The 248,018-nt window shown below is 34.2% G+C and overlaps 2 protein-coding genes across 11 annotated transcripts; one reads left to right on the top strand and one right to left on the bottom strand.

Moving 5' to 3' along the window:
- Positions 1 to 5,032: 5,032 nt before the first annotated feature.
- On the bottom strand, positions 5,033 to 69,472 carry Rab6 (RAS oncogene family member Rab6). 2 transcript variants are annotated; one of them, XM_035357198.2, is made up of 8 exons: positions 69,288 to 69,472; positions 56,164 to 56,222; positions 52,045 to 52,098; positions 47,344 to 47,449; positions 43,455 to 43,566; positions 41,676 to 41,769; positions 33,296 to 33,359; positions 5,033 to 8,703 (listed from the first exon to the last, which is right to left on the bottom strand). In XM_035357198.2, the coding sequence occupies exons 1-8, from the start codon at positions 69,355 to 69,357 to the stop codon at positions 8,636 to 8,638; spliced, it is 627 nt and encodes a 208-aa protein (XP_035213089.1). In that variant the 5' UTR covers positions 69,358 to 69,472; the 3' UTR covers positions 5,033 to 8,635. The 2 variants fall into 2 exon arrangements, with proteins under 2 accessions (XP_035213089.1, XP_035213085.1); XM_035357194.2 differs by lacking the exon at positions 5,033 to 8,703 and adding an exon at positions 30,003 to 33,040 and having other exon boundaries at positions 69,288 to 69,471.
- Positions 69,473 to 103,167: 33,695 nt separating this feature from the next.
- On the top strand, positions 103,168 to 240,741 carry LOC118203029 (uncharacterized). 9 transcript variants are annotated; one of them, XM_085808982.1, is made up of 7 exons: positions 103,168 to 103,392; positions 183,988 to 184,108; positions 216,657 to 216,746; positions 220,410 to 220,566; positions 223,982 to 224,057; positions 228,942 to 229,107; positions 240,336 to 240,741. In XM_085808982.1, the coding sequence occupies exons 3-7, from the start codon at positions 216,666 to 216,668 to the stop codon at positions 240,642 to 240,644; spliced, it is 789 nt and encodes a 262-aa protein (XP_085665108.1). In that variant the 5' UTR covers positions 103,168 to 103,392; positions 183,988 to 184,108; positions 216,657 to 216,665; the 3' UTR covers positions 240,645 to 240,741. The 9 variants fall into 9 exon arrangements, with proteins under 9 accessions (XP_085665108.1, XP_085665105.1, XP_085665104.1 ...); XM_085808979.1 differs by having other exon boundaries at positions 103,170 to 103,392; positions 183,988 to 184,115; XM_085808978.1 differs by lacking the exon at positions 103,168 to 103,392 and adding an exon at positions 127,015 to 127,170 and having other exon boundaries at positions 183,988 to 184,115.
- The last annotated feature ends 7,277 nt before the right edge of the window (positions 240,742 to 248,018 follow it).

Raw genomic sequence — 248,018 nt, forward strand, 5'->3', positions numbered from 1 at the left:
GAAGATTAAGAGCAGGTAATTAAGTTTACCAAGCAGAATTAGTTGCACTGAGGAAAGCAACAAGACTAACCGCAGCCTTATATACCAATAAACATTCAGTCTCAATCTTTTCAGATTCTGCCTTTGGCCTAACGGCGCTCTGTATCTTCAAGACCTAAAACAGTTTGGTTCGGGAGGTTACAGCAACAGTTATTAAATTTCCATTTCTCAGATCGTCCTCAACTTTTCTGGGTTCCCGCAGACGTGGGAATTCAGGGAAATGATATTGCTGACCATTTGGCGGAAGAAGCAGCTATGACCACATTTTGCACAAGAGACGTACCTAAGTCCCACTAGCGATATCGCACCTCAAAGCCTCTACATGGCAATCTTTGATGCAGCAATGGCAAATGAGATGGTAAAAAGCTTTAACTAGAAGAACCACCTTCAAAATGGTTCCAAACGTATCGACGAATTTGCTGAGCAAAATACGTGGTTCCTCGTAACATGGTCTTTTTCTAACCTATCTTCATACTTTTCAAACTAGTAAAATAGATCTATGTGACTGCGGCAAGTTGGGAGATCAAGAACATTACACCTTTGAATGTCCGGAAACTAAAGAATTCCACCTCAATAAGCCAGCTGATGCAAATTGGTCAGCGTGGCTCAGTGCCACTCTAAAAAACAGAATTATACTAGCAAAGTTGGCAAATAAATACAAGAATCTGTAAATTATACAGTAATTGCGATAAACCTCAGTGATGCAACAATCGTAGACACACGACTTGGCTCATTATAGATACTACTAGTTGACTACTAAACTGCAGCGAATTTATTTCAGGACTTACCTCTCAAAGTCTTATATATATATATATATATATATGTTTTCTCGCTATTCTTATTGTTATTTACTTTTAATATATTATTTAAACAAGCTCTTTCCCTTCCTCTTTCATAATTTTTCTTCTTCTTCCCCCTTTTTTGTTTGTTTTAATATAAATACATATATATGTCTATTCCCTTCAAACATTAAATGTTGTAATATGATAAATTCACAGAGTAGCATAAAAATGGTTTCCAATGGCCATGACTGAAACTACTGCACCAATCATATGGTATTTGCCAATCCTAAAACACAGCAAAACCTTCGTAGCAAATCGTTATAAATGATGCAATACCTGTGCAACTGTATTTGGATATTTTTGGACCTGTGCAGCAAATTTTTCATGCAAAATATATTATATCGTTAGTCATATGGATTTTCGGAGTAGAATGACATTTATTAAATTATAGAAAAGTTCATCTGTATAAGGGGTTGGATATTTTCGTAGAGCTAAAGTTCTCTGCAGAGGCCTTGAAAAATGGAAACTCGCATATTTCACGTTACGACAGGGGCATGGCTCGTATTTACGTCTGAATACAATGTTACATAACCTAGTTACATGTAAGGCAGCAAACCCGTTGTTTAGAATTTGAACCAAAGTCTAAAAACTACCTCTATTCAGACTGGTCGCTGGTGAAGGTCAAGAATCGAGAGATGGCGAATCGTGATACATAACTTAATTGAGTAGAGAGCTGTTTTTTACACTGGGCAAAGTGTTCAAAGAGATTTCAAAAGCGTCACATGCTTGCTAAGCCTGCTTTACTCCATCAAAACCTTTGAATGGAAAACTCGAATAACAATTAAATTATGAATTCAATGACATAAATAAGGAAGAATTCCTCACTGAAAGAAAAATACTTCAGAGTTTTGTTTCTGTTACCGCTTTGGAAGACGAAGCCGAGAGGTCGAAGGGCAGTCGATTTGAAATTCTACAATTTATTCTAAAGTACCATCTACAAAATAAAATTTCAAATATCGTAACTCTGCTTCGAATTTCCCTCGCACTTGCTATAAGTATCACTTTTTGGGAAAGAAGTTTTTCAAAATATAGATCGATTAACAATCACCTAAGGCCTAAAAATGAGTGTTCTGTTTTTAATAATACTGTACTGTTTAGGCAAGAGCAACTAGAAAAAAAGCAAGCGTCTAGAATGTCATCGGTGATTTTGCTAATGGAAAAACAAGCAAAATACACTTAAAATGTTGGAATTCAAGTTTTATTAAAAGAATTAGCACACAGCTTTTATTCATTTCTCATTACGTCGTTTTAATATTTTATAGATTTGATTTTTTCGTCTGCATTGAGAGAAACTGCAAAAAATTTAGCTACGCCACTGCTAATAACGTTATTTAGTAATTTCCCGTTTACGCACGAAATTGATCATAACTGACTTGAAAATAACACTACTGCGATTTATTCTTTTAAAAAAAATGAAACATTTTATTACCGTTTCCACGCTTGTGGAAATGAAATACAGACATACACTGGTGTGCAAAAATTAAAGACGAAGTCGAAAAATTAGCATATCAGCTGAACGAAGAGGCAAAGCGGACAGAAAGACCAATCAGGAGATTAAGTAAGGTGATGTACGGTAGCACATGCGCAGATATGCAGGTAGACATAATGGGGGAGTGTCTGAGTAGTATAAAGCATGTTGTCGGTGTAAGATCAGTATTTCTGGCAAAGAGATTGCACACCGTATAGCAGTTAAAATCACACCGAGTTGCTGCCTCAGCGAGAAATGGCGAATAATCAATCTGTTACACGACATCTGGATGCTTTTACCCGAGGTCGAATCATTGGGAAGTTGGAGGAACGCCGCACTGTGACAAGTGTGGCTGCAGAGTTCGGAATTGCTCACAGCATCGTTTCACGACTTTGGAGACAATTTCAAACTACAGGAACAGCTATCCGGGGGTTTAGTAGTGGTCGTCCACGAGGAACCACACCCGCAGATGACCGGTATATTGCCTTACAGGCCAGAAGAAACAGGCGGCAGACAGCGGGAGAAATCGCTAGACACACGACACAGGCGACTGGACGACCGATATCGCGTTTTACCGTGGCCAGAAGATTGCACGGTGGTGGTCTGTTTGCATGACGCCCTGTACGGTGTGTACCTCTAACGCCTGCCCATCGGAGAAGGCGTTCTCTGTGGTGCAGGGAACACCGGAATTGGAGAGACAATGAATGGGGACGAGTACTCTTTACAGATGAGAGCAGATTCAGTCTGAGTAGCGATTCTCATCGTATACTCATCTGGAGAGAGCGGGGAAGCCGCAATCATCCCTCGAACATCATTGAAAGGGACAGGTATGGAGGTGGCGGTGTTCTCGTTTGGGGAGGCATCATGCTTGGTAGTCGTACAGATCTTCACATCTTCGACGCAGGTTCAGTCAACGGGACCCGTTATTGTAACGAGATTCTTCTTCCATATGTGCGTCTTTTTAGAGGCGCTATGGGTCCGCAGTTCCTTTTCATGGACGACAATGCACCATGTCATCGCACAGTAGCTGCCGAACAGCTCTTAGAGAGTGAGGATATTGAACGTATGGATTGGCCGGCACGATCTCCGGATGTCAATCCCATCGAGCATGTATGGGATTTTCTAGGCAGACGCTTGGCAGCTCGTACCTTACCACCAGTAACGATTACGGAGCTTCGATTGGCGCTGCAAGACGAATGGGCAGCAATGCCTCAACAACTCATTGACACCCTCATTCTCAGCATGGGCAGACGCTGTGAAACCTGCCTAGCAGTCAGGGGTGATCATATCCCCTATTAAAGACCGGATGTTTCTTGCTGGACACCCATCACAGGGATGTTTCGGCCTTCAGTCGCATTGCGCTCCATGCTACGTTTTCAATAAAGCTTATTTTTATCCCTCTAATTTCTCTTTTAGTAAGTGTTGCTTACATTACTCATGCCCTTACGTATTGGAGATCTTACGGTATTAAATGTGTTGATTTGGAAAGCTTTTGTACAAAGTTATATTGAAAAAACCGTCTCGTCTTTAATTTTTGCACACCAGTGTAATTTTGAAGTTTCAAGTGATAACATATTTATAATGTCTTGGAAAGTAAAAATATTTGAAAGGAGGTTTGACTCACTAACATTAATGGCTCAGTAAATTTGGAATTATGAGGACAGGAAGTTGCATATGCATGGTATCAATTATGTATCACTTCCGCTCTGCAGGCATAATTGCATGCTTCAGATACTACAAGATCAACGTCCATTTGTTCTATTGCAGTCATTCTACAGAATGACAGTTCTAGTGTTAAAATTTAATAATGAACAAAAAAAATCTTAAATTTGTTCATGCTGAGATTTTGTAGGAAAAATCTCCCATTTCTTGCTTGTAATAATCAAAGACAAAGTTTAAATTTACAGCTAGCTTAATTTTCAACTACAGAACAATACTTTAGCTGCTTCGAAAATTCATTATGGTTCAAATGCATGCGACCAGTGCTCCCACAGAAAGAGTAGTAAAATTAAATATTAACAGAATGAAGCATCAGCAAAACTGCTAAAACCTGGTGCTGAAAAAAGAAAATTCAAAATTAAAGCAAAGGAAAAGAAGTCATTTTTTAGCTTCTAATATGAGCGTTTTGAAATCCAAGAAAATTGTAAAAACTTCACTAAAAAATTGCTTTTTCTTAAGTATATTCAATTACTATAACAACTGGTTGCTATTAGTATTAACTAATAATGAAGCTTAATGCACTAGCATCATTATGAATCGCAAATAAAATTTTATGCGTCACGTTTTTTGTAATAAAATTTAAATGAATGAAAAGGAGTGCCTCAGCGCAGGTTACTTCGGAAATAACCATTTCGAATTTTATGTGTAATTAAAGTACTAAAAGTCAATAAGTAACTTCAAACGGCGCTATTTATAACGCAAATTACTGAGTTAATCCACCTTCACATAGCCTTACATTTAGAATACGGTCCAGATTTGAATATCAGATATTAGAACAACTTTCACACTCATTTTCTTAAAAAGTGGGGGCGGGGGGTGAATTCTGTCAGCAGTTGTTGCAGGAAATTATTAGCTACATTTTTTAACTTGTACCTAGAATCTAATGAAATAACTTTTGAATAGGTTTTCCTTTATAATTTTGCTTTGGAAATAAAATAGGGGGGTCATTAGGTTGTTTTCAAAAGCCAGTTTACAAATATAATTTATTACAATACACAACTTCTTATGACAAATACTAAATATAATATAATCCTTATACTGAAGGTCTTGAAGTAATTTCTAACAATAAATATTCAGTTAAAGAAAACATGACTTTTCTCCCTAATACCTGTTGGAGGTTAATCGAGTAATTTAAGATTTTATTCCACAAATACACATTTACTAAATTTACAAATCCTTCATCTGAAGTCAGCAAGTGTACTATCTGCACGTATATATCACTGGTAAACGATTTCAGAAAAGTGAGACAGTCAAGTATTTTCTAATTATTAATATTTGTTTATTACTACAAACTTTGATTTGAAAAAATTACTCCGCTTAATCTTAACACGATATAGGGAAACAGACTGACAAAGACGAGATCAAAAGTGACCAAAGAACATCTTATCAGTAAATATATGTAAGCATCATGATTTTACATGTATGAAAATCTTCCTATACAAAGGAAAATACATCATAAATATCATAATTTTATGTCTTTTATACTCATATTCCAATTAAAATGAGCTCATTAATGACTGATCAAATTACAATCCAGGCTAAAAATTCAAATACAAGTATGATTTGTTGACCCTGCTTCAATTTACATCTGGTTCACTTTGTGCCTATATCTTATGATATAATTACTGATAGGGTTACCTCACTTTTTCGACGCACAGGACACTTGTATTGCAAACTTCAAGTGCCCTAAGTGAGACAGAAAGTTTATAGAAATCTGAGAGATGTAGCAAAGGAAATGTAAGCTGATTATATAGAAGCTGATAATTAGACTATCTCTCTTGAATATCACGGATCTTAACAAAAGATTTGGCATAGCTAGTGAAGCTGATTCAACAGTGCCAAATAAGGCACTAATACCAGAAAAATCAATAAAAGAGAGTATTCTAATACGAAGAAAACAATTTAAGCATCAATATTCTCAACTAAAAGAGAAGCTCACATGTTTATATAGGAGCAGAAACAATTTTAAAGCCGTAGTGCATTTATTATCAGTAAAGAATGAATGGATACTTATTCTACTGTTTTCGAAGCTATATTTTTTTAAGCATTATCGTACTAAATAAGTTTTAGTACCTAGCACTCATTATACAGGGTGTAATAACAAAAGCACCGGATTTAATATGACCTAAAACATACTTTATTTTCAGAAAATGGAACATACTTTTATGTACTTAATCCAAGCAAATATTCTGACTTAAAAATGCCGAGTTTGATTTGACCTGGCAACACTAGTATTTTATCACTGTCAGTTAATTTCGCAGCTCCGCAGCAGCTTAAAACACCTGACACATTATGCAAGGGGGCAGCAAGTTTTGATTGTGAAAACTCGTTACAAGAATAGAAAGTGTTATGCACAGACTGTTAGGAAGTTTCGTGCAATCTTTGGACGTGGAAGTGCACGCAATGAAACAACAGTTCGCAGACTGATAAAGAAATTTGAGGACCCAGATTCAACACCAGACATTACAAAACCACGTCCTCGAGCCAGCTGGTCTGTGGAAAACATCGGTATTATGCATGAAAGTGTTACTAAAAGTCCAGCAAAATCAGAGCTTATAATTCTAGAACGAAAATAACTTAAAAAGGAAATTCAGTGCGTCAGTAACCATCCCCAATAGGCAGATTTGGAAAAAAGCGATTACGAATTTCATCAAAAGGGAACATTATTTTTCATATTAAGTGTTTGCTATTGCAGCTTAAGCAGGGAAAATGAATTTCACATTTCCTCCCACCACATTTTTTGCTTCAATTTAGGCTGGGAAAATCAGCATAAACAAACATGTATATAAAAGTGGAAACTTTTTTTAAAAAATCTTCAGATGATAATAAATTTCCCAGCAAAACAGTTTATTCCATTTTTCTTATCAAGAACGAACAGTCAAAACGCTTTTAGTATAAACGAAATTAAATTGATCTTCAGATTTAAATGACTACACTAAAAAATGCCAAGTACCTTCAAATTTCACTTAAACCTATAAACACTTAGACAATCTGGGATTAAAATTTCCTTCTGAAAATTCAGACCATGAAAGATTTTGCATACTGGATTGGAGCAACTGACAAATAACAAATGTTGCCTGACTTCCGCATGACATGAATCGCCTACTAAATGAAAATTAGGCTTCCATAAAACTAATGCCAGACTGAAAATATCTCCCAACTTAAATAAATATCACAAACAGAGAAATAAGAAATTTACAATGAGCAAAAATTTTATATCCAAGCACGACGAAATAATTAATACTCCGTAAAGCTCTAATAAAATATATAAACAGTGTTTTTTATATGTACTCACTTTTTATAAATCAAATGAATATGTTAGAATTGATAAGATATCATTAACAATACACATAGAACAGCCAGCTGTAACTGATAATTATAATAATAGCACCATTCTTGTTATGAATCTTAAGTGGTGTCGTGATTTTTATAAATGTTTAAATGGATTATCCAACATGACAAATTTATCATACAACTACCTCATATTTTAAGAAGCAATAAAGTTATAGTACACATCCCATCAGTAATTCACATCAGATTTGGTTTTACATTTAACCACAGCATTGATAAGAATTACAATGAGAAAAAAAAAAAAAAAAAAAAAAAAAAAAAAGATGCCATATAGATTCTAAAATAGAACATGTCCATTCAAACTAAATGTGAACAAAATAGGAGTTTAAAAATCCTTAAAAATCCTCAGAATCAAAACATTTGCATAAAAGACTTACATCAAAAATTAAATATCCATCTAAACACTAATACACACTTACGCAGGCTATTTTACATAGAATTATTAAACCATTATAATTTATCAAAATGGTAGGAAAATTATACAAAATTTCTGATAGTATCAATACGAGCATTAATGTTTTTAAGGCAAGTGGCTTCATATTTATATTTACTTCCATAATGTTTACAAAAAAATTTAGCATATACCTAACAGCATGCAGATACATAGTTCTCATTTAATACAATAAATTTCACAATGTATATCACATTTCAGTGAAAACTAGGGTAATTCACCAAAGCATATTCACATGTGCAAGAAAAATTAAATTTCATCACAATACAAAACATGAAAATTGTGCTTGATCTATATTTTCTTTATACATAAATGTTTTATAAGCACTTTGTGTTAGAGTTTGTTACCACAGATCTAAACCAAGGGATTAGCTTGTCAGTGCACTGAAGGCAAGTAAATAGTCAGCTTTGGAATTTCCCAACATTCTGGTTGATCATGTGTGAGATGAAAGCACAAAGAAATTGAAGAGTTAATCCCTATTGCAAATAAGAGTACGCTAAAGAAACTATTTTGTTTCTATATGTTCAATTCTTCCATTACTGCAGAATGAAAAATGGCTAAGATTCACTGCATGACAACATACTGAAGATGAAAACTGTAAATAAGTTATATCGCTGAAACAGAAAAAAGGTCTCAGCTAATTCAGAGAGCATAGGTACTGATGCTGTTATACAAGCGACATACTGCCAGCAGATTTGCCGCAAGCTTCAAATGCAGAAGAGACCTCAGTGTCCGGAATGTTACAGCTCGGACAGTGCAGACTGCTTAGCAAATGCAACCACCTTCTTCATCCTTGGGCTCCTTTGGTGGTTCCTGAGGCTTCAGAGGAACAGCTGATCACAGTTAAGGTAATTTCAAAATTCAAAAATGCATTTAATACAAGTTTCTGAAAAACCATAATTAATGTTATTAATAAGCAATTAAAATTACAGTGCTATAGAAATCTAAGTCGTACTAAATTTAACATAATGCTCAAAGAATTGTTAATTTTTATGAAGCTGTTTATGCAATTTTACTTCCAATTTAAATAATTACACTTTTACGAACTCAACATATGGTTAACAATTATAACTTCACCACAATTATGAGATGTTAATTGACATTAACATTCGTATTAGACAAGTGCTGATTTAGAACTGCCGAAACAAGTAGATTAGCTGTATAATGTATCTTAAAATGATTGCGCCATTTTGTCACTCACAAAATGCAGTGTATATAGCAGATAATCAAAATATATTGCATGGAAAAATACTTATAAAATAAAATATGGAAAACTTTGTTACAATAAGTACATACACAATGCTTCTTTTAAAAAGAATACCAAGGCTTAATACCTTTTGAATGGTTCATTGTAGATCATGGTACCAGTTTAAGAAAGGAATCAGATATATAAACTATAATAGTTTTGGTAATGTGGCATCTTTTAGTAAAAATATGTAAAATTTAAAAATTTTAATTAGGCTCTCCATAAAGATCCTGTTAGTAACTTGTTCTTTTTGGAAAATATAACTAAATGATTTCTACCAAAATCATTTACATGTCATGCGGCAAGAAACTAAAAACTCCCGCAGAATGTAACTTATTTACAAGACTGCACATTCTTATTTACATACCATTACCTCAATGATGAACAAACATTGCTGCTAATATGCTGTTACTAAATATAAGCATGAAAGGAGGTATGGCTTATCAACAGCCAAGAGATCCTTATCCTATTAATTTTTTTTTTTTTTTTTTTTTTTTTTTTTTTTCTGTGGGGGATTCAGTATACAAAAGTGGTCATTAAAAATGTTTGAAATTATTTTACTTACAGTACTTTATCCCAGTGACACAAAATGTTGAATTATATTTATGAGAACTTAAAACCCATAGTTCTATGAATGTTCTACACATAGGTTTTTGATAAAAAAAAAAGTGGATGAATATTGCTTACTAATAACCGCATTCAGAGAGACGTCAATAAAGATTATACACCCCCAATGACAATGCAGCTATAAAGTCATGATATACTTTAAAAAACTATTCAGATGCTTTAGAGGAAAATTGACCTTACCTGCACAGCATAACTGAGATTCCACTGGTTTTCAGTACAGTAGTTTTTAGAACTCACGTTATTGCTGTGAAGTCTGTCCATTAAACATTTCCCTTGCTTATTTTTTACCTTTGGAAGCCTGTTATATAGCCAATGTTTCTTCATGTATTTATACTACTCATATATGATGAAGTGTTATATTATCAGCAAGGAGAAATTCTTAGCCTAAAACAGTGGTGCCCAACCTTTGGCCTCTCGCGTGCACATTTCCAAAACATCAACATTTTTGTTAAACATATTTCTAATCTTACGTGATACATCTGAAATATTAATTTCGGCAAATGGGTTTGAGATGAATAATAATATTGTTTGAACTTTAAGGAAATCAGAGAAGCGGAGTTCAAAATTATGTTTCAGTGCATTTAGGTTTTCTGAGTCTGTTTCAATTGTCTTGTGGTTATTAATATGGCTTGATAAATTCTGAAAATGGGTGAAATTTTTTTCTTTCATCTGATTTATCCACAAATTTTACTTTATCTGAAAAGTAGTTACAGTCCCAGTCAATTGAAAAAGTTTTTTTTTTTTTTTTTTTTTTTTTTTTTTTTTTTTTTTTTCCCTGGAGATCTTTGTTTAGTTTAGCTGTTATATCCGTGAGAAAATACAAATCGGATAACCAATTATTATTTTCCAGTTCTTTATAACTTTCGTTTCCGGATTCCAAACACTCCTTTATTGGCAAAAGAAGTTCCACAAATCGTTAAGTACTTTTCCCCAGCTGAGTTATCTAACATCGGAATGAAGCAATAAGATTCCATCTTCGCTATCATGTTCATCAGTCAGCAATCAATTAATTTATAACGTATTGCAAGATATTTCTTATGACTATAAATGCTTACCATATTTTAAGAATTAATAAATATAAATGAATGGTTATTTTAGAATATTTTTTGTTCATAGTACCTAATCGAGCTGGCGAGCACATACGAAACGATCGGCGAGCACATACAAAACGATCGGCGAGCACAAGGTTGGGCACCACTGGCCTAAAACACTGAAATTTTGATATGATTCAGATTATTACAGCAATTTCATTCAATAATCATTCGATTTTCCAGTATTTGTAGCTCAACATGTCCACTTACTACACTTGTATGTCTCCCTATACTAGAAGCCTGGCATCACTCTATCTTTTGCACTCAAAATGATACAGAATACCAGTACTAGTTTCACCGTTTAATCTGCATCTAGAAGTCTGATTCTCATCTGTGATGAATCGCGGGCCTATTGTTAATTTGTCTAATTTCCGAGAATATAACATCAATGAAAATAGAAAATTACTCCCTATATTGAACTCTGGATAAAGAAATGCAGATTGTAGGTCTTTAAGCATGCAGCCCACATGTTACAAATGCCTTCAAATTAAGTTGTGAGAGATTCTCATTCTTGTAATGGAATGAAGTTCACTTGCAAACTCACAACACACGGCCGATTAATTATCTTTTGTTGTATAACTAAAAATCTATTACAACAGTTTAGTAGAATAAGAGTGTCTTCCTGACCTGCAGATGGAACACATTCCACTGGCCAATCCATATTCCAGTTTTCAAATGTCACTTTGAATCTGGACACCATACAATGTATTCTTTCACACAACTTGACAACATGAATTAATCTGTGCTTGCACAAAGGCGTAACCACAGAATAATTCCATGTTCAGTAATTCTCTGATTCATTAAATGAGGTAAATAATGTTTTGAGACGTGATAAAGATCTGACATTCATAAATTGCAAAGATTGCCTTAAAGCCTCTTATCTAGAATCCAGAGTAGTTCCTCTTATCTAGAATCCAGAATCCGATTCCAAATTCACCGAATTTTAAATACTCATTACAAAGGAACGTATTACTGGACAAGAAGAAATTTACATGTGCACCAGCTTTCTAAACGTTCATAGCTATACAAACTACCAAAAGCTATTTCATCTAATTTTATGGTTTTAATCCTTAATTTTTAAGTCATCTTTAGGCTCTGCACATCGGTGCACTACAATACAAAAATTTTAAATAATGCTAATGGCTACTATTAATCAGAAATCCTGATCTGCTGTTCAGTAACATATAGGGTGATTATAATTGAAGTCCCACTTTCAAAAAGCTGTAAAAAAAGAACACTGACCAGAATGACCTAAAGTTTTACCCGAATATACGTGACGTGATAGGAATTTGCCTGGCGAAAGGAAAAAATAGTTCAAAATTTTAATAAACAGGTGGCGCCATACTCGTCAAAATATGCAAAAAGACGCAACATACCCAGTATACATTAGAATTATAATAAAAATATGAGGTACATGCAGTTTCCGTTACTGTGTCAGCTGCCCTGAAAAAGTTCTAGACACTTTAATGGGCATAAGGAACAAGGCTTTGGTATGGTATGTGACAAGGGTCTGGGGAAGATGATTCGTAAATTCGAATAGACCGAATCATTTGATGCGAGATCTAGCAGAGTGAGGAAAGCAATTGCTTCAACGTCAATAGAAGGTATGGCTATATCGCTGCAAGATGAGATGAGAAGTAGTGTGAAAATGTGCAGTGCAAGGGAACTTGCTCTATCTTTAAACATGCCTATCAGCACGCTTCGTAAACTTTTACGAAACATCCCGCAATCCATTCAAAATTAAGCGAATTGCTTTCTGTTAATCTGGAAACATGGCAAACGTTCGCTCTACAATTTATTGCTCGAAGTGGACAATGCATGGCCATAAAACATCTTGTGGTCAGAAGAAGCCCATTTTTATCTGCAAAGTTCTGCCAAAGTTCAAATTGCAGAATGTGGGCAATGGATAATCCTTCCACATTGTACCAATTGCCTCTTCATTCTGAAGAAATGCATGGTGAAGAATACATGGTGCAGATTTACCGACAGCGTTTATTCATCGGCTCATTCTTTTTCGAGGAGATAAGTCCTGAGGGCAATGTTACCTATACTGTCAACAGCAAATGGCGTGAATCTCGTTTCCACAACTGGATCATTCCAGCACTTCGACAGCATGCATGAGTAGGTAACACAATTTTTAAACAAGAATGATGCTCCTCCGCACATTACAAGAGTGAAGTAGTTGCTGAATATTCATTTTGGAAATGACAGAATTATCAGCTATAATTTTCCAACGGCCACCACGATCACCTGGCCTAATCCTTCTGACTGCTGGCTTTGAGGTAACCTGGAAAATGTTAGTTACAATGGTGCGGCTACAACTTAGCTGAAATGAAGAGGCGCATTACATACCATACTCATGACACCAGCACGGATATACTCCAATCTGTCATGGAATATGCTGCTCTACGATTTCAACTCGTAGCTGAAAATGTTAGACAGCATATTTATTGAACATTTCTTAAACAAGTCTAGGAACAATTGAACCAAATCGCTTATTTCTTTTTATACCGTTTTTAGACTAGAAACAATTAAAATCCAATTCTCTTTTCTTTTTTTTTTTTAAATAAAATATCGACCCAATTTTTTAAAATTTTTCCAGACAAATACCCACTGCTTCATGAATATTCAGGTCACACTGAAAAACATTTGAAGAAATGATCCTCCAGACCTTTAGTTACGTAAGTACCAATCTTGTAAACATAATAAAAATAACACTGTTAGAAAGGAAATTGACTGTACAGTAAAATACATCCAATATACAAAATCTAACATATATTACAAATCAGAAAGAGTGTCATTTTTATGATAACCCTATAATTAAAGCTATAGAAATTTAAAACTTACTTTCAAAATTTCAAATAAGCACTTTCTATATTGCCCAACAGAATATTTCAGTTAATAGCGTTCAGTCATTGTCATCATGCAACTTCATATCCCAGTATCGAACTCAGTGAAAGAAGTCAAATTACTGGACTTGTTAAAAATAAAACTGCTCTTTATCAGTTGATGAAGATCATGTTCTAGCATTAACAGCTAGGAGAACTTCATACTTACAATGGAGACAGCTATTTACAGTCCAAGTCCACACTCACTAAAGAAGCTTAAAGTAACTCACTCGGATTGCACTCTCAAAGATGCTGCTCATCCCAGCATGTCACACCCTTATGTACCCATTAAACTACTCTGCCCATACTAAATGTTCTTTACCATGGAGCAATTCTCTATCCTGTCCGTTTATATGCTATACAATCAACATCTTTTTCTACAAGTCTCTGATATAGGGAGTGCTAGGATTATTCTGACATCAGTATAAATTCATAAGTTGCCTTTTAGTACTCTGTGCCAATTAAGAAAACAAATTTTCCCTTTATTAATGTTTAACTTTCAAGTATCCCCTACGGTATTATAATAAAGTCTACTATAGGAAGATAATAACATAAGCAAATGCTAAACTAAAAAATATTATATTAATATATTTCTTTTAATGAGTACATTAAGTTATACAACATTTTTACATGTGCATCAAAAAATGCTTCAGGATGCATATTCGCAACTGACATATTATAGTAAGCCAAGCAATAACTTCACACAGGTAACAGAATTAATACCCATGCACACAACAGAAAGCTAATTGATTACTGCATATGCTAGTAAGCCAAATAAGATGACAAATCAAACTTTCGATGTTTTAAAAAAAGCTGAACTAATCTACTGAACTTATCATTATGTGCAATATCAAATAACATTACGTGATATTATATCTTGTCAACAAACCTTACTTTAAATGTAGATGGACATGTAGTTTAAGCTGCAATTTATATACACCTCAGTGCAAGATACTGAGAACTTAAAATATCAAAAGAAAAAAGTTACATTGATTTCTCGCTGTTTAATTACTTTATGTACAAGGTACAGCATTAAGACTGCATAAACTTTAATAAAAACTTCCTCAATCAGACATCTTAGTAGTACACTCAAAATGGTTCAAAAACCATACTTTTGCAGCCATAGTTTTTTTTTTTTTTTTTTTTTTTTTTAAGGCTTTAGATCTATTATATGGGAAATAAGCTTAACTGGAAACGCAAAAGTGCACAATAGATCAAGAATTCAAGAAATGTTAATTTAATCCATTATTATAGTTGCAAATAAGCAACTGACAACAGGTGCATATTTATTAATGCAAATGAACAGGTAGTGTTTAGTTTGCATAAATAAGTAGTTAGCTACTGGCTTAGAGCATAGTAATTACGTAAAAATAGTTGCTGGATAACAGCAATCCTTCACGTAGAAATACCATACTTTTGTGAATATTGTGACATGTACTTTATCTTTGGTAATGCTTCATGAACTAGAAAGGAGTATGCCAGTCACCATTCATGGTGCCATTGTTATTCACTGACAAAGATATAGCTAGGGGAGAGCAAAGGGAAACATCAGTCTACGGGTACAGCATTCAGTAGGGCGCTAAATTGATTTTAAGAAATTTTGGAATGAAATATTTTCCATTCTTGGCAAACAGGAGCAGCGTGAGCAAAACCTTCAATTGTCCCCGAGCGCTTAAAACCCTAGCTATGGCACTGTTCACTGATAGTGTAAGAAATACTGGAAATGTTTTCCAACAGAAATTCTTCATAGCACCTGTCACAGACCTCATAATGAGCTTACTTTATCATTAGAAGTTACAATACTGTGACAGTTTGAAGCAGATTCAGAGTTGAGCACACGTACGCTAGGCAAGTATTTTATATGAGTAAATATTATGTGCAAGATATTGGCAGCAATGAAGCTACATTCATTTCACTGTACGATGTGTAAGGTCAGGATAAAAATGATCCCATTGATTTTCGTGAATGGCTATAACAATAACATGAATCAAAAATATTTTCATTGCACATCTTGTGGGTGGATGAAGCATGTTTCACATGCAACAGGATCTTCAGTCATGCTACATTAACAAAGCTATGTGTGTTTACAGTGTAATCCTAATGCAATCCATATTCAGAGATAACTGGTCAGGTGGATTGTAAGTGTTAGACAACATTTACCGCCTCAACAACTCATTTTAACTCAACATTAACACCTGTATTTCTCCTTGATACACTAAATGATTTCCTCAGTTGCATACCGTTACTGATATTGTGTTGTCTTAAGGTTCTAGAATGACGACTCAATACATTTCAATTTTCCAGTATCTGCTTTGTTGGGTATGGAATAAATATACAGGTCGTTGAATTGGACATCTGATTATCTGGCCATTCAATAAACAAAACTGACACATTTAAGAAATGGTACATGAAACAGAAAGAAAATTAGTTGCTCATCTTCCTGCTGCATTCACTTTAATAACCACCACAGCGCTGAAGCCATTCCATGGCACGTACAATCATGTCTTGATATGCACAGTGGCAAATTTTGAACATCTTTTGATAAAACATGAAATCATGTGAATATACCAATGCTTGTTTCCATTAAAGCTTATTTCTGTATGTATACTCCCACCTTTTTTTTATTTCTCTCAGAAATTAGTCATAGAGATATTCTACGGTCACATTTTATGCAATCTTAGCCTCTATAGTTCATGTGGTCCTTACAAGTTCCTCATCATATTAAAATATAACACTAGAAACACAAAAGAGCTTCAAGGCATCTAAACTTTAAATTTTCAAGAAAATTATAATCTTTCCATAATCATGGGATAGACGCTTTTTCTTCATAAAGAATCTGGTCACATCGCAGTATCATCATATGCATGTGCGCACACAAACACATACCGGAAAAAAAGTGAATTTTAACCCTATTTACGTCAAACAGGAAATCTTCATTATGTTAAACACTCGTATGAAAGATTTTTCCAAAATTCTAGTTTCAACAATACAACATAGAATATCTGCAAAATGGTAAAAGGCATGAAAAAATAACATCTTATATGCAATACAAATGAATTTTTAAAAAGTTCGTTGCAACTTGATACATTTAATCCTATCAATAGATCAAAATGAGATAAGTTTCAGCAAAAATCATCCATACACAATTCACATTATTTAATAATTATTTAATAAATCAACAGTACTAAGTTATTTTACAAAAATTCTGAAAGAGAGTACGAAACATTCTATTAAAAACCTCTTCTTATATTTACTCAACCGTAATATATCCCTGCACAGTACACACAGTATACTAGAAAAATACGCAATATACTACAGAAAATAAATAACACAGTTTGGCATATGATAATTTAGAAAAAATTAAACTAATATATTTCTTTAAATACATAAATTTATAAAACTTTTTTATATGGAATCCAATTTAAAAAAATCTGCCTTTTAATAACTTCTCCCTCTTTTGCAAACTTTTGACATAATAAGACAAAAAAAAAAAAAAAAAAAAAAAAAAAAATCATGTTACATTGTTAAAACTAAATTTCTTAGCACAAATCATTTTAAGTCAGACAACTTGGTTGCAAAATGCCTTTATATGAAAATAATTAAATATATATTAGCAAAATAATATTTTCTTAAGTAGCTTTCTAAAGCTTCCCAAAGAAAAAATATATTACTTATAAAATAGAGGCACAAATAATTTATGTATATTTGGAACCAATAAAAAGTTTATTTATTTTCAATTAACATAGTACAAAAATCTAGCATTAAGTGAAACCAGAACAACAAAATGCACAAAACTCAGAAAAAGTTGTTAACATGAAATCCAAAGATTTAGGAAGCATATAAACAAAGCTTGCAGATGTAATTCAAATACTTCTCTGAATTCTACATTAACAAAAATATTTACAATTGCTTAAAATGCTCTTTCAAAAATTACACAACCTGGCAACAAAATATTTCTGAATTATATAAGCTTTAAATTACTACACAATGAAGTACAGTGAAACCTCATTAGTCAACCCATCATATGATAAGCGATTTTCGTCGAGTACTTATGTGTTGGGTTAACACAGCAGAGCAAAATTCAAACTTCTAGAAATTTAAATTTCAGTAAAATAAAATATTTTTTCCAAACTTTAACAAAAACATTTTATAGCTTTTTTCTTCTCTTGTTAAAGACATACAGAATGAGCACTTTTACTAAACATAAATACACTTGTTTTTGCTTTCAATGAAAACAAACTATTTGCTGTAACATAACGAATTCAGAGAAATCATAAATTGTATCTATCATTAATGCTTCTCAGTGAGTCAGGATGTTCATTTCGTCTGAGCTTTAATCATCACTGCAAATATCTCTCCATTTAACCCTTTCTGGCACGCTACCTTTTAAAGTCGGTGTTTTGATTAAAAAAAAAAAAAAAAAAAAAGGTAGGCAGTCTAATTAGGCCTAGAGGAGTACACAAGTAAAATTTTGTGAAGATAGCACTTATCGTTTTAATTCTATGGGTGTGCCCAAGGTGGCACACTGATTGAATAGAGCTTCGAAAAAGAGTGCGGAAACGAGCATTGTTGTTAAAAAACTGACCAATGAGATGCGGAGAAACAAAGAATACAGACTCTCAGTTGTCCTAGATTATCGGTGAGCCCGATAATCTAGGACAACTCAGCCGGTCTGGGCACACCAAGGATTCGCCGTTTGATTTTAAGCAAGATATCAAGGTAAAAATTTAAAAGTAATATAGAATAAGGCGATTATCATACAGGGGAAAAAAATAGAAACTTCTTTTTAAACAATTCATTTTATACCCTAAAAAAATCTGGAAGATTTCTTTAAAAAAATGAAAGTCTTAAAAAACTAAACATGGCTAAAATATATGGACTGGTTTGTGTTCAGCTGCCATCTACTATAAAAGAAGAAGGTTCAGAGTGAACTATAATTCCCTTTTCATTCAATTTTTCTGTGCGTACAGAAGGAAATTTTTAGGTGTGTCCAGACCGGACACACTGTGTCACAAAGGCTGCACTACTCTTAAAATTTCCTCCCTTATTATGCCTATCTTAAGAATACCCATCTTAGCTGTCATAGATAGTACAAATTCTGAATCTTTTTCTCAATTAATGTCAGTTGTTTCCCATTTGTAAAAAGTCCAAAATCAAGGAGATTTTAAAAGGGAGATGATTTTTTTTCTTTTCTTTTACTTAAGTGCATATCAATTGTTTGATACCAAGTTAAAAGTTTTTTTTTTTTTTTTTTTTTTTTTTTTTTTTTTTCCCCGTGGCAAAATACAGTAAGGCAATGAAAAATGTAGCTAGCCAGAAAAACTGATTAACCCAAGAATTCAGATAGCAATATTTCACTATACTCAACAACAGCAAAACAAAAATAATAATGAAAAGTTTATTTTAATAATTTTAAGATACAAAAATGTTCAGAATAGATAAAGTTATAATAAGCTTTAAAAATGAAACAAAAAGGCAAGAAATATAGATAATTACTTAGTAACAAGCTTCACCCAGTATTCACAAAGTGAGTACTTATATACTCTCGCCAACAAAACAAAAAAAACAAAAAAAAAAAAAAAAAAAGCTGAGTATTTTAAAATTTTGCTTTAAAAAAAACTGAAACTGAACAAGATGTAAAAGAGGAAACTATCATTAATTTTTTTAGTAAAAATATTAAAAAAAGACACTAAAATGTAGAAGACACAAATATTTTGCTTCTTGTCTTAAACAAAAATATTACCTGTTGTCAAATCAAAAGACTAAATCTTTAACTAATGAAATAACATTAAAATTCTTCAAGAGAAAAAGGTTCACCATTTCTTGTTTGAATGTAAAATGATATAAAAAAAATTTTAATATGAAAAAAAGCAAATTACTGCTGCAATGGAAAAAAATATGTAAATAACCAAGCGATTGAATTCTTATTACAAAATTTCATTGTAACCATTAAATTTTATTTTAATGAAGATAATATTGTACAAAAGAAGTAAAGTAACTATTCTATAACTGACTCACTATTAGTCACTAGAAACCTATTTTATTTGTGATACTCAGAGTACAAAGCATTGGTTGTTGCAATATTCTTAAAATAAAGACAAAATGATTTTTTAAATGATTAACTTAACAACAAGAATATGAGCAAGTCCTCTTTAGAAAGTTCTCCATAAAGACCATCCTCTGTCTATGCAAGCAGCCCTTAGTTCTTTGCTGTAACCCAGTTATAGAGATAAATAATTCCTCATTTACAGGTTACATCAAATTTATACCTGAACTCCCAGTTTTCCCATTACCATATTTTGTGTTGTTATTGATCTCTATATTTTTATGAAACATGTTTATTTAGAAACTCTTAGTTTTTCACATTTCATCTCTTAATACTAGAAGGATTCAATTAGATTAATTTAATAAATTGTTCATCACAATTCAGAAATTATTACAAATTTCATATACAGATAATAATAATGATTATTAACCTTTAACTGCTGTGACAATTTTTTCGGCGTAATTACTGTGAGCGGTCTCACAGACCGCTTTAAAGAAACGCGTAAAAATATATACTTTTATGCCATTTTAAGGAGTGTTATAGATATTTTATGCATATTTACAGAATTCTAATTCATTTAAATCAATACATATTAAAACATAAATCATGTGATTTTACGCAGTTAAATTCATATAAAAATATGACTATTTTCTTCGTTTTAAGGAACAATGTTCTTAAAGAACAAAGATTTTATTAAACATGCATGAAAATATGTGACTTTATAAAGTATTACTGTCAATTAAACCATAATTCTTCAACAGTTTGAATTTAATTATTAATAAATAATAGATTAGTGTGTCTTTGTTTACAAGGATGAATCATAAGATGATATACAGTCAAAACACATTTTTTTAGATCATGGACGACACACTGGTTCCTTGCATTCCAAGCATTTGTGCCCTCCCTGTTTTTCTCTCCTTAGAACATGGGCACAGACTACATGTTTTTCTTTCTTCTAATTTTTCTTCTTGATTTGATAAATCCATTCTCTTAATTTCCTTCAGTCCAAGGATTCTTTTAATTGTTATCTTCAGTTCCCTTGGCAAAAAAAGCGGAAGTTATCCCAACTTTCAGATGGGGTTTAATAAATTGATTAGCTAGTAAAAGGATAAAAATTCTTTCTTTTCAGTTTTGTAGCATCAGGATATGACTGGAACAACATGTATGAACATAAATTCCAAGTATCTTCGGGCTCTGGTCTAGAGCCTATTTTTGCAGGATGTTTCAGACCAAGGAGCTGAACTATTATTTCATGTTTTAGTGTTTGTATTACCCTATTTGGTTCTTTTTTGCTTCAGTTAAAGTGCTTTTTCCCCATAAAAATTATTTTGTTCACAGTCATTAAAAAAATATTATAATAAATTAAAAAATTAGGATATGATACAGGATGTTTTCTTGTAAAATTTGAAGCCATATTTATCACTTTTACGAAAAAAAAGCATCCGATAAATAACATCTACCGTCACTAAAACTGGTATGCATCTGCTGTGAGCAGTCTCCCAGACACCTTAAAAAGTAAAAAAACATAACTGAAACCATAATAAAGCTAGAAGTGTAAAACTGGATATGTGACCTTGTGGGACGGATTTGGGAAGGTAAAAGAAAGGACAGGGACTATTCTCCATTTTTAGGGGTGGAAACGATGGTTAGAAAATCCTCAGCGGTTTCTCAGACCGCTCACAGCAGTTAAAGGTTAATGCAGTCAAAAGTCGTTAATCCGGACTCGTCGGGACTTCGGCGATTCCGGATTATCGATCATCAGTTTAAATCTGGTAAGATGCCATGCAGAAATTATAAAATTAAAAATATGAAACCGTAATTTATGAAATAAAGAATAATTATGATCTAAAGGGTATCAAAATTTACAAAAAGAAAAAGCTAAATATTTAATTGTTTACTTTATTAAACTTTTCTTTCAATGTAAGTTGTTTAAGTTGCTTCGTTTTTTATGTGATAATACATTCTCTTAAATTCTTTAAACAGACATAATTTCCTGTTCAGTTACAAAGTTCCGCTGTTCAAGTCCTATAATTGCTGTGTCGAGAATACCGACTTATTTGACAATTGAAATTTTTCCGTTTTCAATAACCTCTGTTACTTTCTTCGCTATCGGAAGCGAATTATAATGACGAGGAATTTGATTTAAATCATATCAAAGATGGAGTACATCAAGATGAAATACTACATTTAATAAGGAATTATAAGCCAAATAAAATAAAAACATCTGCTCTGAAGATAAGGATAGTGCTGACAGATCAACTTCCAATTCATTGCGCGGCGCCGCGGCGTTAAAGATAAACAAAGTTTAGATAAACAAACGTTAAAGTTTAGATAAACAAAGGATATGCCTTTATCCATTTTTTGTAGCAATTCCACTTTTTGTTTAATGAACTTCAAAACATACTTTCGCTTTGTAGATCATGTACATATTAATCAATATATATCAGAAATTCTATTTGACATAATCGAAAGTTCAAGCTTACTTTTATAAAATTGCTCTAACAGTCTGCAAAAAAAAAATAATAAGCCGGATCCAATTCGAAGATTAAGGAACAACACAATCTGCAACATTAACTGAAATAGATAATTAAATAATTTTAGCTTAGCTTATACCGTTCGTTATACATTAAACGCGCACTTGTATACGTATTTTGCGCATGCGCACAAGCATATCTCAGCCGTAAAGGCCTTACGTCAACGCGACGCATGCGCAGTAAGTTTGAAGCTTTGAGGTCCGGATTATAGATCATTTCGAATTATGGGTGTCCGAATTAACGACTTTTGACTGTATATGTTTCTTGAGATATTATCACTTTTATTTTTTCAACCAGAATTATTTAACTAACCCTCTGAATGGAACTTTTTTTAATCTTCTGATAAAGACTTGTGAAATTTGTATAATTATTTATTTTAGTTTTTTTCCATAAACTTACATTCATTAAGATGAGATTTACTTTATTAAAGAAGTAAGAAAAACAAAATATCTTAAATTATCAGCTAATATGTACCAAGTGACAAAAAATATTAAGCTGGCCATGCCAGTCAGGGGGTTAAGGCAAAGCACATAAAGGCTTAATTACTTAAGGCAAAAGTCAAGTTTGTGCAATAATTTCTAGTGGAAACAAACTCCTGTATTTATGTTACATGTGGGAAAAACCATAAGAATCGCATGCAGTAAACATAATCCCATGCAGTCAGCTTTTTCAACTGCTGAAAACAGAATCCCATGCAGTCTTTTTTTCAACTGCTGAGAACAAGATCCAGGTTACACTATCACTGTTTTACAGTTTCCAAAATGATCAATTTTCAGAATATAAATGTTAACAAAAGAATCAAAGAATCTTCATTTGCGTGAAACTAATTATTGCTTATGTCATACTGATATGAGATTAATAAAAACCTGTTATATTATATTACTAAGCATTTGTAATAATTTAACATGTGTTCAGTAGAAATGTTAGCCATTTGATTAAAATGATTCATTAGAAAAATTGGCATTGTTTCAGAAAAAATTTATTATTATCAAGAATTAGCATTATCTTGTACATAACAGCGCAATACATGAGTATATATATATATATATATATATATATACACTATGTCTACTCTCATATTATTGTCTTCTCACATAATTTTTACCCTAGCTTTTACAGCATATGATTTAAAAACTTCTGATTTACGTTAACAATGTAAAATGTGTGCACAAACAGAAAAGCATTTTGTGTAAGTAAAAAGAATATTATTGATATTGGTAATTCCTTTGAAATACATCACATAATAATATTGGTATGTTTTTTAATGTGTTATACTTATGATTTAAGCCATCGTTTCAGAAATACATACAACACAGTTTTTCTCTCCTAATTTTCAAGCAATAAAACTGGTAGTATAAGGAAGAAATGCAAGTAAATATGGTGATCTTCTGTTTATGTAGAATTAACTTTAATTTAAGTGACACAAAAAATAATTATACCATGAGCTGAGGAAAGTAGCTAAAATAGACTTATTTATGCAACTATTCAAATTAAGAAAATATGCACATGTAAACAAACAAAAAAATTCTTTAACATACCATGTCTTTTTTTACATATGTATTCTTGATATTATCCTTGAAGTTACCAGTGACACACAATAATGATTCTTTTCTTTAATGATCTACATTATCTCAATTGAACAAGAAATATAGTAGAACTAACAAAAATTAAATATACTTTTATATAATTTCCCAGCATACACCACATTTAAAAGTTTCCTCCTTTCCCTCCCCCTCAAAAAAAAAAAAAAAAAAAAAAGACATACAAAAATAAATATACGCTTTTAACTTATGCCATACTTTTAGCAAATTATCACTTCCTTTCAGTAATTTCATCCTATTTTCAGCTGATTCAGAATCTTTTCATTATCAGAAATCAACTACGCTAAAACATATTTGTTACATATGCTAAGCATATAACACCAAAATTTATTTAATAAATATTAATTATTACCTTGGCACTACATTACAGACCCATAAATTTGACAGAACAAACATGAAACATTGCAATAAAGAATGAAAGTTCTTACATGACTGACTAAGAAAGACTTCATGCTTCTGGAAACAGATACCACTTCCTTCTCAAACAATCCCATATTAATGGGAAACTGAACAATCTCAGATGAAACGTAGAAATGTTCAACTTCGCAGGTGCATGCAAAAATTCCCTAAACAGGTTAAGAATTTCGGTTTCACTGTATATACCATCTCATATTCAAAAATGGTATTTAAAAGAAATCACAGTAAAGGATGGATGGTTGGTGAAATCTTTTGCTCATAACCTGAAGAGGCCAAAACTGCACCAAACATTTGTTCATTGTGTTCAAACTTGTCTAAAATATGATAGAAATATAAGAATCACTAGGAAACAAATACATGAGCAACTACTAGGAGTTAGAAGCAAAAGACACAAAGTGAAATCAAATATAAAACCATCCAGAAACACAATATTTATTAAAATATTTACTATTAAAATAAACTACTGAAATAAACCAAATGACATTAAATAACACTCTGAAAAGTGGCTATTTGAGAAATCATTTCAGAGACACACACACAAAAAAAAAAAAAAAAAAAAACTGAAAGGTTTGAGATTTTAAATTACATCCAAAGAGGCTCTTTATAGCGTTTTGTATGCTACCTTTATTTATTAAACATCATGTTCTTTGCACTTAAACCATAAAATTCAGTTCAACAGTAATGTCACAAAATAATTTTAAAATAAGCATATCTTTAGAATTTTCGATACACAGTTCCGCACACTGGACATAAAAAAGGTTTCCCCCCCCCGTAGAGTGTTGCCATTGCTTGCTTTTAAATAGTTGAGTTTGTTAATCAAATTTGGGCTTTCAGATGTCCATATTCGCAGTACGATTACATCATTCAAAATTGGATGGCTCTAGGTACCGTTGTTTTATCACAATGCAAGAAACATACATACATTTATGCATATTCTTTATTATTTAATTTCTTCAACTACAATACAGGGCGATAGCATTTGGTGGCAACGATTTGAAAAGTCATATAGCCTTTTAAAGTTTTCAATGCAAAATTCAAAACAAAAACAATAGTCCTTCAGGGACAAAGCCACTTTGGACTAATAATACATTCCATAACAAAAAAAAGTGATGCACCAAGTAGTTATCCAGAAAGCATGAAACTGCTTATGTCCATAACTTACCATATAATATGCAAAAATTATTAATTCCTGGCAGCCAGTGACTGACTAGTTGAAGTTCCAGCACACTTCAACAAAGCATCTGGATGGTGCATAAAAGAGAGGACATTCTAATGCTAAGGTCTAACTTCCATGTGAATATGATCCTGTCAATGTACCTGGATTGTATCAATGCCTCGCAGATGAGTTGGCATAGAGTACAAACAGACATCACCATTTGAGAAAGAGTGATGCTACCATCTGATGATGTTGGCAAGAATGGGTGAACTGGCTGTACAAAACATCAAGAAAGGCTGCCTCTCACTGCTTCACATCACCGGGCACATTCAACCAAGGATCTCAGGAACTCAACAGAATTGTTTTCAGCGATGAGTCCTTCTTTGAATTGAGCTGTTATGACAAGTGAAGACATGGCTGATGATGTCTAGGACAGTGGTGAGATACTCACCTGACTAACATCTGCAACACAGCCAAGCAAGGTATTATTGCATGAGGTGCCATTTCATCTGATAGCAGAATCCCTTTGGTTGTGATCCACAACATCTTTACAGTAAGGCAGTATGGCAATGAGACTCTATGCCTCATAGTGTTGTCCTTCCTTTCATGGACCTCTACGCTCACATTTCAATAGGATAATACTCTTACAGAAAAGTGGTACATAGACAGGGTTCTACATCCCAATGCGTTGCCCTTCCTTTCAAAGACCCTGGGCATACATTTCAAAAGAATAATGCTTGGCCATACATGGCACACCTTTCTACTGCTTACCCTTGTGCTTCTCCAACACTTCTTTAGCAGCAGAAATACAGATCTCTTCCCAACAGAGCAAGTCTGGGCTCTGATGAGGAGGCTCCTCCCACCAGCCCTGGATCATTCTAATCTAACTCACTATTTGGAACGTGTACAGCAAGTAATCTCAGGGGACAACTGCCAAGTTTTCAAGTCAATGAACAGCCAGATAACAGCTTGCATCAGGGCCAGAAGTGGGGCAATACATTATTGATTTTTTCCCCTGCACCTGTAGCTGTATTTCCTCAGCAAACATTTATTTCCTATGACATTGCGTTTCATTTTCAATACGCACATATCACATCTATTCATTTCATGCCATTCAAATTCTTCTTGGAAAGTCATTTTTTTATTTTAACAGTTATTACACTCTATTACCAGTCTTAGGAACTGAAATACATTAAAACTGACTTTTTCCCCCATTAAATGGTTTGGCTTGGTTTATGTAATTATGGCAAAGCCTCGAGGACTATCTGCCGAAAGGGAAAGATGCCTTCGTGAAGGACTTTCTAAGGGAAACTGGCTCATATAAATATTACACATGAGAAAACCACAAAAACACCCATGCAGCCAGCCCATTCGCAGGATTTGAACCTGACCGAACAGTGTTCAGCAACTTTACTACTTGGCCACTGGTGGGCTCCCTGTTAAATGGTCAAGAGGCACTAAAATACTGCTAAGTTTATTAAAATATGAGCTTTCTGTTATAATGTGACATACAAAATCACAATAAAAAGGTAATAATAAAAGTATACAAAAAGAATTCTGACACTGTACTAGGAAAAAGGGACACCCAGACCTGGCTTGCTCAAATGGCTGCCTTACACAGTTAAATGCCCCTACCCCTAAAGGCGATCCAAGGAAGTATAACCCCCAATCAACCCAGAGGGGACAATTCTGCTTCACAAAGTCTGAGTAATTGCTGAAAGTCAGTGGTGGAAGGCTACACATCCACCTCAAAATAAAAGAATGCTTGTTTGACATCGACCGTCCCCCATGTTGACAAAGGGCAGCAAAACCCCCAAAAACACCTCACCACAACCTACGGGCAGACAAGACAATACCATATGGTTCCTGCCAAGCCAGAACCTAACACCAAATAAACGATAGTTCTAGTCACTGTGAAGACTGTTAAAGGCACTGACAGCAGAACTTTGCAAAAATGTTAAATTTATAAATACATTAATTTGTACTATAAATGCAAGTTTTACATCTAACGTTTCATCAACTGTAATGCATCATCTTTGAATTTGGAAAAGAGAAAAAAATGAAAATAACAACAAAGTCATATGAAAATCAAGACGCAAAGCCATATGAATCATGACTTTATCGCATGAATTTTTAACTGTTCAAAATAATTTAACTAACATAGTATGTAATACCAATTTATACAATATTAACCCCTTCGCGCCGACTGTCACGTATACGTGCCAGCAACGAACGCACTTACCTACCGGCCGACACGCAGGCGTGCCAGAGGATTGTTCCATTCTCTACCGACTGTCACGTATTTGTGCCAGTACTTTGGAACATTTTTCAAACTATAATTTCTGCCACAAGATGGCACTGTATGTCCATATGGTTTCAGATACATGTAAATTAGACCTTCTACTCGAAATGAGAGAAGCATGACTCACATACACGTGTTTTTGATTATATAAACAAACGGGGAAATAAATGTTTCCGAATGGCGTGATTTATGACGTCTCTTTAAATCGCACTTTATTCGCACGTGGTAGTTGTTTACTGTACATAGAGAAGTTTTATTTGCTCTAAAGCGTTGGGTATTTCGGTTTGCAGTTCAGTTTTTAGAAAATAATTAGATCTTGTTAGACGTGAATTCTTTGTTTTTACAGTTGCAATGTCGAAGCGTCGAAAATGTTTAACAGAGCATGAAATAGCAGAAATGATGCAAAATATTTCAGATATTGATTCTGAAAGATTAACTGAAAGACATTTTCCAAAACTTTGTTCAGAAGAGACTGATAAGAAAATGAGACGACGATGCTTCGTTTGTTCACATTCCCGGAAAAATCCTCCAAAACGGCAAATGAGTTATTACGAGTGCAAGGAATGTAACTGTAGGACTGTGTGTAGATCCCTGTTTTCAAATTTTTCATATGAAAAGAGAATTTTAAGTAATATATTTAGTTTTCAGATGTATAATGTTAAAATTCATAAAATGGTGAGTAATTAAAATAAAATGTGTAAAATATGCATTTAAACAAGAAATAAGGTAATTAAAATATATATAAAAATATTTATAAAGCATAAGCCGTTTAAATACTCTATAGAGCATTATTAAACAATGCGTTGATACTTCGGAAATTTCATGGATTTAGGCTTAGTAGCAAACAAGCCCCCGGCCCTGGAGAGACACTCGCGTAAGACACTGTCGGCCTCAGCAATAAGTGGTACCTAAAGCACATAAAACACTAGTGATTTCATTCAGGATTTGACACCAAAAACAACCTTCAGGCAGATAGCCTCGTAAGCTTTGCCATATCCAAATAAGCTAAACTACTGGAAATCTGATCATTTCAAAGCAATCAGAATATATTCGAATAGATTTTTCACCAAATAATAAAACATAAATATGATATCATTTTCCCTTCCAAAGTCCTCTATAAAGGTATTCATCCATTTAGGCACATAGCTCTAGTGCTAATCCTAAGCATTAAGGTTTAAAATTGCACCAAATATGTACAAATTCTTCCTATAATCGCTGTAATGAACTGCCGAATTTACTGTTACGTGGGATAAGAAAGAAATAAGGTCACTGACTATTCTAACATAAAAATAGCAATTAAGAAAGAAACTATAAAACTGACTGAATTTAATGACCAATTTACAGACTGTTTTCACCTACTAATATCTTTTAAAAATTGTATAAATCTGTGGAACATTTTCCCTTATCTGTCAAACTGTAGAATTTATAAATTATTCCTTATGGGTCAATAATTTTTCAAATTATTTTCAGCAATTGAAACATAACTGGAGATTCAAACTAGAACATTCAAAATCAAGTGTTAAATTACACTTATGGAACATACCAATTTTTAAAATATGCTCCTTCAGTTGCTCCACATTTTAAACAGAAATATTTAATTACATACATTATATTACATAGTACAGTTACACAGTAAACATGCATTACACAAGACATCACACCACATTCTAAAACCCATGTAACTCTGGCTCAAACCAAAACTTTTTTTTCACACAGCTGAGAAGTGCTACAATGGCCTTTATGGGAGATCTCAAAACATTTGAAAGCACATTTCTTACAATCATTCTAGAGCTACGTTTAGTTTTGTTAGATTATGAAAAAATTTTTAACATTAATATGACACAGTTTCCTTATAGTCTTTTATAGATGCACTTCTCCCTATTTTGTTTTTTCACATAAAATTAGCTTAATATGTCTCAGGGCTGTTAATAATACATGTGAATAAACATTAAAATTGAAAATCAGTATTTCCCATGCTTAATGAGCTAGTTTTCATATAAAAGTTTTTTAATGAAATATTAAGATTCTGTATGTTACTTTTTATGAAGTACATATTTAATGATAATTAAGCACAATTTACTGTACTCAAGAACACAGAAAGATAAAATATTTTATGTCCTGAAAACATTATTTCTTAGTTCTTTCATTTAATGAATAACAAAGGCAATCTCTCACAGCAAGGACAAGTATGCAATGTTTAAGTGCAAAATCACAACATAACACATTTAATTTTAAATTCATTTATTATGATTTCAGTGTGCAAAACAAATGCATATTCAGATGTTAAACCTGCCAGATTACATGTATACCATATTAAAAATAACAATTCTTTAAAAAGTTAAATTTCTTCAGAATACACAGAAATTTCGAGGGGGATGTATCAATGCAATTTACCAAAATATATCTTTTTTATTTCCTGGCATATTTTACCTAAAATCTCTAAAAAAAAAATTATTACCCATATTTTTTTTTTTTTTTTTTTTTTAAACATTGGGCTTCTTTTACAGAACAGAATTAACGGAAAGCTAGCAAAATGAGTGTTTAAATATAATCAGGACAATACATATTAGGATGCCTCACAAGGAGAAATTTTTCCCTCCACAGTTGTGAAAAAACTTCAATATTTATACAAAATCTTGGCAAAATAAGTATCTGAAACAAATTTAATTTCAGCAATACAAAAAATATACTCAGGCCTTATAACAACTGTAGAATATAACTGTTTGCATAGAAAGCTGTGGAGGCTATTACAAATTCCAGGCAGCATTAACATAAGAAATGTTACCCATAAATGCTATCAGCAAAAATGAATTTCATAATGCTAAATACCAACTAGGGAGCTCAAAATTTTGTTGCAATTTTTTACAACTGCTTATCATGTATATTCATAGAAAAACATCTCTCAAGTTCTATGAACACAATAAAGGCCAGACAACTCCCCTCCAAATAAAAAACAGAGATACTAAGTAAAACTCATAATGGAAATAAAACTTTTTCTGACTACTGTTATGTTTACACAAATATCTGCTTATGATACAACATTTTAACATAACTTTCTGCCCACGCTTTTAATGTATATTGCTTTGAGAAACATTTTAATTTCAGGAACATGAACTGATAGTGAAGGAGCAATTACAAATATATGAGTGACAATAACCAACTCAGTATAAGAAAATTATGTTACCCATGACAAGCTACCAAATCGCAGAACTCATTGCAAGTAAACAACAAAACAAAAAATAAAATAAATTGAAAAATTTCTTTTTTTTTTTTTTAAATTTTGATGTAAAAATGAAGGCTTTTTCTCAAGACACCTCTCACTCCAGATACAGATAATTAAAAAACTAGTCTTCATAACTGATATCACTTAACTTACAAATAACGAACAGGCAAATCAGGTACTGCATCAGAAAATGTCTCATAACATGAGGTAAATAGAGAAATTTAGGCTTGTCACAGATACCAATTCATATAAAACTGTCCTTACTTTTTGTATCTCAAGAAAAAAATCCTAATTTTATTTCGTGGAACTCAATAAACAATTTGAAAATTCAACTTTTTTGTTCCAATTACCTCATTTATAAAACAATGAATTTTTTTAACTGTATTGCTTCTTATTCAAGACAGCCAGGTTACAAAGAACTGTTCAATATATTTGTAGCTTTATAATATTAATAATTTGTGTGTTACAACTGTATATAATATGCACACATAAATAATGCACTTTGTAATGCTCTGAGAGGTAATTTAAAACTATAAAAATTTGTATCCATAATAACTGGAGTTTTACGTAAAATAAAATATAATTTGAAACCCATTTGTAGCTTTAGAAAACTTTTTAACACAACTTAGGTTTTTAACTTAAACTATACCAAATTGTTACAAGACACAGCAGGAAGAAAACTGTCAACACCATACAACTGCCAAATAGAGCATTTAATAATGGTATATATTACAAAAAAATTAATAAATAATTTAAGTAACATTTAAATACTCTGTTTTTATTATAAAACTGTATCAATTTTTATAAGTAAAAACTATATCAATTTTATAAATCAAAATAAATTAAAAAAAAAGCAATACCTCTACAAAAATATATTTGTTATTAGCGTTTCGTGTACCATTGAATCCATGAAATGTAGTCATCAAATAAATAACAAAACACTTTACACTGTATCAAGAACTCTTATATCACAAAAATTTTTAAGCCAGATGCTTCAAATCTTTAACTTAGGATAGAAATTTTTTCTTATCTTTAAACATTCATGAAATGAAGAATATTTTCATATGTCAGTTAATATGGAAATGCACAGAAAACATAAATATGACAGAAGACCACATATGTCCTAAACACTCACAGCTGCGCTGCAGATTCTGCATTACACGTTTACCCCCTTGTGTTCATGGGACAAATTTGTTTTAGTTACAAAACACCAAAATTATATACAGCAATTAAATAAATATCTACAAAAACAAGAGCGGTAGATTTCAAGGATTATGTACAGTAAATGAACACAGAAAACAACACAATATAATGATTTTTTTTTTAAATCAACCACAAAAGGTTAGAACATTATGCATCTGATTAATATTAACATACAGAAAAAAAAGTTTCCAAGAGGGGAACAGTACAATAAATATTCAACTAATCATACGAAACAAAAACCAAACAAGACATGATTTAGCTTAGACAGAAAACGAAAACTGATTTGAAAAGGAATAATTAACATAGATTTTTTACTACTTCTACCACATTTTCCCATAATACAAAATTGTATACTTTGTACAAATTTCATTTTTTACAGAATACAGGATATAAAACTAACTTGGCATTTCATTTTTAACTCGTATTCTGATATTTCCTAATATTTAATTTAAAAATACAAGCAATCTCACTGTACAGAAAAATAAAATTTTGATTTAAAACAAAAAAGCAATTTTGCTGCATTCTAAGCAAAAACACATGCACGTTTTTCAAAAGCAAAACAAAACTGCTCATGCTTATTAAGAATAGCTAATAAAAAATCAAATTTTTCATTACAAAACAGCAATTTTTTCCCCATGAAAAGAAATGCTTATTAGAAGACTTCTAAAACAATGACTAGTCTTCTACAAAGGTGACAGTTTTAAGTACAAAAGTGGACAGCAAATGGCAGGCAGCAAAAGCCAAGATGCTAAGTGTGAAGCTTCATTTTTAGCACATGCAACCACCATCAGGTTTAGGCGGTTCACTGGGGGCATCTTTGAGATCCACATCAACAACTGGAGCACACAGTCAAGGAAAAACAAAAAAAAATACAAATCATGCTATCTTGCACACAAATAAACCAAAGACTAAACATTTCATTATTAATTACAAACACAAAGTGCATATCTACAACAACAATCATAGCTGTTTATAGGGCTCAAAGCATATATCTAATAAATAAGCAGGAAGTGTTACTGTAAAATCAAAATCACTTCTCGAATTCAGAAAACTTAAATATGCATTTAAAATTCTATATAAAAAAAGGATACTATCCTCTTTAGTTCTCTCTGGTGTTTCCATTCCAGGCAAGGCAGCAGCTACACGCCTGAAGAGCTATATAAATAAATTCAATATTTACTTTGTTGATTATTTCATATTTAAAATTCTATAAGCATAAATACAAGCATCCACCACATTTGATGGATGTGTTTCCTTTGCCCCTTTTCATTTATAGCCAGAAAATAACATAATTTACTCTTCCTATTATTTTATTGCATTCTGGTTACTTAAAAGTAATACTTTAAAATACTGCTTGAAAAATAATATTCTATAACTTTTGTACACATTTGGAAGTAGCATGTAAAGCATTTATTTACATTTCCCACTGAATGATGCCCTTGGAAGTAAAAGACTAACTGTGTAAAAATTATCAGGCAGAATTCTGAAAAATTTCCTAAAAAAAAAACCCTGCCAAACCAAGAATATTACTTGGTTTTTACAAATGGATCCCTTCATTTTTTTGTAAAGCATTCAGCTTTCTTTTCACTGAAACCAAATACAAACTGGATTTTGCCATTAATAGTTTAAGTCGCTGTGCATCTTTTGGATTTACAGACATATAATCTGCTTCAAGTATGAGAAGAAATGCTACATTATCTCAGTTCCTCCAATTAGATTAAATATTTTCAAAAAATAATTTTCATAAAGTAACACAACGTATAGCTAAGATTTAAACCTTATGACACTTAATTTTTTTAACATCAAACTTGGTGGCATCTATCATCAGAAAATGACAGCTGAAAGTGGAAAAAATGACTAGACTGGATTACACAATGGCAACAAAAGACTATCTGCCCGGGAAGAAAAATAGCTATAAAGGACTTGTAAAAATCAAGGTGAGCAGTTAAGTGTTGTACAGCTTTTAATGTTTAACCGACAGTAAGCCCGAGCTAGAAAGAAACTCAAAAAGCTTAACAACCTTTCTTGTCAACAATGTACTGAAGAGGCATTAAAAATAGAATCCTTTATAATGATAAGGGCAATATTTCCTCAATCAATCACTAATACAAAAATTGCTCATCAACAGATAATAAATAATTGCTAATATATGAAAAAGGGCAAAGGCAAGGATTTGATAAAATTATTTTAACCTTTCAATTAATCCTAAATTTATACATTTCTTAATATTTTAAGCAATTTAAAATGATCGATATACATAATAAAATTCCAGGACTATTGCTATTATTCAGTTAACATTAATGACAAAAATGAATTATGTGTGTCAAATTATGCCTTTCTTTCGCAGACAAAGTATCTGGAAATGTGAAATTCTAGTTCAGAAGATAATAATTAAAGGTTTGCCACTGGCTGGAACAGGTTGCCACTGTTCCCAGCCTGCATGGCAAACTGACACTGTTTCCCACCATCAGATTCCTATACACAATGATTAAAAATGTTTACTGAGACAATGAGTTGCATTTTATGTTTGAATGATACACTCCGTTTCATATGAGAAAAGATTATATTGAGAAAGACCCCAGTAGTAGGCAGTTATCAGCCAACTGTTTGAATGTCATTTTAAAGAACGCTCATGAACTGTATCTTCAGTGTGTGTGTGTGTATTTAATTATGGCAAAGCGCACTAGGGCTATCTGCCTAAGGGGAGGGATGCCTTTCGTGGAGGACTTTCTAAGGAAAACCGGCTCGTATACACGTTACACATGGGGAAAACCACGAAAACGCCCATGCAGCCAGCCCGTTCGCGGGATTCGAACCTCGGACCGAACTACCAGTGTTCAGCGTCTTTACCGCTCGGCCGCTGGTGGGCCTGTATCTTCAGATCATCCAGTGACAATCTAGATGATAAAGGGTGAATTGCCTATCAGCTATGAAATAAACTAATAGATTCTGAAATGGAAAAAAAGACTGCACACAGGAGGAGTTGAAGCACCATATGGTTGATAAAAAAGTAGAAAAGTGCAAAGAATCATCAGCTGCAAGTTACTTGTCAAGACCATGGAATTAGAACCACTGCTGGAACGCAGTTACAAGTGAGGACTCAATACTTTCAGTATGACTCATAATCAAACAAGCCAAATATAGAATGGAAAATATGCCAATATCTAAAAGTGAGCTTCCTGGAACAAAACAAATAAGACAGTATTAATCACATATATCAACAGCAGTAGAAGCATTTATATGAAAAAGCCTTCCGAAAGCACAAAAATAACCATTCCTGAAAATTTTCAGATGCCAAATACAGGTGTAGTTTAAGGCCACAAATGTGAGAATGTAGCTAGTAGCTCTTTTGCAATGACAATAAATTGGCACACTCAACACTGCCAATGACACAGTTCTTGGGCAAGTATGATTCTCTGGTTCATTCATTCATCTTATTGCCCAGATATAGTTGCCTCAAACTTTTCACTTTTTCACAAGTTGAAACTGGTATTGAAAGTACGAAGTTTCATGAAAGACAAAAACACAGGAAAATTAATAACTTATATATATAGTTTAAGACAGAAAATTCATTTGTGTAAAACTACACACTGTTTCATGAAATATGACGTTTTGAAAATTAAAGTTTATTTCTAGTAAATCTCAAAACATGAGACACGTAATCTAATATTGCAGTATGATTCTCTGGCTCATTCATTCATCTTATTGCCCATGTATAGTTGCCTCAAACTTTTCACTTTTTCACAAGTTGAAACTGGTATTGAAAGTACGAAGTTTCATGAAAGACAAAAATTTGACAAAAAATTGACCACCGAACTATCTAGCTTGAGAGTATTCTGATAAATGTCCCCCAAAAAGGTTCTAAACATATGCTGGAGTGATTATAATTGTGCACTGAGAAAAAGTGGAATAAACTTGAATAATCTTTAACTTCCTGAATACCAGCAGTAAGTCTTGAACTTTATTATCAAGCTTTGTAATTCAGTAAACAAAATTTAAGATTTGCCACGGCAAAAATTTATGTAAAATATATTTGGCTCACCTTTTAAATATTTAACATTTAATATTTCAATAATTAAAAATGATGTATCAAAACTGTCACTATAGCATCTGCAAAAATAGTTTCAATACTAACCTTGGAAAATTACAAAAGTATTATGATAAATTGTTTAAAAGCTATTCTAGCCCTAGGAGTTCACTTTTCTCAGCTACATTCGATTACTCAGACAGTCCGAGTCAACTCCTTACAGCAAAAATGGCTGTTGAAAATGTGATTAATTTCTTAATGAATTTCCTATGCTCTTTGTTACTATGCATTTGCATTTTATTGTACCACACTCCTTCTGTGTGTTTTCTTTAGTGGCATTATTTTATTACATGGGAATTAACCACTTAAACATCACATGTTTCATAAAATTCTTCCAATAATTTTTTACTGCTCATATTTATTATTACAAAATTATCAAATAATTGATATCCTAAGCAGCATATTATTTGTGAAATTTAACTTTTTAAGCCATATAAAATTACCTTATACTCTTGCATTTTTTTATTATTATTATTATTTACCTCATTTTGGACTTTCTTCACACATACAAGGTGGGCAAGGAAGCCTTAGTTGACACATTTACATTATGAAACTATAAGTACTTACAAACTACATGCATAAATTAATAACTTACATATATAGTTTAAGACAGAAAATTCATTTGTGTAAAACTACACACCATTTCATGAAATATGACGTTTTGAAAATTTAAGTTTTTTTCTAGTAAATCTCAAAACATGAGACACGTAATCTAATATTGCAGTCCTGTAACAGAAATGCTTATGAGAAAAAATACATAATTACAACCAGACTCTGCAGGGCTTAAAATCATCAATAAAACTATTGTTAATTTAATATAACTATACAATAAAATAGAAGTTGTTAAAAAAGGCTACGCAAAGCATACATTTTATCAAATTCTAGCACAAATAACTTGTGAGCAAAAAGCTGAGAAACTCAATTTTAGATTTCAAAGACAAATTCTAGTTTCGGCACGAGGCTTTGCAAGATAAGATTAAGCGGGAGACACTACAATACCACCTTGATTTATGCTCACGCACCAACAGAAAAGGATGAATTGAAAAAAGACAAATTTTATTATTTATTTTTGAAGAGCTATGACTCCTGTCCTTTGAAAGACATGAAGCTTATCACCAGAGACTTAATGCCAATACTGGAAGAGAACGAGACACCAGCTTCCACGCCAAAAATGAAAGCCTTCATGCCAAGACAAATGATAATGGACAGAGACCGAGTTTGCGTCTCAGAGAATAAGATTATGATTTTGATAAAGCAGACATTGTAGTAATGTAATGGATGTGAGAAGTCGTAGAGGTACGAATGTGGATTCTGACCATATGCTTGTTTTATTGAAAAAAGATACAGAATATGTAAGAAATTCTATTCTAGGAAAGAGAATATTAGTTTTAGACCAGACATGGTCAAAATCAAAGATCCAGATATACTTAGAAGGTATAAGCTCAAGTTATCTAAAGATAATAGAGCTTGATAACAGAAACCAAAACTGTGAAATTAGCTGGCACTCTGTAAAAGAAATGATATTGAGATCAGTACTTGAAACGCTTCCAAGACTAAAATCTGGTACAGAAAATGACTTGTTTGATACATATGCACAGAAACCACTGAAAACAAAACTAAGGCTTACAGGATAATAATACAGAAACACTATACCAGAAATTATATACAAAAATATAGTGATATGAGGAAAGAACTACACAAAAAAGGTTCATTCCAAGAAAAAATTATTAAAAAACTTGGAAAATTTGAATAGCCAGAAGTATCTAGGAGGTTCTATAAACTAGTCAATAATATGAAAAAAAGTTTTCAAACCAAGAACTATTTACACATAAAGGTAAGAATGGAGAACTTGAAGGTGAAATCCTTATATTGAGTGTCTGGAAGGGATATTTTTAAGATCTGTTGAAAGGAAAAAAATGAAACTGGCAACTCCCTTGGAATCTTTAACTGTTTCGCATCAAAGTCGACCCAAACGCCCCTAGCATTCAGACAATGGCAGTCGCCCGAAACGCCTGGATAATTTCCTACCTAGTTCTTTCCCCCATCACGTTACTGTATAGCTCATTGCTTTCAGAAGTTGTTAAATGACATGTCAATCATTCTTTTGAAGCGACTAAAAGTAGTTCTGTTAATTTAATGCACCTTCTTTTTCCTTTGTTTACTGTCAATGTTTAGATATTGATGACCGAAGTTGCAATCCTGTCTCAATGGGGAACTTCACACAGGGTGAAAATGTCCAAGAAAGTTTTTGCTTTACTTAAGGAGGTTATTTTTAGTGCTGTAGTATTCAATTTGTCATGGGGGGGAAGGAAAAGCATTCCAGAAGAAATTTGTAGACACGAGCGCTTTAAATGTTTGAGTAAAAGAGATTTGGCCCTCTCTCAATGAGAAGAGTTAAGAACCAAATTCTTCCCAGTATACAGGAAATGAATCCCTACCACCCTTAAAAGTAGTAGTTACGCTGGCAATTAAGAAACTTAAAGACAATGGATCGGCTGGTCCTGATTACACCATTTGAACTACTGAAGATAGATGAACCAGTGTTTTTAAGTGCCATTCATAATATTATGATCAACGTTTGGATTTCAAAGAAAATACCCCCTGAATGGGAAGAAGGCTTCATTTGCCCTATTATTAAAAAAAGATCAACTTGGATGTTGTAATTATAGGGGTATTACTCTTCTCAATACGGCATATGAAATACACTCCCATCTATTTTATGCAAGGCTGCTACCCTTTGGTGATATGGTGATTGGAAGCTACCAATGTGAATTTGGACCCCCAAAGATTTATTACTGACCAAATTCATGCCCTAAGACAAATCCTTGGGAGAAAAAAATGTATTATTAAAACTTACCATGTATTTATAGATTTTAATGCAACACATGACAGCACAGAGACACGCTATTTGAAGCAATGGCACAGTTTGAAATCCCTACCAAGTTTATTCATTTAACTAAAGCTATAGTTGGTAAAGCAAGATGTAGGATTAAAATTCAAAATCATTTATCTGAACCTTTTATAACAGAGGTCTATGTCAAGGAGATTTCCTTACTTGCCTGCTATTACATTTAGCATTAGAAAAGTGCAACAGACACAGTGGTTTAGACCAAACGGATATTTTGTGAAACATGTTCATGCAAACACTAGCCTAAGCAGCTGATAGAGATATTATTAGAAGGTCGGAAAAGGCAGTAATTGTCACTTTTCAGCTCTCAAATCATCTGCCACAAATATAAGCCTCACAGTTAATAAGGATAAAGTGAAATTCATGGAAATTATGCCCTCCACGTTACACTACTGTAACCAATGTGCATTAATGGTTACACCTTTGAAAAGGTTGAGGAATTTCAATACCTTGGCATTATAATTAATACCAAAAATAAGATCAGAAATTGATAATATAAATAAAATGGCTTATAAATGCTTCTTTGGAATAAGAAGATAATAAAGATCTAATCTTATAAGTCCCAAAACAAAACTTTGAATTATACAAGACACTAATACCACCTATTTTACTTAATGCGATGAAATGCAGACTTTCAATAAAGACACAATGCTCAATGGCGATGTTTGAGAGAAATGTCCTCAGAGCGATTTTTGACCCAGTACAGGAACAGGAACATTGGAGAGCAAGATATAACTTTGAACTGTACAGACTTCGTAAGAAGCCACAAATAACACAAGTCCATAGCAATACATTAAGATGGCTGTGCCATGTTTAGAAAATAATCCCACGAAGATTTTGACCTTAAAAAACTGAGGGATCTCAAGCTAAAAGAAGACCACCGACTAACTAGTTAGATTACATTAAAAAAAGACAAATTTGAAAATTAAAAATTGGAGAGGAGTCACTGTAGACAGAACACCCTGGAAGGAGGACATGACTGAGGCAGCCATGGCCTGTAAGGGGTTGTGCTTGTGAAGAAAAAGAACAAATAACTATTAGTGTAAAATCAGATTTAAAGAAATGGTGTAAAGATCTATTGACTACTACTCTGTTAAAATAGTGACAGAATAGGACAACTTCTTACAAGTTCATTTTATGAATAGCATAGGCAATAGAATGTACATGTACAACAAAATCCATATGTTACCCATATGCGAATTGGGCACAATGGTTAAGAGGTCAAAATGGTATTTACAAAAAAAAAAAAAAAAAAAAAAAAAAAAAAAAAAAAAAATGCTTTTTGTCATAATTGGCAGAAATATCTCATACATTCAACTTCATTATTTCTTAAAATTCAGATTCATGAAGAAAATAACAAAAATATAATACGTTGAAGTTACAATACCATATTTGACGGCATATAAAATGCACTGGCATATAAGACGCACTCTTGTTTAGACGGCCACACACACGGAAAAAAAGTTTCAATAGTGTGGTTTCTTTTAGTTCTCACGTTTCGTAAAAGCCAAATAAACAATTATTGAATGCAATTACCTTCACGTATAAGACTGTGTCCTTCACGTATAAGATGAAGATAACTTTTTTTGAGCCCAAATTTAGGAAAAAGAGTGCGTCTTATATGCCGTCAAATGCGGTAAGCATCTGTTATAACATGCTTGGTAGACAGACATGGTTGTAACAGAAAAATATTTAATGCCAAGTTATTACAACCTCATGTTCCCTGAAGTTCCTAGTAGTAGAGGACAAATAAGTCCTAAGAATAAATAAATTAATAATAGTGCTGATTAAATGCCCGACATTTGACTAATAACCATCAGCAATGTAAATACACAGAAAAAATTTGACACCAGCATGAGTTTACAATATGTGCGCAACTTATATGAGAAACCTCTAAAGGGGGTTTTCTCTCTCTGGAAAAGCTTCTATCTTTCATTTATATTAATTATTGTATTTGTCATTTATGTAGATCTCACATAGCAAATATCATAATTTTAGCTATACAGTCAAAATCCGTGAGGTCCCTTTTTTTTTTAATATTAAAAAAAGGTGGAAATGCTTGGAACCCATCATCCACAGTAAGGCTCTGTTCAGACAGTGTTATAAATGTCATAACTAATTTAAGCTGAGCTACGTTTCTAGTTAAACAGACCTTGCTACATCATAAAAATGGATTTAAAGGTTTTGGCACAAAGTTTTCAACCTTATGCCGACATGGTATAAGAGTCGACCAATCAGAGAGAACATGTGAAATCTAGCGAGTAGGAAAGCCGTAGACACATGCACCCAAGCACAATTTTAGCTTTTCTAATTGGCTATGGCTTAGACTCTGTCTTGCAGGTGTAAACGAAACTCTTGCATTTCATGCCCCATGAGTATGCCTCTATGACATTAATTCCACCGTCTGAATGGAGTCTAAGAGTCAAGATTAATCTGCATAGATCTTTTTTAGCAAATAATGAAAAATTGCACATACTTGTTTTACATTGTATCCAGATTTAGCACTAGTTTCTATAAACATAACATTCAGTTCCTTAGCTTTCCTTTCACCTTCTTCTGTGGTTACTTGCCTAGCATAGGATGAACAGGTAAATTATTAAAATGCAATAAATTTTATGTCAAAACCACACACCATACTTCATGACAACAGTAATACTGTTAAAAATAGTACTGATTACAGAATGGTCAAAACTAATTCTATAACAGGCAAAACTACATTCTGAATACTAAGAACTTTGCCATTCGATCATTTAAAGTTTCCATGAAACGTAACTTTTTTTCTATTCACATCAACTTTTCCATTACAGTTTTTATCTTTTGGAAGAATAAATAACATCCACGAGCAATTTTGCTTACTTTTCATTCTCTTATTTAGATTTAGCAATTTCATGCAATTTTTTTCTATTCACATCAACTTTTGCATTACAGTTTTTATCTTTTGGAAGAATAAATAACATCCACAAGCAACTTTGCTTACTTTTCATTCTCTTATTTAGATTTAGCAATTTCATGCAATTTTACTTGTTTGGGGTATCAGGAGACTAATCAAATTATCTAAATTGCAGCATTTGTCTTTTGAAGAAATTTTATTTTTTATTATTCAATTTAAAACTCCATTACTGTACCTTCATAAAGCTTTCAAGGTATTTTCATTTGCTGATTCAAATGCAGGTTAGGTTAAATTATTTGAATATGGCAAAGTGCACGACAGCTATCAGACTAAGGAAATGATGCCATTGTAGAGGCATTTCTGCTTGTATTCACATTATACATGGGAAAAACCATGAACTGTAACTGGTGTATTTGCCTGGATTTGAGCACAAATGAAATTACCAACATTTAGTGGTCTGAACCATTTGTGAAACCAATTAAAATGCATATCTCTTCTAGATACATAAGCGTGGAAAGCTCTAAACTTGTTCTCATGTTTTAAAATAGATACTAATACCACAATGAAGTTGCTAAGCACTAACTATGTGACTATCAGATAACTGAAAAGACTAATACAAAAAAAAATTTTTTTCAGAATCATACACTATCACAGGAATAATATTTTCGCATTATATATTTTGAGAATGTCTTCTGATTCTACTTTTACATTTACAGCATATGACTGTTAAAGAAGAGCTATGTCTCATTTTCAATATCCCTTCTCACACAAAAAATTCAAAACCTGAATATCTATTGAAATATGTCCTTTAAAAGCATCTTGGTATTATTTTCAGCTATGCTTCATATGAAACTTTCAAAGACGTTCAGATATTAAAATCAGCCAGCTTTAACCCTCTCAGCGTCACCCGGTCATCAGAAGTTTTGCTACTTGGTATGTATGTATTAGAGCTTATAATTTAAGATATTTTGCTTTCTTACTTTCCTTAATTATGTAAATATCATCTTAATGAATGTAAGTTTATGAAAATGTAGACTGATATAAGTAATTATACACTCAGAGGGTTAAATTAAATACACAGTACAGTGTAAATCTCAACAAAGAAAAATCATTATCAAAATAATCACAATTTGCATCAAATGAAAAATAAAAAGACCACTTAAATTAAAAAACTTCCTAAAAATTAGCAGATTTTTCAACACTTCCACAATTTTTCACAAAACAGAAACAAATAATATTTAATTAGAGAAAAAAATAAGCATAATGTCATACAATATTCTGCATGCACCAATATATACAGATATATATATGCATTTCATATTTAGAGCACATCATTTACTAATAGTGCATAAATGAAGCATTTACCTTTTATCTGCCAAATCTGTTTTATTTCCAACTAGCATAATGATAACATCATTACCTCGCTCTGTTCTTACATCGTCAATCCACTTAGACGTTTGAAGAAAAGAATTTGCATCTGTAAAGAGAATTTATATCACTATTTCAATAATTCTTTAAAAAAAGGCACACTAAGAAAATGGTATTTCTACAGTTCTCTGGAACTTCAAATTTAAATTCATCCATCTTGCAACAATACAACAATCAAAACCATTCATGCCTTATTCAGGATATGAATCAAACCTAAATTTAACAGCATATATAACCAACCTTTGTTAACTATCATACCATCGAAGTAGCTAAATATTTATTACACTGCTGTCCATTCAAAATTTAACATGGAGAACAAGAGATACAGTAACAATGTTAATTTGAAATACAGCCTCCTTTAAGGTCAGAAAGACAAGAAAAATCAACAATATGTATTACCTCAACATTTGTCAATAACTACTGCTATAAGCCGCAGCATTGAGTGATAGAGGCTTTAGATTTGTTGTTGGGAAATGGCAGCTTATGCCACCTTCATACATAGCCAAAGTTCATTTAGTGTACCCCACAGCTATGGCATTCTGGGATAGGCTTCTCCAGTCATTGACCAGATATGTTCAATGGGCAATACATACGGAGAACAACAAGCTACGGTAACAAGGCAGTATGGTGGGCTGAGAAGAAAGCTTGAACACCGAGTGCAGTGTGTGGTCATATGTATTGTCCTGCTCTAATGTGGCCACAAGCATGCCCTCAAGGTTAAGGAAGAACAAAGCTAGAAAACCTCAGATATATAGCACTGGCTGGTAAACGTACTGATAATGCATACTACAGGGTGCAAGAGTGGAACCCAATACCAACATATACAATAACACCATATGCAGGGCCAGTATGATGATGCATGACCCAACAGTCGAGCAGCCGCTCTCTATGGTGTCTCCAAACTCTAATTCGACCATGGTGGTACAGTAGCAGATTGTGTAATTCAGCCAAAAACGTATCAGATGTCCATCTCCTCCTTCCACCATAGCAAACACCTGTGGTTTAAAAGTAAGTTCAGCAATGGACACCCAGCAAACAGTTCATTGTACTGTAAACAATGTTGAATTCTTTGTGCAAACACCAACACTTGGGTTACAAACTGCATTCGCTGTAATATGGTTGCAGATGTGATAGTGTGCTCCATCAGTGCCATGTGCACAATATGTCTGATAACATGCCATGAAATGGTGCGACAAGGAAGTTCCCTCCTGCATCCACCAATTCCATATTCGCATGACTGTTGCTTAACTATGTCCGATATGATGTCCGATTTTCCAGAAGGATAATCCACAATCTCTGTATGCAAAGATTTTGCTTCAATCACACTCAGAAAACATCATACTTGCCAACCTATGACACTCAAAAATCAGGAGATTTTTTTAAGAAATCAGGAGATTTTTCACATTGTTAAAAAGACTTTTTAAATGATAAAAATATAGTTTTTAATAATGAATTAACTTTAAAAAGTAACTAATTCTTAAATGCAAGCAACAAAAAAATACCTTACACATAAACATTTTTATTACTTGCATCGTTTAAGGAAAAAAAAAAAAAAAGACACTTTAGTTTTCGTACAAATGTTATAAACAGTGGCAGATTTTGCTTTCTTTAAGAAAGAAACTTCATAATTTTGTTCACAGCAATTACCACGTAGGCCTGTTTTCGCTAATAAAAGTTTTTCGAATGTGTCATCACTAATATTAGATCTAAATTTAGTCCTCGTTTTCGTAACACTGAGAATCCTCTCACACTCTGCATTACTATAGGGAACTGTCAAGATGGTAACACAATTCTAGACAGTTCACTATACTTTACAGTTCTATCAGCACCTTTCACTTTTCCAATTAAACTCCATTGGGTGTCAATCCTAGCTGATTTTATAACTTCATCCAAGTTTTCTAATTGTAAACTGCTGTTATGCAGCTGTTACAATTAGAAAACTTGAATGAAGACTTGGATGGATTGTTTCAATTTTTCCTTCCTTTTAGAACTCCTTTCAAGATAATAATAAATATCAACGATGTGTTCATCCACATTTATGGGTAAAGAAGCTGCCCCTTTTTCAGCTGCTAAATTTAAGAGGTGACAGGTGCACCTCATAATCTGAATTTTCCTTTTCTTAAGATGCCTGCAACACCAGTCTTCCAAGCCTACCAATACTGGTGCATTATCGGCACCAAGTGCTAAGCAATTATCCAGAGGGCCTGCATTTTCTTTTAAAGTTTTAATAATTAGCTGTGCTATATTAAAGCCTGTCAAATGTCCTTCTAAAGTAGGAACATAAAGTAAACTGCACTCAATTTCTGAAGACTCTGGATCAAAAAGAGAAACAACAATTGGATACAGTTTTGAATCGGTATTATTACTTCCATCCGTAGAGAGGCAGAAAGGAGCTGTTTTAATGCTATCAATAACTGAAGATTTATTTTTCAAACCCATTTCTTTAACAATTGATCCTGTTTTGATTCTTGCACCTTGAGTATTTTTTAACGATTTCACTATCGGGAAACATTTTTCTAAATAAAGCTGCAGCGTGATCCGATGCATTCAGTGGCAGGATGTGCTCCAGTAAAAAGGCAGAGAACAGACATTCTGCATTAATAACTTTTTGGTCCTTTGTTTCCGAAGAAAAATTTAATTTTCCGTTTTTTTAAAAACAACTCATGTTATCCTTGTGTTTTTGCGTACGTACATGTTTGAGAACATCCGCCCTTCCACCATGCGAAATCGAAAAATCGCAACGACGGGCGGTACACAACGCAAATTTATTACATTTCTTTGAGGAAATAATGGAATGAAAGTCAACTGTGTACGATTTTTGAAACGTACACGAGTATTTCACTTTCTCGCAGACGTAGCAATAGATGATAATTTCTAAAACTATTTCCCTGAGGCACGTGTACTCACACAACTCTGGACAAAATGAAAGAAATAACTAAAGCACGTCCAAATAACAACTTACCTAGTCCTCATTGGCTAATATATGCCAGCTGACACGCAGTGGAGCTCGAAGCCCATTGGAGAACTGGAGAACGACGTTTCTGGATACGTATAATGCTCTCACTCACAAAGCAGAAGCTATCTGATTAGCATGGTTTTGTTTTAGATATAATGTAGAATAATTCAATTGCTTTCAGACATACAAAAGCACTTTGTTTTTATTCATATAACAAAGTATTAAGCCAAGTTGCATAAAAGTCGTGAGAAATTTTAAGAATAAGAAAAAGTCGGGAGAAATATATCGTAAATCGGGTTGGCGGGAGAGCGGTCGAAAAACGGGAGTCTCCCGCTTAAATTGGGAGAGTTGGCAACTCTGAAACATGCTCGAATAATGCTTGTGTTTTTCTATGAGCATACTGAAGCTGTAAAAACAAAAAATCTCACAAGAGAACAATTCACATTATTCGAAACAGCAATCTTACCTCCCTTTATATACAGATTTTTAAGAGCACTGATGTTGCTTGTGATGTTGCACTTGCACTGAAATCGTAATCATTTGCTTATTCCATCATGGTATACACATGCTGCAAGTTTCATGCTGTTTGGATGCTTCCTTTATGGTACGGCATTTTGTATGGTCAGTAGTTTAGGTGTACATCTTTTTTCCCATATAAATAACATAAGCATATACATAACACAGAAAGAAAGCAAAAAAGGACATTTGAGTCATGAAACCCAGACCTTTCTTCTCCTAAACTCTGCTATACAAGCCTCCTAAGCATACAAAACACAAATTACACTGATTTGATCCCAAAACAACAAATGAAGAGATATAAAACTATATTTCCAATACTTATCGATTCAAATATGATGAAGATTTACTTACTTGTGATATCATAAACAACAACAGCAACTGTTGAGTCTCTGATATAGCTGGGTATTAAGCTACGAAATCGTTCCTGACCCGCAGTATCCCATAACTGTAGTCTCACCTACGAAAATATTTGTCATTATGATTATAAGAACATACAAATTACTAAAAAAACTCAGAATTCTCCATTTAGAACAAAAAGCTAATAAGTAATAAAATTATAAAATGACTATTGATACATTACTTACCAATAAAATAGTAATAAATATGTTAGTTATCAATAAAAATAATAACTAACATCCATACAAGCAAAAATGAGAATGTACACAACTGATCGGTGAGACTGAGGTATCAATATATACATATTGGGAGAAAATTACAAGCAAATATAATACTAAATACAACACTCAATAACATCAGAATATAATAAAAAGCAAAAAGAAATTAAACCATATAAATGCTTCAGATTTCATGCAATAAACTGTTACTACAAAGGCAAAATTCGACTTCTATAAAAATAACAACATTATGGAAAACTTTTACTTTAAAACTCAATATTTAGTCATTTACATGCTGATGTTTTCGCCCATAAATATTTGTAAAAAATAACTAATTACGAGGGTTGTTTTTTTTCAACATCTGATTGCACGGTATGATGGGCAGGCATGCGGCAGGTGGTTGGTGTGTGTAATAGGCGACTGCACATCTTTCCCTCCACACGCTCTGTCACTGGCAAGTTCAACACACCATTTCCTGTCGAGTTCCAGTAACGTAAACATAGCTGTTGCTATTGATTATCCTGAAGTGTGAATTGTGAGCTATTATTCGTTTGTTGCAGGCAGAAGAGAACAGTGCAGGGGAAATTCATCAAAAAATGAGTTGAATGTATGGAGACAGCTTTATGACTCACAGTGTTGTTCGTGAATGGTGTCGAAAGTTTAAAAATGGCCGAACTGATGTACATGATGAAGGGGGTCAAGGACGCAAGTCTGTTGCTACAGACAACATTGTTCAACGAGTTGACCAAGTAGCTAAGGAAAATCGAAGGTACACCACAAGTTAATTATCAATGAAATTTCTGGAACTTTCAAGATCCCTGTACTTTATAGTTAATGAGCAGTTGCACTACAGAAAAGCTTGCGCTCGTTAGGTCTCACATATGTTGACTGATGACCACAAAACTCGCCGAATAGCTGAAGCGTTGGAGTTTCTTGACCATTACAATACTGATGGAGATTTTTTTAAATCCACTGCGACAGGTGATAAGACATGGATTCAATACAACAAGCCTGAAATGACAATCAAAACAATGGGTGCACACAAATTCTCCAAAGAGACCCAAGAAATTCAACAACCGTAAGGTTATGGCAACTGTTTTTTGGGACCAAAAAGATGTGTTGCTTGTGGAGTTTATGCAGCTTGGAATGACAATTAATGCAGATTCATACTGTGAAACTTTGTGACGCTTATGGAGAGCTATTCAAAACAAAGACGAATGCTGACTTCTGGAATTGCTCTGATCCACAACAATGCCCACCTTTACAGTGCTTGTGTAACCCAACGGCTCCTTCAGCAATTTCAATGGGACATTTTCGAACACCCACCATATAATCCCGGCCTAGCAGCGAGTGACTTTCAACTTGTCCCTGAACTGAAGCAGTGTCTTGGGGGGGGGCAGTGCTTCCAAAATTACATGGAGCTCAAAGAAACCATGTCACAACTCACTTCCAATCATTCGTGGGAACATTTTATGAAAAAGGTATTGCAAAGCTTATTCACAGATATGACAAATGCCTCAATCGTCAGGGTGATTATGTAGACATAACCTGTATTGTATATTAATTATGGTCATAAAACATTTTTTGTACATTCATCTATCTTTAGCCTAGTGCAGGTTGAAAAAAAATAGCCTACGCATATTCTAGTTTTCAAATGACTCATGCATTTCAATTATTTTAAGAGAATATATTTAAAGTTACTTGTTTTAGCAACCCCCCACACACGCACACACACACAATTAAAAATAATAAGCTTTATTTATCTGCTACAGACAAATGAGACACTTCTGAATTTTTATAAAGTTGGTTTGATAAAAAAAAAAAAACTTAGTATGAAAAGCCCATGAGGCTATCTAACTAAGGGAATGGTTCATTTATGGAGACATTCCAAGAAAAACTAGTGTAAAATTGCTAGTGGAAAACTATAACACATTCATGTCGTCAGCTTGCTCATCAGGACTTAAGTGCCAGTGTTCAACATGCTTATCTATTTAGCTACTAGAGTATTTAAACAGTATGAGCACACTGCATGTACATAGAGTTTAAGTATGAATACATATAGTGGCATATCTTTGTTGGTGTTCCCAAACAAACATATGTCCAAAAAAGTCATATTTTTTTGCCCCGTTGTAGTATTATGCCTCTAATTGGATGACAAAGGCATCAAAAATATATTTAAAAAATACATGCAGTATGTAATGTTCCACAAGCTTCTCTGCAAGAAGTAACAGTAAAGTGGTAGGGGAAATATTTGAAAGTCATTCATTCATAGTACTAATCAGCTGATTATGGGCAAGGTTGCCTTTCTGAGTGCTGCGACTTCCTTGAAAGTAATACAGATAAATTCTACAAAATGGACAGTAGAGTAAGACTATTATACATAGTGTTCCAAAAGTTATGTATGTCAAACTTTAGAAAAATAGTGGAAAAAAATTTCAACTGCAGTTTATGGTATCAACTTGACACAACATGGAGATTTTTTTCCATACACACTAAATTCTTGTAACTGAGGATTACTTCACAACACATTCTTGCAGAAAAGCTGTGTAAACATTCAAATAAATGTTTATTTACTTAATATTATTGAACTAAATGTTTGACTTTCCTTAAAGGTTTATTTGCTACCATCTACGAGAATACTTCAAATAGGCAAACTGAGCTTACTCACCTGCTATGGGATAACTCATTACTGACTGTCTTAAATAAATCACCACGTACAGCCATAGCATATGCATACGATGTTTTGCTTGTTTAGTTATTTGGCACATAGAAAGGGACTAAATACACTTAGTGACTGAAATTGTTCATTTATTTCACAAAATGTAAGTACACTAACTAAATGTTTAAACCATAAAACCATTTTTATTTCCTTGGTTTATTTCACTTGGGAAATGTTACAAATGGACAGCTCAAATTCTTATTTACTCATGCGTGACTAATGGAAAACAAAATGCTGCACATGCAAGAGTTTTGTTCAAATCCATAGAACATGTAAGTATTGTTTGCCCAGATCTGAGTTATCTTGTAAGTGCCACAAAGAACAAAAATATTATTTCATATGTTAACTACCAGTACACTTGTATGAATTTATTTACTACTAAAAGTAATCTACTATGGCTATATTTAAATAATAAAACAGAAAATAATTTAAGACAGGTACTTTATGCATGTGAATAGACACACAACATCAACTCTGGCAGCCAATGCATTAACAACAGCATTAGGCAGAATGTGATGTTCAGGTCCTTGTGACCCATACTGGGTATCAGATGAAAATTGAAAACCTCATACAACAAAAAAAAAATAAAAATAAAAAATAAAAAAAAATAAAAAATAAAATAAAAATAAGTACTTATGAAAAATTCTAGAATCTTAGAACCCTTAGGAAAAAATTAATCCTGAAACATTTAAAACTGTAACATCACTCTTAATTCTACACTTCATTCTTTTTATAAAAGAAATGGAGTGGTAATAATGCAGTAAATCTTCAAAGTTGTAGTTACAGTGAATTTTATAACTTTATTGTATCGAGTGGTTGCCTTATAATAAATTTGGTTCAAAAGACTTACAGAAACATTTATCTGATAGCAGTACTAAATATGATATCAACACTACAATAAAAATTGCGGTTAACTAAAGCTTACATGATTTATAAACTAGTTTTTGCTTGAAAGGTCTAAAACAATCCTACTAAAAAATGCTACTTTGATCTTTCTCTGTTGCACATTAAAATATTATTCTTCATTATAACCTTTTAAAAATTATCTACAAAACTAATGGTTAAAAAAATAACTGTGCATATTACCTCTGCATATATTATCACACCAAAATTAAAGGGGAGGGTGAAAAAAAGATAAACTTGCCAGACATTTAATTTTACTAGAAATTTCAAGTTAGGATAGATGATATATACTTAACTCTAAATACAAACACTTGCAGATGAAGGTATAACACATATCACACCTATTCAAGAAAAATTTTATAAATAGTTCTACATATAGGTGTAACTAAACATCAGCATACTACAATTTTACAATATCACTACATTTTGACACTGCAAAGCTATAACTTATTTTAATATATCTAGTATGCATATATTCTTCAAAGAAGCTCTTTATGAAATCATTTGAACAGGTTACTAAATTAATATTTTTGAATTTAATTAAAAGATGATAAACCAAGAGAACAATTAAAAGATACTACAAGAATCTCATGTTACATAAAATGCATTAAATTTTACAAACAAATTAAAGATAGCATACAATATTTGAAGCATCAATTCGATACATTTAACCTCTTACACTCAGTTCAGAGTCAAATCACAATCACTCCTCCTCTTAGCATATAGAACTGAAATTCCTCAACACCATACACATAAAAACTTTTAGGTTCATGAAATTGGCATGCTTCAAGCTATAGAAAACATCAAAGCACTTACTGTTCTGTCTTCCAAGTACATAGTCTTTGATAAGAAATCTATACCTATTGTAGCCTGAAGAAAAAATAAAATTAGTATAATACACAAAAGAAGAATGTAAAATTTTGCATGCAATTTATTTTTCTCCACATTTTTTATGTATTTGCTATGAATTATATTTCAGGAGATAAGAAATGCTCACAAAGGTAAGAAATAAATAATGGAAATATTAAATGAAACAAAATACTGAATTAAAGGAAGAATTTATTTTGATGATTTGGTCTAAAACAGAAGCATTAAAAATAAGTAGTGCAGTACAAAGTCCCCAGATTTTAGATTATCAGTTCAAATCTAGTAAGATGGAATGTAGATAGGGCAACATTGGGGCTTTGTTTGCATCTGGTAAATGAATGCTAACACCAAACAGGGCCGCTGCCAAAGCCAGTGCAGGTGCACTAGGTGGTAACAATTTTATAATTTAGAGGAGTACAGAAAAGCAGAAATCAGGGATAGCAAATTTTTTAGAATTTAGGGTGGCAAAGCAGTGAAATGAAAGCATACAATTAATCAATGTTACTGGCTACATTGCAACTTCCCTAGCCAGGTGTTTGAATGCAATTGGGAAGAATCTTTTAGATAGAAGGAAAATCATATATACAACACACCTACTTTGTTTTGTTCGAGTACTGCATTCTCCATACCAGATTTTATATGGAGAGAATTTTTTTTTTCATTATTTTACTTGCTTACTTTTTTTTTTTTTTTTTTTTTTTTTTTAAGGTTATTGACTCATTTTACTGATGGTCTGTAGGTTTGGATACTCACAGTAAGAATTTTTTATTCAATTTAACAAAGTGGCAAAGAACAATAGCTCATATTTCCCAATGATTTGTCAAAGCTTTCAGTTACATGGCAGCTTATTAAGCCCCCCCCCCCAAAAAAATCATGGCACAGCATGTATGATTTCTGACAAAGTTATCCTCTAGTGATACAAATCTTTACAGACAAACCAGGAAAAAGTTGTTTCTCATATCTTAAAGAGCTCTTGGTACTCAAGCTACTCTTGGTATCTTAAGAGCTCTTGCCGCATGTACTCATAGACAATTCATGCGCTAACCAACACAACACGTTTTCACACATAAAAACTGATCCTACACTGTAGCTCCTTAAAAGAACTGTACTACAATGCAAAAGTTACATTTAATAGCTTATAGTGACTTCGGATTACTACCAGATATCACAAGTTACCATTCAAAATTTAAAACATCCACAATTAAATACATTCAAAATTTGCCAATTTTGACTCATTTCACACATACAAACTCACTTATCTTATTGATTAAACAGTTACTGTATAATACTACTAAGACAAAACATTCATGCAATACCCAATTCAATTGTAATTCAGTTATTTTAAGTCCTGGAAAGTTACACTGTAAATATTGGTATACTTTATATTATTAACAGAGAAAACAATCAATTTATAAGTACAGGCAAAATTATAAGCACCTTTGATTTAACATAATAATGGCAATAAAATAGAAACAAATACAAAATTGATACATTAGAATTTTGAGGCTTAAAACACATCCAAAAGCTTAAAATTACAGAAGTTAAAATTTTAATCACAATTTTAAGAAAAAACAATAAAACTTCAAAGCTGTATACCATTCATTTTTTGAGTACCATTTCCATTATCTCTTCACAATAAATATAACCCTCAAACTATGGCAAACTACAAAGATTGTTTTTCATAACTGAATAAGACTAAAATTTTCCATTTTACTATCATTAAAATAGAATCTTATATGTCAGAAAAGGTATAATTATTAATCAATTAAAAAACAATGACCCCATAATAATGGGTCAGAAATAAGAAGATGACCCCATAATAATGGTCAGTGTGTATTAAATGTGTGTATTAAATTATGGCAAAGCACACTAGGGCTATCTGCCTAAGAGGAGGGATGCCTTCGTGGAGGACTTTCTAAGGGAAACTGGCTCGTATACACGTTACACATTGGGAAAACCACGAAAATGCCCATGCAGCCAGCCCGTTCGCGGGATTCGAACCTCGGACCGAACTACCAGTGTTCAGCGACTTTACCGCTCGGCCGCTGGTGGGCCTAATAATGGTCAGAAATAAGAAGAAAATACTTCATGTTCATTCTTCCTGGTTACTTACAATGATATCACTGCACAACTATTCATGTCATGAAATAAACAGGTTACCACATTTTGTGCTCTGCAGCATAATCAAGACTTTCCAATAAGTATCTCACTCATGCTTTTAATTATTTTTCGCAATGCTACTTTATTTTTCTCTTCTTATCGATTTGAATCCGATGATTATTTAAGACATCCTTTTTTATATTTTCCTTCTCTTTGGTGATGGTAGGTTTGATGTCATGATGAAGCACGTATGTCTGTCTGAAGCATATAATTTATAATTTTCAACAGTAACTAAACAGACCCTATGTAACTAAGGTTGCATAGTGGGTTTGCATTTAAAAGTAAAATTACATACATTTATTTAAAGATTTTATATTTTTGTATACAATTAATGGGACACTCATATTCAAGCACTAATTTAAAAAGATATATTTGCAATCTTATGATATTTACCAGTGGTCTTTTGAGTTTTGAAACTCTTTGCTTCTATAGGTAAATTTCAAAGTACTGGGTCACACAGAAAGTTTTGTGGGCTTTTGATGATAAAATACATATGAAACAGCACAAAAACGTACGAAAAATTCACTAAATCACATAAAGCACAACTTTCGTCTGTGGCTTTTTGCTATCTCTCCAGCAGATGAAAAACTCCTCTTTTAAAAAGTCATTAGGCTTATTTGTAAAGATGTTATTATCAAGGTGCTGCCTGAGGGTCTCCAAAGTGAACTCCAGGCTGCTCAGAGAATTTCGAAGTCAACTGACATGATGAAAATCCGAGGAGGCAAGGCCTGGTCAATATGGATAGTGACACAAAACATCCTACACATACCCAGTAAGTCTGTCTGACATCGATCAATGTAAAGCCGAGCATCATCATGATGGAAGATAAATGGTCAGTTCTAGGCACTTTGCTCTAATTTCTCATTTTAAAATTGCCATTTAGAAACAGTATTTTATGAATTTATTGTCTGATTTGGCGGCAACAATACATAATTTGCATGTCCTTTGTAGCCCACCATACACAAAGTACTATTTTTGGTGGATGCAGCCACCATCTCGATGTTAGTAAAGGAAGTTTATTTGGCTTATTTCATAATGCTTTTCTTGTAACATTATTATACAGCATCGAAATCAAAGAATATATGACAAAAATGAACTTTTGGATTCTCCATTCTCAACACTGCATTATAAAAAATTATGCCACAACACATTGAATTATGAAACATAAACAGGAAAAACTGTACTTAAACAACTTTCTTGATCAAGGTCATGCATTATCAGAAGTTGTAAAAAAAATTAGAAGAAAGCGTGCAGCAATTTGAAAAACCACAGAATTTCCAGATGACCCATATTTCTGATTACTGTAATGTCAATTTTGGAATTCTTTGCAATGCCTTTAAAATAATCATTGCAATTATCACATTTTTGTGTGGTCAGTTTAGTATGCTTGGGACAGATCTGCATATTTAAAAGAACTTTTCACTTAGTCATCATACTAAAATTTAATCTGGTTTTTCTGTTTCTTTTTTAATTACATTCATATCAATTAACTATTATGTATTTTGTTTGTTTTTGTTAAAAATATTTACTTATTTTCATTTTTGTCCACACGTTTACAGTTTACAAAATTTATTTAAGAATGTTTGCAAGTACAGCCCTAAAAATGCATTATTTACCCTTTATTTCATCATTTACCTGTTCACAATTTTCTCACAACAGATTTCACATCTAAATTATTACCCTTTAATAAACTTTTCAAACTTATTTGAATTCCGTATTTCAGGTTCTAACTCACTTGGATGTCACTAGTGTGCTAGAAATTGTTTTTGGTAGACACTAAAAATTTTCATTTCATATATATGAAGAAACAATTTTATAATTAACAAAAATATTTTTACTACAATGATCTTGCTAATAATTTTACATACACATTGGAATTAAAGAAAACAGTACTGAAAATTATCTTACTTGATACGTATTGTCAAAGCTATCATACATGAACCTTGTGATCAGAGAAGTTTTACCAACTGAAAAAGAAAAAAAGGAAAAAAAAAATTCATATTTTTTAAATGTATACATGTATATATCTGTATTTGAAAATAGTATTCAATAAAAGTTAGACACTTTACACTTAAAAAATAAGACATTCAGCAAAAAAGGTACAGCAAAAGCGATACATTTCTTAATTTTTTTCCTAACATTAAACAAATGAAAAAAAAATTCAGTTACAGCACATATATATAGAATAATAACACATTCAGCAAATATATATAACAATTAGGATTTCAGCAAATAAGATACGACAAAGCTGATTATTACTTAAAACTTTTTCATGACATTACACAAATGAAAAATAATTCAGTTACAGCACAAATAATATGACCATAAGATTTGCAGGTAATGCAAAATAATCAAGATGTGAATACAAATATAAAAATGTATGCTTATATCAGTACATCATTTAATGTGAAAACCCCAATTTCATAATATGGTAGCTTACTACAATTATGTGTCCAAATAAATAAATAGAAGCCACTTATGAAAACTGCAAAAAATTTTGAAACTTAATTCGAATTCATACAAACTGTTTTCAGTACCATAAATAATAAAAAAATACCATACTACCTACAAACTCAGCAAACAGAGAAACTCAATCAATACATTAAATTTCACAAGATTAAAACTTCTGCAGAAAATGGATTATTCTCAGAACTACTGTACTATTATCTTATAGAAATAAACTTTTTTGTCTTAATTGTAAAACTGATACATATAGGATTTGCCTACAATGGAAGAAACTGTAGTAAAATTTCTGCCAAAATACAGTATTTTGCTGCAACACTGCTAAACTGAACAATGGCTTTGAATTTTTTCTAATGCGATTACCATAAAATTTCTACAAGAAAAACATAAAACTGTTATTAAGAAAGGTAAATAAATTTTCAGACATATGTAATTAAAACACAAAATTTGTATATAATAATATACATACACCAAATGCAGAAGTATAATAAGTAAGTTTTGTAATTGCAACTCATTATTCATTATTCTTATTATTCATTACTTTTTCATCTGTAAAATCCAGTTCAATCAACTTCAGAAAATCTACCTTCTGTAAGAAGGCAGTTATACAAATATCTAAATACCATTTTCAATGTGACATTTCAGGTAAAGTGAAATCAAGCAAGGAAAACTAGGAAATAACTTTCAGCTTAAATTTTACCACTGATGTAGATTAAAACATTAAAACTGTGCCCAATTTTGAAAAAGTTCACGCCTTTTTCCCCCAAGCTAAATTATTTTTCTTTGCTTCTAAGCGACTTTAAAACATTCCTCCACCCCCTTAAAAATCAGTAGAATGATGTTCAAAATCACAGACTCAATTATTGTCAGAAAGTATGATAGAAAAATTCCAGGATTAAATAATTTCTACTGATGCTCTAAATATGATTAGCAACCACAGATTCCATATTACACAGTAAGAGAGCATCATATACTCATCAATTCATAGTTTTCAGAGGAGGGGGAATCCCCTATTTTGTATTCTTTGTCTAGCGGTTCTATTAACATAAATGTAAAGCACAACACCCTCAGCAGTACGGACCGGAAAATCAATTAAGAATTTTTAGTAAAAAATTTGGTTACCAAACATGTCTATTAATTTCAAAAAATTAGAATTTTTACAGTTTTGAAAAACTCAGTACATGTTTCATCACTTTCAAATCACTTCAAATCACAGAATTGTTGAGTAAAACGATTTCCATAAATTCTATTTTCATTTTATTCATTCATCATTTACTCGTTGTTTTATTCCTATACTTTTTTTACCATTTCAGTTTTGAAAATACGATTATAAAAAGAACAATTACTACATATTAGCACTTTCATCAGTTTGAACAGTCTTCACTTCTCATCAGTTCGAACAGTCTTCTTCATTTCTCCATAATACCTTTCAATGATGACATCTAAAAGCTTTATGAATTCCTTGATATAAGGATTTAAGGATAAAAGCTGTGTTTGAAAGCAGGAACACAAGCTTATATGTTTCATGCAGACACCTTTAGTATACACAAGTGCCTAGCAGTAGAAGTTCTTTATTTTTCAGTTCTACATGCCATTTGATAAGAAATCATTGAAGATTTTTTAAATCATCCTGGCACTTTTATTGTTAAAGTAGCTAGTAAATTCTTAGCTCCTTTGAAATACATTAGATTTTTACTGGTGCCATTTATCAGTCTGCTTAATTTTCCACCTTGACAGCATGTAAATAAATTAGGTGTCCTAAACTAATTATAATAAATTAATTATAATTATAATACAATTAATTATAATATTAATTATATTGTAATTATAATTAATTTATTATAATATTAAAATTAATTATAATATTAAAAATAAATAAATTAGGTCTTTTATTTTTTGCAAACCCTTAATAATTCAGTTTCAGACATTAAAAATATGTTTTGGAAGAGTTCTTGTAAAACTGTAGTTTCATCATGTGAATTTATGTTTTCAAATGTTCTGGCAACATTATTTCATCCACTATTCAGACCCTCTCTGATAACTTTTTTCTATCCAAATATCTCAATGAATGGTCAGTACAAATTGTTATTACATAAATCATTTGGGCTCAGCTTAATCCCATTTAAATTATTATTACAGTACAAAGTCCGTAATCCAGACTCGACGGGACTTCGGCCATTCCGGTTAAGGGTTTTTCCGGATTATAGATCATCAATTTAAATCTGGTAAGATGGCATGCAGAAATTATACAGTTAAAAATATGAAACTAATTTATGAAATAAAGAGCAATTATGAAGTAAAGGGTAACAAAATTTACAAAAAAAAAAGTTTAATATTTATTTGTTTGCTTTATTAAACATTTCTTTCAATGTAAGTTGTTTTAAGTTGCTTCGTTTTTTGTGCTAAAAGCGCACGTGTAAACATTAAACGCGCATGCGTAGTATTAAATGTGTATGCGTAAACGTACTACGCGCATGCGTAAGGCATTCAAAGAAAAAGTTTCTGGCTTTGAGGTCTGGCTTATAGATCACTCCGGATAATGGACGTTTGGATTACAGACTTTGTACTGTATAATCTTCATAACTGGTCATCGAATTTATAAAATATTATTTAACATCAAAATCACTAAGTTATAGTGTGACAGGCTTTAATCAAATGGTCACCCAAGAGACAGATAACAAAAATGTTCAAAGAGGAAGATGCATATACAGAAAAGTACCACACAAAAATTAGCATTTATTGAGGTAATGTCTAGCCTCTCTTCATATCAAAAATAAACACTGAATTATTACAAAATATAACTAAATGGAACAAAAAAGTGCACAGACTACCCCGTATTCCAATACCTTCTACTACCTTTTGTTGTATAATGTGCATTTGGTGTATGTATAATGCACACATATAATTTTAAACTACATTTTTTTTTTATTTTTAGGTACATTCGGTGTACTATAACATGTATCCTTTCCTTTACAAAGAAACATGGAAGATTCGTGTGTGATGCTCTTATCTTTTAAAGGTCATTCATTCAAAGATTTTTCCCAGCCTTCTGAACAATGGTATGCTAAATTAACAAATGATAGTTATAAACAATATATACGTGGGAGGGATGCTTGAGGGAGTAAATAATTCTGCAAACAGGGTGGGCTGTATTCATTGTAGAGGTGAACAAGAATGTTGTTATAGGATTTCAAGAAAGGGGGGACATAATTTGGGATAAGAATGCTCTTTTGACCTCAAAAAATTCACGGATTTAAGAGTCAGATGTTTTCTCTTTCTGTATTCATCTGAAGACACGATTTTGAAGTAAACACCGAAGGCTTTAGTAAATCACATTTGCTTTAGTTGAAACACAGTTGTCTAGTGCTCCTTTTAGTAGCAAATATAGCTCCAGTAAACAAAACAAACACAGTGCTGGTTTAAAATGCAAAATCACTCAATTTGTGAAAGAAAATGAAAATCGTGCTGCAGGAAGGATTCTTTGTATTGGTGAAAGCTCCATACATGAATGGAAGGAAAATGAAATCACAATAATGAATATGCCAAAGAATAAATGTGCTTTTTTGCAAAGGAGTAACAAAATGGCCTAACCTCAAGGAGAGTGATGCAAACTGGGTCCTAGCTCTCCAAGTGTTACACATTTAGTCCTGAAATTTCAAAGTTCTTCAAAATGTCATGAATATATGTTATTTTCTTGATTATAATTAAAAAAAGACTCTCTGTACGATTCCTTTTCTTTAAATATACAACTGCTCGAAATTGGACACATTAAAAGCTGGCAGAAATTTTTATCTGTAATGAATAAGAAATCCCCCCTTATGTATGGAATTTTACATATATTACATAGAGAGGGCTAGAAAATTTCCAGAATGTAACAAGAAACAGTGTACGTTTATTTGCCTTACAGTAGGCAAAACAGAATGCAAGTGAAAGCGAAAACTTTAAAGCAACTTTGGTATAATGTAGAGGAAAAAAAGTTTTGCAAATGCTTCCAAAAGTTTGGACAACAAATTGATAATTTTCCAGAAGTAGGTTACTGGCAAAAATATTGGGCTGGATCCTAGCAGAACCTACACCCTTGGCACGCCCACTTATATGGCAAGTATCGATGTGTACATGGACAAAGTTAAGGGAGTGTGCAATGCCAAGTTTGTGCAATTCAGGGATGTTTTTTTTACGTCAAAATTGGTCAAACGTCATGAAAATAACATATATTCATGACATTTGACATTAATTTCATGGATACAGAGTTTGTGCAATTTTTTGACTTGTTATTTTCAAGTTAGCAATTTTGAGAAACGTGCGAAGCAGTGGGTGATTCTTCACTTTCCCAGTTTGTCACCAAGGGTGTGGGCTCTCCTAGGATTTTACCAAATATTATTTACTGTCATATACTAAAAATATTGATGAAACTCCAGTAATGTCTGATATGATAGAAAATAAAGCAACTGATGTAAAAGAAACAAAAATGGTTTACTTATAAACAGCAGATCATGAAAACTCTCACCTCACCGTAATGCTTTACAGATGCTTAAGCAGATGGTATAAAATTAAAACTCATGGTCATTTTTAAAACAAAGACAATGACAAAATGGAATTTCCTAAATGTTGTTTCCATTTATGTTCACGAGAAAAGATGGATGAATGAAACCAGTGTGAAATTGTGTATAAGAAGTGTTTGGCAAAAGCATCCTGTTGCCTTACAGAATCGGAAACTTTTAGTTTGGGACAGGCTCAAAATCCCATCTAACGGATAACTGCTGAAAGAGTGTAATAAAGACATGGCAATTATTCAAGACAGATCAAGACCCTAAGTTTAGCCTTTAGCTGTGTGTATCAATAAGCCATTCAAAGAAAATTTAAAAATACAGTAGAATACGTAAATGTTAGAAGGTGAAAAAACATATATAAAAGAGAACAGATGTGTCATACCAGTTTAGAAAGAGTGTGTGAGTGGATAAATAAAATCATGAAATGAAACCCGACATAATTCAGAAATCATTTTAAAATATAGTTATAATCTAGATGGAAGAGAAGATTATGAATTTATGGATCAGAGTAACAGTAATGGCGAAGATGAACCATCATTCGATCAAACGCTTCAAGATATAACGGAAGACGAATATGACAAACTTTTCATGTTATCCAATAATGGAAATTTAAGTTCATAAGGTAGGTCATTTCTCTTTTGTAAACATTTATATGTATGAGAAATTTAACTTTTATATGCTCACCTTATTTTTAAATCTATAATTTTTATATCCAGCATATAACGAACAACCATAAATTTCAAAGCCTCAAAACACTTTTCTCTTGACAAGTTCTGTTTTGAAGCTCCAAAGAAGAGATTAACATATGTGTTTATATTACTAGTTTAAGATTTTTGCTCTACATTTTAGTACGTAAAAAATTTATGTTCATTTTTAGTTTTTGTTCAGTAACATTCAATTCAGATGTATTTCGGAAACAAAGCTAGGTTTTTACCTAGCTTTGTGTCATTCAGACATTCTTACTGCTTAGTTGGATATTCATCTCAACTTCTTTAATTTATATATATATACTTAGCTTTTTTTAAAAGTGAAAAGTTTTATTCCTACAAGTTTTAAGCACATAAGCTTTTAATCTTACTTGTACTTCAAGGGGTTATACACATTAATGAACTGTTATTCCACTTTAAATTAAAAAAGAGAAAAACTTATTGTTAAGAATACTTTGAAAATTAAGTCCTAATTTTTTTAACTTTAACATATTTTCTCTTGTAATTATACCATAAGGTACTTTTCCAATTTGCCGGTGCAAATCTTGCCAAGCAGACTTTATTGGTGACAACATACAATATACACAAAAAAAAAAAAAAAAAAAATGTTAACGAATGTTAGTTCTAAGAATTTTTTATTTTGAAGGCATACACATTTTAATATCGTTTAAAATTTCGTAAAAAGCCAATAAATTTGTAAAAAGATGTTAATTTAAGAATTTATAGTTCAACATCCTGATTCGCCGGTTCATATCACTTGACCCCAAGTGATCTCATCTCACATAAACTATGTTACAAAAATCTAATTATCTCAGTAATTATCTAAATTAATTTCAAGTTAAATCTTAACTTGGAATAATTCATACGAATAGCTTACTCAGAAATTATGTAAAACCGCACTGCTTCACTTCGCTAGTGCATTCTCATTAGAATTGATGAATTTTAACCCTTGACTTTGTCTTTTCTATATTTTTGCCTTAGGGTGAATGGTGTGATTGCATCCTAATTGACTTAATTACTGTGAATGGCCTTAGGGCATAAAACTGAACTATCTGGTAAAAGTTCTATGTAATTGTATGCCAGTATTGAAAGAAACAAACAATCTGATAAGAAATGGTTATGACTTATTTTGAAAGTGATGCGCAAAAGGTTACCAGCGAGGATATTCTGTTTGGCATCAATTGTAGCATTACTGGCGACTTTATCGCCTGCGTTAGCAAAACGGAAAAGTACCTATCATAATTTACATTGTGTTTCTCTTTTATATTTTGAATCTATGTCAGATCTTAAACCAGTCTGAACCTTTTGTTTTATATTATTTGGCTCTACTCTTATATGCACTCTAATTTCACCAAATGTGGCAATGTGTGTTCTGCGCTGGTTTTTGGTGCGACTGTGTGTTGTATGGCAACCCTGTTGATGTTGAAAAATCTTTTGCTGGAGTGGTTTAACCTTTTGAGGCCGGGCTTTGGTAGCAGAAAAGCTACCAAAGGACGGGGAATCTTGAACCGAATGCTTTCCCCCTTTAAGAAATCACCTCCTATTTACAACAAAGATTCTTGTGTGTAGTTTAATGGATTCTCAGAGGGGTGCATCTATGTCACAAAAGGAAGACCTTTTAAAGAGATAAGGGGCTAAAACCTTAGAGACATCAAATTTGACATTTCACCCCACTTTTCAGCCTGGAAAATGGGGGAAAAAGACATGGCCACTAAAGTGGACAACCCCGTCTTTTCAAAGAGAGGACTCTATGGCCACTATAATGGCCATCCCGTCTTCAAAAGGTTAATTGCTCATCGGTACGTGTTGTGCATGTTTTCAAATGGCTTATGTTGCAATGATAGACATGGTGGCAAGATTTTAGTCGCATATTTTAGATTGTGTGGAAAGTAAATTTAGGATTAAAAGGTACGATGTTGGAGCTGTTAACGAGTCTTTTGTCCACGGGTGTGTTTATGAGGATTGAAGTGTATTTTTGGAATTTCTGTGGGACTTTTAAAATGGAATCTGAAATGTGGAGCTGCTATGAGAATTCGGAAGAAGGGCGTTTCTGATAGTTCTTGTGTGGATTTGCAGCCAAATGGTTGTTGGTAAAGTATGTGGCTGTCAGTGGAGTTAAGATTTGAATTGTGGTTTCGGTGTAGTAAGTTAACTTTGGAGGAAGTTTCTATCGTTACTTTCGAAATTTTGAATCTCAGAAAGACGTGATACAGCAAAATCATGGCACTTTTGTTCAGAGACGTTGTGTGACTGGCGAAATTTAATTCAGGAATAAATTATATTCAGGATTATATTATAAGTGCATTTTATTTTACTATGAATTTTTATTGTTATTGTTGTTTTTTTAATTCTTTGTAATTTAGTTTAGTTTATTTGGTTGATTTGTGCACAATGCTGAGATTCTGCAATTTGTAGATTTTTTTTTTTTAAGTTTAAACAGAATGCTGTGTACATGGTATTCTTTGAAATTTATTGTTGTCATGTTAACTTATTGAAGCCAGGTGTGCATAGTTCATAGATTCCTTCACTGCCTAGAATGTGCAATTCATACATGTTTTTTCAAGTTAAAACATATCGCTGTGTACATGGATTCACGTCAAATATTTTTGGTTAGAAACTTTACATTTTTGCCACCTAAATTTTTTGTTTTTGTTTCGGATTTTTAGCTTAAATTGTGTCTTCAAAACGTGGTGTTTTTTTAGACATTTTAGGCTTAAAATTCGAAATGTAGACAAAAAATTTAGGTAGTAATATGGCGGAGTGGAGTTTCTCGCCAAAAATGTTTGGCAAGAAATTTGGTGACCTGAGAGCACATGTAAGAGTAGTTCCTATTTTTTTAAAAGACATTTTATCTGGCATTTAAATTTCTTATTAATTCCTATAATTTTGACTTTCAAAGAAAATTAACCTATTTCTGTATTTCATTTGCACCTCAACTTGATTTTTTGACAAGCAAGCAGGAAGACTTGGAGAGAGCAGAGCAAAATATTGGTTAGTTTTTAATTAATGCAGTCCTCACAGCAACTGAAAACATATATCACAGTAAGTAATAGTTGAAGGATTATGGTATGAGAATTATCAACTATATTGCTTAATACAATCCATACTCTGCCACCCAAACGGTATAGTGGTTATTGACCAAAACGCTGTTGCATGGACCTCCGACCTAAGGTTCTACACCAATCAGAGTTATGTCCATGCAACAGAAAAGAATCTACCATCCACCACCGGCGGCATTCACTGAATCAATGATAGTAATATTACAATGCTAAATTGACATATTATATGATAATAATATCACAATTGCTAAATTTACATGCTATATTATATGATAGATATTACATGCTATATTATATGATAGTAATATTACAATTGCTAAATTTTTCATACGGATTATTATGTATCAATTATGGTTGATCTTTACAATATGGTAACTGGTAGTTTGGCGACATTTTGGAGGCGATAAAGGTTACTACCTGGGACTTTGGTAATAATGTGAGCAGTACTCAGTTCCGATTACGCATTATTTTGTGTGAGGGAAATGAGAGATCATGGGATATGTCATGTGATATTAATGGACGAATTACGGTTCTTTAATCGGAAAAGGGGGGAAATCGGGAAAAAATCTGGAAATTTTGTATTTGGTTTATTCTGTGTTGTGTAAAACAGTGTTTGTGAATTTTTGGATCCCATGGCCGTAACTAAAGAAAAGTTTATCGGACACGTAATCAAGATTCTGAAGAAGATGAGGTAAGTTAGTATTTTTAATTATTTGAGGATATTATTTTTATGCATTGTTCTAAATCTAAGGTGGAAGTAAAGGAATTTGGTATTATTGGGAAAATTGTTATTAGCAATGATTTAGTTTAAAGTAATTAGGATTGTAAGGTAATTTTTATTAATTTAATGTATGTGCTCATTTATATTTTAAGTAGTGTTTTTGAATTTAATTATATTTTAATTAAATGATAGTTATTTTGTGAATTTTATATTTGTAGGAATTTGGTATACGTTTCAGTTGAAGTAAACGTGCATGGAAATAATTTAAATCTGACACTAAGTATTTGTAATGGTTGCGGTATGAGTTCGTTGGTGACGTTTATAATATAATAGATGATTTAGAGGTAAAAGTTTTTGGATATTTTATTTATTTTATATGTGGAAATGTTCATATTTGGAAAGGGTAAATACTTTTTCGCGATCAGGTAATTTCATATATGTTCTTTTTACTGGGTTTAAAGATTGAGAAAATTGTCATGTATTTTCGTGAAATTTTTCTAATTTATGAGAAAAAAGCAGTGTACATGGATATAGTGAAGAGTGTGCGCAATGCCATTTTTGTGCAATTCTGGGATGTTTTTTTAAGTAAAAATAAGTTGGCGTGTACATGGTTTATGTGTATGTGTTATTTTGAAAAACGCGTAAGGAGTATGGTATTGTGCATCTTTTTCCCAATTTTGCAGTGAATATTTGTCATGATTAAGCAGTTTTGTTAGATAAAATTTCTAGCATAAGTGTAATTCGGCTAGTAGATTGTTGGAAGAAGTGTTCAGTAGATAAAAAGAAAACAAACATGTCTTCGGCGGCGGGAAAAAAAAATAGAGGGTTGCTGTAGGAGAAATTTTCGCCAAAAAAACGCCAAGTTACCATAATGTAAAGATCAACCTCAATTATTGTATGCCATCTATACAATAATTGATACATAATAATCCATATGAAAAATAAATATATAATCAATTAATAATTACATTGTCATGGATAGGATCTATGTTGTGGAGAGCGGAACTTATATATTAGCCAGTTTTTAAACCTATGTCTTCTTCAATACGTCATAACTTCAGTTACACACCTAATGATGTGTGTCGGTATTATTTTTGGGGTTATCCACAGAGTAGGCCAGTCACATCAGTTCAGGCAGTTGATAGTTCCATAGTCCAAAGTATATGATGTTGTGTACACTATTCTATGTTCATATAAACTGAATTCTAAGTTAACTTTTGATAAATTTGAAGTACACTTTTGTTAAGTTCACTGTTCAAGTAAATACTACTTGTCCACTTCGATACATCATAACTTCGTGTCTTTAACAGTTTGCACACCTCATTATATGTGTCCATAGCAATTTGCACACTGTGTCGCAGTTATCCACAAAGAAATCACGAAATTGCAGTTGGGAAGTTCATTGTAATATGTACACTATTTTACTATTATCCACAGAGGCAAATGTTTTGTAAATAATATCTTGACTCCCAGAGTGGTTATTGATCCCGACTGCCGTAGTGACGGGCCCAGGTTCGAATCCCTTAGAAAGCATGATTGCACTACTGTCTCTTCACAGGAGATAGCGGTGGCCACCTATTAGGTGCTTCCATAATGAAATGGCCATCAATTCTGATCCTTGCTGTGAAGCAAGGCTAATTGTTATTAAATAAAGTGCCCAGCCATTTAAGAAAAAAATCCATTCTGTACAATACTATCAATACATTCTACACTGATCATATTACTTTAAAAGCAACTTCACCATCTCTCAGATTTTGCAAATTATTCTATATACACTTGTGAACAAGAAAATTATAATCTGCACAATCAGGACTACTGAATTTTTAAAAATAGGATTATTTTTTATTAGTATATAAATATTTTAATTATTTTGTTTATTTGAATTTAATCATTATTTCCAAATAATGTACACATAATTAAATTACCATAGTATCATATTTCGCCTTCCCAGAGATCAACCATGCAATTCTGAACATTAATTAAATCGTCGTTCAGCATTTTTAAATAAATGATAGGCGTGTTGTATGTCTTTCTAGTAAGCTATTTTACAATATGGATTTAATTGAGATAGTCTTCATTCTTATTTCGATTAAATCCAATATATAATATTCAAATAAATATAAAACAGCAATGAAGTTTAACTTATTGGCTAAAGTGCAGAATCGCCCACTTATTTGGCACTTTTTACAAGAGTAAGAAGAATTGGATTTTTGTCAATTTTCTTTGACTTTTTAAATGAAAATAGGTCGAAGTGCACATGGATAAAGTTAAAGGAGTGTGCAGTGCCATTTTTTTGCAATTCCGGGATGTTTTTTTAAATGAAAATAGGTCGATGTAAACATGGATACAGAGTATGTGCAATTCTTAAAAATGCGCCAAGCAGTGGGTGATTCTGCACTTTTCCCAACTTTATAATCTCTTTTTGTTTGTTGTTATTATATAGTATGGGCCAAAACAGTACAAGAAATAGGACAATATGAACCTCCTTGATGAAGAGAGATCTATGCTACATTCCTTAAAAAATGCATAAAGCAATTCTTCAGTATGCTACATTCTTTAAAAATGCATAAAGCATTTCTTCAGAAATAATGTCAGTCTATGATTAAACTTTGCTATTTTTAAAATGCTCTAAGCTACCAATTAAAGTAAGCTTTCATTCATTTTCTTTTAGAGACAACACAGAAGTATTTCGTATAAAATTAATACCTACATTAACACTTTTACAAACAAATATATTGAATGATATAAAAAATATTTTAATTTTAATTATACACTTCCGAATTGCACAGATATCAAGTAAAACCTGAAGAAAAAATGTACCATAAGTAATTAGTTTTACGAGAGTCCATAGCATTTTCCATACCTGTGACAAATTGCCATAGTGTATAATCATACATCATCATCAGTATCAGTATCACAAAATAGGATTAATATAAATTTTAAAAATACTCTGATAATATTGTTATAGCTTAAAAGCATGAATAATCCCTTAAAATGAAAAGATTTTACTTACATATGTAGGTATTTATTACTGACAGGTTACCCATCTCTTCTCAAAAATTGTCATCATACTCTATATAAAATATTATGCAACGTATACGAAAACATTAAACAAATACAATGATAATCGTACCTCTTCACCGACACTGAAAATAACCTAAATTCAGAAAATATTAATTACATTATTTTACGTAACTAAATACTTTATACACATATTTTTAAAATAAATCGTACAGATGATCTACTAATTTAAAAAGAAAATAACTTAGACAACCAACAATAGTAACAATCATGTGTGGAAATAATTAAAAATGAAACGAATTCGGTCTGCTATAAGAAGTTTATGATCATTTCAACCAGTCTGTTAACCTTAATCAAATTTTAATCAATGATTCTCGGACGTAAAAGCTATAATCAAATTGAAACCTACGTAAAACTTCTGGTGCAACGAGACACAGATGTGAAAAAAATCCAACTTTCTAATATATTTATAGTAAAGATATTAGGCTTAGTTTAAAACTAATTAACTTACCACTCTGTTCTCCTAAAAAGACAAGCTTAAATTTACGTAAAGGATTTCCAAAATCGCCTGATGTAGACATGATTTCACCAAAACTTCAATTCAACGAACTACTCAGAGGAATGATGAGTTTATGTCCGCTGACAAGACACCGTCCGTACACACCCGAAACACAGTCAACACGTCTTCAGCGACAAGACACCATTCACCGGGAAAGAAAATACACAGATTATTAAGAATTATGACAGATGGCTTTACAACTTTTCGAGACGACGTGGATGGAAGACGGAAAAAACACTGGGTGCAAAGTTAAATTAAATTTAACATTTTCATGAAAATTTCTTACAAACTTTATGGATTGAATGAATTATTTTGTATTTATCTGAATAACGATACAGAAAAATAAAATTTCTCTTAAATGTTATAAATGTTTATAATTATAAGCTTATTAATGAACTTTGTTCCTTTAAAACTGTTTTTTTTTCCACAGAAATAATAGCATTTAAAAATATATGATAAATGTAGAAAAAGAAGCTGCAAACTGCCAGGGAAAGAATGATAGCTTGTAACAAGTAGACCGTATTTAAATGAAAAATAAAACGAAATATGTCGGGCGGTTCCATATAATTTTGTTAAATAAAGTACAAAAATGCAAGAAATATATGTTTAGTACAGTGTTATTATTGATGAAGCAAAAATCACGGAAAGCTAAGTACTATTCCAGCTGTAACTCCATGAATAATTGTTTAACACTGATTTAAGCAATGATTCTCCATGATTTAACATTGATTTAAGTTCTTGATCTGAATCATCTCATCATCATAATTCCGCCCGTGTCCTTGCTACTTTTCGTATCTTCGTTAGTTTTTTCATTCTAAAGTCTCTGATAACATTGTCACCAATGTACTATGCCGAATTGAGGTAGATGATATTTCATCTACTGTGATAAAAAAAAATCACTGCTGCTCAATCAAGCGATGGAGAACTTTAACAACTTTTAACATCAAATACCTCCTCTTTAAAATTTCAGGAGCATTATTTCTCCCTTGAGGATATTCATCTGTACTGTGACATGTCACAAAAACATCCCCGTCCTTTTGTTCCTCAGTCTATGAGATTTGCAATTTTCAAAACCATACTTTTTTCTCTCATTCCAGTATTTCAAGCCCTCGATCTAATCTCTAAACATTTTGTATGGCCTAGCATGAGAAAAGAAATGCGCAGCTGCAATCAGTGTCAACGAGCTAAAATCGTTAAACATACCAAATCTCATATCGGCACATTTGCTGAACCCGATGGCTCGTTTTGCACACATGCATATAGATTTTATAGGCCCTCCCCACAGCTGACTGTATCATGGCCTTGAAGCGAAATCAGTTTCGGAAGGTCACGTGATCGAAATAGTCGATCTCTTTCTCTTTACCATAATCCCGGAGTTAAAGTTTACCGAAATAATAGTTTGTCTTAAAATAAATATAAATTAATAAACGTGAGTAGGTCGTATGATTTACATTAAATTTTTCATACTGCAATATTTTTAAAGGCGGTAAAAATGTATATCTTCAATAATTTTTAAAACAATTTGTACTTCGTTTATGTAACTAAAAATATCATTGAGAATCACCACATGCGAACTTCATTTATGTAATTTTGATAAAAATGAAATCCATTTACGTAATCTGAATCAAATTTATTGTCAAAATAATATAAAATCCACATAAGGGGGGGGGAATTCAATAGATTTATGAATGTAAATTTTAGATTTTCATACTAGTAAAATAAATATTAAGGGAAGAATTATTTTGTAAAACTCCATGCCGCTACCATCGCATCAGCTATATAAATTTTTAGAAGACAAATACCCATAGTCATCTCTCTTCACTCCATTCACTAATCAAATCTGCATATCTCAATTTTATCAAAACAGGGAAATGAATTAAAATTCCTTAAATGCTAGAAAATTTGAATATAAAGATGAACTTACATGCTTGTTGTACTGTAAATAAATCTTTCAAGATAATATCAAAGAACTAAATGCTAATTGCATTCATAAAAGACAGCCATCTATTTGTACTAGTTCCAATTTAAATCAAATTCAAATCAAAATCACTTTTTCCAAACCATCCAAGAGGTAAGTGATTAGGCTTGGTTTTTTTTAAAGTGATTTCTCCAAATTACAAGTCTATTCCACTATTAAAAATGAATTCATAAAACTTGAAGCTGTACCATATACATACATGCTACATATTATACATAATCTATGCAGAAACAAAGCATAAATCAAAATAAACAATTGAGTTATTAACTGAAATTAATTAAATTTGTTAACATTTTTATATGAACATTTTATATTGATTTTGTCATTTTTATATTTTGCATAATTATTTAACATTATTTTACAAGTTATCAAACATATTTTCTAACCGAGTTTGTAAAGTCATTCCACAAGTGCAAGAATCTGTTAAATTAAAGTAACTGTATGGTGTACTAACCGTATCCAAGATAACTTATATAAAATATCCTTTTGCTTTCCTGGCATAAGAAATGTATTTTCCATGTTTTTAAGAATTTCACCAAACAAGAAATATACAATTGAAGATTTTAATAGAGTAACTTCAGATGGAAAATTTTTAATTTCCCCCTTATCTAATTCTTTAAGAAAACCAAAAATATCATCTTCTGTATCTACTGAATGAATACTTTGCAACCAGTCCTGTCAAATATTGCATTTTATCACCCTTAATTTTTTCATGGCATCATAACCTGAAACATAAACTAGCACTGCTAAAATATCAGAAGAAACATTTTCTATAAAAAATCATTAATTAGTAAATTTGAATAATCAATTAATATTCGCAAAAGTAAAGATAGAATCCTTATCATAATATGGTAAAAGGGACATTCATATTTGATTGAAATTATAATATTGTTTTTAAAACGAAGCTTCTTCTCATTTTCTAATAATTGTAGGTCATTTATTTAATAATCTGAACCTGACATTTGCCGATACATTTCAAAACGTGATTCAGGAGCATTGAAATTTTCCTAACAATATGTATTCAGCTTCATACTTTTGAAACAAACATGGAATCAATTGAATGCATCTGTAATTGTTATTAATGACTGAAAAGTTTGTGGTGATAAAGTTTCTTTTATTGGGACAGAATGTCAAATATGCTATTAGAAAGAAATAATCAAAACAAGGAATTCCTAATTTACTATTCCAAACAAATATTCAAAACAACACTACGCGAAACGTCCAAACTAATGTATTCGATGTTATGTTAAAACGAAATACTTGAATAGGATTGAGAACAGCTACAAATTTTCCCAAATAAATCTAAAAATTAAAAAAGTATAAAACGAAGTATAGATAAAAATATTATTTACCTTAGCATAAGTGATTTAAAATCACTTAATAGCAAAATATAGATCCAAAAAATCCACGACCACGAGTTCACAACCACACACTACCACAAAAATACATCGACCATCTTGATCACGTGACTTTTGCGCTTCAAGGCCATTATAGAGTTGGCTGTGGGCCCTCCCCCCTCCATCTCACGGAAAACAGTTTTTGCGTGACTACTATAGACCGGTTCACGATATGGCTGGTTGCTTTCCTAATGTGTAACGTGTATAAGAGCCAGTTCCCTTAGAAAGTCCTCCATGAAGACATCCCTACCCTTAGGCAGACAACCCTCGAGGCTTTACCCTAATCACACACACACAATATGGCTGGAAGTTATTCTAACAACAGACATGACTGCGGAAACAGCAGATAGTACGGCTGGATATCAAGATTGGGATGCCCAGTTACAATTACTCGTACATCTGACCAGGGTAAAAATTTTGAATCTAATCTGTTTAGAGGATTTCCTGGCACGCTTCGGTGCTACATGATTCGAATATCTATATATCACGCCCGGTCAAATGGAATTATCGAATGCTTCCTTCGGTATCTTAAACTTCCATCACATAATACAGCACAATAGACTGAAACTCTTCTACTTGTCCTCTTAGGCATATGCTCAGCCATTAAGGAACATGTCAAAGAAACGTCTACTCAACTTGTTTGCTTTAAGATTACCTTCCGAACTAGTAACTGGTGATGCCATAAACCAGACCTTAAATCTCACTTATGTAAACAGTTTACTTCAGATAATGAGATTTTTTAAATCCTATTTTTACTGCCCTACACGGTAGTCCCAAAATTTGCATCAACCCCTCATTAAAAGCTTGCTCTCATATTTTTTTTAAGGTCTGATAAAGTTAATCCTCAGTTAACATCACGTTATACTGGACTTCATTTAGTCTTTGACAGAAGTGACAAGAATTTTATCATTGATGTAAACGGGAAACGTACTAGAGTTTCAATTGATAGCGTAAAACTTGCTTATCACCCTCCAGATGACATTACTTATATCCCGGCTTTACTTCTTCTAGGTTCAGCTCTCTCCGCACGATTCTTTAATCAAACATCTACCACTAAAATTCGGTGTAAAGTCCCGATTTGCTAAGCATTTAGTTCCGGACTACATTCATTGAGTACAGACTTGTACTATATTTAACGTTTTGTATTACGCATTTGTTCCAACTAGAGCTACTAGAGATACGCTTTATAGTAGCTTTAGTTTCAACTTCATCTATATAACCATGAATAGTATATTTTTATTATATTGTACTTCATTCGTTATATTTCACTATATTAGCATTATATTATCCGTTTTTTGTATATAGAGTAAATATTTATTATAATTTGTAATCATGACTTAGTCACTGGGGGGCATACTGTACAGCATTTCATCATGCGTGCGAGAGGCTCCACATCAGCCAACCGGCAAGAGGCGCACATCACGTGCTCTGTTTACATCACATTTCTCTCGCCTCACAGTCTCTTTTGGAGGCTGCCGTCGGAAGAGAAAGACTGTTGTAGAATGCTCGCAGTACGAATCTCATTTCTCTGCGTGTAATAAAATATATTTGCATAGCGAATGCTGTTTCATTCAATATATGGAGTCACCTCAACCAGTAGCACTTTTAATGGTAACCTCCTTCAAATGCAAAACTCTTTTTTTTTTTTTTTTCCTAATTGAGCGATTTTATATTCCCCCATATAAGATTTAGAAGTTTTCTACACAATTTTCAGCCTACAAGAATTTACCTAGAAACTTCTCATAAACGATGAAGCCTTTTTCAAAGGTTTTCATAAATGTTATGTCTCAAGAATATTTTTTCATATGCAAATATATTTCTGCATGATACAAAGCTATATATGTATGTATGTTTTACAAAGATATATATCTAATAATAAATTGGTATTGTGAGAGAATTTCGTGGAACCATTCAATAACAATCACTACTGAAGTGGCAGGGACGGTGATAACAGATAGCTTGACTCATAGTAGGTAACTGATCGCCAAAGCCCGGACCCTCGTCCTGTATTGACATTTTGAAGTTGAATGTACCGGGTTTTAGAGGGATCCTTCAGTGGCGGCGCAGACCCTGCCCGGCTTTATATGTAGCCTCAGCAAGGGCGAAAACGTTGAAACTTAATACAAAATACGTCACTAGTCATCTTTGCCTCGGGGCACCACTCTCTCAGCATCAATTAATTCGTTTCGGTGCCTTACCTTACTGCGTCAGTCCCCGTCACTGGGACTATGAGGGCTAAACCCCCATCGAGAAGGTCGAGTAAATCTACTATTTCGATCCACAACAGCCAAAGGAACAGACACGACAGTACCAGTACGGTCCCTGCCAAGCCTGAACCAACCTAAGTACAATACTCGGGTTCTAGTCCTGTGAAGACTGTTTGTATACCCCCGTGGTTGAGACTGCCTAGGTACAGATCCTAACCAGTACTTCCCAGAATTCTCTGAGCTGTGTGGAGTGATGAATTTACCACCTTCACCCACAGCATTTTCCCAGTATATTAACGTTTTGACTGCTACATCAGAACAAGTGAGCACAGAACAAATGAAAGCAGCAGCTGAAGAATGCATACCAGTTAATGATGGTAACAGAGATTTGTGTGATGCTTTTGATGGCGCATGGCAAGAGAGTGGTATCTATCACATAAGGGTGTTGTTACAGTATAAGGTATTTCTCCCACTTCCCTAGCGAGCCTTCGTGGTGTAGTGGTTCTGCACACTGAGTCGGGATTTCAGAGGTCCGTGGTTCGATTCCCGGCGAAGGCGGTTGCATATTTTTCATCTCTCTGGCTTCTAAAAAATCCTAATGACTCTACAAGTGGCGCCCGAACTAAAAAGGGTTGTGGATGATGATTCTCTGCACCCAGGATTTGGCGACTAGGTCCCCTAAAACCCTAGTCGCCCTTTAAAAAGGGGAATATATAAGGTATTTCTCCCACTTCCCTAGCGATCCTTCGTCGTGTAGTGGTTCTGCACACTGAGCCGGTTTTTCAGAGGTCCGTGGTTCGATTCCCGGCGAAGGCGGTTGCATATTTTTCATCTCTCTGGCTTCTGAAAAATCCTAATGACTCTACAACAGAGACAAGTGTTGATACACGTAAAGTGATAGCCGTGCAATTATGTCTAAATTTAGTAAGTGCCCCCCCAAAAAAGTCAATCACTTCACTTGAATACATACACCGCTAATTACAGTGGAGCAAGTGGGGGAATGGAGGTCAGTGGTATCAAAGACATTTTCAACCGATCTCAGACACTGCATGTATAGTGCTATCTAAAATTTAAGGAGATTTTATATAGGTACTGAAAAATTAGAGTACATTGAGCACATTGAGAAAATAATGGGAAGTTGTTTATATGAGTTGAAGAAAAAATATTCTGGAAAAATAACTTATTGCTGGAAAGTGATTAGAGTATGAAAACAGGCTAACTGAAAATATTATTAGGAATATACAGATATTTTATGGCTTAGCAATTAGAAGAAATGTCAAATCATTTCAAAATATGCAGCAAGCTGTTTGAACTGAATATTTTCATGTGTTGTCGAGAAACAAATATCCGAATCATGTACTCTGTCCAGCTGGATCTGACAGCTAGTGTGGGTTTAATCTTTCCCAAGGAAAAAGCGAAGCATATGACCTCACCGAGCATACACATGTTCCTCTTCAAATAATGGAAGTCATCAAGCCAATATTTAAAGACTTGGAAAACCCTGAGCTTCTAAGAAAATGTTTGCCCGCGAAAACCCAAAATCCAAATGAATCTGTGAACAATGTGATCTGGATTCGTTTGCCAAAAAAATATGTCAGTGGTGTATTCAAACCTTAAAATTTGGAGTTCTTGATACTGTTTCTTACTTTAATGCGGGAAACACAAAAAAGTGCTATCTAAGATTAGTATTAACCCTAGTAGCCATTGTGTTAAAACTATGAAGGATTTGAGTAAAGTACGTATTACTGATAGAGAGCGGAAACTATTTGATATAGCAAAAATGTCAAAAAAAGAAATAAAACTGCAAAAAGGAGACATGAAGAGTCTTAGATAGAAGAAGGTGATCATCCTTCCTACCAACCAGGATTTTACTAAATTAATTCATTAATTACCAACAAATCTATCAATAAAACTTTAATTTTTTTTTTCAGGAAGCTTGGATTTTTCAGGTTCGTGGGCCTTTTTGTCAATATCTATGAAACATAAGAACTCAATGTTTTAATGGCACATATTATCATGTTGTATTGTATACTTTAACACAGAGGTTTTATGATAAAATATGATGGTTTGATCATAATTATTTGTTTTAAACATTGAAACTCTACAAAAATTTGAAATTTAAAAGTGATTTTCAATAAAAAATTAATAATAAGTTTTTATTTTAAGTTAAAATGAAAATGGTCTGTTAAAGCATGTAAAGCACTTTATTCTGAAAGTGATAAAAATTTCATAATTTTATCTTTCACCTTTCTGAGAAAAAGTTACATAAAATTAGTGAGTTACACATGATGGAGATAGGACCTTCCCAGTTCCCTTAAAGCATCCAGTTTTCATTTAAATTGCCATGTTAGTTTCTTTTCTTTTATTTTCCTTCGACATTTTCACTTGCACAGACAACCCCACACAGTACTTTTAAGCTTAGATGTAAGCTGAGAAACTGCAGCCATAAACTTGAATGAACTGAAAATTCATGAATGAGAACTGAAACTTGAGTTTACTGCAGGGTACAACTATAAATCTTTAAGCAGCCTACCTGAAGCTGCTAGCAAAAGAAGGTAGCAAACTTCTTTTACTGCTTCTAGTAAAAGAAATAACTGTAAATAGTAATCGACAGAGGCTAAGCGGTCTTTCTTCGGCCGATTTGTTACTGAGAGGAGGAAGAGGATAAATCGGAATTTACACAAAGAGAATAAAGTCTGTCACCAGATTCGTTATATAGGTTCCAAGAAATAATTTCACAAAGGAAAAGAGACAAAGATTGCACAATTAGGCCACTATAACAAATCCTTGAACAGGACAGGAAAACATGCGGATTTGTTTGCAAAGTTTGCGGCAAAGTTTGAAATCCGGCATTTTATAGAATGCCTTGGCATTGTACATAACGCTTAAACTAGCGGGCAATGTATGAAACGATTCATATTTCACCCATTTCCTAGGCATTCCACAGAATGCCAAATCTGAAACCGGCATTAAATACATCTATAATTCATATATAAATTATTAGTATTAAGTACATCTATGATTGATATATAAATACAGAGGGATAGCTATAAAAAGTAATAGAAAGCGTCCAAACGATGGAAAAAGATGAAACTAATCAGATTATGCAAGAAAAAGAAACGGTTACAAAAACATGGATGAGATTATAGTAGATAGTGGATTAAACCAACATGAAGACCTTAGCGAAGAAATTTTCGTTTCTGACACCTGTTGTGTGTGTTTAAAGGAAACGAATGGTAGACTTGAATGCAAAACGTGTCGTAAAAAAATTCATACTTTCTGTGGCCACGCTAGTAAAAATAATGGAATGGATATTTTGTGCACCCTTTGTTCCAAAACTGAAAATGCTATTGAAAGTAAAATAAATTCTAAAATCAAGCTGGAAATATAAGCCACAAAAATTGAAAATGAATTCTGAAAAAAATTTCCCACTGCTTCTTTGGGAACTACTGTGCGAGTTCGCATTATTGAAGTCGACAATGGACGACGTGATTCGCGCAGTATATTGGCAGTTGTAATGAGTGTAAAAGAGGATGGTTTCTACCGACTTGGAACTTCTGCAGGAATTTGAAAACAGGTATATGCGAGATCACAATTCACTTTATTTCCTAAGAACTTACTTAGAATTGAAGAAATTCCTGACCACGAAATTTCTTTCCGGCCAGTTGCAATTGCTCAGTCCAATGGAAGTGGCCAAGGATTCGTGAAATGTATCTGTAAGAAAAAGTGTCAAAATATGAAATATTTTTGCGGGAAAAATGTAATAAAATGTAATTCAAGCCTACCATGTTGCAACAAGTAGGTTAATTTTTATTTCTTATTATTTTTATATGAACATTTTGTTTCCCTTAATAAAGAAGGCATAAATTTTGTTTTGAACGACTTTCATTTTCCTTTATGTACTTTGAATAAATTTTTTTAATGGCACTCTAGTTATTTTTTCAGAATAACATTTGTATTTTTGAGGAATGCACGTCATTTATATAATAGCCTTATCAGGACCTTTTCCATACTTTGCATAAAATGGCATTTGTCATTCTATAGAATGCTTAGGTATTGTATACAAATATAATAATTCTCATATTTCATACTTTGACTAAAAACATCCAGCATTATATACAATGTATTCTATAGAATGCCGGCGTTTTATACTTTGCCTGTAACACGGACGTTCATGCTCATTAATATGTACTGTAATTACAAAAACACAATATTTAAAATGTACTTATGCAGTTTGCACCGCATAGGCGATGTTAGAAGTTATTACAATCTACCTTTTAATAAACCACCTAATTATTTCAAAGATGATGTTCTGCTTGACCAACAGAAGTCCTTTAGCCATGCGATTAAAAAAAGTGATCGAATTATACGGAATTCTGAGTAATCCGAAATCGAGTTTGAGGGACTCTGTTGTATTTAAATACTAATTCACTGTACCATTAATAAAGTGTAAATTCATATCAAACTGTAATTTTTTTTAAAAAATCATTAAACACGACTATATCAATTCTCTCTGAAAATTATAAATTTTTTTGAGAAATTTGTACGGATAATATGTTGTTATTATACCACGTAAGCACGAATATTAGAGACTTTCTTTAAACGTGCGACAATATTTTCTGATCTGCAGCAAATGTATTTCAGAAATCAAGAACAATAATGGTTTACTTTATTACTGTGCAACACTTGAACTAAAATGCCTAGGGCGCCGTAGATATATATACGTAAGCAGAACTCAATTTTAAATGATAGCCCACTGGAGTACTAGCCATAGGATTATCTATTTAAATCGGCTATCTCATTTCTGATGAAGAAACCATTATGAAAAGAAGGCGGAATACTTTTACTGCTCTGAGAAAAATATCTGCCTGTCCAACAAGATAGTGTGCCAGTTTTCCGATGTAACCGATTTCACATATGTGTTTTATTTCACATATGTGTTTTATTTTGCCAGAGGTAGTTAAAAAATTGAAAGAGTCACTTCAGAATAAAAGAATTCTGTGGATTCTGTGTTCTACTTCTATCTTGACCTGTTAAATGGGTAAATTATTCTAACTTCGCGAGTTTAACACATAAAGATTCATATTTCACTAATAAAAGTATAATCTATGTTTTTACTGCTTGGAAATCTTGAGGCTATATGATAAGTTATATTTTATTTCTTTCACAACTCATCCCACTCATTACAAAAAAGCTTTCAAAAAATTACGTACCTGTTTTTGAGAATTTTTTTCCCACTGGATGCATATTACACGTAGCGTTAATGTTTCAAGAAATAAGGCAGAATAGTTCTCTTTTGATCACACTTTACTGTATAGTAAAGAAATAAAAATAAATTTCTTGTCTTCCTAAATCTTGTGACAAAGCTTTTCAACGAACTGAAAATTGATATGATATCTGATTTCAAAAGAAAAATCCGTGGAAAACGATTTTAGAAAAACTGGCTACATATGAAGAGAACAAACATCGCAGAGACGTCCCCCCGCCCGAAATCCAACCCATTGCATAATTAGAATTTTAAGAACAAACTAGCAAATCTAATTGCTCAGCTATCGGAGTATGTGATAGTACTGGTCCATAATTTAAAGGAACTGAACAAGGAATTATATTAATTTCAATCTGCTGTACATTTAATTGTTTTCAATCTCATCACTACTGTGCATTGAAGTTCAAATGGCTGAAAAAAATGGATATCCAGAAATAAAATATTAATTCTGCAAGGAGAAAGTATAAAAACACGAAATTTAATAAATGAGGGTTTTTTAAAATTTATGATCATTTGTGGCCATTAATTTTAGTAAACACATAAAGCAGCTGCAGTACATTAGCTTAATTATAAAAAAAGTTAAAGAACATGCGATGACAGTAGAATCTGACAGAAATTAAAAGCAGAGGGGAAAATGTTTAGAATGTAATAATCTTTTATAAAAATCGTGTATTTAAACAATTTTGCGTATGAAATTTTTGATATGAATATATGTTTTAAATTACTGGTCTAAAGTTTCCATATTAATGCATATTTTAAGATTATGGATTATATAATTATATATATTATTATATCTTAAGTTTATAGATTATATATATATATATGTTTTAAGATAATAAATGTATTAGTATCAGTAGCAGGCGCAGCCCGACTTGCCTAACCAAACAAGTTGGTCTTATGGTCATGACAAAGATAATAAATATATATTACAACAGGATTTTGCATTTATTTTCTGCGAACTTTTGTATACTTCATAATTTCAAGCTAAATACGTCATGATATATTTTAGCGTAATTTATTTTTGCATGTTCACCTATTTAAGTGTCTTACAGTTAATAGCAGCTTAAGCAGTTATTTATTCATCTTTAAAAATAGTAAACAATTACAAACATAATAACAGTATTAATACTTGTAATAACAATGCAAGGAAGAACCTTAGGTTGGCGCGGATTCCTTTATAAAGCACAAAATAAAATTTTATATAAATTCTATACAAATCTAGGGATCCTTCCCTTAGTTTAATGTTTTATATGCCTCGTCTCAATCTTTATATTTTACTTGGTATTAGTCTATATAGATTTATTTATTTGCCATTAATACAAATTCCAGTGTTATAAGGAATAATTGCTTCTCCCAGTGTTTGCTCGCAGAGTGTAGCTGGTGTCACTTTTAAATAGCACTAGAAGATTCGTGATTTGATTCCCTTGAAGTGTACAGTTGATTTTCACTGTTCCTATCCCGAAAAAATGTGTATCTCTAGAATGACTTTACAATACAATGCAGTGAATAGCCAAAACTTTATAACTATCCCCACATTTTTCAACGAACTCATCTGGATGACGTGGCGGGCACATAATTAAGTTGGAATGGTAGTTAACTGCTGCTGGAGAAGGTAAGGAATCATTCTTACACTTACTTTTGAGAGTGATAGGAAAAGTTGCTGATCTAAGCGAATTTGATAGAGGGCAGTTGTAATGACCGGGAGACGAGCCATTACAATCTGCCTTCTATCAACGAGTATCTCCGAAACTGCACGACTGGTACGTTCTTCACGATCTGCCGTTGTTACTATTTATGCAAAGTGGATAAATGATTTTGAAATCAGCTGTAGACGCCAAAGTGCTGGACGTCCACTCGTCATCAAAGGAAAAGGACGTCGGAGACTGTCCTGCTTGGTACAGCAAAATCGGCGCCAGACAATGGCTCAGCTGACAGCCCAGTACAAATGCAGGTCTAAGTGCAAGTGTATCGGGACACACAGTTCAGCGGACACTGTTGGATATGGGACTGCGCAGCAGACGTCCCACCCGTGTGCCTTTGTTGAACAAGCGTCATCGTCAACTGCACCTACAGTGGGCCAGGGAGCATCGAGACTGGACTATATATAAGTGGAAGACAGGTGCTTCGTCAGACGAATCATGGTTTCTCATTCATAACGTTAGGGTACGCCGTCTTCCAGATGAACAGTTGCTCACCTCTGTACAGCAAGTCATCCACAGGCTGGTGGTGACAGTATTATGCTTTGCGGGATGTTCTCATGGGCGTCTCTGGAACCCTTAGTTGGGGTAGAGCAGATCATGAAAGCTGCGGACTATCTGAACATAATTGCGGATAAGTTGCAGCCTTACATGGCATCTGTCTTCCCGACTGGAAATGGAATCTTCCAGCAGGATAATGCCTCATGTCACAATGCTCGAATTGTGTTGAAGTGGTTCGAGGAGCATAAGGATAAATTCCAGTTAACGTCCTGGCTACCTAACTCGCCGGACCTTAACCGGGTAGAACACATTTGGGATGTCATGGAGCGGCAACTCCGAGCTCAAACACCACCATGTCGGCATATCTCGACTTTGAGTGACCGCTGCTTAGACATATGGAACAACCTGTCTCTAGTCATCTACCAAGAACTTGTGGCATCCATGCCAAGACGAGATTCAGCTGTTTTGTAGGCCCAAGGTCGCGCAACGGGTTATTGAGTAGGTGGTCATAATGTTTAGGCTCTTCAGTGTATTTTTACAAACTGGTCACAAAGAAGCGAAGGTCTAAGACCTGGTTCAGATCATCAGACATGATTCAGGTCAGAATTGGGTTCCAATTTTCATTCACCTTACGCTCTGTAGACCTAAAACTTGGGGGGGGGAGGGAGGGCTAAATTTTGACTTTTTCTCTCTCTAAATTTAGACATAGTTTTTCCTACAAAAAATTTCTACTCTCGTATTTCGCTTTGGAGCCCCGTAAATACGTGCTTATATTGTTTAATGATTTGTTTAGCCCTGAAAAAAAAAGTTACCCGGAAAATCATTTTCTCTTTTAGTTTTTCTTTCTTCTGTCTGTTTTGTAAATCCTGGAATACATAGCCAGATTTTTTTTTTCGTTAAGTAACGAGTCGCGTAACTAGGGTGCAAGACCTCTAATTACGCTACAGGTTATTGCAGTTTTTAGGTTCTTGAAATAAATACATTAAAAATCGCTATGGAAAACAATGCGAAACTTTCTAATATACGCAGTATATTAGAAACGATTCAAAGTTTCACCAAATTATAATACTAAAAGTGTTGCAATACAAAGATAGCGAAACATTGCTCCATTATTTGATATATTGCTTGAAACATTGACTGGCAATATGTTAAGCCATGAACTGGAAATATGCTGAACCATGAATGGAAAATGCTGAACCATGAATTAGAATAATGTTGAATTTAATTGAACTGGAATGTGTTAATGTGTTTAACCATAAATTGGGAACGCATTGAATTTATGAACTGAGAACATGTTGAACCATAAACTGGGAACATATTGAATTTATGAACAGAGAACATGTTGAGCCATAAACTGGGAACATATTGGACTATGAACTGGGAATACGTTAAATCATGATTTGACAGTACATCACCGTGGACTGAAACACGTTGAACCATGAATAAAAAAACTCTCAGACCAGCGATTCTCAATCGGTGGTATGCGCACCACTGGTGCTACGCAAGAGAAAAATAGGCGCTATGCAAAGAAACAAAGTATTTTTAATTAAATTAAAAAATTAAATATCCCAACACCCTTCTTTTTTCTCTTACACTCGTAAATTTATGCGATGAGAGCTTTGTTCAAGGTCAATAGCTGCTCAGAGACTTTATCAAAATAATTTGTTCTTATTTTTATAAATATTCTTTTAGCCATACTAACAAAATTTGTCATAAATGATGTTTTTTTTTAAAGTAGTAAAAGAAATGGATGTTGTATTTAACAGAAAATAAAAACAAGTTTCTATATAAAGATAATAAATAGTATCTCATTCATTCTTTTAGAGGGGATCGATTTAGTAGCATGCCACACTTTATGTCGCGACCATTTCCAGGCTCATATTGCTCTTTTTTCAATTAGAATAATTTTTTACGTCGATTTGCTGTCTCTAACAACAGGTATTTTGTCTTCTTGTTGCTTTGTATTCCTTATTTTTCTATGCGATTTGAGAATATCGTCGTTTGTTTTTGAAAAACTCTTAATACATTGTGAATTTAAATATTTGTGAACCAATTATAAAACAACCTAGATTTTCAAAATGGGAAATGGCTAGGATTGACTAAGCGGAAAAATAATGATTCACAGGGGATGCATTCAGGATGATCTACTAGCCCTAAGAATACTGAAAAGAAAAGAAAAATTCTTTATAGAAAATATAATCAAAGTTATTTATCATTTGGGTGTACATGGAATAGAGATGAAACGGACCCTCAACCTTTATTGTTTGCGGCGAACTATTATCGAATCAAAGTATAAAACCATCGTTTTTCAAAAGATATCTTGAATCTAAGCAGGCTAATTTAAAGAAAAAAAATCTGAAGAATATTTTAAGGGAAAATTATCCGAGTTCAAAAATAGTAAACAATTAATGAAAAATTTCGCTACTTCAAGTGAAAGCAATTCGGAACTAGTTACCTAGTAAGCCTAAAAATTGCCAAGACTGTGTAAGAGGAAACCTTTTATTACCAGAAACTAACGATATCGTTTCAACATTATTCAACGAAAATCGGCTAATGAACTTAATAATGTTTGGTTATCAAATGATACAGTAAGTCGACGAATTCATGAATGGCAAATTTCAGAAAAGAGACACTTATTCCAAAATAAAACACAGTGAGTAATGGATGGCAATTGGATGAAAGTACTGATATAACGAACTTTGTTCAATTATTAATTTACGTACGTTTGGAGGAAGATAAACGAATTGCCGAAGAGTGTATTTTGTGAATCTCTTCATGACAGAACTGTAAATAAAATTTTAAGTAATTGATAATTTTATGTCTAAGAGTGATATTTCTTGGAACAAATGCATTACTATATGCAGTGACAGAGCTCGGCTTTTAACAGAAAAACATTCTGGTGTTATTTCTGAAATAAAGAAAGTCGCACCTAAGACCAAATTTACTCACTAATCGTAAAACTTTAGTATCCTATACAATCCGGTAGACCTGAAAATCGTTTTGAATCGATCTGTGAAAATTGTTAATTTTATTAAAAGCCGAGTTTAAATTCAGTAATATTTACGATTTCATGCCAAAAGATGGGCAGTGAACATAAAACTCTTTTGTTATATTCCGAAGTAAGATGGTTATCCAGAGGCAAAGTTTTAAATCGTATTTTTGAACTTCATTGAGAAATTCAAATTTTCCTCTGTTATTCAAAATTTGAATTGCAAAACTGTTTATTTAGTGAATTATGGCTGGCGAGTTGAGCGTAATTTGTTTACCATTAGAGATAAAATAAATGCAATGATAAAAAAACACGAGCTAATGATCAAAGTATTGGATAATAATGTTTTAATTTTTTTCCACTTTTAGAAAGTTTTCTGACCGAAAAATAATTTGAAAATAAAAGAACTAGCACCCGACATTAAAAATCGTTGATTTTCACTAATAAATAATTTCAACATATATTTTCCCGAGGATTATGAAAACGAAAATTGTATTAGAAATTCATTTTATTCAAAGGTATCTGAAATTTTATCTCGTGAGGAAATAGAACAATTCGTAGAAATTTCTTTTCATCGAACTCTAACTGAATATTTAAAAAATAACACAGTTGTTAATTTTTGGCTGAACAGAAAAAAATGAATTTAAAAGCATTTCAAGTAAAGCTACTAAATTTTTTATTGCCTTTTTGCACAACCTATTTGTGTGACCAAGGATTTTCTTCCATTATATCTGAAAAACAAATACAGAGCAAAATTAAAATTGGAGCCTGATTTACGGTTAAAACTAAGTGAAATAAGACCATACATAAAAAAATTGGTCTCTCTTAAAGAGGCCCGAATTTCACACTAAATTTTAGAAATAAAATATTAAATCTTAAATTTTGAGCATTAAAATGGTGACCAATTTTTAATCTAATATTTTTTTCTGTGTGCATATTTAACACAAATAGCCAATATGTTGTACAACTTGCAAAATGTATAAATATGTTTTTTATATGTCTATAGAGAAATTAAAAAATAATCATTATAAAATGCACTGGGGGTACTAAAGTTTTTCAGTTTTGTTTAGATGGTACACGTTAGTCAAAATTTTGTCAACCTCTACCTTAGACCATTAATTATAATTATGTTTACCATTAATTGTTACTAGTTTTGACCATTAATTGTAATGTATAGGTAGTTATTTGAGAGCCTCGATCGAAAATATCATATTAGCCATTTTCTCCTGATCCTTCACCGTATATTTTATCTTCAATAATTGCTTTGGGTATACTTATTTGCTTAGGCAAATAAGCATACATTTGCTTACGCAAATAAGCATACCCATAACAATAATTATTGGCATAAGATGATTGCTTTAAACAATTGAAAATGTATAAAACGCAAACACATATTTGGAATACATTTGCATGCATATGAAAATATACTTTAATGTATTTTTACAAAATTGAATACAAGTAAGCCAGGACATTACTTCTCGTTGCAAGTGTTGAATAAAAAAATTTCAGGACATGTGTCAACAGAAAATGATTCCACTAAAAGTCGCTGCACAACTGATACAAGTTTTATAAAAATTTATGTTTGATATATATGTACCTTCACTCGTAAGTTAAATCTCATTGATTATTATTATCACTGACGTTCAGTTCCGCTAAATATACCATGCATGCATTAAAACAAGCAGGTCTAACATATTGCATAAAAATTTGTCAGTTTCATGTTACTTGATTTATTTTACATCCTTATTGTGAATCTGTAATAATTATATAGCACATAACAAAGAAAATCTGCAAGCAAGCAGTTTTCTTTGTTACGTAATATATAATTGCTAATTTTAATGCAATATAATTTTATATGCTACAGAATAGAACCTCAATGATTTATTGCACTATGTCTTTCCTATAATCTTTAACAGAACAACTCAGCCACATAATTTATGTCATATTTGTTATTTTACATATATGCATAGCTGTAAATATAGATTCAAAAGAGGGATTTCTAACACTTTACTTGCATTGATCCCTTTTAAAAGAATGGCTTTTTTTCAATGACTCCGTTACATTTTCTTGTATAATATACAGGATGCGGCATAATTATTTTACAAATAAGTTCATATAAATAACATAAACGATTAGACTAAGAACATGAACAAAAGCTTAGGGAAAAAACTATTTATTAATTTTTGCTTTATTAAGTTTTTAATCTGTTTTTAATTAAGGCAAAATCGCAGATTGTAATTGCATAAAAGTTCGATTTTATTTCTGTATTATGTTATGAGCAATGTACTTGTCACAGGAATGCATGAAAATCTGTTTTTCAATGTTTTATTCGTAGCTATTTGTTACATACTTACGAAACATAAACTGCTACAAGTATGCATAAAAACATAGTTGTAAATAAACTAAAAATATAAATACATTCATCTAAACATACATACGAATAAATTTTTAAAAGTGTATATATATGAATCAAAACATAGTTACGAATAACCTACAAATATACATACCTTGTAATTTTCAAATCTACCTATCTACGCGTTCAAACACCATCAGACGCTATGTGAGTTTCAAAAGATGGGAAAAACAGGCTTCCTCACTTGAAGCTGAACTGCTTTGCTTTAATTAGCTGTAGCACATTGCTATAAAATGGTGAAAACTTGAACTGAACCATGTTTAGGTTCAACTTCTAATGTTGAACTATTTAATGATGTAACATTGTACTGAAAGGTTTTACAGTGTACGTATCTACAACTTTTTTTAGATGAAATATAGTTTTAAGATGAAATTAGTGGTAATAAATTATGTAATAGTCTATAAGGTATTTCTCCCACCTTCTTGGCGTGCCTTCGTCGTGTGGTAGTCTGCCCACTGGGCCGGTATTCCAGAGGTCCGAGGTTCGATTCTCGGCGAAGGCATTGTTAATTTTTCATCTCGCCTGCTCCCAAAAAATACCTAATGTCTCTACAGTGGCGCCCGAACTAAAAAGTGTTGGATGATGATTCTCCTCACCCAGGATGTGGCGATTGTGTCCCCTAAAAACTCCAGTCGCCGTTTAAAAGGGGGAGTATATAAGGTATTTCTCCCACCTTCTTGGCGTGCCTTCGTGGTGTGGTGGTCTGCACACTGCGCCGGTATTCAAGACGTCTGTGGTTCGATTCCCGGCGCAGACGTTGTTAATTTTTTATCTCTCCTGCTTCCAAAAAATACCTAATGTCTCCACAAGTCTATATAAACATGCGATGAAACAATAAAATATTTAAGTCCTTAAACACAACGCATTTGTTTTCTGCCTTTGGCCTATTTGAGGTGCTGGCTGCTGCTCTTTTCTTATTGCAAAGCTACCAAAAATGTAAACATTTTGAAATAGGCACAAGCACCGTGGCAAGTTGTTTGTGGCCGCAACATGTTAACTGAAATAAAAATGGAGATTTAATTTTCCTCGACTGCCAGTTTGCTGTTCAGTATTTCTACGTTCTACGCCATCAATCTGTTCTACGTTTCTACGCCATCAATATGTCTACGCATCTGTGCAATCAATTTTCCTACAACATCATTACGTCTAAGTCTGCTTCATTATATACATATGTATATAAAACGCCATGAATTTAGAAATATCAGACATCGTGATCTCTGTTCTTGAAGCAAAGCTTGCAGTTGCAACGAAAAGTAACGATGATGTTACATTCCTTCAATCGATTTTGCATATTTATTTGGATTCCGGCTCCTCCTAAGCTGAAAATACTTTTGCTCTCTGAAGAAGAAAGACTTCGTTGTCTGATTATTTATAGATTGATAAAGTTTCCTATAGAACTAAAGTAAATGTTGATTATTGCCTAATTTTATATTTGATGTTGGCGTGAGTCTCTTTTATCATTACTCTCCACTTAATGAAATGTAATAGCTGATTTGTAGTGAAATGGTATCATAATGGATTAACTTTAAATTGATTTGCTTTATAATCTTCCCCTACTGAATGTGAGGCTGTAAACTTTCTGCATCTCTCTAGCTTTGAATCTCGTGACTTGACTTAAAAGTGTCAAGTTTAAACTTTATAGAAAGCTCTGACAGCTACTTATACATGTAACATTTACAGGCAATTATAAAATGCGTTTTATGACAAAAAATGTCTTAATTTAAACTGTACGTAAACGGGATTTTCGTCTTTTCCATTGTGTACCTTCGTGGTTTCAGCGGTAGTACGTCCGAATGACAATTGGAGGATCCGGAGTTATGTCTTGCTATGAACTTTCTTACTTATGCCTCTTGCTTCAAAAAAAATTTAATAGTCTATACAAGTGACATCGGACAAAAATGTAGCGTATGATTATCTGGATCCTCCACCCTCAATCGCTCTTTAAGTGAGGAAGAATATGAGGAGGTTTTGTCATCACCACTGCGTGACTTTATGGTCTAAGTGGTAGCACGTTCGCCTGGTAGTCGGATGACCCAGATTTCAAATCCCAGAGCTGAATTTTTGCGTTTTCTTCTTCAAAAAACGTTATACTCTCTACAAACTAAGAAGTTGTACTTCAGGGAATTCTGATAAAAATAACCTAATAGAGAACTAGGTCTGATCCATAAAATGTGCTTCGTCTTGCTTAGAAGATTCTTATGCATCATAGTACAACCATTAAAGCGGTGTCACTACTTGAAGAAGATCTTGCAATACTTTTCTTGCATTTGCAAGCTAATACTGAAACATATCTAATTCAGGATTAATAAATTAATGCAATGTTCCTCAAAAATTGCAAGTACTTTTTTTTAATTTAAATTAATATTTTTCAGGAAAGGGTAACACAAATCAAAGCCTTAGCACTAGTGTAAAATGCTTAAATGACAATATTTATGCTGAAATAATAATATTTTTTTCCTAAGAACAGCATGATTGCTATTTTATTTACAGCCTCTACAAATATTTGACGCACTTTGAAGGTTACTCAATCTAGTACCGAGTGCAAAGAGAACACATAAAAAAAGGCCTTCGCCTCAGATAATGCTTACCCTAGCGATATTTCCACCAAGCATTAAAGGGAGACTCTGTTTAACATTGGTCATAAAAGACAAATTGAACAACAGAACACACTTATCATTTGCATTTTGTAAATGTTCCTGGGACATTTATGATTCCCGCTGACTGCCGTAAATTACTTAGAAATTGAATACTAAGGGATTTCAAAACCAATTACTGCCTTAACAAATAGAGTTTCGTTTCAAACTTGGGATCTTATTTTACGATGGGCATTTTCAAAAGAACAAACAGAAGAATCTATTTTTTAATTTGAAAAATAATTTCTATTTCCTGTTAGACATATACAATAGCTTTCCTGTATAAGAAACATGTATCATATTAGCTGTAAAAAATTACATTGTGTATCTCTGCTTCTCAACTAACTCTTTTCTGGGGGGTAGGCTTTTGGGAGTAGATAAGTTATTATCACAAAGCATTTGGGTGCCCTCTGCATGTAGAAGATTTTCTAAGGGAAGTTCACACGTATTTACATGCGATATGAGAAAAATTAAGGGAACACATATGTAGTCAACTTATTATGTATCCGGAAACAGGACTTTGAAAAATCACCAAGCTGGAGGCTGGTGGGCTTCACGCTTTCCCAAATTTGAAATTAATGCATTGCTTAAATTTCTTAATAATATTTTCCGTGCTCTTAAAACCAGGATTCTAAATAAAGTGTAAATAATGTTAAATAAACTGAAAACTGTTATCTGACCATGATTTGTATTTCTTTATTATTGTGACAAGTACTGTCTATCAAAATCAATTTACATAAGTGCATAAACATACTTAAAAATGGTTCAATGAAATAACTGAAACATTTTTTGTATATAACGGTGTGTGTGCTTGTATGCGAGTGTTTTCTCTATCCTTTTATAAAACGTGCGTGTGCTATGTGTGTGTACAAGAGACAGACTGTAGACAGTAGCGAATAAATGAAAAGAAGAATAAAAATGGTACAGAACCGTATATATTAAACTCATTACGACACTTAACTTGTACTTCTTCGAGAAGTACAAGTTAGCCAGTTAAATTCTCTTCAGACATTTACGAACTCTCTTCAAATAGTTACATTTACGTACTCTCAGGAGAATGTATGAGCTTATATCTAAAGCCAAGACTTGGGAAGTTTTTCTGCCATCAAGGTTAGGACTTAAAGCCACAGATTTTCCGGAATTTTTAAACCATTCTATTATTGTATGAGTAAATCTTGTAATTCCAATCGTTCAAACTTATTATGTGCAATTTGTGGCAATGTATATTTAATTACAATGGAAATTAAATGTTAGTTGAAAAACTATATCCATTTTTAAAGCGTAAAATTGATTAAATGGAGAAGAATGCAATATTTGGGTCTTATATGATAAAAGCTAAGAAAATAAGATTCTGCCCCCCCCAAAAAAAAAGAATTAGGTCCTACATCCCCAAATTCTCTTAATCGAGCTCCATTTACAGCACATAAGTTACACCAGTCATGTTATCGTTCGTTAATTCTCAAAATAAGCTTATAAATGCCGCGAATGCAAGATAAGAGATACGAATAAATTTTTTACACTTTTTCATAAGTTCAACTGTAAAAAATGCCTCATCAGTTACCCTACATTTGGAAACTGTAGTAAGACAGTTTAAGCATAAATTTTTTTTAATTTTATAATTATTTCGACTTATGAATGTGTAAGACACCATAACCATTGTGTTCATTAACCAATTATTATAATTTGAACCTCTACTCGTTTCCGCAGTCCTCACCAGAATGTAAATTAGTTGCTTTGTATATTTAAGCTGAGGGTTTTGAATGCTGATATTATGAGTTCTGGGAACCGCGTCTTGCTATTACTCACTTCCGCCAGCTGTGCCTAAGTTCTGTCTCAGCTTTAGCTTCTTGTTTATCTCAGCTTTAGTTGTCTCAGCTTGTTTATCTCAGCTTTAGTTGTCTCAGCTTGTTTGTCTCAGCAGTTCTGTCTCAGCTTTATTTCTTGTCGTCTTCTTTAGCCAAAGTTTGAATATATGTGAGCAATTAAATATCTAAGCCAGCTTAAGTAGTTTTCTCAGACTACGTTATCTATAAGGGCGAGTCAAATGAAAGTGAGCCAACCCCTCCTCAGCAAGAATGGTTCGGTCCATCATCTGCGGCGCATGCGCGTAGCACAGAGACAGCCTTCATTTACGAAAGTGGCGCGAAAGTGTGAGGTTAAAGTTCTTTAAGGCGCTCTTACACTGGGTTGAAGACGGTAGCGTGACATAATGGACGCTCCAAAAGAGGAACAGCGTGGTGTGGTCAGGTTTTTGACAGTTGAAGGTGTTTCCCAACATGAAATTAGTCGCCGTATGACTGCTGTGTACGGTGAACATTGCATCGCATTGGCCACTGTGAAGCGTTGGAGCAAACGGTTCAGAGAAGGACGTGAAAGTTGCAAAGACGATCCAAGACCGGGCCAAAGCCACCTTGCAATCACCCCCGACACAATTGCACAGGTTGATGAGCTGATTAGACAAGAACGGAGGATAAGCATCGATGAACTGGCAGAGCGTGTGAACATCAGTCACGGTTCGGTTCACACCATAATTCATGATCATCTCGGTTATCGGCTTTTGTGTGCTCAATGGATGCCCAAGATTTTGAACGACCGCCAGAAGACGGAGAGGTTCGGCGCTGCTTTGACTCATCTCATCCGATATCACAATGAGGGTGACGACTTCTTGTCTGCAATTGTGACCGGAGACGAATCATGGTGCCACCACTACGAACCTGAAACACGCCGGCAAAGCTTACAGTGGAAACATTTGAATTCACCACCCCCGAAGAAAGCAAAGGCTGTCATCTCCTCGGGAAAGGTGATATTGACTTTTTTTTCGATCGTCAGGGGTCATTACTGATTGAATTTGCTAAACGTGGAGAGACTATCAATAGTTTGCGATATTGTGCAACGCTGGATCGGCTGCGTGTCGCAATCAAGAACAAACGACCTGGAAGATTGACGAATGGTGTGATCTTGCTACACGACAATGCTCGTCCCCACGTCGCTGATGTGGTTAAGACACAACTGGCAAAGTTCAAGTGGGACACGCTGCAACATCCTCCATACAGCCCAGATTTGTCGCCATGCGACTTTCACATTTTCGAGAAACTGAAAAAATATCTCAAGGGTACCAGATTCGTGTCGGACGACGCCGTGAAGGAGTCGGTTACAGACTTGTTGAATCGACAGCCCAAGGAGTTTTATGAGACGGGGATCACGCGGCTCATTTGTCAATGGGATAAATGTCTCAATGTTCATGGAGACTACCTTTAAATAAAGTACTCTGTTTGTCATATATTCGCATTGGCTCACTTTCATTTGACTCGCCCTTGTACATTTGAAATTTAACTTTTTCTTGTATTATGGTTTGTTTTTAGCATAAGCTGTGCCTTTCTGCTAGTTCAGAAGTTAAATAAAAAATTTTTATTTCAACCTTCAGATAAAGCAATAACTCGCTATCGGTCTAGTAGGGTCTGCAGGACTTTGACACAAACTTCTAGACAGACGAGATCCCTATATTTGGCGCCCAACCTTATCATGAACCATGTCGCAATTCAATTCAACATTTAGTCTGCCCCCCTCCAAAACTTTAAGTTCCTAAGGCACTAGCATGTCCGATGGTTTATTGTGGACACCATGCGGGTATCAATGAAACTGGGTAGTAGCTTCGACGGTAGAAGTTCGGTTCTGACCTTTTAGAGAAAGTTTAGAAACGCGTTTTTTCTGTACCCTGTCAGAGAACTGCTAAAGGTGGTTATAGCAACTGCCGCGCTGCGAAGTCAAGCCCTGAACTGGCACAAATGCTTTGGAAAGTATTTACTAGGGGAACCAGGAAGTGAGAATTATAAGTTTGAGGCATTTAAAACTGCACGTTTGAAAGCATTTCTCGTGGTTAAAGATAGTTCCAAGTTAGAATCTGAAATTTATGATAAATACCAGACCAAGGCAGATGAGTTAACGGATTTTATTTTAAGAAAAACTACAGATGGTGAATTTATTATGTGGAAAACCCCGACGCAGAAGTTATTCAGTTAGCAAAAATTACCCACGTTGCTGCCGCTCATTCAAGATTTTTTTGGAGCTAAGAAACCTTGATACGCTAGAACAGCTTTTCAAGTTATAGGTCAAATTTCAAAATCGGCGTGTGTCAGTAAATACTCATAGGTGGAAATACGAGGAAAGAGTTGGGGAAAAGTTTCGGAAGCCTATAGCCGAAAGAGGTGTTAAATTTTACGCTAGGAGACGTTTTGGTACTCGGCAAAGTACTCGTCCGTTAAATGGCAATCGCCAAGATAAATCTCAAGAAAGAAAAGGGGGGATGATGAGAAGAAACCTTTAAACTAGGTATGAGTGTTGTAGATCAGAGAGGTCAGTCATCGCAGATGAAATAAAATGTCTGTCACGTGTCTCTCAGTTAAATACGGTACTAATTAAAAATCTGTCACCCTCAGACATTCAGATTGCTTTAAATGACATTCCAGCAGATGCATTATTTGACACAAGGGTGTAAAGTAACATTTTGGTAGAAAAAGTTTTGAAAAAATTTGGAAAGTACAGACAATTTGATGTAGCGGGAACCACGGTGATAACAGCACAGGGAAAACACGGCCCACCACCGGCCGAGCAGTAAAGTCGCTGAACAGTGGTAGTTCGGTCCGAGGTTTGAATCCCGAGAACGGGCTGGCTGCATGGGTGTTTTCCCAATATGTAACGTGTATACGAGCCAGTTTCCCTTAGAAAGTCCTCCACGAAGGCATCCCTCCCCTTAGGCAGATAGCCCTAGTGTGCTTTGCCATAATTAAATAAACCAAACCAAACCATGGAAAACACAGTGAGTGCATAAGAAGCATGACCTTTAAATGTGCAAATAAAAAATAAGCAACATAAAGTGGCATTTTTTTGCGGTAAAAAATTTACAGGCAAAAGTAATATTGGGGTTGAATTTTTAAAAATATGTAGGGGCGCAAATTAATTTTCAGGAGGATACTATAGTAAAATGGGAATAAGCTGATTGAGAAAAAGGTACAGTTGCCAAGTAAAAAAATAAAGGTGGAGCAGTTGATAAAAAATGTTCAGATTTATTTCATGATATCCCAGAGCTAACACATGTGATGCGACCTCAACTCAAAAAAGAAATAACTCTCTATGTAGAGCAAAGCTCTACGATAAAGAAGAGATCATAGAAAGGCATACTGTGGGACATGTTGGACATAAATTATTTATCCCCATAAGTAGTCCCTAGGCTAACCCTGTGGTACTATTATAATAATAAGAAGAATAATCTCTTTCTTACCGATTTTAAGGTCTGCTATTGATTATAGAAAACTAAAAATATCCCGTTTACTCGTTACAAATATTTGAGGAAATAATACGGAAAATTAAATCTACAAAATATATGGCCACGTTTAGTCTAGATATTTTCATGTGCGAAACCGGCGGACCTGCCAAAAGCTGCATCCAAATTAGAATTCCTTCTTCAGAATGCCTTTTGGCCTATGTGAAGCACCCGCTATTCAAAGAGCTGTAGACATGATCGTAAGGTCTGTGCATGGTATATCAACACTTATATATATATATATATATATAAATGACATAATAATGACAATCAACAGAAATGAGCCCGTTCAGGATTTGCACGAAGAGTTTTCGCTAAGAAAGCAGGTTTCAAAGTGAATTTGACAAAAGGAAAATTAGCGGCCAAAGAACTTCAATACCTAGGTTACAAGATATCAGAGAGGCGAATAGAAATAGAAGATTCCATTGGCACCATTTTTAGGCTTGCTCTCTTATTATAAAACATTCATTAAAATTTTTTCCACATAGCAGAATCCTTGTTTTAAAGGGAAAAGGCTAGATTCACTTAATCGGCGGAAACAAACACGGAGTTTGAAAATTTGAAACGGCATTAATCCAAGCACCTGTCTTGAAATTTTCTGAAGCGGACGGTAAGTTAGAAATTGATGGAAATGCATCTGATTTCGCAATAGGAGCTCAGCTTATGGCAAGACGGACAGCTGGTAGCATATTTTAGCAAAACGCTTAATCCAGCTCAAATAAATAAAACGCTATCAAAAGAGAAGCATTAGCAGTATTGTTGGTTGTTTAAAACTTTCGAGTTTATTTTGGCAAGGAACCTGTTACCGTACGTACAATTTCAAAATTAAACATACTCCCGGGAAAGAAAATGTAGTAAATGCCTTGTCAAAGATTAAAGCTAGATGACAAGAAAAAAGAATTAAAATTCACCACGGCGACTTCAAAAATTTTAGATTTACAAGAAACAAGTACAACTGCAAGTATACTCAGAATTTAATATCTACGCTTAATTTGAGATATCCAGATAACTAAGAACATCATGACATAAGAGCAATTAGGAACAGGGTTGCAAATTATGAAATCTTTGATAACATTCTGTTCTACTGAAAAGGAACAAATAAGAACTATGATTTTGACCGTTTATCCCAGCGAGCTTAAGACTAAATATATATTAGATGAATTGCATGACTCGCCTTTCAGATCATCTCGGAATAAGAAAAACAGCACAGAGAGTAAAGGAAGCTGTTTATGCTCCACAGCTTCAAAGATTTTAGCTGAATATTTCAAGGCATGTAACATTTGCCAATTAATTAATGGTATTAATTATTGCCAGGCCAATACTTAAATAGCATAAAAGCCCCATTACCTTACGAAGTCATAAAAATTGATCTATTTAGCTCTTACTCACATAGTGGAAAAAATAAAAATAGACCCTTGCTTGGGACTGTTGATCACTTTTCGAAGTGGGTAGAAATAATTTCCCTCAGAAAGGCGTCCTCGAAAAAATATTACAGATTCATTTTTAAATAAATTTATGTTAAAGTATGGATCTCCAATAAAACTAATATCAAATAATGGTAAGCAATTCGTTAAGTCACATTTTTGGAAAAATGTGCACAGTTCTTGACATGAAATAGCTTGGAATGGTCCTTGACCGACCACAGTCGAATATCAAAGAGCGGAAGAATAGAAATATAACTAAAATTATCCGCAGCTATATGAGAAATTACTACTAACGCTAGGTTAGCTATGTCAGTAATTAGCATATACATTAAAAATCGTCAAACATACGGAAAGTTATGCTCCGTATATCCACGGGGAAGATACCGGCTGAATCATTCCTTCGCAGAAGTTGATTACGCTCCTCAATAAAGTGTATTTTTCTGAAAAAAAGTGGAAACAATTTAAGTTACAGACATTCAAAAATTAGTGGATGAAGCAATGGGGAATTCGGATATGGCCCCCTCAAAACTAAAATTTTACTAGGGCAAAAAGAAGGTAAGGTCGATTCTAAAAAGGAAGATAAGGTATTGAAAATAAAACATTCTCCTTCTGGTGAACCAGAAGTAAAGGTGGGGAAAACTTTTAAATAAGTTTGAAGGCCCCGTTTAATCTATAGAATCAGGGAAACAGTTGTGTATTTAAACGTAAATAAAAGTGAATCCCTAAGAAAGACTGTAGATCAAGTAAACAAAATATTTTGAGCGAACTAATAAGCCGTTTATAAAAGAAGTATTACAATATTCAGCGGTCTTTAACCACTCTGCCATTGATTGGTGGGAAGCATCCTGTTGAAAGTCGGCAAAAGCAGACCTGACAGCAAAGGCAAAAATGATAAGGTAAGTTGGCTAAAAACACATCAAACCCTACAAATGTAGTGAAACTTCTTAATCAACCACTTCCCTAAGATTACACCTCTGGAAGTGACCATTATTTCTTAAAAAATACTTAATTAAAATGCTGAGCACCACTTATAGTCATCTCAAGATTGTCTGAAATTACGGATTCAGAAAGTTGTCACTGTATATTTGTTTAATTAACAGTAAATAAAACTATAATTGTTCATTTTCTATGTCCTCGAATGTTTGATTCGGGTCTTTATCAGAAAACTCTTGTATTTTATCGCTTTCAAGCTCTTTCCGTTCTCTTGAACGTACTTTGTCATTAATACCAGTTTCGACAGTAAATACCTTCTTAAATTTATAAAGCTCGTTAAAATAAATCGACTTGCAGTAACTTTCATTTATTTGCAATCGCATTTGCATTTTGCATTTGCATTTTACATTTGCATTTTGCAAGCACCCAGTAAAAGAAGAAAATTTTTGTGGTTATTAGAGAAATGTAATGAAACTTCTCTAAGGCGACCACCTACGGATAAAGTAATTTGGAGCTCCTGTGGAGATATTCATGTTAGAAAAATGGTGTCCAATACTAATTTTATTTGTGCTCTCAGAAATAAATATAATTTTTAGCGATCGCTATCTTAAAAAAAATATATATCGGCAGGTTTCACTGTAGTTACTTAATGTTTCGTAATGAATAGCCTTAAAACAAACTACGGGTGTTACTAATATCATTGGGCAACAGAAAAACTTTGTCGTAGGTTAGTTTAGAAAAGATCGTGTTCTGAAGGAGTAAGTTAAAATAGAAAGACCTGAATAATGCAAACTTCGAGAATGATAAATGAAATAATATATTTAAAGAATTTATTGGCTTTTAACTTCAATACTATAACTCACCAGAATATAATGATCTTCGATATCGCATATTGTAACGGCTTAAGCATTCTCTCGCTGATAATTCTCAGTCTTTTACTCTACCTTTAGTAATTTTCTTCAGCCTATCTCCACAAGTCTAACAGAAACAAAAGTGAACTTGTTTTAAAATCTCGTTTGGGTTTCAGAAGTCAAAAGAAGTCACTGAATCTTAAAAGATCACACAAAAATTTCATAGATTTATAGCAAATCTATGTATGCAGCACCATTCAAATAGAATGGCTGTTAGATCACTAAAGGAATTAAAACTTCAGTTATTGACTGAAAACTTGGTCACGCCCGTTTCGTTTTTCCAGGTAGTCATCATGTCTTTCTAACAATTATTTTACAAGGTGAAAAAAATTATTTCATGCACTCTTCATAAAATTCTGTCACTTGAGATTTCAATCAGTTCACGCCCAGCATTTTCTACGCATCATTTTATCAAGCCGTAGTAAACTAGTTCTTTAGATAGAAGAAGACGTAGAAATTACCATGTGCATTATCAGAGATATAAGCGAGACCATCAGAAATTTCCCATGGCATTAGCTGAATAGACATTAGTGTAGCTGAACGGACAGTATTGAACAATCGTGTATGTGCGGAAATTCTTCTGGAAAGTAATTTCTGATGTTTGCACTCACGTTCGTCCTTTCTGAAAGACTTATCTCAATAATGAATATATTTTATGGTACAACTATGATGGGACCGCTGTACCCTGTCTCATAAGTCCATCCAAAAGGGCATTTTTTTTTTGCTTCCAGAAAACAACAACTACGATCTTCCGTGCTAGAGTGATTTCCGTAAATTTTACGCTTTCGGTTACTTTGAAAGGCGCCCCTGCATAAATTTTCGAATATACCTTATTAATGACATAATTTTAAATTGCTCGTTGTATGGAACAAAAGAAATGTCATTGGAATCGGAAGAATATACTTTTTTCCTGAGTGCATAAGCGACATAAGATCCAAGAACCTGGCTAGATGTTGTCTGCAATTTCCTTAACATTTTAGTTAACAATTCTTCCTTAACATTTTAGTTAAGGAAGACCAAACAGATATTTATAATGAGAACTACACATTTTTCTATCGGCAAAGAAACAAGATATTGTTTTAGCATTTATAATTAACCTTCATACACTTTCAGGTAACTAGACTAACTGCAAAGGGTTTTGGTATTTCTATTCTAAGCATCTTGACTATTAATCACTGTTCCTCAGAAAGTTCTTCACAGAGACATCCCTCCTTTAAATACATTGTTCTCTCGGAATTTGTCTTAATTTGTTAAATAATGATCACAGCTCAACAGTAATTTTAAGAAACGTCTTACAGTTACTGTCCAGATACTCTTACGGACGCAAAACGTAACTGAGTTACCAGATTTTGCTAATGAATTAAAGTTCTGTAGAGCTGTACGATCGTACTCTCTTTGGTAACATAAGCTCTGCTGGATCGTACCAAAGAATCTGGAGACTTCTCCCACAGACGTAAACAGTACCATCAAAGAGAAGGGTAAAAATAACCGTTTATTATTCGTCAAATTCTGAACAGAAAAGGCACGTACTTCGTGCTTACGATAACACCGAGAACTTGCGGTGGAACTTAAGAATCGTTACACAATTAATTCAAAAGGTGAGTGTAATACTGGACTAACAATTTAAGTTAGGCTGATTTAACAACCTAACCGGCGTGATACTTATTAAATGGCCAAAAAGTGTATCAGCAACTCCGAGTAACCTCAAGGACAGACTCGTACGTACGCTGGCTAGCGAAAACACTCTCTGAATAAACTACAAGATTCACCCGTTTAAATACTCACTTCCCTTAACTTTAAATTTGCACCCTGGAGAGAAAATGCGAGGTTCAGGAAAGGTACCAAAACTTAAAATAATTTTTAAGCAAAATAAGGGAAACCCTATAGAGTCATTAGGTATTTTTGAAGGAGACGTGAAAAATGTGCGGTGCCCTCGCCGGGAATCCAAACCTGGAGAAGGAAAATACCTTATACTTATATTAACCCATATTGCAGCAAATTACCAACAGCTGTCTAACAGTATTAGAGAAAAGCTGCAAAGAGAATTTGGAAGGCATTTCTTTTAATGTGTTAGTGGAATTGCCAATTTGTTAGTGGAATTGCCAGTTTGTACATACTAGTCAGTGCAGTCTTAGCAGGACACAGCTTTGCGAAGCTAAAACTGGTAAGAAGTTATTAACGATGTTCAGTGAACGACGGAAGATTAGTTGCTGCTGTTACCAATCTCACTTGTATGACAGTGGTCAGCATAACCCCACGACATTCATCTTGGCATGCTGTCAAATGCGTCTGTCGCTGGCAAGAGACTTGAGCACCATATAGATAGCAGCTTGACTTTAGCTCAATTTCGCCCCAGTTTTGAGGGCTAGCACCCAGGGGGGACGGGTCCAAAGGTCTCTCATCTCTCTTCCCCTACCATCAGCCTCTCGAAAGGACTTTCGGCTTACCCCATATTTAGAGTGCTTCCATGGCGCACAGACACCATACAATTACAAATATCCCTAACTTCTTCGGGATTCGAACTCGGGCCCTTTTCGGTACGGCAGTCAGAGTCACTAACCACTATCCCGGTAGGCCGGCAGTTACTAAGATTAGATATTTTTATACCCAGCAGCAGAATTTCAGATTGCAATTACGGTATTTATCGCTTAGAAAACAAAAAATTAGAAAATTTAAATGAGCAGTTTAGAAAAAAAGTACCCGAAGAAGAAAAATCTAAGTTTATGTAGCACGATTATTAAGACAGAAGACAAATTTCATGCAAAATAATCAAACCCAGTTTTAAAATATATAAGACTTTTAGGCTAAGATTTAACATATCCTTATAAAATCAAGATAAGTTTGGTAAAATTGTGCTGCAAATATAGTAAATTGGAGTTAGCTCTTTTCTCTGGGTATTTTAAAATTCTGCATACTAAAATTAGTAAACGTTTTTTCCTAATTTCGAATTAAGTAAAAATATGCTAGACAATTTTAGATTTGTTTTTCTGAAATCATGAGGCATTTAAGTTAATATGCACAAGAATTGCATAAGAGTTTTTATACATTTGTAATTTACTTATTTGGGTAAAATGAAGTTATTTTGAAAATTCTTAATATACAAAAAATATTTCATTAGTACCTATAAATTTATATTTTTGGAGAAAATATATCGTATTGATAGAATTTATAATAGCCTTAAATCAGAACAAGCAGTAAAAAATAAAATTTAAAAGGAATCCCACAGCTGGAATTTTAAATAAGAACCCATAAGGAGGGTTCACGTGAGCACCTTCCGCAAGGGGCCTTAAAATTCCTTAAACTGGTTCTGCACGTGCATAGCCTTTTTCAGATATATTTCGAAGTAAGTTATATTCAGGCTGGTTCTAAAATGACAAAATGTGTAGTGGGGTGAATTTTTTTTAATTAGAAAGTACCTTACATATCTTTTTATTTATTTCGATGCAAAAATTTTCAATACCTTCACATATTACATGTCATATATAATATGTGTGTGTGTGATTTTGGCAAAGCCTCGAGGGCTATATGCCTAAGAGGAGGGATGCCTTCGTGGAGGACTTTCTAAGGGAAACTGGCTCGTATACACGTTACACATAAACTACGAAAACGCCCATGCAGCCAGCCCGTTTGCGGGATTTGAACCTCGGACCGAACTGCCAGTGTTCAGCGACTTTACCGCTCGGCCGCTGGTGGGCCATATATAATATGAAATCCCATGTAAATATTCTTATTTTCGAAAAGATCTCTTGATGCAACACAGAGACAAGTTATATTTGTAATTGATGCGGCTAATGATGATCAACAAACTTTCTTGTTCACGAACAGAGACACATAATGAAAGAAAAATACCAGATAAACTTCGCTAAATTTTTCTGCACTGGGCAAGTAATCTTCAGCATAGAAAACTCATTTAAAAGCATTTGATCGGTAATCGTGCTTTGATGCAACAAACTCCAGGTAGAAAATGTGTGGAGGGTATTAGGCATTGTTTGGACGAAGAATCACACGAGAGTCAAACTAGCTGACAAGACAATAGGAGCTCAGCAACTGTGTTGATTTACCGCCTGCGAAAATAACAGCGAGGATGAAGTGGGAAAAATAAATATACGCAATTCGTCGATTGGAGAGTCAATAGCAAGTCTAAAACCAACGAATGGAAATTTTTTTTTTTTTATTCAGAACCTCTTCTATTCTTTCATATCACACTGCAAAGCTGACTTGCTGTTTCTTCAAATGCTCAAGGAACATGGAATAATACAATCTATATAAGTAATTTCCGGTTATGCCAACCTATTTGTTTTCGATAAGTGTTGTAAGAGAGGAAGGTAAGCTACAACCCATGCAGGAATTTTTATTGAGGCTTTGTAAAAGAGAATTCATCATTTTGGGTAAGTAACTCTGATTTTTCATACCTGTTTCTTATTGATTCTTAATCATTCTGGTGCCGATTCTGAGACTTCCCTTTATAGATCTTCTATATTAAGATTTTAATGTCTTAGTAACAAATAATAAATGTTTAAGTTCAGTTTATGGCCAATTGTAACAGACATTATTAGCATTAGTTTTTTGGAGATTTTTAAAAGCAGCAGTCAAATATAAGACTTCCGCTTTGTACGCAAAATCTCACACGATCTGTTAAGCATTAAACTGTTTTTGAAAACATACGAAATTGTAAATTTAATTTTAATTAATAGCGGAATTGGTAAAATTCTATATCACTCAGCATACAATAAGTTTAAAGTTCTTGAAGCTATGGTTTGGTTACTCAGTTATGGCAAGATTTGCAAGACTTGTTCCGCTGAAGCCTGAGTGCTACAAATAGATTTGTATGATATTTTCATCACAAATTCTAAGTATTGTGCTGTAGCACGATTATTAAGACACAAGATAAATTTTATGCAGACTAATTAAACCCAGTTGTGGGTAACTCAGACCACTGAAGCCTAAGTGCTACAAATGGATTTGTAAGATATTTTCATTTTTATTGATCTCTTATTAATTTGCTTTGTTATCTCCTATGATTCACTTTAGTGTGCTCACTCTAGAACTGAATAAATAAAAGATTAAAATATAATACTTAAGTAGAATTTGTGAGGAGTTTTATTAAATTGTGCTTAATAGTAACGATAATAGATTAATGAGTAGTCTCATTATGTCTGACACGCATAAACTGATACGAATTTAAGTTGTGGCTGGTAAGAAGGAAATAAGATTAACCCAGAAATTTACTTAACTTGACCAAGTTTCATTCAAATCATGGTGTTTTAGAAGAAAGTACTCAGTGGCAGAATAAAACTAGGCGTGTCTCTCAGGTCATAAAAGAAGTTCTGCAGAGTCGTAGCTAGGGTTTTCAGCGCCCAGGGACAACTGATGATTTCGCGCCCCCTACTGCTTGCCAAGGATGGGAAACATTTAATTCTAAAATGTCTTAACATCAGTTTGGCGCCCCTTGGATTCTGCGCCCGGGGACAGATGCCCCCCTTGCCCCCCTCTAGCTACGCCCCTGAATTTCTGCTATTACGTAAAATAATTTTATGAAGATATATCTCTTGCATTATCAGACTTCAAGTTAAGTAACTTCCTCTTCATTTCAAGTTTGTGTAATTCATGTTAAGTTGATTAAAGATTTTGGTCGTATGTTTTCAACTTATGTAAAGCTTGAAAGTAATACTGAAACTAGCAAGCCTTTAAGCATTTCGATTTGGCAATCAGAAAAAAAAAATGACTATGTGAGAATTCACACATGAAATTAATGCTCGATTTTGTAATCAAATATTTATGTCGTCTAAAGAAATCTTTTGAACCGAAGAAGACAAATTCATGTTCGATTGTTTGCGAATTCAAGCCAACATCTTCGTTGCTTCGTAACTTAATGAAGTATAAATCTCTCTTCTCTAATTTATTGTCCTGATAACTGCACCAAGAGGCAATTATATTCCTTTTCATTTATGTTACTCCAATTAATCAACATTGAAGTTGTAAACTGGGTAAATTTTACATGTCTTTCTGTTAAGAGAAGACATGCATCTCGACTTCTAACGAATCATATTTGTTTTGCACTTTTGTTATTACACAAACTCGATAATTTATCAGGATCAAATTTTAAATTATGAAAACTTCGCATGACTCATTATTAAAATTTTTATTATTCGTTCTTTATTAAAATAAGACTTTCGCGGAACCAAGTGATTACTAATTTTTGCATTTTCGGTACTTACATATTATCCCATCGATTATAAAAGTTGGCTACCATCGAAACTTGAAAACTGGTGAAGATACCTCCAAATTTGTGTCAATCGTCCCTGCGGAATTCTGAACAAACTGACGCCTCTTTATTTTATTAAACAATCAGTATTCGAGACACTTCATATCTTCGCTTCGTGAAAGCGCTTTCGTCGATTTCTACTATTTCCTCAGGTTCTCCGCTCTTACCCGAACTCTCTTTAGAGAGCTATGGGTACAAACTTCTCACAGATTAATTGTTCCAATATACACTGGTGTGCAAAAATTAAGGACGAAGTCGAAAAATTAGCATATCAGCTGAACGAAGAGGCAGAGCGGACAGAAAGACCAATCAGGAGATTAAGTAAGGTGATGTACGGTATCACATGCGCAGATATGCAGGTAGACGTAATGGGGGAGTGTCTGAGTAGTATAAAGCATGTTGTCGGTGTAAGATCAGTATTTCTGGCAGAGATTACACGCCGTATAGCAGTTAAAATCACACCGAGTTGCTGCCTCAGCGAGAAATAGTGAATAATCAATCTGTTAGACGACATCTGGATGCTTTTACCCGGGGTCGAATCATTGGGAAGTTGGAGGAAGGCCGCAGTGTGACAAGTGTGGCTGCAGAGTTCGGAATTGCTCACAGCATCGTTTCACGACTTTGGAGACAATTTCAAACTACAGGAACAGCTATCCGGGGGTTTAGTAGTGGTCGTCCACGAGGAACCACACCCGCAGATGATCGGTATATTGCCTTACAGGCCAGAAGAAACAGGCGGCAGACAGCGGGAGAAATCGCTAGACACACGACACAGGCGACTGGACGACCGATATCGCGTTTTACCGTGGCCAGAAGATTGCACGGTGGTGGTCTGTTTGCACGACGCCCTGTACCTCTAACGCCTGCCCATCGGAGAAGGCGTTCTCTGTGGTGCAGGGAACACCGGAATTGGAGAGACAATGAATGCGGACGAGTACTCTTTACAGATGAGAGCAGATTCAGTCTGAGTAGCGATTCTCATCGCATACTCATCTGGAGAGAGCGGGGAAGCCGCAATCATCCCTCGAACATCATTGAAGGGGATAGGTAAGGAGGTGGCGTTGTTCTCGTTTGGGGAGGCATCATGCTTGGTAGTCGTACAGATCTTCACATCTTCGACGCAGGTTCAGTCAACGGGACCCGTTATTGTAACGAGATTCTTCTTCCATATGTGCGTCTTTTTAGAGGAGCTATGGGTCCGCAGTTGCTTTTCATGGACGACAATGCACCATGTCATCGCACAGTAGCTGCCGAACAGCTTTTAGAGAGTGAGGATATTGAACGTATGGATTGGCCGGCACGATCTCCAGATCTCAATCCCATCGAGCATGTATGGGATTTTCTAGGCAGACGCTTGGCAGCTCGTACCTTACCACCAGTAACGATTCCGGAGCTTCGATTGGCGCTGCAAGACGAATGGGCAGCAATGCCTCAACAACTCACTGACACCCTCATTCTCAGCATGGGCAGACGCTGTGAAACCTGCCTAGCAGTCAGGGGAGATCATATCCCCTATTAAAGACCGGATGTTTCTTGCTGGACACCCATCACAGGGATGTTTCGGCCTTCAATCGCATTGCGCTCCATGCTACGTTTTCAATAAAGTTTCTTTTTATCCCTCTGATTTCTCTTTTAGTAAGTGTTGCTTACATTACTCATGTCCTTACGTATTGGGGATCTTACGGTATTAAATGTGTTGATTTGGAAAGCTTGTGTACAAAGTTATATTGAAAAAACCGTCTCGTCCTTAATTTTTGCACACCGTATTACCGTTTCGTTGGCCCTATGCTGCTGATCATATCGTGTCCGTTAATATGCAAATTTTGGTTGGTAGGATCCCATAACTTTGAAAATAGTCCTCTGCTTTCTGCCTGTAGAAGGCATGTCCCAAATTTTAATCAACTTTTCAAAGTGGAAAAAAATTACAGCAACAACAGTTAATTTATATCCTTGTTCATAACAACAAAAGGATGTTTATCGAGAATCTGTCCTTAATCTTGAAATCCTTGTGGTCTAGTGGCCGAAACCGCTACACAAACCTCGGTTTGTGATGCAGGGTTGAAATGAACTTCAAATTCAAGTTCTAACAATAACATGAATTTAATGAAATAAAAACATTAACAGTTGCGATTCTTGACAGTATGGGACTTGAATACATTTAGTCCCGTAATTTCAGAATTTGTGTTACAGGAAAAGTGCTCTATCGCATTATATACGAGGAATGATCGTGCTTAGCAGGCCAACATGCCCATAGCTCTAAACAGGAAAGTTTTATTTCTTCTCAGGAAACCACCTTACATATCTCCCTGTGTTTACTTGCGGTGAACTCCCAGGGGGGGGAGATTCTTTCATTCATACCTAACAAAGTGTCCATCTCTTGACCCTGATGAAAAGACTTCTTTTACCTCTTTGTCCACTGGAGCGACCTTCGAGGCTGCAACCGGAATCGTTAACAAAGGCACCGGATTTCACAAGGGATATGAAAACTCTTGCACTCTGAAATCACTCATCCTAGACAAAGAACCTTTATGTCACCTTATCACATCCTATATTACTCTTAATTCACATAAAAAATATCTACGAATAAAATACCCCTTATAAGTAAAAAAGGATTTGGAGTGTATGATTTTTTAATGTAATTTAATTCAAGAAATATTGGCTTTTTAAGGATATGTGTTTAATTTTAGAAACCTGAATTGTGCATTATAACATATTTTTAATCGAATGGGTGGATACTTACTAGTTACAAAATAATTGTATTTTGAATTTTATGCACTTTCGTCTGATGGCCTCTATTCCATAGGAAAGCAGCTGCCAGATTTTCTATGCTTCCCACCCCTCAGAAATGTGTAATCACTAATCGCACCCTCTGCTGGCGTGTTCGCCGAGTAGTACATGGTAAACAGATAACTAGTCACTCGTCATCATCGCTGTAGGATACGAACCATTCTCTGACGCCATCTTTTAAAATTCCATCTTATATCCTAGGCTGGGAGATCATATTATAGAACATGTCCCGCACACTCTTAGCAGCCAGTGTATTTAAGGCGTAAAGTATAAGCAACGAATTGAGCTTAACTAAATAAACTGTAGTTAGACAAAGGCTACACAGACAGAAAACGCCCAAGTTGGCTCCGACCTAGTATCGGCGTGACAAACCTAATGACACGAATAACGCAACGCGCAGATAAACTGCTGTTAAGAGAATAAACTGGTAACGTGGCCTCCAGTAGGCAGAACACGTTTTGATTATACAATCTAAAACGTTCCTTTAAATGCTATATCTTTCTACCTCATTTGAACATGCGAGAACTAGAAATTAACATTCTGGCAGGAAAACGGAAAGATAGAAAGACAGAAAAGCTATTTAACATTAAATAACTGGTTAATAAAAATAAATGAATTCTCTACAATGTAATATAATACTACTGTTCTTGAAAAACAGAGCACCTAGTAGGAATGTAACTACAAATTTTATTTTTTCGGGGTATGTTAAGTAGGCAATACAGAACAAATGGCTAGCATTTCAAAGTCATTAACTCATTGATTACAAAGCTAAGAATCAGATGATAGGTCGAAACGTATCCGTATGTAAACTAGCCTTGATTCATTTCTAAGTACATCGTAGCTGGATAAGCATTTTAGTCATTTAGTCAGCAGCAATAAGGGTGCCTGTATGCTGTGTATCGCAGGTTAGGTTAATCGATTGAAGCAAAGAAACTCGACAGCTATTTGCCAAACGAGAGGGAGGACTTATTAAGGGAAACTGACTGGTATACACGTTAAACAGGGGAAAAAATAAAAAATGTCTATACAGTCTTTGAACCCGGGGTAGGGCTACAAGAGTTTAGCGTCTTTACAGATCGGCCGCTGGTGAGCTCTGAGTAAGGTAATCACAATGGCGATTTTGACAGAAGACATATAATTGGCATAAGAGAATTCAGTGCTGCTTTTTTTTTCCCGTGATATTTTCAGTCTAGGGAGCAAAGTATTCCTGAGGCTAGAAAGAGTATGCAGAGACTGGTTCGGAAAGAGCATAGGCCATGCAAAGAATATTTCGGAAGTCGCACGCAGACAATATCGAAAGAATATTGTGGCTAACCGTTCTGAATGATCAATGCAAAAACATATTTCTCGGTCCCCATTCCGCTTGATTGTTTTTGACTGATGATAATTTTAGTCTGAGCTAGTTTAATAATTGAGCCATATAAATAGGTACTTATAGTGTACCAAGGTGGAAAACGAATAATAAAATTTTTTTTGAAAGAAAAATTACGAAGTGTCGCTCCGTTATTCCGTTTTCTGTTTCTTGATTTTTAGGTCAACAAAGACTAAAACTTGGAGCTTCATTGCTGGCATCGGTTGTTGATTTTTAATCTAGGTTTGCTGCATTAAGAGATCAAATTTTCCATTCATCAGGGCTGCACAGGGAGCAAATAAATAAATGTATCGAGAAAAGAAGCATATCATGTAAAACACAGAATTAAAAGGAAATATTTGAAATATAGGGTTAAAGACCTAGATTAGCAGACTTAATACAAAATTTTGGTTTTGAATTGAAGTTTGCATCATTTAAGGGTTCTTTATCATAATTATTATTATTTACTACTTTAAGAAGTGAATAAATGACTTTTTTAAGTTACAGACTAATAGACGAATAGGTAAAAGTATAAAAAGAATAATATGACACCATACTTTATTTAGCTCACAAATATAAATTATTAAAAAAATTGCAAAATAAATAAACAAACAAATAAATAAAATAAATATGAGCCTTTCTTAAACGTAAAAAATACATTGTCCAACTTTAAACATACATTTGTATCGGAAATTTCATAAATAGACTGTTCGAATATATAATTTTTTGTAAAAGGTATATTTGCTGGGATAGTATCCTTCCCTGTAATTCCTCTTTGTAATTTCTTCTCTTTGTAATTTCCTGCCCATGTAATTCCTCTTTGTAATTTCTTCATAGAATGATGATATTTCTACTTCCCGTCAACTGTCAATGAATACAACTTAACGTAAAAGTCACCATAAATGAGTAATAAAAATTCGAGATTTATTAAAATTAGCATCTTGCTATTTCTTTTTTGCAAAACCATTTATTACTTCCTTAGGCATCGCTCATTCTGTCAAATATCTGAACTTCAATGTATAACAGTGACAAACTTCAGTGAAATGAAATATATGGCTGATTAAAATTAAACTTTTTTATGTATTCCGAGTGAATAAAACGGTTGAATACAAGATCGTTCGACCCAAGTTCGATCTAAAGGAAACGGGCTGGTTGCATAGCTGGTTTCCTTGGTTTCCTCATGTATAACTTGAATATTAGCCAATTTTCCATTGTAAATCCTCCATGAGAGCATCCATAATCTATCCGTTGTCTTTGGAAGACAACCCTCGTTCGCTTTGCCTCATTCAAAGAACTCACCTTTTTATGCATTTCTTGCTCAGATTATTTTACTAAACATTTAGTTGACTAGTTCTTAAGCAACCTATAACTAAGTAAGACTGGGTTGGATTGGGTTTTTTTATTACACATACGAAGGCACATTACATCTTAAGGGAATAAATATTGTCGTGAAGCAGTTTCTAAGGGAAACTGGCTGGTATCGACTTCACACATGAAGAAAACACGAAAACTTCCGTACATCGGAAGCTGAAGGTTGAGTAAGAAAAGTTGTTGAAAGTTCTCAGGAATCGGGGATCCTTTATCCGATTACCGAGAACAAAAATATTTGCATACTTTGATGTTTGTTCTCGTATTAAGCTAATTTATCTAAAAAAATTATTTTCGAGTATTTCTCTTATGGAAGTTGAGACCTTGAAAGCATGCAGAGTATTAATTTTCGAGTTTTATCGCAAGACATGGGAAGAAATACATTTATTTAAATTTGTTTACTGTATAACAAAGGGTGCTCGAAAAGGTTTCTGCAGAGTAATTTCTTCAAATATTGATGTTAACGTATGTATCCGGTTATAAAATGCCTAAGAATGTACACAATTTTGCAGAAACATCTTCTGCCCGTTGATTGAGAAGATTGTGTATGTAGCAAAATATAGCATTTTATACAACCTCCGACGAGTAAAATATCCAATTGATAATTTTTTTTATCCTACGCCCGTCTGGGCTCGGAATCCATTGGAGGGAAATGTTTTCTCTAGAATTCCGAAGTTCAAAAAGGCCTTGCTCTACAAGTGGGGATATGTGCATTTTCATTGTATTTTGAATTCACAAGCGACAATACAGCAGCCTGAGAATCAACCAGAAACACAATATTGGTATCAGGACTGTCTTTCAATTTATCAATTACCAATGATATTGCCGCTATCTCTCCATCAAAATTTCTTACCGGATAGCTAATACTGAAAGGACTTAAATATGTTCCAGCACCGGCGGTTTTTATAGCGCCTTCTTGCCGAACCATCAGTATACTCATGGAGCCACTCATCAGGAGGGTATCTACTATATATAATAGACATAGCAGCACTTTTTAATTCACTTTGTAAGGAGAGCTGTTTATTTACATTCCAAACAAGATCCAGGTGGCCCTCCAACATGGTTTGATCTATAACGGGATTTAATTCCTGACGAGAAACCTGGTGATTAATTGTAGGAATATTATAGTATTATAAAGGTCGTACACAGTAGAAAGGAAGAAATTGTGGGTTTTTAATCTTTCATTTGCTGGTCTGTAACAATTTAGAAAGTTATTTTTTTTCGTAAGATTTTTTCAACGAGGTTTATGGTCCCCCTTTGGCACCTTTCACTTAACGGTTATAGTTCAGTCCGGAGTTCCATAGCAACTATGTGGGTTGATTTAGCGCCATCAGTTATCAATCGCAATATGTTATTTTGGAATAGGTCAAGCTTGTTTTTAACAGAGTCTGAGGCGGTTATCAAAGGCTCGTTTCCATGTTCAACAACAGAACGGACATAACTTTTATAGGCTGCACACAAGACATCTTGGGTTGAGCCCCAAGTGACACTAGCTAAACGTTTCAATAGTCTTGATCTGGCATATCCGTTATCAATGGCTGTTAACATGTTTCGTCTAAGTTAATTTTGGGTTTAAGTGAATATCCAAGTAGACAGTATCAAAAGTTCTGTTCAAGTCTTTGTCATTAAACTGAAGTTGGATGCCGTGATGTTTTATACTGAAGGAAAACAATTGAAAAGTGGTTTTATCAATATATACGATCATACTATTATCATAAGTCCAGGTGTTAAGAACATTTAAAGCCTGTTGTAGGACGCTCTCCAGTAAAGTCAGATCCTGTAGCACTCATCACCACATATCATCAGCAAACAGTAAAACATTTACGCCTGGGACAGAGCTGGAAATAGTGCCTATTAAATCATTGATCATTATATTAAAAAGAATCGGGCTGAGAACAGTGCCTTGGGGTAAACCCTGTTTGCTTTACCCTGATAAGATAGTCAATATATTTTAACTAATTAAATATAATGCACCATACCTTTTTCGTAAAATTACAATTTCGTTCTTATAATACTTCTTTCATTTACTCACTTAGTAGATGACGGTACTGATTTAGAACGCAGAGACTAAATAATTTTTTGGTTCACCTTTTTTACTACTGTCGGCAAAATAAAGCACATGTGTGGAATCAGTTATTTTCCGTACGAGAAAAAGAACACGTGAACCCTTTTTTTTTTAGAATTATAATTAACAGCGGAAAATTATGTCTCCCCTTTTCCTACCCCTGTGGGCTATCTCATTTAAACAGAACTGCTTCCAATTAATTCAAATTATAATAGCTGATTGCTATACCAGTAACTTGAAATAAATTTAGACTTCCAAAGATTACACGGACTGGGAATCCCCCAATTCTATTCCCTCAGGCAAATTTCTACGTCGAAATTATTTCATAAGTTAATAACAATTCATTATTTGTAAACGTTTCTTCAAAAAAGCGCAAAATTTCAGAGAGGTATGAACGTAGTCGATTTTTTTAGCTTTTAAATTAGTATATACAGCTGTAGCTATGATAAGAACTTTGACTATATTATTCATCATATTTTGAATTTGTATTAAATATGCGTATATTAATCACCTCGAAACGTCAGTTTACGTTATTTATCAATTAATACCTAAAAGCCAATGGCATAAAAATTGCATATACATAACTGCTCCAATTATCTTCCTCGATATGCTTCAGTAAAATGTTTTTATGTGCAAAGGCATTTTAAATTCTAAAAATGCATTAGATTAGTTAAAAATTAATTAAACAAAATCTAAGATTCGAAAATAGTTAAGCTACCTTATTTTAACTTGACATGAAATTCTTAGAAGACATGCAGAAGTTCTCCAACAAAGTAGTTAGGACAGGGAGGTTATTTGACTGGTTGGAGATACATTTAATTTAGGGACAGGGTAGTGATTAAATTTTACTCAAAAAAAAAAAAAAAAAAAAAAAAAAAAATCCCTAGAAATTTTAAACTTTCAGAAAAGTTTGACAGAGTCATGAGGTTATTTTGAAGCAGGAGACATGAAAAATGAGCAATACCTTTGCCGGGACTCGAATACATTTACCCCCATTTTCAGAACTTACATTTCTTTCAGAAAACATCTGTCATTATAATCAGTAATTTTAAAATAGAAAATTTTGATTTCAGATTAATATTAACCATGCAATCAGTTAATTATTAAATGAAATTATCTAATGAAATCATAAAAATTAACCAAGCTAAAGGAACTATGCTGATTTCTTCTAAATCATCTCATGTATGCCAAAATTCTAAAGCTATGAAAATATAGCAGGAACATGAATTATTCATTATTTCAAAAAAATAATATATTAGGATTTTTTAAGGAAAACCTGCATTGTTTACCTAAATAGCTGAATGTTGAAACTTTCACTTTTCTCTAATTTTGGAAGAGGATATATGCGTAGCTTATAAGAAAGGCACGTTGGAATTATTAGTGCAGTCGATACTTGTTATAACATGACCGATATAGAAAGCCCCCATTAGCGTATTAAAGCAATTTTTGCTATTATGGTAACACATTATGATTTTTTTTTGTTGTTGTTGGATGCGAAAGTTGATATAAGAAGCGTCTTAGGTATAATACAAAATTATAAAAATATATTTGCTCATTATCTTATCGTATCGAATAACATTATGTTATCGTTAAAAAATGGCCTTTCATTTTAGTCAAAAAACTTGGGTATATGCTTAAAATTAAATATATTTAAATAAGCTTTGAAATTACTCTGCATCACAAAATTTCTTTCATCAACTATTCTAAGTGGAAAAAACTGCACAAAACTAACTAATCGGCTATTCTGATAATTGGCGTGGGGGAGGGAGAGTAGAAATTTGAAAGGGAGAAATGTTCAAAACTCTGCCATTGAAATATAAAGCAAATAAGAAAGGATGGATGACTACGGACATTTCTACAGAATGGGCTAAAAAAATAGACAAAAAATATGAAGAGACAAAAATGTAAAATTTTAACTATTTATGGATCAGTGTCCCATCTATCCTGAAACGACAAATTTCTTGCAAAATGTGAAACTTGTTTTCTTCCCAGCAAATTGCACTAATGTAATACCTTTAGATCTGGGTGTCATAAAGAAGTTTAAAATAATCTACAGGCAAAAGTTTGTTCAAATAGCCCTTCAAAATATAACTACAGGAAATATACAGAACAATTTAAATATTCGTGAAACTATGACTATCATTTCCTTTTCCTGAAGCCAAGTAAAACTACTAATAATAAAAATTGCTTCATTAAAGAGGGATTTTCGAACCCAAAGCCAAATAAAAACGTTGACGATGAAAATGATGATGAAACCGTGATTATGGATGAAAACGATTGTAAACTTTTCGTATTAGAACTAAAATCGAGAAATACGTAAACTGTGATGCCAATATAATGACATCAGACTTATACTCAGTTGAAGAATAGATTGAAAATATTTTACCAGATGAACATTTAAGTAGCTGGGATGAAGAATTAAACCCATCTTCTTTTCAAAATGTTATCTACTGCACTGACACTATCAGAAATGTCTTTGTGTGTAAAGTAAAAACACGCACAAGTAACAAATCATTTCAAAAGTGAATTCGATTCATAGCTCTTTGCTTAATATTCAGAACCACGTCAGACGACAATTAAAGATTTTTTATTAGAAAAAGGTAAAATTTGATTTAAAATGTTCTTGGGGGAAAAAGTTTATAAGTATTTTTTATCTCATTTCTGCTTACATTCGGGGTGTAACTGGATGCATACTCAACGTGTATTCGAGAGGCTCAGTGTTCGAGTCCCAGCAAGGGCATTACACATTTTTCACGTCTTCTGCTTTAAAGAGACCTAATGACTCTGCAGTGGCGCTCGAACTAAAAGGTGGTGGAAAATTATCCATCACTACCAGGATTAGGCGATTGTGTCCCCTCATCTCCGGTCGCCCTTTAGAAGTGGAAGTATATAAGGTATTTTCTCCCTCTTTTCCCCATGCCTTCGGGGTGTAATTGGAAGCATACTCAAAGCATATTCCAGAGGTCCAGGTTTCGAGTCCCATTGCACATTTTTTTGTCTTCAGCTTCAAAATTCCTAATGACCCTATAGGGGTTCCTTATTTAAGATGGTAAATCAAATAAAGGTATGACTTTCTTTTATCCATTTTATGTAACTACGTACAGAAATTTGCATTCTTATGATTTTAAAAATATTAAATTTGTACTAATATAATTTTTAAAATGTTAATTATGTAAAACTATTTTAATTGCTTAATTGTTCAAGGTATTAATATTAATTAAATCTTTATTTAAAATATCAATTTTAAATTTGTTTGAACATGGTTAATATTTTAAACAAATTGATAGTGCGATAATAAAATTGCGTCCCTAGTAGATTAGTAATATAAAATTGTGCAGCTAATATATATTTGTTTACCATCATAAATTAAAATTTCTTTTATACATATTTCTCATTTACATGTCATTTGTGAATGGTCCCTTAACGTATAAACGGTGCTCCATCGCATTTTATTTAACTTTATTACAGTCCTCATGAATAACTATCTCATTTAAAAACTTTTGGGGAAGAGGCGTCAATCGAAGCATACATGCTTTCTGTCAGATTTAATGCCATGTGCTTAGCTATTAGACGGAAGGTCATAACCCCCATATTTATATTGAATGTAAAGTTTCAGAATGTATACAAAGTATTTCTTTCTCAAAGATAATTTTCTAAATAGGAAAGAGCTTTGCAAAAATCAGAAGAGGAATTAAAACCAAATCCAAGCCTTTGATTTCAGAAGTATATTTTCTTTGTCTTCAGCTCTCTAAAATTCCGATCTCAAGCACAAGATATTTCAGGGGATTTAAAGAATACTGTGAAACTGTAATATAATTTAAGAACTGCATCTAGGGAAATAAAATACAGGCCATTCTGATTTTCAACACAGTTCTTAAGTATCTCAGAATATGGAATAGCCTTGAGAATATTGATTTGTTTAAAAGGAATTTCTTCTTGGAATTTTTTTTTCGCAATTTAGAAAACGTCCATCATCGAGCGAGCAGAGAAAGAGATGAGATGAATTATGCAAGATGTCTTTCAGAGTGCGAACATTTCCGTCGATCTGGAAAGAAAATAGTAAGCATTATTATGGAAAAAAGATTGGGTAAGAAATGGAAAGAGGACATATTTCTTATACCTCAGATTCCATTAATATTTAATCCTTAAGAAATGAAGTGTGAGAAGAGATTCTTTTTACCCACTTTATTGCATCCTATAAACATATTTATGATAGATAATATTGAATATAAATTTTATCATCGCAACTTCCACTTTTTCCTTTCTTGAAGTCTAAAATGTCTTAATTAAAGTCTAAACGTCTACATTTTAATCGCAGTATATACTTCATTCATAAATCTAGTATCTTAGTGGTAAGGAGAATCATTGTATATTCATTAATTGCAAACATTTGTAAAGAATTTGACATTATATTGAATATGTGAAGAGAAGAAATTGAACCTCGGACCGAACTACCAGTGTTCAGCGTCTTACCGCTCGGCCGCTGGTGGGCTCTTACGATATAAAAGAAACCATAGATTATTTATTTAACGTTATATTAACAAAATTATATTACACACGATCATAAAACTTACAGGATCTCAAGCAGATTTGTTTGTATACTTCCTAAAAGAAAGCAGGTTCCTTTTGTCCTCTTATAGTATTCTTTTACTTTATAAAATTTCGGTATTTCGAGAGTTAATTTCTTCTTTCTAAAACTTTTATTTTTAACTTTCCATATAGTAGCCTCTTATCTGCTCTACATTTGAGAAGCAAAAAAAAATAACGTAATTAAAAACATTATTCTTTTTTTAAAATGCATTGTAATCTTAACCTTTATATGGGGAACATTTGTGCGCTACTGGTATAGCCGGATCTTGCATACTATTAAAATAAAATTATATATATGTTACAAGAAGTGTTCAGATGTAAATGAACTATTTTCAGAAGTGATTAATAATTTTATTTAGTATAAAATGTGCGCAATAATTTCTACATAAATTCTTAAGCTACCAAGATGTACATGATGTTCACCAGGTAAATAAAGAAAAGTGTTGAATAAAATGTGATACTCTAGAGTTCGTACCATACTAGTTTAAGATTAAAACTGCAAGTCAGAGGGAATTTTAAAACGCTCATATTGAAATAAATTTCATGGAGAGTATAATTTAAAAATTATGAGTTATTAAAAATGACTAGCAAACTAATAAATATCGTCTAATTAATAAATCTACGATGGCATGTTTACAAAATAAAACGAAATATTCTGAAATGTTTCAAAAGAATTATTCCAAGAAGATATTTCGGTGATATATTTTAACTTTTATCATCTTCAGTTGCTATCTTCCTGTTGCCAGTTGCCGAAAGAGAATACTTCTTAGGATTTCTCAGCATAAGTTCGATACGAAATTGTTTTTCTCTAACAACCAGAGAGTTGCAGAAGAAAAGCGATGTTGTAAAAGGCAAAAATACAAGAAATACAATTCTTTACTTAAGGTACGTTTTCGTGTTAAACAAAAATGTACTTTTTCTTTGAGCAGCTGTTTGGACTGAAAATCGAAATCGGAATATCACTTGCTATATTCTTACTCTTATAGACGTAATCCTACAAAACTATACGTAACACATTTCCTCGTTTTAATATTGTTCCGCGAAAGAGAATTCATTAAGATAAAGAGGGAAAATACAATATGACGCTCTTTTTATTGCTTTAAGTAGATCTTGTATTTTATTTTTGCTTACATATAATCAGCGGTTTGGGGAAGAACTTATATTTTAGGAAATGTACTTTTGCTTCTTAGCTACACTGCTTATGACACAGAATCTGAGTAATAGTGACTTAACAAACCATCGTTACTTACATTAGTAATCCGGTGGGCTAGTCTTCAGAATTTTTGACGATGATGTTGCATTGCATATATTATTTCTGTTTGGTCGTGTATTTATCATAACGCCCTTGCTTTTAGTTTCTTTTTAGGTTTTTATTTTGCTTAGGTCTAACATCCCTTCATTAATTTTGGAATCATTTTGACATGAGATTATAAATTAGTTTGGAGACTCGGAAACACTCAGAAATTTCTCGAATGTAAATTACTAATAATTATTTCCTTTTCTACCAATTCCTTTTCTACCAAAACTTTCATAGGTGGGCTTTACTTTCATGAAGCTATGAAACATGATTATATCTCACCTCATAAATTTGTTTTTCCTACATTTTGATGTAAAGGAGTGAAGTTGAGTCTTTCCATTTTTCGCTTCATGTCACGTTTGTTATGTTACGTTACGTTTCGCTACAGTACCAGGACATTTATCATGCACGTAGCCAGGCAAGTTTTGCTATTTTCAAAGGCATAAGACCTTTGATCATTCAAGCAGCCTCGCAAAGTACAATTTTTCTGAAGCAGTGTTTCTCAACTTTTTGACTAACGCGTACCACCTAAACAAAAATTGAAAACCTTTTGTACCACCACTACAAAACACTACTACCACCACCACTCTTGAACATAGCTTATATTGCATAAATTTACGAGTGTTAGAGAAAAACTAAATCAGAATGTTGGGGTTTTAATTTTTGTATTTAATAGTTAAAAATACTTTGCTTCTTTGCGTATCACCTATTTTCTCTTGCGTACCACTGGTTGAAAGCCCCTGGTCTGAAGTATTACCATTTGACGTTATAACAACTTTAATTTATTTCTGACATTAAAGTTACGCATTTCCTAACTAAAAGTGTCATTTATACAAGTAATATACTTATTTCTTTAATCATTTATACCTTTATTTTGTTATTTAATACTGACTTTGGTTGTCGTTATTTCAAATGCAGCTAATTCATGTGATTTTTGACACACCTGACAATAACCTACTGACAATTTTAATAAGCTGATGATTGTTATGAACATTTGTACCTCAGTTATAGTTCATAAAAAATGTTTCTGAAGCCATAAATTACATACACTTATTCAGATTAATTGTTTGCATGCAATCTAACATGAGTTTTTATGTGTGGGTGTAATAAAACTTTTTGTTATTTATCCTTAAATTTCGCGAAATGAAAAATTTAAGTATCATTTAAAGTTAGTTATTGAAGTGATGCACAATCACGAGGGATATACATAAGGGACAGGATGCCTTTGTTCAGGACTTTTTAAGGGGAACTGGCTCGTATTCAATATGCACCGGTGGGAACCACAAAACTGAATATCATTCGCACCTGAAGAAGTTTTATGGCACGTAGGATCTTAATATAGTACGAAAAACATCTGCAATATTTCTTGCAGTTTGATAAATATAAGAAGCAAATTACCTTTAACTTTGTACGCTTAGGTTGATTGAATTGATCCAGCTGCATACGGTAGTTTGCAGCTGGAACAAGGAGATAATTTCGATTGTCTCTAGAGAGGCACTGAACCTTTCAATATCAATCAACCAAACAAAGGTTGAATTTTGCCAATTATTAAAGCAAATTCTTTGAGCTTAATTTCGATTTCAATTCTTCGTTTTTCATAAAGAGGTGTAAATATACTTCCAAACTTCGAAAATGATAATTTTAGCTAATGTCTAATCAAGGTTTGAGTTGAAAATTCTTGAATCGTAAGAAAAATTGCAAAATGGTTAGAAAAGATCTCATCGTGGGGTGTAGTGATTAAATAAAATCCTTCTAATGATAAAGATCGTACTGGCATTAAAAATAAAAAAAATATTAGATTTTTAAAGAATTTTAAGAATTACGAATTTCTAATATTCGGATTTTTATTTATCGCTTCGCTTATCACTTCACACTTGGATGTAATTTAAAGCAGTCACAGCTACTAATCCTTTTCTGCCAAATTATTTCTGCGAATTTTATCGTTTGGAATAAACTCTGCAGTACCTCTTCCTCTTACCTTTGTGTCACATATGGAGATAAGGAGGCAGTTAAAGTTAATTTTAAATTGAGGACGAAATTAATTCAAGCTCATTATGCTTGGGTATTATTAAAGTACGGGAAGTTGTAATTATATTATCCTGTTATCAAGAGACATAAAAAATATATGAAAATACAATTATCAGTTTTCTGCTGTTTTTCTGAGTTAAAACTGTTTCTCCCTTTCTTTAATTTTTCAACATTTTTATTTTATTTTATTTTACTTTGTTTGGATGAAAGGTAAATATTAGTGTTCGAGAAAATTTTGAAATCATGTCTCCTTTCTTAGTTATTATTCACTTAATACCATTTCAAACTTGCAAAAATACAGCTGTAATAGTTTAAAAGTTAATTTTACATTGAAATTATTGTCCTGTTATCAACCACAACATATCGCTGACAAACTCGTTTGAGGCATGCCCGGAACACACTGCAGTTCTGCCTTTCGATTTCTCCACGAATTGCGTAAAATGGCATGCGGTAATAGTAGCCTATTAAAGAATATCGGAGCTGGGAAATTTTGCTTTATATCTGCTTTGCTTTATAAGATTGCTGCCTACCCACGTTAAGTTGAACGCCGTGATACTTTTCTGCAAAGGCGGAAAAAGCCTAAAATAGTCAAAAATTTGTTTCTGAGGTAGGAATTTTTTCCCAAAGTTACGTTGTCAAATAAACTTTAATTTTTGTTTCACAATATAGTTTTGTGTCTTATAGACTCATGTTTGATTTTTTAAACTGTGTTTACGCAATATTTTGAGAATAAAATCTTGAATGGCAGAGTTTCTTAAAAATTTCATGACGTGGGATTCATATTATCAATTTTGTGAAAGTTCAGTGGCCAAAAATATTTTTTATCATTTTTTAAAAAATACCTGCCAGAAACGAAATTGTAATTAAAATAATTAGTATATATCTAAACAAGCACTATATTTTATGGCTTCAAGATTGAAATTTAAATTTATGAACCAGTCCGTTTCTGGAAAGGTAATCGGCGTCATTATATGTGATCAAGATTTCCAAGTATGTGAACGGCATTTTGATATAAAACATTGTATAACACGTATTTTCCTTATTTAGCAGTACGATTTGATCTATGGAAAAGAATAGCTGGAAGACAAAATTGTCTATTGGTTCCGACAGACAACAGAGGCGATTCAGAGAAATGAAATTTTCTCTTTTTCCAGGAGTTTGGCAAAACCCGTACATAGTTCAATTTAGCTTAGAGTTTTTATTTGAATTGTGGAGCAGGTTTTCCTTGTTTCACATTTTTTGCTTTAATTCTAATGTAAGGTACTATTAAAATTCGTTAAAAATCAAAAATAATTTTAATTATGGTACTATATGTAATCCCAAATAAACTGATTGAGTTTTTTAACAGTTTTTTACAAAGCAGAGTACATATATTTTAATCAATATTTGCAAAATCAAACATAGATAACTTAGAATAGCTTCGGACATTTTGCGCTTAAATTATTCAAATGTTATATAATATAACATCTTTAAATGAAGCTACTTACCTTGACGAAACTTAATTGATGAATTAGTTCTAAAGATATTTGAATGGTTTAATGTAATAGCAACCATTGACTCTAACTCAACCGCTGACTGTAATAAGAGTTACACATATTCTCTTTCTCGTTTTAGGAATTATGAAAGAAGTTACCTGTGGTTCAATTAATATAAACGTCTTAAATTTACTTTTAGTGCATAACTCATCATATACTCTATTTATGCACATTTATAAAGACTAGTATAGAAAAATACGCCAAGTACAAACAAAATTTTTACTAGGAATTAATTCAGCTAATACAATATTTTACCTTGCGATCACTGCTAACATTTCAGCCTAGTCACATGTACAGATCGTCCCCTAATCAATGTTACTACATTTGAGGAGTAATAGGTGCTATCACTGTGATAAGAAAATCGATCATAGTTTTTTCAAACATAGCTTCATGATGAAGATACAAACTTTGAAGGTATTGTGACATCACTTCAGCCTTTTCTGGTTCACTGTGAAGTGTTAAGAAATTACATGTTAGTTTTCTGTTTGTTTTCTGCAGATTCCATTGAAATTAACTGCTGAATGTTGCCTCATATATTTTGTTATCATTTTAAAACGAATTTAAATGAAAGGGAGCATTAATGGCAAAAGATTCTTCAACTTACAAGAAAGATTCTCTAATTATCAATAACGACATTAATTTGAACGAAACTAAATTAATCAAATGTTTCATTGATTAAATTGGAATATTCTGTGTTGGGATTGGAAGTTCATGTATGTTTTTTTAATTCTTGTGATGTTTTGGATAGTGTAACATTCCACTTATATTCTTCCTGGGAGTTTCTTTTCGGTACCTGGTATTCGCCACTTCTCTTAGACAAAGTTTTCCGTATGATCAGGAAAACAAAAGATGTTCTGAAAGGTATAGTTGTACAAGGAGACTGACCTATAGCCTGCAACGAAACGAGCGAATTCGACATTTACAAGCTTTGCAGTACGTATGTGTCCTTTCCCCATCATCACGAGTGTAGATACCTAAATGATGCATCTTGGACTTGATGACCAGACGGCTAATGGGCTTGGCTATTCCCAACTAATCCTAATCCTTTTAAGCAAGTGTCCAGTCATTGAGGGACGAAAGTAGTCCTAAGAGAGATTCAATCAATGAAAGATAATGAAAGATAGAGGGAGGAATAGAGAGACAAAGAGGAGATAATGAAAGGCAATCACTGTGTTCTCCTGTTCTAATCGCTCTATGGTTCTAATCAATCGTTCAGGGAACTCTTCATTGAAATAGGCACCAATGCTATGTCTAAAGTAAGCTGATGCCTTAACATTCTGTAACCGCATTTACTTTGAAACAGACAGTAGAATACCTTCTAGGAGTTCAAGCAAATTATGCTCCAGAAACTACTAGTATTTATACCTTTTCAGTTATAGGGGTAGAAGATATGGCCATACTGATCATTGATCTAGCTTAACTGTTGAATGAGAAATCTTGCTGATAGTTCGTTGCATATATTCATTTTGTTGCACATGTGACGTAAGTGACTCTTAAGGCTATAAATAAGTCCTCTAGTAAAATTTCACTTATCTGTGAAAACCACGAATGTTAGAAACTGTGAATGTGATTTACATTTTATTCTGGAACCATCGATAAAAGCTTATGCGTGAGGTAAAGTCAGAAAATCTTAGTCTCTGGATTGTTTGTAATTTTCGGATACTCATTTAATATACTTATAACAAGCTCCATATAGTTTCTTTTTTATTTATCCCACTTCATGTGCAGTAATCTAGTATACATCGGCGGCTGTTCATAATACAGTCCACGACTGCAATCTCAGTGTTTGCGTAGCGTGTATTTCTACCAGTGCTATCTCCAATTTTGCTTGAGCCATCGCCCTATCACGTAGATGCTGATTACTTACTTGAAACACAGCATGAACTGGCTTTCTTAGTCCGGAATTTGTTCTTCACGAATTTACATACCGTACATTCAGCCGTATAACGTGCATTGGTCTATAACGCACACCTATAATTTAAAATTATATTTTTTAATTTTTAGGTATATTCACTGTATAATGCGCCTCCTTTCCCTTATGAAGAAACGTGAGAGGCACGTATGAGATTCTCCTGTCTTTTGAAGTTATTCATTCGAAGATTTTTCCCATGCTTTCCAACAATGGTTTACTGAAATGACAAACGATAAGGGGAACAATATGTATGTAGAGAAAATGCTTGAGGAAATAAATAATTCTGCAAAGAGGGTGGGTTGTATTCAATGCAGACATGCACAAGAATGTTACTTTAGGGTTTCGAGAACAGGGCACAGAATCTGGGGAAAGAATGCACTTCCGCACGTCTGAGTGATTGCCATAACGAGGCGTCCATGTTTGAATCCCGCAGAAGACATGAATGTTGTAAATATATTGTGCACGTCTTTGTGCCATAGGGGCCCCTCTAAATTTATGGTGAGAAAAAAGCCGTCTCGTGTGGTTTAGTTTTGGTGGTAGAGGGGTGGGAGAGCCTTGGACCCATCCCTCTGGATGCTGTCCCTAAAAATTAGAGCAAACTGGAAAAAGTCTTACTGCACCCGTATGGTGCTCAAAGCTCTTGTCAGCGACAGACGTAATCTTGAACTCTTTGTAGCGATAAAATTTGTGGGCTTGCTCTGTTTATAGCAGACAAATGAGATTAATAACAACGCACAACAACTTCACACATCATGCTAAACGATAGTGTTTTTGCGACTGACAAGTACTAACCGCCTATGCATCAGTTTTTGCCTCGATTTCTTCAACTATTCATAATACACGTGTACTATGAATTAACTACTGCGAATTAATTTTTTATTATCGAATTGTACTACGAATTAATTGTTTGCTTATGTTAGAGCAAATCCCAATGGATTATTCCCTTTACATTCCTCCATGTAGTTAACAAAATCCTTACATTTGGGTAAAATACCCATTTCTCATCATCCGTTAAAATTTTACCTAAAAATGGTTCATTTCTGCGACGAGATCGTAAACAAAGACAAATGCTACTTCTCATATGTCGTTGTTTTCAGAGATTATGGGGATCCATGACCGGCCTTAATATATTTGGAGCCGTAGACGAAAATTTTTTTTGATGTCCAATCTTAAAAATCCAAGATTAGCGAAATTATGAACAGAACATTTTGCAAAAGATGCTTTTAATTTCTAAATAAATTTTGATTACTTGGTGCGGGGCCTGAAAATGCCACTCTACTATGCCCTTCCCGTTTAAAACCGGTATTGTGTGGAATACACTGATCCAATTTTTATCGTGAACTCAAATGCGTGCTCCCATTCCCATTCGTACGCAAAACACAGTTGAAAGACTGTTTTAGCTGTTGATCTGCTTACGAATAGGGTTTCCGCTACTTCCTTAAGCACTTACACTACGCAAACTTATACACTTTACAGAGACTTTCTTGGAGTCTTTGATTGGAGTGTACTGTGCTTGGAGTCTCTTGTCAAATTTCAGATTACTTTAAGTTGTTTTTCGAATGGGAATTTTGATCACAATGTGTTGTTCCACGCACCGAGGGAGCTACTATTCTCTCATTATTCTCGCGCCTGCAAGGCACGACTGAGCAAATTCTAACTTTCAATGGAGTTAAGGTGAGGGTTGTGGCTGTATTTACCGCTGTAGTGGTTTGTAACGGCAACAGTCCCGATCATATTTCAATCCCTTAGTAGTTACAATTATACTTCTTGAGACATAGTTTCAATCTCAGGAAATCGGAAACCACTTTCATTGTAACATTCGATTTACTCGCTGCGAATTTGTGACAACATAACTAACTTTTGACCAATGCATCATTATCCTGAGAAATATTCCTAAATATATTTTTTTATTGTAAATGTAAATTTCGTATCTTTCAGTGTAGCTTCTTTTATTTTTTAAAGTTATTTCTTAAATAAAACTCACTAATTTAGAAACGCACGATTTTGCTTTTAAGTTGATGAAAAAAAAAAATTCCTCAGGTCAATTTCAATATGCAGCTTAAGAATGTCATTCAAAGCAATGGGTTGATTCTGAATAACTTTACATAACTGAATGACTTATTTCATCAAAGAAGATTTAGGTAACCCTTTTAAACTGCAGTTTGCATTCTATTGTTTATATGGATGAGCTTGACTAGCTAACTGCTGCATTTACGAGGAAAAGAAAAAAAAGTTCCGTACACATAACTTACATAATATTAAAATATTTTAACTGTCGGAAAGGTTTTAAACTAGCTTATTAATGTTCCTTCTATGGTCACATAAGCAATTTCATAATCCGTATCAGTATCAGTATCAGTAAAGGGTTTTAATACGTGGGTTGAAAGGGACATTTTAATAGAAGAATAGAATTGATCTTTGTATTAAATCTATTCTGATTTCATATACTGGTAATTATACTGATTAGTAAAAATACGAGTGACTTTAATTTCAGAAAATAAGCCTGAAATCTGGAGCATAATTAAATCGGACTTTAAATGAATAATCATTTATTTGTGTATGCAAAATCGGTTAGCACTTTTGTGCTGCAGTTGGAGTTACTAGTGACAGGCAAAGACGAATTTTCTTGTTACAAGGAAAAAATAATAATTTTTAAATTTTTAAAAAGTATTATTAAATAGATATCTTCTTTACTTTGTTTGAAAGAGTAATTTTATTTCATCCAAGTATGTTACGCCCTACTCAGTGTATTTGCGTGCTCTAAACTCAAATAATCTCTAAGTGATAATTTTCAACTATATCATCAGATAACAAGGACGAGGTTCAAAGGGCTGTTATTTTATCGCATTCTGCTGCGCTGTCGACTGCAATACTGATTGATGTCCACCCGCAACAAATGGAAGTCGTACACTTGAATATATAGTAATTTAGGAATAAACTTTATATCTCATTTACCGAGGATAAAAAGGTTAGTATGGATTTAATCATCATGTTTGAACTTTTTTCCGGTTAAAATGTATATTACCAGACAAAGAAGGTTTATAAAACCTTCTTTGAAAAAGAAGTCTATTTTTAAGTCAAGAATTTGAAATTTGTTTACTTTTTTGTTATAACAGGAAAACTCCATTATCATGTTGTGTTATCCTCATTATCTTTATTTTAATTCCAGAACTATGTTAAATTAACTACTAAATCTAAGCCATTGGTTGAATACTGTTCGTTATCCTTTCATTACACTCAAATCATTGAAGTGATTACACAATCCCTGGCCAGTCATTTTCGTTCCCAATCGTTTTTTACCAGTTTGCAATCGGTAAAATCAGCGCTTCGATTTTTTTTATGTTATATACTTTCTAAGAGTTTTCCCAGGAAGATTTCAATGTTTTTTCAAAACAATCAAGTAAATAAATTATTTTAACGTTTAAAAGTGAAGGAAAATACCTTTGATAGTTCCCACTTTGATTTGAATGCTTTCATACTCTAATTGCTGATACATGTAACGCTTGACTTAAAACGACATTTATGAAAAGGCTATTTGATTGAAAGTAAATGAGTATATGACAAATTATCTTCAGGCCTTCTCTGTCTTTGAAAGTAGTGGGGGAAATATGGTTGAAAAACATGTTTGAGTTCAACTTACATTGGCATATCTGTCTTTCATTTGATCAGTATGACTACCTCCGTTTCTGATTAAGAGTTAACTAGGATAATTAGAGAGTTATTTCATCAAAGTTTCCTACGACTGTTTATATTTAATTCTAATAACTACAATTTTAGGGAATTAAAAAGAAAGTATAAAATGAGCAAAGGAAGAATGTTCTGTGTCTTTTTTTTTTTTTTTTTTTTTCCTTTTTCAGTATTAAAATGAAGCGTTTCATAAAATGTCTTTTAAATTTAATGCAAAAGTCTTGAAATTTATTTCTTTAATAATTTTAAATTTTGTTACCAAAATAAGCTATTTTCAAAATATAATTAAATAAAAATATAGCAAATATAAATTCTGCGTATTTTGATCATTTTCAAGAACTGGTGCCCACCAGCGGCAGATCGGTAAAGTGTCTGAACACTGGTATTTCGGTCCGGGGCTCGAATTCTGACGAAGGGGCTGGCTACATGGGCGATTTCGTGGCTTTCCCCATGTATGTGTATACGAGCCAGTTTCCTCAAAAAGCCTTCCACGAAGGCATTACTCCCCTTTGACAGATATCCCTCATGTGCTTTGCCCTAATCAAATAAACCAAACTAAGGAGAACTGCTTCGGGTTTCTTCAGTTATTTTCATTGATTATTCGAATTTCAAAGTTTGAAGAACATCTGTTTATAATAGTCGTGTCGATATAACAGTATTTATTGCATCTGCATAAAACTTAAAGTTTTCAACTCCATCTATAAAGTTAGATATAATATACTGCTTCTATAGTGTTAAAAGGCGGACATTCCGTCTTTGAGTGAAGTATAATGTCACGCTAGCAATCTCAGCTCTTTCTCTGTACTTTTATCTTAGACAGGGATTATCTGCCTAAGACGACGGTTGCCTTTGTGGAGGACGTTATTAGAAAGTACTGTATGAATGCATGAGTTTCAGTGAGTGAATAGCCCACATTGTGCTTGCCTAATACATTTACACCAGCACTTTCCAAGTGGAACGGCGGAGAATAGAATTTTTCCTGAAAGTATAAAGTATTTTCTCCATCCTTTCTGCATGCCTTCGTGGTGTAAGGGTAGCACACTCAGCGCGTACTCGAGTGGTCCAGGGTTCGAGTCCCGGTGAGGGCATTGCACATTTTTCAGCTTCCTGTCATCGATAAGCCTAATGACTCAACAAGTGTATTGAAAATTTGCAACTATTACTTCTATAAATGCGTACTTCTCCATGCACCATCGAACACCAGTTATCGGTTTTGAGACGCAAAATTTGGAATTTTTAATATTTTACCCTCTTTAACACTAGATTTCTTCAAACCTCTGGTTGGATACTGCAGAGAGTTTTATTATATAAAGTCAATTGACATTTTTAAAATCTCTTTAAGTGCAATTTATAAAATTCTTAGCTTTATCAGTAACACATGTTTTAATAGAAGAATTATGCATGTTCCTTTAAAATTGTTGTTGAACATCTTCATTGTACTCGTATTATCTGTAATTAATGAAACAGGATTTCGAACTTGCCCTGTTTATACATATGCAGCATTGCCAATTAAAATATTTTTTTATAAATTGTCAAGAATATTGCATTTTATACGAATATTCTCTTGCTTAGTACGTGATAAATATGCATGAAATATATATATATATATATGACACAATAACAATATTTGAAAATACTGTTGTATTTTCAAATATTATCAATCGTTATCGCGTGCTAGTTAGCGCTTTTGTTACCTTCTAAAATATTTTAAGTGTAAAAAATATGATTATCATTCTCTGTAGAAAATCTGCGCCTTCTGTTTAAGTACTTTTTGACCCACAGGGTAAACAATATCTCGAAAGACTGGACGAACCAAGAAAGAATACTGTCATACCAAACATTTTGAGATTTTCGTGAATACTCAGTTTTCATGAATATAACAAGTTTGATCATCTTCAGAAACACATCGTGTAAATATTATTCTGATTCGTCTGCCTTGAATTTAACTTAGTTGCAATGTATATGTAACATAAACGGTTTTTCGCATCGTAAGTAGTTATAACTTAAATAACAGGAATGTTGTTCAACTGAAGTTGGCCAGCAAACGATGGACATTGTTCTCCATTAGACTGATGATTATTCATATACAAAGAGAACAAAAACCATGTGTATGTTTTCAGGAAAAATGTCTGACAACATACCGATAAAGACTCATAGGTTGTTTGGTACGCGAAGTTAATATTTTCTAAAATATTCAAGAACAAATTATGAAAGTACGTTGCTGTTATTAGAAACTAGTATAATTTCCCTTTAGAAGAGAATGGGGTTACAACAGCATAAAAGATACAAATTCAAATAAAAGAAAAAAGTTAAAGTTGCATAAAATTATACAAGATCTTATTGAAAATAAAATTTCATTTGTAGCTTGTTATTTCCAAGATTAATGTAAGAAGTATTCATACTTTCTTGGGCCTATTGAAACATTTTCCATAACTGGGAATTCAGATTTTGCGATAATCACGCTGTTTATAAAACTAATAAAAGTCCTGTAATAATAATAATAATAATAATAATCCTTTTTCAGTCAGAGATCTGCCGTTTAAGAACCAGATTTAAAAGCACAGAAATCATGGTAATTAGAAGTTAAAAGTTAAAAATCCAAGCATTTCATCATTTTGCTTTCTTTAGCCCATATGTTTAGTTTTTGCTTGATGACTGACTCACAATTCGCCTCTAAATGTAATTTTTGAGTTATACTATATATTTGTTAATGTTAGTAATAATATAGTATTTTAGAAATAGTCATCAATATGAATGAAGTCATACATGCATTCTTTCCGATTTCCTTTACGACTCATCAGTGGCCGAGTGGGTATAATTGCTAAACACTGGTAGTTTGACCCGGGTGCGAATTCTGGAAAATCGTCTGACTGAATGGGCAGTTTAATGTTTTTCCTGGCGTAGCGTCAATATCAGTAGCTTTTCTTTAATAAGTCTTCAATGAAGTCATGCCCTAACAGGCCTCGGGCGCTTTGCCACAAGTGATTAAACCAAACTAAAATCGACTTTATTTACATTTAATTTTAATTCCCTATGACTTGAAATGTTCAATGGTTTAAACGTTTGGAGATGTTTATCAGCAATAATCACATGGATAAAAAAGCAATACTAATCCTCTCTTATTCACTATATACCAATACCAGAAATATGGTAATCATATTGCTTTTACATATTCGTTTTAGAATTTTGAAGCTAATCATTAACTGCAACTGTATATATTTTTCTCTCCTTTTGTCAAAGGTTTATAGCGTAAAAATATCACTAATAAGAATTCACTAACATCACCCAAAATTTCAATATTAAATGCTGATATGTCTTTCAAAGATTAGACTCTATACAACAAAGTTGCTTATGTATACATTACCTTTTAGGCAACATTATAACAGTTCACAAAACTCTCTAGTGCTAACAAAGCAACTGATATAAATCTTGTTATTTAAACTCTACGCAGTTCTGTTGTTATACCGTTACGAAAGCAGATGAAAGTAAAATTACTTATTCTATTCACTTGAATGTATTCACAAAATAAGCTTAATAAATTTTGATTCCTGATATTAAGGCTAATATAGGTTATAATGTTCAAAAATACGTTATTCTTGAAATTGGTTGAAAAGTGACTTATTAAACGAGGTATTTTCTAAAACGTAGTTAGATTTAAATTGATATTTAGGATAGTCAGATAAAGCTCAAAATTAAGTCTAGAGAAGAATTTTATTATTAATATTTTAGAAATCAAGTACTAAATTGTGCGCAATGTATTTCGTCTCTTCTTTCATTCACAGTTGATACAGCCCATGAGTGAAGTGAATAAGACCACTGAGCACTGGTGATGATTTTGGTAGAACATTTTTCATTGTCGTTATACGATTCCAAAGTGGAAGCTTTCTTTGCATCTGAAACTTGAGCTTAGGTGTTACATTTTCTGCATAAATAAGTAATTCTTTATCTATTTTTTCTCTCCTCCTCTATTTCCTAATTATTCAGTTCTTGAAGGGAATGTAAGAAACACATAGCCATCAGCCTAAAAGTGATCATTCATCGCTGTTTCTTGTTTCAAACACTATTAGTGTAGTTGTATTTGGAACATCATTCCTATATTTTAAAGAACGTCAAAGCTATAAACGAAAGCTTTTCTGTTTTCATTGCTGATTTTCAACGAGATTTTAATAAGACGTTCATTTTGAATTCAGATTATTTCTATCACGGCAAAGCACGCGACGGCTATCAGCTTAGAGGGAGGAATGACTTCTTGGAGCTCATGCTAAAGAAAAATGGATGGTATTTGCATTACAATGGGAAAAACCACGAAATCTTTCATGCAGCCAGCTTGTTCGCCGAACTTTGAATTCAGGTCAAACTACCAGTGTTCAACTACTTTATTCCTCAGCCTCTGGTAGGCAAAACGTTCAATTTTGAACTCAAGCCTGGTATGAGGAAGTCAATGGTTTATTTGTTTGTTTATTTAATTATAGCAAAGCAGACAGGGATTATCTGCCTAAGACGACGGTTGCCTTTGTGGAGGACGTTACACGAGAAATTTTCTCATATTCACATCCACAACACGTCTGCACACTCAGCCAGACAGCCAGGTCACCGAGGTCGTAGTCAGAAGAGCTTTCTCTTAGTAAGAAGACGGAAAAAAAGAACAGGTTGAGAAGAAAGAATATGGGACAGATATTTTAGCCTTAAGAATATTCGAAGGGGTTTACAAAAGGGTACTTACGAATTATACCGTTGAACACGAAACAGTCTTCCCCCGCGAACGGGCTGGCTGCATGGGCGTTTTCGTGGTTTTCCCCATGTGTAATGTGTATACGAGCCAGTTTCCCTTAGAAAGTCCTCCACGAAGGCCTTTGCCATAATTGAATAATCCATCCATCCGAAACAGTCTCCAGGCAGCGCAGTTTAGCGCCAATGATGGATAAGCGTGGCATGGTGACACACTCAGAACATCCGCGCTTTTGCACTTTCGTTTGATGCAGCCCCTATTGATTCTCAATGAGCCATGTTGTTTTTGAAGAAGGATATAAATTAACTGTTATTGCTATGATTTGTCCCCCCAGTTTGAAAAACAAATATTAAAATTTGGACTTACAGAATAAAAATCACTGGATTATTTTCAATGTTTATTGATCCTACCATCAAGAAAAGTGTGTAAATGGGGGAAAAGGACACAATATAGTTCAGCTAAATATGGTCGATGACAAAACAGTAATAGATTCGAAGAGTTACCTGCGGAAAGTTCGTACCCGTAATATTATAAATAGATCATCCGGGTTAATCGGGAGGTCTAGCAAAATAATAAAGCCTCTTCACGAACCTCAAAAACTAAGCGGGTCGAATACTTATTATTTATAAAACACAGAAGCATCATTCCTTCCTGAATGTTGTCAATCACTTTCGGGTTTCATTCCGATGGGAATAGGGTATTTGTGCATGAGTATTCGAGGTTTCCTCATAAGTTTGCTTGCTTCATTTAGTCGAATACACAAAGCACAAGAGGAGATATACGCCTAAAAGGAAGGGTGCCTGCATTGAAGATTTTCTGAGAGATATTGATCGCATGGTGAAAACCCCGAAGACCAAAGTCTTCAGGTTTGGTGGAATTCAAACCCTGATCGAACTACCAGTATTCAGCGGTTTTCTTCCCAACATATAATGTAAATATGTCTTTCAAGTAGAAGCATGATAAATATAGTTCTATGCATACATTCGTATGAGAACTGGGTACAAAGATTAATTTTTTAAATAATTATAAAAATGAAATTTGCAGTTGGTTAAAAGGAAATGGTAAGCAGAAAATTATATTGAACAGATGTGCAACTCTTTTGTGAGCTAAATAGTTCGTTTGGTATAGCAAGGAAACAGAGTATCTGTAAGGAGCTTATTTGTGATCTACTCACGCATCTTCTTTAGAAAACCAAGAAATTTGTCGTGCAGGTTTGTCGATACAACTGGAAATGAATGTGGAAGGAATACCGATATGATTTATTAAACTAAGCAAAATTTATAACAGTTGTATTTTTTCGGAGTGATAAGTAGCGTTTATTCTTCGAATTACTTTTCACTTTACTTACTTTTTATTTTATTTATTTATTTTCTTGTTCTCTCTTAGCGGAAACTGGAAAAGTGTTAAAGGAAATTCTCTCAAAATTGACTGACACTGTGAAGCATTTTAACGTAATTGGTATCTTGGGATTCAACAGGATCCTACTTTATTCGAACACGTGTCAAATACACTAGTGTGCAAAACTTAAGAAAATTGTATGATTTTCGCCTTAAATCCGCAAATGTCAGTTGGGAGATGTGAAATTCATTCTACAGAGGCACAATGTAGTACTTAAAAAAAGGGAAAGTATAGTAGCAAACAAATGAAAGGACACGCGCAGTACGGAACGAACAGCAAAAGTCCTATTCTTAAAAGACTATCTGTTTCAGTTACCTGGTGTTCTGCGGAGGGTGAGATGATGCTTCTCCCTAAAGTATCCCACACATGTTCAATTCATTTAAATCCGGAGAAAATATGTTGGCAAATCCATTCTTTCCATTCTGTGGGTATCCATTCTTCTTTCCATTCTGTGGGTATCTTTACTTTCCAACAGCTATTCAACAGCATAAGACCTGTGTGGCCGTGCATTTTCATTTATAAAAAACAAAGTCGGGACCATTGGCATCCTGGAAAAGATGCACGTGGGGAAGGATATTTTCGTCACAGTAACGATCTCTGGTAAGTGAACATTTGTCGAAAGTTTGGAGCTTCTTCCGTCCGTTTCCCCATACAAGCATGCCAGGACAACCCCAACAGTCTCTTTCCCGGGTGTTATTGGGATGAAAGCATGTCCCTACCTCTCTTCATATCAACTGGCGCCAAGAATTCTTCGTCACACTCAATCGACTATCGTCGGTAATGAGTACGTGGCTCCATTGGTGTAGTGTCCAGGCTTTGCATTCTCTACACCACTGCAAAAGGTGCCGCCGATGGGCTGCTGTCAATAGTATGCAGCGTTGAGAACGACGGGTGAATAGGCCACCTTTATGAAGTCGTGCGACCACAATAAACCGGGACACCTTTCGAACTTTTTTGGTTTGGTTTAATAACAGCGAGGTCTGGAGGGCTTTCGTGGAGGACTTTCTAAAGGAACCTGGCCGTTAACACGTTACACATGGGGAAAACCACGAAAACGCTCGTGCAGCCAGCCCGTTCGCGAGATTCGAACCTCTGACCGAATTACCAGTGTTCAGCGACTTCGACGCTCGGCCGCTGGTGGGCCTTAATAAGTATAGAATAAATCCAACTTAAAAGTTGTATATACATTTTGAAACTTGGCAGTAAGATTAAAAGAAATTAAATAATTAATAAATAACATTAAATTAAATAAGAAGAAATAATATTAAATAAAGATTAAATGAAGGTGGATCAATTATTTTATTTTACGTTATAACTCAAACTTTGGAAAACAATGAGCAATGGAGTTAACAAACAATCAAAAACTTCACTGTATATACTTCACTGTACTTCACCTTTAGGTGAAAACACTGTTAAATATTTATAAACACTGATCAGCTGAGTACACCCATGAAACACTTATTTTATTCTCTTATACTTTTCTAATATATCATGTATATATCATGTATTCTCATGTATAGCGTAAATACAGGCCGATGCTCTTTAGAAAGCTTCCACGAAGGTATCCCCTTTCCTTAGGCAAATACCCCTCGTCCGCTTTATGTCTAAAGGAAAGGATATCGGCAATTTGTCGGCTATTGTTTGCTGGTGTATTTCCTCATCTGAATGCCATGTTGCCTGCTGGAGTAATTCCTTAATCAATTAACCTGCCGCACGTAATCTAGCCTCACACATCCTCTACGAAGGCACTTGTTCGAAGATCTCGAGTGCTCAACAAACTTGTATTTTGGGCTTTTATTTTTGAAATAAATTGCATCCTCATGCAGTCGAAATATTTAAAAGTAAAAAAAAAAAAGTATGCTGTATTTTCGTAATTTTCTTTAAACAAGAACAGCTACACCAGCAGACAATAGCCGACAAATTGCTGTATTCTTTTTAATTCCTATCCTCTTCTCTTATAAAAAATGGCCTATTGTTATGATCATAAATTTAACAGGAATGTAGCTACAGTCATAAATTTTGCAGTCGCACTTAACTGTCTGCATTTGACATCAATTCAAACTCTAAGAGGTAGTAAAAAGATAGTTTCTTGTTTTTTATGCAGATGGTAGCTAAAATATCCGGCCACAGACGTTGCCATATAAACGTCGTTTTCGTATAGAAATTCGTATAGAAATTTTCGTATAGAAATAAAACATCGCTTTACTTTTTTTTTTTTCGCTATTTTATATAGAGTCATTTAAAGTCGAATGTTATCAACAAGCAAGATGATGAATTTACATAAAGTAGCCCATAGTCGAACTTGAGTACGTAAATAGTCTGTCAAAAAATAATCAAAAGGATTCAAGTACCACTGTTTCTCAAATTGTGTTCATGAAATATTTTAAATTTACAAAAGTTTTCTTTTCTCAATTGCTTTCATGTATTTCACTTGCGAGTTGAACTACTGGTGCTCAGCATTTTTATCCATTTGGCCACTGGTGGGCTTTTTACGTTATTTTACAGCAATAATGTAAAAAACTTTTCAGTCGTGTGAAGGACAATACAGAAATTTGTAAAATAAAACCAACGATTTCTTTTTATTCGTTAAAAACTAAGTGCGATGTAATTACGTGAGAAGTAGAATTCGAGCTATTATTAGTTTTAAATAAAGTGTGATTACCAGTGTGCTTGTATAAAATGGTTTATTATATCTCAGTTTACATGTGGACGAGCATACAGACATGTACTTTTCCATAATTTAATTAATTAGATGCAATCTAAGTTATTAAAACTTTTGGATTTTTCTAATGCGACTATTCCTACTGGCGTTCAGTACGATTCGAGTTTTACCGTTGACACAATATTTAAATTCTATATTCCAAATGTGATATGAATAGCCTAGCTGTATTAAGAGTGTTGCAGAATGCATAAATATGTTCTCAAAGTCAATATGGACTGTGTACCTGGTGGAGTAATTTAAGTGTTCAATCTCAAAAGATTATGAAAAAAATATAAATAATTTGTTCCAAGTACAATGGAAGTATTACATACGTGTAATTCAGTGTTTCAAGCATGCACAAATAGGTATTTCAAGTCAAAATAGCATAAATGGCCACTATACTAATGTGACTCGGGTTCAAATCCCCAAGGAAGTTCTGATCGTTTTCGCCAAGGTCAGTTGATGGACAAGAGAATGCTCTACCCAACGCTCGAATTTAGTACTATCACTTGACTTACAGAAGTAGAAGAAACGAAACCACAATTAATTACATTTAATTTCTAAAGTTAATAGTTACTTTGGAGCATACTTTAAATCAATAATGCCACATGCTCAAAGATTTCTGGTCGGAAAAAGTAAAACTTGTAATACAATAATCTTGGTTTTCTCCACGTAGATATGAACATTTTCCCTTAAAACTCCTCCATGAAAAAACCTGCTCTTTCACAGATAAACTTAAATTACTGCCAATAATTCAAATAAAAAAAATGTCATTAGGTATTTGTTAAATGGTCCAAATAACTCTTCAAAATCTAAATATTGTTTCCCCATAGTGTAAATAAATTTTCCAAGCATGTAAATAATCTCATAAATAAGTGTTCTAAAGCAAAATATAAATGCAAAATTATGCAATTAACAAGCATATATAAGGCCAACTACTTTATCTGTCGTTGTTTGTTTATGTAATTGATTAACCACACAAGCAACGGCCATTCTCTCAGTCAGCAGAATGTAAGTTTTCACAACTGCCTATGGTTCCTGCGATGTGTATGCGCTTTTCATACCGATTATCCATAACTACTTGATCTTTCTGGTACTGAAATTTTAAATACTGTGAATACCGAAGAAAAAGGCAAGAAATTGTAACACAAATGTAGAGAGGTATGTTCTAATATAGGTATGTTTAATAACTTTGCTATTGACATAATCACATGTGGGATTCAGATTTATTTGATTTATAGAAAAGCAAATATTACTGCTATCTGCCTAGGGAAGAGATGTCTTCGTGGAGGACTTTCTAAGGACTACTAACTCTTATTTGCGTTGCACATGAGGGAAAACTATAAACACACATGCAGCCTGCCTTCACTAGATAAGATATTTTTGCCTGTAATTTTTTTTTTACTTATTACGTGGTCCGCCCTTAGGCACTACACGGAAAGGAAGGGATGCACCGTGGAGGTCTTTTTAAGGGTCTTTTTAAGTTGGTAATTGGTGAAAAATTAATGCCAGTGGATTTAGGTAATTCAAAAAACAGCTTTTTTTTTGTGTGTGTGTGTGTATGTGGTTATGGCAAAGCCTCGAGGGCTATCTGCCTAAGAGGAGGGATGCCTTCGTGGAGGACTTTCTAAGGGAAACTGGCTCGTATCCACGTTACACATGGGGAAAACCACGAAAACGCCCATGCAGCCAGCCCGTTCGCCAGGATTTGAACCCCGGACCGAACTACCAGTGTTCAGCGGCTTTTACCGCTCGACCGCTGGTGGGTTTTTCCTGTATTACGCTTATAGAAAGATTGTACCCGTTTAACCCTGCGTTCCGGTCACTGCAGATGGTTCTTGCATGCAATACAGGCCTATCTTGCTCTGTGATTGCAGATTCCCTCTATCTTTCGTTCTCCTGCACGAAATGGACTTTGACCTGAGCTGGCTGTTGACTGAACTGAATTATGGCTTTGTAAGCTTTGTAAAACAGATTGTTGCGGATTATTTGGTACTCAAGGGTCGTCAGCACAGCAATGATATTGAACAAGCCGATCGCATACTTCTCCGTCTGACACAGAAGCTCGTTAAACTTATCGTGGATGAGATGCCTCACTACAAGGAGATGTTACAGAAATTGTACGCTCCAGCCTCTACTAATATAGCTGATTCTAGAAAAAATAAGGACTCCGGTTAAATGGACATAGAACTTGTTCGGAACAAATGTCCCCCGAACTCTCCGACTACACTTAGGGTCATAGGTACCTCGCCCTTTCTGACAAAAGCGACGCGGTCTCCATTGAAAGTAAGGACTACTGCTCTCAGAAAACAGGAAAGGAATGAAACAGAAAAAAACTACAATGCTGCAGAAATTACCACAAATCTTAAAGAATTGTATTCTGTCGGAACGCAAAATCTGTGATAGCATCCTGCTTGATGAACCCGCCTGGGAGGCCGTCCCTGATCAGACAACTTCCCAAGAAAGCTGTCTAACAAATGAAGATGTCAATTGACAGTGACTTTGGTTACCCATGTTGGAGCTTTAAACCCCCACTCCTGATAGTCAAAGATTCAGTTTATTCCTGAAAAGATCTGTTTAAAATCCTTGATGATTCTGAATAGAAATATTTTAATGCCTAAATGAAATCTAACCACTAATTTCATGTGAAACTCTTCAGTATTGAAGCATAAAGTTACTGCCCTGCTTGGCAGCTCTAATCCTCCTAGCTCAAAAATGTCAAGGTTTTCATCAGAAGTTTACCTATTGACACCGGTGTTGCAACCCGAAGAGGCTCTAACTGCAGAGGGTTTCCAAAATTATTTGTCGAAAAAAGATCGTAAATCGTTCCGATGCCGCTGATCTTACTTCTCCTTCCCAATACAGATAAGTCAAGGAAAATTTACAACGTAAACTGCCTGATGCCAGGGTTAAGATCGAGAGTAGACTTAAATCTTAACTCTTAATAGGCAGGATCGAGCATATTAAGATCGAGCTACAAGATTAGGAGCAGAATTACGCAATGCTTCTGCTGGTAAGGCATCTTACATGAGCAAAGCCAGGGAAGACATGCTCCTCGATGTATTAAATATGGTTCAAACCATGAATTGAGGAACTGTACAAATCCTAAAGATGAGACCTTACGCTGCTGCCTCTGTGGTTTGTAACACACTTCCAGCTTTAAGAATTGTTCCTACTACCCTAATCAACGCTCATCTTTACTGAAGGAGTAACCGATGCTTTTTACTAAAGGAGTAACCTATGCTGACCGGGTTGTAAATAACAACAAAGCCCGTAACATTACTCCAATCTTTCCTCAACTCGATGAGCTAAAGTCAAACCTCGATCGGATCAACGCCGTCATCGGGAATTTGACTGCTGCCTTGGTTATATTCTCTGATATAGCTAAGTCCATGATTTCTGCACACCCAGAAGACTCTCCAGCCAAGAACTCCAGCAACATGCGTAGTTACGTCAATCTGCACTATACCCCTACAGAGCATCATCAGAGCATCACCAATAAAATTACAGAATTTCAGCATTTCGTTATCCAGCAGGATGTGGACATTTACTTGCTCTCTGAAACCAGTGCTAGTCCGAGTCACAAGTTGAAGCTTGTTAACTATTTCCTTTATCGATGCGATAGGCTTCAACCCCGAAAGGGTGGAGCACTTATTTATGTAAAAAGGGCACTCGGATCGTGTTTTAAAAGTTCTACAAAAATATTCGTCCTAAAGTTTAAAAGTTCATCTGGTTTTGAGACCGTTAGGGCGGTAGTCAAGCTGCCAAACTTCGGACCTCTTACTTTCTATACGGTCTGCAACAAACCTGATAATCGACTCATCGCCCAACACCTGGCTGAATTAATACATATGGACTTCCCTATTGCTTTAGTTGGCGACCTCGACGCATAGAACTGCGATTGGAGTTGCAACAGATCAACTCTCAACGGACAGACTGTGCACGAATATATCAATACTAATCCGGTATTTATTCATGTTTCGGAAGAACCCATATAAAAGCAAAATATAATTAATCGGAGACAGGACATACTGGACTTTTTCATTACCACCATCAATGTACCAGGGGCGTTATCGGTAATTACGGATATGTCATCAAACCAAGAGCCTGTCCTGGCCCATTTCGGAGTGAGTGCGTCAAAAGACCTCCCCCCTCTACAAACTACTGACTGGAATTTGTATCATAACCTTTTGATTACCGCTCTACTAAATATAGGTTCTCTGAAAACTAGTCAGGACACTGAGAGAGCTGTTTAGTTTAGTTTAGTTTACGAGTATGCTGCAACCCTCCTGGCCGACAATAATCGGCTTCATGATTAACGCAGCACACCCGTCGCAGACAAACAAAAAAAAAATTAAAAGATTGAAATATTTAAAGTCCTATTCCTATGATAGTCTTGTTTTCATTCACAATCCTCATAATTTCTGTTGCATAGCTATTCAAGAATTTTCTTTTTTTAATTACTTTCTGTTCATTTATTTTTCCAAATCTCGTCCTCACACTCTCGGTCAGTTTACATTCTTCCATAAAATGAGCTGCATTTCCGTACTTCCCACAAGCCAAGCATTGGTCATTGCCCTGAAGTTAAAACGTTTTAAATAGGCCGGGAATCTACCCTGATCCGTGATAACTTGAATAGTATCTATATTATTAAATAGATCCATTTTTCTTTTTATGGTCAAAATCCTCAAGTAACCTTATTTTTATTTGAACCATTCCATTCCCGAGCCCATTTCTCAATTATACTTGCTTTCATTTTTCTCAAGGTAATTCTTCTAGAATCATTAATAGCGTCATAAATATCACCCTCTCCCAGGGAAGCCTCTTTAGCTAACATATCCGCCCTTTCATTTCCCGATAACACCAATATGTGCCTTGATCCAATGAAAATATATATCATTTTTCTCTCTTATTTTGTTATAAATGTTTTTTTTTATATCCAAAAGAAGTCTATTGCTTGGTTCCGGATTTGCCAAGCCTTGTAGGGCCGAGAGTGCATCAGAATAAATAGGTATTGTAAAGTACTGTTTTAAGTTTTTATAACTCCACCACAGCGCCTCTCTAATTACAACCGCTTCAGCTTGATACACTGATTTATTTCCTTCTAATTGTATTTTTCTATTATAGATTTCGACTCCGTAATAAAAAATAACAAAGGCGCAACCAGTTCCACCTTCATATCCGGAGCCATCAGTGTATATATCAATCATGCCAGTATTCATATAATCTTTATCGTACGGTATACCCTTGAAATCTTTTCGATGTATATTAATAAAATCTTTTCCTGTCAAGGCGTTACTATTCAAAACATCACCATTTTCACATGTTAAAATCTTTTCAAAACCATAGCTGAGTAAAAATTTTTCATAATAAAAGTTAAATAAAAGTTATAAAAAATTGAGAGTGGCGGAATGCCAGCAAGTAAGTAAATAACTTCTGTAGAAACAGTACGGAAAGCTCTTGTGATTGCAAGCAGCCAGCTCCTTTGCAATGAATCCAGTTTAGTTCTCAGTCTAATCAACTCCCCTGCCCGGCAGCCCCACATGCCAATACCATATAAAATGTTTGGCCTAATAACATTTAAATAAATATCTCTAAGGGTAGTGATTTTTAACTTCAAAGTTTGTGAATCAAAGGTACTTCTATAATATTTTAAAATTTTCTCTACATCTCTGTGAATCGCCTTAAAATGTTCAATAAAAGTTAGCTTTTCATCAATAATCATTCCAAGATATTTAAAGTGACTTTTAATTAATCTTTATACCATTAAATTTCAACTTGGTTTTCTAGTAGCCTTACCACCCCTAGGAAAGATAATGGTATTTATTTTTTGTTGAACTTTATATTTTCTTCTCTACTCCAGTTCATAAAATTTTCCTCTAAACTCTTAAAAGTTTTTTCGAGGTTCTCTAAAGAGTCATCATAGACAATAACCAAAATATCATCTGCAAAGCAGAATAATTCAACACTAGTCATGTTAATGAACATTTTATTGACAATGAGGCTACAGAACAGGGGTGTGTTGCAGGAGCTTTGAGGACATCCTCTTTCAATATCGTAAACAATATGGACAGAATCATTTTTATTTTTAAAAACAATCTTCCTACTTTTAGGTAATCTTTAATAATTTCAAATATTTGTTTTTTGATCCCTATTTTCTTCAGTTCATATAGCAGGGACGGCCAAATAATTGAGTCAAACGCTCCACGGATATCGAAAGAGATCAGGGCAACATGATGTCTTTGCTTCTTATCTTTCAAATGAAATAAAACGTTATATAAGGCCAAATCCGTAGACTTGCCTCGTTGAAAGCCATATTGCCTGTCACTAATATAGTTTATTTCTCTTAATTTGTGTTGAATTCTATTCGTAATTAGTTTGTCATAAATTTTTGCATAAGTCTTTAAGAGGCAAATAAGTCTATACCCTCCATTACCTTTTGGAATGAGTATCATTTGACCAATTTTCCAAGCATCTGGAAAAATACGCAAATAAAGACATCTATTATATAAAATCAAATGAAATGAAGTAAACTCCTCAAATAATTTCTTAATAAGCCAAACCCTGATCCTATCTAATCCCGGGGGCAGAATGAACTCTTAAACACTTAATTGTATAAGAAATTTCTTCATAGGTAAAAGCATCTTCAATTTTGTAATCATCTTCCATACTGACCTCCCCCGCGATACTTAAATCACTATCCTGCTTTCCATATATGATTTCTTCCACAATTTTCCTATAAATCTTCTCCACAGAGGCGACCCCCACTTCCTGTGACTGTTTCAAAATCATTTGACTTCTTAACCTTCCTTTTGGAATCCAATAATAATTATCATAATACTCCTTATTTAGTATAAAGATCCTATTTATTTTTAATATATATAATTTCTTTTCTTTTAGATATAATTTCTTTTAGTTTTTTTAATTTTCTTTTTTTAAAGAGCTAAATTTCTTTCGTATTCATTTTTTCTCTTAAGTCTAACATTATCATCGATCTCGCTAACCTAGGAACTCTTCCTTTAGTGCACGAATAATCCTTCTTTGCTTGTCCAAATCTTGAGTCCACCAACTAGTAATTTGTCTTTTTCTTACATTTTACTTTTAGGTACTTATCCATATTATCCATTAATAATTCTTCCAGTGGAGAAACGCACTCATTCATTTCCATTGATGTCTCGCACTTAATTATTCTATCTTCATAGCATTCAATGCTTTTACCAATATTATGAAGCATATGTTTGACTTTTCTTAAATTTCTACTGTAAGCAAAGAAGTAATCTTCTTCAATTTGGAAATCTTTCAGTCTCACTAAAATATATTTATGATCACTCAGTGATTCAGCATCTAGAATTTCCATTTCAGCGCTCCTCATTTTTAGTGTCAGAGGTTCGAATCCCGCGAACGGGCTGGCTGCATGGGTGTTTTCGTGGTTTTCCCCATGTGTAACGTGTATACGAGCCAGTTTCCCTTAGAAAGTCCTCCACGAAAGGCATCCCTCCTCTTAGGCAGATAGCCCTAGTGTGCTTTGCCATAATTAAATACGCCACACCACACCATTTTTAGTGTCGACGACCCAAGCGCAAGATCAGTCCATCCAACACCCACTGGCGAGGAAAAGGTAGGTCTAGAATCACTATCGTTAAAAAGTTGTAAATCATGTTGTAAAATAAAATCGTTGACCGAAATCCCCCCTTTGATCCAAAATCTTAGCCCCTCAGTTAAAACTTTTAGCATTAAAATCACCAATTATAATAACATCTTCTGCATATACGTTAAAACCTTCTTCCAGTTCACCAAGATGTTCATTCATGTCTTCCGCCGGTGAGAAATAAACAGAGTTGATACTCATTTTAAAGCCTTCCCTTTCTACAGTAATCGTCACAATACACTCGGAGGCCGCCCCCTACGGAAAACTCTAAATTTTCATTCACAATAATAATAGCCGCTCTTCCGTTATCTGCGTTTATAGTCCTCCATGTACTTTTAACGTGTGCAATTTTGCCTTCTATATAATACGGTTCCTGCAGCGCAATAATATCTGGGGTATGACTCAAAATTTTATCTATAGCTGAGAGCTGGACTGCTGCAGCAACACAATGATTTAAATTTAAGCTTAAAATCTTCATATTTAAAATTAAACAAAGCAGTAAAATATCAGTTAAAATCTCAACAATAAAAACAAATTTCATAAAATTTTAAAACCACGCAGTCTCTTCTTTACTGTTAAAAGCTATAGTATGTAAAATCAAATCACTTAAAATTTGTCAATATAATATCAAAAGTCTCTTACCTGACGCGAGAGGTGGGCGAGACAATCAAGATCCAAAAATCCAATATAGTACAAAAATCTTCTTGTAAAAATCAGGAATAGAAGTATGCAAAATTTGTGAAATACAAAATAGAATCTCTAAAATAAAAAACACGTAAAAACAAGGAAATTTGTCAGTCCCAGCCAACGTGCTAATCCAGCACCATTTTATAAAACATCATGATCTTCTGCATGTTTAGTACCATACTTCTTATTAATTTCTTTACAATTGATATAACACTTGGCAGTCGATTTACATTCCGATCTTAAATGATTTAAAGAACAATTACTGCATGCTAATTCGCTCTTACAAAATTTCTTCAGGTGACCATACCCATAGTAATTTGAGCATCGCTTTGGAAGTAGATACAATTTTACCGCATAGGATTTCCATCCAATAACCAATCGCTGTTCCTCCAAAAGGAAACCCTGGCAGACACCAGAGATTTGAAATACACGATGAGATACCTCTCTTTCGCTTATGGGAAACCTAAACAACGAGCTAGTACAGTCTCCACCACATTCACATTCCATTTTCGTTTTTTTTTTCAATGATTTGATCATCCTCCACAGTATCTGAAATATTATAAATTATAACCTTCGGGTTAATAAATTTTTTCCTACGAGGTCTCACAAGATTCGCTAGTTTCTCATTTTCAACATTTGCTCTTTCAAGTATTTTCCAATTTCTCGATTGGCTAACCGCACAACCACACCTCCATTTTTTCTACTATAAGAATTAATAACTCTTATGCCTAAATTTGATGGACTGATATTTCGTTTCATTTCCGTAAATACATCTATATCATTCTTAAGTGATTTTATTACAATTTCATTATACTCAGGTCCCTTAGGTTTCACTACCTTATCTTCCTTCTCAACCTTGGTATCTATTATACTAGTATTTCCACTCACTTTCTCCTCATTCTTCTTGTTTTCCCCAACTTTCACATCTCCTTTGATATATACTTTTATTTCAGCGATGTCTTGTATTAAGTTTTCAATTTATCCTCTGTTTTCTTCATTTTTCCCATTTCAACATCCATTAAATTACGATGAGTCACCCAGTTAGCAATGTAAACTAATCCTTGATTAAGTGTTTCAATAAGCGCCTTTGCAATTCTTTTCTTTCTCATACCCTCAACAACTTTAGTTAATCTATCGATCACTAAAAATACATCTTCGTCGTTTTCCAGGATCTTATTAAAAATAGGAATGGATTCTCTTGTATTATCATTCATTTTAATGTAAGCACGCAAGACTGGGACAAGATGCTAGTTTAGAACATATTCACAAATAAATAAAATATTCCATAAAATTCAAAAATGTCTAAAAATCTATTTTCATATCAGAATCACAATATGAAACTCTTAAAATAATTTTTCCATAAAAAACCACGTTTTTATCACTACGTTTTGCCAACATCGGGAAGAAAGACTTAAACAGTTGAAACACCAGCTTTTCAAATGTCAACAGGCAGCATCCATTAGGCCTGGCTCAGTATTCAAATTTTTAGAAGTTCGTAATTTCAAAACTATTTAAAGTATTCAAGCAAACAGTACATATTCTGAAACCGCAACATGAAATCTTTCAAATAAAACTTGGTGTTGGTGTTGGTGTTGGTGTATTTAATTACGGCAAAGCACACTAGGGCTATCTGCCTAAGGGAAGGGATGCCTTCATGGAAGACTTTCTAAGGGAAACTGGCTTGTATACACGTTACACAAATAAAACTTGTTTCAGCACAAAAAAGTCAATATTTACCAGTATATCAATCAATACGAAGAGCCTACCAAACTCACCGCCACGTCAGCTCAGTATTCGACATTTTTAAAGTTTATAAGTTTAAAACTATTTAAAATAATCAAACGAGCAATACATTTTCTGCAATCGGAACATAATCTTTTGAATAAAACAGGTTTTAACACAATGGAGTCAATATTTACTAGAAGATCAATCAATAAAGAAGAGTTTACCAAACTCGCCGCCACATACGTACCCGGTATGAGCATTCCTGATCAATGAGAGGGCTGTGATTGAGAGAGCTGTATAAATTTTCAGTGATTTTCTGAAAAATACGCGAATACACTCATCCAAAGTAGTGTACCGCACTTAGTACGAACAACTGCTCCCTCCGAATATTCGAGTAATGATTGACTCTAGAATTAGACTGCGAAAGGAATTTGGCCATACCTAGAACCGACTGATCAAGACGGAAATAAACTAAATCGTCCCGTCAAGCACTTGATTCACACAAGCACTTTGACTTCCCTTGACACTGCAGCATAGAGAGGGACAGCGAATCTAGTGACCTGAATGACAAAGCTGAATATAGGAGTAGCACAACTTTGTCTTTTCAAAGGGTCCCCAGACGGGCAGTATCGTGTAAATGGGCTTAAATACTAATCATTTGCATATCCTAACCTCTTCTTCCTTTCATGTGATTTTGACGTTCGTTAGATCATTCCTTCCTGGTGTTTCAATTTTAATTGTCAGCAGCGTATATATGTTGTATACATATATATTATGTACTGTATATAATATAAATATGTTCATTTAGTCCTATTTTGCATCTTGTGTCATTATTTCACGAAATAGTTGGTGAGCCTCACCCCATAGGTTCCGGATTCATCGTGATCAGCTAACATCTAACTGGACCTCACCTCCTTTCCCAGGCAATTACAGTCTGGCATTTTATCACCGAAGCTCTTCACAGACTGGAGGAAACGGCGTTCGCCAAAGTCCTCATCTCCTTTCTTCTTGGTTTTAAGCAAGATTGTTACAGATTGCTATAGATCACCGAAGCTTAGGTACCTCAATTTCTTTTCCTCCTCTCATATCTACCTCTCTTGGAGAAAACACCGCTGAGGTTTCTACATACGTCAGAGGATTTTTTACGGAACTGTTAAGAGCAGCGCTAACCAATTTTCTGTTGAAAACCAGTACACAGATAATGTATCAAAGTATCGTTCACTAACTAATCATTCTTATCCTTCTAGTTTGTAAGTCGATGCCATCAGCAAATTTCCACCGCTACTCTGACAAACTTTTTTTTTCCAATGGCAGATTGTAAACAATTACAAATGTAACCCAGTCCATTAATCTATACAAGGCCAGATGTAGTGGTCTCTTTATTATGGAGGCACCTAATAGGTGGGCCACCATCGCCTTTCCTATGAAGGGACGGACAGTTACAGCCATGCCTTCTCCGGGATTCGAATCCAGTCCTTTCGGCATCGCAGTCAGCTTCCCTGACCACTATACCGACTGGGCAGCTAACTTTCATGTCGTACAATTTCTGACAAACTTTCTTGTCGTAAAATTTGTGTTTTATCTCTGGTTTTTAATTTATGGACGTCAGCGTATCTTTCATTGGATTTTTATTGCATGCCACCTGTCTGATTAATATGCATATAGCTGTGCATAGTTACCAATAAGTTACGTTAGATGCAACAAGTTATGTAATATATAGCGAATCAAAATGAAGTCTAAACAATATTTTCCTCAAACATATTTAAAAGAATTAAACGTAATTCTCAGAAATGTAATGAAACTAGTAACACATGCAAAGAAGCTGTTTTGGCTTTTGTGTAAATTATTGTCGTTTTCTGTTTTATTCCCTGCCTTCCTCTCTTCTGTGAATATATTTTTATGAAAGTATTTTTAGTTTGAAGCAATTTTTATAACATTGGCATCAACAACGAAAACAATTCACAACAAAAGGAATATAATGCATTCATTTCTTAATATTTCAATCCCAAGTTTATTCATTTTAAAACATATTATTTCAGCTGGAAAGCATGTTACTGTAATAAAAAAAACCGAGGTTGAGTTTTATTTATTTTTTTTTTAAATCTAAGGCCTGTAGCTAAAAGTAAGCTTGCTTTATAAATGTTTCTCTACTGTTAATAAAGAAGCATGAAAATATTGCGCCTACCTGCAGCTGGTTACAATTCAGGGAAAATTCCTGGAAATGGCAACTTTGCAAATGTGCACCTGGGGAAGCGATTAAAACAAATGGGAGTAATAAACTTATAATGGTAAGCCGACCTTTCATGCCATACAGGAAAAGATCATAAAAGCCACCCGTCTGAAAATGTACTGTGAATGACCATTAATCGACGTTACGCAATGTACTTTGTGAAACTAAGAGTTTAACCCTGGAATTATTATTGGCTGTTAAAAATTATCATTAATTCATTATAATATCACACTGCCTACTTCTTTCTTTCTCTGTCAGATCTCGAAATTTTTTCAACACCAACCAAAAAAGAGGTAAGACAATTACATTCATCTTTGTATTTTTAACCAAGCGATTAGCATAATGATTTAGATGAATGGAAAAATTGTTCATTATGTGAAAGAGATCATAAATAATTCGTTTAAATAAACTTCAAATACTAATTTATGCAAATTTAAACGCTATGTAAATATAACAATTTTAAGAATCACATTCTATTAAAATTTCTAAATTATCAAGTTCTTTAGTTAATGTAGAGTATATAGTCTGATGGCTAAAACATTTTCAGAGTTTATACAGACCCCATACTTTAGAAAAAGAATTTTGAAATTTACGGAGACCCAAGTAGTCGGAATTGGTAGTTTTTACAGCATCAGTAATTATCAATATTTTATTCTCTTTTGTGCTTAGTCGTATTTAGATATCATCTAAGCGAAAGATGAAAAGTTGAGTTACATAATATTCGTCAGTAAAACCCAATTGTGTCGCATACTTTCTTTCAATACTCCTTTAATATACCAATAACTAATATATTGGTGAAGCACAATTACACTAAAATGATTTTTCTGATACATCATGTAATCTTAAGTTCAAGAATGTGCAATTCATCTTAATTATTTAAATCTATCAAAACACGGGCTATCTGCCTAAGGGAGAAGGGTGCCTTCGTGGAGGACTTTCTAAGGGAACTGGCTCGTACTCATATTACGCGTGGATAAAACTGTAAGAAACCTACTATATAGCCAGTTTACTCGTATGGGATTGAAGCCAAATCAAACCCCCAGTATTCAGCTGTCTTATCCACTCGCCACAGGCAGGCCTATAAAAAGGGAACTATGAAGGATTACCCCACATTTTCTCGGGTGTGAAACTAAAATGTAATGCTTCGTCAAAGCATTGTTTGCTTAGTGAACGAACTGCATGATGAGGTGTTTTTACGATTTTATCCGTATGTAACTTAAAATAGGAGCCACTTTCCCTTAGAAAGTCCTCCTCTGAGATTCCCTTATCCTAAATAGCTCTTCAGTATGTTCTGTCACAATTAATTAATCAGTCTTTTCCCAGTACAGCTGCTTTGTTATTATTAAATGTGCTAATGTTTAGTATCCATGCCTTCCATTGCAAGCAGTAAATTTATTATTATTATTATTATTTTAATGCAATAACATGGCGAAATAAGATTAATAAAATAACAGTCTGTAAGCTTTCCCAGCTACGCATATTTATATACAGAAAATTTAAGCATTCTTTGAGAAAAGTAAACTTTTACTATTAAATGACTTATTTCTGTACGTAATTTTGTAGGTATACTTCCCCAACTCGCATATTAACAAAACTTAATACCCCTCATGGATAAGCGTTATGAACTCTGTTATGGCAATCAGAATATTTGCTATTGTATACGTTAAGAATTGGTTTAAATATTTTCAATGGACATATTATGATATTACGATCAAAAGCTCTCGTTCCAAATTAAATTCATTTAGATCCTACGCTCTATCAGATTTCGCTCCTAAAAGAGGTAGCTAGCACAAATACAAGATTCAGATAAAAAAATCTTTAGTATCTGCAGTTGCTAACTTAGTACGTTCGTTTTTTCATTCTTGTCGTAATTTCAGGGCATGCATTTTTTTAATTCCGTAAAAAATATTACCTTTTCTCGTGTCAGTATTCTCTACTATAGATCAACTCGCGTTGAAAAATTAGATATGACCGAAAACCATTAAAATATGAAAACGGATTTTGAGTGTTAAATATTACAAAAGATACTCGTATTTATTAATATTTATTATTTTTTATAATTTATTTATAAATTTATTTCAATTTTATAACAAAATTAAATTTTGGTCCCCCCAGGAGCCGACGGGCTCAACATTGATAATTTGCCTCAAGTTCTGTTCCTTGCGAACTGGAGTCAGAAAAACCACCAGGAAACCGAGCGGATAAGACCACTGAAAACTGGTAGTTTATTTCGAATTTATATCTCGACGAATAGACGACTGCATCGCCGTTTTTCATAATATTCATCATTTCCTCATATGTAAAGTGAGGGTGATCCACTACCCTTTAGCCCACCAGCGGCCGAGCGGTGAAATCGCTGAACACTGGTAGTTCGGTCCGAGCTTCGAATCCCGCGAACAGGCTGGCTGCATAGGCGTTTTCGTGGTTTTCCCCATGTGTAACGTGTATACGAGCCAGTTTCCCTTAAAAAGTCCTCCACGAAAGACATCCCTCCCCTTAGGCAGGTAGCCCTAGTGTGCTTTGCCGTATTCTCAATACACATACCACTACCCTTTAGAAAATTGTTCACAAAGGCATCCCTCGACTAAGGCAGACAGCCCTAATATGCTATCTAATAAATCCGATGAACAGACTGACTGCACATGACTTTCGCGATTTTCGTCATGGGTAAGATAAAAATATCAGCCAGTTTCTCGTAAAATGTTTTCTACTGGGACATTCCTACCAACAAGCAGTTAGTGCGGTGCGCTTTCCCATAATCAAATAATCTAATTCCTGTGGGGCTCAGAACTGACTAAGTGGATAAAACCTTTGAGCACTGATGATTGGATGCGGGTTCAAATTCCTGACGAACGGGTTGGTTGCATAAGCCTTTTCGTGATTTTCGATAAGGTGACTACCGGGCAGTTTCACCTAAAAAGCTTCTATGAAATCATCCCTGCCCTCAAGCAGATAGCCATAGTGCGATTTCTTATAATCCACTAAATCTAATCTCAATCTAGCTCTGTGTGTAATGTAAATATGAGCATGCCTTTGAAAACCCTCTGCGAAGGTTAACCCTTTCTTAGAGAGCCCTAAATGTTGATGCTAACTAACTATCTTAAACTCATCATTATCAGGCAGCTAACTATCTTAAACTGAAGGTTTCAGTTTGCTATATGCCAATGAAAAATAGCTAATAATCTCCAGCCCAAGTCCGGAAGGGCAAAGCAGATGCCATGTATAGAATTAAAAGAAAGACTGTTCTAAAAGAGTATGCGGTTACTAAAATAATAATCCTCTTCATGGCCAGCTTTCGTTGTTGAAAGTGGTTCGAATTCCGGTGAACGGGCTGGTTGCATGGGTGTTTTCGTAGCTTTCTCCATGTGTACCATGTATGCGAGCCAGTTTCCCTTAAAACGTCCTCCACGAAGGCCCTCTCCTTAGGCTTATTGTGTTCGGTTGCTTTACCATAATGAAAACAAACAGGTTTCTGTGAGGAAACTCAGAAAATGGGTGATCTGGAATCAGTTTTTTAGAATTGATAGTGACTATTCCACCATTGTGACATGTGTTCAGTAGCGAACAGTAAAAATGAAAACCTCTAACTGGATAAGCTGTGAAAATGCTATGACATAGGGCATCCTTGGCGCTCCAGAATAGAGATCATTTGGCCGTAGCAGGAAAAGAACGAGCAGTAGCTAGTGAATTTGGCGAGTTTTACTTATTTTGTCGTACTGTACAGATTTGTATCTCTGGGAGGTCATGGTACTTCTTCCCAACGTCTGGCATATCTCAGGTGAGTTGCCTTCTTGGACCAGTAGGTTTTGAAGCCTTTTTCTTAAGAAAGAAGTTATGTTTCGAGGATCTGTTGCTAATGCAGAACCGCCAGCAGCATCCTAGTTGGTAAGTCACTGCCTATAGAATTCCAATGTGGTACCGTGATCCATTACCGATTAAATAGGTTGCCATTTTTTTCAGTGTTAATACTTTTATTTATGCTGTTATTTCATTTACAATGTCTATATTGCGACCATTGTCCATATACAGTTTCTCAGTAACTGGTTAGCAAACTTGTAGGAGAGGTAGAGTGCAGCCAAATTCGGAATCGTACAGCTGTGTAAGCTTAGAATTGACAAGTACTTGCGGTAGTACACATAGAAAACATCAGAAATGAATTCTGACTTTCTCCCGCTACCTTTGTTCATTTGATTAACTGGGTTGTCAGTAATATTTGCGATTTAAAACAGATGAAGACTACTAATCCTAATTAAAGCATTAATATTGTTTATAAATTGCAATATATTTTAAATAGCTGCCGTCCCAGCACAGTATATTTAACAGATTTTTTGCATGAATAGCCGAAGAAATCCAATTGTCTCTAAAATCTATCATATTATCTCAAAAATAATGAGGGATTCGTCAGGAATGTCTCATGTTCTATAATTTCTGTTAAGAATATAAAACTTTAGGCATCAATTATTATCAGGCAATTTAATGATGAAAATTATTCGAGTAAGTATCTCTATTCTAACAGCTAGCAGCATCCTAAACTAATTTATTCCTTTAGTCTTTTCTAGCTGAAAACATAAAATAAAGAATGGGAAAATAGCGTTAAAGCATTTCTATCAGCAGGATAATAATTGAAGGACACACATCGGAGTCTTTTTATCAAAACATCAGTCTCGATAGCCTCTTAAATCCGCATGTTCTTGGCACTTTTTTTTCTTGGGTCTGCTGCAAATTTAATAAGTTTAGTATTACTGACAGAATTTCCAAATTTAATTATGTTTTCTTACGTCTAAACATCGAGAACTATCTTAAAAAATTATTCGAAATTAATACAAGCATCTTAAAATAGTAGGTGTTTATTTATGTATTCTTTTTTGCCTAATTCAACATATCGCGTAACTAACTGTTCGAGACTACCACTAGTCTATTAGAAACAGAGTTTTTCAAAGTTTTTGTATTTTTTATTTCTCATCTACCCCATGGAAGAACGAAGTAAGAAAAAGTTTATATTACCCAGAATTTTGGTTTTGTCCAAGTCCTAAGATTTTCATTTTCTAAAATTTTCTAAAGTGTAGATGCAAAATAATTTTTGTGAGAATGTACAGACCTTCTCACTTGCTCTTTGCCTCTCAGAGCGTCGCGTAAATAAAACCAGTTTTCTTAGAAAGTCTTCTATATAAGCACCGTTCCCTTTAAGCAGATGGGCCCACCAGCGGCCGAGCGGTAAAGTCGCTGAACACTGGTAGTTTGGTCCGAGGTTTGAATCCCGCGAACGGGCTGGCTGCATGAGCGTTTTCGTGGTTTTCCCCATGTGTAACGTGTATACGAGCCAGTTGCCCTTAGAAAGTCCTCCACGAAGGCATCCCTCCCCTTAGGCTAGATAGCCCTAGTGTGCTTTGCCGTAATTTCAATAAACCAATAAACTAAAACCTTTAATCAGATAGCCCTCGTGTTGCTTAGCTATATTTATGTAAACAAGTTTTCAGAACGGACCATCTATTCCGGAGGCTAAAGCTACCAAGAGGCTAGTGATAGTTCCTCCCGGCCAATTCAGTTATGGAGAATTTTCATGCCTTTTCCAGTCTGCAACATAAATACGAGGGTGTTTACCTGGGTAGATCGTTCACGAAGGTTACTCTTTCCTTGAGCTGATAATTTCCATGTGTTTCGTGATATTTAAATTAACCATCGATATAACTATACCTGCGATAAGTTTTATGTAATTTTTCTATTCAGAGAAAGAGTACAGATTTCTATTTTTCGACATGTCAGTTTTGCCTCAATTTAACTTTGATTAAATGCACCTAAAAAATTTTAGAAACATTTTTTATTCAAAGAGTGTAAAAAAATAAATTACAATATGAAATTCACGTCGATTCACAAAATTCTGTTTAAATATGCGCTGCTCCACAGTTAAAATCCCGGACGGTTCTTCATACGAAAATAATTTATTCTGTTTCTGATGTATTGACCTAAAAAACCTATGAATTTTATGCTGGCCATTACTTCTCTGACACCACTCTCTCCATCAGACGTAATATTATTTTTTCTCTTTCACTCAACTTGGGATATCTCGATGTGCACGCACTTGAAGATTCATCTTATCTCAGAAATGCTGAATAGGATTCAGATGAGAATTTTTTTTCTTTCCACGCCAAATCCATGCGTCCAGAGAGATATCTTCCTTAAGAACAGTAAGTCTTTATTTTCCTTAGTGTTATTTAATTGATGAAGAGAAAATATTTCCCCTGATTACTGCCACAGTGTTAGAAGTCACTTACGCGGGAGTCAGAGTAATGTACAGTATTTACAGTTTTGTGGATAATAACTAGGTATCCAAACTAAATCGTAAAATGCGATAGGTATCATGAGACTGCCTTCACAATGCTTCATTTTGGAGGCATATTCTTACAGGAATTATTACTATGACATTCTCCGAAACCAGGAACAACTATGCATGTTTGTAGAAAGTCAGCATCGACTCCCCAGTCCTCAGATCTGTACTACAGTCTACGATTTGCCTGTGGGGCTTGCCCTTTTCAAACACTCGAAGTTTAGTATTTGTTACTCTGACTTGCAAAGAGCTGTATTGCACATGAAAATAGAAAAAATTAAAAAAAAAAAAAATAGAAAGCAAAATTCTATTTTTTATTAATTTTGCATAGAATTCCTGCCTAAAAGAAGAGGAAAAGGAAAAGTAAGCTTTGGTTTGAGAACGCCAGTCAAAGAGATTCATAAAAAGTGCTTTCTATAATACTGATCTTACAATTTTAAATAAGCTAATAACTTTCATACAATATTTTATCCTGTAGTTACAAAACTTTTCGCATATAGTTTCGTTATGTTCAACCTATTAATGGGAGCAGAAACGTAGGTTGCCAGACACTAAGAAAATGGTCGTTTCATACAGATAATAAAAATATCTGTAGACCAGAATATAGTAATTTTTTTAAATCGTGTTTTTTCCAAGCTCTATCCTATTTATCCAAGTCATCTGAACCTGAAGAAAAAGTTTTTTAAAAAAATTCGTACTCCACCTAAAAGAAAGAACTGTCTTAAACGAGAGCAAAATTTTCAGTAATATTATTAAAGATAAAGCGAAAGGGGAGAGCTTTATTATTTTAATTGCATGCAAAATTGATGCAGTTTCATTCCATTGAAATAAAAGTACTGATGAATTTACCTGCGTTTCAAATATTGAAGAAAACATTAGGACTTAAATTTTCTTCCTACCATAAACAGAATAACACTTTCATTTAATTAATACCACACATTCTTACCTTTCGTTTTGTTAATTATTTTAGCAGAAATAAAGTTATATCAGTTTTTTTAAAGGTGGTGGATTAAAGTGTACTTTTCTCTATGTGTACAAGATGAAATATCTTCCCGTATAACTTCAAAATTTTTCATTTGAAACATATTTGAGACATCTGATAAAATATTTGCCATGGATGTCCCAATTATTGCTTAGTGACGCAAAAAGTAAGGAAATGTTATGATAAGGAATAAGGAATTGATTATTTGATTATGGTAAATATGTCTGATTAAAGGGATACGTCCTTGGAGGACTTTTGTGAGTAAAAATTGATTCTTATTCTTGCTACATGGTGAAACACCGGTGGAATTTTAACCTGGGTGGAAATGACAGTACGTACCAGTACAGACCAGGCCTTTCAGAGGCCGAGCCGAAAAGTCGTTGAACGCTCTGCTTGGGTTTTATTTCGGACGAACGAGCTTGCTGCATGAGCGTTTGCATAGTTTTCTCGGTACAATTACGTTTCGAGGGCCGTAAAAAATCGCCAAACTATTGTTGATGCCAATGCTGCCAAAAATAATTGCGGCAACCCTAATAATTGCGGCAAGAAAGGAAGTATAATAGTAAATAACTATCTAAGATTGATGTTTTAATTTAGATGAAAGGTTAATTTCATATAATACTTTTTTATTATTATAATTTATATGAAAAAGGCGAAACATGACTGAATGGAAGCATAAGAGTAAATAACTATTTCAGATCATTATTATAATTTATATAAAAACTGCTAAACATAACTGAATGGATGCCTGCATCGCTATTTCGCTACCGACTTATCGCTAAAGCATAATTTCATCTCGTTGGTTGTTCAAACGTAATTTTCTATAATGAATGATGCCTTTTCTTTGAAAATATTCAGAATCGGAATTCAGAAGTGCAGAATCGCTCACTTGTTTGCCGCTTTTTACAAGGGTAAAAACAATTGGATTTTTGTCAATTTAATTTTACTTTTTAAATGAAAATAGGTCGATGTGTACATAGATAAAGTTAAGGGGGTGCGCAGTGCCATTTTCGTGGAATTCTGGGATTTTTTTTTAAGTGAAAATAGGTAGATGTGCACAAGGATACCGAGTGTGTGCAATTCTTAAAAACGCGTCAAGCAGTGAGTGATTCTGCACTTTACCCAAAATTCTATTGCCGACTTTTCATCATGGGCAATTCGCAAATTGTTAAATCCATAGGATATCAAAAAAGGATTTAAAAATTAAACTAGTATTTCATTTGCGTTTTAAGAAATATAGAACTGTATAAACTTACGCAATCTGAAACCAGCGCGTACGCTAGATTTGGCGCGCTGTTAAATGGGCGCGTTTGCTAGATTTGGCGCTTTTGCGCATACATTTTCGCTGCAATTTTTTTACGGCCCTCAGAACAGACGAGTGCCGTTTTCTCATGTGTAACACGGATACAAGCCAGTTTCCCTTAGAAAATCCTCCATGGAGGCATCTCTTCCTTTCGGTAATTAGCCTTCGAGTGCTTTTCCATTATAATAAAAACAGAACAAAACCAGCAGTGTAGACCAGCAAGAGAAGAAAAAAATTACGTGTGTATAGCTTTTCACTTTTCTTAAAATGAAGCCTAATTTAAGGGGGAAAGCTATTTGAGAAATATTTGTATATAGTTTGTATTGGTTCTCCTTAACAACTAACAAAGATCATAGATTAAGCATTTTTTAATCTCTATTTTCAAAGTCACCACATCGAATTATTTTGTAGTTAATTCATAAATTTGTAATGTTTCGATAACAGAAGATACAATCTTTTATGCTTGCAAAATAATATTCTTTATTCATCTCTCCTCAAAGATTGAGTATTAAGTCGGAAAAGCAGCAACAAATAAGTAAACATTATAGATCACGATTTCACTACCTTAAAAACTCATATAGGAATTTTCATTTTACGTCCTATTTCCCTCATATTCTAGTACAGCAATAATGTGCATGACTTGGATAATCGGTTCCATCAATATCCTGAATGAAACTGAACTAATCAAGGAACTAATTACACACAAAAAATAATTGGTTCCAAAAAATGTTTCTATTTTTCAATAAATAAAACGCGATTAATAAATTCAAACGTCTTTATTAAAAATATTTTTTTTAATTTATACCTTTTGTAATTCAATTTTTATTCTCTAAAACTGTAGTTTCAATGGATAGACGATTTCCTTTTTTTGGTCTTTTGTCTTTATATTTCTTCTTAGCAATGAATTGCGCTGCTCATTGTTCGGCGAACTGCAAGGCTACGTGTATAGATAAAATTGCATAATATGTGTGCTGCGACAAGGTTTCAGTCATTTCAATAGTTTTTGATAGATTAGCTCTCGATTCTCCCAGAGACTTCAACACGGTCGTCGTTTTCTAAATTGTCCTTCCATTCTTCGTTGTTCTTCGTTGAATTTAATAGTGCGTTGTTCATTTAATTTAATATGTGTTTTATTACTTAATTCCTTAGTGTTCGATTTGATTCACTCGGTTACTTTGACGGAATCTAACTCATTGAAACCAAGTTGTTGTCCATTTTCCACTGAGTAATTAATGACACCAGCAGACTGAGTTTCAAAACCAATGAAATCATTTGCACAATGTCGTATATTTTCCCATACTGCCTTCAATATTGATTACCGTTAATTCATGACGCGCTTCGCGTATATTTCCGATGTTTCTAATGTTGCAACTCTTCTAAAATTCCTTTAGATTAGGTATATAAAGGGAACGAAAATAGATAATTTATGCCTTAAAAAGTAATTTCCTGTACTAATATTTTAGAATTTATTTTTATTTTTCTCAGTTAAAATATAGTTTTAGAAATTTTCAAATGGACTATAGTAAATCCGAACTGATCGAAGACCAATAAAGCAAAGTATTGCTGTGTATACTTTTCATTCATGTGAATCGTATTGCAGTTTTATTGTAAGATATTCTTTATTAAGCTCGTTTTGATTAAAACAAAAGAGAACTGAAATTTAACCCATCTTTTAGGTCAATGCTTATGGCGACCAAGTAAGTCATTTTTAGTTCTTATTTTGATTTTCTTTTTCATTAAATTTGCTTAATCATGATGCATTTGTCGCAGAAAAATCAATTTAAAAATTTTCGATGTTTTAAATGCACGAAAAAAATTAAAGGTCAAGTACTAAATGAGGAATTAGGATTCCGTACCCTTTCCCAGTAAAATGGGTGTGTATTTAATTAATCATTTAATTATGGCAAAGCACACTAGGGCTATCTGCCTAAGAGGAGGGATACTTTCGTGGAGGACTTTCTAAAGGAAACTGGCTCATATACACGGTACATATGGGGAAAACCACGAAAACACCCATGCAGCCATCCCGTTCGCGGGATTCGAACCTCGGACCGAACTACCAGTGTTTAGCGACTTTACCGCTCGGCCGCTGGTGGGCACCCCGGTAAAATGGAGAAGATGTGATAGCAACGGTATTAAACCCGAAACGGCAAACTTAATTTCGAAATTTCGCTCCAAGCACGTACTGTGTATATGTTATGTTATCCAATACTTCACAACCAAAGAATTGGACACGTATGTCCCACAACTTATTAAAAGCCCACCTATTATTCTGGAAAACTTTATTATATGAAACGGATTTACATCGTTATAGTACAGGATAAAAAGTATACTTTGCATAACCCAACCAATTACGCATTGGGCAACTCGAATTTGTTCTTTTATCTGTGCTCCTTTATGTGCAACGAGCACAGCGGAATCTTGATTTTTCAACTATTGGAAGATGATCCCCAACATTCAGAAGATTCTAAGTACTTCTTAACCCATCAGCAATTTTTAAACTTTAAGTGGGACATAAATGTCCCGTTAATAGTCAAATATCTGTTTCAAACGCTGCACTAGATTAATTTGTGATTAATCCGTCCGTGATTTCCGTCTTACAAAAGACGGAAATGCTATGAATTTTTTTTTTTTTTTTTTTTTTTTTTTTTTTTTTTTGTGAAAGATTCTTAAGAATAAATGAAAGTAACTGTGCTGCCATTTCTAAATGAAATTCAGGTCACTCAAATTCAATCTTTTTGTTAATAAATTTCAACTCATTTTTCTGATTAAATTTTACTCAATTTGCAATGTCTTAATTTATTACCGAGAATAATAGAGCATTTCGCGGAGATTTAACTAACGTTTAATAGGTAAATATTCGTATATAAGTGTGTTGACTAACATTTGATAGATTCATATTTTATTTAATTTCGCTTTAAATCTATCACTGACACATTACCAATTTCATCTACTAGTTTATATGCACATTTAATACTAATTTTACTTTCGTCGTGTTTAAGATCACTTTCATAAATAAGTCCTTCCCTTATAAACTCGAGTTTTCATCAATATGAAATGCTATGTAATCAGCCAAAAGTTGTAAACTAAAGCATTAAATGTTAGATTAATATATCTCACATTAAAATTATTTATAATTAGTTTAATAAACCGTATTCTTCATTGACTTCATCTCAAATTTGGTAATGAACTCATTTTGAAGTCGTGCTGCGTGATAAACCTGCCGGTTTTCCATGTTTTATATATCGGCTGCTATGTAAGCGGCTGCTATGTAATGGTTTTTACTCATAGCATTCTGCTTGCACCACTAGAATGACTTAAACGATATGTATGCATTAAACTGCCCTGTCACCGTTATGAGGACATGCGTAATTTACATCAAAATCCAGCATATGCGACACCATGAGTGGCATATGAAGTTCGTATCTCTGCCAAACGCATGTTACTTCCTTATCTCCAGTGCAAATTATTACTTAATTTTATTTCTACTGGAAGGGAAAGCGAAAACTGCTTTATGTAAACAGCAGATTCATGTCATAAGAAAAGTTGCAAGGAATGTATTGTGTTGTCTATTTCGCAATAAACGGAAGAAAGATGGAGACGACAAATGAATGATTATTGAGACATTTGTCGGAATACGTCAAGAATACACATAAGAAATAGAATGCCTCTATTAGTCCCATACTTTTAAGAACATTAGAATACAAAATTTCATTTGTATTGAAATAAAACAACAGCAATCAGAGCAAATAAAGTATAAATATTTATAATGTTTTTCCTGCGAAAACATTACGGGTTTCCGAAAATTTTCACTTCTGAATTGCGCTGGAATTCTCGGTCGATCTCATCAGAAAGTGCTTGGAGTGAAAATAAATGAAATATCCTTGTCTGTAACATTGCAATCTTCATTTACAATGTATAAGATAAAATTTGGAAATATTTAATATATCATGTGCAACCTTGCTTGTCAAAATGTATATAAATTTCTGTTTCAACAGGAAAAGCTGCTAAACTAGTATGCTACTTTTTGGAATATAATGTTATCTCTATTTATTTTTAATTCTAAGATACGAATCCGATTGCCATGCTATCTAATCGATTGATTTGCCAAGTGATCCGATTTGCCGATCCGAATGATTTGCCACATTATCTAATCGTGAAATTTGAGAAATTTACGCATTCAGTATTTATTCTATGTTAGTTGAACTAAACTATACGCTAAAAAGTTACCTTAAGCCAAATGCTACTAATTATGAAATACTTTGTCTGTTTCAGTAAAAATTTGAGGGCTTAAGCTGCAGATTAATTTTCATTTGGGCCTCTATACTAGCTCATTTCATCGCTTGTTTTTTAGCAGAAATCAAATCACTATTAGTATTATTCAGACTTATCCAATATGTGCTTATTTGTTACAATGAGTAAAATCTTTCAATGTGGATGGTTTAGCACGTATATTTAGACTTTTTAAGAGTGGTTATTCATTGTATTATCAATCCATGCATATTTATTGCATTATCAAATCGTGCTTATTTATCATAAGGAGTAAATTCTTTGAATGTAGGTAATTTAATGTAGGTATTTTAATACTTGCGTATTAACGCAACACTTTAATAGAAGTTCGGTCCGAGGTTCGAATCCCGCGAACGGGCTGGCTGCATGGGTGTTTTCGTGGTTTTCCCCATGTGTAACGTGTATACGAGCCAGTTTCCCTTAAAGTCCTCCACGAAGGCATCCCTCCCCTTAGGCAGATAGCCCTCGAGGCTTTGCCATAACCACACACACACAACTTTAATAGAAGTCGCCAAATTTTCAGAATGTGCCAAACTCTGGCAACAATGCTCATAACAGTACTTCAGTCAAGCAACGTCAGGATTTTCATACGAGTTCTTTTTTGTTGTATTCTTAGTTCCAACGGTTTTTGTAAATAAATCATACTTTCCCTAAACTTAGTTTTAAAATATGATCCCGTGGAATTCGCCAGCAATGGAAGAAACTACGGTAAAATTTCTGCAGAAATACAGAATTTTTCTTAAAATTTTCTAAATGGAACAGCGAGGAAATGCGTTTCGCTAGATAGCCACTGTTACCGAGTGTTGCACGAAGCCGAGTCTTAGCAGTTTGCTGGTTTTTTTTTTTTTTTTTTTTAAGCGAAAATAGATAGCTTACTTCTGGAGAAGAATAACGCAAAAAAAAAAAAAAAAAAAAAAAATTACAGAAAGATTTGAAGTACAATGTAAGTGTTTTATTTTTTAATGCATCGCATTACCCTTGTTGGTACTATTCGGTTTCGAGGGCTGTTAAAAAATTGCAGCGAAAATGTACGTGCAAAAGCGCCAAATCTAGCAACCGCGCCCATTTAACAGCGCGCCAAATCTAGCGTACGCGCTGATTTCAGATTGCGTAAGTTCGTATAGTTCTATATTTCTTAAGACGCTATTGAAATACTAGTTTAATTTTTAAATCCTTTTTTGATATCCTATGGACTTAACAATTTGGGAATTGCCCATGACGAAAACTCGGCAATAGAATTTTGGGTAAAGTGCAGAATCACCCACTGCTTAATGCGTTTTTAAGAATTGTACATACTCGGTATCCATGTGCACATCGACCTATTTTCACTTAAAAAAAATCCTAGAATTGCACAAAAATGGCACTGCGCACACCCTTGACTTTATCTATGTCGACCTATTTTCACTTAAAAAGTAAAAGAAAATTGACAAAAATCCAATTGTTTTTACCCTTGTAAAAAGCGGCAAACAAATAAGTGAGCGATTCTGCACTTCTGAATTCCGATTCTGAATATTTTCAAAGAAAAGGCATCATTCATTATAGAAAATTACGTTTGAACAACCAACGAGATGAAATTATGCTTTAGCGATAAGTCGGTAGCGTAATAGCGATGCAGGCATCCATTCAGTTATGTTTAGCAATTTTTATATAAATTATAATAATGATTTGAAATAGTTATTTACTCTTATGCTTCCATTCAGTCATGTTTAGCCTTTTTCATATAAATTATAATAATAAAAAAAGTATTATATGAAATTAACCTTTCATCTAAATTAAAACATCAATTTCAAATAGTTATTTATTATTATACTTCCTCTCTTGCCGCAATTATTAGGGTTCCCGCAATTATTTTTGGCAGCATTGGCATCAACAATAGTTTGGCGATTTTTTAAGGCCCTCAAAACCGAGTAGTACCTCCTTGGGTAATAATTCATATTTATAATTTAAATTGGTGTATTTATAATTTATAATTTAAGTATGGTTATATTAAGTATGGTTATAAGTATAATTAAGTATAATTTATAATTTAAGTATGGTTTCTTTTCTTATGTTGATAATATTTACCGATTTAGATAAATGTTGATAGTTTAGAAATGTTTCTTAAAAAAAGGCTCAAAAACCACCATCTTGCACCCGATAAGTATTAACATTTACCTTTTCATCTGTAAAAAATAGCCCAGTTGAGCCAAGGTGGTTGCGTTAATATGTAAGTACCGGTATTTTAGTTGCGCGGGCATTATCCCGGAACTGAATCACTGATAAGTCACTGCTAGAGAAAGGTCATGGTTTCTCTGAGTCACACGTAATAGACTTAAAAAATTCTCCATTAGAGAGTTCCACTGACAAAAATCCGCTTGTAATTTGTCTTTTTGCTGCTATTTCTCAATGGGTAGGAAGAGGAATTACAAATCTTTGATAACATCTGTAGCAAAAATAAAAAATTATGTTATGAGTTATTACTCGTTAATTTTTATTTGTGTTAATCTTAAGTATCCAGTTAAACTTAATTTTTTTCTAATATGATTTTTTTTTTTTTTTTTTTTTTACATCTGATGCCTTTCTCTATTCTGCCGGAGAATATTATGTGTACCTCTTTGTATTCATCGTTTGCAATGGCAATAGTGAACGTACTTAACAATGGCATGTTGCAATGCAGTGGCACGTTTTAAAATTTAGTTATTAATTATTTCTATGAATAAGTGATTATATATCTGTAAAGTGTTCACACGTGCAGAAATGCCGCAATTCCTTTCATTGCATTTTACAAGCTGTGGTACATAACGGATTAATGCTGCATGTTAAATGTGTAACTTACGTGTAATGTTTTTGTTCCACAGTTAATTTGATTATATATTTGAAAAATATAATTTTATTTATTTTTCCATAAAATTCCTTCATTTCATATAAGCCCAAATTTTTCCCGTACCCAGCTGAAAGGTAAATGAAGAACGTGAAAGAGTAATAAGCATTCTTAAACATTGCGGAACTACATATCTCGGCGCTTTGTACTTTTACAATTTAAAATTTGATATCATGAATATATAGTTCCAAATCCCATCCTTTCACTAGGTGTAGGTGTGTTGGTGTATTTAATTATGGCAAAGCACACTAGGGCTATCTGCCTAAGGGAAGGGATGCCTTCGTGGAGGACTTTCTAAGGTAAACTGGCTCGTATACACGTTACACATGGGGAAAACCACGAAAACACCCATGCAGCCAGCTCGTTCGCGGAATTGGAACCTCGGACCGAACTACCAGTGTTCAGCGACTTTACCGATCGGCCGCTGGTGGTCTATCCTTTCACTAACCAGAGCGTTTATGGGCTGAAACATTTACCAGAATTTTGTTTCAGATGCATTCTGTTAGCTTTGGGTAAGGTCAATCTATAAAACTTTTCATAAAGTTTTCTCAAAATCTAAATCAATTAAAAAAAATTAAAAAATTTTCTAGAGAAAGTCTTTTACACGAAAACATAAATCAAGTATTATTCCATTCATTTTTACCTTCTAAAACTAACTTTTTTTTAATCTTGCACATTTTTTCTGTTGGTCATCTGAAAAAGAAATGTAAAGGAAATTTTAACTTCCTAGTTTTAATCCAGCAATACTTCCTATCTCAGAATTTTGCTTGCAGGGCAAATACTCTCGGAATATTTTACACGGAAAAGGAACAGCTCCCCGAAGGCCTCAAAACTGATAAGCAGAGTAATATAACTGTGCCTTATCTATCTGCTTAAACGGTGAATCCTAATGAGCTGACAGCTTGGATTCAATGTTTCTTCACATATAATGTAAATACAAGAATGTCGTGAATAAGGTCGCTTTCAAAAAAAAACATACTTTCTCTAATGCATTCTCCTACACGCGTGCGCTGTCGTAGCGATTAGTGGTAACGTATGCTCAACTGAAACGTTTGGTTGAAGCTTCCATATTCGACATAAAAAAGCCTTTAACGTAAACGCCAACCGTAGCGAGAGTTTGAGTGAATAAATGTCACGAGTACTAATTTAAAATCATTTCGCTCTCATCACGTCATACACACACGTTTTTCAAACAGTTCTGAACGTTACACCAAAGCCGGAGTAATAGTATTTGATTGCATAAGCGAATAAAAAAGGAGCCTTCTTTAAATTATAGTATATGCAATGACACATGGTCTAAGGTGACTCGTGGTTCCAAACGGCTTTGGTCTCCTGCAAAAGTGATAGCCTTACAGAACATGAATAATGATGATGTTCAATCCCATTATTTAATTATGCTTCTAGAAATATTGGTTACTTCCAGAAATTGTCTTCTTCCGAGGTGATTGCCATGAAAGTTTGCACTCTATTGCAATATCAAGTAATACTTATTTAATATAAAACTGAGCAGCATTCAAAAAATCAAAAGTATTTAATTATCTGTTTCTTTGTTTATGATAAGAAGTGTCCCTGTTCACCTTCAGTTGAGCGGTGAAGTCACTGAACACTGGTAGTTAGACGCGGGTTCAAATCCAGGTGGACGGGCTGGCTGCATAGGCGTCTTCCCTGTGTGTAACGTGGGTATGTGCCAGTTTCCCTTTTGAGGTCCTCCATGAAGGCGCCATACCTTAGGCAGATATACCTTGCGTCCTTTGCTATAATAAAACAAACCAAAACGTATCTGAACACCCCTTGGCCAAGGCTCGCCAAAGATAAAATCGGCCCTAGATCCACAGAATATGTGCTTACCTCTGTAGATATAATTTATGTGAAAACACGAATTCTAAAATATGTGTTGATATGAGATTCGTGTTTAATAAGCCTGCAATGGATTTTCATAGTTTTCCCCACGTGTAATCAGAATATATCCACCAGTTTCTCTTAAAGTATCCATTACGAAGGTATCCCTCCGAAGAAGATAACTCTTGTGTACCTTGCCGTAATGAAAACGTCAGATCATTAAAATATCTTGGATTACAGTTGGACCAACCATACGTTTTCTAATCCGCCCGATTAAGAGCACTGTATACTAGTAATTCAAAGGGGGTTTCCCCGAACACAGGCGAACGGGCTGGCTGCAAAGGCCGGCGCTTGGATTTTTGCCGCCCGATGCAAATTCTCCGATTCAAAAATTCTACTGCCCGGTTCCTCATTAAATTCTAAAAATTATGCTCGCGTGCGACCGTACCGGTTGTAAAAGTTATGGCGTCGGCCCTGCTGGCTCCAGATTGGTTTTTCGTAGTTTCCCCATGTGCAACGTGAATACGAATATGAACCGTTTAGAAAATTCTCTACAAGGTCATCTCTTCCTATGGGCAGGTAGCCGTTCTGGGGCTTGCCATATTCAAATAATATCCAGTGATTCAGTTAGAGATATTATAATAATCTTATTAAAATACTATGAGCAATAATAGACTTGATCATTGCAGCCTCTACAGGACGTTTATTTTCTTCTCCACTGCTTCATAGCTTTCAAACTGAAAATTATCCCCTGGGATGTTCTTAGTCAGAATGAAGCATATTTACTCAGTCCAATCATACCGAAGATTTTAACACCTTAATATTTGAAAACGTTTGATTGCTATTTATTTAACTTATAGTGACAAAGCATGCGAAGGCTGTTTATCTAAAGGGACAGACTTCGTGAAGAACTTTCTGGATCTTTTACGTTTATAAAACAGCATACGTCAAACAGTTTTCTACAAAACGATATATGAGCCAACGTTATCTGTTGGTAGTAGTTAAAACTTATTGGCAGTTAAAATTAGTTTTTATTTTTTATAAAAATGCTGATTCTTTGATTTATTTTTTATAAAAATTCATTAATTTCAATAAAAATTGTTAAGGCGTATCATTCTATTTTGCTTTTTATTTATTAAAACAATTAACCTAACAGATTTATTTCTTATATTTAAAAACATTATTCCACAGCTGAAATGAGCTAATGGCAGAATAACGATTTTTCACTAGAAATATCAAGTTTGGTCATATATTTTTCTAGAGAAAATTATTTGGTGCATGTTTTGCTATAACAGGAAAGATTATTCTCAATAAAAATAGAAACAAGTAAAACTGAAAACGTCAGATCATTAAAATATCTTGGATTACAGCTGGACCAAAAATAACACTTCACAGAACATTTCCAGGATTTAAAAATTCGTACCCAGCAAATAGGACAAAATCTTCTCAAGAGATAAGGACTTAACTGGGTCACTGAACCTCCACATCACCAAGATTCTATATAAAACTGTAATCGCAAAGATCGTCACATATGGAACTGCGATATGAGCCCTATCAATGATGGAAAGAAAAAAAGAGCTTGCTAGTATCCATACAGCGACAATTCATACTAAATATCACACGCGGGTTTCGAACCCCCTTCAGCGCAGTTCTAAATGTCTTGGCAGGCAATATGCTGCTACATCTTCAAGCAATCAATGAGGTTATTTACTATTCAATTCGTAAAGTAACCAAATGCTCGAAAAACATACTGAAAATATTCCAGAGCTACTTTTCCAAAAGAAAGAGCGCTTTAATAGCCCAAAACAATAGCCATCGAAAGAAATCAAGAAAGAGGTTGTCCACAAGGTTCTTACCTAAGAGTTGATTTCTCGAATTCAATAAAATAGTACAACATCAATGGCTAGATCACGCAAAGTATATTGCATTTTCTGGTGATACAGACTTTGTAATCAGTGGTCTCTCTACAGAAGTATTGGAAGTCTCCGTTAACAGTGGAAAAATTCAACGAAATTTGCAAGCATAAAATTTAACAGTATCTCAGGAAAAATCACAAGCTATCTTACTTCAAAAGCCCTCTCAAAAAATAACCAGACTACTAAAATTCCACATTGGCAACAACAAAATCAAAATAGTAAAATCCCTAAGATATCTGGGAATTATAATAGATAAATTAATCACTTGCACTTTGCTAGCTGAGGCTGATGTCTCGGTAAAACCATCCAAACTAATCCTGTGAAAATTTGCAAGTTTTACGCTTATTTTTGTTGTTTGACTTCTAAATTAATAAAGTAACTTCATTGAGCACCTGCAGCAAACTAAGAAGAAACCTCCAGCATAGCTAAAAATCTGAAAAGAATGCAGGGCATCGGATAGGGTGTAGAACCCCAGATACAAAACTGGTTTATAACACTGTCAAAAGAAAGCACTTCAGGGTGCAGCGATATGGACATCCCTGATGAAGGTGTGAAAACAAAAGATACTCCAATCCACCCAAAGGCTCTTCCTTTTCAATTATACCCCAGCTTATAGAACAACCTCATGTGCTACACTGTATTGGCTAAACGTTCTTTCCGAAGACTTACACAGATGGCTCCTATATAACCAACGGAAAAGGGTGGGCCATAAAAATATGTCTCAATGATCATGACACGAAGGACTTCAATCTTCAATTCGATATACAGAAAAGCGTATTTAATCGAAAATGTTCGAGATCCTATAGGCAATTAATGAATGTATATAAGCATTTCCCAAGGACATATATCTATACATAATTTCCCTCTGCAGTGTATGCAATTGCGAACACAAGTAATAAATCACCACTAGCTCAAGAAATCCTCAGCAAGTCCTCCATTACCCAAGGCCAACATTTCTTCAAAACTTGGGTTAAAACCCATGTTGGCCACAAAGGAAACGAAGAGGCTGACTTATTTAGCCAACAAGGTAGCCCAGAGAATACGTGCCATGAAATCAAGCATCCCTGACTATCTTCACACCTGAAACTAAAACTGCAAAATGGAATTAAAGAATCTTGGCAATAATGGTGGGACACTGCCAATACAGGGAGAATACATTCTCTTCTCTAGAGTTTAATTCTTCTCCGATTAGTGTTTCTAGACAAATCACGTGGTTTATCACGGGGCACTGCCCTTTTCCATGTACTTCTATACAAGGAATCTCTCTTCAACAGAGAAAGGGGAAGAGGTCCCCCCGAACATTATTTTTCCCTGCCCGTTAACACGCTTCATTTAAAGAAGCCACATTCACAAGGGGATTTATTCCCATTCCTAAGATATGCAGTCAAAAATAAGCACTTAAAGAACAAAATTACGAAGCTTATTTACTTTCTAGCAGCCAGAAGTCGAGCTATGCATCGTAAATTAGCCGCCAAAAAATGTGCTTCAGCAACAATGAAACAAAGCATTTATTTAATAAGTACAGATACAATATTTGCACGTGTAACTCCACAGGAAAGCAATAAGCATCGCGAACAACATGAAGCAGGACGTTATACACTCACAAATAGTGCAAGGGGCTAAGCATATGTATCTCTAAGCAAAGAATGGGTAGATGTGATAAACACGCGGTCATTGCGTACGCACTTAAATGCTCCACCAGCACAAGCCGGCTAATATATTACTTAAGCAACAGTGTAATGTATTCATGTTATATCTATTGCGTGTATCCAAAGTTTAATGTATAACTCAGGCAAAGGTATAAATGTCACACCTGCCCAAGTCCGAACATAAAATGATACAACTGAGGACACCGCCAGCGGCGGCAGAGCTTGTGATGTCAGTTGCACCAAATAACAGTAGCATCTCGGCACCAGAACGACACCCCAAGAAGGCTACGTGGGCCCCAAGAAGGCTACGTTAATCTGGACAGATTGTATAAGGAGCCTTTACCTACGTACTCAGAGTAAATAATAGACGGCCTTTGCACCTTATGCCTAAGCTAACCTGCTCTTCAATTCTTCAACTCAGAAAAAAGCACAAGCTTCAAGGATTATCTCTATTCTTCAGGCAATCAACGCCCTCATCCATACCAAAATAAAAATCCAAAAGCACATCACCCCAAGAAACAAAGGAATTGAAGCCTACACTGACGGAGGAATCAAAAGTTAGCTGTGCAGCATTCTTTTCAATCCAAAAGCATTTAGATTCTGAAACACAATGTAAAAGAGTACTTAAACAACTTCAGTCGTATATATCAAGCGGTAATATTAGCCATAGAAGCTGCTTATTAACATTGCGTCAATAAACAACTTCTCCAAAATATCTGTGAACTCGGACAGCTAAGCATCCATACTCTCCATCCGAAATCCAGACAAACATTCTCCGCTGGCCAATGAAGTTAATAATCAAATCCCTAAAGATCTTCATTGCTGAAATAACCATTACTTGTATCAAAGGGAATAGCAGCAACGTTGGGCACCGACACTGCCGACAATCTTGCAAAAGAAGCAGTTATTTCCTGAGAAAGCAAGTTCCTCAACATCAAGCTTCCAAAATCGTAACTACGACAAATCCTAAACACATAAGCCACGAGTGACAAGAAGAGTAAAACAGCACCATAACACGCCGGCGCCCTCCCCAGTTTTTCCCAAAAATCGGCACAGAATTCAAAAGTTCCAAGTCCTTCCCAACTTATTACCTCACCGGTCGTGGCCCATATACAGATTATTTTCTTAAAAGGAACCTCTCTAATAGCGGCAATTGCGTCTGTGAGTTACCTATTCTTCTACTATTACAGATAATCTGCCCATTCGAAAACCCATCTTAACTTCAAAAGGCTCTTGATATCTATATATTGGCACCTATATCCAAAAATCATAAAAGTACGTCAAAAGCTCAATGCTCTAGAACAGGACCTTTACCAAGTCACACGTTAAGATCCAAAACTAAAAAGCAGAAAGAGCAATGACCATGCAAGACTCTGATAACTGATCGTGAGCGACATAAATAATCTCCATAATTCGTCGAAACACCAATCGTACTAATCTGAGCTCATGAATTTTGTTTACGAACTCTGAACTGAAAGATCTGAGCTCAGTGAAGTCTTACCTATAATAAATATCCTCATATAACAAAAAGCTGACTTTGCAATATATTAGCAAAATCAAACTCCATATGTATAACCGTCCCTACTTGCATGAAAATATAAAAATTCCAGTGCAACGATCACTGAACTATCAATTCTATTGTATTTTCTTAATACACTATTGTAATGAATATATTCATCAGTTTGTGTTATGTAATTTTCCCTAATTTTATGTCAGTATCCTATTATGTTTAAATGTAAACAACTCCAATGTATAACTCCAGTATTCCTTTGGAGGAAGAGTGTACAGTGAATTCCATTCTTTTTTGAAAATTTTACTCCTCCGATCCCTTTGGAGTAGTCACACGCCCGCGGTTGTCGAGGAGATATGACCACTTTTGCTCACCAGCGGCTGAGCGGTAAAATCGCAGAGTACTAGTAGTTTGACCCGGGGATAAACCCCCAGGAATGCAGGGAGTTTTCAGTTTTGGTCCCATAGGTAATGTGAATACTAACAATTTGCCTCTAAAATATATCTCTCTAAAGCAGTTATGCCTTAAGTGTTTTTGCCATAATCTTCAACTTAACATTAAACTGCGAACGGTTTTCCTTTAATGCATTACATGCCTGTGCGTAGTGTTGAGATCTTTTATTAGGCCATGTACTGCCTGAATGAAATATTCATTATGTCCTTATAAAGAAAATTATACAGTGGCTTATATTAAAACATAAGATGCTGATTGATTACCTAATTTTAACTCGAGCAGTGAAAGTGAAATTCAATTAATTTGCAAACTTTATTTTAATTATTTTTATTATTAGTCCAAAGGGGCAATTTGCCCTGAAGGACTATTAATTTCGTTTTGGCATTTTGCGTTTGGTTCACTACAAATATCGATTCGCTTTTCAAATTGTCGCCATCAAATATTATCACCCTGTATTTTAAGAAATTAAATAATGAAGAATCTGCATAAATGTATGTATTTTCTAGCATTTTATGGATTTTTACTTTTAAGGAATAAATAAGGATGTTCATATATATATATAATATGTAATTTAATTTAATGTTTTCGGTTATTACAAACTAATCACGTTATACGCTTAGGATTATTCAAGAAAATAGGATTTTGTATTAAGTGTTGCTCCATCTTAATTGAAGACTGTGGCTTTATTAAAAGATTTAACTTTTCTAAAATAAGTGAAACTTGATATTAATTTCGGGAATTTAAGTTCAGGAAACTAAGAATAAAGTATTTAGCTATTCTTGAGAATATAAACTTTTCAATGATGGATTGGATTATTTAATTATGGCGAATGAGAGCCAACAACACATGGGATGGATCCCTTGGTGGAAGATTCTCTATAAGAAATTAGCCTGCATTTGTTTTATATATTAGTAGAATCTCAGAAAATAGGTCACAGAATGAACTATTACTGTTTTGCGGTATTAATCACTCAGCTATTTGTGGACCAATTTTCAAAGAAGTTTAGTTTTTAATTCCTAGTTAACATCAGAAAAAGCGAAATTCGGTGTTTATACTCAGTGAACTTAAGTTTATAAATAAAAAAGAATTTAAAAAAAAAACCTACCATTTATGCATATTTCGTTACCTTTTATTTACATGCGATATAACTCAAAATACGAGCAAATTTCTAGATCAGAAAACTGCTTCTCTCAAATAAAATTATATTTATTCTTACTGCATGAATAACGTTTAATATTTGGGCAGCTTTCTCCAAGTGCACAATCACTCCGCCAGAATAACATTTATGTATAAAAAATCAGAATATGCGAATCAAACTCTAAAAATGAAGCCATTCATCTTCCTTACAAGTTACTAACATCCTGCATCAAAGTACGAGAAAATATAAACATCTGCCATCTGACACAATTCTTATTCCGAATTTTCATTTTGTCGTTTGATGTGATTCAGTTCAAGAATGACTTGCAAGTGTTAACGTCGATTGTGGTTTGCAGATTTTGTTTTTGAATAATAACACTTTTGCGACTAAGTATTCAATATTGGCTCATTTAGACGGGTCTATAATCTATACTAACCAAGTACAGTTTAGAAAAATAATTTTAGTGGTTGTTACCTTGGTAGTTTATGCAAAATGTGTTCGCAAGAGTTATGGTGTTAGCAAAAAGTAACAGGTTTTTCGACTAGTGTGGAAAGTGCGATATATCGAGCAATACTCGAGGATATAAGGTATACTGATATATTTTATGTTCAATTTGCACTAGTAAACTTTATTAAGTGTATTTTAAGTTCACTGAACATAAGTAAATTTTATCTAATATATCTAGAGTTTAAATAACATTAATAAACTATCTAGCATATTTTGCTTTTAATTAACTTTAGCATAGGTGTGTTTTCATAATAATTTGTTAAAATTCTGTGGTTGTATGTATTATTTACTTTCTTCTAACACGGTGCTGCCTTACTTATTGGATATTTAGTGAAATTTTATTGATGTCATCCAAAAAAGAGAGCGAGAGAATTGAAATACTGTAATAATACTGTAAATAAGATAATTTTTCAATCTTGAACTCTAGTTTTTATATGCACTATGAGTCTCAGATTTCCATTCTGTGATCTTTGCGTAATTTTAAATATCAAAATTATGGTTCGACTGACTTAAACAAAAGGAGCTGTTGGTAGTGGAAATTACTAATATTATCTACAGTGTTAACAATAATTCCTTTAATACAAATTATTTTAGGAATTAAACCTCTCAAATTTATTTAGGCAATTTGATTTTCAGCTTAATAGTAACAAAACAAGACGCGCTCCTTATAATATACATACTCTTAAATTTAAACCACTTTCTAAAATATTCAGCTTCGTCAGCTTTTTAAGTTTAGTACTAGATAAACGTAATTTTTCATGATGTTTTCTTACCAGCGCGCATCAAATTCTCATGAAGTATGTCACACAGTTTTCAAATTTAAACGTGAATTTTATAAACTACTCAATTGTGTATTTACCATGAAACCTGTTAACTCCTTTTATCACTAAACAGCCTGTATCAAGTTGGCAATATTTATTGCCAACTTGATACAGGCAATATTTATTGCCAACTTGTTTATTAAATAACAAGATAACAACTTATTTATTAAATAACAAGTACTTACAACAACTTATTTATTAAATAACAAGATATTACAACCTCTCCCCCCTCCAGATAAACTTTAATTTATATTTTTATAAATTAAAGTTTACAGTTTTTAAAACAATAATTTCATTGTACATTGAGAGTACAAAAATCTATTGCATATTAAGCATTGAGAAATTTATTTATTTTATAATTTTCTCTTTGTCTTGAGATGGGAAAGATGTTTTTTAACACGAAGGGTACAATTACTAATGCTATTTTCCTTCTTTAGAAACTATCGTACTTTTGTTTTATTTTTCGCATCCTTACTTTCGTAACCAAAGAAAAAATATACATATATATCCAAATATTTTTTTGCTTACATTAGACAAGGCCATCTGAATGAAATCATGAGAGATTGTCCAAGAAGACCGAATGGCTCTGGCTGTGATTTTTAAAGCCTTTACTTAAGTCACTTTAGATCTCAGTTGCTGGTTAGTTCGACTCCAAGCAAACGGGTTTTCTGCACAGTGAATTTTGGTAATTCTCTCATATGTAATATGAATACTAGGCAGTTCCCTTCAAACCATCCTCCATGAAGGCATCCTTCTTTTCCTACAGATACCCATGTGCTTTGCCATATTGAACTAACCTAACCTGACTTCAGAATTAGCATTTTTTGTTATGTAAAGGAAGTCATCTAGCCAAGGAAACGGACCTCAAAGGTCTTGACCATGATTTGCATGTTAATCCGTCAACTATAAAGCAAGTTTTCATAAAGTCTGTGGAACACGCAAAGTTCAGGCTTCACATTAATTGGGTAAATATTAATATAAAATTCATAATAATAAATTATAATAGTAATAATAAAATTGTAATGCATAATCAATGTCATTAGGTCATGACAACACGGGTCTTCAAGTTACGCGCCGTGTGTCTTCATTCGAACAAGTTTGGAAATAATTGCGTTAGTTATTGTACTGATATATATTCTATGTACATTTTTCTGTCAGTAGCACTTTATTACATGTTTTGAATGATTAATGTGTTTTAGAATATGGTATTCATATTTTTCTGCTTATTAGACGAAAATATCGCAGAAAACAGAGCAAGTAGCATAAAATGTGATGAGTTAAAAGAGGCTTAATGCCTCGTATCCTTAAGAATCGTATTTCGTGTAGATGCTTTTCCCACTTTTAATTCATTAAAGTCCTTAGGAAAGGAATATATGCTGTCATTTTATAAATCATAATATGCTCCTTTACAAGTTCAGGGAGAAATTTTGATGGATATTAATGGCAGAAATTTAACCAATCATGTGAAATAAATATCAGAATTTTTTTTTTCTCCTTTAATGAAATAATATGCCTTACAAAATTTCGCCTGTATCCTTCACATTTAACTTGACAAAACCGTGTTTAAAAGTTTGAATTAAATTGATTCTTAAATAAAGAATGCAAAATCCGTTTATCATTAAATATGAAAACTGAAAATAGGAAGTATTTCAATCTTGGTGTTCATATTTTCTCCCATTTTTCTGAGTCAAGATAGAGAAAACCGATTTATTTTCCCTTTCACTAAAACTTTTTTACTTCAGATCGTTACCATTGCAGTGTTGGGAAAACACACAGTGAATATGGCAGAGGAAAAAAATTAATGATTTTTATTATAAAAGGTGTTTAAGATATTAAACCATTCAAGTGCTGATAACAGTAATATTCTGGTATTACTCTTCTTTTTTTAAAAAAAAAAAAAAAAAAAAAAAGAGAGTAATACTGGATCGGCTGTCAGTATTAGTACGTATGAAATGATTCATTGTGCGAGCAGCTTATCAAGGCAATTTCTCATTGCGTGATTTTCCATGCGAAAGACATTTCCTAACTCAGCATTTGGCAGATATGTACCTTTCTGCTCTCATTTTCCATACCAAAAGAAAAAGAAAAACTAGCGTCTTTTATTGCCACTTCACCATAAAGCTGAACTCTTGAAATGAGCTAAAAGTGATTAGATGGACTGATTCCCGGAAACAGATCATTTGGGTTAGGGAAAAAAATTCAATTTAGATGATCCAGACGTTTGGAAATATTACTGGCGCGACTTGGGTGAAAGAAAAAAAAAAAGCATTTTATTCTACATACTTTTTTCTTTCACCCAGACAGCAAGAAAAGGGTTCAGTGATCGTCGGGGGTGGAAACTTTGGGGTCGCGATGTCTGAAATATTTAGATTTCAATAATTATTTGTCGGCTAAATACGTGATATTATCAAGCACTTTTAGAGCAGTATTTGTTGTCAGTAGCAGAAAATATTGCTTGCAAATATAAATTTTATCAGTCAGAGCAACTGTATGTATGCTATGATACCTATGAAAGACTTCTAGAAAGTAGAATTTCAGTATGATTGAATCTCGAGTCATACTGAAATTCTGCTTTCCAGAAGTTAGCATTAGGTTTTGAAAACCGAATAATGAATACATGGGGAATATTAATTTGAAAAAGTACAAATACTGCTAAGGAATGGTAAAGATTTTGTTGTAAAGAAATGGAAAGAAGTTTAAATGAAAGTGATCCAAAATTTAACTGCATCCTAAGAGAATGTACCAAGCTTTAATCTGAAAGCGTATATTTATTGGTTTAATGTTAGATATAACTCTTCATTTAATGAAAAATTAAATATGCAGTTTTATATTTGTGAAACAATATTTTTAAAATGTTCTTTTTAAAATATTATACTTTTTGTAGTTTATCATCATCAGTAAAATGCGAAAGAGTACCCTGCCCCCTCCCCCCAAAAAAAATTTAACCCGTTGCCTGCCATGATACCACACTTGGGATTTTCTGTGCACACCTCCGGTGAGGTCAGGTTTGTTTGCAGATAATGTATAGCAGTACGAAATCTTTACTTCATTTTAATTTCACTTTGATAGTTTTCAGTGTGCTGTTTATCCCTGACAATTCATGTTGTACATTTATGATGTCATATATTTTATAAAGGGAAGCAATTAAAACGTACCGTGTTCAAAATAAATATTAGGAATTTAGTACGGTAAATGCAGCGTATATAATTAGAATTGGTTTGTGTAATTATGGCAAAGCCTCGAGGGCTATATCTGCCTAAGGGGAGGGATGCCTTCGTGGAGGGCTTCCTAGGGGAAACTGGCTCGTATATACGTTACCACGAAAACGCCCATGCAGCCAGCCCGTTCGCGGGATTCGAACCTCGGACCGAACTACCAGTGTTCAGCGATTTTACCGCTCGGCCGCTGGTGGACCGTATATATTTAGAAAAGGAACGCGATGAGCATAAAGAATAGTTCGTAATTGCCGTGTTCTCCAAACAAGAATCTTTAAATGAAATACATAATGCTTAATAATAATTGGTTTGGGGGATAAAATATCCCACTCATATCTTTATAACGTAAAAGAAACCTACTTTTATGACAAAATATGATTTTAAAAATTTGGCGGTTAAGGATTCAACTGAAAACTTCTTTTTAACAATTGTTGTTTGTATTTTTTTTTTTTTTTTTTTTTTTTGTTTGAATTATGCTTGGCATTGTCATTTGAAGTTCAGTTTATTAGGTAATTCGGTTTATAGAATTTCTTGATCTTCTAGCTGAACACTACTAGCGTTATAACTTTGGTGCTCTTTAATGGAGACAAGATTTTATAGACTATTTTACTACCATATATTCTCAGTTACTCAGTCGAATTATTTTCAGGTATGTTTTCTATAAAATTAAGATAGGAAGAAAGAAAAGGCCTTTCTTTTAATAAAAACAGTTAATCTGCGTTACTGATATTTTCAAAGTAAAATGCTAGCTTGATAATATATACAATAAGGACAGTCTATTTTTAGTGCTAAACACTTGCCAACTTTATACTGAAATGTTAAGGATATTCGAAATTACAGCAGACTATTTTAAGTTTCTGATTGAACTGCGGTGTAGTCCTTACTCTCCTTTTTTTTAACTAACACGCTGATAAAAGTCCTTTAACATTAGGTATCTTAAAGAAACTCTTTTCTCCCTTTAGTCTAAATTTTGAAATTCTTTTAATTATAGTTTTGGTTAACAAAACGCTATATTCGGTTTATTTTCTAATTGTAAATATTTTGTGGATTTAAACAATAATAGAAAAGCTGTAGGAATAATAAAATAGTTGGTAGTCTCTTAAGGATGTATAAATGATATATAGTTAAATAGGTGGCAAATTACGAGAGAATTATTTGTCCTGAGAAGTCTGGCTTCGGAAAAGATTTCCTATTTTAAATTAATTTTAATAAATTACGCATAAAACCATTCTGATATGTCCAATTAATTTCTTACGTCAGAGAAAAAGAATATATTGCATGTAAAAATTCTAAGCCATTCTCTGAAATCTTACTTACAGTATTCAGTTCACGCCATTACTTTGAAAAGCACTAAAATAAGACTTAGGTATAAAAGATATATAGAATAGATAATATACACATATAAAACTATGCGTATTGATTGAAATCGGGCGAATACGCAACACTTAAACTGGTGTGGATTTTGAATAAAACTATCAATTTCGAGGGTGGGTATTCTGGCATAGGTCCATCTTCAGGAGGAAAACAAATTCTCAATTTATTTTTTCTCGATAAAGATCCACGTTTTATTCTAAATGCAGGCATCAATTTAAGGTGGCATTTTTAAAAATGCGTTTTTATTTTATATATGTTTTGTTTTACAGTGTAAGCTTTTTCGTAGTCTCTCGAATAATTCTAGAGTTCAACATGAATGTGGGCAAGTTTCCTCTAGAAAGTCCACCAAGGAAGCCATCCTCCTAGTTTGGCAGATTGCTCTCGTGTGCTTTGCCATATTGAATCAAAACTACAAGCTAAATTACAACAGGCAAAGTACTAAAGCTTAATTTACCCACCAATAGATTACTCAGTTGATACGTCCTGTGCTCAAAGCCAAATTTTACTGAGGATTTATTTTCCAGTATAATCCACAGACTTTTCTTTTTCATCACACCCTGAAAATATAAATTGCCTAAAAAATCCTAATTTTCCTATTCGGAGAGAAAACGTCTGCTATTTATTTCTGTCTCGAAATTCGATTCCTCCCTCCCTCTGTAGGGCGGCTGCATGGGTGTTTTCGTGGTTTTCCCCATGTGTAACGTGTATACGAGCCAGTATCCCTTAGAAAGTCCTCCACGAAGGCATCCCTCCCCTTAGGCAGATAGCCCTCGAGGCTTTGCAGTAATTAAATAACCTAACCTAAGCTAACCCTCAGTAGGGCGTTATACTCTCGAGTTAACTCTTAACTTTATCAAATATTTAATGGTCTCCACACTAGGAAGTTATGAGCAAAAGCTAAGATTTATTTAAAATTTCAAGAAGCTACTTAGCAATGATTACTTATGTTAGCTACATTCCTTTTGTGTATCAACATAGATTTTGAAAATTTCTTAATTAAGAATAAATATATAAAACCAAGAAAACGAGTTGTAAAAAGATGTACTTTAATTGGGATCATTCGTGATTTTCTTAATTAACGCACGGTATATAGCTAATATTTCAATGAAAATACCAAATCTTGCTGACTACCGACCTTACTCATATTGTTCTTGTAATCACGATACACGGAAGTATTTTTGTAACATTTTAGAGTTTCTGAAGAATGTGTATTAACTGTTTATTTCATACATTATTTTGGTATATATTGATGGCAACACTGATTCGAATTAAAAGATCCATTTTCATAAGCGAGGTATTGTTTAATTTTGTCACATTAGTGTTCAAATAAATCCAGGCTTGGCAAAGATAAGACCGCTGCTTAGGGTTTAGAGGGCCCCCGTTTAATGTTTCTGTCTCCACTTAAAGATAAGCCAAAAGCGAGTACTTTCCTGATAACGCGCATAATGTCGTCTCGCAAGGCTACTTCCTCAGTCATAGCAAACAGTTCTTACAGTGTTGCTTTCCTTCTCTAAATGCTGACGGAAATTTGAAAAGAGATTATATTGATGTTTATAAGTAAGTTTTGGAATCTTGAGATTTGTCATTATTTATAACTCTCAGCAGTTACTGGTTTGTTGTTAGTAACGTAAATTTGTTACTATATATTTTTTTTTCATTTTAATTCTTGACTATCTTCTTACTAATTAATCAAAATTTATAACTAACCAAAAAATTTTGAAATGACAGCAAGAAACTTGAGGTATCACGTAATTATAGTTTTAAAATTTGTCCTGATTTTTTTACTTTTCCGAGAGACTGCTAAGTTCCAATATTAGCAGCAGAAAATATCAGCACATTGATCGTTTAACTAATCTGAATTAAAATTTCTGATTAATAATAAGGAGGAAAATATAGAATTCGGTTATTTATAACAGCTGGTTTTATATAGCTTTTCCCAAAATTGTTTGTTCGAAACACGTCTGTATGACTGATGAGGGTTTGATGATTTCCTTTATTAACCAAGAAGCTATGTCATTACACGCACGGATGGCGTTACTCTTATTATTATTAGTCTATGATTTGGCATTATGAAATTTGGAATCTGAAGAGTGCGATAATGGTAACATACTTCTCCTGTTCGCCAATATACTTTGTGCTCTTAAAAGTGGATAAGTGAACTTTATTCTTAATTTGTTGGGCTCAATGTGTATTTAAAATGATAGCAAAAATCATATCAGTATAAGATATCATAAGAATTAAAAGAAATTATTCAGCACATCTTCGTGACATTTTCAGTATATATTTAACAGCATGCTTTAAAAAAGTAATGTGTTAATTTTCCTTTCCGTGTAGTGCATAAATGGCGAAGCAAGAAATAAAATAAAGTAAAATAATCCTAAAAACTCGTTTGATGCTTCTTATGTCACGTAGAGATTTTCCATTTTTGATCAGTTTTATAATGAGATTTCATACATCAACTGGCGTTTCACTTGTTAAGCTACTCATTATCAGAGAGAGATAAAAGATTCGCACAAGAAACTCGTAAAATAAACAGAAGTAAGCAGTAAATCACGTAACTAGACGTTCTATGGTAACAAAAAAATTTGCATAAGAAAAAAATTTTTTTTTTTTACATGTGTGAATATACTTTTTTTCCGTTACAGTTTTAAGCAAGTTTGATATTTTAACAAGTACTGTTATATTAATATATCACATTTACAGAAGAAAATAACTCTAGTTTTAGGCCTTTGATTTTTCCTGTAATTTTGATATACATGCTAATTACATAAACTGGCTTGAAAATTTTTATCAACGGTGTACGTTAATATTTTTCGGCATTAAGTAAAATATAACATCGTGTATAGGTGGTGTGGCATTAACAAAAACTAACATATCCTGCATCAGTTAGCTTGACATGCTCGACACATTGCCTATCGAAGTTGATGGTTGTAAATACACATACATATGTCTAAGACATATATATCTGCTACCACCATTTGCGTGGTAACTAAATATTATTAAATATTCAGCCTCATTCGCAGTAAACTAGGCCTGGTTTAAAATTTACTTTATGTGTCGCAAAGGGAAATATATTTGCGCAGTCGGAGTTTCACATTATAGTTAAATTCAAATTATGTGATCATTTTTCTTCAATTTTTACGTAAATAAAATAAGATTCTTAATGTTTTAATGCAACAACCTTAGAATAAAGAGGTCGCCAGATTCTCAAAATGCGCCAAACTCTAGCAACAAAACACGCAACAATTCTTCTCTTTTAACAAAGTATCGTCACCATTTCTGTATGCAATTTGTTGCATTCGAAAGGCTGTAATAGAAAAAATCACATTTTTCTTTTCTTAAGCTCGTAAGCGCGCAGTTTTTGTCTTAAAGCAAACACATTTTAACAGTACGCGCTTCTAGAACTTGCCTCCAAAGGACGAAACTGCTTACTATTTCTGCAGAAGTACTATATTATTACGAAATTTTTTAATATATGTAAGTAATATTAGTGATGTTATGTTTAAAACTATAGTCTCTTTTCTAAAATTTAACATGAAAAATTTGCGACATTTTGGTTCAGTCTCTGTATAATTATAATTGGTGTTGTAATTAAATAACAATTCATCCCTTTATGTAACTGTAACCGTATCTGGCCCTCATATGCCTTCCAGTAATTTCGAGAAGTGGAAAGTACTAGAAATAATCAATTACGAACCGCAAATTTGGCGCAGAATCATTTAAAGGGACTAATTCTTCTTAAAGCTACAATATCCTTAATTGTCTTTAACTCTCCTTAATCCATCCTTAAAACGAATGTCACGAAATTTCTACCAAAACAGAGGGGAAAAAACTCGCTCTTAGGTAAGTTTATTGATTGAATTTCGAGATAAATACATAACTAAAATGTAATAATATATTATGTACTCGATAAGAAAATTTTTGTAATTATAAGTCATCATGTAAAAAAAATCAGAGATACACCAAGCGAGGTTGCGCTAATACGTAAGTACCTAAAATAAGATCACTAATACCCGAGTAACCAAAACTGCTGAACTCTGATAGTTCGACCTGGATTCAAATCTCGGCTAATGATTAGCGTCTCTTCTCTCGCTTTAGGCAGAAAATTCTAGCGTGTTTTGGGTTATTTAAATAAATACACAAGCTAGCATACAACATATTTAAGGTTTCAAAGTCATTGGCTGTGAATACTCATGCAGGAATAATATAGCTAATTTTTCAAGCTATGAAGTAATTTTAATTTTTATATGGCCCCCCAAACTTAGATAATAGCTCACGAATATGGTTGTTTGGTTAAGGTTAAAACCAGTAAGGGTTCATTGCCAAGTAAGGAATGCCTTCGTGGAGGACGTTTTAAAGGAAAATAGCTTACATTCTACGTCGTACATGGCAAAGATTCCGAAACGCCTTGTAGCCATCACATTAGCTGCGATTCAAACCAAAGTCGAACTACCAGTGTTCAGCAGTCGCATCCACTCAGCCAGTGGTGGACCCCATGTGTATTTAGGGATTTACGGATTACTCCGTATTTACGGATAAATTTAAACCGAAGCAGAAAAAATATATTTTTTAATAAATTTCTACTATACAGCTACACTTCATACACGATGTTACATTTCACTTCTGAAACAACTAATGAAATATAAAATCCAAAATTAATATTTAAGGTTTAAATAATATATAAAATATTTAAGGGCTAAAAGCGATTAGGATATTTTACGGATTTGTTGAAATAATTTAATAATTTGCTATTTTTATGCTTTGAAAGTTTAATTTTTTTATTGCATTTCTCTTTTAGATTCCAAGATTTAAAATCAAGTTTCTTATGCATGGAGTAGAAATTTTTCGAAATGGTGACATATGGAAATTAATTTTTGATTATTGGAAAATCGTATTTGCAACTCGTGAAGCTTCATGATGTAAGTTGTAAGTATTCCAATATTAGTTTTTAATATTATAATTAACTGCAATAGTTTCGCTTTTGTTTTTCGTTAGACTGTATATATCAAAGTACCGAAAAAGGCGTTTGAAAAAATGAGCAAAAAAATGTATCAGAAGTTCTACTGAAGAAAGCCATTCAGTTGTTTAACCGTTCAAATGAAGAAAACTAGTCAGGTGAACCATACTTCAGGTTGAAAACTAGTCAGGTGAACCATACTTCAACCTTTCAGTTGTAGAAAACCATTTTCACTAGAGAAAATAGAATTTTGAGAATAATATTTTGTATAATATTTTAAAATTTTTATATTTAATATTTTTAAATTAAAATTTTTAATTTATTCGCACTCGTGCTCTATTTATATCTATTGGTTCATCAGAAACATCAAAGTAATTTGAAAAGTAATAACTGAATTGGCCCAAATAAAAGAGGAGGATTTTTCCTTTAAAATACTCTTTTAAAAAATCCACCTGCGTTTGTATGATTATTTAGCATTTACAAAACGTACTAATTCCTCACTTCTTCAATAAGTTTTAGATTAAAGGACGCATTTACTTTTGTGTCAAACAGGATTCACCAGTGACTCTGTGAATATCCGCTCGGCCGGTGGTAGCCAACGGTATGTGAAAACAATTTATAATGAACTTTTAGAAATGAAATATTTATCGTACAGAAATCGTTATCATGAAAAAAAAAGCAACACAAGAAATATAATCGAAATTAAAAGAATCAGACAAAACCTCTATTAGTCAAAATTCCGAACCAACAAGAAAAGTTAGTACCAGTTTTTTAGTTTCACGTTTCAGCAATTCAGTTTAGCTTATTGAAGTTCGCGTATTAGAAGTTCTACTGCATACTGACTGGTTCTCATATAACAGATTGGTGCTCATATAATAAGACTACGCAAGATAAAAAGCATATTTTCGAGACCTAGTAGTAGCTTAATTGGTAAACATGTAAATATGATGCTATCAGTAGTACTTGCGTAGTTAAAACTATGGAACACGTATAGAATTTTGAATGTGTTCTGTACAAGAATAAGATACTGTCTAGCTATTTGCATAGGTCTCCAATTTTGTAAAGTAAATGCAACACAGTTTTCCTTAACAAATTCTTACTTTTTACACTATTTCTTAAATTTTACATATATATGTGGTCCCAGTCTATTCTTTAGTGCCGCAGTGAATAAGACAAACACTGCTAGTTCATCTAGGACTTCTTCCTGCGAACGGGCTGAATGTATGGGCGTTTTCGTGGTTTTGCCCACGTTTAACGCGTATACGAGTCAGTTTCTCTTAGAAAGTCCTCCAAGAAGGCATTCCTCCCCTTACGTAGATAGCTCTTGAATGCTTTGCTGTAATCAAATAAACCAAACCAAACTATACCATCTGGAATTTCAGCGAATGGACTTGCTACATGAAGTTTTCCCATGTCTAATGTTATATGTTTCAGTTTTCCCTTAGAAAGTCGGGCTTTCTAAGCCGATTTTCTAACCTCTGTATAAACATCTGTAGTTCGACCCGAATTCGAATCCTGGCGAATGGGCCGGCTTCATAGGCATTTTCGTGCTTTTTTCCATGTGTAACAAGAATAAGATTAAGTTGGGTGATTAAGATAAAGCAACTCGAGGGCTATCTCCCTATGTCGAGGGACGCCTTTGTGAAGGGCTACAAAACGTATCTACTTAAAAAACGCCCTTGCGATACTGTAGGGTTATTCTGGGACTTTATTGCCTTAACAGTAATTCCCGCAGCAATTACAGATTTCCTTACGGAGCTTAGAATGAATGATACATGAAATGTGCCCCTCATAGGAGGTCTTGGATGGTGGAAAGGAGAGAAGATGCGCTTTGACTCTGTAGCAGATAGAGTTGTCGCGTGTCTGGTGCTACCTATAGCACTGGACACTATGTAGGTAAGTTAAAACCGCATGTCATGTGAGAAATTCTTCTTGTCGTAGTAGACGTTCAGCTTACGGACGAGTGAAAAAATCATCCACTAAGATTTCATAATTTAGAAGTGCAACGAAGTTTGTAGTAGTATTGGCTGCTGCCTTGTTGTAGAATTTCACATTAAGTTTGTTTAGGTATTCCTTTATAGTGTCAATTTTCAAAACATGGTGCAAATTTTCATTTCGTATGAAGCAAGAAGCACCAATGATAATCCACAACTTGGTTTGCAGTATTTGCAAGGTCTTCATTTCATTTCCTTTCGCGTAACTCGTGAGGGGTAAGTAAAGATCGGGCGGATGATAGCCTTATAAAGATGTAACTTACGGTTAAGATTGAGTCATGAGTCAACTGAGAGAAATGGGAAAAGTTAGCGAATGATGCCATATTACTTTTCACGTACGCTGTTAACATTCATAGGTCAATTGAACGATTTGTTGAACTACAAGCGGGGCTTTCTTTCCGAAGAGAACCACTTTACAGTCCAAGTTATCTTGAACCTTGTATTTTCTGATAACTACGATTTGGGATTTTTCTGGATTGATTTTTATTTTCCTCTTCTGGCACCATATTCAATTTCCGGAATCTTGTCTTGGACCTTTTCAAGAGCGTGATTCGACCTTCTCGAACGGGTGCTAATGGCAGTGTCATCGGCATAAAACGCAATCATGATGTTGTGGTAGTCTTTAAATTTTGGGAAGTTATTTGCATATAACTCAAATAGAGGAATGACCCTAGGATGGAACCCTGGGGGACACCATCACAGAGACTGGGTGTGAAAAAGACATACAGTCCCTTTGTCTCACCGAGAAAGCCTATTTTGAAGAAAGGATTCGATGATTTCCAGGCTGAAGAAAGGTCCATTTTTACAAGTTCTTGAATAAGTTTTTTATGCCAGACGTGGTCAAAATTTTGACCACGTTTAGCATAAGGATAGCTGCACTATATTTAGTGTACGTTGCTCTTCCAGTGAATTCTGAAATCCGTACTAATCAGTGAATATTTGCAAGGCATGGCTGGAAACCTTGTTCTTCATCTGCGTTTTGTGCAAAATATCTCTATCTGTCAATCTAATATTCTATCTGTCAGGTATATTGTTTTTGCTAATAGCTATTTTAATTTGTTCCCCTTTCCTATTCCTTATGACTTCCGTTCTTTTGCCAGAATGTAAATTAGTTAGAGTGAACAAGAGAGTATTTAAACTGAAGTAGCAAAAAGGTTAGTCAGAGCGTGGTTCCGCTACTGAGAGTGCACGTTGTTTGTTCTACCAGCTGTTGAACTTTGAATCTCGGCTTCGCGCACTTGCCGCCGAAATTAGTATATCGCTAGTGTAAGTTTCTGTATCAACCTGATAGGTTAAATCGAGTTGTGTACTCTTGTACTACTATTTTTCTTTGAATTTAGTTGTTACATTATCTTGTAAGTTCCTCACCGCAAGTGGTTGGTGACTGTATAAGCAAGAAAGCTCGTGCCGTCTGTAAACTCATTGGGTTCAATAAAAGGATCTTTTATGCCCTTCGCCTGTTGTATTCATATTCGAGTATTTACGAGAAGTCGCAACATAGACTTTTAAGTAGATCTAATTACATTGTATTGTTAGCGAAGGAGACTAGGTCCTATAAGTCTATTACAGATGATGGGTTCGAGGACCTTTCCCAGCGACGGCAGTGGACTAATCTACCGATAACTTGAGAGATCTTCAGGTGATTTTCCATGCTTAGGGATGAGGAAAATGTTTCCATGCTCCCAAGGCTGCAGGAAGAATAATTTTTCGAGACTTGTATTAAAGATAATTACTTACTTGTCAATTTACCGATGACACAATATGGGAGATTTTTCGTAAGTCTACTTGTAATGAGTCTCTTCCAAGAGCCTTTTATGAGCTGTTGTGATTATTTATATCCCAAACTTCAATCGGTGTGGTTAAGTCTATCAGATTTTTCGGGGGAGGAGAGTTTATCCAATTTTGAACTGATTTCTCAATGTACTGATCAAAGTCTAGTTCCTGGAGAATTATCAGGCTCGAATTATTCCGCCAGATGACTTGCGAAGGCTTTATCCTGATTAGAATATGCGAGACTGTGAGGAGTTTTAATTTGACAACAGACTCTGAATTAACGCTTCAAACATCTGACGAAATTCTAAAATAAGCCGTCTTAAGATTATCAATTTTTGTACACCGGCCAACCAGCGGCCGAGCGGTAAAGTCATTGAACAGTGGTATTTCGGTTCGAGGTTCGAATCCTGCGAACGGTCTGGCTGCTTGGGCGTTTTCGTGGTTTTCCCCATGTGTAAAGTGTATGCGAGTAAGTTTCCTTTAGAAAGCCCTCCACGAAGTCATACCTCCCTTTAGGCGGATAGCCCTTGCGGCTTTGCCATAATCACATACACACACGCAATTTTTGTACACCATCTTCCATTTCTGTGCTCACTGATGAGGGATTTGATCTTTCTTGTGAGCTTATAAATGTCAGTTTTAAGCACAGGGTTCCATGTTTTACAGTAATTTTATTTTGTTTTCCGATTAACCCTTTAATGTGCGCATGTAATTGACTATGCGTATATTACTGACTGCCAAAAGTCGTGGCTTGAGATTGGAAGTCCTGGAACTTGAGAGTGAATTTAAGGGTAGCTGTATCAACATCACTTTCAGTTTTAAATTGCCCACAATAAACAGGGAGGTCAAGGCGATACTGTGGAAAAGTTTCCAGTCCACCATCTTCTTGGGAAGGGGAGGTATTTGTGCACAAATCCTCCAATTCTTGCTATGACCGGAACGTGATCGGATAATAAATCAATAATCACCTCAACTAACATGGAAGCGTTGACGGAAGAGAGAAAAATGTCCACAATATCGTGACACCGATTAGGAATGTCAGGGCTGTAAGCTGCCTCCTACGAAACAAACATATAAATAGGATTATTCTCCACGTAGTTATTACGCGACCGTTTCTGTCTGACCGATGTCAACCCCAGTCAACGTGCTTGGCGTTAAGATCGGCGCCAATGATTATTGGACCATGATTTCTGGAAAAGTGAGTCCGGATCTTTTGCACTCAGGGCATTGTCCGAAGAGCTGTATATAGAGCAAAAAGTGTTTTCCAACCTTGGGAACCTTGACTTTTGTTTTCACCACCTCGTACGCGTTACTATTATCCATAGATACAAGACACTATTCATAAATACGCTTTACGTAAATGACCACTCGTCCTCCACGGTGGCGCAGTCTATCGAACCTGGATGAAGGGTAATTAGCAATCTTGTGGTTTTTGTGAGGAAATGCGTGGGTTTCTGCTATGAGGCTTAAATTCAAGTCCTGTCTCTAGACACACTCCTGGAATTCTCGCATTTTTGTTGTAAGATTTTGCACGTTCCAGATCACAGTTTTAATCAGAGAGAAGAGTTATAATCTCGCCCATTTATACTGCTGGATTTGGGGCCTGACTGGTGTTCGTACATTTGAAGACTTGTAAGTCCTTTAAAATAGGGACTGTGACAGTGAGTTGAACAACCAACTCCATGGCTTCTGAGAGCTTTTGTGACAGTTCAGCGATATCTGAAGATTTGTTGGTATTTTTTACTTGGGAGCTGTTTAATATAACTCGCTCTTAGTACAGTCTATTTCCTTGCAGCTGTTGTTTAAGCCTTGAAAAAGCACTGCACACAGGGTAACTGGCGACGGGATCCAAGCGGCAGTCTGCACATTTGGGAGGTCTGGTTTGATTTATGTGATTATAGCAAAGCCTCAAGGACTATCTGCCTAAGGGGAGGGATGCCTTCGTGGAGGACGTTTTAATTTAAACTGGATAGTATACACATTTCATATGGGGGAAGCCACGAAAACGACTATGCAGCCAGTCCGTTTGCGGGATTTGGAAGGTTCTGTTTCAAATGAGAATTTCTGTTGGATATGGTCGGGCTCTTGTCATTTCTAGGCATAATAATCAGAAACGGCGACACCTTGATTACTTCTAGACCTCTGTGTTTTTTTTTAGTTTTATGACATATTCCATTTGAAATATTTGCGCGATAAATGCATCTCCATCTTCAATTGTTGAGGTGTATGACAACCTTTCAGGTTTTATCATTCAGCATACATGCATAAAGTGGGCCCACCAACGGCCGAGCGGTAAAGTCGTTGAACACTGGTAGTTCGGTCCGAGGTTCGAATCCCGCGGATGGGCTGGCTGCATGGGCGTTTTCGTGGTTTTCCCCATGTGTAACGTGTATACGAGCCAGTTTCCCTTAGAAAGTCCTCCACGAAGGCATCCCTCCCCTTAGGCAGATAGCCCTCGTGTGCTTTGCCATAATTAAATATACCACATATACCATGCATAAAGTATTTGATTTCTTTTTTGCTAAAAAAGGTCAATTATCTCGCGATGCGTGTCAGACGTTAAAACTTTAAATTTTAAACTCATCAGCTACCATTTTATCCTTCTAGTTCGTAAATTCAGCGTTTTCCAACACTTCATAAACTGCTTCCAAATAAGTACCGAGTCTAGCACCAGAAAGGGTGGGATTTTTGGCTTTCTTTGCAGGAAGCAATACAGGGTATTTTTGATTCGATCGGAAACCTGTGGTCGGGCCAGCAGAATCCAGATTTTCTTGATTAGCTAATGCCGGTTTGTCAGGCGGAGAAGGCGCTGAGGCTCCCACCGTCCTAGATGTGGATATGAAGAGCTTTGCCGCTGTTTTTGCCTTGATTTGCATGTGGAAATGATTTCTTGTGAGACCTGCGGTATCGAATTCTTCGATTTTTTTCCTATTCTATTTCTTCATTGACTGTATTTCCTGAAAGGAGAGAATTTCATCAGGACAGGGAGCAGCTTCCCTTTCATCGGGAAGAATAGCGAACCTGTTTTCATTGGTACAGTCGTAAATCCTGAACTTTCATATCATCAATATTCTGCATTTGTAAGAAATCCGGATTGGCATTAACGACTGGGGCTTGCCTATGTACACGTTTCAGCTCCGACAGGTGACAGGTGAGAGCAGGTCCGGACACCCGGACGGCTTACATAGACTAATCGGGTATCGTTCGAATCCCGCAACTATCTGAAGCTACACTCCGAAAACAATACAAGGGCTAAGTACATGGCCATACAAGGGCAAAATATAGATTTTTCTGCATGCGAAATTAAACATTTTCCTGGCTACATCGCATGTTGACACATTGCTACACATACTCGCTACAATATACATTTCATAATATGCATTGCGTTGATCATTGCACTGTACTTATGGCACATTTACAACTCAATGCTACACATAATACACTATATATTCTTTGCAACATATTACGCTGAACATTATTCTTGACAATTCAACATAGATTCTGTTCAGCTCCAACAGAATTAGGTCTGAAAACAGAGAAAAGAAATTCTTTTCTCTGTTTATTATTATTATCCTCCGTCAAGAAAGCGAAATTTTTTTGCAATATCTTGTAAGACAGGCCGTCGTCCGGGGACAACTTTTGTAAATCTTGCTAAATCCAAGAATTCTTGAGAGTTCAATCAGCATCTGCTGAATGAAAGCTATAATCCATCGGCGGAAAAGGAAGATTTCTTAGACAATTATAGGCGAAGCTGAGAATTTGTCTCAATCAAACTGGCATAGGCAAACAAATAAAAACGAAGTCTACGAATAATAAGTTGAAAGAAAAAACTTAGAACTAAGTTATAAGTCTTGTATAAGTATCACCGATTCAGCTAACTCACTAGCTGAAGTCGTGAATCCAGCAAATAAACACCTATGCAGTCAGCAAGTTCGTATTTAAGCAAACCTATGATACTTGGTCACAGTGGTGATACTTTTATAACGTTGCGCGCCTCTAACTAGCACGCAACCAAGAGGTGACTGTGAAAGCTTGTATAAACCACAGAGTCTTATAAAGGGTTAAAGTCCCTTTTTATTCAACGTACTAATTTACAATTGCGTTCTCTTGACGCTTACAAACGGTGCCAACTCGGCAGTCAAAATAAAAATAAAAACCTGAAAAGAAATTAAAGACAATATTCTAACTACGAGGCTCTCTCAAATAACTAACTCACCGCGTTTTACAATACGGCTGCTAATTCAGCAGACTTGAAGCTCACTGGAACAATTGCAACTACTTCCCGCCAAGCACATAGGCCGCAACGCGGGGTTTTTCAAATCTCTATAACTACCTCCGCGCTCGCTAAGTAAGAATAATTCTCTCTTACCGAACTTGTTTCCTTCTATTTAAATCATACTACTTCCGCTGATAATTTGAATGCTTGCGCGTTCTACTCAAATTTACATATTCTGGCATTGGCAGTTCCAGGGGAAAGTAAGGATTGACAGGAAAGATAGTTTAAACTTAAAATAAATGTTAGTTAAAATAAATATAAACCCTACATTTGCCGCTGCCAGAATTTGGAAAACTTGGAAGCAGGTCCTACAAACGACCTGTTGTAAGTTTATCTAATTCTGAACTAACTGGCGAAAGCCTCGTTTACACAAAAATAATCTTATGTAACAATTAAAATTCTGTTACTCTTTACAAAGGTTTCTTCTTACAGCAACTTTTCCTGGACTTCATCAATCAATCTTGGTCTTTCCTTCCAGCATCTGGAAGGAATAAGTATCAGTATCTTTCTACATACATTATAATTTACACTTTCTTGACACAATAAATTTTTGTTTTTAACGTTTCGTTTTTCTTAGTTATTGCTTACTTAACATTCATTCAATTTTTCAAGCATTAATTTAACTTTACCCTGGCTCTCCACCGTGTGTGGTGTCAAACGGGAATATTCGTGTTTTAGTCTTACAACACTTCCCCTAACCACAATGATTTGTTAAAATTCAACAACCAAATAGACACACCTTACTCGACATTCTACAACTCAATGAGCTACTTTAATATTCTTAAAAATTCAAATGTAGGTGGAGAACCCTACAAAACACATTCATTCTAACTTCCCCCTCATTCATCTTTTAAACATGCAGGCTTTCGCTCTAAAGCATGACTTTACAGTTTAATACTTAAATTTTGACTTCATTGCTTTTAAGCATTCACTTTTAGCATCTACAATTTTATGCTTCTAGACTAAATTCTACTTTTACATAACATGCAAATATTTACATACATTTACAAAAGTTTAATACATATGCTTTTTACAATTTACCATAAAATGAATAAGAGAAAATAAATTTTTACTTTACTCATCCTTCGCCAAGCTGGCGGCACTGAAACTAAAATTCTTATTAGTACATACAAGAATACGAAGTTATTTTTATCTCCGGCCAAATTTTGGCTTTAACATAACAGAATTAGTCTTTCGACCAACAGAAAATGCTTGTTTTTAGCTTTTACACTTAAAGAAAATAATACTTTTGCCTTAGCTAAATAAAGTAAAACAAAACTAAGTCTCAACCGAGACATATTGACTTTCGTCAAAACATAGAACTTCGTACTTATGCATAACATTTCGGAACAAAAGAGAAAAATATTTATAGAAGGTTTTAACTTATCTTTGAGTTTTCGATGCTTGAAACTCCGTCATCCGTTTTTGACAAAATTGATGCCAAGTTAGAGGTGTCATGGATGTCAATCTTCTCCTTGTTGATCTCCAATTGTCGTCCCCGTTGATCTTTCTTTTGCGTCCTCTACATGCTGGCCTCTTGACGGAGTAATCGTCTGGTTGCTGGCTTTTGCGTTTCTGCCTGGGACGGCTGGTCTTGACGTCCTCCGGTCTGGAGTCCTTGAATTTCTTCTGTTCCTCGTACTTCTGTGCTTCCTGTTGGCGTTTCAGTTTCCGGAACGGCGGCCTTGCTGGCACCTGACTCTGTGGCCGTGTGCGCGTTCTTCTTGATGTGTAATTCCTCCTGCCATCCTTTGTAGGTGGTGTTTTTCTTTTTACCACGGTTTCTTTACCCGGTTCATCTGTACTTTTGTTTTTCTTAAACGCCGGAGTTTGATAATCATTTTTTCTTTTTGATACCGACGTCCGGGTTGTAGAAGTGCTAGGTCTCTCTTCAGTTCTCCGTTTCTTGGGTGGTGGAATAGTTGTTGCAGTCTCTGGCCCTTCTATTTCGTTTAGACTTGAGTCCTGCAAGAAACTTTTAAGGATTTCAAAATCATTGGGATTATAGTATTTTTTCACCTGGTCGGGACTTGCTTTACAGATTTCCCCTCTCTCGTTTTTAAGATATAAAACTACTCCTTTGATTTCCTGAATTACATAGGGGCCTTCAAACTTTGGAGCTAGCTTTGCCATAAAATTGTCTGGGGCACTTGATAAAGAAAATTTCCGTTTCAATACTTTATCACCAACTTTAAAATCTGCTTCACGGCGTTTTTTATCGTAATAAATTTTCTGCCTATTTCTTGCCGTATCCGAGGTTTTAAGCGCCTGATCAATTAGTTTTTGCACGTCCTTTTGTTTGAATTCCTGCTCTCTTTGTTGCACAAAGAATAATTTATCTAAAGGCGTAATTAACTTTCTGCCTAAAAATAATTCTGCTGGAGTTTTTCCCGTAGTATCATGATGTGCCGTTCTTAAAGCATAAGCTAATTCATTTATGTAGCCATCCCAGCGCTTGTGATGTGTGCTAACGTAACTGCGAATTATTTTTACAATGTTTTTATTAACTCTTTCTGCTATGTTAGCCTGTGGTCTATACGGAACCATTTTGATATGGCGTATATCAAGTCCATTGCATATGTTTTCAAATATTTGACTAATGAATTGTTTTCCGTTATCGCTAATGACTTTTATCGGTGCACCGTATTTTAAAATGTATCTGTGTAAGAATGCATCTGCGACTGTTTTGGCTGACGCGCGTTTAAGTGGAACAATTTCTATCCATTTTGAAAAATGATCTACTATTACTAAAAGAAAACGATTTTTATTTAACTCGCTCTGGGGGAAGGGACCAAGGAGATCTATGCCTAAAATTTCATTCGGAAATGTAGCGCGAATGCTATTTAAGTACCCGGCCGGGCTGTAATTAATATCATTTATTAACTGACATTGATTGCAGAACCTGACATACGCCGTTACTATTTTGTATAATTGCGGGAAATATACCGCCTCGCGTACCCTTTTTAAAGTCTTTCTGACCCCGAGGTGGCCCGCTGTTTTTTTTTCGTGCAACTCCCTCAAAATGCTTAATCGAAGCGAGGCTGGGATGACTGGCTTATACTCAAGATTTTCGTTCGTTGTTTTCGTATAGAATAATAAATTATCTATTATTTCATAGTTTTTTGCTCTATTTCTTATCGCATCGATATCTATATGCTCAAAGCCTTCGGGGTCTTTCAAATAAGCATAGATATTTCCAAATTCAGGATCAGCTTTCAGTTCAGTAATAACCGTATCTCTAGAATCTAAAATTTTTGAAGTCAACACAGCGCATTTAAGTTCATTACCTTCCTCGTCCAGTTTTATACGAGAAAGTGCGTCAGCTACATTGTTTTCCTTACCCGGTTTATATTTTATTGTGATATTATATTCTTGGAGTTTTAAAGCCCATCTTATTAACCTGGGCGTTAGGTTTTTTCCCGAGTAAAGTCTACCAACAGCCGCATGATCCGAAAAGACAGTTACTGGCGATTTGCCGAAATAAACTCGAAATTTGTGTACAGCCATTAATACGGCTAATGTTTCTCTTTCTGTAGCTGTATAATTCCTTTGTGTTTGGTTCAATGTTTTACTAAAAAATGCCAGCGGATGGTTATTTTGCATAAGAACCGCACCCACCGCATAGTCTGATGCATCTGCCGCAATTTCCAGGTTTTCGTCCCCCTCAGGGAATTTTAAAACAGGGGCATTAATAAGCGCTTCTTTTAATCTTTCAAAAGCCGTGTTAGCTTCCGCTGTCCACGTAAATTTACTCTTTTTTCTTTTGATTACTAAGAGTGGTTCAACAATATTAGCGAAATCTTTTATGAAAGATCGATAGTAAGAACATAGTCCAAGGAAAGACGAAAGTTTCTTGGCGGTGTTGGGCGGTGGGAAATTCTTAATAGCTTTTATTTTTGAATCTTGCGTTTCTATACCCTTTTGCGAAATTTTATAACCGAGATATTTAAGTTCTTTAGTTGCGAACTTGCATTTTGACGTTATTGTAAGACCGGCCTCTTTTAATAATTTAAAAACTTGTTCGAGATCACTAATGTGTTGTTCCAACGGACTACTCGTTATAATTATATCATCTAGATAAATTAAAGTTGATTTTTCTAGGACAGGCTTTAGAACAATGTCCATAGCTCTCTGGAATGTTGACGGGGCCCCACACAACCCAAAAGGCATGCGTAAAAATGCATAAGTGCCCGATTTTGTTATAAACGCGGTTTTATGTATATCTTCGGGTCTCATAGCTATTTGATAGTAGCCAGACGTTAAGTCCAAAGTAGACATATATCTCGTCGATTTGATCTGTCTAATGATCTCGTCTATAACCGGCAAAGGGTAAACTGGGAATTTAGTTATGCTATTTAGTTTTCTATAATCGATAGCAAACCTCCAAGCCCTTTTATCCGAAGGAGGAAACTCGTTCTTTTTCCTACATAGTACGACTGGACTCGCGTATTCACTATTTATGGGCGTTATTATTTTATTCTTTAACATCTCCTGAATATGTTCTTCGATGATTACGTCTTTTTGTTTGTCATAGCGGTAAGGTTTAGTCCTACAAGGTTTTTCGGCATTTAATTGAATCTTGTGAGTTACAATCTGACAGTTTCCCGGCTTTTCTGAAAACAAATGAGAAAAATTACTCACCACTTGCTGTATTGCTTTACTTTCCTGGTCATTCAAATGGCTAAGGTCCAATTCAGGTGTCTCCACCGGTTCCACCACCCTCTGGTCCATCTCCAGCACCACGGAACTATCTTGAAAATTTAATTTGGCCCTCGCGGCCCTTAAAAAGTCCATACCTAAAATAAGAGAGTGTTGGAGGTGTTTCACCACAAAAATTAATACTTTGAGATTTTCCTCTTTTACCTGTACGTTTAATGCTACTTTCCCGATGCAGTGACATGTTTTTCCTTGCGCCGCTATAATTTCCGTATTTCTGGTTTTAAAGAGTCGTATCCTATAAAAATTCTTTTTGAAGAACTTTTCACTCATGAAATTGCCTTCTGCCCCTGTATCGATGAGGGCTTCTACTGGTACATCGCCAACCAGGACTTGTATAATTGGTAGCTGTGAGTTTTTTACGATGACTGTATTTAGATGTCTATTTGAGGGTTTTTCTAAAACTTCCGGGGTCTGGACCCTCCCTTTCACAGGCCCCTCTAGTCGTTTAAAGCTTTCCTTTCAATCTGTGTCTTCTGGGTACGCGGATGCTTATTTTCAAATTTTCTTTTTGGGCCTTGCCCTTCAAGTTTCGATGCGTTAGCTTGATAGTTCTTTCCCCCATATGAGCGATTTCCATTTCTTGTTTCCTCCTTCCTTCTGGTACTTTGAGAATATGTTTCCCCTCTCGCTCTTTCCGCGATTCTGCGATTTTGAAACTTCACCGCCAATTCGAAAAGTTCCTGCAATGTGGTTGGGTTTCTAATTTCAAAGTGGTCTTGGACAGCGGGTAACAATCTTGGTAATATTATTTCAATAATCTCCGCATCGGGTTTTTTCCCATACAACATATCCGTTAGCTTGATTTTTCGTAAAATAAAGTCCGTCAATTGTGCTGTATCCCGTTGATAGAAACTATATAGCTCGGCTTCCAGCCGTGCGCGATCTTTCACTATGGGGAAGGCCTTTACTAACGATTTTTTGAAATTTTCAAAAGTATACGTCGGGCTTCCAAATTCACCTAGAAGAAATTTGCCTATATTTTTCCACCATAGCGCGGCCTGTCCTCTTAGTGCTGATGTGGCGATAGCAACTTTTTGTCTTTCGGGCACAGGATAGAGCTGAAAGTGGTTTTCTATACCTTCTAAAAATACGGACACCGAATTTTTTCCGTCGAAATAGACGTTTGGCTTGATTGATGCTCTCAAAGTCTGGACCAGGTATCCAAATCCTTCTAACTGCGTTGTCATTTCTTGGTGTTGTCCAGCGGCTTCCATCCAGTTTTCGGCCATTTCAGTTCGATAAGTGTTCGGGCGCCAATATAACGTTGCGCGCCTCTAACTAGCACGCAACCAAGAGGTGACTGTGAAAGCTTGTATAAACCACAGAGTCTTATAAAGGGTTTAAGTCCCTTTTTATTCAACGTACTAATTTACAATTGCGTTCTCTTGACGCTTACAAACGGTGCCAACTCGGCAGTCAAAATAAAAATAAAAACCTGAAAAGAAATTAAAGACAATATTCTAACTACGAGGCTCTCTCAAATAACTAACTCACCGCGTTTTACAATACGGCTGCTAATTCAGCAGACTTGAAGCTCACTGGAACAATTGCAACTACTTCCCGCCAAGCACATAGGTCGCAACGCGGGGTTTTTCAAATCTCTATAACTACCTCCGCGCTCGCTAAGTAAGAATAATTCTCTCTCACCGAACTTGTTTCCTTCTATTTAAATCATACTACTTCCGCTGATAATTTGAATGCTTGCGCGTTCTACTCAAATTTACATATTCTGGCATTGGCAGTTCCAGGGGAAAGTAAGGATTGACAGGAAAGATAGTTTAAACTTAAAATAAATGTTAGTTAAAATAAATATAAATCCTACACTTTGATATAGGGCTGCAGCAGATGATAGTATTCCCTATACTTGCCAGGCATTGAGAAAGTCCCATTAGGGCTTGACTTGCAATACGACCGTAAAGAAAATTCTCCGTAAGAGATAAGTACCTAACAAGGACAGAAGAGATTGAAGCGCTTTGCTTCTAAATTGAAGCCCGGGGAGGTCTGGGAGTGGTCAGTGTCGATGCTGGTAATCTCTCAGAATTAACTCATTTACGAAGATATAATATTAAACTAAATAGTAAAAGCACAAGGGAATTCTGCTATCTCATTGGTCAGCCTGATTGTTCAGTGTAGTATGCAGCAGAGAGCAGCGTAGGGCCTTAAAAATCTATCTTCCTCAAGCATGTCGTACTTTAGTATTTCTGCGAAATTTGCTGGGTTCTTTCTTAAAGTTCGCTAATAAAATCTTCCATTAATCCGTGCTGTGAAATCTTTGCTTGATTCTATTTTTAAATCAGAGTGCAGGCTTCTGTTCCTTATAAAATACTGGGCACTTGTGATAATTCTAAGAGCCTTATTTTTGCTACACCTGAAGTTTTTGTAGTCTTTCTCACTGGCAGTATCCTTAGGGGGGGGGCCATACGTGAAAGTAGGTAGAATAGCTGTGATGTCGATTTAAGCAAACCGTATCACGCCGTGAACTTACGAAATAATTCGTCGTCGGCACAACATAAATGACGATTTTAGCTTTGTCGTCCCTCTACCAGTAACAACGGAATTTCGCTAAGTATTTATAGCATACTTTAATTTTCCAAAAGTTGCTGCACGCTATATACAATCTTTTACTTTTTTAAACAAAAAAAGTTTGAATAAAATTTTATAAATGTAAATTGTAAAAACTATAGTCACGAATATTAAAACATCTTCAAACAAAATTTCATTAACTGCTCTCATTCGTGTGTAACGTATATACGAGTCATTTTCCCTTAAAGAGTCTTCCATGAACTGGGCACCATCGCTGGGGCAAATAATCATCGCTGGGGCAAATAATCATCGCTAGGGGCAAATAATCATCGCTTGGGAGAACAACCATCGCTGGGGCAAATAATCATTATGGGCTTTGCTGTAATCAGATATACCGAATAAATAAATGAACAAACCAATTAAACCAAACTACTTTCTTTCATTAACTGGTTGTTCTCCCAATATTCTGATATAAGCGCAGGGAAAAATGTGCAGTTTTATCATCATAACTATACTTTGCTAAATTTAATACACGTGTATAAGAAAAGAATTTTTCTCCACTGGTAAGCATTGATGGAAAATTAAGCAATTAAGTGTGAAATTAGGCAATTCGTTACTATGTATCCTCATTTCTGAGTTCAAAATTTTCATTAGTTTGATTTTAAAATTAGGTATTAGTTTTCTTTCCATGGATTACCAATAAATTTACTATTTGCGAAAACTGAATTTTATCTCATGCTTTCAATGTCGCTTCTGTAGTATAGATACATAACTCACCGTAAATAATAAATGAACAGTGTACTACTTTAAAGTGAAATTGTTTAATTCCTCGAGATTTCATTTATTGGAAGCCCTTTATTGCTATCAACTCCGACTGAGCTCTTCATTAATATACAATATGGATTGAGCATACACACAGAACCTTTCTCCAAAAGCTTTGATTAGTTTCTCTTAAACTTACCATATACCAATGGCGTACGAAATGTTAACATACTAGACGCGCTTCATTAGTAATAGTAGTTTTTTAAAATACATAAATCGGAATCCGTTACTAAAAGCAAAATGTAAATAAACATAGCTTCGGACGTAAGAAACCTATTTCTGAACCCATAATGCGCCAAGGAGAGGAGGCGAGGTACTGTCAAAAAGGTTATCCAATCACGAGGAGGGATTTTCTCCTTCGCTGGCTACTCTTTACTGTTTGCTTTAACGAATGAAGAAATAGCAACTATTAAGAATCAAATTATTAAGTAGATTAATTAAATACACAGATATTTAAGATTTCTTTAGGAGTTTGGAATAGCTTTGTTTTGCTTCAGTTTGTTTTGCTTCAGTTTGCTTGATTATGACAAACATGCGAGGGCTATTTGCCTGACGGAAGGAATGACTTCGTGCAGGACTTCTTAAGGCAAACTGACTCCTATCTACGCTACATATGAGCAAAACCACGAAAGGGCTAAACCAGCCAGCCCATCAGCAGAAATTTGAACCGGGCAGATTTGGTTTATTGGATTATGGCAAAGCACACGAGGGCTATCTGCCTAAGGCATGGGATGCCTTCGTGAAAGACTTTCTAAGGGAAACTGGCTCGTATGCACGTCCGCCCCATCTGCATAAATATTGCCAGTCTACCACTTCTGATGCTTTATCGCAAATCTGGCAACCCTTTAAAAGAAAAGTACCTGTTCCTGAACGAAATTTTAGAAAGTATGTATAATTTCCCGTTAAACTATTTGCAGTGGCTAACAAGAGTCCTCTTTTATATCACTCACCAGTCAGAGGCAGAACGAATAAGAACGCTGATATTTCCATTCAAGTTTAAACCCGGAGTTCATACACTGCCTGGGCTGGAGTTTCCGTAGTTTTTTCATTATATAATACAAATACGAAACAGTTTCTCTTAGATGGTTTTCCACGAAGCTCTTAAGCAGGTAGCCCTGGTGGGTTATGTTGTAATCTAATAAATGAATCTGTCTCAGTGTCAACAATTTCGATCACAAAAACTTATCTTATAGCATATTTTATCTGAAAGATGATATGGATGAATTGTATTAGTTACAGTAATTTTGTATAGTATTTAGAACAAAGAAATATAATATTAGAATCTAGGATATTAACCAAAAGAAGGAAATGCATTTGCATTTCAAAATTATTAATTTCTTTTCATAGTAATTTATTAACTGAGCTTAACTTATTATATTGGGCATTAAACTGAAGCTCATACTAGCCGAGATGATAAAAGCTCTGAACACTGGTAGAGTTTAACTGGGGTTCAAAACCAAGCGCTAAAACCTTGAATTAATAGTACAAATACAATCAATAGCGCACGTCATGCATAGCGAATTAATAGCATAACTTAGGTTCAAATCTCTGAGGACGGGCTGGCTGCATAGGAGGTTCCGTGATTTTGCATTTGTGTAAAGTGAATACGAGACAATGTTTCTTAAAAAGTCCTCCACGAAAGCATCCCTTCTCTTTGGCAAACGGCCATTGCGTGCTTTAAGTCGTTCTAAATAATCTAATCAAATCGCATTTGTATTTTCATAGCTTACTTATGCAGAATGTGAATACTAAACAGTTTTTCTCAAAGTCCGTCATAAAACCGTTACTCCTCTTAGACACACAGCCTTCCCATGTTTTCGCAAATAAAGCTTAAATTTCAAACATCGTCATTATAATCAGAAGACAATGCTCATACTGAAATAAAAAGCGTTTGGAGGACTGAAATAAATTTTCATCTCATGCGACGGGAAATTTGTTTTGTTTTAGCTGAAAAGAAATCCTTCGTAAAAAAGTTCTGTTTTACGACTAGAGAAAGCACTCCCTCTTTATTAATTTATGTGAAGCGATTTTGGCTACATCTAGCTTGGCATGGAATACCACAATTTTTAATTTTTGAATCATCGCCTGAATGTCCGAAGTTCTTAGCTTCTAACATTTATCATGGTTTATAATGCAGAGTCCAAAAACTTCCAGACTTGCTGAGTTGCTCCAACTTTTACTACTGTCATAACTACTTTTACGAAAATTATGGGCATAAGAAACATGCTCTAAATTCAATACAAAATTTAATATTGCTGTTTACTGTTCTAGAATTCAGCATGCCTGCAAGAAAAATAAGAATTCAAGTGCTCTTGAAGCAAGTTAGAAAAACTACAGACTGCAAAACAGAATTTAATATATTTAAGATGAAACGTAAGAGAAGTTTCCTTATTAAATTACCATTACTCTCATCGTGCTTCACTCCTGCCAAAAACCGATCCCACACAAATTGCTCTTCCCTTTTAAAATAAGAATGCTTCTTAAAAAATGTTATTTACAAATTTTCTTTGATTTCAATGTTATTTTTTGCGGCAAGGTAAAAAATTTAATCAATTAAGTATTAAGTATTTTACATTAATTTTTCTCGGGGAGGGGGGGATTGGCGTTATTGTTAGCAAATGAAAGCTGATTTGTTTAGTAATGAAATACAAATTCCGTTAATGAACATGAATAAGCTTATCTTTTAAAAAACGTATTGAGGTACACGCCCAACAGTTACGATCTTTGCCTCTTATTTAACCCTGGTTATCTCCAGTGTTGTTTAAAGAATTGAAATCCTCAGTTCTACTGTATACCTTTTGTTATTTCCCTTCTCTGTGTGTTGAGGCGTCATTCATTTGCTTCTATTGATCCACTTGTTTGGGAGGCGTCGCACTGGATTCAACCCATACAAGTACGCGGAAGTTAACGTCTGTGATACCACTCGGTGATTCTTGTTAGATACTTTTGTTCCTGATTAAGGATTAGTGATTTATCTTTCTTCCGAGTTCCGCTGAAATATCTATCTAGCAAACACGAGAAAATCTTTTACGAGTATTTGAGTAAATATTTCTGTTCTGTTAAAACCTTGATTAATATTATCTCGATAACATATTTACACGCTTCGATTAACGGTTTCGCTCCGATTAATTTAGTCTGACTTCGGGCATCTCTAGATAACAGTTTTCTCTCAGCGGGAGCGCCATTCCGACATTTTCGCCGATACATCCCCTGTCGCTAGACTAAGAAAAGCCCAAATCGATTGAATGACTCATAATAGGATAGCCATCTATGTAAACGACTATTTTATGCACGCACATTCTACTTAACAGATCATCAAGTCTAAACCAAACAGTAAAACTGAATTCGATTTTATTAAAGCACAGGTAGTTTAGAATAAATTTCAAGATTTTTCTATTTATTTATGTTTTATCATATGAAGTAAAATTCAAACTTAATGAAAATCTATATTTCATAAAATTAAATGCTTTTTTATATTAACTGTAAAAATCCAAAAACAATAATTTTTTTAAAAGGCAATTTTATATATATATATATTCATTAGATTTATCATGACTTGTAAAAAAAAGTAATACATAATGAAGAGGTACTATAATCCACCTTATCTGCTTCTTTTCCTTAAGTAGGTCTTGATTTAAACATTGACAATTAAAGTGCTAACTTCATGATTCATTATATAGGGAATTAATATGTTACAAAACTCAAGCTTTTTTTTTTTCTATTTTTCGTTTACTTCATGCGGTTATAAAAATGTTTATCCCGCAGCTCTATTTTAACAAATACGGAAGGTTTTAAAATATGCGTAAAAAGTAGAAAGCTTAAAAATACAGCATGATTAAAATAGAAAAGTCTGTACTGCATTTTGATCATTTATAAGACCTTTTTCTTGGAAATTGCCCACCAATAAGCAGCATGAAGCTTCCTCAAATTCTCTTTAAATTTTCACACGAGAAGCCTTTTTTGCTTAAAACCTAAATTTTAATTTATGTAAAAATAAGCGACGGCTATTTAAATGTATGTTAATTCCTTATCAGCTGTAGGATTTGGATTATTGAATTATGATAAAAAAAAACATTACGGCTATTTGCCTAAGGAAAGAGATGCATCTGTAGGTGACTTTCTGAGGGAAATTAGTTCATATTCAATAGTATTTTAACATCCTCGGCTTGTGAAACCTGATTGGTTTAACATGCATATTAAAAGAGCCAAGTACTTCGTCCGGATGTGTTTGGTGCCTGCTGTATCGTTGGGTAGGTCTGTATTCTGGGAAAGACATAGTACAGTGTATAGCGTCTTTGCAGTGTGGAAGCACTTATAACACCGTTGAGCCGATAGTCCTCCCACGAGAGGCTGGTGATGAGACGAGAGGTATGAGACACTTGAATATCTTCACCTGTGTGCTCTCCATCAGAATAATGAAGAAACTTAAACTTTAAACTCCCACTGACACACACAAAGTGCTCAAAGCGAATGACAGACGCTGTCTCTTCTTCTTAACCATGATGAATTTGCGTATCTGATCTGGATTATGTTCAGATCAGAAGGATCAGTAAAAACAGGATATTTAAGATTCCGCTTAGAATAGTATAGTATAACGTATCTTACTTGTTCTGTAATTAAATCAAGGACTATTCCAGCTTGTTCTTAGACAAAAACTTTTAATACTAAATTTAAAAAAAAAAAAAAAAAAAAAAAAAAAAAAAGAGTTTCTTTCTTGGGCGAATTTCTTCATTCATTTGTAACTAATTAACGCCTTTACACTTTCTTCCTTCTAATTTAAAGTAGGATGTATTCAAAAACGTCATGACCCATGTTCTGTGAGCTCAAGATTTAATAATCAACTGAGAGTCACTGAAAAGACTATTGAAAATCAAAAACGAAATTAATTTAATTATCAATATTCTGACCACTGAACTACCACGGTGTACGTTCTCTTGACTTATTTTGTTTACAGATACCTGACTTCGAATTATTTATAAACATACTGCAACCACTTTTCGTGTAATAACTATAAGAAAAAAGAAAATAAAGGCGGAACGACTTATTCCAATGCCTCATTGGAATTTGATGCCCCATTGGAACACTATTGTCTGTCAGATTTCAAAGAAATTCATCTTTTGTTCCTCCATATAAAGGTTTTTATGTACTCAAATTTCTACAATTCTTAAAAATTTCCTTTTTTTTTTTTTTTTTTTTTTTTTTTTTTTTTTTTTTTTTTTTTTTTTTTGTTGCCTACTATCGGCTGAGCGGATAAGACCGCTGAATTCTCGTATTTCGTCTCGAATTAAAATTCTGTTGACCTGACTAGCTGCATGGCACTTTTCGTGTTTTACCTTTGTCTAGAGCGAGTGTAAGCCAGCTTCCCTTAAAAGGCCTCCACGAAGGCACTTCTCCTTTTAAGCAGATAGTTCTAGTGCCCTTTGCAAACTATAATAATAAATCCAGTCTTTTTTTTAATTTCTCTTTTTGACTTCTCGAGCGTTTTAGTTTTATTCTGTAGATGTCTTATTGTACGAGTCATTAGGTTATTTTGAAGTTGGAGACATGAAATGCCCTCGCCTGGACCTCTCGAATACGCGCCGAATGTGATAACCGTTACACCACTAAGGCTTGTTGAAAGTAGGGAGAATATACCTTATAGTGGTATCCGCCGATAATATCGCGGCAAAAACATCGCGGACGAAAACGTCGCGGAGAAAACAACGCAATGAGAAAACGTCGTGCTACAAAACATCGTGGGAGAAAACATCGCAGTTCTAAAACATCGTGGTACAAAACATCGTCGTCGAAAATAAAGCGGTTCAAAAACTTCGCATTTTAAAACATCGTCGTCGAAAATAAAGCGGTTCAAAAACTTCGCATTTTAAAACATCGTTGTCGAAAATAAAGCGGTTCAAAAACTTCGCATTTTAAAACATCGTCGTCGAAAATATCGTGGTAAAAAATAAAGTATCTACAAATCATCGCATGACGATAACATCGCAGACGTGCTTTATCAGGTTTTAATAACTGTAAATGGATATTCCCATAATGATTTATGAGCGCAAGATGTAAAGAATAATTTTTACTTTCACATTTTTTTATTCACTAAAATAAATTTTTGCTGAAAATGTAAGAAGGAAATTTAAGCATACAAAATTAAATGCAACTTATAGATTATACTTTTCATGAAAAATTACCAGTAAAAACTTTATAAAAAATGATTTATTAATGGCCTTTGTCAGTTAACTATGTCGGTTCAAAATTCTATTAAATGCTATTAATTGCATTAATTTTCTACCCTTAAGTTTCCTTCTTATTTTCTCAGCAAAAATTTATTAGTTAATAAAAAATATGAAAATAAAAATTATCTTTCTTTCCATCTTGCGCTCACAAATCGTTATGGGTATATCCATTTACAGTTATTAAAGCATGTCTGCGATGTTATCGTCGTGCGATGATTTGTAGATACTTTATTTTTTACCACGATTTTTTCGACGATGATGTTTTTAAACTGCGAAGTTTTTGAATCGCTTTACTTTGGACGACGATGTTTTGTACCACGATGCTTTTAGGACTGCGATGTTTTCTCCCGCGATGTTTTGTAGCACTACGTTTTCGCCGCAATGTTTTCGGCTGCAACCCGTTGTAGTACAATTGACTAGGCAAAACTTCTATCTGTAAATTTCTAAATAAACATCAAGGTACTTTATTTTCAGTAATCAGAAAGCTTAATAATATAAAAACTAGGCAAATAACCAATCTCCTGAAGTGGCAATGATCTTAAAGAAAACTTGTCTGATTCACTGAGTTTTCTATAAAGCCAGCATCAGTCTAAAAGCTGGATTTTTATCTAATTCTACATTTGCCTTTGGTGTTTGTCTTTTCTATACAGCTTAATAAAAGAATTTTTAAGCAGTAACACATCTTCTTTTAAAAATATAATGAAACAGAGTTTCTGTTCAAGGCACTTTAATGACCTACCAGCGGCCGAGCGTTAAAAGCCGCTGAACACTAGTAGTTTGATCCGGGGCTCGAGTCCAGACGAACGTGCTGGCTGTATGGACGTTTTCATGGTTTTCCCCCATGTGCAACGTGAATACGAGCCAGTTTGCCTTAAAAAGATCTCCACGGGTCACCCTTTCCTTTCCGTGTAGTGCCTAAGGGTGGAGCGGGCCCACCAGCGGCAGAGCGGTAAAGTCGCTGAACACTGGTAGTTCGGTCCGAGGTTCGAATCCTGCGAACGGGCAGGCTGCATGGGTGTTTTCGTGGTTTTCCCCATGTGTAACGTGTATACGAGCCAGTTTCCCTTGGAAAGCCCTCCACGAAGGCATTCCTTCCCTTAGGAAGATAGCCCTAGTGTGCTTTGTTATAATTAAATACACCACACACCTAAGGGTGGAGCAAGTAATAAGTAAAAAAATAGAAAAAAAAGCTGAAGGCTTTCAGATTTTACATTATCACAAGTCACAATAGCAATATCACAAGTTATTTAAAATGAGCAAATCTTTAGAATTTCCAATACACAGTCTCGCGCCCTGAAGCTTTTTTTTTTTTTTTTTTTAAATATGAAATCGATAATAAAACAAATTCCAAATTATGGCTTCCAGATACCCATATTCGGTGGAGAATTACGTTATTCAAAATTTGAACGTACCGTTGTTTTATCACAACCTGAGAACCGTACATAGATTTATGCAGATTCTTCGTTATTTAATTTCTTTAAATACTACAATGTAGGGCTCCAATATTTGGTGGCAACAATTTAAAAAGTGATTCGCCGTTTATAATGAATCGACGCAAAATGCCAAAACGAAATTAATAATCCTTCTGGGCAATTGCCCTTTTGGGCTAAAAAGGTACTTTAATGGTTTTGCAAATTGCCTTTTAGTTTCTGAAAAAGAAAAAAAAAAGGTAGTAAGTATTGAAAATGGTCCGCTGAATTTTTGCGAAGACTAAACTTTCTTTACTATGAGGGTTGAATCTCTTCTCAAGCAGGGCTTGATTTCTAAAATTAGAAATGTCTAAGCCTTATGGAAGGCCGTCAGGAGTAGTAACAAAGATAAATGAATGAAATGAAAAGCGAAATAATAAGTAGCATGTAGTGAAATAAAATATTTATTTTATTTTATTAAATGATAAGTAAAAATTGAACTAAGATATCATAAAAACTAAATAAAATAATTAAACAAATCGATTACAAATTTAAAGAAGTGCCACCGAAATCGGATGAAATTAATAAATCAAACGTAAAATGAGTAAATTAATAATAAAATAACAACACAGGGAACCGAAGATAAAAGAAACGTATAAGTAGTTGGAAACTAATTTTTCGTGTCAGATAAATTTGTTGCTTATTTTTGGGTTCTAAATCCATGTAAATCCTTCCTAGCCAACTAGCATATGCTCCGACAATTCCATTTCCTGGTAGGATCGCATTTCGACATGAAGGTTTTCTTCGTAAGCTGTTCAAATATTCTCGCTTGTTTCGTTCTTCGTAGAGAAAGTGAGATTACACATTTAGTGTCTAGCATCAGTATCAGTTTTATGAACTACTAAATAAAATGGTGAAATAGTAGTTTTATAACCTATTAAAGAAAGTAATGAAATAATTGCATGATTTTCTGTTAAGCGAATTTTGGAGGAAGAGAAAGCATACGTTTTAGTTCAAATTTTCTCCGATAGATGACACTGTTAGTATCACAATATAACAACAGAATGAGAAAAATTTGTATCATACGGCATTTATTCTTCTGCATATTTGCGAGTACGTTGTAATACTGCTAATACTGTAGCAATCGATCTTGAGCCCTTATTTGCACATCTCGTTTTAATTTGCAAATTTTTACGATTTTGTATGAAACGAAAAACTAATAATTTATACGTTTGTACAAGTCCAACTTTATCCGTATTATTTTCAAATAATAGTGCTAGTTATAACTGAGCCGCTCATACAAATGACGCTAATTGCTATACCGAAAAGACATGGATGTTTGTAAATGTGAAGTATCAGTGCAGGAGGGGGGGGCATCCAAAATGTATGGCGAGGCGAAAGCCTTTCGAATGTCTTAACGGTTGGGGAAGAAGGATAGGATACCCTCGGACCCGTCCCCCGGACTGATTTTCTTCAAAATAGGGGAGAAACTGGGGTAATGTCGTATTGTCACTTCTATGTTGCTCAAAGCTCACGCTAACGACAGTTGCCGTCTGTTACTTCTTTCTACGATAAAATTCGTTCGCCTTTTTCTGATTATGTCAAACAGGTTAGAGTAAAAACAACAAGAAAACTTTCTGTTCTCTCTTTCAATTTGGCCCACCAGCAGCCGAGCGGTAAAGACGCTGAACACTGGTAGTTCGGTCCGAGGTTCGAATCCCGCGAACGGGCTGGCTGCATGGGCGTTTTCATGGTTTTCTCCATGTGTAACGTGTATACGAGCCAGTTTCCTTTAGAAAGTCCTCCCCGAAGACATCCCTCTTTTTAGGAAGATAGCACTCGTGTACTTTGCCATAATTGAATAATCCAATCCAATCCACTCTTTCAATTTAACCATCTCAGAGTCTGGAAGGATTAGAAAAGTATGTCGTCATTCGCCAGTCAGTTATTTGAAAACCTGGGAAAGGGGGATTGCGAACAAGTGTACATATGAGCCCATCACCTTGCGAGAGAGTAAAGAGTCTTCATTATAACTTTTTTTAAGAATCTGATATCCCGTCATCTATAGAATACTACATAAGAAAGGGAATTGAAGGCAGAAGCAAAATACAGTAAAGTGCTCTACTATTGTAATTTTCGGAAAAAAATTGCACTTAAATGGAAAATGAGATGTTTTCTTTGTTACATGCCAAATGTAACCTGAATCGAAATGGAGTTGAAGACGAAATGTTAGTGAAAGCACCTTTTCCATTTGAGAGAACCTGACTTGAATGTATATGTCAAAAAATCGATACAAGTTTTGGGAGATTATGGAAAGAATTCCTTTGGGAAGCAACCGAATAGAAACGGGACATTCGTATGGGAAAAGCTTTACAAATCGTTTTTCTTGTTTCCAAACCGAAGGGAAAACGTTTAAAAAACATTTCAGCAAGAAAAGAAAGTTTCATACATTTTAAAATATCTTTGGAATTCGAGAGCGTAGATGTACGCCACACATAAAACTCATGAGGAAAACAATGCATCCAGCTCATTCGTTGGTTTGGAACGTGGATTAAATTACGAGTGTTCCGCGAGCTTATCCATTCAGCTACAAGTGGGCCAAATTTTTCTGTATTTATTACACTACTTTAAGTTTTTCTTTTTACCACTTTCTATTTTTTCCACCTTCTGATCCTTTAAATATCAGAAAAAATAATCTCGAAAATGTAACTGTAGTCCTGAAAACATTAATCCTCAAACAATATAGAATTTAGAAATAATGTTATTTATCAGATGAAAATAAAATTACTTCTCTAAAATAAAAGTTTTCTTATCCACTATGTAAAAGTAGTGTTACCTTTCACCTAAAGATAAAAAGTGAAATTTTTTAATAGAGTCAGAGATTTCACAAAGTTCAAGCGATAATCTTGAACAAAGGAACAAAGTTTACATAATTGTAGTCGCTTCAGAAAAATGAGATAAAAAAATTGTAATAAAATTGCCAACAGTAAAAAGGATGGCTACAGCTTCAAAGGCCTTTCATGAGCTAGAACTTGAAAGCCTCTACACAAAGTTAAAGAGCATCAAAAATAACTAATGCCTTAGTAAGAAAAAAAAGCAAAAGAAACACAAAGAAGATGGCTAATGATAATATCTAGCCTACAGCTAATTTATCTATCAAGGGCAAATTTATAACGCTTTTGACTAAGATTGATTTAAATAGGTGACAATGTCACAGTATTTGCAAAACCGATTTTTCTTATTTTTCAGTTATTGTAATATTAAAGCGCTCGCAAAAGAAGTAATAACTGTTACCGCCTTTCTTCATAGTTAACAGTTAGTAAACATTTAGTGGAAAATTCGAAATGTGGTTGTATAAATTAAATTCCTGATAACTTATTAATCATATTTCTAATAACATACCTGAATAAAAGCTGCCGCTAGTGTAGAAGTGATGTAAATTTATTTACTCTTTCCGTCGAATTTAATGTTTAGTAAATAGTTCATTAATTACTAGTGATGCATATGTTCATTTAAGTAAGACACCATTTGGTATCTCAATAATATATATTCGAAGTCAGCTGAGAAAGTGTCTTTTTCGATTACGAAAATTTTTATAATTACGGTACATCCTCTATCAACCGTGGTCTCTCTGTTAATCGAGCTGACAATCAATTAAAAAAAATTAAGGGGAAAATAGGGCAACGTTAGAAATGTTTCAGCGAAAAATCAGGAACATTCGCGAATTTTAGGTGTGATGGATCTTTTCGCCTTTCTTTTCAGTAATGGGTTATTTAATGGCTTTCCTATAATGGTAAAAAATATTGTGTTAAAAAGGATAATATTTCTAACTGAAAATTAATGCGTAGGCATGCTTAAAAGGCTAAAAATGTGGCGTTTCGGAACGGATAAATGCAGAAAACATCGATCCAAATTTTCAAGGTTTGAATGACGACGAAATCGTTCTAAGCACAGATAAAAAAGTACAAGAAAAGTTGCAGTGATGCTGAGGATACATATGAAAAACGGACAAAGTGAAAATTAACCATTTATTCGTATATAATTTTGTTTTATTTTCATTAGGGCAAAGCACGGGAGACATCTCTGCCTGTGAGAAGGAATGCCTTTATGAAGAAGTTTTTAAGGAAAATTGTCTCGCATTTACATTATACATGGGAAAACTACAAAAACTCGATTCGCTGAGATTTGAACCTAGGGTCGAACTACTTAAGATAAGCTCGAAATTCAACTATTACGGCTCTAATAATAACTAAAAAACAGGCTCTAAATTCAACACATTTTTTTGCACTAAAGCCTTGAGCGAAGCTCCTTTGCAGTACTTAAAAGCAACATCCTGATGCTTCTCCTATGGAACTTTTTTCATTGAAAACATGGCATGATGGTTGAGTATTTGGTAGAGTTATAGGACTATCACAAAGAAAATGTTAAAATTCTTTTTTAAAAACAAAATTCTTGAAAACGCATATAAGGAGAATTTGGCAGAATTTCTCAATTTGCGTAAAATTTTGATGAAATTTGTTTGTTTCCGTTTTCTCACGAATATTTTTATCACGAAAAAATACCTTGTATGAATTATTTGTTATTGAAGGAAACAAATTTTGTCTGATAATTAAAAGAGTTGAAAATGCTAATATTTTTACTTATGCACCTGTTTTTAGTTTCAAGTAAACAATTTCAAAAAAATCTTGTTGAAAGCAAAAATGGAGTAATATAAAATTTAGACGCTATTAATCGAGCTTTCCATTATCTGAGGAGAATTGCGGTCCTAATTACCTCGGATAATGGAGGATCTGCTGTATATGCTTTTCAAAGTTGCATTACGCTAGTGCTCATTTATCGCGTCTATGAGCTTTGTTAAATTGTCTTAATACTCGAAGCGTTCACATCAGAAACGAATGTGAATGCTTCTAATTCTGCCCCTTTTGACCTTTCCGAAATTTTCCATTATCGATTTCTGTACCAAATATGATTAAGCGTCCTGTGCCACTTCAGTCAGGACAAACTTTCCCTTCTGATCATGAGCTGACATTCATTACTTGAAACTTTCACATAGTTTACGTTATCATCAACTTATGGATAATGAATGCTAATAATACATTTATAGGAAAGTGGACGCCCATTGAGCTATGCAGCTTAGCGATGTGCTTCATTTTTGAGAAATTTTATTTCCTTGTTATTTGTCACTCATACTATTTGTTAATTAAAATAGTAATTTATTCTTATTAGCCTCATAAACTGCACATTAGAAACTTTAACTCCTACGTGAACACTGTGGACACTCGGGATCTGAACTAAAAGTCGCATGAATATGCCTGAGCAAGAACGTGTTTATGGGCATGATTTTCAGCAAATTTTCTTTTAAACTGCAGGTCTGGTTTTGAGCTATTTATAGTTGTATTATTATAAGTGGAATTCTCGTGGAGTTTTAATCACACAGCGAATTTAATCATCATTTTGATTTTTTTAATAATTCTATCGATATTATTTTATGCAAAATGAACACATTTGCAGATTCTATTTGATATAATCTTAAGTCATTTAAAACCGAAAAATCCCACTAGATTATTTTTAATATTAGCATAAAAGTGAAACTCTTTAATAGCTAAAAAGCCGTAAATTTAAATTGCTGCGTAAGATGTTAGACTATGCCTTTCCTAAACTTTACAGCTCAGAGGAAATCGAGTGATTAATTCAAAATTGATAAACTCAAAAAATTGATAGATCGTCTCAAAGGTTTTATATCCAACGGTTGACTGAGTTAATGATTTTTTTTTTCTCTTGGCCAATTTCCTTTTAGAAAGTCCTCTACTCAAGGCACCTCTTCCGTCAGGTAGATTTCTTTCCTAGCATGCTTTGCCATAAACAAATGGGGAAAAATGTCGAACTCTAAACAATCTTGGTGAACAAACTGGTTGCATGGGACTAGCCGCATGTATGATGTGAATATATGTAAGTTTCTCTTAGGGCATGTTCCGCAAAGTATCTTTCCCCTTTGGCAGAAATATCTCTCCGTGTGATTTACCTTAATCATTTAACCAAAGGCCATCAGCGGCCTAGCAGTGAAATCGATGAACACTAAAAATTTTATCTAGTTCTGTTCCAGGCGAACGGGCTGGCTGCATAGGTATTTTCGTTGCTTTCCCATGTGGACATAGAATGAGCCAATCCTTCTTAGAAAGCCCTCTACGAAGGTATCCCTTACCTTAGGCAGATAGCCCTGGCGTGCTTTGCCGTAATCAAATAATAAATAATCTATTTAACTAACCAGTCTCAAAGTTCGCAGGTAAAATAGTCATTCATTGCCACTGCGTAATAAATAATTCAAAATTAAGCATTCCGCATCATTTGCATCATTGTTCCTAACTTTAGGACAGCTTCATGTACAATACTCCAAAATTTACGACAAAGGGTTTTTTTTTTTTTTTTTTTTTTTTTTTTTTTTTTTTAAATGTGTCAATAAAACTTTTCCGTACGAATAATTTGTGGTCATTTCTGTCGTTAGATCGTTGTCTACTAACGTTCTATGATTTAATTTGTAGTTATTCTTGCTGTTAAATAACTAAACGTCCCTGATGAAGCTGTAAAAGATTTTGTTAACAAAGAATTTCTTTTTCATCACACTGAAATTTTAAGAATTTCCCTCTTTTACTATCTTTTCCTTTCGGCGAGGCACTTTTGTTTTCCAAAACAAAACCGATTTTGGTTTTTATTTGTTTTTTGGCCTGTCCTTAGTATGTTTTCCAAAACAAGAACGCCTTCAGTTTTAGTTCTGGTGGCATTTGTATGCGCTATTTAGAGACCAAATTGTTTAGAAAGCGGTTTCGTTACTTTGGTTAAATGAGTTGTTGATAATTTTGCACTTTTTAAGAATGGGAGGGAAGATGAATTCATAAATATATTATCAATTATGAATTTCTTTAAACCTACCGCTTAAATCGCTCTTGAAATTGTATCTGTCATCTCTTTTTCTCGACATCTCAATAACATACAATAAACTAATTTTAGTGCTACCGATATATCCAAAATCATCTTCTGTTCGCTTTTTTCCCATGTCAAATCTTACAGCATGGGGAAACAAATCGCTTCTTCGTGCTTTTATGTTAATCCTGTGCTTAACTTGTTTATTCGTCACATCCATTCATACTCGGACCTAAAAGTGTTTGAAAGTTCTTGCTTAACACAGATGTCTCTCATTTTGTTATTAATAAAGCTCTTTTGGAGAAGTTTCTTTCAATATCATAAACAATATTCACCTGTCAAAAAAATATTTGCAAAAATATTAGCGGCCCATTTTCTTCTTCTATGATTTATAATCCCAGTTCTATTTATTACCCCCTCCTATTGATTAAGCTCCCAAGATATATTCTGTCCTCTAAAAAGTTCCTTCTTCCTTTACTTAAGCTATTAAATTCTTTCAAAATAAGATACTATTGCCCCTTAAGTATAGTAAATCTGTGTTATTTTCTTCGAAATAAACCTCAGATAGTTAGTGCTCAGACAGTATTGCTTATGTAACAAACTAGTGTTTATGTAAATTTACTGATAGTTTAGGACTGGTTTTAATAATTTTAAAATTAGTGTACTTCTGTAAGGTCTTTTATAATATAGATGGTTTAATTAAACCATTCTCCACCCAAAGAAGATGATTAAATAATTCGCAAAGGGGTCACATTTTTTGTGTCGCATTTTTTATATAACTAGTACAAAATCTTCCTAAGTATAGGGACCGGAGGAATGTATAAAAAAATAGATTTCTTTAAGTTTAAAAATGCCAAAATATGAATATTTGAGTCATTTAAAACGTTTTTATAACTGAATGTGTATATCTAGGGCCAACGGTTGTGAAAATAAAGGCCAGCTAAGGACTTTTGTAGATACGACGTGTATAATCATAGAAATGACTGACAATTTTATTTTAAGTTTCTTGACTTTCAGTGAATATATTGATATCAGTCCAGAGATGCTTGATAGAATTGATTGTTGAGAGACTAAAATTCCAGATATATGCTTGATATTTCCCAGGAAAACAAAAAAGGAATTAGGCTTAACATGACAGTTCACATCCCTGGTATATGATACTATACCAGTTGAAAAGAAAGAAAAAGATTCAGGTTTCTTTTCTCACTGGATGCACCAGCGGCCGAGTGAAGTCGCTGAACACTGGTAGTTCAGTCCGGCGTTCGAATGCCGACGAACGAGTTGGCTGCATGAGTGTTTTCTTAGTTTTCCACATGTGTAACATATAGTATATATGAGGTAGATTTCCTTGGAGGATCCTCTAGGAAGGCATCTTTCTCTTGGACACGTAGCCCTCGAGTGCCTTGCCATTATCAAATAAACCAAACCTTTTCTTCTCAATTTGCGGTTTCAAATGCGAAAAGTATAAAACACTTCGTACCAAACGTTAGTCAAATTCTACTTTTCTTTTTAAATAACTTAAAATGTACGCATTAATTACACCCTCTTTCACTAATTTGCTACTGACTGAAAATATCGCTAAAATAAATAATTTACTATTTCAGTTGCTTTTATCGTGTTCCCTAAAACTGTTTTTTATATCTTATATCTATCTCCAAGAAATTTAATGAGTTTTTAATTCTTGAATACCAATTAAGAAAATGCTTTGCTTCCAAATTCGGAAGTGTAAATATGCTTATGAATAATGTTGATTCCTTAAGCCCCATGTCGATATGATTAAATAAATCCTACATAGTACTGTTTTCATCAGCAATAGATTTGTGTACTTCATCTCACAGCATTCAACTTTCAGATACTTGTGATGAAATTCTTAATCTCAAAGAAGTTAAAGATGGAGTCTGACGCCAGTTTTACCACAACATTATCAAATGAATCAAATTCGGTAAGTCTGATATAAATTTATATCGGGTTTAATTTTCCTGTTTGTAAATCTGAGTTCATCCTTTCTTGTTAGAGTTTATGAATTGATTAGCATAAATTTATCAAAGAACGAAAATTACTGGTTGGAATTATATTTAAATGTCAGTATTTTAATAAGTTTAAATTTATTTTATATTTTGTTATTTATTGATAGCAAAAGAAAGATTTTCGAAACTGCGTCGTATTTGCTTTTATATTTATATTGATTATGTGAACTTGAGTGATTTTTTTATGTATTGGTATTCAAAAAATAACAGTAGAAGAGTATCCTCTCTCGGAAATTTTATTCCAATATATGTACATTTTTGTATTAATAGTTTGGAATGAATTTTTAAGGTCTTCATAAAATCTTAATTAAAATGCCTGAAACTTTTGAAGAATATTCACTACTTACTGATGCATGTATTCATCTGTATATAACAAGTTATACTTTGTGTCAGGTATCTCAAACTAGTGTCCCGCGGGCCGCGTGCGTGCACCCAAAGCGATTTTAAGCGGCCCGTGAATACTTTTCCCTTAAATTAATTGTCATTATTATCACATAATTTATTATGGCAAGAATTTGAAGAAAGATTTAAGATTTTAATGATGTTGAATCTAGTTTTACATTATTTTCGCTACCATTAAAAAGGAACGTGAGTAACGCTTCAGAAAATCTACAAATGGAGCTAATTAATTTACACTGTGATAAAAATTTTATTCAAAGATCTTCAGACTGAGATTTGATTAATCTTTCTTCGTACTTGTCAAAAGATCAGCTGCGAATTTTTGCATTAATAATGATCTCTTTTTTGGGGAATGCGTTTATATGTTAAGTCCCCCCCTCCCGCAGTTGAAAAACTAGTAAGTCTTAAAACCAGGCTGATCAATGCGCATCTATAATTCATGATAAAGATGATTTCTAGTAATGTTTAAACAAATTACAAATTTATCGTAATCGAAACGCCATGAAAAGATGTAGCTGAAACCCGTAGTAAGAAATAAAAAATTTTATACTTTCTTTTATTTTGAAATATATGTAAGTATACGTCAAAGAAAAATTTTACGAGTAATATATAGAAGAAAGGTATAAGGTTATCATTATTTATTCTCAGATTTTTGTCCCTTTGAAAAATTTTCGTATTTTTTTTTTTTTTTTTTTTTTAGTTTAAGTAAGTTATTTAGCGGTTAATTCAACACATTAGAATTATTTACAATAAATGTCAGCCTGAAAATTTAATACTTAGCTATCCATACGTTTTAATTACAAAATATAAACAACAGAAATTTCGTGCAGGTCCCAGATTTTAGATTTCAAACAGAAAAGAAGTGAATATAAATTGGAATTTTTTCCTATGCTTCATCATTATTACCGTTTATGAACATTTTGAAAAGTATCTAGTAAATAAAATTTAAAAGTAAGTTTAAGAAATTTGTTTAATTAAGAAAACGTTTCATTTCGGTTTAAAAAAAAAAATCGGCCTGTCGGCTAGTTTTAGATTGTGCATTCGCCCACATGTAGTCTGAATTTGAGACCACTTCAAATGGTAATTCCAATTCCAATTGGCATCATTGAGCAAGAATTTGAGACCACTGCTTGATGTAGTTTTTTAATCTTGAATTTGAGACCACTGCTTGATGTAGTTTTTTAATCTTCTAACTAACAATTTAAGTATGTTATTTATGTGTCAAGATTCGTAAAAGTGCGCGGGGTTTTCTGCATACATTCTCGAAGTTATTAAAAAATTTGGACTACCACCCAGGGGGTATAAAACAAAGTGCATTTCGCTAGTATGTGGTAACAAAATTCAGAAGCTTATTTTGTTCTTCTTACTGCTGTAACGTTTCGCTAAATACTGCATTTCTACTGATAATATGGTTTTTCACATTTATTTTATTTTCGAAGATTCTAAAGGCCTTTTACATTCCAAGAAACTGGTCAGATCTTATTTACAAGAAAGTACCAGCCGTTAATACCTTTTTCATATTTTCCCTAATGCGTGTGAAGTATTTTGGAGACAACAGAGATATATATCTTTCTTACCTACGCGTATCTCACATATTGATTAGTTATATACAGGATGATTCTAAATTGTTTTTACAAATTAAGAGGGGTGATAGTACTCATCCAGATGAGCAATAATTACCATAGAACATATGGTCGCATTCCACTCTGAGAGGCAGAAAAGAGGAATATTAGAATTTCAACCTGAACTTAAACAATGCTGGGAGAACGAATAACGAGACCAAAAGTTGCACAATCAGTTTAGTGAAAAACTCGCAGAGAGTGCACAAAACTGATAAAACCGAAAACTTAACATTAGAGTGTTCATTCGAGGTCAGACTTGAATGGCAAACATTCAGATGCACATCTTTGGTTGGCAAGATCTCAACCTCGCAATCGATTGCAACAAGTTAATTATCTAAATTACTAGAGGGGAGGGGGAATTGCGACTTTTATATCAAGTATCAAGGTAGCAGTTTTTTTCTCCCTTTGCCACCTTCTATCCTGTCTTCCTGAACTTACTGTACTGCGCTTATTCTACTTGAAGCGCCCTTCTATGGGACACAAGTTCTTCGAGTTCTGACAGACGGAACAGCATGAACTTTTCATGCTAATTTCGGCATACAGAAGTTGGAGTTAGTTGATAATATTCAGCCCTTGATTGGATAATTAACTTGTTTCAATCGTTTGTGAGGTTGAAACCTTGCCAACAAAGATGTGCATTTGAGTGTTTGCCATCAAAGTCTGAGCTCGAATTAACACTCGAACGCCAAGGTTTCGGTTTTATCCGTGTTGTGCACTCTCTGTAAGTTTGTCACTAAACTGATGGTGCAACATTTGGTCTCATTCATTCGCTTTCCCAAAACTGTTGTAAGTTAAAATTGGAATTCTAATATTCTTCTTTTCTGCCTCTCAGAGTGGAATGCTGCGACCCAATGTTCTATGGTAATTATTGCTTGTCTGGATGAGTACTATCACTCCTCTTAATTTGTAAAATCAATTTAGAATCACCCTGTATATAGTTCTCATATACATATATGTTATTTATGTGCCAAGATTTGTTAAAGTGCGCGGGTTTGTTTTCGTTAGAAAATCTTGTGTCAGAGCGCTTGCAGTAATTAACAAGCAGCGAATGTTTTTTTCCTAATGTTAATTAAATTGTCTTATTAATTGTTAATTAAATTGCCTTGTTTTCTTTGCCCGTAACTTAAAGTTCATTACCGTGTAGAGACATCAGGTTATTTTTTAAAGCAGGAGAGATGAAAAATGAGCAATGTCCTCACCGAGACTCGAACCACGGACCTCTCGAAAATGCGTTGAGCGTGTTGACCACTACACCATGAAGGCATGTCAAGAAGGCGGGAGGAATACCTTATAACCAAATTACTTACGCAAAGATTAAATCATTACTATTGTACGTATTCTCATACCATTCTTCATTAAGTTTAAATGTAAATTTAAATTAAAATTCGAAAGCTTCCTTCTTTCTTTTATGCCCCCTGGGGGAGTAATCCAAATTCTTTAACAACTTCGAGAATGCATGGAGAAAATCCCGCGCACTTTTCATCATTTTATTTAATTTTGTATGATAATATGTTAGATTAAATGCTTTCATAGTTAATTATATAAGAGTATTTATAGGCCAATGAAGAGTTCCCATTCAAGACAAGAAAATTTGTAAATTCATTAAATGGAGTAACTGAACGCACCGCTATCAGAAAGGTGTTTTTAGCGAACAATTCACTAGCACTACATGCTTTAGCAAAGGACAGACAAAAAAAGGACAATCACAATATGAGTAAGTATAGATTATCTTTTTTTTCATAATTTTCAGAGTTTTTTCCCAATGAAATGCACAAATGTAGATATATCGAATTTAACTACCAAGTTATTAACTGTTTTTTCTTTTGTAATTTTCTCGAAATATTTATTATACTTTAGCATTTTACATACTTAAAAAATTATTTATACATATATACGGCATTTTACTATAATTTAGATTCCATATTTATTATTCTTTATATAAAAGGGCTCACCAGCGGCCAAGCGGTAAAGTCGCTGGACACTATTAGTTCGGTCCGAGGTCCAACTCCTGCGAACGGGCTGGCTGCATGGGTGTTTTCGTGGTTTGCCCCATGTTTAAGGTGTATACGAGCCAGTTTTCCTTAGAAAGTCCTCTACGAAGGCATCCCTTCCCTTAGGCACATAGCCCTCGAGGCTTTGCCGTAATTAAATAACCTAACCTAACCTTTATATAAAAGTGTTCTATGTCTGTAATAATGTGGATAAACTATATGGAATTTTGTTTAAAAGTGCATAAAAGTGCATATCCATAGGAAATCTTCGGAACTAGTATTAAACACTGTACAATGTACTCTTAGGGTGGGGAGAAGTCATAGCAGTTTAACAATATTATATGTTACGTCTGTAACTCTCGGACTATATCTTAATTAAAGATAATCATCTCTTCAGATCCTAGTTGATGGAACAACTCATCGAAAGAGACTGTATATGTAATATATAGACTGAATATGTACTATATTGACTATAAAGCTCACGCTTTCGAAAACTGACTAAAGGAGTTTAGAACGCCATAATAAATGCTACTGAAAGTTTTACTGTATGCCGCCGACTTTATGAAGAGCAGTATGAATGCATAGGACGACTATTTTGAAATTAGCGTGAAATAATTTCAGTTTCGTTGAAAAGATGACCAACTCTTCTTAAATTTTAAATTTAAGAAAATGACCATCTCTTTTTTCATCGTGGGCAAGCTAATACGTAGCATAATTCAATTTTTATCACGGGTTTAATCAGTCCAAGCCCTAGTTTCCGGCCAGACCGTAGAGGCTCAGATTTTACAAGACGCTAATATCACCCTATAATTCCATGATATAAAGTTGCAAGTGTCTAACTGATAATGTAAATTGAGCTATAATCAAACATTAAATGTTAATTTAAAACTTTCCTTTTAAATTAAGCAAAAATATTTATCTGGAGTAAAAGTAGAACATTTTTTATTTAAGTTTGGGTATCGAAGATTTCAAAGAGTACTGTGCCTAGAATAGCAGATTATCTTTATAGGGCTTCAACTTTTACGCATGCTTTTGCATACGTTTTTTACAGCTGCTGAATATGCTTCTGAAATGCTATTCTTTGTTCTCTAAACTTATAGACGTAGTTCAACTGCAGTTATTGCAAAAGGGTGCGTTTGGAAAGAATGACTTATTTAGCTGCAAAGATGCTTAGCTGGAAAAAATTCTACATTTTGGACTATCATTTGCATATCTGTATTACATCTGCAGTACATTTGGCTTGGTCTAGAGCCTGCAGACCAGGGTAGCTGAAAAACTGTTGGCAAAAAACGGGCAGTATGAAGGCAGGAGTTATCTTGAAATAAAGCATTCCTACTTGAAGCAATAAGCTATATAACTATTGAAGCAACTAAGATTGGTGCAAATCACAGTATGACACCCCTACAGTTACTTGCTAGACATGGTCCTCACTATGGCCCGACACATTCAACTGTCGTCACTAAACACTCCAGAACAACCCCCTATGAGCTTGCTGATAAGATCTTTGCAACCAGGCTTGATAGTGGTGAAGTGGTAATGGTAATCTTTCTAGCGATATAGTATGAGATCTTAATTCTGTTTCCGTCTTTTGCCCTTCTCATTTCTATGATCAATGCAGCTTTAGCTTCCTTTGTCTTTACCATTTCTTTGCTAAAGCGATCTTGTATGTACGCCAGTTCGTATATTCATTCCTTCGGATCTTTTACTTCGATCGATTCTTCTGCATTTCCTTGTACCTCAAGTCCATTGTGCGCAACACAGGGAAACTTGTAATCTTTAGTTATGATTGTTGTTCTTGTAGTCTTTAGTTAGTCCTTAGTTATGATCTTTTAGTTATCCGCTAGCCTAAAACTTATAATATACTTTGTAAGCTAAAATTTACAAATATTTATTTGATTAAAACTAATGAAAAAAAAGTTTAAAAGATTGATACTTTATGAATAAAATCAATTATAAAGTATAGGAAAATAAATGTGATTATAATCCTACAAAATATAATCTTTTTAAGTTAATTAAAAGAAAGAGATATATTTTAATCCGCTCGAAACATAGCCATGGTCTATGATGTTTTAATCTGTTGGCAGAAGGCAACCTTAAACATCTGCATGTGCTGAACTAATAGTTCACAGTGTGAAACAATGCAACTTATTTCTTATTGCTATATGATCATTAGACTATATTTCAAAACATTTATTATATTTCAAAAATCCTTTAAATAGTTTCCTGTGCTTATTCAGTGTATAATAATGTGTATGTACATATACTGGTTATATACATATAATTAAAGAGATTCATTATTAATTAGTTCTTTTTAAGTTCAAAATAGAGACGCTCCGCACCTTACGAACGACTTTCGTATGATGAATTTCTTCGTAAAATGTTACTAGGTTCGCTGCGTATAACTTCTAACGAATGTTAGTGATATAATAGCTTAAGTACTATCAGTTAAACTATAAAAATACTAAAACAAATAAATAATGCATTTTAAATGGATAAAAAATAATTATAAATAAAAAAATTACTTTACTATTAAACCGTATCTTGGATTATAGTTTTGCGGCATGTGTAAATGGATGATGGTTACAGTATGTAGGATCTTTATAGGGTGAGGGTGAGTCAACGTCTAACTCGTTCTCTGAAGTCTCAATCAGCAAGTAAAAAAGACATTTGTGGTGAAGAAGCACCATGAGAGGTGAAAGGAGGTGTATTAAATGAGCCAGCTACACCGATTTCTGAAGTGTCTTACTTTAGAAAATAAATTTCTAAGCTTGTCTGAAAAGTTTTCTTTTTCTCCCGTCGTAAATAACATGATAGCGCTTGCGAGCCTTAATGCGCAACCGTTTATTTTGTTTTCGACTCCAAACAAATTTTACTCTTTGAGAACAATTTTGTTTATATCTGCGAAAGTCTATAAAATTGGGAGCGTCTGTATAAATATTCCATTATTTATTTAACGGTACCGTATATAAAAACTCACTAGTGGCTAAATATTTAAAATCACTGATTACTTCCATCTCCTTTGCAACTGATTTCTGAATGAATGGTCTGGCTTTTCATTTATTTATAATTAATCTTGCTGTATCATATGGGTCATATTTTAGTAAAAGACTTCTGATGTCTGTATTTACATTTTCTCAGTTGAACGGCGAAGAAGATTCAACATAAATGATAGAATAAAAGAACTCGGAACATTATTACCTCGACATGATGACCCGTAAGTAAATCTTGTTTATTATCTTCTTTCGATAGATAAATGTTTAAGTAAGCATCAACGTATTTCCTACAAAAGAATTTAGAGTTTACTTTATTTGAACCTTGCTCTATTAAAAAATTTTCTATGCATTTATGTCTTTATTATGTTGTGTTACTGGAATCTTGCTTTAATTAAAATATTTTTGTCATCATTTCATAGCATTTATTTTGTTAGGCCAATAACGTAGAACAATAAGCTTCAGAAAACTTGTAATAGCTTTCTGGTTTGATTCCCAGTGAGATAAAGTATGGCTTCCCTCACTTCCGCTTCATAAAGATGCCCAGCACCTTTATGAAAATCGGGCACTGCTTTCTAAAACAAAAACTAAACCTCTCACAAAGCTACCCAGCATAAAGGTACCAGCTCATTCATGAAGATCAGCTTTGAACTTGAAGAGAGAAGGGTATGGGAACTTTATGCCCCGCTATGCAAAGTTAAGTCTTAGTTTTCTACTCTGATTGAAACGAAAACCCTACTTGCACATCTGTCCCTCAGTATGCCTCTACGCTCATGAAGGTTGCTTTTTTCTGATTCAAAACTGATGTTCATAACGATGCTGGCGACGGGGAATTTGTATACATGTTTGTCTTCGAGAACAGGAACCAGCTTGTATAAAGGTTCTAGCACCATTGCGAAAACATTCCGAGAGAAAAGGGATAGCTGAACGGCACTTTAACTGTGCTTTTAATGTGTAACGACGTCAGTACGGGTCAGTTTTGATTAAAAAGTCTAAGATGAAGGTATCTCTGTCCAAACAGACATACAGATGGAGGACAAAATAATACGAACACATGTGAAATAATGGAAAATCTTTATTAATAGAGGGTTGGATCACCATTTGACTGAAGTACAAATTGAATGCGACGTGGGATAGATGCTTAAAGGTCATGGACAATATTTAAAGGAATATTAAGCCATTCATCCTGCAGAGCGGTCTCTAATTCCGAAAGTCTGGACGGAGGTGGAAATCGGGAACAAAGTTTGGACTCCAAATATGCCCATAAATGTTCAATAATATTCGAGTCCGGAGATTGAGAGGGCCAAGCGAGATGTTCAATTGCATTGTCATGCTCTTCGAACCATTCTTGAATACGCCTAGCAGTGTAGATAGGGGCATTGTCGTCTTGAAAAAGTGGGTCGCTCCGCAGGGAATACAGTTTGGACAAAAGGATGGACATGATCCCCTAGAATGCTTAGATAGTGATTGGATGTGATCCTATGCAGAATAACAAGTGGCTCAAGACCGCGCCAAGATATCGCACCCCATACCATAATGGCGCCACCTGCACACTTCACAGTCGGTAGGGGCCAACCTTTGTGATCTCTGCACCAGTGGCGTCGCTTGAAAGCATTAGTTGCTGTCACCAAGGGTTTACGAATTGCCACTCTGCCATAAATGTTCGTAGCAGAAAGTTCCCTTTTGACAGTTTTCGTTGAAACGGGGTCCTGGAGATGACTGTTCATTTCGGATGCTATCTCGGATAACGATTGCTTGTGCTTTCGAGCTACTATAGGCTTCAAGACCCGTTTATCCCTATCAGCCAGCTTTGACTTTTGCCCACTGTTGTGCTTTGAAGACGTCGTCTTACCCTCTTTGTGTATACTGTCATAACTGTTGATACCATACTCCTTGCACAAGGTTTGCTGTTTCCGTAACAGATGCTCCACTTAAACGCGCTCCAACTATCATTCCTCTTTGGAACTCTGACAGGTCTGACATTTCAACTTCTCACAGACAGTTCGATCGAAATATGCAACGCAGGTGACTGCTGTTGAGAGACCGATACCTTTCTCTTCACGCTCACAAGGTGGCACACTTCTGTTACAGGTGGCGCTGCTGTACTGCATGTGTGAAATACGTCATACGTTTTTACAGGTGTTCTCATTATTTTGTCCTCCATCTGTATAGCTATTCTTCTATAAAAAAATAATTTCTTCCAATTAAAACTTTACTAATAGCTGAATTTCAAACGTTTAATGTTCTATTCTCTGTTGAATCGCTTCTTTTAATCTTAAATTCGTCAGTTATATATACTATATATATCTTAGTAAACTGTTTAAGCCTAAGGAACTTTTGCTTCCCGTTATTAATTTACGGACATTATTAACTTTTTGCACTCGAGAGATGACTTTCGGTCACTATTTGATTTAATGCAGTAACTCGAGAGGCGACTCTCGATTACCATTCAGTGTGACGCGATAATTTGAGCGGTTGTAAGGATCCTAAGTTTTACTAACGTTTATTTTAGTTTAAAACTGTACTATCACTTCTTATTTTCTACTTCCGGCCAGAATTAAATGCTATAACTTGTTTATGCAAATTGTCTTGCTAACGCCCAAGTACTTAAATTGTGGCTTTTTGCCAAGCGAAAGAGAGAAGGAGTTTTAGGAAACAAGCCGCTTGCCACTGTAGTTTTACAAGTTTTCACTCGGTTGCTGGTTTCTTTTAAGGCCAGAGATTTAGCCCTCTTGATAGTTGCAGACGTATCGTAGTTTTAGCAGCTCAGCGTACTACATACGTACCTTTTTAAATAAAGGCCAGTCTTAGTGCTAGGCATTTGTACACTAATTCAAAGTTAGCTTTTAGTTAGTTTTAGTTAGTAGATTTTTATATTCTTACGTTCAGACCACAAGTGGTTGGTCTCTGTATTCCGAAGTTCGGAAATACCTGTAAAGTATTGAAAATAAAGGGTTTCGTATACCCTTCCTGCTTGTGTTGTCTACTTCACACCTTCTTGAACATAGCTTGAGTAAGCTCCCTGTTCCTATTCAGGATCATTCATGTTTCCAACGTTTCCATGTTCCAAATAAAGAGAAACACAAGTCCTGACACGTTAACAGCATTTATTTAGGTTTTGTTTAGGCACTACCGCTTCATGAGTGCATTCAATAATACATACGTATAAAACAAATGACAATATTAAATACGATTTTTAGATTTATCATTATATATGCGTTTTCGGCGTTAGTTCGAACTCGACAGTCGTGACAATATGAATATTATTTCCAAAGTTACGGAGTCCAATAAACATGGAATACGATAAGGGAACCAGTTCAAGTGAAGATGACTTCGATTTTTGGTTGATGAAAAACGAAATTATGTCTATGCATAGACTATTCGACGATGGAGAAATAAGTGAAGAAGATAACGGTGAAGTAAGATGTGTAAGGAGGGAAGAAATCAGGGTAATACACTGCTGGTCATTAAAATTCCAGCACCAGGAAGGGATGATCTGACGAACGTTAAAATCACGTGAAAAGAAGAAGAGTTTGGGATATGCAAACGATTAGTATTTCAGCCCATTTAGACGATGCAGAAGGGAGAGGTTTTTTCGGAGTTTGTTCAGAACATCGTATTATGTTTCGAATAACAAGAAAAAATGCTTCCAGCAACTGTCGAAATGCGATAGAAACAGGATCGTTGCCTATCGAGAGTGTGGATTATCGTTCCGTGATATCGCCCGTCGCACTGGTCAACATCCAACCATTGTCATGCGAATATGGAATTAATGGGTTTGTTGAGGATTATACTGAGCGGCATGCAGGATCGCGACGCCCTTCTATGATTAACGCCCGAAAGGACAGACATATTGTGAGGTCAGCAACGCAAAAACATACGACCACATCACGGACCATTAGCCAAGAAGTGCGCATGTTTGCAGCACGCCCAGTATCCGCTCGTACGGTGCATCAACGTTTGCAGCAGCGTGGACTATCAGCACGTTACCATTACTTCGGTTTTCCTTGACAATTCAACATAGAAAGAGACGGCGACTCTGGTGCGCCGAACGACAGAGCTGGGTACAGGAATGGCACAGTGTCGTCCCGGTTCTGCGTGCAGTATTTTGATGGCCTTATACGTGTCGGGAGGCTTTAACAAAATCGCACGTCGCCTGCTTGCATTCGATATCGGCATAGGGGCCCTGCACCTGGTGTGATGGTTTGGGCAGCCATTGGGTACACGACACGCAAATCTATAGTTCGGATCGACGGTAATTTGAACGCATATTGGTATATTTCTTACATCTTACGTCCAGTGGTTGTGCCCTATTATCGAGGCCATGTTGCACGTCGTCTTCTGACCTTCCTCGATAAACAGGGTTCTCGACTGCTGCCCTAGCCTGCACGGTCTCCAGATCTGTCACCCAATGAAAACATCTGGTCATGGGTTGCTGAGAGATTGGCTCGCCACCTCTCTCCAGCTAATACGATTGATGAAGTGTAGCATAGATTTGAAGCAGGACGGAATGAATTACCCGTTTCTGTCATCCAAGCCCAGTTCGACACCCTGCCTAACCGGGTAAAGGCCGTTTTAGCTGCCAGGAGTGGCTGCTGTTTCTACTAATTTTGTAGCCCTGTAAACGTCCAAACTGCTTACAAATTTAATCATTCTGTTTTCATGCCCGACTGTTCACGTACAATAAATATATTTTTTGTATTTGCTTTCCTTCGTGGTACTGAAGTGATTCCGCAGAACGGACAGAAAATTCAGAACGGATAACATGCACAGAATCCGGAGAAATGCCGCAAAGAATGCCGTTTGTATCCGGCGAAACAGCCGCAGGACCGAAAGTATCTTCAGACATAAAAAAACAAATAGCTTGTGTGTGGAATCGTGTTAAGTGTAAGGAATTCACCAAAATATGCAGAAAAATCGTCTCGAGTTGCTAGTTGTCCCAAGCGAAAAAATGTCTCAATTTCAAAGGGTTAAATTAATATATTTAGAAAATGCTGAATTTCGTAATTTCAAGAAAAAAATGATTCTCAGAAAACGATACAATTCTACTTTTCCTAGACAGCACAATTATTTTCTACTATTAAATTTAATTTTCTTGCTTGCTTCAGGTATTTCGAGTTAGTCCGTGACCTACGCCGAAACAAAGGAACTATACTAAGGGCATCAGTTGCTTACCTGCGTTGTCTCAAAAAAGACGCATCAAGGATACCTGTAATGGAAGAAAAGCAAAGGCATCTCGAAATACAAAATCGAAATCTTTTATACAGAGTCCAGGTGAGTGAGCTATATCAAATTTTATAAAACTAAATACCAAGCATAGCTTAAACTTCGTTTCTCTCTAATCCAAACATATACACAATAGCTCAGGCGGTATCTATGGGGTAATGTTTCAGTTTTTATAAATAGAATGTGAAAAAACTCCAGTTTTACTACCGAGAGAAATAAATTTCATTACTTGTATTCTGAACAATGCTTCTAAATTCAATTCGCAGAAACGGAACAAGAGATAAAGAATGAGTCTCATTTCTCAGATAAGTTGTGAACAGTGTCGTGTTAGGTGGTCAGTTGAGCAGCGAGAGGTAAAATGCACTACGTTATATTTTTGCATTACGTATCACACTGTGCACTTTGTAATTCAGCACTATGTTAAAATGGTTAGATAAACGGAAAGTTAACAATTTCTTTGATATAGAATTTAAATAGTTATTAAATTTCTTATAGTTTACATGAATTTAAAATAGCTTATCTCTTGTGTTTTCATTCAGTTTAAAATAGCTATATTTCTTCTATAGTTACTTAGCCAATTAAGTTAATAATTCTTTGGATATTTTGGGAGTTAATATAAATCTCATACAACTGTTGAGCGTAAAACTATAAATTGAATAAAAATCACAAGAAGGTTCTTTAACTTGGCTGTGTAAGAATCAGATAATCTAAAGCAGTGATTCTCAACCTTTTTGCTCCATGCAATCCCTCCCACCGCTGCTAGACAATCACACACCCCCTTTTTAATATCAAAAATTACATGTACATTTCTTTAAATTTAAATTATTTTTCAACCTGTTGTATAAATTAAACAAGAAAAAATATATAAAATACCAAAATAAAATATGACAAATACCAAACCTTTATAAAAGTAGTTTTTTATGTTCATAAAATAAAACTAAACATTCAACAAGTAAATACTAAAAGGCTGACCGCATTTTCTCTGAATCTATGAAATTTCCCTTGGTGGAGAAAACCTGCTCTAGATTCACTCATGAGCATCTACTGATGAAAGAATGAGAACGACTGATCATGTAGCAATTGTGTTGCTCAGCTGGCTGCTCACCATATCTTAACGAAATGTTCAAATTGTAAGTCTGCCGTCATATCTATTTTTCAATGGTCTGGTGGACTTCACCGATTGAAATTAGGAAAGAGCCTCATTTTAACTTGGATGCCATTAGGTCCAGAAAAAAAATTCTAATTTAGATAATTTAGATGTTGTTTAACATATTTTGTTACTTTTCCCGCGTTCTAAACGTGTGTATCGACGTTAGAAAAACCTATAGAAAAATATTTTCAAAAATTATGGACGGTTATGTTTTGTTAGCTGTGTATTTATCATGCAGGCGAGAGTCACGCACAGGCAAGTGTTGTCGTTTGGTGAAATATAATAGCCATATCCCAGAGTGTTATTATTCGGCAAAGCATACAATCTTTGATTTATCTTTTAAATTTAATAAATCTCTAATTCTTCGATAAACTGAGCGATTTAAAAGCAAAAAAAAAAAAAGAGCTTCTTAATAATTGAAATCCTTATTTTATTTTTAATAATGTATCTAACTGCTGTATCTCCAAAGACATTTAGTTTATAAAATTCAATTTTAGTACTTTCCTGTTAAAGATATATCACCCATTTTTGGAACAATATTGGCGCATTTTGGATTATTTCTTTCCTCTCGTATTTGGCTCACTAGTAGATGAAACGGATAGATGAGGATAAACTAGTAGATGAAACGGCTCACTAGTAGATGAAACGATCGGAACATTCTCTTAACTTCTACTTCGTCAATTTTCACAATTTTATAGCGTCCATCAATTTGAACAGTCAGGAGGAGATAGAAAAGGAATTAACGCATAACTGTTTCATACAGTTATTCCAATCAACAGCTCTGCTGTAATTTATTTGAAACAAGCTTTGTTTCACAAAACTAGTTGTTTCACAAAACTAGTTTCTGCCCCTAAAAACCAGTGCATCCGTATGTTTGTTACTAGTGATCTCTGGATCGAGAACGAAGCCCAAATATTTGGGGATGTTTGTCATACGTAAGAGGCAAGTTATTCATAAAAACTTTTGGATGATAATTATAAAACTTCCTATTGATGGTAAAAAAACGATATATTTAGTTGGATTAAAATTCAATTTGTGGTCTTTCGAGAGTTTCCACACTTCTTCAAATATAAGATTTATATGGTTTTAGTTGAACTCACATCTGGGCCAGAGCTCCAAAGGGCGATATCATCCGCAAATAGCCGAACCTCACATCTCCTTTATATAATCTTCTCAATTTCAGCCAAATCCAGACAGAAAAGAATTGGGCTCAACACAGAACTCTGGGGGACGCCTTGGCTCAATTTAAAGGTGTTTGACATAGTGGAATTAAGCTTTACTTTTATCAGTCTATTTCTCAAGAAATCTGAGATCTAGGTCAGGGCTTTACCCCTGATGCCAAAGTCTTTATAGAGTTTAATAATTAGTTTATGTTTCCAGATACTGTCAAATGCCTTTGATAAATCTAGAAGCAGCCACAGTATGATTGGTAGGTCGCTTGTTTTGGGCATATATAATCTTCTGGCTGAGATAAACCAATTGCTTAGTGGTGCTATGACCTCTTCTGAAACCGTATTGTTCTTTTGGTAGGATTTACATGCATTGCTCGTTAGGGCAATGGGGCTGAAGCTTCCAGAAGATCCATCGGTTTGGCCAGCTTTCTCAAAAGGTATGATTGTGGCTCTTTTCCACTCTTTAGGAAGGCGTCCAAGATTGATTCACTATATTCAGAAATTTTTGTCTTGCATAAATGCCCAATCATCTGGCCATGGATGCCTTCAGGTCCAGGAGTTTTGGTCAATTCAAGTTTGAGTGCCATCTCCAATTCATGCATGGAGAAGGATTTAAAGAAAAGGGGATTGCCCGAGACAGCACTACGACATCCATGTGCAAGATCTCTAGGCCTTCTTGCCACCTTCTTAGCATCTTCTGTAAAAGTCAGCTCACTTATCTTCTGGTAATGTGCCCCGAGGAGATCAGCCGCAGATTTGTCATCCATAATCCCTATGCCATTCGTATCTAAAATAGTATTACATCTCTTTATCTGAGGTTGTTCAGTGCTAATATTTTTTATCAATTTTTTCGTGTCAGATGATCTAGCATCAAGTCTCTCACATGTATCCATCCACTTTTTCCTCTTGAGCAGCACATAAATTCGTTTCTGCATTGACTTTGTTCATCTCAGTCCTGTTTTGCTCTGTATTATTGTTTTTCAATTCGAATCGCAGGTTCTCTCTCATCCGGAGCAAAGCGGGCGAATTATGAGTAAAGTAGGGATTAAAGATCTTTACCTTTCCTCTAGGTATATTTCTTTTAGCTGCCTTGAAGAGCATGTGCTTGAAAGTAATCAGTTAGTATCAAGGTCACTTGAGTGAATGCCAGGTTCAGCCAGTGTGTCAACGAGATCACTAAAGGCCTTCCAGTCTTCCTTAACAAAATTCCAATATTTTTTACGATTGAAGAAAGTACACTGTTTCTTCTTTATTTCAATTAAAGCGAAGTCATCCCATGGGCCAAGCAAGTCCTTTATCTTGGGGTAATCCTCAGTAAAACTCTATCATTAAACCCACACATAATATCTATCCTTATTAAGTTTTGAGTTAGTGAAGTCACACTTCACCCCCTTAATTTCTCGAAACAGTGTACTTTCAATAGACAACAAGTTGCTTATTTATAAAACCATATTGCGTCCCATACTATGCTATGCCTGCCCGGTCTGGCCATATTCATGCAATTCTTGTAGAAAAAAATTGCAAAAGGCACAAAATTGTGTCCTAAGACAGATTACCAATTCGCCCTGGTACGTTCGAAATCAAAAGTTACATGAAGAATTGGGTATAGAACAACTCAAGTGTTTTTACTGCCGGCTCGCCTGGAACTTTTATGCCAATCTTGTTAATATCAACAATCCAGTTATAAGGATTTACGATTACGACTTTAATGACCCAGATAATAGTAAACGGCGTATGGCCATACTTAGTACCCATATTGTATAACTTAATGAATCTAATATGTGCCTCTTAATATTGTGTTATAGATTTAAGGTTTAATTATTACTAGTGAACCAAGAAACTCACACTACTTTGCCTATTATTTATACGGATGTTTTTTTCTGCATCAGGCTTTAGCCAGCTCATTCAGGTCTATTGAAACCTGACGCACACTTTAGTCTTTTAATAAATTTATCTTATAATTTATCTCTTATCTTATTTCTATTTTTATAATTTTAAAAAATGTTAAAAACATGATTTAATTATATATATATATATAAATTCTAAATATATACTAGTTACTCATGACAGTATTCGAAATAACACATCTGTTATACAAGGGGTAGGGTCCTTGACCAGGCACCCTGGTGCTACACCATTTGCCCCAGTGCGTCTAATTTCAATTAAAATTGGAGAATGGTCACTCCCAATGTTCTTCATAACTGTCCAGGTGCAAATTGGAAAGATAGTGTGACTTACTATGGACAAATGAAGGGCTTCAGACGTGTTATAGCTGTATGAAGAGTACGTTGGAGTACCATCATTAAGGATCATGAAACCTGAGTAATCTATAGAATGAAGATCAATTCCTCTCTGAATCTGGGAAGAACATCCCCACGCTGGATGCTTAGCATTTAAGTCGCCTAGATGTAGAGTATTTCCAGATAAAAGATTATCAAAGACTCCAGGCATATTACCAATGTTGGGAGGGTGATATAAATTAAAGATGTCTAGTGGTTCACCTCTTCACATAACAGTGATTTCTTGCAACTCTAAATCTGAACCAGTGGGTGCAGTATAGCTTTTGGAAATATAGTTAATATCTCTACTAAGGAAAACGAGGCCACCGCCTCCTTTCTCATGTCTGTCTAAACGGATGATGTTGTATCCCTTAATTTTTAGTTGAGAATTCTCTCTCAATTTAGTTTCCTGTAGAACGATAATTTCAGCTCCCTGTTCTTCAGCCAACTCCAATATTTGGTCAAGGGTCGTATTTGTTTACCTCCAGACCTGATACGCCAAAACAAAAAGAAGGGGAAAAAAGGCGCCAAGTGATACATCCTTAACGGAAACCATAATCTTTATAAACATTGTAGCATTATGTTAATTAATAAAACATGTTTATAATGCCATATATTACGTGTCTCTGTAAAGAATCTTTCCTTTTAAACTTTTGTTACAAAACTACCCTTTCGTAATTTTACTAGAAGAAACCCTTAAGTTTGATTGTTATACTTATAATAAAACACCCATTAACCAAAACTCCGCTTAAAGAGAAACAGTAGAGAAAAATAACATTTAATCAATGAGTTCTTAAACTTATACTCACCAGTTTTTATTGGTCCCAACTGTGACTGAGGGGTTATTATCTCCCGAATTCTTTGAGTTCGACCTCTGCTCAGTTGGCTGTCGTTGTTTTCCCCATGTGTAACATGACTACAAGCCAGTTTCCTTATAAAATCATACACAAAAGCATCCTTTCCTTTAGGCAGATAGCCTTATTGTGCTTTGCTGTATTTAATAAACCAAGCAAAACCCAATTTTTATTAAATCGATTATTTTACATCGTTTGTTTGTATAGAGGTAAATGCTTATCAGCGCACCTCGGTACGTTATTGTATTTAAAAATAATGAAGCTGTATGTAGATGATGATTTGCACTCATACGCACATCATATAGATGCGCAATATGTGTAGCTGCATGTAAGCTTCGCAAGAAAACTTAAAATGAGATCATTGTTTGGACACACCCACAGAATTAAAACAAGTGCTATCTTCACAAAATTTTACTTGTGTACTTCTCTAGGCCTAATTAGACTGCCTAACTTTTTTTTTTTTTTTTTTTTTTTTTTTTAAATCAAAGCTCCGATTTTAAAAGGTAGCGTGCCGGAAAGGGTTAAGCAAAGCAAAGCAATAAAGAAGGCAATGAATCTTTCCAGAAATGAAAGGTATGATGAAGTGCAAACTATAATCTTGTGAACCTATAAACAATTTACATACCATTTATCTCTATAGTTAGTTTTACTAAAAATTAACTGAATATTCTACCGAAATCTTAAATGAATTGAAAATACAGTTCATGTGATAACAAGCGACATTTTCAGCATTGCCAAACGTGTGCTCAAACTTTTTTTTTTCCCGAATGGTGGGCTCTCAGCTGTCTTCAGCTTAGCCACTACTAAGGGCAGAAGTGGCGGTCACTTTATTCTGGAAGCACCTAATAGGTGGGCCTCTTATGAAGGCACTGACAGTTACAACTATGCCTTCTTCGGGACTCGAACCCGGAACCTTTGGTATCGTAGTCGGCTCCCCTAACCACTATACCGTCTGGCAGCGTGCTCAAATATTATAAAGGATCATCAGTGGCCCAGCGGTAGAGTCACTAAAAACTGGTAGTTCGGACTGGGGTTCAAATCCCTGAGAAAGTTCGAATCCCTGCATGGACGTTTTCGTGGTTTTCCGCATGTGTAACGTTAATACGAGCGAGTTTCCGTTAGGAAGTTCTCCATGAAGGCATCCCACCCCTTTGGCAGATAGCCCTCGAGTGCTTTGCCGGAATTAAATAAACCAAATCAGACATTGTAAACTTGATGCATATTCCGTAAGAAATTTCGTAGCATAGGAAAAATGTCCTCAGATCTAATTTAAGAAGAGAAAAATTAACTCGAATGTAATAACGAAAGAAAGAAACGTTTGACCTGTTCATAAGTCCATTTGGAAGATATTCCATTTCATAGACTCATACTGAGAATATAATCATTCACTAAAAATTAAAATTAAAATTTTCACTTGTGTTCATTTTACGTGTAATGAAAAACGTAGCCGGAGGCCACTTTATTATAAAATATATTTATATTCTGTATTATTTTTAATATGGGAAATGTAGGTAAACTTAAAATTACTTATAAACCTTGATCTTACAATGAATGTTATATTCGACTTTATTTTAAAATATTTTATATGTGCAGGTTATAAGTTTTCACAATCTGCTTTGAGCCATTTTTAAGTAGCGTTTTTTGTTGCAGGAAAACAAAGCACACTTAATGGCTTGTGTAGTAAGTAACACTTTCTTTCAACAAACTTGTAGTATTTTATCAAGTATTTTGAAAACGCCACACTACAATAAATAAAAAAAAAACTAAGGAATGCGAGCTTAATTACCTATAATGCAAGTTATTCGGATATTATGTATGCAATTATTTGCCGAAATCAAGTTACTCATTAATTTAGTATTACATCGCATAAAGTTCGTCTTTAAAAATTTTACAATTTTTTTAAATTAAGACCTTTCATAATACTTGATCTAATGTCAGATAACGATGAGCATATTACTAACTACTCATGTTAGAATACATACTTGTTAAAAAAAACAGGAATGAATTTACCCACAGGCTAAGTACGCTAAAACTTAGGGCAACAAAATTTGGGAGCTGCAAAGTTTGAAAGTAAGTTTTCATTAATTTGAAAAATTAGATGACAAAAAAGAAAAAAATATATTTCATACATTTTAGAAAGTACGGCATCCAATTTCAAATGCGCACGCCTACTGATAAATAGTAGCCTTTGTTGTTTTAATTCACTTAACAATAACGAAAGGGAAAATGTAACCGCATTGTCCTGACGTGCCATAACGTTGCCTGGTTGCCTTATCTTCGCTATCGGTGTTTACTGATGTTTAAAAATTTGACATTAATATGCTGTACAGCACATTAAGGCACGTTATACACAGCGGCCCCGAATCAACTCTTGTATGATGAAAACAAAAAGTGTTTCCTTTTTTTAATTGCGTTTTTGGTTGGCCTCGTGATTTGAGTATTGAGATAATTTTAAAATTAAATTCAGTTTTTTTTAAAGCTGATTTCTGTAGCGTGGAAAAATGTTTTAAACTAAACCAAAAGAGTTTTGTTTAAAATTTATTAATACGCTTATATTTATTATTTTAATAGTTTTATCTCTCAGCACTGCCGGATGGAAGATAACTCTTGAAAGGCTATCAGCACAAAAGGAATAGCACAAATAAGAAATAAAATAAGAGAAGCATAAAATAAAATGAAATAAATTCACTTTCTTTACTTTCTTACAGTAATTGATTTTTCCCTATCGTTAGTCTGTAAGATTAAAACCTAGTTTCACTCTTAAAACAAATTACACATTTATTTACCTTGTGCTACATTCGATTTACTGACCTTGTCAGGGATTTTTCTTCTTCCTTACCGCGTGTCTTCGTGGTATAAATGGAAGCACGTCCGGGTAGCAATCGACAGGTATGGAGTTCGAATCCCGGCGAAGGAAATGCCGAATTTTTCCCCGTTTGTTGCTCCAATAAATATCTAAGCACTCTACAAACTTTGAAGTTCAAACACTACTTTCCCACAAGAAGAAGAAAATCAAACTTAACTTTTATTGCTAATTATAATTTAATCCTGCTCCTTGCGGATCTGGAAATGAAACAAGTTAAATATGTACAAGCAAACAGCAACCTAGCAATCAGGACCCTAAGCACATGTACCAGCAAAAGCCAAAAAACAACTCACTGAAACTAGCACGTGTTACATGACAGTGGAAACATAAGATAACAGGGTGGCTGACAGTTGCCAAAACTCTATCGTTCGCTTAAACTCTTGTTCGCTATTTAAAAACTCACCTAAACTCCCCTATCACTTCTTGTGAAGTTGATGCGAGAAAATAGGAGTACAGAAGAGATTTAACATAAAAATGACGTCTTAATTAAAATAAACCTTACAGCCTTCTCTCGTTCCTAGATTCCAATCCTACGAATAATTTCGTTGAGATACTGAATACGAATCTTCAAATGGTTATGTTTTAAAAACCAAGTTTGCAGTATAATGTATCTGAATTTTTCTCTTTGAAATCTGTAATTATAATGGTTAATCTCTTAACTCCAAACTGACCGAAAACTGCTTGAGTTAGTAGTAGATACGATTAAAGGGGTTAAGAGAGAAATTATTTCAAAAATCCAAAAGGAAAGATACAAAATATTTTAAGGGGTTCATCTGAAAATTGCAAGTAGAAATCACGAGAGAAGGTTTTCCCCCCTCACTCCTTTCTTTCGAGATATGAAAGAGAAGCAGCAAGCAATAAAATTTTGAAATTGTTGAAGTAGTTATATAATCTTAACAAACTATGTGTACTTTTCATGTACTAAAAATCTTGCAGACTTCATTCATTGTTTACATTTTAGTTCATAACCCTAATAATAAACGTAACTGCTCTCGAACTATTAAGCGTTCGAAACTACAATCATGCTTCATTTTACGAACTTCTGCCTTACAAAGCTTCAGAAATGACTAATTAATCTTTTAAAACTAATTTTTAAAAATTAACAAATTAAACATTTTAGGGAATTTTTCCACCTGAGTAATTTTAACTTAACGAACTTAAGTTTTGTGAATGATTCTTAGGAACAAATTAATTCGTAAAAGCGTTTTTTATTATAACATGTATCAAAACGAAGCAAATAGCAATGAATTTTTTTTTTTAAATACTCATTCCAATGAAACAACTATACTTCTCCCTGCTCTACACCAAAACATTATTTTCTTTTCAGATCACCTCTAGCTTTGTGGCAGGCACTATAGATATGTTCCATTTGTTTAAGGCTCATATTATTCTTAACAGAACTGCCGTAGGCAAAGACCCAGATTACTACAGACTGTTAAAACGGCCCTACATTCTGATGCACGATGCAACTACGTGGTATATTTTTACGTAAAGTACATTTAAAATTAGAACTGATTTTTAGAAAGGACTGTCAGCCCAAACGAGATAGTGGATAAGGATGCTGGCTGACATACTGAAAGGCCTGGGTTCGAATCCCGAAGAAGGCATGGATGTTTTTAACATATTAATTTACTATAATATTAATAAGCATTTAAGGAAAACCTTAAAAATGCACGACAATCTGAAATTTTCTTGAGAGATTGATGGTGGGGAAGAAGAATGTGAGACCATCGGACTGAGCCCTGGGGTGCTTTCCCTCGAAATTCCAAACTGAGGGGAAAACTTATTGAGATAGGTACAGCAGTACCTCAATAATGTATGGTACTGTAGGGGTACTGGCTTAGCTTCTGCCTGTACCTGTGAACTGAAAGACACTATGCAATTTTGTAAAACAAGCTGCACTGGAGAAGGCTAGCACCTGTACAAGTGCAATTTAAATAAAGGACAAATTTTTATTAACTTCTATTAAAATCTATTAAAATGTATTGATATTACAAAAATACTAATGTTACATATTGATATTACGACATACCGATATTAGGATATTGATATATAACAATAACCAACGTCGCAGCGCGATTATTCGTTGCTGGATCGTGCTTAGATTGCAGATATAACTGCAATATCTCTCTATAATTATACCTCTCTATAATAATCTCTATATCTCTCTATAATTTGTCTGTCACCATTTAGGCACCACAGAGATAGTGAAGACGGGAGAAGGGAATTGTTGAAATGAGATTAATTTTCCTTTCGGGTGATATGACACCAACTGAAATGCCACATCACATATAAATTATCCGATTCATAAAAAAACTTTTAATATTTATTGACATTTAGAGCGTTATCAATAAAAATTTTAAATGATTTAAGACAGGAAAATATGGCAATGATTGGTATGAATGACAAACATATCCATTAATAGGAATTATGATATACACTTAGTGAGAAGAAGATTAAACTAAATTTAATTATATAGCTTGGATGCGTAACTAAGTAATTCCGTGCGCGCTTGAGAACAGCAAACTAATTTATATCTTAGGGTTCTTTTTCTTTGTTGTTGCTCATTACAGTAGTGAAAACTCAAAAAAAATTTCTTTGGAGTCTGAAATCTTCGCAGCCATTAATGAAAATGCAGGGCATAGGCCGTGAAAAGCATTTCACGTATAAGCAGGTTTACGTTCTCTTTTCTGCTTGATATTCAGAATCATATATTTGATGGATCAGATATGGCATATGTAACGTTAAACTGCAGTTCATATCATCTTGATTCTTGCAGATTTCAAATAAGTCTTGTGGGAAAGCGACTTCCCGCTAATATCAAAAAAGAGTAATCCCTTTGAGTCATGTAATCGGTATTCAGAAACTTCCTAAATATAGTGATCGTGAGCTATATTAGTTTTTGAATTAGTTAGATTTTTATGACTTATATTAAATGTTCGAAATATTTTGCAGGAACTCGAGAGAGAGCTTCAAGCACGTGGCATACCATTTACCTCTCAACAAAATGAGCTTAGTTCTCCATTAGAAACAGAAGTGTTAACATATAAACAAGAACATGACGACCGAACATTGATTGAAACAAGCTGTACAGTAACATCTGCCACCCCACCAACTAGTCCAAGTTCCGGAATTTCAAATAACAGCCCTTTCAGGGACTATGAAGATCTGATAGCAGATGATAATGATGGACTTGTAACAGCCAATGATCCTCTACTGTGTGCATCCCAAGAAACGTATTTGCCTGATTTCATTTTAGTCTGATTTCATTTCATATATATCAAGAATAGTAAAAGAGAGCATTTTGTATGAGCAGAAATGAGTTTAAAATAAATTTGCATTTTAAAGAAACATTCAAAAATTTGTAGAACTAAAATGCATTTGATAAGAGCGTCAGCTTTCGGTACTTTAATTCGTACGTATAGCGAAATGCTGAAGGGTTGTTCGGAAAAAAAATAATTTGAGCATATTTTAAAATTAGAACTGATAAACAATGCCATTTATTTTTACGATTACAATATAATACTACACAAGAGCCAAATACCTGAAAATGTATGATGAAAAATATTCATGAGATATTATGTAATATATCACTCTTAACATACTTTGTGATTAACAATCTTCGCAATCAAGACCTTCCCAATGGTAAAATCTATGCTAATTTTTACTTTTCACTACATTAGTCTAGTACACTTACTGATATTCAAAAATGCAAATTCAAAATGTAAGTAAACAATTTTTATTGACTCGTTGATTGTAAATTTTATTACAGTTTAAAAAATTTCTTAAGTGACTGCATTTGAAGAAATTGATCACACTCAGGTCAAGTCTTAGGTACATGGTTCAAGGCTTGTAACTTCCATTCGCTGGAGATTTGTTTGCGATTGCTTCTGATTCTCATTAAACGTTTCTTATTATTATTTCACAAATGAAAACATTTTTCATCTAAATCATGCAATTAATCTTCATCGTAATTGCTCAGGGAAAGAATTTAAAAAGAAAATGTTGAATCGGATTCCATGTTCGATTTAGTGCAACAGCACAATGAGCTACACACACTCACACTTGACATTAGACTAAATATAGTTAACTTACATACTTTGCCTTTTTCATATTGAGGCAAAAGTTCATCTTGTAATCATAAAATTCCGAAATTTGAACTTTGCTGCGTATCTAGATATTTATAAAGGAAAATAATTTTGTTATTGTAAACCTGATTTCTTAACTCATGCCAGTCTATTTCGTGGTAAGCTTAACATTATTTGCCATTGTATTAATCTCGACGGTTTTGCCGATAACCATTGTTGTTTCTTTGTACGTGCGCTAGTTCAAGAATGAATTTGAACATCACATGGAGATGAACTTGACTTTACAGATGACTCTCGTACTTGACTTCACACTTCTCGTCATCGCAACTAACCATCACGAGAGGTGCAGACTTCACCCAACTTGACGTGAATGCAGGCTCTGCCCTTAACCTCCTTGCTTCTTCGCAACCTTATATGAGTAAAAATCTCACGACATCACTGCTTATGACGCAACGTACTCCCCCCCCCCGAAACTGCTAGGTTCAATAAAAGGAAAAGAAAATCAATTAATCAACACAGTAGTTTAGAACTATACGTAAGCATAAAAATTTAACAGTTATAGGTGAGGTGTTCCAACATTATCCACAAATGGCAAAATGTAAATCTTCGAAACAACTCTTTTGAGTTTGCCATGTCTTTTCTTCGCATTTACTACTCGTGTTTTGTCGTCACCTTCTGGAAAAATATCTACCATTCTTCCCCGTAACCAGCTACAAACTGACATATTATCTTCTTTAATGATAATTAAAGTCCATAATTTCACATCATTCTTTGCGAACAACCCCTTACTTATCTCTTATAAATTGTCTAAATAAGTATGTGACCACTTTTTCCAAATGAATTGAATCAATTTTTTTACCAGTTGCCAATGCAAAGATCTATTATCTAACAAATAATTATTAAAAATCTTTCTCAGAGATGTCCGTAATTGAATGAACTATAAAAAAAATTTAAAATTGTGCAGGCGTCGGCACTTCGAAATCTGATGTCAGAGTGGAAATAGGATGCTTATTAAGTGTTCCTTTTAATCTAATTCATCACCTTAAGAAACGCTTCCAAAGTTAATTTTGCATTACCCACATCACGCTTTAAGTGGTACTTGAAAGCCATGAACCTCCAGCTTCCCACAGTTCTCCAAACGTCGGGAATCGGGTAAGAATAAAATTCCATTCAATATTTCCCGTAGTCATATATATTAATATTTCATCTGGCTTTTTAATAATACTATAAAATTCCTTTACTTCATTGAAAGCTCCAATAAATGTATTAGCGTTATCACTAAATAATTTGCTGTTTTTACCATGTTTACAAAAAATCTCTCTAACGTAGCAATTAAGGATTCAGATTAACCAATTCTAAATTGGTTACGAAACCGCGTGTTATGAAAATATAAACATAAATTTTATTATAAGCATCTTTTCTTCGGTCTTCCATCAAGAAATGACCAAAAGAGAGATTGTGACTAATATTTTCCATCATGAAAGCAGTAGTGAAAATTTCAAACTCACTGTTGAAATGAGGAGTAAACTCTAAAATACTCACAATGTATAATGTACTCCATACTCACAATGTACTCCATACTCACAATGCTAAAAGTGCCCAAACACGAAACTGATTTCAGTTTCGTAGTTTCGTGTTTGGCTGAACTATCATTCACTCTCAAACCCAGTCTTTCTGCGCACTCTAGTAATAAATGACCTTTGATTTCCTGTTTTGCTGTTAAACTTGACTAACTTATTACAAAAACGATTCGACGCTTCCTAAAAGCTCCTCTTCTACACTTAAGGGGCCCACCAGCGGCCGAGCGGTAAAGACGCTGAACACTGGCAGTTCGGTCTGAGGTTCGAATCCCTCGAACGGGCTGGCTGCATGGGCGTTTTCGTGGTTTTCCCCATGTGTAACGTGTATACGAGCCAGTTTCCCTTAGAAAGTCCTCCACGGAAGGCATCCCTCCCTTTAGGCAGATAGCCCTCGTGTGCTTTGCCATAACTGAATAATCCAAATCCATCTACACTTAAGTTTAAACCCGCATTGTGCATTTGAAAGTCTGAAGAAGAAAATCTTCTTTATATAAGAAGGTTTTTCATTCCTACGATGTTACCGCTTTTCCTTTCTAATTCTTCGCTTTTTCCGTAAATTATCCGCGCCGATTAAAGCGGAAATCTTATGACTCATTTTGTCGGCGTCACTGGGATCTGTTAAAATAATCCAGAATGTTTGACGTTTGGACTTGAATCGTATATGTGGTATCCGTATGCCCTCATTTGCATTGACTGGTGCTTCGAAGACTTCAAGAGTTATATATTTTCCAGGGTCATTCATTCGTAGAGTAAGTTCAACCTTCTTTTTCACCGAAAGTATGCAGTGTTTCTCTTTTCATTGGTAATTTTAATTTTCTTGATAAATCTTCTCGAATTACAGAAATTTGCCTACCGCCGTCAAGCAGACACCTCACAATAAAATTGCTGCTTTCACTCTCAGCTACAGCATGTAACGTTTGAAACATAACATTAGATTCAGTTTTAGCAGAGGAATTTTAAGAAATTTTCGTCGATGTTTCAGTTTCCTTATTTTTTAAAACATTTTCAGGATATATACCGCGAAAAATTTTTGCAGAAAAATTGTTCTTACAAGTCATTGCTAAATGTTTACATCCAAAATACAGAAAACGCCTTCTGTACGTTTCAAAAAATTATGCTTCTCTCCAGAGTTCAGGTCCGTACATTTGTATTTCGTATGGTCTTCTCTATCACAAGATATGTTTTTGTATCCAATCGTTGACAAAGCTCAAGCAGTCGGAAATTTCGGTTTATGACTTCGAAAAGCTATGCGTTTTTCTTGTTTGCGAATGCCTTGTTTTTTATTATTTTTCGCGCAGTTCATTAAACTTGCAGCTTCTCTGCAATTAACTTCCTTTTTTAAAAATTCTATAATTTCCTTTATATCGAATTCTGCTCCTATTTTTCCACTTAAATTAAATTCTAATTTTAATTCCTCTGGAAGTCTTTGCAAAATTATAGGACAGAGAACATTTCCATAACTGCCAGATGTAACATTTAAAGATTCTAAACTTCGGATACTGATTTTGCCTTAATCATAAAGTTTACTTTCTTTCAGTTCCCCCCTTTTTTTTTTTTTTTTTTTCTTTAGGCCTTTCATATTTGTAATGTTTCCCACTCGCTCAATATATAAAAATTTATTCATATGCTAAGTGCTTACATCTTATCTTACAAAACGCTCTTGTAGTATTTCTATCGTTGAATAGTAATTCTGATCATTTAAAGCGAAACCGGAAATGACGCCTGAAATATTACCGCTTAGTAGACGACGACTTTAGCTACGCAAATTTTACAGCTTTTCACAGTCCAATCTTATTGTGAATTCTATTTTCGTACTGATTCCAAAGGTCCAACCATTTAGATGTATCTCCGTCATAAGTTCCAATTTGCAAACCTGGTTACTTCACTGCTTTCGTTTCTTATTAGCATTCGCCATTTCGTTCTGATATACTGCAGTTACGGATTCTTTTACCGTAAAGCAGTTCTATCTTGGTATTCTTGACTTTGTGTACTTTAATTTTCAATCTCCACCGAAGTTACTTTCATTTCCATTTCTGAATCTAAGCTTTTCATTTCGTTGATTTTTCTCAATTAAGTGCCCATATAAATTCTCGATTATTTCAGTTTTCTTTCGCGGGATATCATTTGCCAAATTCGATTCTCTTCGACTTTGGTTAACAATTTAGTAATTCACAAGTCAAACAACAAAAATCAGCGTTATATTTACAAAATTTTCACAGGACTAGTTTCGATGGTTTTACCGAACCACCATCCTCAGCTGCAAAACCGCAAATGAACAAGATAAGAAATAATGATTAGATAAGATAAGAAAGCCTGGACAAGAATAAGCAAGTGGCGCCATCTGTTGGTGAAACCAGAACTAAAACATAATTTCTTTAAAGGCCGAAGGCAAATTTGGATTGGAATTAGGATCGTTAACTAGAACAGGAAGATTTTTATGAATGTGAAATGCCTCTAGAAAGTCCACTTCTCCAATGGAAGATGTTTTTTGAATAATTTTGGCAGCAGAAAAATTGAAAGTGTTATTTTCGGACCAACAATGTTGAGCAACAAAAGACTTCTGTGTTTCCTTTTTTCTAACATATGACTCATGTTCCTTGACGCGAAATTTTAAGGCTCTCTTAGTTTGACCAATGTAAATTAAACCACAATGGCAAGGAATCCTATAAATACCCCAGGAATTCATATCTGGAATGGGGTCCTTGAGTATGGAACTCGGAATTTTATTGATGGGAGAATAAACAACCCGAAAGTTAAATTTCTGCAAAATATGTGCAACTTTATAGCTAATTGATGCAAAGAAAGGAATGACAACAGAATTTTTATAATCTCCTAAAACAAAAGTATGCCTTTTAGTGTGTTGAGATGAGAATTTTTTAACTACTTGATTAATAATGTTGGGTGAAAAGCCCCTGTCAATAGCTATCGTTTTTAAATAATTTAGTTCTTCATCAAGGGCTAGTTTGGAGGAGCAAACTTGAAGAGCACGGAAAACATAGGAACAAAATGAAGCTAACTTTTGTTTAGTCGGATGACATGATTTAAAGTGTGTTGGAAAGCAAACTGATGAAGGTTTCAGGTAAACCGTAGTACTGAAGTTGGATGTGTTACATGTGATCAGAATGTCGAGAAACGGAAGAGAATTGCAAGTCTCAAGTTCAAAAATGAACTGAAAAGCAGGATCAATAGAACTCATTGTTGAAAGAACTTTATTTAAATCATCTTTATTACCTTCAAACAGGGTAAAAGTATCGTCTACGTAGCGTAACCATGCCGGGAAGTTTAAAGTTTCAAACAATTTTGATTCATAATAATGCATGTAGATATCAGCCAGGATGGGACTGAGGGGTCTTCCCATGGCTAATCCCTCAGTTTGCTTGTAATATTTATATTGGGAAACAAAATGTGTTTGTTTCAAACAGAGTTGAGTGAGAGAAGTTAGCTCATCAATTTCGATGCAAGAGAAATGAAATTCGCGAAGTCTTTTTTCTAGACATCTTAATGCACCCTCCACTGGGACATTGGTGAATAATGATTTTACATCAAAAGAAACCATGACTAAATTACTGGAAGAAATGTTTTTATCCTTTTATACTAACTCTATTGAATTTTTTACGGTGTAAGTGTTATTGTCTAATAGAATGGAAAATCTAGAAACTAAATATTTAGCTAACGGATACGAGGCAGTAACTAAATTTGATACAATAAGGCGGAAAGGAATACCACTTTTATGAATTTTGGAAAGACCATATATAATCTGGCACAATTCGCAACAGGTGGGATAAGCGAATGTTTTAAGTTGTTTGAAATAATTTGCGAAGATTCAATCGCAGTTTTTAATTTTGACAAGTCCGAAGGTGAAGGATCTTTAGGGATCGGATTATATGGTCCTTCGTTTAAGAGTTTAGTGACACCATCGATGTAAGTGTTCTTATCCATGACGACTATCTGGCCACCTTTGTCGGCCTTTGAAATGATAATATCCGGGTTAGAATGAATTTCGCGCATTGTAGCTCTTTCTCTCGCAGTTAGATTTGGTTTCAAAGGTTTATTATTGAATTTCACATTAAGAGCGACAAGATGCCTAATCATTTCTTTCTGTGAATCTGAAACTTTACTGAACTTGAAAACTTTTTCAATTGGAGCCAAAATCTTTGGAATCGAGGGTTTACAGGTTTGTGAGAAGTTAAAATTATATTTTAGAATTCTCTCTTGTTCTTCTGAAAGACTAACATTAGAAATATTAACTATTGGCTTGATGTTTACAATGGGGAGATTTTTTAAACTACTTGAACTGGAAGACTGTAAAAGAAGTTTTTCGAATTTAACTGCAAGGGTGTTTTTATGACTGTTAACTGCATTCTCCGTTCTAGACCAAGACTTTTGTTCAAGGGCAGTGAATTTTGGATATGATTTAGCGAGGTCCAGATGAAGCTTATAGAGTTGATGTTCAATTTTGGACAATTGTTGAAGTGTATCCCTTATGACGGACCGAAGTAAGGTAAGCTTGCAATTTAACAGAATTCTTGAAACGCGATTCGAAGGTTTTTGATTAGATTTGATTTGAATAAAATTGGGGATCAGTTTTTTACATTTACATTTAAGTAAAAAGTCAAGATGATTCAGGAATTTTTGCCGTTTCAGGCGTAATTTAGTGAAACGATTAACGGATGAGGGCATGATAAACAATGCAGAAAATAAAACTAAATTAACTAAGCAATAATAAAGCACACATAAAACAGCAGAAAAATCCCTCACTGAAGTGAATAGAAAACAAAACGTTTGTAAGCAAAATGCATGAAATCATACAAGCAAAGCACAATATCCAAATATACAAAACATAAACATAACTTGAAAATTGCAAGAACGTACTTACCGAAACTCATGCAATCACAAAATGGCGGCCACACCACGTGCAAAAAAGAAAGCAAAAAGTAAGCCTGTTTGGGGCTTCTATAATTAAAACACAA

The sequence above is a fragment of the Stegodyphus dumicola genome, chromosome X2 (genome assembly GCF_044657685.1).
Source record: "Stegodyphus dumicola isolate Sdum_Otavi_A_Nest chromosome X2, ASM4465768v1".
NCBI classification, from domain to species: Eukaryota; Metazoa; Arthropoda; class Arachnida; order Araneae; family Eresidae; genus Stegodyphus; species Stegodyphus dumicola.

Excerpts from the sequence above, each read along its gene's own strand:
- Rab6 (XM_035357198.2), bottom strand. The coding sequence starts at position 69,357 with ATGTCTACATCAGGCGATTTTGGAAATCCTTTACGTAAATTTAAGCTT. Across the intron at positions 52,099-56,163 it reads GCTTTGACAATACGTATCAA|GCTACAATAGGTATAGATTT; the intron begins GTAAGATAATTT and ends TTTTTTCTTCAG. Across the intron at positions 47,450-52,044 it reads TGTACTTGGAAGACAGAACA|GTGAGACTACAGTTATGGGA; the intron begins GTAAGTGCTTTG and ends ATATTTTCGTAG.
- LOC118203029 (XM_085808982.1), top strand. The coding sequence starts at position 216,666 with ATGAAATTCTTAATCTCAAAGAAGTTAAAGATGGAGTCTGACGCCAGT. Across the intron at positions 216,747-220,409 it reads TATCAAATGAATCAAATTCG|GCCAATGAAGAGTTCCCATT; the intron begins GTAAGTCTGATA and ends GAGTATTTATAG. Across the intron at positions 224,058-228,941 it reads TTACCTCGACATGATGACCC|GTATTTCGAGTTAGTCCGTG; the intron begins GTAAGTAAATCT and ends TGCTTGCTTCAG.